General features: G+C 46.8%; 26 protein-coding genes and 2 long non-coding RNA genes across 66 annotated transcripts; 13 read left to right on the top strand and 15 right to left on the bottom strand.

Annotated features, from left to right (window-relative positions):
- Positions 1-23,198: 23,198 nt before the first annotated feature.
- Positions 23,199-24,098, top strand: LOC108158252. Its single transcript, XM_017290488.2, has one exon. It carries the CDS (start codon positions 23,199-23,201, stop codon positions 24,096-24,098), a length of 900 nt encoding a protein of 299 aa, XP_017145977.2.
- A 4,279-nt stretch (positions 24,099-28,377) lies between these two features.
- On the top strand, positions 28,378-90,630 carry LOC108160247 (nephrin). 4 transcript variants are annotated; one of them, XM_017294109.2, is made up of 22 exons: positions 28,378-29,438; positions 43,886-44,242; positions 51,501-51,653; positions 53,722-53,895; positions 56,033-56,186; positions 56,260-56,396; positions 58,719-58,886; positions 58,998-59,129; positions 61,585-61,721; positions 62,868-63,021; positions 63,107-63,244; positions 63,547-63,711; positions 63,772-64,050; positions 64,123-64,404; positions 64,471-64,894; positions 65,008-65,174; positions 66,471-66,659; positions 67,299-67,454; positions 74,452-74,606; positions 75,646-75,757; positions 80,783-80,967; positions 87,110-90,630. In XM_017294109.2, the coding sequence occupies exons 1-22, from the start codon at positions 29,219-29,221 to the stop codon at positions 87,815-87,817; spliced, it is 4,746 nt and encodes a 1,581-aa protein (XP_017149598.1). In that variant the 5' UTR covers positions 28,378-29,218; the 3' UTR covers positions 87,818-90,630. The 4 variants fall into 4 exon arrangements, with proteins under 4 accessions (XP_017149598.1, XP_017149596.1, XP_033247078.1 ...); XM_017294107.2 differs by lacking the exon at positions 67,299-67,454; XM_033391187.1 differs by lacking the exon at positions 67,299-67,454 and having other exon boundaries at positions 74,449-74,606.
- LOC108160248 lies at positions 59,254-60,711 on the top strand. The gene has a single exon (XM_017294110.2). It carries the CDS (start codon positions 59,356-59,358, stop codon positions 60,487-60,489), a length of 1,134 nt encoding a protein of 377 aa, XP_017149599.1. The 5' UTR covers positions 59,254-59,355; the 3' UTR covers positions 60,490-60,711.
- Positions 90,631-95,763: 5,133 nt separating the features above from the next.
- Positions 95,764-121,091, top strand: LOC108159724 (ryanodine receptor). Of its 12 annotated transcripts, XM_017293256.2 has the most exons (28): positions 95,764-95,842; positions 97,664-97,837; positions 99,466-99,669; positions 99,992-100,003; positions 100,646-100,723; positions 100,792-101,180; positions 101,245-101,769; positions 101,840-101,964; positions 102,021-103,443; positions 103,511-104,114; positions 104,296-104,395; positions 106,378-106,582; positions 106,647-107,406; positions 107,464-108,635; positions 108,902-109,054; positions 109,134-109,249; positions 109,330-111,608; positions 111,680-112,159; positions 112,411-112,548; positions 112,731-113,005; positions 113,078-115,175; positions 115,370-115,482; positions 116,247-116,592; positions 116,778-117,078; positions 117,392-117,502; positions 117,559-117,978; positions 118,050-118,251; positions 118,315-121,091. In XM_017293256.2, exons 2-28 carry the CDS (start codon positions 97,784-97,786, stop codon positions 120,995-120,997), a joined length of 15,366 nt encoding a protein of 5,121 aa, XP_017148745.1. In that variant the 5' UTR covers positions 95,764-95,842; positions 97,664-97,783; the 3' UTR covers positions 120,998-121,091. The 12 variants fall into 12 exon arrangements, with proteins under 12 accessions (XP_017148745.1, XP_033246584.1, XP_017148742.1 ...); XM_033390693.1 differs by lacking the exons at positions 99,992-100,003; positions 104,296-104,395 and adding an exon at positions 104,637-104,736 and having other exon boundaries at positions 118,315-120,997; XM_017293253.1 differs by lacking the exons at positions 95,764-95,842; positions 99,992-100,003; positions 115,370-115,482 and adding exons at positions 115,861-115,970; positions 116,661-116,681 and having other exon boundaries at positions 97,784-97,837; positions 118,315-120,997.
- Positions 121,092-121,362: 271 nt separating this feature from the next.
- On the bottom strand, positions 121,363-124,326 carry LOC108159726 (SCF E3 ubiquitin ligase complex F-box protein pof2). Its single transcript, XM_017293257.2, has 3 exons — positions 124,178-124,326; positions 122,792-124,051; positions 121,363-122,724 (listed from the first exon to the last, which is right to left on the bottom strand). The coding sequence occupies exons 1-3, from the start codon at positions 124,226-124,228 to the stop codon at positions 121,975-121,977; spliced, it is 2,061 nt and encodes a 686-aa protein (XP_017148746.1). The 5' UTR covers positions 124,229-124,326; the 3' UTR covers positions 121,363-121,974.
- Positions 124,327-124,460: 134 nt separating this feature from the next.
- LOC117188196 (dynactin subunit 2) lies at positions 124,461-125,919 on the top strand. The gene is made up of 3 exons (XM_033391676.1): positions 124,461-124,624; positions 124,685-125,606; positions 125,666-125,919. The coding sequence occupies exons 1-3, from the start codon at positions 124,589-124,591 to the stop codon at positions 125,848-125,850; spliced, it is 1,143 nt and encodes a 380-aa protein (XP_033247567.1). The 5' UTR covers positions 124,461-124,588; the 3' UTR covers positions 125,851-125,919.
- Positions 125,920-127,013: 1,094 nt separating this feature from the next.
- On the top strand, positions 127,014-132,233 carry LOC108160130 (protein transport protein Sec31A). Of its 2 annotated transcripts, none has more exons than XM_017293925.2 (11): positions 127,014-127,127; positions 127,325-127,540; positions 127,602-128,568; positions 128,637-128,880; positions 128,951-129,063; positions 129,487-129,586; positions 129,650-131,082; positions 131,153-131,263; positions 131,323-131,640; positions 131,706-131,777; positions 131,841-132,233. In XM_017293925.2, the coding sequence occupies exons 2-11, from the start codon at positions 127,344-127,346 to the stop codon at positions 132,027-132,029; spliced, it is 3,744 nt and encodes a 1,247-aa protein (XP_017149414.1). In that variant the 5' UTR covers positions 127,014-127,127; positions 127,325-127,343; the 3' UTR covers positions 132,030-132,233. The 2 variants fall into 2 exon arrangements, with proteins under 2 accessions (XP_017149414.1, XP_033246964.1); XM_033391073.1 differs by having other exon boundaries at positions 127,023-127,043.
- Positions 131,796-133,750, bottom strand: LOC108160131. The gene is made up of 2 exons (XM_017293926.2): positions 132,900-133,750; positions 131,796-132,837 (listed from the first exon to the last, which is right to left on the bottom strand). The coding sequence occupies exons 1-2, from the start codon at positions 133,657-133,659 to the stop codon at positions 132,272-132,274; spliced, it is 1,326 nt and encodes a 441-aa protein (XP_017149415.1). The 5' UTR covers positions 133,660-133,750; the 3' UTR covers positions 131,796-132,271.
- A 93-nt stretch (positions 133,751-133,843) lies between these two features.
- Positions 133,844-134,207, top strand: LOC108160893. Its single transcript, XM_017295162.1, has one exon. The coding sequence runs from the start codon at positions 133,927-133,929 to the stop codon at positions 134,176-134,178; it is 252 nt and encodes an 83-aa protein (XP_017150651.1). The 5' UTR covers positions 133,844-133,926; the 3' UTR covers positions 134,179-134,207.
- A 1,345-nt stretch (positions 134,208-135,552) lies between these two features.
- Positions 135,553-143,738, bottom strand: LOC108160637 (protein Wnt-2). Of its 2 annotated transcripts, none has more exons than XM_017294766.2 (5): positions 142,537-143,738; positions 136,812-137,029; positions 136,467-136,750; positions 136,221-136,408; positions 135,553-136,124 (listed from the first exon to the last, which is right to left on the bottom strand). In XM_017294766.2, the coding sequence occupies exons 1-5, from the start codon at positions 142,590-142,592 to the stop codon at positions 135,809-135,811; spliced, it is 1,062 nt and encodes a 353-aa protein (XP_017150255.1). In that variant the 5' UTR covers positions 142,593-143,738; the 3' UTR covers positions 135,553-135,808. The 2 variants fall into 2 exon arrangements, with proteins under 2 accessions (XP_017150255.1, XP_017150256.1); XM_017294767.2 differs by having other exon boundaries at positions 136,812-137,024.
- Positions 143,739-147,409: 3,671 nt separating this feature from the next.
- Positions 147,410-182,527, bottom strand: LOC117185691. Of its 8 annotated transcripts, none has more exons than XM_017291321.2 (21): positions 182,111-182,526; positions 179,236-179,849; positions 178,662-179,175; positions 161,225-161,316; positions 157,662-157,729; positions 157,465-157,600; positions 156,356-156,427; positions 156,119-156,263; positions 156,007-156,062; positions 154,567-155,952; positions 153,438-154,496; positions 152,770-153,374; positions 152,591-152,704; positions 152,420-152,529; positions 152,161-152,289; positions 151,272-151,339; positions 150,418-151,205; positions 150,286-150,360; positions 150,166-150,193; positions 149,925-150,038; positions 147,410-149,859 (listed from the first exon to the last, which is right to left on the bottom strand). In XM_017291321.2, the coding sequence occupies exons 1-20, from the start codon at positions 182,169-182,171 to the stop codon at positions 149,925-149,927; spliced, it is 6,234 nt and encodes a 2,077-aa protein (XP_017146810.1). In that variant the 5' UTR covers positions 182,172-182,526; the 3' UTR covers positions 147,410-149,859. The 8 variants fall into 8 exon arrangements, with proteins under 8 accessions (XP_017146810.1, XP_017146811.1, XP_017146814.1 ...); XM_017291322.2 differs by having other exon boundaries at positions 147,410-149,856; XM_017291325.2 differs by lacking the exon at positions 152,161-152,289 and having other exon boundaries at positions 182,111-182,527.
- A 3,757-nt stretch (positions 182,528-186,284) lies between these two features.
- LOC108158729 (PTB domain-containing adapter protein ced-6) lies at positions 186,285-192,880 on the top strand. Of its 3 annotated transcripts, none has more exons than XM_017291331.2 (7): positions 186,285-186,685; positions 190,382-190,699; positions 190,768-191,207; positions 191,275-191,519; positions 191,578-192,030; positions 192,095-192,225; positions 192,303-192,880. In XM_017291331.2, exons 2-7 carry the CDS (start codon positions 190,415-190,417, stop codon positions 192,360-192,362), a joined length of 1,614 nt encoding a protein of 537 aa, XP_017146820.1. In that variant the 5' UTR covers positions 186,285-186,685; positions 190,382-190,414; the 3' UTR covers positions 192,363-192,880. The 3 variants fall into 3 exon arrangements, with proteins under 3 accessions (XP_017146820.1, XP_017146822.1, XP_017146821.1); XM_017291333.2 differs by lacking the exon at positions 186,285-186,685 and adding an exon at positions 187,250-187,387; XM_017291332.2 differs by lacking the exon at positions 186,285-186,685 and adding an exon at positions 187,261-187,387 and having other exon boundaries at positions 192,306-192,880.
- A 194-nt stretch (positions 192,881-193,074) lies between these two features.
- LOC108158730 (pyruvate dehydrogenase (acetyl-transferring) kinase, mitochondrial) lies at positions 193,075-201,062 on the bottom strand. Of its 2 annotated transcripts, none has more exons than XM_017291334.1 (6): positions 200,939-201,062; positions 195,733-195,940; positions 195,478-195,668; positions 194,839-195,413; positions 194,678-194,776; positions 193,075-193,403 (listed from the first exon to the last, which is right to left on the bottom strand). In XM_017291334.1, exons 1-6 carry the CDS (start codon positions 201,060-201,062, stop codon positions 193,329-193,331), a joined length of 1,272 nt encoding a protein of 423 aa, XP_017146823.1. In that variant the 3' UTR covers positions 193,075-193,328. The 2 variants fall into 2 exon arrangements, with proteins under 2 accessions (XP_017146823.1, XP_017146824.1); XM_017291335.2 differs by lacking the exon at positions 193,075-193,403 and adding an exon at positions 193,490-193,574.
- A 2,027-nt stretch (positions 201,063-203,089) lies between these two features.
- LOC108158728 (ubiquitin carboxyl-terminal hydrolase 38) lies at positions 203,090-207,318 on the bottom strand. The gene is made up of 4 exons (XM_017291330.2): positions 205,655-207,318; positions 205,242-205,573; positions 204,387-205,173; positions 203,090-204,311 (listed from the first exon to the last, which is right to left on the bottom strand). Exons 1-4 carry the CDS (start codon positions 206,498-206,500, stop codon positions 203,787-203,789), a joined length of 2,490 nt encoding a protein of 829 aa, XP_017146819.1. The 5' UTR covers positions 206,501-207,318; the 3' UTR covers positions 203,090-203,786.
- Positions 207,319-208,262: 944 nt separating this feature from the next.
- Positions 208,263-209,316, top strand: LOC117185692 (transmembrane protein 18). 2 transcript variants are annotated; one of them, XM_033392005.1, is made up of 5 exons: positions 208,263-208,402; positions 208,541-208,621; positions 208,697-208,814; positions 208,917-209,065; positions 209,124-209,316. In XM_033392005.1, the coding sequence occupies exons 1-5, from the start codon at positions 208,298-208,300 to the stop codon at positions 209,241-209,243; spliced, it is 573 nt and encodes a 190-aa protein (XP_033247896.1). In that variant the 5' UTR covers positions 208,263-208,297; the 3' UTR covers positions 209,244-209,316. The 2 variants fall into 2 exon arrangements, with proteins under 2 accessions (XP_033247896.1, XP_033247897.1); XM_033392006.1 differs by lacking the exon at positions 208,263-208,402 and having other exon boundaries at positions 208,421-208,621.
- A 562-nt stretch (positions 209,317-209,878) lies between these two features.
- Positions 209,879-210,754, bottom strand: LOC108158059. The gene is made up of 2 exons (XM_017290207.2): positions 210,281-210,754; positions 209,879-210,219 (listed from the first exon to the last, which is right to left on the bottom strand). The coding sequence occupies exons 1-2, from the start codon at positions 210,656-210,658 to the stop codon at positions 210,064-210,066; spliced, it is 534 nt and encodes a 177-aa protein (XP_017145696.1). The 5' UTR covers positions 210,659-210,754; the 3' UTR covers positions 209,879-210,063.
- Positions 210,755-212,665: 1,911 nt separating this feature from the next.
- LOC108160170 (dystrobrevin beta) lies at positions 212,666-228,383 on the top strand. Of its 8 annotated transcripts, XM_033391133.1 has the most exons (11): positions 212,668-212,777; positions 212,996-213,194; positions 223,136-223,480; positions 223,542-223,627; positions 223,699-224,522; positions 224,583-225,195; positions 225,471-225,581; positions 225,973-226,038; positions 226,384-226,680; positions 227,170-227,213; positions 227,524-228,383. In XM_033391133.1, exons 3-11 carry the CDS (start codon positions 223,146-223,148, stop codon positions 227,587-227,589), a joined length of 2,442 nt encoding a protein of 813 aa, XP_033247024.1. In that variant the 5' UTR covers positions 212,668-212,777; positions 212,996-213,194; positions 223,136-223,145; the 3' UTR covers positions 227,590-228,383. The 8 variants fall into 8 exon arrangements, 7 of the variants coding, with proteins under 7 accessions (XP_033247023.1, XP_033247026.1, XP_033247025.1 ...); XR_004472415.1 differs by having other exon boundaries at positions 212,666-213,194; positions 226,384-226,787; positions 227,524-227,547; XM_033391132.1 differs by having other exon boundaries at positions 212,666-213,194.
- On the bottom strand, positions 216,045-216,517 carry LOC117188012. The gene is made up of 2 exons (XR_004472416.1): positions 216,407-216,517; positions 216,045-216,353 (listed from the first exon to the last, which is right to left on the bottom strand). It is a non-coding gene; the product is annotated as an uncharacterized LOC117188012 (long non-coding RNA).
- LOC117188013 lies at positions 218,933-219,434 on the bottom strand. The gene is made up of 2 exons (XR_004472417.1): positions 219,141-219,434; positions 218,933-219,090 (listed from the first exon to the last, which is right to left on the bottom strand). It is a non-coding gene; the product is annotated as an uncharacterized LOC117188013 (long non-coding RNA).
- A 1,095-nt stretch (positions 228,384-229,478) lies between the features above and the next one.
- Positions 229,479-241,211, top strand: LOC108160348 (lachesin). Its single transcript, XM_033390577.1, has 2 exons — positions 229,479-230,491; positions 240,008-241,211. The coding sequence occupies exons 1-2, from the start codon at positions 229,936-229,938 to the stop codon at positions 240,547-240,549; spliced, it is 1,098 nt and encodes a 365-aa protein (XP_033246468.1). The 5' UTR covers positions 229,479-229,935; the 3' UTR covers positions 240,550-241,211.
- A 128-nt stretch (positions 241,212-241,339) lies between these two features.
- LOC117187763 (augmin complex subunit dgt5) lies at positions 241,340-251,752 on the bottom strand. Its single transcript, XM_033390576.1, has 6 exons — positions 251,688-251,752; positions 243,614-243,720; positions 243,279-243,556; positions 242,034-243,225; positions 241,775-241,962; positions 241,340-241,692 (listed from the first exon to the last, which is right to left on the bottom strand). Exons 2-6 carry the CDS (start codon positions 243,706-243,708, stop codon positions 241,448-241,450), a joined length of 1,998 nt encoding a protein of 665 aa, XP_033246467.1. The 5' UTR covers positions 243,709-243,720; positions 251,688-251,752; the 3' UTR covers positions 241,340-241,447.
- On the bottom strand, positions 248,273-250,260 carry LOC117187764 (guanylate kinase-associated protein mars-like). Its single transcript, XM_033390578.1, has 2 exons — positions 248,865-250,260; positions 248,273-248,812 (listed from the first exon to the last, which is right to left on the bottom strand). Exons 1-2 carry the CDS (start codon positions 249,220-249,222, stop codon positions 248,592-248,594), a joined length of 579 nt encoding a protein of 192 aa, XP_033246469.1. The 5' UTR covers positions 249,223-250,260; the 3' UTR covers positions 248,273-248,591.
- Positions 251,753-256,888: 5,136 nt separating the features above from the next.
- On the bottom strand, positions 256,889-257,670 carry LOC108158310. Its single transcript, XM_017290549.2, has 3 exons — positions 257,506-257,670; positions 257,322-257,444; positions 256,889-257,259 (listed from the first exon to the last, which is right to left on the bottom strand). Exons 1-3 carry the CDS (start codon positions 257,611-257,613, stop codon positions 256,918-256,920), a joined length of 573 nt encoding a protein of 190 aa, XP_017146038.1. The 5' UTR covers positions 257,614-257,670; the 3' UTR covers positions 256,889-256,917.
- Positions 257,671-258,141: 471 nt separating this feature from the next.
- Positions 258,142-260,347, top strand: LOC108159712 (CWF19-like protein 1 homolog). 2 transcript variants are annotated; one of them, XM_017293231.2, is made up of 8 exons: positions 258,142-258,183; positions 258,425-258,591; positions 258,644-258,975; positions 259,028-259,345; positions 259,401-259,497; positions 259,554-259,882; positions 259,944-260,101; positions 260,157-260,347. In XM_017293231.2, exons 1-8 carry the CDS (start codon positions 258,164-258,166, stop codon positions 260,293-260,295), a joined length of 1,560 nt encoding a protein of 519 aa, XP_017148720.1. In that variant the 5' UTR covers positions 258,142-258,163; the 3' UTR covers positions 260,296-260,347. The 2 variants fall into 2 exon arrangements, with proteins under 2 accessions (XP_017148720.1, XP_017148719.1); XM_017293230.2 differs by lacking the exon at positions 258,142-258,183 and adding an exon at positions 258,269-258,361.
- LOC108159714 (farnesyl pyrophosphate synthase) lies at positions 260,322-262,298 on the bottom strand. Its single transcript, XM_017293234.2, has 6 exons — positions 262,029-262,298; positions 261,696-261,790; positions 261,417-261,628; positions 260,992-261,353; positions 260,705-260,931; positions 260,322-260,639 (listed from the first exon to the last, which is right to left on the bottom strand). The coding sequence occupies exons 1-6, from the start codon at positions 262,208-262,210 to the stop codon at positions 260,458-260,460; spliced, it is 1,260 nt and encodes a 419-aa protein (XP_017148723.1). The 5' UTR covers positions 262,211-262,298; the 3' UTR covers positions 260,322-260,457.
- Positions 262,299-262,657: 359 nt separating this feature from the next.
- LOC117187889 (putative uncharacterized protein DDB_G0286901) lies at positions 262,658-264,656 on the top strand. The gene is made up of 2 exons (XM_033390823.1): positions 262,658-262,886; positions 262,958-264,656. The coding sequence occupies exons 1-2, from the start codon at positions 262,736-262,738 to the stop codon at positions 264,334-264,336; spliced, it is 1,530 nt and encodes a 509-aa protein (XP_033246714.1). The 5' UTR covers positions 262,658-262,735; the 3' UTR covers positions 264,337-264,656.
- Positions 264,657-265,027: 371 nt separating this feature from the next.
- Positions 265,028-272,680, bottom strand: LOC108159711. Of its 4 annotated transcripts, none has more exons than XM_017293228.2 (20): positions 272,547-272,680; positions 272,140-272,487; positions 271,782-272,063; positions 271,583-271,715; positions 271,381-271,523; positions 270,995-271,181; positions 270,410-270,522; positions 270,048-270,320; positions 269,798-269,983; positions 268,933-269,682; positions 268,357-268,822; positions 268,061-268,236; positions 267,813-267,991; positions 267,612-267,751; positions 267,296-267,532; positions 266,797-267,244; positions 266,556-266,725; positions 266,249-266,500; positions 266,050-266,175; positions 265,028-265,471 (listed from the first exon to the last, which is right to left on the bottom strand). In XM_017293228.2, the coding sequence occupies exons 1-20, from the start codon at positions 272,617-272,619 to the stop codon at positions 265,417-265,419; spliced, it is 4,737 nt and encodes a 1,578-aa protein (XP_017148717.1). In that variant the 5' UTR covers positions 272,620-272,680; the 3' UTR covers positions 265,028-265,416. The 4 variants fall into 4 exon arrangements, with proteins under 4 accessions (XP_017148717.1, XP_017148718.1, XP_033246712.1 ...); XM_017293229.2 differs by having other exon boundaries at positions 269,798-269,980; XM_033390821.1 differs by lacking the exon at positions 268,933-269,682 and having other exon boundaries at positions 272,547-272,679.
- A 2,374-nt stretch (positions 272,681-275,054) lies between these two features.
- LOC108158444 (odorant receptor 47b) lies at positions 275,055-276,843 on the bottom strand. The gene is made up of 6 exons (XM_017290726.2): positions 276,710-276,843; positions 276,478-276,646; positions 275,901-276,421; positions 275,638-275,845; positions 275,422-275,580; positions 275,055-275,363 (listed from the first exon to the last, which is right to left on the bottom strand). The coding sequence occupies exons 1-6, from the start codon at positions 276,841-276,843 to the stop codon at positions 275,313-275,315; spliced, it is 1,242 nt and encodes a 413-aa protein (XP_017146215.1). The 3' UTR covers positions 275,055-275,312.
- Positions 276,844-277,928: the final 1,085 nt, after the last annotated feature.

Genomic DNA, 277,928 nt, shown 5'->3' with positions numbered 1-277,928 from the left:
AGAATAGCTGCCTGGTGTGTCTTTTCTGGTTTTAAAATACCCAAAGACATACTGTACACCTCTGCAGTAGAGAAGTGGAAACAATCTCTCGAAATTGTGGATCTGCTGGGCTATCCCACAGCCTCGGTCCTCAAAGGGTAGCCCTTCTTCCCTTCCGGGTTTTGTATATATTTTCATTGCTCCAACACCTCTGCCGGGATGATGATTTGAGGGCGGTGTGTGGGCTGGTGCTTTCTTCGTGCCGTGGCGAATCCTATTGTGGAATTTTGATTTTGATCGGAAATAGAGTGGCAGTGCATACAGACACGAACGTGCTTAAAGTCCTCCCACAGATCCCACAGTCACTTGTGACTCTCTCTAATTTCCATGTGTTGTCTCTCATTAATATTCATGGGAATCGCTCATGCCAGACTGAACTGGAGAAAAGGCAGCCTCTGAGAATATTTGCATAAATTTCTTTCGGTCTGGGGTTCAACCCCGGAGCCACCGACCCACCCGCACCCCCCTCTTGCGGGCGGCTACTTTACGAGCAAATACAGCGAAAAACAAGCCCAGTTTTATTTTTGGTTTGGCTGTCAGCTATTAAAAAAGCTCCATAAAAAGTTCATGCTCAAATGAATTTACAAAAATATATGTCCTGCATATTTCCCACAGAATGAGAGGGAAAGACAGGAAGACGGGCAGGCAGGCAGGCAGGCCACGGGAGGAAACGGAAACAATAATCAATTATTGGTTAAAATCAACTCAACGGGATTATTGAGTTATAAATGATTCATAAAATGTCCTGCGGCACCTGTCCCTCTCCTCCGTGGTGTTCTCTCACCAGTTTGGCTTTTGCGGTTTCCACTCTGACAAATGCGGACAAATAAAATAAGGCTCTGTCTGTGTGTGTCTGTGTGCGTGAGTGTTTTTAAGCCGAGAGAAACCCACTCGCATAAAATGGAGTGCCCATGGATGCGCTGCTGCTGCTGTTGCTGCTGCTGTAAACTAATTAAATTTTGTGACATGGCCACTAAACTGACCATAAAATAGCCACCAAGTCTGTGGTGGGCAGGGCCCAAAACAAATTCCAAAACTGCTGGCTGTTGGGTGTCTGTGAGAATGGGAATGGACAAATGCCGACTGTTGATTATCAATATTTCTTCGCTCCTTTAAGGCAAATGAAGAGGTTCTTCTTTTATTTAAACAGATTCTCAGTCGAGAAAATCAATACCCGATTAATTGAAAGACATTGAAAGGTATAATTACAGCTTTAAGGGTTTCAGCTATTACGCATACGCCACGAGTGCTCCGTCTGCCTGTCTTTGCCTGCCATTCTGCCTGCCTGCCTGCTATCCGACATTGCGCATACGACGTATGTGCTCATCTGTCCGTCTGGCAAACAGGGCGGGAAATAATTGTCAACTGTCGTTTGTCGTCCACTCGGTTTTGGGTCACTGAAGACACACACACACACACAAGCAAATATAAAAAGAGAGGGGGAAATAAATAAAAAACGCAATTAAAAAGAAAGTGGAAACGAGCGAGGGAATTCCAAGGGCCGCTGCCCCATCCCATACTCGCCTGTTGCCATGTCTCAACTCAATTTGTTCACTTAACTGCTTTTATTTGTATTATATTTACATTTGCCTCACGCTCGGAGATGCACGCCGGGGAGATAATTACGACAATAATAAGGACACATTGTCCCTGTTGCCTGTCAGCGTTGCAGCGTTGCCCGGCTACTGCCGCACAGACACACACAGGACGGGACACATACTGCCACATCCTTGTTCGCCACATTCGTCTGTTTCGTTTCACTCCTTTTTCCTTGTTGCTGCTGCTGCTGATGCTGCTCCGGGTGCTCCTGGCTTGTGCAACGTGCGATGCCAAATTCAGAGCAAATTGCACAACAAATTGCTGCTGGTCAACGCTGGCCAAGACCGTCAATGTGGGGGGCGGAATGACAGCTGCCCCGAGCCATGGCCAGCACCAGGACCCAGGCCAGGCAGGGGCAGAGGTCACACCTTAAAGCTGGTGGCCAGAAGGATAAACGTTGCAGGGAATATGGTGATGCTGGAGCACGCTCCTGTCACTCCAAAATTGAAGGAGAGCGCGGAAATTACATCACAGGCAAGCCCATTAAGTACGTCCCTCCGCCGCTGCTCGACCTTGACATTACCCATCGACAAAGTTCTCGACAGCTGACTAACTGATCCAGAAACTGATTCAATTGGCGGCACACCACCATCTAGAATCTGTGCCAGACCTCACTTTGTTCACCTTGTCGGTCCATAAACTTTCCTGAAAAGTATACGCCCCGTGTGCCCTTCGCAGAGTCGTACGAGTGTATCTGGATCTGTATTTGTATCTCGTGTCGGAGCTAGTGTGAGCAAAAAACTTTACAACTTTTTCGCATGTGAAATAAAGCAAATTTGCAGCATATTCTTCTTCTGCAACACAGCCAGCAACTGTTGCCGGCATCCTCCGCATCCGCATCCGCATCCCCATCCCCATTCACATCCAATCTATTCCATAAATTTCATTGTCTGCACTCTCGCACGCACACCCAAATGCCTGAATGGCGGAGGAATGGAGCAAGTTCTGTCTGCATTGTGCATAAGTAATGCGCCCCAATATACGATATGATATGAGGTAATATACAAATTGAAATTTGCGCAAACAAGACGTGCGACTGGTTACTGGGTACTGTGTACTGTGTACTGGGTACCGAGTCCTGGAGATGTGCATACGAGTAGATATATATCTTTTTCTCACTCCAATTCATTTCTTTTTCATGCACTTTTGATTGCTTTTGAGAATGAGGAATGAGACGGGCAACAACTTGCAATATTCAGAGATCATCAATTTGATTCCGCCCTTGCCTTCTATTGACAAGGGCCCAAGGCTTGTTAGCCGCTTTGATTGCCTTCAATTTCCAGTTAAAAATCTCTGTGTTTATCCACCTCCTCCTTGATGTGATTTCAGTTAGCTATTGCGTGGCTACTCGGAATCGTTTGTGCCTGAAACTTTGTCCAATGTCCAAAGGCAATTCCAATGAAGCGGTCAAGTGATTCATCTCTCCATACCAAATAACCACACTTAGCGGCTGAAAATCGTGCCAGATATCATTGTGGCAGTGAAATGGATTTCCCTTGAATGATTTGCAGCTGCCATTTGGTATTTCTGTTATCCCTTTCATCTTTGCTCACTTCACATGACACAATTAATGTGCTCCACCTCTCTACCTGGCCACCGCTATCCACCACCACGCGCCCCCCTCCGCCAGTGGCACTGTCATTACATCGTTTGCTATTTGTCGTCTGGCAATTCCTTTGTTGAATTGTCAAAACGCGCTGTCAAAACAAATGCTCAACAATTTTTCAGCGCCACGACGGACACGACTTGCCTGTTTGCCTGTCTCCTGGTCGGGTCCCGCTTGTTCTTCCCGCTGACAGCTGACAGTTGTCAGGGTTCTTGGTTCTGGGTTCTGCTACCCCTACCTACTGCCTCTACTCCTTGGCTGCCTTGGCTGCCTTGGTGAAGGGTGCCTGCCGCCTGGTGTTCATCATCATTGATGCATTCCACCACTTGATAAATGATTGGCGAGAGGCAAAGTGTTTTGTTTAAACAAATTACTTGATTGCCGGGAGAGTTGATATGCGTGATTTATGACAGATCCACTGTGGAACTGTTGAGTTTATCTCAAAGTTGATTTCTGGCGGGCGGGCGGCGGTCTGCTGTGGGGGCATGTGCACTGCATAATGGGGCACCCATAGCCACGCTCCTAACAAATGCAGAGGCATGCGCGGCTTACCCAAAAGCCCACTAGGCAATTAGCGGGAATCATGAAGCTGTCTCAGATATCCGCACACACACACACACAAGCACACCCCAGCCCCATTCCGCCACAGAGATACACATAGACTGGTACGAATTCTACCTATTGCCAGCTCTCGTCTCCTGTTTCCTAGCTTTCATCCCCTATGCATACGCATACGCATACGCATACGCACAGCTTAATCGTCTGTCACAAGGGGGTTAGCAGGACGGGGAGGAGCAGTCCTCTCTGTCTGGTGCTCTGTCGCGCTTCGCATTTATGAGCTTATTTGCTTTAAAGTAAATATTGTCCCTTTCCTTACTTCCGGCTGGGATAGGGATAGAGTTGGGGCTTCTCGCTTCGGGCATGGGTCGCGGTGCTTTGGGGGCAGGGTACGTTGGGACTTAAGGGATTTGGTGTTAAAAAGGTTTTTCACTTTTAAATTGATATAAAAGCGAAAAGTATGCCAAGGCATGGACTCTCCTTTCCAGTCCACTTTGCCAACACCATTCTTTCTCTCTCTCTCTCTCTCCTTCCTGCATTACCATCTGTGCATTTTCAAAGCAGCTTAATGCTTATGAGCCTCTTTTCCGGGGCACCGCCAACACCAACCACCTCTTGGTGGCTCTGCGGCCTCTGTCGAATGTTGCAAGCTTCTAGGTTCTACGAAGAACTCTCAAAACAATTGTGATAGCGGATGAGAATAAATGAAGGGGCACGGTGGCACGTTGGCACGGTGGCAGAGGGGCATGCTGAGATGTGTTTGTAAATGTCAGAAATGTGTCGTCACTTGTAGTTGCCCCGATTGTTGCTGCTGCCTCGGTTATTGTTCTTGCAGCTCTCCAAAACAAAACTTGCGCCATGTGCAACCTGCAACCTGCACCCTGCATCGGGGGGTGAGCTGCGAAAACTTGTTGTACAATGTGTGGCAGGCATCACCTAAGAAATGGGAATCTTTGCCTGACTTTCCCCCACCCCTCTTCTCCCACCGGACTGCGAGTAGATACAAAATGCTATTTCGTGGATGCCACAGCACACTACACTACACTGCAGGAAAAGTCAAAGGAAATGCCACTTTGTACTGTCCAAAAATACCAATGAGTCCAAGGGAAAATAAATATACACTATATTCATTCATTTACTGAGAGATAAATGGCAATAAAGATTTGAAAAAAAACACAGATATTTAAATTATATATAATTAACTTTGATTCAAATATGAATGTTTTTTTAAGAAGTCTTTTCTGTTTTAAAAGACTTGTCTTATATTAAGTTTTTGGGATATATATTTATGAAAGCACTTTCCTTTTAATGTTTTCACTCTCGGTAGGTTTTTTTCACTGTGTTTTCGTATCATAGCTGTGCTTCTGCATCATTACGCACCCGTTTTTCTTGCAGTGCAGACAACAGCAGCAGCAACAAGGAAAAATAAGTGAAATGGGAAAGTAAGCAAGTTAGGCAGTCCCAAAAAGTAAGTTTTTGTATGGGAATGGAATGGAAAGAAGCACGTTTCATGCATTTTCACTTTGTAAAACATTTCTGATGTGCACGTGAGAGGGGAATGGTGCCGGTGCCAGTGCCACTGCCAGTGGGGTAGCCCCAAATTCTATTTAAAGTTTGATTAGCCGCACAAACCCCACAGCACTCCCCTTTCCGGTCCTTCCTCCAACCTTTACGTGTACACAAATAATTAAGCAGACGCACACACACACACACACACACAAGATAATTTTCCCCAGCGAGAACCCAGAGCCTCACGGCACACCTGGCGGATGAGCAATACCCGAGTGAGGGAGTAAGAGAGAGAGAGAGAGAGAGAGATAGTGTGTATGAGTGTGTGGTAGAGAGACAGAGCTGTAATTAATTTTCGGCTGCTTTGCAATTAATTTCTCAAATGCAATTATGAGCAATCCTTTCAGTCCCTCAAAGGGGTGTTGGTTGATTCCCTTTGCACTTTCACTCAAAGTTCGGGCCATCGTTTGGCCATAATTTGTAGAGCAATCTGCCGCCCTCTGTATCTATCTATCTATCTATCTATCTATCTATCTCTCTTTGTATCTCCATCTCCATCGCACGTGTTGACTGCACGCTGGCCATGCCATGTGTGTGTCAAGTCAATGCCCAACTGTGCCGAGCACTGTCTGGCAAATGTCAGAGCACACCAGCACCACAACCTCCCGTGGCGTCAAAACCAAAGATGTAAGCCACAAAAATACTTGACAATTTGTTTGCAATACATTTTCCGCTCCAAACTGCTGCGCCTCCACTCCTCACACCCTCCGCCAGCGACGACATCTGCTTCTCCTCCCTTGGCTGTTCCCTGCAGCATCAGCATTTTTCTCAGCTCGATAATTTTTTATTTCGCTTTGGCTCGCCTTCGTCTTGGACTCCCGACTCTCAAGTGAAACTATTATGGCTGCAAAAAGACCAAGCACAGGAGAGCGAGAGAGAGAGAGAGACAGAGAGAGAGAGGGGAGAAGAAGCTATAAGTTCATAAAACAATTGGCTCCATTTGCTCTGATTTTCATTGCCTGCCATTTTGTGTGACCTGCGATGACCAGGGGCCCTCGGGCTACGGCTCATGATCGGGCTAGAACTCGGACAGGGGCTGGGACTGGGTCTTGGGCTGGGGCTGGCGTCTCTGTGTGTGTGTCTGTGTTTTTGCGCCCTGGGATGACCCCGCCTCGTCTCCTGGTGACACATGGAGCTGCTGCCGCTCCAGTGATTGAATGTGGGGTCTGGAGATGGAGATGGAGATGCGGAACCTCTGTGGAGCTGCTGTACACTTGGACTTTAATTGGTTTGTTTATATTGGCGCCCCCGGGGCAGATGCAATCAATTGCAGACAATGCTGCCAATTACTCCACTCTGTGTCCTGGAAAATGCAGCCCCCCATCCGACCGAAAACACTCTCATATAATTAATAATTTTTGCCTTTTATGCTGGGTAATTGCTCTGGCAGTTGTAGGCAATTTACCATTTACCAAATGATAACGAGAGAGCAGAAGCCACATCAACTACACTCTGGAGTGCACTCCACATCCGTTCCACATCCATTCCACCCCATTCCATTCCCATTCCCATTCGTATCGAACGCTGTTCTAGTCTCTGCCCCCCTGCCAATCGTATCCTTGCCACCACACGAGAACGTACCAACATTCTCCTCAACATTCGACTTCATTGCATATTCAGTTTGCTGCAGATGCCACATGACTCCCAGCCACTTCAATGGTCTTTCTCTCTCGGAATGCGGGGGTGTTGGCGAGGATGGATGTGCGATTGTGTGGAAATGCCAATTGCAATTCCACATTACATATAGACACAGGTGGTAATGACTGCCACTGGGTGTGGGGTGGCTTAGAAGCTCAAAAGCTCCCTGTAATTAGCAGGAAATGTTGCCAGCAAAAGCCCGGCTTCGGCTCGAATCCCAGTTGAAAGCAACGCATTAAGCTCAAGTGAAGCGAAGAGGCAATCACTGCCATGGAGAGGGGCGGCGGTGAGTAATTAATAATTGCCAGCTCTCAAAAGGTGCCGAAAGCTTGATGTTTGCCCGCTCAAATAACCAAATCTCTGTCGTAAGCCAACTTCCAGGACACAAAGAGCCAAAGAGCCAAGGACTTGGGCCAGGGGCCAGGGCTAAGAGTGATTTGACCACTCGCTTAGACCAACCAAATGAGCTGTTTATGTAAATGGGTGTATATCAAATTAAAAGCCATAAAAACGAGCCACAGGACAGTTTTTATGGGATGCCAACAAGGCAACACCCAAATGAACTGGATTTGATGGCCATGCATAAATCTGGTCTAATTGTGAGGGCGACATCATCGGAGGAGTACACTTCATATTTCGACCAAGACGACGACCACCCACTAATTGAGCCATAGATTAAATGTGAGCCACAGAGCGAGACCACAGGAAGAACTTTGCCATGAATCAATGCCCGAATGAATCACGGTCTGGATTCGGAATCGGATTTTGCTGTCGCTGTGGATCCCACTGAAACGTAACAGGTTTTTACGTGCTTTACGTGACCATACAAAGTTGTGAAGAAACTCCCATAAACTGCCACAACAATCCCTCCCCGCCCCAACCAACACCCAGGAGTCTACAGGCCCTGCTGTCGGCCTATATCAAATAATTACCGGAACTTGAACGTATAACCAACAGTTTCCGTGGCGGGGAACTGCGACTGCCTGGGCAGGTGGATGCCGTGCCTCCCCTCCAACCAGGACCCAGGGGGGGCCTGCATACATGTCCGTTTATAATAATTCACATGCAATGAAAATGTCAATAATTGTTGTTCCCGTGGCCTGGACGAAATTTATGTTCACAAATAATTTTACATTTAAAGCCACGTTTCCGAATCATTGGAAAAGTTTTCAGTTGCTTTTTTATGCCACATATGACACAGAGATATACATAAATATATATATATATATAGTTTATTTAGTGAATGGCTGCGTGGGAATTCTTTTGGCTGGGGATGGAGATGGGGATTGGCAAATTATGCAAATGTGTGGGCCATTAGCATAAAGTGATTTTGATGAGGCACCCACCAAAAGTGGACTTTATGCTTCGCTACACTGCTGCCCGCTCTGGACACTGATTAGGGTTATGGTCTAGAGTGGATTCCCCCCACCCAACCGTCCGATCCAGCCGCCGTCCACCGGCGTTTTGGCCAAACAGTTTTCATGGTCAACATGGACCTTCTCTTCGAACGACTCCTTTTTCGCTCTCGTATTCAGCAACTTGCTTTTCCCTGGCGTATAAGAGTACGGTTGCTGCTGCTTCGGCGATAGAAGAGTGCTATGGAGCATCTAAGGGTTTGAGTGTAACTTTTGTTTTGGCTTAGAGTCCGTGACGTCAGAGCCCAATCGAGGACATCCTCCTGCTGAAACGAAACAGGGCTCGTTCCCTTGTTCCCTGGCCAAAAGGATAACATGACAAACTAGTTACGTGCATAAATTATATTTATTATGTGCCCCATCGCTATATACTCCCCGCCCAGGTGGGTGTCGCCAACCCCACACCCGCCCTGGGCCCATACGACTATGATGGATGAATATTTTGTGATGATGATGATGTTATGCATAAATATGGCCGTTCCGTTCCTGTTCGCGTTCCGAGGAAGGTGGCTCTGGGGCGTACGGAGCAGCGTGTTAAAGGAAAATGCAATAAGTTAATGATATCAACAGTGGGCCAGGCCATAGCCAACTGGAACCCCACCTCATTCTCGTCTTTATCCTAATCCTAGTTAAGTGTTTTTGGGCGAGGGAGTGTCGGTGTGTGTGTGTGTGGCAGTCTCCTAATGAAGCTAAAACTAATACCAGACCCAGGGCGACATTATGCGACACTAAAAGCGTTCCTCTGGCAACCAGAGCCCCATCTGGGAGAGGGGCGGGTGGCTAAAAGGACTTGTTACAAGCCACGATAAGGACCTCCACTCGTCTAAATTTTCAACGCATGCACGAATGTCCTTCTCTGCTTTTGACAATAATTGTTTGCCCGCTGCTCAATTCCTTCTTTTTTTTGCCACATTTGTCCATGTCTCTTCTGTTGAGTGTGTCATGGTTTGTTAACCCATTGGTTTGGGTGGGTGCTAGGGTTCGGTAATGGTCAAACAAGATTTATATGCATCACCATTCCGGCATAAGCCACAAAAACTAAAAAACACAATTTCAATTTGCAGCTTTTTTTGGTGACAATTTTATTGGGATAATGTGGATGCAACCTAGTGATACAATTAGACAGACCGATTGTCTGTCGTTAATTTTGTTGCTTTCTGCCGCATGCAGCACGTGACGTCCTCCGCCCAGGGGCACTGCCGGGCCATACATCATCTGTCAGCTGGCATTCCATCTATCCAGCCCGTCCAGTGATGGAATAGGGAGACAAACGCTAATTGCATTTCAATATACTGGACCCCCAACGATTCGATCCGATTTCGATGTGTGGGGTGGGCCAGATAATGGACTTAAGTGCACGAATAATTAACTACGACAAAAGCGGCACACGGCACACGGCACACGGCACACGGACCAGGTTACGGATACGGATGCGAGTAGGAGACACGGGAACACCAGCTATGCCCGGGGGCAACGACACACATACATGCTCGTACATACTCGTACATATGGCAAACCGAAATGTCACATCCGTTTTTATGGGACTGGGCGTGGCAGGGACGGGACGCACGAAAAATTCCAACTTATATTTCGCTACACTGAGAGAAATCGAAATAGTGCTTGAGGGGAAGCATCACTCGTGATCCCTACTGATACACCTGGCATTCCCTTCCATTCTGCCATTGAATTCTCTTGAATGTGTGGAATTTTGCACTTCAGTAGGACTTTAAATAGCAGTAGATTCTATGCATTCACCTTCGAGTGTATTGGCCGCAAACGATTTAGGAGGAAAACGCAGCCTGACAGCTGACATATGACGTGGATACCCACAAGCCGCACGCCACCACGCGAATGGGTGTCTCTGAATAGCCGCAAGGTGAGGCAAGGCCACGGGGGAACAGCATGCAGATTGGCTTGGGGACACATGTACATATATACATAAATTGGTAATCGACTCGACGCGTCAGTGTCGGTATGGAGGCGTCAACAAAGGAAAGGTTGAGGCAGGACCCACTTCACACGAGAGGAAACCCAAGACGAAACGAAATACATACGAGCCACGTCTGTGTCTGTGCGACAGATGACAGCCGGTAAAGGAATGCAAATTGCCGACAATGTCGTAAGCAAATTTGTTGCACTTTCAGGGCAACTTGAAAGTCGAGCGAGCGTTCCGGGAACTTGCAACATTTTTCCGTTTCGTGCAACAACTTTCTAGAAAAGATTGATGGAACAATGCGAATTAGGTTTCATAATTTTACCACTTGAAGTCTGTCTTTTCAGTAGGTGTGCCTTCTGCCAATTACCACACATAAAAGCTGAAATAACGAGTAGATTGTATTGGGAGTTCGATAAATTAAACGTGAGGGATAGAGCAGAGAATCCTTGAAGAAAACTGCAAGCAATAAATTACACTTTATGGCAGACGGATGGCCAAGGGTCAGCGGTAGTCGACAACAAAGTACACGGATAGACACCATACATATATTGTTCGGTATATCCAATCATAAATTTAGGTACGAGTGTGTCCTATAAAGCAGAAGGAAAATGCAGCCGCAGAATAAACAAATAAATATTTACAACATTCGATTTGATAGACTGGTAGAGGTGGCGGGCGGGTACGGCGGGCAAATAAGCTGCTGGAAAATGGCATGCTGGAAAACTTGAGTTTCATAATAAACCGAATGATTGGTTTTCCCTCACTAGCGTCGTGAGTGTGTGTCTGTGTGTGATAGTGTATGCATCTGGCTGTGTGTGTGTGTTTAAGAAAATTCTCGCAAATTATTCGTGTAGAAAAGTGGCAACATATTTGAAAAGTTTTCCAATCAATGCCAGAGCTATTAATAATTTATTAGCTTCTTTAAACTCTGGCACACATTTAGGGGTCCATTTTCGTGGGGCAAGGACAGGGGGGGGGCCCCATTGAAAGGGTAGGGAGGAACCTGTGGCAGTAGTGTGCGTGTGTGTGTTCGCATTTTAGTGCTTGGCTATAACGTCAATCCCAACTTTGGTAATTTCAATATAAATTAGGTTTATGTACTATTTGGCCTGGGTAGGGCAAGTGAGCAGAATAACGATGAACGATAAACGAAGAGCAAAGTATGTAAATACTACAAATGTACATACATACATATATACGCACCAGCAGCTTAAGCAATGAATTTGTGTATTCAGAATGATTGAGAACAGAGTTTTAATAGATTCAAAATAATCGAATATGATGGAGAATAAAGGGTATGAACAGTCGTCAAGTCCAAATGTGCAGCAATAAGAGGAGCAACATCAACACAAAGACAGAAACTATCCAGAAAAGTATATACATATGTACATGTATGTAGAGTCCCGTTATTTCACGCTCAGCCCTACTAAGAGCGCTTTGACGCAATGCTTGATGAGAGAGAGGAGAACGACGTTGGCTGTTGTACCAAGCAGAACAAGACCCGAAAAGAGAGCGCGTACCGGTTGCGGACTAGCCTCTTTAATTTCATCAGGGTTTGGCTTTGGTTCGTATTTGCTGAGAGCAAGAGTGAGAGTCTGAGAGAGCAAGATAATGAACCAATGGCGAGAGCATGTACGGGTATGGCGTGAGAGGGGCAAAGCTCGTAGATCAGCAGATAAGACAATCGCGACCGCAACTGGCGGCTCAACGAAATGCACGAAAAAGAGCAGAGCAACAACAGTGTACGGTTTCGTGCTAACAGCTATCGCAGCCCCTTTAACAGGGTATTTTGTGCTCAATTTGCACTCAAAACGGTACACCTGAAATTGACAACGCAAAAGAGTGATATGTAGATATGAAAATTCCCAAATCTTGGATGAAATGCAGTTGACTACTTTGTAGTCCCCGAGAATTACGAGTACCATCAGTTGATTGTTGGTCTAAGCTTATTAAACAGTAGGTCCTGTTGTTGAATATTATATACATATGTTACATACGATAACGAAAGGCTTGACACTCTTTTATAGGTTTACACTCGCTTCGTACATATGTATATTTTCATTTTACAGAGCCGCAAGATATTTGAGAAATTGCAATCCAAAATCGAAACTGATTGGTATGCTTAGTACTAATAGTACCCTATAGATATGCACATCAATACCATACACAGTGCATAAATGAAAATACGAGTATTAATGGCCTAGAGCTTTGTTTGTTGTGCCACCAATCGCGTGGGTTAATTGGGCTGCCATTTGTTTATTAAAATAAAAGCAGGCTCAGAGCAAAAATGTGCACACAAAAACTGTAAAAGCCGAGCACATGTGCGTGTGCACCGCACGGAAAAAAACACCATCAAAGGGGGCAGAACTAGCACTGATACCGGCAGTAGCTGTGGCACTGCCACTGGCAGCTGCATGTCAGTTATTCAATTAAAAAAGACCTTCAACAACTTTATCCGAAATATAAAAAAAAAAAGACGAGCCAAGAGCCCATAAAATTTGCCTCAATAGCAAAAAATGCAAATTGTATTAGAACAGAAGGCCCCAAGGCCGAAGAGGGGGCTAACCGAACATAGCAGCAAAGTTTTCCCATCGCGTAGGCAGAACTCTATAAAGGGAAATTATGAAATTCCCAAAAACCTGGAAAAAACTGCCGGAGAGGGAAAGTTGTTTAACAGTTCTCCGCAGGGGATATGGGCGACACTTTAAGACTGCTCCTTTTGTTTAGGCCAATAGCAAATCGTATTTAGTCGTTGGAGCATTAAAGATCCATAGAATGTGTTGCACTACAGAGTATTGCCTGCCCTCCTGACTATTGACAGTCCATTGTTCTTGCAACTCCTGAAGCTTTTCGATGATGCGGTACAAATTTTCCCGGAAAATTGTACGCAGATATGTATGATCTTCTAAGAGTCATCATACCTGGTCTGTTTAGCTCTGTGCCTCTGCCCTGTGCCACGCCCACCGTAGGGGTTCTGGGTAAAGTCTATTGTTGACAGCATTGTGTGCCTGTGCCTGTTCCTTCGGTTCGGTTCCTTCGGTTCAGGCCCAGTGATTATACAGCTTATGATTTGAATGCAGAGTCTTGGGTACAGCTTCTAGATTTGGGTTTGGTGCCACGCCCTCGCCAGCGCCCCGATTCCCCACTGCTGCATACGTGCTTGGTGCCGGGCCCCCGTCCTCTCCTGGTGCACACTGCTGCACTGCTGTTGCCAATTGTTGCCATTTCCCGTGCCCAATACATTGAAGCGTCCGTTTCCAACGTTTGCCGGAAGTTTGCTCCGCTTGGCTGGGATTACATTTTCCTGCTTACTTGCCTTGTCTTCGTTTTCGTCTTCTTCTGCTTCTTCTGCATCTTCTCCTTCTTCTTCTGCTGGCTTCTGTTTTGTCCAGATACACATTTTGTGATGAAGAGCAGAAGCAGAAGGAGGGGCACAGGAACATCTCTTCTGGCTCCCATTCCCGTTCCCGTTCCCGTTCCACAACTGTTATGTAAATGCATTTTCATGTTCCGGCTCTGGCTTATCCTTAAAGTCTATAAATACGAGCATCGCAGCATCCTCGTATTGAAAAGTAAAATGAAGAATTTCTTTCATTTTATTCGTTTACGAGAGAACAATTTCTCGACATTCTTTACTCCCATTGACGCTGCCGCTTCTGGATACCCTTGAAGAACGAGCAGATTCCTGACTTATCCGTTTCCATGCAAACGATATCACTGTGTCTGTGTATCCTTACAAAAGTCCCTCCCTCTTGTTGCGCAGCACTTGGCGCCCTAATCGTTTTGTTTTAATGCGATAAGAACCATTGTTTTCTTAATTTGAAGAAATGATTTCTTGTCGAGGGTATCTTTAGCTGCGGGACTCGAGTCCGTTCTAATCCGCTGCTGCTGAGCTTTGCATGTAGAGAAAGTGCTAATAAAAATATACAAATTCGTACATAAAATTTGTTCAATTTTATGGCCCAAAAAATGGACAAACAATTCCCAGCAGCTCCAGCCAGAAATAAAGCCATGGGGGGCCTCTAAGCTCTCGCCCACTGCCTGAAAGTGCATATTCCCATCTATGGGATACTTAAATTCATAGGAAGTCCCCTTTAAATGCCTGAAATCCGACCGATTAAGGTCCTGTTCATTAGCATGCGATGCGGTGCGGTAGTCTCTGGAATATCCCATCCTTGGACCATCCAGCAGGGAAGGGCGGGCGGCGGCTGGCGTCAGCAAATGAAATTATTTTTAATGCGTTTGCAAATGCACTCAAACGCAGGCGAACGGAAGCATCCACCATCCACCATCCACCATCCACCATCCACGTCCACGTCCACCCACAGGCACAATCATAAATTGTTAATTAATGCGTGAACAGTTTTCCCCCGATCTGCACCGCCCAGCCACCCCAGGGGGCTACCACTGTGGATTGAACTGTGCATTCGTAGCGCGGACAAAGGTCACATGGCCGTCATCTAGGGGTCAAAGTGGGTTAGGGGGGGGGGGGGGGGGGGGGGGGGGGGGGGGGGGGACAGCACAAAGACTGGATGCCAGCATCCTCCGGCAACAGCAGCAGCAGCAGCAGCAGCGAATTGAGGAGCCTCAGACGCAAATGGAAGGCAAACACTTGAAGCCGCAACAGGAAACGAGAGCCAAAGGAGCAGGACTCTGGCGGGGTAATGGTGTGACGTGTGGCGTGTGGTGTGTCATGATGTATGCCACAGTTTTCCACGGTGAAAACTCAGCTAGTTTGCTGTGTAGCAGGAGGAAAAAACTTCAGTACGCAAACACATTTTAACCTAATTTACAGTTAAACATTAAATATGTAAAGCACGTCAGTTTCTGTGTGAACGCGTTTCCCCCCCCTTTACCCCTTGGCAACCCACGTACTCATTTACACCAGCCCGCTGTCCCTCTCCCCCTCTCCCCCTCTCATCCGTGTGCCATGCGGTTTGTCTGTGAAAGGGTTTGTGGGGGTGCCTCTTGGCCAGGGCTCTGCAGGGGTCTCCCTCTCCCTCGCTCTGTGTGTGTGTGTGAAAAAGTTACCTTTATTAAATTGCCAATCGAAGCATGTAACTGTAAATTTGCATTGTGATGGTAACAGAGTGGCTGCGAGAGAGAGAGTAAATGTTGCTTAGGCAGCAGCAGCAGCAGCAGCAGCAGCCACATATCTGAATCTGAATCTGAATCTGAGTCCTGGAACCCGAACCCCCAGACAAAGCCATACACATTTTCCATACGCACTGTTGCACGCACTTGAAAAAGGAGGCAGCACAAAGAGTGGGGGCTGGAAAGGAGTGGCAAATGGAAGGGCTGGGGTGGATTAAGTAGAAGAGGGCGGCGGTCGGCAGGCCTGCCTGACAAGCCCTAATCGAAATTACATATGCAAAAAGTTAGCAATCACGTTCGATGCTAATCAATTATTTCCCACTCAGACGTTGGGGATGAGAACTTTTCGGGGCGGGGGCGAGGGGCCACGCCCTCAATGCATATGCGTCTTGAGTAGAATTACATATATTATTTATGATCCATTGGGTCCCGCACAGTTGGTCTCTGGGCCGTAATTAGCAGGAATCATCAGCACCCAGTAGCAGCCCCAAAAGACGTGCTGAATTGAGTTAAGGAAGTTTCTCCAGCAAGCAAGTCGAAAGAAATTGTAGATTGGAATACAAACGCTTTTTATACCCTGGACAATCTATGAATACTTTGGCAGATACATATGTATTTGTAGGATATAGTATCTTTGTATCCAGAGCTGTAGCTTTAGTCCAAAGGCTATAGCGTTACGTAAGGAGAGTAGAGGGAGGAGAGAGGGGCGGCATTGGATGAACCATTGACCCTGGGTAGCGACCACTCCGCCTCCTCCTCCTCCTCTCGCAGGTACATGCTCGTAAGTGGCCTGGGACCAACGCTGGTCCTGCCTCGCAACACGAGTCCAAGTGGCAGAGCGTAAAGCCAATGATGTGGAGTAAGTGAGGCAGGTTTATTGAATTTCATGGCTTTGGCTGCTGCGGCACATAAATATGAAACATGATCGAGGCGGGGCACCGAATGGGGAGGCGGGAGGCATTTTGGGCGGTCACCAGGCGGTCAGCATCGCCTTCAACGACAAAGATTTACGCGTATTTGCGTAGTTGGACATTCACCATCGAATGATGAAGTGCCGCCACCTGACTGGCTCCCCCAGCCCCTGCCCCCACTTGCCACACAGAAAGAGGAGTGGCGGGGAGGTCTCATCCCTCTAGGTGAGGCTTACCCCCTTTTGTACGTCAACTTAAGGCACTCAAGTGCAACTTGAAAAGTTTCCAATAAAGAACAAAAAAAGAGCAAAGGAAATGTATCGCTTCTGAGTTTGTCCCACCACACCACACCACAGCCACAGCCTAAAGCGTCCCTACCGCTGCCCCCCGCCCCCTTTGTGGGCGTGGGCGTGTGCCGTGATGGAGGCGTCACCGTCGTGCGTAGCACATTTTCCGCATCAATGCGCGTTTATTTTACTGCTAAAGCCTTTCCGAATGAATGAATGAGCGCTTCGAAAAAAGGCAGCAGTGGGTTCTCTCTCCCTCTTGCCACCTGCCCCCCCCCCATTCCCACTAAACTTGCCCCCAAACTAAAGTAGCTTACGCCACGGGGCGTCTCGTTTTCATCTTATTTCTGCTTTGAGCTTTTGTCTTTTCCTTTGAATAAGAAAAACAGAGAGAAAGAAAAGCGGAACAGAACAAAACCGAATCGAACCAAATCGAAAGAAAAGATGCACATTACCTTGAAAAAATGGAAAGAAAAATCAGGTAATACTCGTAATATTATGGTGCAAATGTGCCAGAGCATATTTATTGATTTCCGGTCTTAGCTTTTCTCTCTTCATGGTTTTACCCCGAAACGAGCGTCGGGTTACAAGCGCCGCAAGGATGCTTTTGAAGTAGACAGTAATTAACTGAATTTCACTTGAATTACATGCATTGTACTTGAATTAATAAGCTCCTCTAGCTGTCAAACAACAAAACAATCTATTGGCGTACCTATGGGGCCCAAGAGTTGGTATTCATATCAATCCTTCAATTAATTAATGATATGTGCACTGCACAAGTATCGAAGCAGATCGATTCATACATTCGCCTGAATGCCCCATCCTTAAGGCATTGATATCCTCCTGTTATCCGAGGTATGGCTTTCATTTGGAAATATTGAATGAGGTAAACAGTAATGACTTTAAATTTAATCACAAGTTGAATATACTGGTGGCGGCATGCAATCTGTGATAGTATTTAAGAAATTAGCTTACGAATCGAATTAAATAAGCGAATGAACAGTGAAGCAGTGGCGGGGGCAGTGGCAGTGGCAGTGGCAATACCAAACAGCCATAAACACGACCTACTTGTGCGTTTTTCAACTTGACTGCACCGCAAAAACAGCACCAACATCCGAGAGAGGAGAGAGAGAAGGAGAGCCGGCAACAAGAACAATAAATTTATGGCTTTTAAAAATGTTTAACTCAAACTTGACTCCACCGCATCCCCCGCCCCCACTTAGGCCCCACCTCCGTTCTAAATGTTGGGCCATGTTTGCTGTGGTTGCTGTTGTGTCACAGATTTATGGCCAAGCCCGGCAAAAAAGTGGCCAAGAAAAGGGAAAACTTCTTCAGTTCCAGGGCCTACCAGCCCGCACAGAGCCGCCCCGGGATGGCGAGTAAAGTTTACGATTTTCCAGGTAGTCAAATTGAATAAATGTTAAGACAATTGCTGGCAAGAGTTAACTTTTGGTCATGGCACAAAAGTGCTTATCCCATAGGTCTTAGCCCAAGTCGAACGGGGTTTTGCCTTGTGGGGCAACAATCAAACATGAGGGGCAAAACCCCACCCCACACCCACTCCAGCCCCATCAAATGTCGGTGCGAATTTCATTAAAATAAACTTTTTCTACAAAAACGCGAGAGTACATTTTCGTTTTATTTGGCCCTGGAAAAACGACAGCGAAGGAAAAAAAAAACGAAGCGAAATCACGGCTAGGGTACTTTGGTCCCTTTATCCACCCCCAACCCCTCGAAAGCCACCACCAGCCGAACCCCTCCTCCCCTCCCCTCCCCACCACTCGCTCTCTCTCTTTGAATTGGCTTGGTTTTTATGGTCGTCGGCGCTTTTTATGGCCACCAGAACCAGAACAGCATTTGCCTCATTTCACTCCTGAGCGCGGGATCCCTCACCTCACCTCACCTCACCACACTTCACTCTCTCCAGCTCCAGCTCCAGCTCCAGCTCCAGCTCCAGCTCCAGTCTCTCTAATTTGAATACCTGGCTGAGAATGAGAATCTGTTTGGTAATTTCTGGCGCTGCTTCTGGTTTTTGCGCTGCTCCAGAGAGGTTTCCCGATAACGTTTGCATCGCTCTTTATTGCTTTTAAATGTTTTTTAGCCTCCCCCGAAAGCCTTTTGCCATAAAACCTAGACTTGGAGGAACGTTAGGGCGGGTGGGAGCGTAGAAATTTTGATATAGGAATTGTTTTTACAGCCGCAGGAAACGCTGCGCCAAATTTCGTCTGATAGACTATCCAAACCCTTTCGACTCCCTACAATTACCCATCGGCGGGAAGGGCGAGTGGGAGGGCGGCAGGATATGCATCATGGTGCCGAGTGCACCTCCCACGCCTCCTCCTGGGCACCACGGGGCCTGACCTGCGCTACTACTTATGATGAACCGGACGTGGACAGGGGAGGACAGCGTGGAGTTCCGTGGAGTGCAGTTCAGTGCTGTGCCAAGAGCTAAGTGCCGCTTCCGGTGGTCGTTGCTCGTTGGTCCACAAAAAGCGGCAGGTCCGAGCCCGGGGCCATAAATTTGCAGGCAAAAAGGCGAAAGACTTACGCTGCTGCCCTCGGCCATCCGCCAGAGGCGCAACTTATTTTGAATAAACTGAGAGAAATTCAGAGAGATGTGTAGAAGCCTTGACTGATCTGAGAATTGCACCAAGAAATGATATATTCCCCTAAGTATCCTTTTACCTTGAATCCCCACTCCCCACCCCATTCATCCGACAACCGATACACACGCAATGCCAGACGCACAAGGTGATTCGGCAAAGAGAACGCCCGAAAATAAGCTGCAGCTTGGCCCCGAGAGAGCTGTTCATGGCTGCAGGTCTAACAGCGCAACAGCGCTGTTAACAGCCTTGACCACAGGTTAACAGGCAGAGCCCGCTCACGGCTACAGCTCACTGTTAGCGCTCCCATTCCTCGGAAACTTCTAGATCGTCAACCGATACACACGCAATGCCAGACACACAAACGAATGCTGCTAAAGAAAATTACCGAGAATCAAAAAACAAAACACATTGCGTGAGAGAGCTGTTCATGGCTGCAGCTCTAAAAGGGAAAAAGGTCTGTTAACATCCAAGACCCCAGGTTAACAGTCTGTGCTTAGCTCTCGGATACAGCTCACTGTTAGCACTCGGAGAGTGGGATTGTGCTAGCTCTCGCGATCCGCACGGCCTTAGCTTGTAAGCTATAGCTAGATCTGTGAAAATATAACGAATATATACATATGTATGTTTATATATGTTTATCGCTGTATTAGTCCTCCTACTTCTACAATTTTACCTACAACTTTATGGCTGCTCGATTCGGGTTTGGCTCTTGTTGAGGATATTTTCCTCAGTGTAGCCGGGATTGCACCTACACCTACAGACGCCGTGCCAGAGTCGCCTGGGCCCCAGTTATTGTTGCAATTAATAAGGATGTCGCCAGCGGGCAAAAAGCAAGCGGCGTCTGCCGTGCGTTGCCACTTGGTCGGGCGGCAGGCAGCCACTCGTCGGGGGGCTGCCCCACTGACTGACCCCAGTATTTCTCCTGCCACAGAAGAGGGGGGAGGGAAAGACCGTGAAAAGTCCTTTGCACATTACATTTGCATTGCAGTTACAAGAATTTCGCATTTATCGCTGCAGCAGCAGCAGCAGCAGCAGCAACAACAATAACGAGGCAAAAGATGAACATGCAACGCAGAGGAGATGCAGGAGAAGGGGCATGGCCGGTAGGAGGAGCAGCAGCAGAAGAAGAACCAGAACCAAGAGGTTCTGAAGAGAATGCGACAACAATGGACACTGGGCCAGAAATCTCGTCGCCAGCGTCGCTAACAACTCGTGGCATTGCAGCTGCCAGATGTGGCAGGAATAGAGATGTGGCAGGCGGGTGGCGGGTGGCGGGTGGCGAGGCGGGTGGTGAGGCGCAACATTTATTGTTTGCAAAGCCTTGTTTATTATTTTACGTGCAGTTCTCTCTGTTGCCATCTTCAGCTCCAACAGGAGCATGACGCAGGGGCAGGGGAAGGGGCAGGAGCAGCAAGGACTCTTTATGATTCACTCGGTGGCTCCTTTTTGGTCGAGGACATTTTGTAAATAGCAATGCCGTGCCCCGGCACAGAGGCTTGGCTTGGCTTGGCCTGTACTGGGATTTTCTCATCGTTCTCCAGGACTCCACCTCTCCCTCTCCAGCCGTCTCTGCCCCATCCACTAGCTGCGATTTTATTCACTCTCCACGGTTTATGTGTGGCCCCTGCCCGTGCCTCTGCCGCATTCTCCTGACCCGGAACCTCCGTATAGCCCCCACACCCGGTTGCACCTCGTCCGTCACTCGTTGGAGGAGGCTGGTGCTGCTGCTGCTGCTGCTGCTGCTGCTGCTGCGTCTTGGACTTGGGTCCTGGGTCCTGGGATGCGGTTTTCTTTATGTTTTTTAATGCCGTGCGCCAAAAGTCCTTTTGTTTGTACACTTGTACTTTATGTACCGAGCGAAATTTATGCGCCTCTAAGTGGATTCGTGGATTTCCATCGCTCCACCGCACCGCACCGCACCGCACCACACCACAACACCCCACCCCATTTCTCAGTTTCCTGTTCCTGCATTTGTGCCTGCCAAACAGGAAATGCAATCCTTAGCATCCATAAAACTTGTCCAAATTCTTGGGCCCCGGCCCAAGGCAAATGGGCAAAAGGGTCTCTCGGCCTTCTTCCCTCCAACGAAAGCCCCGGTCTCTCCCTCAAGACGTTCCAGCATCCCAGCCAGTCCCTGCCTTCTTCTGGTTCCATCCATCCATCGAATCCAACGATTATTCGGCGCGTGTAAAGGCCCTTGGCTGACTCCTCATCTGCGCATTTAATCGAAGAAGTTTGCACGATATTAAAGATGCCCCAAGCCCCGGCCTACGCTCGTTGAAATCCCACTGTATTGCACAAAACGGACATACAAATGGAGGCCTGTTCAAATCCTCAATTAACACGAAAACAAAACGAAACCAATCGCAGGACAGACGCGGGTGGGGGATAAAATAGGACGAAAAGGTAATTTCTGTTGCTAATTGGAAATCGAGGGGAGTAAACGGCAGAAAGACATCGCGGGCGAGTGCAGCCAGATGGAAATCAAGGGAAAGACTTGCGCCACAAGGAAACCGGAAGCAAAGACACTCCTCCCACCACCAGGAAAAGGCTCAACGTTGGTCAGTGCTCAGGAAAGCGTCGCAAAATGTTTGTCCATTTTGAAGGAAATTAATGCGAAACGTAACAATCGAATTAGGCTCCAAGGAACAGAGCCCAAGAACCCATCCGTACGAACCGCTCCGAAACCGATTCGCCACGAATCGTTGCACGATTCAAAAGGTGGGGAAAACGAGAAGACCTCCCCCATGACCTTCAAAGACTGGGCCATACTCAAAATTGATTTTAGGTATTCATTGGCAATGGGATGGGGGCGGATTTCAGGGCAGATGCTGGGTACCAGCGAATTCTCATAAATTAAACATGGCCCCACACATAAACTAACGTGAAAAATGCCAGAGCAGTGCCGCATAAAAACGCCAATGGGGGGAAGGGTGGTGGAAAAACTCAGCATTTAACTGTATATTTGAAATATTTTAAATATAAATTTCAATATTTAACTGCATTCGCCGACAGGAAACGGTTGCCAGGCCAACAGCCAACAGCCAACAGCCAACGAGCAATGGTAGCAGCGGAAGAGGAAAACGGTGGCAGCCGGACGGGCAGGACGGGAAGGACGGGAAGGACGGGAAGGACGGGGACGGGCAGGAGAGCGGAAATGATCCATCGACGCTCGTGTTGCTGTCCCAAAACGGTCCCATCCAGTTTTCGGGCATTGGTCATGGGTTGGACTCCCCAAAAAAAAAAAACAAGAACCAAATAGAAGCACTAGCCGATGGTTGATATACACTTTGAAAATACACTGAAAATAGTCTGAAATTGAAGAGGGAAATCCGCCGATTCCCACTCATATATTTGGGTTCATCAAAAATATCAAACCAGAATGAATAAATGTCAATACTCCAGGAGCCTCTGAGATGCTTCAATCGCTTTGCATTGCCAAGCCTTTTAGCAAAATAGGTTATACCCTCTGGAAGGGCATAAAAAAGGTCTCTCGTTCGTTGTTGCTGCTGACTTTTGGCCACAAAAACGTTGAAAATATTTGTGTTTCCACTTATTTGCATTAATGCCACGAACCGATTTACTGTCTCTCCATCTGTCTGTCTATCTGTGGGTGGATTTCGGGGCACATAAGCCCGAGCAGACTGAACCAATTCCGCTGAGCGGGTGGGAGCAGAGTGCTCTCCTTCGAAGGGGTCAAGCCAATAAATAAATAAATACATACATACGAGTACGAGTACGAGTTGGAGTATTTATGAATTTTGGGGAACTGGGACAACAGTGCCTTTTCCTTCTTTCCTTTTGTACGTGTAATTCACACACATATTTTTGTAAAGGTAGGGGAATACACAGAAAAATCAGTCTAAATCGAGGAAAATGTATTTGGAATTGTATAAATTGAAATAATACTTAAGGCAGCGAAATGTGGCATCAACGAGAGATGAAGAAACCCAATTGGGCGAAAATACTGGGGTCCAACCATGCCCTAAGGAAGTTCCTTTGTCCCACCCATCCAACCAGATCTGTGGCAGCCACTTCGAACTGCCCAAAGTCTTGTCTGCTCTCCAGAAAACCGATCAAGCCCGCAACTTCTAGTCTACAATCCAGAAAACCCGCACGTCCAGCGAAACTTAAGCTTAACAAGTGCTGGCAAATGGCCACCGATCCCGCCAAACTTTGTGCTTCCAGCCCAGAGGAGGCCGATAAGATAGATAAGGCCGAGCCTAAGGAGAAGTCAAAGACGAAGCCAAAGGATAAGCAGGAGCCCAAGTCGTGGGACGAGCTGGAGCGCAGGCCGAGCGATTACCTGGAGCCCAAGTCACAGGATGAGCAGGAGTCCATTGGGGATGCAAAGCAAACTAAGAAGAAGCCCCTAAGGCAGTCGCCATGCAGGTCCATTGATTTCACGAAGATAAAATTCTTAGATGCCAGAACTGGGCTATGGGACACCCCAACGACCCCCACCGACGAGGGGGATTCACGCTCGATGATCAAGCACAATCGTCGTCCGCGGCTGAAGATCGGGCCGGTCACATCGAAGAAGTGGTATGGGATTCCGCTGTGCGGTCGACCCAGCCTGATCATGGGCATGCCCTGTCCGTCGTCCAAGGAGACACAGCTGCGGCAGGAGCAGCTCTACCAGCAACCTAAATATCAGGATCAGCACGCACTCATGCTCCAGTCGCAGCTGCGCCAGCAGGAGGACTTTTATGACAAACAGACCATGCCCAGGAAACTGCGGTTCGTACTCGGAACAGAGCCGTACGGGGTGCCCTCGAAAAAGCAGTTCCAGCGTGTGCAGAGGGGCCAGCGGTATTGCGGCAACTTTTACTACAACTAAATTCAAGTCAGTAGCCTGCAACTCAATAAATATTTGGCAATCGAAGGCTGTACTTGAGTGAAAGAACTTTCAGGTATAGGTGGGATAACTGCTTGCCAGAATAAATTTAACAGCTTAATAGTTCAAACCGTCTTACGGATCTACGGTCGGTCAGATGGTTCTTCAAACTGCTTGCCTGACTGCTTTTCCTGTTGCTTGTCATAGTAGGTTTCTATTAACTGCTTGCCAGAATTAATTTAACTGCTTGACTGATGGCTATTACTGTTTATAAAATTCTATCAGTAGGCTCAGAGATCTACTGCTTGCTAGATGGTTCTTTCGTACTGCTTGTCCGACGCCAGCTGCTCTCCCACTGTTCTCTTCTCTCATATATTCACCTGCTAGTACACTGTTTTCCCCTGGGCCCGTAGCCCTTCAATGACCTGAGCGAACTTTTAGGTATTTAATATACCCTTGAAGTTGGGGTGGGGTCAACAGGGGGGGAGGGGAGCAGGCCTCGCACGCAGACACAATTAAAATCGGGGGAAACGAGGGGCGGGGCAGCCAACACAAACACAGACCAAAAGGCGAAAACAGCGAAACAGCGCAATGGAAATGAGCAAATAATGAAGTGGATAAACTTTGCTGAAACATTGAGTTTTCGAACCGAAATCCAAATACAAAATTGAACAGTGGGAAAAGGAGACAGAGAGAGGGAGACTGTTAGCCATGAGAATAGAGCAGAAGTAACGGAAAAGCAGCGGAATGAGGGGGGAATGCTATTTTCCTGTATTATTCAAAGGTATCATGGCATCGTGAGGCGTGCGTACACACACACAGACACACAGACACACAACCTTTTAGAAGGGAAAAGCGCAGACGGGAAAAGCGTGGCGGAGCAGCATGGGAAAACTTTTGTAATTACAATAAAATTTTCACAAATAACTTGCAATTGTTTGTGCCGTAACTGGGAGTCGGGGAGAGGACGGTCGAAGTTGTCTGAAAAGTGGGGTGGGACGTTAAGCAGCAGGTCCTTGAAGTCCCAACGCGAATGTGTTAATATTGTTGTGCCCTGCTCTTCCTGCCAACCACCGCCCCCCCTTCCATCTATGATGCTAAAGTGACAAAAATACAAAAGAAAATGAAAAGAAAACACCGCAAAAATGTCTCCTTGAGTTTTCCCCATTTCGCCCGACCCCGAAATAAATTAAAATATAATTAAAAATAAGAGACACACACAGAGATAGATAGATACAGAGAGAGAGAAAGAGAGAGAGAGAGAGAAAGTTTATTCAAAAACGTGGACCGGAATCGAATGGAGTCGTCTCGGGACAGGGGAACCATATCCTCCTGTACCCGTCCTCTGGTCAGTCCCACCGGAGATTGCGTGCCTGGCCAAATCCTGGCTGAATCCTGGCTGAATCCTGAATTCTATACCGAACATTGTCTTGCAAATTAATCTTCCAAAAATGTCTAAGTGCCATGCGGGGGAATGGGGAATTTTCGGGGCATGAGTTCTCTTGTTTTCCATCTTATTTATGAGCTCAAATTGGGACTGGCTCTCTTTGCATGCAAATATTTATGATACGATTGTATGGAAATATTTGTATTTAATTTTTTGAAAAGTGTTGCCCAAGAAGCAAGTGCTGCACTTTTAGGTACGAAGTGGCATGAAGTAGGGGCTGCAGTAGGGGCTGAAGAACTCTGAAGAGAATCAACATCAACAATGTGTGCGAGAAAACTCTAGTTAAACCAGAAACGAAAACATCCTCAAGGAAATACGGAAACACCCACAACATCCCCATTCCCATCCCCATCCCCATCCCCATCCCCATTCACACAACAAACACCATGGGGGGAGGAGAGCTCAAGGAGGGTGGGGGGGGGAAGGCAAATGAATCTAAAGATTACGAATGTCTGGTACATCTTCAAAATAAGAGTACAATACATACCATGAACGCTACGCTCCGACTGTAGGATACCCTTCACTTGCACTCCGCAAATGAATCGCTCTCCTAAATTTCTCACTTCGAGATACCCTGTAATACCCACGAATATGCATATACCCTTTGCCACCCTGTACTACGTACTTAGTAAGGAAATAGACGAGCTGTGAGAGAGAGAGATGAAGGTGGTAGGAGCGTGGTAGGAGGTGCCTGGCAGACTCGATTCACGATTGATGTGGCGGATCCTACGAGTGTGAATGGTCGCCCCAGAGGACGAGCGGAAGAGGCGCAGCATTGGAGCGTTGATGGATGGATGGATGGATGGATGGATGGATGGATGGATGGTTGGAGGCTTAGTCTAGAAGCAATGTAGCTTAAGCTTGAAGCTTTCAATCGGCCGGGGGTGAGGGTACATAGCTCTTGTTGTATTTTATTGATTTGTTTTGCCTTCAACAGCTTTCCCCAGCTGCCCAAGCGACAGGGGCAGAGGCAGATGCAGAGGAAGAGAGTGAAAAGAAGCGGCAGGATAGGCGAAAAGGGACTAGCTCTAGGTGCCGACTAATAAAGTTCATCAAGGAGGAGAAGTTTTTTATTTGGGGGAAACTGTGGCTGTGGACTCGCTCACGTAGCTCCTTTCTGCTCCCTTCTCCTCCCGCCGCTCACGTTGCACTCGACGAACGAAAGAAAAGTTTCTCGAGGACACGGAATGATGGCCTAAATGAAATTAGAAAACGAATTTATCTTAGCCTCGGTTACGGTCTCTCGCTGTCTTCCGTAACTTCCTTATTTATTTCGATTTTTATGAAGAGCATTTAAATAAATTCTTGCATCCTGCAGTGTTTCCCGATAAACCTATTTTTTCCTGTTTATAAATAGATTTCACTCTCTCCATCTGTTCGGTACAAACATCTGGAAATCGGAAATTGGTAGACTGATTCCTCAAGAATTAGGGCAAATGTTATGAAATGATTCGCGTGGGGCTCTCGGCCTGGAAATGAGGGGGAATCGTTGAGTCTGTCTTCCTTTGAATTCGCACAATATTGTGCAAAATTAGATTTAATTACGCTTCCCGCTCTCAAGTATAATAAGGTCCCCTCCTTGGAGGAAAAAACAGGTAACGAGGAAATTACAACGAAAAAGAATTCCTTAAAATTCACATTTTTCGCTCCCAATTGGCATTTACCTGGAAAATTGCAGGCCAAGCGACCCCAAGGGGATTCACAGTGTGGCGTGTAACAAGTGTTTGTGCCACAACGGAGCTTCCACCCCCTGAGGGGCACATATGGAGTCTTTTAAAAGGTAATACTCTGAACAAATTATATGGCGGACTGGAGCACACGGAAACAAGGATATGTAGATTTTTATTTGAACTGCGTTCTAAGTATGACGAAAGACATTTGCCCCAACATACCCCAAAATTACCCCAAAATCCATAGACGGTATCCAAAATTAAATTTTAAATAAAACAAACCAAAATGCTTCGAACCTTGGAGTTGGCTTCGAACTTATACACATAGTAGGAGGTGTATAACAGTTTTACTGAGAAACGCAGTATGAGCAACAAATAGAAGACTGATGATGGCACTTCTACTGCTGGCAGTATACTCTGTGTGAATGCTTCTACCCAGTACTTATATTGTAGCAGTAGTAGTAGCGTACGCATACTGCTTGTAGTAGACTTGCTCTCGGCCACTATGTACGTATACGAACTTATACCATGCAGGCTGCTCTGCTTGGTATTTAGCTTGTACTTCTACCACGCGTTGTATGCGCTCTAGCATACCGTGAGAGATTATACTGTGAGAGAGTGAGAGTATACTCGTACTTATACCACCCCAACTTTGTATTCTTGCATTATTTCCACCCCACGTTGTATGCGCTACGTACGCTTCTTACTTCTACCACGCGTTGTATGCGCTCAGATCAACATTATACTCGCATATAAGTGTACTTATACTCTTACTTCTACCACGCGTTGTATGCGCTCTCACTCAATCTACATACGTATACTCCTACTAGTCAGCTTATAAATATACCTGAGCGAGTGAGAGAGCTGGTTCGCGTATAAGTAGGTCTTGGAGCCATCGAAAACCGGCTTTTAATCGACTGGGGGACTCCAGCCAACGCACCTGCAGCAGTGAAGTGGCAAGTGGTAGCAGTACGACTGGCAGTAGTAGTCGCAGCAATAAACAATGTGCTCCAACTGTTTACAGACAGCCACATGGGCTCTCTCTCACTCTCTCTCGCTGTCGCTCTCATACTCTCTATGTTGCCTCTTGCTGCATCGCATCGTTCTTTGTCTTCGTCTTTGCCGTCGTCTGGTGTCGTTGTCGTCGTTTGGCTGCTGCGTTGCCGGAATCGAGGTTTTAGTTCGGTTTTAGCTCTGATTCCGTGTGGACGCTTCGCTCTCGACCAGCTCTAGTATCCGTATCGGTCCGTTTCTTCAATTTGCGCGTCGCATGGAGCCCCGCATACATACATCCGAATACGCACACTGACACACGCACACCCGCACACAGATAGAGTGTATGCACAGTGGAGTCGGCAGCAGCAGCCGCGACAGCGACAGCGACAGCGACAACAACGCCAAATTATCGAGTCTGCGCCAAAAGTGATGGCAATTGCGAATCTTAAAGAGGTTCCCGCTTATCCCTAAAAACCGCCCAAAAAAAAATTGGAAAGAACTGTCCCCGCCAGTGCTCGTGCCCGTGCCCGTGCCCGTGCCCCCCTCCCTCACACGCACACCATTTCGATTACGGGTTCGGTGCCCCTTGTCGTCCGCTGTCGGTACCTCCATCGCCGCCGTCGTCGTCGTCGTGGTCGTGGTCGTGGTCGTGGTCGTCGGGGGTCATGTCACATGTCCTGGTGGCTCCCGTTGCTGTCCTCCTGTGCCTCTGACGCCGCCGCCACCGTTTTGGGGCGGCAGCCGGGATAATGCGGCGTTAGGCCCAGAGACTCTTGCGCGAGTGTCGTTCTCGGCTGAGAATTGAAATTTTTTTTGAAATTTTTTTGACAAAGGCAAAGCCAAAGGTAAAGTGGTGCGAGTGTAACACACCGAGAAACCAAAATAAATGTGTGGCAGTGGCAACAGCGGTGACTGCTGCTAGTTATAGCTTCTAGTTCCAAGTGCAACGACGACAACAGCAGCTACATCTGTAGAGACAACAACAGAAGCCACCACTAGTATTAGAAAAAATGGCCTGCAACATGGCTTTGAATCCGGTATTAACACAAGAAGAGGCACACCAGCACCAGCAACAGCAACAGCAACATCTGCAACACCAGGAGTTTCAGCAACTTCAACTGAAAAAACAAAAGCAGCAGCAGCAGCAACAAACGAAATGGCAGCAACACGCAACGAATCGTCGACGATGCCATCAACATTGGACTAAAAATCTTCAAATTCTGGGAATGGGTAAGTCATCAAGCAGTCAGGAGAGTGGCAGGACAACCATAGGAGGGTAACCATGGCGACAGCTGTTGCACCATTTCATATTGCATATTGCATATTGCATGCCAGTTGCATGCGGCTCATTTCGAATTGACGAGCCCAAACCTGCGCCTAATAGACGTTTGCGGTCCGAGATGTCCAAAAGGGAATGCATTGATGAGAGATCATTCTGGTCCCTCCCCCCCAGACCCCTGTCCACCAGTTGATGGGTGTGGTTACGTGGATGGCATCTGGAACTCCTCCCTCGGTGGTCAGCAGCCAAGCGCCCGCCAAGTTCTAGTAGGAACAGCCACAGCTTGCCTTAGGGCTTGGAGAACTAATTAATAATTATACAATACTATGAGGAGCAAGAGCCCGGCACCACAAACCGGACACACGTACAGCAGTCCAGCAATCGGCCCCAGCGCTCGACTTCCGCTGCAATCAGACGCATTATCGCCGGACAGGTTGGAACTGGTATTGGCATAGGGAACGGGAATTGGCTGGGACTGGGACTGGGACTGGGACTGGGAATCGGTTCTTGTGTGCATGTCATGCACTTGTGGTCTTATCGAGAGCTTCCGCCCCCCAATCCCCAATCCCCAATCCCCAGTCCCCAGTCTGCTGCTCTTTTGCCTCACAGCAAAACCAAAACCAAAACCAAAACCGAAGCCCAGAGTAAATCCAAACGAAAAACCAACAATCAAAAATAATTTACAAAATATTTTGATAACGCCCACTGTTCGGTTTTTTGTGGTTTTTTGCCTCGACATTTGTGGGCGTGTGCCAGAGAGAACGCCCATCATTAAAAGCTTCACTGATAGGGCCCATCGAGGGAGGGGAGGGTTGGAGGCATCATAGGAGGGTTCTAGACCAATTAGTTGAAGGGGAAAGCACCTGCTGGAAAGCCCACAGCGGAATGGAACCACAAAAAAAAGAAAAAAAGGAAAACAAGTAAATCAAAAAACAGAATCAAAATCAGAAACAGAAGTCCATCTATATATCTACATAGGTCAGTGTATATGTAGGTGTCTGAGTGTGTGTGTATGCGTGGATGTGTTTGTGCGAAAAGGAAAAAGGAAAAGCATGTATTTGTCAGCACAAAATAATCAAGGATCATAATATGTCAACAAACAGACAGGCAGCGACAGAGGCAGAGGCAGAGGCAGAGAACACAGAATCCGAGTCTAAGGACAGGAGGACAGCATAGGACTAGGACAGGACCAAAAAAACAAGCACAAGGACACCCCAAACGCAGAAAAGTTGCGTATGTCAAAGTGTTTGTATGAGTGTGTGTGTGTGTGTGTGTGCATGTGTGTGGGTGAAAGCATAGAAATGTGTGCCACCAGAGCACCAGCAGCAGCAGCAAACTGAAGCCAGATTCTGAGGCAGGCAGCAGCAGCAGCAGCAGGAAAAGTGTAGGACAAACATTCCGTAATAGATATAGCGGACAGCCGTAGAGGAGGTGGTAGATATGGGGGCATGGGGGCATGTGGGCCCCCCCCTGGAAAAGTCGACGCGTCGCGACTTGTCGTTTTTGTGTCTTTGACAGTTGGGCAAATGTGCTGAAGTGCATTGACAATACCACGAACCAAGTACAGCGCTTGACCAACCAAAACCAATAGCAAAAGCCAAAAGGAACTGAAAGGATAAGGGCTATGGGGGAGGGGGATGGGCACTTGAAGCGCAGAACCAGAGAAAGCGCACTGCTTGCCCCTCCATTCAAGGGGGCAAAGTGTTAGGCACACACAAAGACCGGAGAGAGCGAGTGCGAGTGCGAGTGCGGACTGGCAGCATATCTCGATAGATAATCTTGCCCCACACTCGAGTCCAGGGGCACAATCTGCAGGCAGTATCTTCAAGGCATTCTCCCTTTCTCTCTCTCTCCATCTCTCTCTCTCTCTCTGTGCCACACTGACTGCAACTGACTTTGTGTGCGGCACGCTGTCATTCTCTGGTCTCTGGCTGGCAAAAGTTAATTGCGGATCCAGAGAGCCAGAAAGCGAATCTTTTGAGAGATTGCTCCACGGCTAAAACGCCCTCCATAGTGCGGCACTCTCTGTTTCCGTCTCTGTATCTGTGTGTGTGTGTGTGTGTATCTGTGTGGGCAGCTGAAACTGAAAGAAACGCTTGGCAAAAAACAAAAAAACAAAAAGCAGTTAAAGAAACGCCCATGTTTGGCCAACACTGACTTGCAGCTACTACTTGTCGATGGCTTAACGAGAGCCAGAGCCAGAGCCAGTGCCAGAAACAAAAACAGAGCCATAGCCATAGCCATTGCCAGAGGCAACGACAGTTTATAATTTTGTGCGGCTCCCCTTTGGCCGCCCCTGCGGGCACCTTGAGACGATGGCTCCAACCAGTTCAGCGGCAGCCAGCCACCCACACGGTCTGCTCGAAGCCGATTGACACACTGGCCACAAGTGGAAGCCACCGCAAGTGGAAGCTCAGTCTCAAGTGGAGAACAGCGGGGCGGAGGGGGTTGGCCCAGAAGGAGCGTGGGCTTAAGACGCGTCTGATAACTTACGTAATTATAAACCAAATATCTAAAGCTGTTGCACGGGGGACACCGAAGCGGCAAAAGGGAATCGAATCCAGTTTCCGTATCGGATTTATCAGATCGAATTGCTAATCGAAAAAGTCATCCACAACCGTTTGCAAATCAAAATCTAAGGTGCATGGCATTTCCATAGAGGGATACCAGTTTTTGGCAGTTTTTGAGGTTTTTTTTTGGAAATAAATCTTTCCTAAGATCCTATGAATGATAGATACTTGTCTTAGGTCAGATTGTTGTTTTCCTAGTCCTTCTAATACCCTGTTAAATACTGGAAACCATCTAATTTTCTTCCCCATTCCTAGTCCTATAATAAACCTCCTGAAATTGCTGCCTTTTGCTTCAGTTGGAGATCATATTCATGCTCTTAGAATGTTTCATTTTCCGGTCTATAGTTCTAGGAACATTTTCTTCCCTTATGCCTGTTCTTTCTCTCAGTGTTGGCTGGACCCAAAAATAGACAGATAGACATTGCATTGGCCAAAGAATCAAAAACAAACGAAAACATTTGTGGAAGGGAAAACTGACAACTGAAACTGAATCTTGTTTAGCATAGGCCATAAAAATGCCCATATATTTATAAATACAATCGCCAGCATGTGGCAAAGGTGCAGCAGTGCAGCCAGTGCCAGTGCCAGTGCCTGTGGCAGTGCCAGTGGCAGGGGCAGTTGTCATACAGTTGCACTTGAAGTCGCCACACCAAGTGGATGGCAGAGAAGTCCCTCCCGCTGCGTCCGTCCTCGGTCGCGTTTCGTAGCATGTGGTAATTGGCCCCGAGGCTGCGTCTTCTAGGTGCCCCTGCCACACCACAGATTTATGGGGTTTTCAACACATGCCACCATTAGATGGCCCCTTGCTACGGTTCAGCTCTCACACACGTGAAATTGTTGTAACTTTTGTCTGTTTTCAAGAGCTGCAAACGGCAAACGGCAAACGGCAGGGAAAAACTATTCTCGATGAGAATTGGCTTAGAATTTCAATTATCGGGATATCAATTGTGTACAGAGCGGCAGGGTAAGGGTCCAGGGGCAGCGGCCGTGGCAGGATATTAGCAATGTGCAGCCTGGCGTGCTTCCTACGCAGAATATCCGCAGACCCCCAGAAGGATGGGGATGCCACATAGATGATTGCTCCCTTCACTGCCGCCCGCCGATGACTGGCTTTGATGGGTTTGCCTCCGACATTGATGCGAATTGATTTGGTTAGTCAGATGTCGGACAGTCCTGGAGAGCAGTGGCGGCAGGGGCAGCAGGCAGTTCAATGAATAAATAAAAATGGGGCAAATCAAGCAAGATGCCAAATGAGGCTCGTCATAGACAGAACCGATAGATGAAGGAGACAGACACAGACACAGAGACAGAGATAGAGCCTTCCTGCGGTTGATACGATGGTTGGCACTTTTCTTTTTTAGATGGGAATAAATTTAATGGCCCTCCCATCCCTGCTGGGGTCCTGCTGCTTCGCCGGCTCTCTTCGGGCTCACTTCGGGCTCACTTCAGTTCCTTGCGGTTCAGTTGAGTAATTGAAAAACCATTTCAAGGTGAGAGACCCAATGGACGGATGGCTTCATCGCAGGCCATCGCCACGAGCCCTCTCCGGGCTGGCTGCTAATTTAAATTTATGAATTTTAGAAAAACATCTCAATATAAGAGGGATATATGTATATCAATCAATACATATATAGCCACAGGCGCAGCCACATCGATGCCGGGGAGCCGTCCTTCCACGCACTTTCACTTTTCTTGAGTATTTAATCAAGTGTGAATAATTGCATCATTCTGCCTCAAAGAGAGTCGATTTCCTTTTGTGTTTGTGCGCCAGCCAGCACTTTGTGTGTGTGTTTTTGTGGGGGGGGGGGGGGGGAGTGTGTGTGTGGCAAGACTGATACCGATATGTAGGCCAACAGAGGATGGGCCTGGGGAGAGCCTCACCCAGGCCCAGCAGTCGCAGTTTTACTTGAGACACTGTTTCGGTTTCAGCAAATCAAATTCAAAGAAAGTTTGGATGAATTTTCACTTCGGTAAGCGGCAAGTGGCTTCATTGTCTGTGTGGCGTGTGTGTGTAGCGGGTGTGGCACGGGTCATGTGGCAGGCAGACAGAAAGACTTGCATATTTTGAGGCTGTTGATACAACGATATTGAAAAATGAATATTTGATCGGGCAAATGTTTATATTTACGAGCATGTTGAGAAGTAGTGCCAGTGCCTGCCTGTGCAGGCTTTTGTGGCATGCATCATTCATGCGGCACTTAATTGAAGTGTGTTCCTGGCAGCTGCTGCAGCGTGAACAGGAACAGCAGCATCTCAGCATCTCAGCATCTGCCTTGCCTAATTCTGGCCAAAATTCCCTTTCAAGTCAGTCGCGTGTTCAACCGGTTGGATGTGCCACTAGCTCGTGGCTGTGGCTGTGGCTGTGGCAGCGGCAGCGGCAGCTTCGACAGCTGCAACCTGTGCAACTGTCGCATCAAAGCCGCGTATCCGTATCTGTATTCTGTCTGTATGTGTGTGTATGGGTTTATTGTGTGTGTGTGTGTGTATGGCTGATGACTTCTTGGCTTTAACGTGTGAACCGTTCGCGGTCGGTCCATGTCCATTGCACGCTTCAGTAATCCCCGTTCTCTCTCTCTCTCATCGACCAGCCAGGCGGCCCTCGTCTTGTCCGAGTCACTTGCACACCTTTTGTGTGGATGGGGATGGGGATAGGATTGGGGCACATTATGTGTGTGTGTGTGTGTGTGTGAGGGGGCGGGTTGTCCAGTTGTCCGGTTGACGTGTGGTTCCGCTTCGACGGCTCTCTCGCGCTCTCTCTCTCTCTTTCGCTCCCCCGTCGTGTGAGTGTGTGGAAATCTGTGACGCGGCATTTGGCTGGGAAAACTTTAACTTTAACGACTCCACTTCGTTTAATTGCGACAGAGAGAAAAATTCATTTTCCCTTGCAACATTCTGCTGGGAACCATTCGTTGCGCTGCCTCACTCCCCTGCCCCACTCCCCTCGCTGTACAACCCCCTCAGCAGATCAGGTTTCATACGCAGACATGCCTCATTGGTTCAGGCCATCCCCCCGAGCCGCTGGAACCTGTCCAATCCTCATCGCATTGTCATTCGATTGCGCAAACATTATTTCATGAACGAGAAAGCATTTTGCATTCCACATGCCCCAGGCCTCCAGCCTGCAGCATCCAGGCGGGGGGAGGGTAGAGCAGGTTAGGGTAACACTTAACCCTTATCCAACCAGCAGCATCGCAGCATTGTTAGCCCCCTCCTCGACGGCTACTTCTGGAAGGCTACCCCTGGCTGTACAATTTGGACGAACAATGCCTCACTCCCACTGCCAATGCGAATGCGAAAAGACTTGAGGCTGGAGCTGGAGATGAAGCTGAAGATGTGTGTGAACGTGTGTGTGTGCCCCACCACACACGCTTTTGCAGCACAAACGGCAATTAAGCCAAACAATAAGCTGACAAACACTAGGGGCTGGCAAAAGTGGATGGGGACGAGGCTGCGGGCTGTACAGGAGCCAGGAGCTGTCCGTCCATGTCTCAGCTTCTAATTTGTTTTGGCTGTACTTTATTTACATTTATACAACACTCTCTACTCTACGAAAGCCAAGGGTTACAAAGTGCGGGATGCATTCCGAAAATATATCGAATGAAAGGATAATGGTGCTGTATTTAGTGATCGTCCAAGGACACTACATTACTTCCTCCCATTAATGCATCTCAAGATAGGGAAAACTAGCGAAAAAGGATCCTCCTAAGTCCCGAAAACATAGAGAATGAAGAGACTGCATCTCAAGCAACGAAAACGATCCAAAAATAACCCTATTCTAAAGCCAAACTAGGGTTTGTAGGTCGACAAAATTTAGGAAGAGATTTAAAATGTTGTCCTCCCAGAGATTGTGGTTCGTCTTTTAGAAATCAAATACACATCAAATAAGAGCAAAAAGATGTTTTGAAATTTACATTTGAGAAGCTTTATTTGGGAGATCTTTTATGAAAAAAACTCCTCAGGTAATCCATTTAAATCTCTGTCTATCAATAGGCAAAATCAGAATTAAACATAACAATAAATTCAATTAATTAATGTTCTATCGAAATTCGTTCCTACACATAAACACATTAGGTTTTGCGTAGGATTATTGAAGTATTTTGTTTGGATGAAATTGGGCAATTTCTGAATCAGAATGGATATATCTATTTCTCTCACACAAAAAGGGGGCAGCAAACGTCCATCCTCTGTTGTTGGGGATACACATCATTTCATTGAATACAATAAAATATAGAATTTATTCGCTTTATTTTGTTTCTGATTCAAAGTATCGATGACGTTCAGGCAAACTGCATTTTCAAGTTGAATGCAACTTTATGTCTCCCGCCGCCCACTCACTCGTTTATCTGTGGGGCCATAACTTTGGGGCTTCCCAACCTCCCCCTCCCCCTCCCCCTCCCCCTTATATACAGTAATAGTTTGGCTTTATGCCTGAGTGTGCGTTTGCGTGTGCGTGTAATGAAGCAACTGTCGCATACTCGCACTCAGAGTCCGACTTCAGAGAAACTTCCTATCTAAGAGGAAAAAAAAAAAGAGGAAAATGCCAGAGAGAAGCCCAAGAAAATGTATGAATATGCGGGAGAAGAGTGGACGGATGGCAATTTTCTCTTCTGTGAATGTCAGATGCGGGAAAGCCGAATGGGAAAAGCCGGATTTTTGAGTGTCCAATGCTGGATACAGTGCTCAAAGAGATACCATTCGAGTAGCCGGATATTTGCTGCATCAGCGTATAGGAATTTTTGGTTTATGTCCACCCACATACACGTACACATACACACATTCCCAGCACAGCACCCGCCGCTCGGCCAGAAGGACACCAGGACCAACCCACCTCAAGACTGGAGGACATCCACACTCGTATTAGCCATGTAGGTTTATTTTTGCCTTGGTCCTGGCCGGAATGTGGCCGCTTTCTGTGCGGTGTAGGGGGGGGGCCTTCAAATATGAAATTTATTCAAGTCACTCTGGTTTAATGTTTGGAAATGGACAGCAAATAACTTTGGAGAGGAGCGTTTACAATAACAACACGGCAGGGGAATTGTCCATGTGTCCCAGGACCTGCCTCTATTTCATAATGACCCTCCTGATGATGATGATGATGATGATGATGATGATGATGATGGTTTCCTTAACCATTTTGTAGCCCCTTCGGTCCAGTGATCGGTGGGATATGAATGCGTTGGCTACCTACCTACCATAAGAATGCCTTCCAATTACCTCCAGCTCCCCGGTCCCATTCTGACAGAACGAATCCTTTCCGTTCCATTCCTTTTCTATCCTTTCCCTTTTTTTGTGTCTGTGTGCGTGTGTATGTGCCATTTTCGCTTCAATTTCGATTTTTACTGAAATGATTTTTTAAAGATAATATTAGGAAAAACCCATCAAAGTAAAAGAAAATCCTGCCGAGCCATTCCCTGCCTCCACCTCCACCTCCTCCACCACTTCAGCCCCAGAGCCTCATCCTTTGCCCCACTTCCAATTATCCATTTTCCAATATCTAAACCCACTTGGGCCCGAAGCCTGCAGCCGCTGGAGGAGACAGCAGACAGGAGACAGTGCCGCATAAATTGATTGGATGATGTCGCTTTTTATGTCGTTTGTGCTCATCCCCACCCCCGCCCCGTCCGACATTGTACCCCCATCTCTGGTTGGCGTTTCCTTGAGATTTTGTGAATTTCATAAGTTGATGCGATGCGTAGCATGTGTTATAAATAAATCAAGCATTCTGGGTGGCAATCTCTTAGAAATTCGCTGCCAGGGCAGCTCCATTCACCATAGTCCTCCCCCCTTAGTTTTTTCTCTTTCTGTTTGGTTTTCTGTGGAATTGTCATTTAATTCAAATGGTGCTTAGAATTGATTGGAGCAGTGGACCGTCCCCTGGGTAACCAAGCAGTAGACTGGAGGGATGGTCACTTTTAAACAGTGTTGGAGGCCGTAATGCAGCGTTGGGAGTAGATGGGTGTAGAACAATGACAAAAGTCGTGGAATGTGGTTAGGGATGATTAAATGTAGTCTTGAGCAGGTCTGTACGTGAGTAGTATTGGATAGCGGAATGTAGTGTTGGGTAGGGCAATGTAGTGTTGGACAGTCTGGGAATTCGTGAGGTTTGATTATGCGTAATTCTTTGAGAATGGAAATGAAACTCTTGGGACAGTGGTAAGATGAAGAAGAACTGTAATGGAGAGCGAATCAGTTGGGGGACTGTCTGCATATTAAGTAAATTACATTGCAACATGCGTCCAACGCATATCGTAATCTCTGTGTATCTTTGTGTGTTTGTGGGAGGTCGGGTCAACGGAGGTACAAGCAAACAATGACAGAAAACTTCCCACCAGAAACCGCAAGTCAAGAGAGAGGGAAATCTCCCCTCGAACGTTACAGCTAATTGCAACGCAACTGCACCACCTTTACCCCTATCCATATCTCTATCCCCAACACTATCGCTATTGCTATTCCTAACCTGCCAGCAGCAGGCATTGCGTGCGGCTGCTGTGTGAGAACCCTCTGCCACAATTAGAGGCCAGAACAAGGGCCCTGCACCGAGCTCCCGACTTGCAACAGGTACAAAAAGCGCCGTCTAAAAAACCTAACGAGTCAACGCGATGACCACCAACAAAACCACTTGCCACTGCCACACGGCCACACGGCCACACTTCAACTCTTCAACAAGTTTCGCAGTAGTTCTCACAGCAATTTTTGAGGGGCTCCCCACCGTAGTGCCTACAATTCGCCAATTAGAAGATGGAAGAGTAATCAATAGGAAGAGGGCCAAGGGCTTGCCAATGAATGGAATGGTTCGAAGATATGAAATGTTTTTTTTGAGTAGCCAAAAGTTCTCCAGATTTGGCCACATTTTTCGTGGATTTTCAAGGGTATTTAAAACGTTGAACCTCTCTATATGGTGGGACTGCGGCTGCTGAAATATAGAGATAATCAAAAAGGTCCTTGGTGGGTACTTTCTTGCGATTATGGAAACAGGATGGTGCCCAGAACAGCCGCTTCCTGCGGGTGACTGCACGAAAATATCCAATTAAAAGTTCTTCGAATACTATTCGTATTGGTCTTCTCTAAAGCCCAATTATCATTTTCATCTTTATGCCAAGTCTGCGCAAAGCTCAACGGATTTTGGTCATGATATAACCACTGGAAGATTGTTTTGTTGTGGCGGAAAGTTTGTCAACCGCGGATTTGGCACCACAGAACACGGAATCATATTTTAATTACGAAAAATAGCCCCCCAGCCCCCCTCTCCAGCTGTACACGTGGCAGGTAATAAACACTCGCAAAACTGGGCTGCAGCATTATTAACAAAACTGTTGCCGCTCCACACAGCAAGTTGCAGTTGCAAATTATCTGCCTCCACTCGTAGTCCTACACTACAACTGTTGTACATAGGTTGTTGTTTCGTAGCTGCTCCTGCTGGTGTCCTTGGGTGTCTGAGGGTCGAGAGGCTGCAGGTGCACGATCCACTGCGCTCGACCAGCAGGTGGCGCGTAGCTCCTTTTACTCACTTTTAATAAACGCTCCATCGTTGATGATGTTAATAATGCTCTTGGTGGTGGTGGCTCCTCCTCGTCCTGCCGCATTGTTAACGGTGATAAAGAGGGAAGGGGGGAGAGAGAGAGACTGAAGCCTGCTGCCTGCGGTGCGGCAAAGTGTTGCCAGTAATTGCAATTTGTTGCTTGCCACTGCAGCAGCAGCAGCAGCAGCAGTAGCAGTAGCAGCATTACAACTGAAAACAATCTAACTTGGATTTCCATTAGGGCCACAGACAAATCATTTCGAATCGCACCTTCTCCCTCTCTGTAATGCGATGCCGCAGCCCTACCCTCAATCGAGGAGGAGCCAAGGAGGATGCAGTTCCTGTCACTCTTGTCATTCAGAGACCACCCGAGTACCCGCAAAGAACGAGGGGATATTTCACGATTTAAGATCTTGAAAACAAGAAAAAATCTACTCAAAATTAAGCAGACGAGAGGGGATGGTGGGGGAACTCCTTTGATCGGATGGACTTTAAACTCGATTCAAGATTCGATTCGCCTCTTGCCGCAATTGTCGTGCGGCAGGGAGATCGATGATGATGCTGATAGGGAGTGGCACGTTCCACGTAGCCAACGCTTTTGCTGGCATGGAGCAGAATGCGTCATGCAGCATGCAGCATGCACCATTAGAACGGAAATGTCGCTCCGTCTATTGTTATATCGTATTTGAACAAATGCGGCGCTGGAGCACGACTCCTTGTGCGACTTCCCATGCAAATGCCAAGCACGTTGCTGACAAGGGGGCGTGCCGCAAGCAGCCCCAAAGCCGAAAAGGAAGCGCCAGCCCCCCAAAAAGGTGGCAGCCCCCAAAAGACTCCGCAGCCACGCTGCTACGTTCGATTGATGATGGAGGAGCCAAGCGGATGTACTGCGACAATATGCTGAGGCAGCGCTATTATTTTTTTGTTGTATTTTTTCTTCTTGGCAGCCTACGTGTGGCCACGCCCACAGCGCACACAAGAAAAAGACCCGGAATGAGAGGGAATATCTATAAAAATAAAGTCCATGGCTATGTCTATCTCTATCTGTTCTCTCCTCTCCTCTCTCTGGGAAAATCATAATCGTCAAATTAATACGCGTCGGGAATTTTCGCCATGCTCCAAAACGGTGCTTGGCAACCCTCTAGGGTTGTCATCGTCATATCCACCAAAATCCGGCAAACGTGAGACCATTTAAAGCCAAACGCAAAACGCAAGAAGCAAATAAAACTCAAGTGCTAAAATGTGTGAAAATGTGTGGCAGAGAGGCGGCTAAAGATCCCCGCGTGTGTCTGTGTGCGTGTGGCAACCGGATACGGTGCAAGGCCACTCAGGTGTCACTCTGGTTAATCCGATCCCGGGCGGCTTAATCAGCACAGGCCATGCCCAGATAACTGCCTGGAACGAATCTTATCAAGGGACCAGGATATATGTGGAGGGCTGGGTCCGTTCACACATCACTCTTGACTCGGGCTGGGGCTGGGGCTGGGGCTGGGGCCCAGAGAGTGGTTGGGGCCATCAAATTTCAGTCATAACAATAACACTGATAGTCCTTTGCTCGTAAAACAAGACCCAAGCCAGCAAACCCTTTTTTTGGGGGGAACGGGAGGGGAATGGGGGCTCTGGCCGGGATTTGTCTTCGTCCAAGCGTGTGTGGCCCCATTCTCTATAGCTGCGCTCGGGCCTCCTTTCGTTCGCATGAGCTGTTGTTTTAGCCCCAGCCTGGGAAACAATCAAGAGAACGCGATACTAAAAACCACGCACGTCCTGCCCAAGCACCTCCCGCCCCCCCCCACACACACACACACAAACGTCAGAGAAATTCGACAATGGCACTTGACGTTACCCGGGAGAAGGAGGCAGCAGCAGCAGCAGCAGCAACAGAAATAGGAGGTGTCAGGGGGGCAGGTCAAAAGGCGGCGCCTAAAGCATTTAAATCCTTTTCGCACATTCGGCTGTCTGAAGCGTTCTTCTGGAGGCCACTCCTGCTCCTCCTGCTGCTCCTCCTACTCTTCCTTCTGGCTTGTTGCGTGCGAATTTCCATTTCGACTATTTCCGGGGGACAACACTGCGTATGACGTATGGAATGGTGTTGCATGGATAAATCAGGAGTTGGGAACCGTCTCGCTTTAATTTCAACTTTATGGTGGGGAATGGCAGCTCTTCTTTTCGAGGGGCACAAGGCCGTAAAATAGGAATTTGCTTTATTAAAATATTTCGCTTGAAAAATATGAGAGACAATGACGACGCAGAAGAAAGCCAAAATAAGGAGCGTAGCAAATTCGCACTCACGGACCCAAGGGCGCCATGGAACAATGTTTGGTGCGGTGGTTGTGCCGTGGGCAGGGGGCAGGGGGCAGGGGGCAGGGGGCAGAGGAGTTGGGAAGTATTCTGCCAAGAACGAGGTAAAAATTTACTCAACTATGAACTCTCGCTACCCCCTCTCATGTGTGTGTGTCTGTGAAATAGGCAAAAATTTGCGACAGGCCAAAGGTTATGTTGATCCTTGTCTGCCGCTGTTGCTGCTCTTGGGAAGGGTTCCCGGGTCCTTCAGTTTGCTCTCTGTCTGTGTTTGACATACCTCCCGCCCACCGCCCTCCTCTGCAACACCCATTCGCAGAAAATTTATATAAATTGCCCGTAATGCTGCTGGCTGGTTCGACAACATCTATCGTGGGGCACTGACTCGTGCGGGGGTCTTGAGCGTGGGGTGGGGTTGGGGCGAAAGTTGTTGTTGATTCCCCGAACTTGTTCTTGCCACATTCTTTTGCCAAACAAATTATTTTGGGCGGGGAGGGAGTGAAAAAAAGGGAAAATAATGAAATCGTAAAGAGTTTGGCAACGAACGAGGGGAGTTGGGGTAACGCCAGACTACGGTTGGGTGGGGGGAGGCCTGACGTCCTGGAAGATATTTTCCTTATTTAAAATTCATTTATGTCAGCTCTCCGCTCTCTGCCCTCCATTCTTCAGTGGTAACTCATCACTGTCTCTCCCACGCACGCACACACACACTCTCTCTCTCTCTCTCTCTCTCTCTCTCTCTCTCTGTCTATGTGGGTTCGCTCCCTCTCCCACACAAACCCACCATTCAGACATGATGCGTATGCAAATTGTGGACCATATTAATCATTGCCAGAGTTTAGTTTTGTGGGAAGGCATAGTAGGCGAAGGGGGTGGAAAGTTCTAGAGTGTTGGCCAGATTTAATAATACTGCATTTTGTAGCTTATAAATAAACAGAGAAAGAGATGGCCAGAGACACAGCGAACGCGAGAGAGCAAGACAGAAAATTATGGTCTCTGCTGGAAAATTTATGAAAACGCGAATGAAATGCTCGCTCCAAAGAATGGCTTACGGGTTCCCCCCCAGCCAGTCCCCTGTAGGAATATGGCCAGGAAAAGTGGGTGCTGACAGGGGGTGGGTAGTGGGCAACGTCGTTTTAGGGGACTTTTTGTCAGGACACTAAAAACAACTGCCACTGCAGCGTCAGGCCCGGCGTTAAATGCTTTTGTTGACTCTAGATGCGCGACTAGAACCGCAATACTGCACCTGCCCCTGCCCCTGCCTCTGCCCCTCCCTCATGCTGCAACCACGGCGCAACGACTGCCCTGCCCCGCGCACAATTTAATAGTTTCGGCGGCGGCCAGAAGAAATGAACTCCAAAACTGCAGACTGCAATGTGTCTTGGCAAACAGACAACGGACACGGACACGGACACGGACGCGGACACGGACCACACCCACAATTGGCTTTTGTGGAACGGCAAACGGTTTTTGTGTTTGTTTTTCATTAAAAAAAACGGACCCCGGGACCCCCCTGTCCATGGGGCGATAGAGGAAAAACTTCACCATTGCGGGAAAATGGTCAAAGTTCGGCTGAGGCTGGGGCTGGGGCTGGGGCTAGGGCTGGGGCCTCGGGACTTTTGGGAGAGTGTATGCGCTTAATAGGGTATGTGGTGTAGGGGGATGGGCCTTCGTGGTCTTGTCTGCGGGAGGACTGAAGAATATCCCGTTTTATTGCGGTCAGGATACGCTTTGAGCGGGACTCCATTGCCTGGCCTGGCCTGGCCTGGCCTGGCCTGGTTTGGTCTCGTTCTTTGAGTAAACATATATTTCATAATTCATCAGGCGACGGAGTCGTCGTGATAGAAAGTCACGTTTTTAATAGAGCACAGAACGGAACCCAGTCCGGACCGGAGTCCTGAATAGCAGACCACGGACCAAAGACAACAAATGACCCCAAGGACAATTAATTAACTGCATCTCTAATGAATCTCTCTCTCTCTCTCTCTCTTGCTCTATGTGTGCGTTTCAGCTGTCATCGCCCTGTCCCTGACCGGACCCGGCCCCGCCCCCTGCCATGCCCAGCAGCAAAAGTTCCGCACCACGCCCCACGATCTGCAAGTACTGGAGGGCGCCGAGGCCATGATGCGTTGCGAGGTGACCAATGTGGCCGGAGCCGTGCAATGGACAAAGGACGGCTTCGCCCTGGGCTTCTCCGCCGTGATCCCGGGCTTTCCGCGCTACTCTGTGCTCGGCGACCGGAAGCAGGGCGTCTACAATCTCCGCATCTCGAATGCCTCCATCAACGACGACGCGGAGTACCAGTGCCAGGTGGGACCCGCGCGACTCAACTCCGCCATCAGAGCCAATGCCAAGCTGACTGTCATATGTAAGTACGCTAATTGCCTTCTACACTGAGAAAAAACTTTCCAAAACATCGAGGCCGTGAGGGAAGGCCTCCAAATCACTCGGGGTACGCGTATATCCTTGACTGTCCCATGAAAGATCCAAAAGTGGTCACAATCCGAACATTTTTCAGCCCAGGCTTATTCTGGAAAGTAAATTCCTTTTCGTTACGATGTGTATACGTCCACTCATGTTTTCATTGTTAGAGGGTTGCCTGATCTCACCTATTCGTAGATTTCAGGTATTTTAACATCCAAAATTAATTTCAATAAAGAGAAGGACTCGCAGCAACAGAGTCCGTAACTTTTCATTCTGGGTCACTCTTTACATCTCTCTCTTTTTCTCTCTCTGTCACTCTCTGTCCCGTTCCATTCGACTGTTTTCTGGATCTGCAATTAATTTAAGTAATAAATACAAATGAATTTGTCACCAGGGGGCGCCACACCAGCACACACACACACACACGCGCGCGCGTCGTGCTCTTTCCTGCTCATTGCACCTAGAGAGAATTGTCGCTTGTGAAATTTAAATGCGATGCTCTGCTCCCTTTTCCACCTTTCCCGCTCCAGCACTCGGCGCTGTTGCTGGCTGCGATGCCAGCAGCATTTATTGTCAGCAATTTGCGAAAGCAACAGCAACAACGTCACAAGAGGAGAGGAGACGAGAGGAATGGAATTTAGCGCAGTTTATTGCTCCAAGGAGCTAACGAATCAAGGAGGAAAGGGAAGACGAAAACTGTACGGAACAGAACTGTGGTGCGGTGGGGTGAGTGAGTGTGAGAGTACCAGCAAGATAGCGCTCTCTGGCTGCAGGCAAGGTACATCTAATAGAAGGTGAGGCAGTTGCGTAGCCCAGCTAGATGGCAGGGGCGCAGGGCCAACTCACAGAAGGGCACAGAAGGGCCTACCAGACATCGGTAGGAATGGAGAAGTCAACTTTTGTCCAAACCAACTCCTAAGGGACTGCCCGACGTGCGGTTTACAAGAGACCGCAGAGCCTGCACAAGATTGGTGGGAGACACGCTAAACGCCGGCAACCTGATAAGCAAGATGGTATCCCGTGAACACTACACCTCAAGGATATGTGGTTTTGCACCAGAGATAATGCGGAAATTGAGAGAAATGGAGGGGCTGAGTTACCGCACAGATGGAGTGGTATTAAACGACCCGCCGGCAGTACCGCAGGAATGCAGGAATTTCTTCTTTTCGTCCTTGTTCTTTACCTTCTGTTGTCTGGAAGCTTCTGCACTTCCCAAATTCTGAAACGTAATTGAAGAAATACATATACGATTGCCTTACCTTTTATTTAAGAAGCCTTGAATGCAATCGCGAAACTGAATTGAAATGAATTTTTATGTTTTTGGGTGTTCTGTCTCGCTGTCTCGCTGTCTCGCTGTTCCTGTTTAATTTTGTTTGTTACTTTTTTGGGCCTTGTTGTTGCATTGTCGAGTAATCACTTGGAATGTACACATCCCCACCTGTCTTGGTGTTGTTGTTATTGCTGCGCTGTTGTTGTAATCACTCAAGAAATTGCGCTATATTTGATGACAGCGATACTCATTTGCTGCGCCTCGTTTGTCTTATTCTAAAGAATTTCTTTGACAGACAGAGAGAGAGGGAGGGGAAGAGAGAGGTGACACATGTACTACGCGGACGTATCCAGCCCAAGGCTCGCTAGCACTCAGCACACTCGCCCTAACAGACACCCAGCCACCCACTCACGCATACAGGCGCATGCCTAATGACGTTTGTTTAGTTAATTACGCGCCATGAGCTGTGACAATGTGTGTGTGTAATAGCAGCACAAGAAGCCTCGAAGGAGAGTAAAAGAAATCAAGAAAAACGTTACTCACATTTATCTCGATTGTACCGAAGTTCGTACACCCTTCCCTTGAATATCTGTACAACAAAAACCGAATGTCTACCAGATGATTTTTGATTTCAAGCAGAATGTCGAGAAAAGTAGTGCAGTGCCCCTCTGTTAGGGTATACTCCCTTCGTAGACGATGGGAAGGGGGACTTTGGGTGTCGTTGGTTGATGTGTCTTGGGCTTGTTAGTAATTGTGCTGCTGGTGTTGTTGCGGCAAAAGGTCGCCTCCTCCTGCATCCTCACACGGAATGTTTGTCATAATTGTGGATACTTGTGCCCCGGCAACACCTCCCTTTGCCACACCCTTTCGCCTTTGCTTTGTAATGGAAGGAATGCTTGTCTGGCTCTGGCTCTGGCTCTGGCTTCAGCCCCTGCTCCTGGGTCACAGTGGAGATGACATGAGTCTGTCCTCCACTCCCCGGGCATTAGGTCCTACAAAGTAGGCGAATACGTGGCATGGGGCACGTGCTACATTATTGCAGCAATTAGCCAAGGGGAAATGGGGACAAATGCGTAATAATTCAATTAAGTTCGAATTAAATTTATTTGATTTATCCCCAAAGGTGATTTTCATTCATTTCTGTAACCGAATGGGGTGGTCTGGTGGGGACTCTAAGTGAATTTCCTCCGGCATGGGCCACACGATGTAACCGCAAGAATTTTTCATTCCACCGCGTCCGCAATGCAGTTGTGAGACTAGAGTCTGAGTTTTATATGAGAATATATTCCATTTATTGTAGCAAAAGTGCCCAACAAGGTGACCGAGAAATGCAAAAAATATTTACAAAATATTATGTGGAAGGAGAATGTGTTTAGTACTTCAGAAGCTCCGATTGATTTCTACCAATTAGAGAGAATTTCGAATTTATTTGTTCACCTATCACCCATATTCGGTTCCCAGAATTAGTCAATTCATTCTTTGTTTCATTACAACTTTTGCCCAGATGCTGCATTAATATTTAAATTCATTCACCTTTTGTCCCTGACCAAAATTTAATTTGTAGACCAAGTTTTAAAGCTTCTGTGGGAGCCAATTTGGGTGTAACCAGGTCCCGTGCTTATGTAAAAGTTTTGAAATTATTCTGCTCACGCACACACACACACACACACCTACATATGTATACTCGCACATGGTATATATGTATAGTGTATATGTATGTACGTGAGGGTGCAATTAGATTATAAGTTTGGCAAAGTAAAGAACTTTTGCATACAAAAGTCCACCTGCAAATTTATGGAAATTTACAGAACATTTTCGCATGCCATTAATTTTAAATAAAAAATTCCAAAAATAACAGAAGACCCACAAAAAAAGAAAAAGGAAAAAAGCCAGTGGAATAATGGAGCCAAAAACACATATGCCGCAAGGCTCTCCTCTCTACGGCCCATGTCCATGTCCAGTGCGAGGAGACCTGTAGTCCAGGGAAGAGTTGAAAGTTTTTGCTGCAGCGGGTGGTACGGGTGGCAGGGGTGGCAGGGGTGGCAGGGGTGGGCTCCGGGCCACACAATGGCAATGCGAAATCCAGGCAAAGAATGGATACTTCTACGATATCCAGAGCCACCTCCCCGATTCAAACCGCTCTCTGCCTCTTGAAAGTTATATATTTTTGAATACAAAGCTGCACAAATTTAAGACCCACTCGGAGGAGTTCTACCGAATGCGGATTTTGGCCAATAGACGCACTTCATTGATTCTCAAATGTCTGCACATTTTTCACACACACACACTCTCTCCCTCCTGCCTGCCCTCCGAGCTCCTTCGGGATGGCCCCTTGTCTTGTAATTGAAGTGCAAATGAGGAAAGTTTTCATCTCTCAGCTTTCCCGAAGAAATATCGCCCGGCATTTGTTATGTGAAGCTGACCTTAAAGCCAGTCCACTCCACGGACCCAGCCGTCTTGGGGCCCGCACTTCGGGTGTGACAGTGTCCCGAAATGGCTCAAGCAGCATTGGCTAGCCACCCGCCCAACCGCCACCCACCTCCCACCTCCCACCTCCCGCCTCAAGCTGTTGCCTTCAAAAGTTGACGTCAAACGAAAAAAATGGCAAACTCTGGCTTTCCTTTCGGGCGATGGACTGGGACCGGGTTAAACGTGGATTGGCGGAGGACATGGAGTAGGGCTTGGAAAGTATTTCAGCGCATAAAACTTTTATGAGGCGTACTATTAGTGGGTTAGCGCTGGTGTGTCCTCCCCCTAGGGGAGAGAGGGTAGAATGAGAGTCCAATGTTCATGGCAAATTGCACTTTGTGTACCTCCTCCCCAGGCAGGAACCCGGCGGAGATGGTGCTCTAGTATCTAGAAGCTAGAAGCGTTCTTGCATCCATTGTTGCATAAATTATTTGATGCCCAGCCGAAGAAACTTAGTCACTGAGAGGCTGTCTGGACTGCCCACAGGCGATCCAATAGGAGGGCACAAAGGACTCAATGGCTCAATGGTTTCGATGTGTGCCACTATCTATTAGCACGTAAGCTCGGATTGAATAAAAGGCCATCACAGCCGGGCTACACTAGACTCTCCATTGCCTTGCCACCTGGGCACCAATCAAGACCAGAGGCAGAGCCAGAGTCAGAGCCAAAAGCAGAGGCGGTGCTGGCAAGCCCTGGCACTGCCACTAGCAATGGGCCGCGTCTTAGAGAGCCTTAGAGAGTCTCTGGACCTGCCCACACCCGATCAATTATAAACAAAGGGTCCCACTTCAGCAGCCATCAAAGACCAGAAACAAAGGCTGGAGCCAATAGCATGCACTACTGGCTAATAGGATCTGGAGAAGCTACAACTGGGGACCACGCCCCACATGTCGCATGCGTCCAGATGCTGGACTCCTCCAGTGCATTGCCTCGGGGCAGGCCCAAGTTCTCCATCGAATGATGGTCTGCAGATGATGGGTAGATAGCACCTACGTATTGTCTATATTCTTATTTCTATTGTCCTTTAGCAAAACTCCCAACAGTACCGTTCCACACTGCACCGCAGCCCCGCCCCGCCACGCACCCAAACACACCCCAGCCGTAGTCATGCATATGTCAATAATCAAATACAATTTGCATACCAATCAAAAATGCACACACACCAATGTGTATGTATATCCGTGACCCTGCCACAGGTTTTGTTACCTTGCAGCGCCTCCTCAGGAGTGCAGGACACGCTCTCTGGCATAAATCGAGTTGCATTTGCCGGGACTAGGTGCACGGAAAAATCATATATTGTGCATACATTTCGCTTTTTAACTATGCAACACACACCGCTGTACCGCCGCATCCTCCTTCACCCCTTCGCCGATGTGCCAAATATGAATTTTCAATGCACGTAACCCCATCCCACGCCCGCGAGGGTTGGTATTCGTACCCGTACCCGTACCCGTACCCTGGTGAGGCGACACCAATTTTGGTGGCACAAAGCCTTTAGTCAGGGCTGCCTGGAGATGCCTGCCTGATGATCTCATGTTGCCATTGGCATTACCTCTGGCAGACAGCAGAATAACCAGAGGAGTGCATCCCCATATCCTGCTGAACTCTGCAGCAGGGATGCAGGAGTACTTGCAAGGGAGTGCCAGATAATTGGAAATGAAAGCTGGCTTTCCTGCTTCAAAATAAAGAGAGAGACTTTCTTGCTTTCAATGCTGAAAGATATATTATTTTTTGGTAAGATTGGAAAGTTCCATTACCTAGTGATATTATTAGAGAAAGTTTAATCAAATCAATCAACTTTCTTTGCCCCTTCCCCCGCACAATTCCTTCATAAACAAAACTGTCTTTAGGCGCCCCAAAAAGTTGTGGAGCAGCAGCAGATGGCCGCCCCTTGAACGGAAAACTATGTAAAGCTTATTAAATATGTACATTCCACCTTTTGGGTGTCCTCAAGGGACACCCTCATGCGGTGCGGTACGGTAGTGTAGAGTGTACAATCAGCAAAGCGTCCTCGGAAAAGGACCCCAAAAACCACGGTAGAGCGACACAAATTATGCTTATGAGAGCGGAATGTTGTGCTCCAAGAATCTGCCTTTGTCTACGTGTGTGTATGTGGGTCCCTTGATTGCGGAATTTCATTTATCTATTTGATTTGTGCATAATAATTTTGTGCACAAAAGCCGCCGCTGGCGATCCGAAAACAAATCAAAGGCATAAGGCTGGTCCCTTTTGGCGGTGTTGATTTCATTTGCGGCTCCCACAAAAGCAATTACCTCAACGCATGGCAACGTTTCAGACACCAGACCGAGTAAAGCACCCTACACTCTCTATTCCCATGCTCCATGCCCCATTCCCAGCGAGGAGTACAGTCTTCCCTAACCACTTCTTGTGCGACATTAAGCATTCATCTAGCATGCAACAACTTCTGGAGCGGAGTTCGCGGAGGCAACAGACGGCAACATATGTTGCATGTCAAATGCACGACTTTCTTCACTTGAGGCAAACAGCAGCAGCCTGGCTTGCCTTACACTGAGCGAACTACCATGCACATCTCCTTCGTTTAGGGGCTAAAAAATGCTCCAAAAACAACGTTGCTGTGGCTGCGAGTGTACGAGCTGCTGGAAGGAGGAGTGTGGGGGCGGCGGCGGCGGCGGCGTAGGCCCTTGCTTAGTGCTGCACAAGGAAATGCAATGGCAATGGCCAGGTCCTGAGTCCTGCGTCCTGCGTCCTGCGTCCTGCGTCCTGGTACCCAAAACTCCTTCAGGTGGCATTAAAATAATGCACACGTGCACTTAACTTTATCCACGTTCCCTCCGTGTTTGTGTTTCCATCCCCCCCACCAGCTCACCCCCTCGTTCATTCGTTCGTTTGTTTGTTTCTGGATCTGTGCTGCATTCGTACGCGTGCAACCACCCACTCTCCGAGCCAACGACTCGACTCGGGGCATTGTTTCGTTGCCTCGTCGCCTCGTCGTGTATATTTCAACAGTTTGCCAAGGCTCCCACTCGGGGACCCCACTCCTCTTCGGGTGTGCAAATATTGAAACTCATATTTGAACACATTAACGAGGAGACCAGGAGAGGAGGGCAGGGCAGAGCATGGCAGAGCATGGCAGAGCGAGACTTGGCTGGCTTTTCTCTGGGTCCTCCATGACATGTTCCAGTCACAGGCTGCCACACGGCCATTCAACCTGGGCCTTCAACAACAATGTCGTCTATGTTCCCACACACACACACACACACACACACATACACAGACAATGCATTAGGCACTGCCACGCCCACGCCCATGCCCATTCCCATTCCCGTGGCAATGCCATTGTGACCATAATAAGCAAAGCTCTGTAGTCCTTTGTTTTGGTTCCAATACATACTCTTACACATACACCCTCTTATATACTCGGTACAGCCTGTTGTTGCAACCTCTAATTGTTCTCACTCCCACTCTCTCTTTCCGCTTGCAGCTGCACCCGCCTCGATCGAGATCAAAGGTTACAGCCACAATTCCAAGGTGGAGGTGCGTGAGAATCAGGACCTGCAGCTCAAGTGCATTGTGGCCAATGCAAAGCCGGCGGCTCAAATTGTCTGGTATCGCGGCAACGTGGAATACAAGCCAGGTTAGTACTACTCCCCGATGGTGTCCCCACGGGGACAACTAATAGAATGTGTCTACGCCAGAAATGCGAAAGACTGGACTCGCTGAGACCCAGCGATGCTCGAATACACTTTCTACCATTAGGAAATAATAATATAAGCAAGTACCCAGAGCATGGAAGATGGACAAACGTTGTAACGTTGTGATCCGCGGCAAGGGCTGCGGCTCTACCTTTAGACCTTAGTAAAAAAAAAAAGATATATATTTTATAAGTAATCGCACCGGAAGTCGCATCGGAGCCGATGACAGCCGATTATCGAGTAGATAATATATATCTTAAATCTTAAAGATATATTCCTACTATTTTCCCTCTACCACGCAGTTTCTAAGAATAAGGGATTATGCTTAAAATAAAGTGGAAAATGAAATTTAATCGGACAACAACAATGGCATTGTTCCGGATGCTAATTTCGCACCGAACACGGAAAACAAGGAGTGGGATTATGTGTGGGGCGAGGGAGGGGGCAACTTCTATTAGCGCGGGTAGGGATATAGTATATAGAATACAGAATACGAAATGTGTAAATGGGTTTTTGGGGCATGCCCTGCCCCTTTCTCCAGCCTCTCCGCCATCTGTTAGGTATAAGTGCGGATGAACCGGATTCCCCGTGAAGGTGGGGCAAATGCTGTCAGGCTGTCAACCGCTCGGCCATGCCACATGTGGAGGCGATGAGGGTAGGGTCTGACAGGGGGAGAGAGTCAGGGAAATGGACGTTGACTTTCGGCTTGATGACGGTGCTTAAATAATAATTTTATACTCCAACAAAGCGTCGACTGTCGATGTTTTGCCCTTATCTGCTGTGCGGCTCTGCGGCTGTACGGCTGTACGGCTGTACGGCTGTGCGGCTCTGTGGCATGGGGATACCCGTGTTTTTCTGCCTTGTCATTTAGCCGCTGCCGGGCAGTTGGCAAATTGGAAAACAGAGAGCCTGGCTGCCTCGGAAAATATGGAAAAATGCAAATGTCAGCATGGCTGAGGGATCCGCCGCCGACGCCACCGACGCCACCAGTGTTTGGGGCACCATCACACGGCGTTTAGCCGCCGCCTTCACGACTTTTAATTTTCATAATGATTATGGGTATGTGGCCCCCTACATGTGGGAGTGGGTGGGGGTGTGTGAGTGAGGATGTGGATGATGCCCCTTTTTGTGGGTGGCTGGAGGTGGAGGCCAGGGGCGACTGTCATTTGGCGACTAACGAAATCATTTTAGCACAACTGGCGCGTTAAAAACGCTCCAAAATGTGAAGCGTAGACAACGATGGCCGCCATAAGAGGATGATGATGATGATGGAATTTTCTTCTTTTTTTTTGGGGCAAAACATATAAAAAACAAAGGGCCCGGCCAGAACAACAACAAAATAAAAGAAGAAAATTCGCAAAACGGCGTTAAAATGTAGGAAAGTCCGCAAGGAAATGTGGGCAGCGGAAGGAAGCCGAGGAAGCTGCATGATGAATTATGTTTATGACGCAATATGTTGCGGCAGGCAGGCAGGCAGGCAGGCAGGATCTCCAACCGGACCGGACCGTACTGAACCCGAGTCCTGCAACAGGACTCCATTCTCCCGCTACGCAAACGAGGGTTTACGACAATGGGCAGTTTTGTACGGTGGGGGGTGGCGTGTGGGGGTTCTGGTTCTTGTATCATTTGCAAGCTGTCAGAGAATGGTGGGTCATGTGCCTCTGGGTGGGTGGGTGTGCGTGTGTGTTTGTGTGTGTTTGTGTGTGTGGCAGGGAGACGCGTAAATGGCGGTTAATGTGGGCAGACGGCCATCTTTGTGGTGATTACCCCCAGACAGGGGCACGGACAGTGGCACATCCACGACGATAGTTTGGCTTGGGACACACTCATTTTTGAGGGCCAATATTTTCCAGCGCAGATGCGGCCCACATTCACAATTTATAACTGAAATGAAAAAAATGATGTCAGAAATATTGTATGTACTCGTATGTTAAGCCGCAACCCCAAAGGGGGGCAACCCTGATGGTGATCTGTGACTTAAAAATTGTCTCTTGTGTCTTGTGCTTGCAGAAAAACGCGACGATCTGGTGGAGGAAGCCATACCGAAACGTTGGACAACTACGTCCAGCCTGAAGCTGAAGCCGGGACCCGATGATGACTACACGGAGTACACGTGCCAGGCCAAGCACAAGGCCCTCTCCCCGGACATGCCCATGCGTGCCACCGTGCAACTGTCCGTGTTGTGTGAGTAGCCGCCACAGCTTCCGCATCTAACGATTTGAGCGGGGTTGAAGTGGAGTCCTGGAGTGTCCTGGGGATGCGACCTCATTAGCTGTCTCAATTTGAGATACAATTGAACAAACGTGCATGCCTATGTTGGCAGCGGCAGGCTGTGCTCCATGGTGATTTTTTGCTCCACCTCGGGCCTGACGCGAACACGGACACGGACACGGACACGGTACCCCATGCGGCTGCCATTTTGCCATCAAGGCCGCTAATTGCGCAATTGGCACGCGTATTAATTAGTTTTTAAATTCTAATGTGCCTCACAGCTGTGCCACAGCACGGCACACACACACACACACACACACACAATCTCACCCATTGTGGGGCTGCCAGGAGTTCTCTTATTGATTGTTGCCTCCACCTGCACAGCCCGCCCAAACGTACATTCAAATTAATTATGTTTTGTTATTTATGCATAGCCAGCTGGCAAATGGCAAATGGCACTGCTGACCCCCCCTCCCCCCATTCCACTCCTGCCATCCTTTCGGCCGTTTCGAATGTGCCTCGTGCCTCCGTGCGTCGCACGTTGTAATTGGAGGGGGGAAAAAAACCCCGGAAAGAAATCGCTTCACGCTATCTGCATCGCCTGGTGGAGTGGGGGAGCAGGGTGTACAGCAGAGCTTTATATTCTCTCTCTCTCTCGTTTTGGGCCTTAATTATGCCGCTATTATTGCATCTCTCGGCCTGGTCTGGTCTGGTCTGGTCTGGTCTGGTCTGGTGTGGTCTGCTTTCCTTGCTGCCCATCCTTCCTGTCCTTGCCTTCCGTCATACAATATTTCAAGTGATTTTAATTTAATTTTCCGCTGCATAACTGTATCTGCCCCATGTGTCCGCCTATACGCGGGTGTGTGTAGTTGTGTGGCAGCTTTTATGCCTCTTCTGGTTGCTGCTGCTGCTGTTTGGGCTTCTGCTGTTGATTCAACACGGTTGACCGCCTGTCAAATTCTGATAAAGGACACCTGTAGCGAAAAATATGTATTAAGAGAATTGTGCGGAAAGCTGATTGCCATTTTCCGTAAAACGCCGGATAAGAGTTGGCAGTTTTGGGAAAATATTCGACCCCACGGAGCGTATTGATAACGGAATTTATCTACGTAGAATTTCCCCGTGACACACACAAATTTCCCTTCGGCCAGATACAGCCTGCTGCTCCCTCCAACTGTCCGTCCGTCCCCCTGTCGGTGTCCCTGTATTACTGCACTGTTTTGCGGCATTTTACACTATTATTAACCGCCCAGCGTGACGCCCCCACTACAAGTGAAATTACAGACGCCCCCAGAACAAAGAAAAAACCACAGAGAAAAAGACCACCATTCAATGGCCGAAGCTTTTGATGCTCTTACGTAAAGAGTGATTTCTTCGAGTCTCGATGCGAGCCCCCTGCAGATTACAATCAGATAAATTCCTTTATTCATTCACTCAAAGAAAATTCAATACATGCGAATCTAGAGAGAAATCTTCATGTGCACGAGAGACGGCGAAAAGCAAACAATGAAAAGTTGTTTGCTCTTTCAAGCAAGTCAACTCCAAGAAACGAAGTCGAGCAAAAGGGAATCGGAAGATCAGGCGAGCGACGGTCCGAATGCAAAAAGCGAAGGCATTGCTGTATTCGTGTGCAGCTGCGGTTTAGGCTATGCATGCGAGAGCTTTTCAGTTAGTTTTCGGACGGCAATAACAAGACAATTGTGAGAATAAAAATAGGTGCTTCAGCATTCAAGTACTATGATGTACATATGAATAGGAGTGAGAGTATGAAAACTCTTCAAGTATATTCGGATTGTTGGAGTATTTTCGAGGCTCCGTTTTGTCAAAATCTTCTACAAATCGTAATACTCTTTTATCAAGGGTAAAATATAAACGAGAGAAATCGGAATATAATGCATATGACCGCACAAGCGGATTACATGCAAACACAGCAATTAAAAATTGCCCACAAATTCTGTTCTCTCTCGCCTCTGGCCACATTTTGCTTTTTACATTTGGTGTAAATTGAATTTATTTGCGGGACAGTAGCAGCAGCAGCAGTTGCAATTAAATATGCCAACTGTAAACACAGCAATCCATTTCCATTTCGATTTCGATTTCGATTTTGTAGATCCCCCTGGGCCGCCCTATATCGAGGGCTATTCACAGGGCGACACACTGAGGCGTGGCCAGAGCGTGGAGCTTATGTGCCGCAGTCGCGGTGGCAATCCGCCCGCACAGCTCATTTGGTACAAGAACGGATCCCAGATACGCATGGCCTACAGGTGAGTAGCAGGAATACCCTGCGATGTGAATATCTATATATGTGGTATGTACATAAATCCCCCCCTCTCCTAGAACCGCTGGCCGATTGTCGGAGAATATATATGCGTTTACCGCTGAGGCTGGCGACAACAAGGCCCGCTTCCGTTGCGAGGCGAGCAACGTCATGTCGCAGACGCCGCTCAAGGCGGAAGTGGATCTCTCTGTTTTGTGTAAGTAGAGCCCCGCGTAACGCTGTAATGGAGCCATCAAAGGATGTCGTCTCCTGCAGGCGGCTACGGGGTTAAATGCCTAATTGCACATGGGGCTCGGCTCATATTTATACGCACAGAAAACGCGAAACGAGGCGGGGGAGGCAATCAAATACCAGGGGATCGTGTACACAGGATATCTGATAGTTCTCAGGCTCTCAAAGCTCCCCAACCCACTCATCATGCATATTTGTACAGACCGACAGGAAAGAGGACTCGCCTGGGTATGTGTGTGTGTGTGTGTCTGTCAACAGCCTGGGATGACTGCAACATCCTCTAAATTCCACAAGAGCCCTAGCACAAGACCCCGTACAGCATTTTGGCACGCGACACACACACACACACACACACACACAAAGAGAGGCAGGCAGGAGAGGTGGATGCATGACTGAAATAAGCCTGGCAACAGCCTCCACCACTCCGCTCCGTTCCGCTGTTGCTTTCTTTTGCAATTAAGCTTAAGTTTGCACTTTGAAAGCCTCTCCCTCTCCCTCTCTCTCTCTGTGTCCCTCTTCGCCACTTGGCTTTGTCAAATCAAGCAATGCAAATTCTTTTCAAGTGCCAAATAGCGTTGGCAACCCTGGCTGCTCCAGCAGCTTGTTAGAGTTACAACAATTGCAATCAGGCGACACAAAGCCAGGCAATGGGTAGAGTGGGGTGGTGGGGTGGTGGGGTGGTGGGGAGACGCGTTGCCAAAGTCGTTAGCGACACTTCGGACAGACAAAAGTCTCCCCGACCCATGCATGCATTTGCATGCCCCTTCCTCAAGCACATATGCATCTGCATCTTCTTCCTGCTGCTGCTGCTGCTGCTGCTGCGACTTCTGCTTATGCATATGTATGCGCGTGTGTGTGAGTGCTTTCTAACATGTAAATGAATGAGGAGACTGAAGACCGAAGACTGGAGGCACTTGGGGGCCTAAGCAACCGCTCAACGGGTGCCGCGATATTCAAATCTCAAGTATCTCCGGCAGTCGCCACTGAAATTGGCATCTTTTACCTGAAGAACAGGGTCTTTAAGCACATGCGGCATGCGGCATGTGGCATGTGGCATATGTGTGTGCTTCACTTATCAACGCTACCCTTCTTTAAGTGGCCAACTCGAGGGAGGCGAAAACTTGTCCAGTTTCTGTTTATGCGCATACCAATCAGAGTGAGGAAGCAGGTCAGGCCTCCCCCATCTTGCCCCAATAAGTATGCCACATTTGGTGGCAGAGATCCGGTAGCCAGCATCAGATAGCGGATGGCTCACTTCTGGCTTCTAGCGCACACACACGCATTATTTATGTATAACGAATGTGGCACACAACTCCTCGACAAAACAACAAAAAACCGAAGACGTGGCAGCAAGACACACACATTCGGCATCAGCAATCCTGCTGCCACACCTCCCACCAGCGTCCCCCACCCCACGCGATATCTGTGTCTAGAATGAAGATGTATGGAGCATCACGGACTGACGAAGGATGCGAGAAGTTAAGAATTCATAATGTTTATTTATATGCGGAACATCTATCGAGAGTCCAGGAGGAACCTCCCCACCATCTCCCTCTTTGAAGACAACGAACGGCAAACGCTGCGTATGCGTAATATATGCACTTATCCATCAAGAGCGGAGGCAGCAGCAGATGCTGCAGCTGGCACTTCTCCATTTCGAGACTGGCATTAGGTAATAGCTGCTCGACGCAAACCGGCGCGGCACAGCAGGGTAGGGACACGGAAACACTCCCGCAGTACGGACGGACGGAAGGACGGACACCTGTCAGTCACTCAGTCATAATTTGCATACAGGAGAAGTAGCAGCAGCCGCAGCAGCAGCAGCAGCAGCAGCAATCTCCCTGCCCCTTCAAAAGCTATTAGAGAAACAGCAAAGAAAGGCTTAGTGGTACGAAAGTAACGAAGAGTTGCATACCCTTGATATTTAATACAGAGATAAAGATATAGAGATACTGGGCCTGACAAAGCAAACTGACATTTAAGACAATCCGAAGGATTACCTCAAAAGATATACAAAAATGGGATGGGAAGAGGTCTGTCTGTGCAGCACCAGAGTTAATTGTCTTGAAACCGAAGAGGCACAGGAAACACGCTTATAGTTAGGTTCATAATACCCTCAGAAAGTGTATAGAGAGCTCTAAGGGGCGTCTGGTATGCCAAGGATACTCTCCATAAGTAGCAGTGTCTGAGGCAGCGCTTCTGTGGCACATCTACTTGTGAAATATTTATGCGCCGCGTTGTGGAAGCCTTCTTCATTATCCCATTCTACCATCCCACACACACACAGTTGCACCCACCCACGTCACCGTGATGGGACCCACAGAGGCGCGCGTCGGCGATATTGTGCCACTGACATGCACCACAGCGCCGTCGAATCCACCCGCTGAGATCAAATGGATGGTGGGCGGACGGCAGGTGCGCAACACCACCTTCAGCAAGACTATCAGCCCCGAAGGTAAGTGGCAACAGCTGGCCCCCCTGCTCTCATATAACCATTCATCTACATCTCTGTATCTGTCTCTGTCTCTGTCTCTGTCGTTGTCGCTGTCGCTCTCTGTCATTGCAGGCGGCTGGACGAGCACCTCCAACATCACCGCCATCGTGGAGCCCCATAAGCGGTCCCTGGTCGTCATCTGCCACGGCCTCAATATGCAGCTGACGGAGAACGTGGTTTCCACCCACACGATCAATGTTCTGTGTAAGTCCCCCCACAAAAATCCCCAGCTTACAGCCAAAACTATCTGAATTTCTAGTCGTTGTTGCTGTTATTGTTGTTTTGTCCTGTTTAATGCCTTTCAACAGGACGAAATCAGATTGTGTTTTCCCCACACTTCACTTTTATTCGTGTAACTTTTTTGGCGTAAACTTTTCTTTCGTTTAGTTTTTTTTTGTTGCTATTTTGAGTTTTGTTTCGATTTTTTGCAATGGCATCAGAACATCCGCAATATTCCGAGTTCCCGCTCTGCTTGTCCGACTCGACACGGGAGCTGATGAAACTGACCCAGGAGGTGAAGCAGGCCGCCGATCTGGAGGCCAGCAAGAAGAAGAAGGCGGTCAGGAAGGCGCTGAAGGCGCAGCATGTGTCGCATGAATTGGCCATGCACAAGAAGATGTGGAGAACGCACCGGGAGCGGGTGAAGAATGCCGTCAGCAAGCTGGACGCAGAGCCGCCCACGTTCCAGGCCGCCCGCGTCACCGGCATCAACGGACTGCGGGACGAGGCGTATGTGTTCATGAACCGCACCAAGCAGAATATCCAGCTGTTGGTGGAGATCTCGCGCATCATGCGCACCCACGGCGCCGTCAATCCCTTCCGCTACGAGAAGGTGTACGCCATGTCTGGCCTTCCGGTGGCCATTGCCAATTTGGAGCGTCTGGAGCGCGAGAACAAGGATCTTGGCAAGCGCCTGCTGGACGTGCATAGCATTGTGGACTCGGGCCTCGGCACGGAGACGCGGCGCGGCAATAAGCGTAAGAAAATCGAAGAGATACCGCTGCAACTTCCGGTGGAGGCGCTGGCCAAGTACAAGAACTTTGAGATCAAGCTGCCGGAAACGGATGCGGAACGCAAGCGCCTCTTCCGGCCACGCATCTACCTAGACATGTACCTGAAGGATGCCCGACCGCTGGGCAGGATCGTGGTGCAGCTGTACACGGAGGCCGCCCCCCTCGTGGTCCTCCAGATAGTGCGCTCCTGCCTGTGCAATCAGCCGAGCAAGTTCCTCGTGAGGCGTCTCTTTCCCAATCTCTGGCTGGAGGCGGAACTCCAGCTCACGGAGGACTCGCTGCTCCATCAGCCGATCGAGTACGACGCCAAAGTTATGGATCATGGCCAATACCATCATGTGCTGTCCTTCAGCAAAACGCACTGCTCGGGCTTTCCCGAGCACCTGTCCTTTACCTTATCCTTCAAGCCGCTCACGGTCGTGAATGGCACTCGCGTTGGGTTCGGACGCATTGTCAAGGGCAGCAAAATCTGCGAGTGCATCCAGAGCTACGGCACCAAGAACGGGAAGCTCAGCCGTGGTCTACTCTTCACCAGCTGTGGGCTGCTTTAGGGCTGACTTTCGGGATCCCCCAAAATCTCTCTGTGTATGTCTTTCGCTCGTGTCGCTCTCTTTATGAAATTGTTTGTATAATAAATCCTTCATGTGCACACACACACACACACACACATAGACAGTCATTCTCTACCCACTCTTCATGCTTCGAAGGACACAAATAAAGGTCCAATTAGATGACAGGCCTCACACCTGACACGGCTGTCGCCACGCAACAAATGCAAGTATTCTGCGACTCCATTATCCAGTGTTCGACGTCAATCTTTATTTGGCTCAATTATGTGCGGCATTCGTAAAGGAAAACATACGGAAAACAGATAGAAAATACGATATGGAGTGAGGGATCGGAGGGTACCTGGAATGAGTGGGGTGAAAATCCGGCTGAAGGGGGAGTGGAAGAGCGCTTATGGGCGGGGGTGACGTGGCTTATTAATAATTGCGATTTCTAGTTTCGGCTTATCCAGTCAGCCAGTCATCCGAGTTGCCGTTGCTGGTCCCCGGCACTGCCTTTGTGAGCGCTCTCGGCCCTCCTGCAGCGCTAATTAATTTCACTGGCCAACATCACAGAGTGGCAGCAAGAAAGAGAGGGAGAGATTTACATTTATTGCCCATTCCCATACACAAAAGCACTGTGAAAATGACTAACAGGCCCCGAAGGTAATGAGCAAAGGACCCCATGGCCGAGCATGTCCTGCCTCGGACAGCGGACTCACAAGGCACATTCAAGGACGCCTTGAGGATGCGGACACCCTGCAGATATTTGTACTTTATGCGCGGCAAATTAAATAATTTTAATTTTTATTGTTTGGCCGCTTGGCAGCCCCCCCTGCTCCCCCTGCTGCACGCTTCAGCTTCCAGCACAAGCAGGACACAGCGGTGGTTCCTGGGCGCCTAGTCCTTTGCTCTTGTTGTAGGCCATAATTTCCTGGCCTCGTGGCCAAGTTTTTTTTTTGCGCGGATGGGGGTGTAGCCACAATTTGTTCGTTCCACCACATTCTGCTCTTTTGTTTGGCTTTTTGTCGCTGTGTCTCTCTTTCTGCGGCAGCAAACGTTTTTCTTATGTCACTTTTTTTTTGTGTTTGTCTTCTGCAGATCCTCCCGCACCGCCATTAATTTCCGGCTATATAGAGGGACAAATTATCCCGGCTGGCTCTGTGCAAAAACTCCTTTGCGTTTCATCAGGCGGCAATCCGTTGGCGACGCTCACGTGGTACAAAAACGACAAGAGGGTGAGTGTTTTCCCTTTGTTTTCCCCCCTTTTACTGCAGCACACAAATATACACCCACACACACACCCACACACGGAGCAGTCGCAGCAGCACGAAAGCACTATCAACACCAGGCCACAGCAAACATCCGCAAAACAATAATGGCGCTTTTGTTGACCATTTCCGCTTCCGCTTTATGGGCTTAAAGTGCTAATGAGGCCACCCTGCGACCGCGCCACATTCTATCTGTGGGCCCCTGGGCTCTTTGTACGGTTCTGTATGCCAGCAGAACCACGGCATCCATTGGGGGTTTCACACCTTCCATCTCTATCTCTATCTGTATCCAATGAAAGCGGGGCACAAACTATCAGGGCAAACTATCATTGTGTACGTAGCTATCAGATACAAAGCGAGATAGAAAGAGCGAGAGAAGCATGATGGATAGAGGAAGGAGAGAACAAGTCGAACCTTTAAATGCAGTCTGTTTCTAATACATAAGAGATATGAATCGATTTTGTATTAATCCAATCTTTATTCTTATCTAATGAGAAATGTGACCAAATGGCTAATGCTGTAGGCTCCATCAAAGATTGAAACTTGAGTCTTAACTCATCAATGTGCCTCGTCATGCACAGGACATGTATTTGTACTAATACCGAAATCTGTAAGCTTTGGTTGGTCTTTTGGTAGCCTAACAGAAATAAATCGATTTCCATGAGAATAACCCATTATTTCCACCTCAAACTGGGGTCTTAACTGCTTCTTTACTCATATTTAATGAGAAAAATCATTTAAATGTGCTGTGACTGGTTAAATCTTTATCAAAAATCGTTACACTTTTCATATCTTGTTATCATAGCTATCATGTCTGCCCCAAGCGCAGAGCATATCCTTTCAAAGCACCATATAAAACCACAAATCACAGCTGTTACTGCTGCTGCCGCATACTTTTGTATACTTTTGTGTGCGGCAGTTGCAGGTGCGGCTTCCTGTTTTTGTAAGCCGCCCTTGGGGATTCATCTGTGCCCAGTGTCCTGCAGCTTGCTGCTCCCGCAGGCCACAGCCACAGATAAGATTGTATTTTAGCCACAAAATGAAAAATGCATACCCCACAGAGAGAGACTCTGCCGTACCTGTACCGTTTTGCCCGTTATGTCCGATTTGCAGATCAATTCCGTAATACGCGCGGCAGACAAGTCCGTTTCGGCCGAAATCACCATCCTGGCGAATGTGACGGACAATCAGGCGCAGTACCGATGCGAGGCCTCCAACAGCGCCACAGAAATACCGCTCTTTCAGTCGACCACGCTAAGCGTTCATTGTGAGTAGATTGTGGGGCTCCCATGCCCATTCCATTATGCCCCTCCCATTATTATCCCTGTCTCCATATCCATCCTCCCTTGCAGTTGCCCCCGAGACGGTCAAAATACGCATTGAACCGGAAGAGCTGCGACCTGGCATGCAGGCGGCCATCATCTGTGACTCCAGCTCCAGCAATCCGCCTGCAAAGCTGTCCTGGTGGAAGGATGGCATACCCATTGAAGGTACGTACGATGCGCTGTGTACTATGGCGATTTTGGCAATTGGAAGTTTGCCCATTCGCCACGGACTTGGCGGCGCCTATAATGCACTTTCCACTCCCTGTCTGTCTGTTTTTGCTGCTTCTGCCGCTGTGAGGCGTTGCCACGAGACAGCATCCGGTTCGCTTGCCAGTCACTAAAATTACGCCCATTTCTGTTCGCTTCTCGGTTGCAACAATGCTCCCTGTGCCCTCTGACCTGTGCCTTGTGCCCTCTGCCCTGTGCCCCGTGCCCCGTGCTCTATCTGCCCATCCACCGACACACAGGCATTAATAACACGTCCAAGCCGGGCCTCTGGGGCGGCACAGTATCCACGCTGGAGTTCAGGGTAAACATCACACAGGAAATGAACGGCGTGGTCTACACTTGCCAGAGCGCCAACGAGGCGTTGCAGCGGAGCGTCCACGAGGCCGTCAGCCTGGATGTCCTGTGTAAGTTCGCTAATTAAGCAATTAGATGAGAGCGAGATCCAAATCTGACCCTCCCCCTAGATCGACCCAAGTTCGTGCCGCCGCCCTCATCGACAGCCGTCGGCGTGGAGGGTGAGTCGCTGCAGGTGGCGCTCCAGACGAAGGCCAATCCGACGGCGGTGGAGTACAAGTGGACCAAAGATGGAGCCACGATCCCGCAGGGCGGCGAGCACCGCATCTTTGCGGACGGCGGCAGTCTCAATTTCTCGCGGCTGCACCGCGACGACGCGGGGGTCTACTCGTGCAGCGCCAGCAATACGCAGGGCAAGGCCACGCTGAACATCACCGTGGTGGTGGAATGTGAGTTGTCCGGCTCTCCAACGAGCGAGTGGGGACTCCCCTCAATAATCGTGCTCTCCATTGTACCAACAGATGGCACCAGCATCAAGACGGTGTCGGAGAACATCATCGTGAATCCCGGCGAGGAGGCGATGCTCTCGTGCAGCGTCGAGGGCAAGCCGCTCACCGAGGAGCATGTCAAGTGGGAGCGCGTGGGCTACGACATGACCGTCAAGACATCGACGACCTTTGCCAACGGCACCTCCTACCTGCACCTCAAGGATGCCCAGCGCGAGGATGTGGGCAATTTTCGTTGTGTGGCCGACAATCGCGTGGCCAATCCCACCAACCGCGATGTCCTGCTCGTGGTCAAGTGTAAGTAGTGGTCGAATCAATGCCACCGGGTGCACATTTCACTCCCCCCTCAATCTTGCGTTGCAGTTGCACCGGAGATTACCAAGTCACCGACCATGATGCGGGCGGCCAGCGGCACGGGGGAGCGGGGCAGGCTGCCGTGCCGTGCCCAGGCATCGCCAAGGCCGCAGTTCATCTGGCGGCAGGACAAGAAGGATCTGCCCATCAATCGCACCTACAAGTACGAGGTGGAGGAGCGAAAGATAGACTCCCTGACCTACGAGTCGACCCTCATCGTCGACAAGGTGGCCCCCGCCGACTATGGGGCGTACGAGTGCATTGCCCGCAACGAGCTGGGCGAGACCATCGAGACTGTGCGGCTGGAAATCACCTCCCAGCCGGATCCACCGCTCAGCCTCAACATACTGAATGTGACCCACGATGCCGTCACTGTGGCCTGGACGCCTGGCTTCGATGGCGGCCTAAAGGCCTCCTATCGTGTGCGCTATAGGTATGTGCCCAAATGAAATTGCTCTCTACTCTGCATACCATCTATTCCGCATGCTGCAACTGCAACTGCAACGGAAACGGCCACTGCAACAACATCTCATTTCTCATTTGCAGAATCGTCGACCGTGAGCAGTACAAGTACATTGATGGGCTGCCGAATAGCCACAAACTGACCATCGCAGGACTACACATGGATACGCTCTATCTGTTCTCGGTGATGGCATGGAACGAGCTCGGCCAGAGCGCCTACCTGCCGGACCTGACGCGGGCCCAAACCAAAGGTAAGCGCCGCCCCACTGGGACTACGAGGAGTGCTATTCAAATTAGCCGCGAGTCCTGTGCTCGAAGTCCTGTCCTGATGCTGACATTGATTTATGCAAGTCCGCCATTCGGCTTTTATGGCAGCTGATTTTCGCTGCCTCTAGGCTCTAGGAATTGGCCACCGCACGGTTATCCCATGGTTTAGGTCTGGTCTGTTGTCATGAAATGGTTCACCAGATTCAGCCGTGGAATCAATTAGGTATCCCACAAGGGAGATAGTCAGCAATCAGCCTAATTAGAAGCCTGGAAGCATACAAATTTATTTGTTAGCCCCTGGAATTGGGTTATCTGACAATGAGAATAGGATGCCACAGAACTCCCCTAATTTGATCTGATTTGAAGTGTGAATACAAGTAAAACCAGAAGAAACCAACAAGCTAATATACAAGCTAGAACTATCGCAAGCTTGGCTTTAAGCTGATCTGAGAGCTTTTTTCAGGCCACTTTATATTATATCTGCCATAGTAAATAAATATGGATGGTAAATATCAGCAATCAGCTGGCTGAAAAAACAAACATGCTTGATCGATCAAAGCTGAGCTGATTGAAGCGAGCTTTTTAAGCTTTCAGCTTGCACCGCTGCAGTGTGTTTGTTTTTTTCAGAGCTCCGATTTCAGCAACAGTAGGCGCGAGCCCTAAGTTCGCGATGAGAATTTCTTGGGCGGCAGAACCGAATAATAATCGTCTAAGCGAACGACGCTTAAATTGGGCGCGGGAGAGCAGCTGAGACCCTGCTGCTAGCAACCGAAATATAGAGAGAGCTAGAGCGCGAGAGCGAACGAAAGCTGCTGCCAGCAGAAAGCGAACGAAAAGGGCGAGGTATACAGACGAAAAGAACGGTACAGATTAGACTGCTTAGACCACGTACATAATACATATGTATGTATGTAAAAATATATGTAAGCTAGTACTTAGAATCAATTAAGCTCAGGGATTGAAACCAATTCCTCGAATGAGAACAGAAAATTCACAAGAGATGCAATCTCTGAATTAAATGAAGTTCTTAGAATCATATGAATACAGTTCTTAGAATGAGCTCAAAGGGACCTCACAGAATGGAACCTTATCCCACCCGTATAATCGTAGGGACTCCTGATTCTTTGCCTGCTATTTTTTGCCATTATTCCCGCATTGCACTCAACAAACGATCTCCATTTAACCCATTTGCTGCACTTAATTGTAATCTACAACAACAACAACGACGACAACATCCGATGGTCACCGCTGGAAACTGGAAAATGGACATCAACGAGCAGAGGCGCCACCGCCCTCACAGCCAGCATCCTCGTTGGGGGGCGGGCCACCTACCACCAGTCAGACCCCATTGGGCGGTACATCGGCCATGCTGCTGGTCGGAGTCGGTGCCGGCGTTGTTGTTGTGCTGCTCAACGTGTTTGTCATCGGCTGTTGTCTGCACAAACGGAACGAGAAGCGGCTCAAACGTGGTATGCGGATGAACAGAGGAGTAGCCTGCTCCTTGCTGCTGTTGTTGCTGTTTTTTCTGTTCTGGAGGATAGGGTTAGGGGAAATTAGAATTTATAATAGCCGCGACCCGATGCCGCTCCTTTGTCGGTGCACGGGCACTCCTTTTAATTTTGTGGGCGTTGCCCGGGACGCGTACACGTGCGCCCCCTCGTGGTCAAACGTTGGGCCGGCCATTGCGATGACGATGGCGATGGCGTCGCTAATTTCATTTGCCATCACATGTACGGGAGGGGATGGGAGGGTGGCATCTACTACGTGATTTGCGTCACTCGTGGACTTCTTTATTTGATTTCTCTGCCGCTGCCGCTGCTGCTGCGTGCGCCTCGCCATGGCAACCAGATCCCAAATCCGAGATGGGGGAAATGGAAGTCCGATGGGCATCCATTTGAAACTATGTACGATGTCGCATTCATTTCTTTTTTTATTCCCTTTGATATACTATAATATTTTTCTCTTTTATTTACTTTTTTTGTTTTCTGTATTACAATTTTTCATTTTGTATTTATTTATTGTTTCATTTTATTTTATTTTTGCAAGCATCTCTTTTATTTGTTTTTTGTACTTTTGATTATTTTCATGGTTTTTTGTTTGGTCCCAAGGACTTGAACTGATGCCAGCGGAGTTAACCGAGGACTCGGCGACGGGCAATATCCCGAACCTGGTCATAATTGGCATCTCTCTGGCGGCCTTTGGGTTTCTTCTGGTGAACGCCGCACTGGTTGCCTGGTTCTTTGTGCACCAGCGTCGCAAGAAAGGTTCGTTTCATTCCTTTTTCTTATATAATTTGTGTTATTTATATATGTATTTGCTGTTGCCTGTTGTTGCCTCTTGATTATATTATATTCCGTTTAATTTGGGTTCTTACGAGAGAGAGACAAGGAGAGAGGAGAGGCACTTGCCACTTGGGCTTCGCTGAAACATCATCCATGCCATGTTGCAGCTTCCCCGGCAGACGGCACCAGTTCCGTGACACCGCCGGATGCGGATGAGATGGGAATGCGAGCGCGTTGTGCAGCTTCCGATGGCCGACTAAGGATACGCAGATATGCATGCACTAAACAATTTCCTGCACACAATCCTTTCTGCTGGGGGTCAAAGGGATAAGGCGGCTCATACCGCCGCATATGCCAGAGAGAAGTCTTGTAATTTCCGTGGGGGAAACCATGGCCGAGAGCGTGGCAAGAAGTCTGCTCTGCTTTGCTCTGCTCCTTCGAACAGACAACGCAAGACAAGAATATAATAATGACAGAAAATAATGATGCATCCTGGTCCCCCAGACAGACAAGGAATGGGGGTTTGAGCAGTAGCTCAGACCGAAGAAGTTCCTTGCCACTCCACTGTGGCACTCCGGGAGCAAGACAAATGTGCATCGTTTTCTTAGCTGAATGCACAATCTTTCGGAAATCAGATTGCTTTCTCTGCAGACAGCAGGAAAGACAGACAGAGAAAGAGTGAGAGAGAGCGAGAGCGGTGGGGCAGAGACCATACAGCAAGGAGCACGTGTCGACAAGTGTAGGACATGTTTGCCCAGGCTCCACAAGCCCCGGAACCTCGTCTTGAGTTGAGGATTGTTTATTAATATGAAATTATATTTCAAGAGGGCCAATGCCAATGCCTTAAAGCAGAGGCACACACCAAATTCGACCCAATTCTTGGTTGATGTGGCATGCCTGGCGTATACGCGATATGCCAGGCTACGAACCGGTAAGACGTGCCGCATGCCAGCACGCAACGTCGCTAACCAAATTATTTCCCCAGCCAGAAAGGGGCAAGACGCACAAAGCATGAGGCAACATTATGCACATGCACGTGTTCGTTTAGTATACATATGTGTGCGTTGCAGCTGCAAATGAAAGTCCTTTCCACCAAAATTTTGTTAGTTTTTGTGTGTCTTTTCCGCTTGACAAAAGATACATACATACATATTTGTCACCCCCAAAGACATAGAGTTTATGCAAACGTTTGACTTTTAGTCAAACTTTTGATTCATTAAGTGGGGAGAGAAGAGTGGTACAGAGGGGGGGCATGCCCCAACCCGAAATAGACTTAATCGTAGGCAGCAGTGGAAAATGTGGGCCAACAATTTTTTGACATTTACAAACGAATAGGCAACGCACGAGAGAGAGTGCTGCAGTTGCAGCTGAGGCTGCAGGGCATAAATAAGATATTTTCCCTAAGAATCCCCAAGCACAGCCCAGCTCTTCTTCTCCAGTTCAGACGAGGACCAGTCCCAGGCATAGACTCCATTATTTCTGTCTTTCATTTCCAGTAGCGTCAGTGTGTGTGTGGCACAATGGAAATGTTGCTGCTGCAGCTGCTGAGGGGCACGAATGCACACTCCCGACAATCCACAGAAATGGAAAATTCATATTTCACAAATGCTACAAAAACAAAACATGAAAGGAACTAGCCGAAGCTTCTGATGCCCTTTAAGGGTATCCAAAGTATTGAAGGTAGAAGAAAAAGACACATTCGATTCTGTTTTTGTTTCGTTATCTTTTCGATCACTCTCAGCTTTTGCGTAAGCATGAGTGTGCTTGTGCTTGAGAGAAAAGCTCTGCAAAGAGATAAAGCTGGTTTGATCGAGCGGCTTGTGTCTCTCTCTCGCTCAGACACACATGCATCTGTTTAAGTTGTTGTGGGTGTGCGCTCGGCCCAATCAGCCGAAAGAGAGTGCACATGCTCGTGCATGCTTGGTTTTTTTCGTCTACTTTATCAGTGTGCACCATCAATCGACTCTGTAAGCTCTGCAATATAATAAGAATCCCACTGAAGTAAGGGTATACAAACGGCGGGGGTTTCTCCTCCCAACAAACATTTTTGTGACAATGCACGAAGAGTAGTGGTAGTGGAGTAGTGGCACTCAACCCCTAGGCAGAGCCCAGATCCCACAACCCTCTCTCTCGCTGTCTCTCTCAAAAGCCGATAACTGACAATGCCCAAAAGGATTTTTTTTACTTTTCCCTGTTCCAGTTTTGTCATATTTTTTGTATATTCTGTGGAGCTGTCAGAGAGAAAACTGTGCGTTGGCCAGCCAGCCAGCCATCGGGTGTGGGCGGCGAAGGCAAGGTCTTTCGTTGAGAATATTTCTCTTTGCATATTTCAATGTATTATTCGCTGGCGAAAAACTTGACTGGTGTTTGCATCCCCTTGGATGTGCATTTTTAATGTGCATTCGTGCTTTTGTGTCGAAAATTCATCCTCCTACTCCAGCTCCAGCTACGGCTCTTCTTTGGTCCAATCTCATCTCATCTGGGGGGCGGCCTCAGGCCATCTCCAAACGACCAAACGACCAAACGACTGACCGCAATGGCTGCCTATGCTAAGAAGCCTTTCACTGTACTTGTCGCTCTCTCTTCCATCTCTGTCTCTCTCTCTCGTCGTGTCCCGATAAACTATGCCAAAAGTCTGCGGTTGGCAGCTGGTCCAGTGGTCCGGTCATCGACCACTGCCACCGCGCCATGGCCGCCGCGAACAAGTGAACACACGCTGCCACACTGCCACACAGCCACAGCCTCCCAATCGGAGTTAGTGTCGGTGTCGGTGTCGGTGTCAGTGTCGGTGCCGCTGCCGGTGCCCAGTGCCACATATTTCATTTTCGTATGTGCTGGACCCTGATCCTGAGCCTGAGCATGAGCCTGGCCCATCCTGAATAGCGTCATTTCTAATGTTTATGGCCATTCGCGGGGCCTCTCAAATCTATAGGCATCTGCACTGGCAGAAACAGGAGGTTCTAAGATTATTTAGCTAGACGTGTCCCTCAGTGTAGTTTCTGGATAGTGCAAAAAAAGGGCCCTCTTCAGTGCAGAATGCTGACCTATATTTGGGGAAAAAATTCAGGATGAAAGATGCTCGTCAGACCCGGAATATATGTATGCAAGTCAAGCCTCTTTGGTGTGCCTATTCCTGCCTGGAGTAAGCTGATCAAACTGCAAATTGTCCGAGTACTCGAATTTCCATCCAGCTTCGAGTTCGAGTATTATCTTTGGGAAAACTCACTTTCTTTTAGAGTTTTTGGCTGCGCAAAAAGGTAAAAAGCCCCATTTGGCGGAGAGTGTCGGTTGAGTGGCGCAAAAATAAAATTGCAAACAACCCGATCCGTGGATTTTGAGAGTTTGGGAAAGTGTGCGACACTTTTACGACTTGGCGAGTCGAAACTTTTATGCCAACGTTGCTCCTAGCGATAAGGCATCCCTCAGCCCCAACTTCGAAACTCTATTCAATCCGATGGACCGCCCCAAAGTCCAGCACTGGAAAGCACTTGACTTTGACACTCTTTAAACAATTGACGGGGGGCTTGGGGAGTGGAAGTGGAAGTGGGTTTGGGGCGTGCGTAAGAGAGAGAGAGAGAGCTGTGCCATCGAATCTGAAGAGATAAGCGCTCGGGCCGATAGCACAGCAAAAGCACAAGCACAAGCAGAGGGCTGGGTCAGCAATGTCGAAAAGTTTGCCGCTTAGGACATTGTCCGTGGACACCTCCTGCACGGAGGAGCCACCTCCACCGCCACCTCCAAGGCGGCATTCTCCATTCCATCCATTCAAGGAGGGAAATCATAAATTGCTGAAGAGCAGAGACAAAAGCAAGAAATAACTCAAGTCGATTGCAATGCACTCTGCCATTCAAATGACCGAATGGAAAATATCAGAAGAGGAAAAACAGCGAATAATAGAAGTTTCTGCGAGGACTTCTGGCGACTGCTGGCGACTGCTTCCAAGGACGAACACGAGATTAAATGAAAAGACCTTCAAAGCAGACGTTTTCCTGCCGCTGACGGCGGCGTCATTAGCAACCACAGGATCTTCTGTAAGCCGTGGCCCACACACATACAAAAACAGTGCAACAACAAGTGCAAAATATGTAATCTCTATGCGGGCGGTGTGCAGCGGGCCAGTGTTGCCAGACGCTGATGCGGATGCGGATTATTTGTCACATCTGTGCGCGCCGTTTTACCAATGTGCTGGGCCGTTTGTCCTCCCAGAGGATTTGCAGAGGTCTGCCCACATCTGTCTGTCCGTCTGTCACATCTGGGATTTACCTGTAAAGAGGACCTACCAGCCAGGGTACACTCGCGGGGATGTACCTCAATCGTTCGACGGCTTAAAGAATTATGATAGCAAATATTCGGGCTAGTGCTTAGCTTCCGTAAAGAACAAAGTTTTGTAACCCATAAACGAATAGAGCAACTCCTTACAGGGTATCCGCCTGGTCGTGGGCCTACAGTAACTACAGTATTTATATTCAAATGGGGAGCTTAGCAACCATTCGGCTTTTGTTGTTTTATGTTGTTGATTCTCTATCTCACTCGCCTTCTCTCTGGGGCCAAGGTAAGCGGTTTTTGGCTTTAATTGCTTTAATTGATTAAGGCCAGGTCTATTGTTTTTCCCTTCCCTTCAGGAAACCGCACGTTTCACCATCATAAATATAATACACAAAAGTACATATGTATTTATACATACATATGTCGGTTTTAAATGGTCATTTGCCAGCATTCAGTTTGAAGTTTCAACCGTTATTGGTTATCCTTTATACAGGGAAAGCAAAGAGTGAGTACTTTCCTGGTGTTGCTCTCTCGCGGTTGAGAGAAAGACGGAGAGAGATGCTCAGTTGCGCTTCGGCTATGTTCGGCTGCCTTCCTCTCTCTCTCGCTCTCTCGGGTCTTCTGGGATCGGTACCGAGATAGAGCTAAATATTATTGTAAAGAATAACGGCCATCAAAGTAACGGATATACAAGAAAATACTATGCACATACAGGGAATCGGTTCATCTTACGATCAGAAATATATTCACATCTGCGGTAGGCAAGGATTCTATATGTTTTAACATATAAAAATACTCTCCCAAAACGGATCGACCGTTTAGTAGGTTTCAGAATAGGCTATTAAGTATTTTTCAATGTTTCCTTCCCATTTTTTAATCGGGATTTTAGTATTTTTTGTATGAACAATATCCAAACAACCCATACATACCGATTTTCATCAGTACCCGCTAGTAGTATTTAACGGCTTTTTTACGCAACAGATTTTTAAAGGAAAAACTTGTTAGCTTCTGAAGATAAGCCTTATCCACTATAAACAATCCACAAGCAATGGCCACAGAACAAAAAGATATCAATACCGACTATAGCTACTACAGCTCGAAGGGTATTCGTCAAAAGTTTTTTTCCGCTGATAGTTTTCCTGCGGCATATAGTTTTTTCTTTGTTATACATTTCCATATACTCGTATATGTGTGTATGTATGTACATTTGTACATAATTCAATGCAGGCAAACGTTGTTAAAATCATAAAAAATGCAGATGAAAGCCGCCAACAAATAACCAAAAACGGGTAACTGGAGAGGGGGGAAAACAGCTCTATGGAAAATGCGATATGTGCATGTATGTGCAAATGTCATGGGATTTGGTAAACTGAAACACAACTGAAAAAAACACTGACCAAACAAGCAAAACGAATTTCATTTTCAATTTGTTAAATATTTATTACACTCGTGCAACACACGTGTAGCCGAAATGGCTCTCCTCTCTGTGCTTCCTAGTGCTCTCAAATTAACAAAATACCTAAAACAATTCCGGACGAGATGGGGCTAATAGTCCCCGAATGTCACGTAAACGGAGAACGGAGAACGTGTCCCCTCTCCCTCGCGCCGGAGAATGTATTATTAAGAAACCATTTGGCTATAGTCTTTGCCTGGAATGGCCAGGACAACGACAACGATGATGCTGATGATGATGCTGATGATGATGCTGATGATGATGCTGATGATGGCGATAGGCGACAGAGTAGTGTCCATTTAACTATCGGCAGCACAGTGGGGCCTCTACCTTACATTGGGGCATGTAGTATGGGGCATACGTGTCAATGGCTTTCTCTCGGAATTGAAAAACAGCAGGAGCAGCAAACAACAGCAACAATGGCAGTTTCCAAATGAAAATTGTTAATAATATTTACTATATCATATAAATTTCTTACAACTCTTTTTCATAACCTGCAACGCTGTAATGGAATGGAACAACAACAACACAATCTGTGGCATGTGGCACACACACACAAAAATTGTTAATCATTGCGGAAATTGTGTCATAAATGATTTAATTGGAAATTTACTCTTTTCCTCGAAATGCCGCCTGGATCTCATTACGATGTTATTTTTTTGGCCCACTCGCTCTTTTTATACCCTTCATCTCTGTTCTCTCTCTCTCTCTCTTATTGAACTGCAACGAAATGCACAACAAATGTGAATAATTTAAAACAATGCCCTCACTCCATGCCTGCACCACATCCACCCCCACCACCCCATCAATCCCTGTCCCACGGCACTACTCCCATTAACCCGATTGAACCCCCTTTAAACCACTCTCATCCCCTCGACTCGTCTGGGTCAATGGCATTCTTGGCTATTTGCATTTGATTTGCATTGCCTGGAACCAACATACAATTGGCCCCAACGCCACCTCAAAACTCCATCGCCTTTCAATTGGACCTGGACTCTGGACTCTGGACCTGGACCTGGACCTGGACCCGACTCTGTCTCTGGCTCTGTCTCTGGACGGTGTTCCACCTTTGCTTTTGTTACCTCCATTGCTCCATGATGTCGTTCCCAATCATCAATTTTCGGAATGTCACTGCCAATTACACCTTTTCAATATTTGTGCACTGCCGCCGCCGTCGCCGTCGCCGCCGCCATCAACGGTTGAACTTTTTGCTTCACGTTTTTTCCTACCTTTTTTCGTTCGAATTTTTGCTGTTAGCAGTGTCGGAAACTACAAATCAACCAGGAAAAACGGCAACCATCGAGATGTACGCGCCCAGCTCGTATAATGACACCGTCACCGGCGAGACGCTGTCCAGCGTTTCGGAGAAGAGCGAGTCCTACTCGAATGAGGGCGGCAGCCAGCCGGAATATATTGTGAGTACACCACCGGAGTCCCCTCCACCGTATACATACATATATATAGACCCAGACCCAGCCCACAAAACTATTTTTTAGTTCCATTTTTTCCAAGGGGCGAGGGGGGAGGGGATGCATGAATATGCAATTTGTGAATGGAACAAAAAAAAGGGGAAAAGCAAAAAAAGAAAAAGAATTCTGTCATTTTTAGGCAGTTTCTCCATGATGCCGAAATGGATGTCCTGCTGAGAGGCAGGAGCGTGCCTTAAAAGGGGTTAAAGGAGTGCCATCTTTCGAGTTGGTTGCGCCACTGGCTTTTAAGCTATTACCAATGCTCGAGATGAAAGATTCAAGGACCAACGGCAGGAAGTGGCAGGCCAGAGAGCCAGAGAAAGAGAGACCAGCGAGCCGGAAACGGAAGCGGCATGCCTCGACGTCGTCGGCGCTAAGACGTCGTGATTAATTACGCGACGCTGATGATGATGATAATGATGAGCCCCCCGAGAGTGGACCAACTCCGTGAAGAACCAGACAACGACGCAGCTTTCGGCTGCTCCAAACAAATCGTTTCAAATTATTAAAATCATTTATTATCGCCCGTAATCTTGCAGCGGCAGGAAAACCGCAGAAACTGCCTCGAAAACCCACCGCCAAAAGCTAAAGCAAAAGAGCTTCAGACTGGAAGTCTGGCGGAAGGGGGGTCTACGATTTGGGCCCGATTTGGCGTCTGAAAAGTATGCAAACTGCGTTAACTGCGACCGCGCGTGTTATAAATCAGACAGATCCCGGCCGAATGCCATGCCCGATCCCTGAGTTTCCTCCGCCGTCGTCCTTGCTGCTGTCCCGTGTGTCGCCGCTGTCATTGCGGCTGTCAATTACGGGCCAACGACTTTCAACGCCTTTTTGCCCAGAAACTAAATGCCACAAGGCAAAATGTGTGGAGTAATTACGGGGCATTACTCAAACGGGGAATGGGAATATAATATATCTATATACCACACATACAATACATCCCTCCCTCTCTATATTTCTCTTCTCTCTCACCCTCTCTGCTCAGGATGAGGCACGCAAGAAGGCTGCATCAACGTATCTGGTGGAGGGTGCGGATATGCCACCGCCCAGATATCAAAAGGATGGCACCCTGCCAGTATTATATCCGAACAATATTGGTAAGTCAATGGATACACCGCCAGCGAAAAAAAATACGCTGTAGATAATTAACTTTTGAGCAAAACAAAGTTCGTGAGCTGTGCACATCAATGCAGAGACCTGACCCCTGACCCCTGGCCCTCCTACCATCCCCCGCTCATTCCGACCGACCACTCGTTTCGGCTTGATTTTTATGCCATGATTGCAGCGCAATCAAAGCAAATGTAAGAGAGTGAAAAAAGGGGCAGGATGAGAGCGGCGATGGCCAAATGCCCTTTGCCGAAGTATTGAAAAATAGCAGGAATCAAAGAGTCCCGTTCTTAGAACTCCTCCATATACATAGGAGACATGCACTGAGAGAAAAAAGGGCATGGTAACAAGAAACATACCCATATTTCTATTAAAAATTGGGTTTTTAAATATAAATGTATTTAAAAGTCTTTTTAATGTGGTAACTATTTTATATTCAATATATGAAATATATTTAATGGAAATTTGTGCACAAATTGAATGGCAATCGGAGCCGGGGAATTTTTCCGATGGGTGTAAAGTTTTCTAGGAACTTCTTTGCTTCTCAACTATGAGAAGCAGTAGATCTTTTTTCTTCAGTTTTAAGCCCAAGATATTCCTTTATACTCGAAGGACACATGGACTGCATTCCGAGGATCCGAAATATATATTTCTTCAGCCAAAGCGCACAACTTTTCGAAAGGGTATCCGGCTGAAACGAAAATCGCAAAAACTGAATAGGATGAAATACCAAAATACCAAAAAAATACAGATAAATAAACTGAAACCGAAACAGCACCAAGGAATCGAAGAAAGAGTTGGGCCAGAGTGTGCGGGGAGGGGATGGGGAAGGGGAAGGAGGGGTATGATGAAAATTCAATTTCAGCACAGCATCTCCATCTTAATTGTAATTGAGCAGCAAAGTTTTTGTCAGAGTCTTGATTTTCAATTGATGTATGCCTCATCTCTCTCTCTTGCTCTCTCTGAGAGTGTGTGTGTGTGTGTGTCTCGGCCACATGCCTCGCAGGCAGATGCTACCAAATCACGTTCATGTCTGCGCTAATTTAAGAAAAAAGCAACACACATCTTTCAAAGTTCGGGAATTTAAGAAAAGCACAAATGGAAATGAAAGAATAATAGCCGAAGAGCCAGCAGACAGAAACCTACCCATCGAAGAAAGATCCCCCACATTCTGCATGTAAAATCAATGGAAAAGCAGAGGGGCCAGGGGCAGGGAGCTGAGCAAAAGACGACGGAAAGTAAAGACAAAGATAGACATCTCGGCGGGTGCCACAAGAAGTAGCAAGAATTGAATGCATTTGAAATGCAAAAGCGTAGAAATAATAAAAATACATTAGCTGCAGAAAAACTTATCCCCAACGGGGGACCCCATGCCCTAAGCCGAGGGGGGATGAGTTTGGGGCGGGGTGGCGTACAAAACACAATTACCTTATGTCAACGAAATGGAAAAGAAATTTCCCTGGCCAGAGAACGGTACAACTGGAGGAGAATAAGAGAGATACTCTCCGAGCAGTCGCTAGGAAATTCCGGAAAATAGATAGCCGAAGTGCGTGCGGTACACCTCTTCTCACGAAAACTTTCTGAGGCGACACGCATAATTATGTGTATGTGTATGTATGTGTGTGCGCTCTTTCTTCTTGCAAAAGAGAAAAACATGGCAGGAGAAGAACAGAAAGAAAGGAAAACACGCCATAGGAGAAATCAGACTCACACACACACACGCACAAAAAAGGAAAGCAATATAGAACAAGGGAGAAAGTGCGAGAGCAACTTTTTTGTGTACTCGATGCACTTGATACCCTTGCAAGTTCCAATGTCTCTTTGATGGATATCTATGTACATGTGTACTTAGATGAGCTTCATCCCTGTGCTATGTATTTGACATACATATGTATGTAGCTTCTCCTCCTTGATATATACATATATGCATTGCAGATTGATCAGGTTCTTCGAAATTTCCCATAAGCGAAGGGATACATAAGTATGTACCATGTATTGGCCGATAGATGCTTAAATCTATCAAACAGTGATTCGTTTTAGTTTTTATTTACATCTGTGCATATGAATATGAATACTATGAATACATCTACATTAATACTATGAATATGCAATATTTACTAACCAAAGAACGTTACGTTTGCATTCTCTTTGAATAATTTAATTTTTTACAATGGAAAAAAATACCCAAAAGCCTGGCGAACACTTCTAACAAATATTGACTCAAATAATTGGGGTTTAGAAGATATATTTCGCAGAAAAATACAACTGATTGGTAAAATTGAGAGTCACGCGTGTTCATGGTGGCTGGAACAGGGAGTTGTAGTAGTAGTAGCCCGATTTTAATCAGATTTCTACAAATTATTACCAAAAAAAATCTATAGAAATCGAATTTTGTGTTTGTAAAATCATAATACTCTTTGCGAGGGTATAAACCACTGCAAAAACAAAACAGAATGAAAGAAAGAAGCATAAAAAGCACCAAAAAAAGAAGATAGACAGAGGGGGAGATAGAGAGAGAGAGAGGGACAAAGGGGGGGTGGAGGATAGCGAGGGAAGTGCAAAAGAATCCCCCACGTGGCACAAAAAATTAAAATGCTTGCCGGAAGCTGAATCTCAAACAAGAGAGCGCCCAAGGCTGTTGTTTCAAGCGTGCAGATTGGGGAGCGGGAAAAAGAGGGTACAGGAGTAGGAGGGGGAGGAGCAGGAGCTGCCGCTGTGGCATGCCAGGCACATAAGCTTAAGGGGGCGTGCCGGTCGGTCGGGGGCTCGGTCGGCGGCTGGCTGGGTGTAGGCGGGGAGGCAAGCGGAAATTGTTTTTGTTAGTTGGCGTCAAATATCTTTTTTTTTATCTCCCATCGTTGTTTTTGTTGGATGGGATATTTTTGTGAATATAAATTTTGGGAAGCCGCTGAGCGGCTGCCCCCGCCTTCTCCTCCTTTGCCCCAGAAACGGAGAGCAGCAAATGCATTTACACAAATAAGAATAAAAAAAAAAAAAGTGAAGAGAAGAGAAGAGAAAATGGAAAACCAAGGCAGTTGCACCGCACTTTTAATGAGATACTTTTCCACGCGCTGCCTTGTTAATGAGCAGACACGAACGTGCCGTCAGCTGTGGCAAAGAGAACGGCGGTGGGTGGTGTTGGGCGAGGCAACAAGTCAACTAAATCTGTGACTCCGTTGTGACCTTGCGCCTTCCGCCTCGCTATCTCTAAGGACTGCCTCTGTTTTTCTGGTTTTTCTGGTTTTCCCCGAATGTTATTAATATCAAATGAACGAAAAGAATGAAATGTGGGGCTATTCCTCATCGCGTCCCTGACCCTCGCAACAATTATCCAACAAAAGCTGGCATCTTGGGGGAAAAGAAAAGATCCATTGCTTTGTTTCGTATTCGTTTGTTTTGCGCTGATCGAAAAATCAATAATTCATGGCTCACACACACACGCACTCATACACATATGCAAAAGTAAGCAAGCCACAAGATGAACATGGCCCAAAAGGAGCTTACGGTCGGGTCCTCCCTTCGATTTGTCGCCGCCACCGCAGCTTCTGCTCGAACTTTGGCAAACGAAATTATTGTTGCCTACTTTTGCGGGCAGCCCGAACAACAGGAAATTCTGCTCCCTATCTACAGGAATCCATCCCTCCCCCCGTCCCCCCGTCCCCCCGTCCCCCTTTGGAAGTGGAGTGTGTCTTGTTCTATTTTGGAAAATTACAATCAAATTTGTTACGTTTGCGGGTTAAACGCCCATCCGTATGACAGCATCTCACTTGCGGTGGCAGGCAGGCAGCAGCAGCATCTCCGTGATGTGGCTACAACTCCTAGTGGAACGATGTGTTGTGCGGCAGGGCGACGTGGGAATATGTGTGTGTGTCGGAGCAATTTGTCACGCCCCAGAAAAAGGTGGCAGCAGCCGCCACAGCAGCCAGCAGTCATGGCCAGCCAGAAAGACTCCATTGACATTTGCATATTTATTGGGAAGGCTTATCAGGCAGTGGCCTACACCCATGCACCCACACTCGCAGCCCCCACTCGTATCCATTGCAATTAATGGCCTTCGCTTTCAGTTTCTTTCCAAACGTTTGCACATGAAATCGGGCAGAACCAAGCAGCAAAGTGTTGCATCTACATTGGATATGTGTACACTGCTGTGCTAAAGTACGACTACGATGGAGCATCTTGCCATTGAAAGAAATTTTTGAATTCAATGGGTAAGCCTCGCACATGACACGGCTCGTTGGTGCTGGACTCGAGACTCACAAGCGAATGCTTCGAAAGAGACGGCTCAATAGTTTCAAAAACAACATACATTGCGTGGGAATGAATTTTTCTTAGGGGTTCCTTAGTACTAAAAAAGCCTGCTCACCGCTGATCTATGTAAATCTATTAGTTTTTAAGGGAAATGAATAAAAAAGATAACATTTTGAGGCAGATCTTAATCTTAAGTTCTTATAATCCGAATTTATAATGATTATAACCTCTTAGAACCGATAATAAGTGCCGCACTTGATACATTTTCACCTCAAATTAAATTTCGATTGAGAAACCCACCCTTTTTGAGGGTGTCTTTCCTATTTCAGGGTTTAGGAACATTTTTTCACTCAGTGTAGATATTTACGAGTACGTGCCGGGGTGTACTTTTGAATGTGCAATCTTCCGGCATATCTCCTCCGAATGCCAATACATAAAATCTGTCATTGGCAGTTTTAAAAATTCGAAATTGAATTTTCGTTTTGCCTCTTGCCACCATTTGCGGTCCAGAGATAGAGAGGGTCCGTGCACCGCTTAAGGCCGCAATCAAAGCTTAAGTACTCTGCCAGCAAAAACGATGTGGGTGGGGGGAGGAAAATATGCAAAAAATAATCAACAGCCCCATTCGAAGGGGGCTTAAAATGCTCCCTCCGACAAGCGGAGTACAAAAAACTGACAGAAATGAATTTTAAAAGTTTTTTTTAAGCCCCATATTAACTGGAAATACATTCTCTATATCCCTTTACTCTGTGTTTTTCTGTTTCCAGTGAATGCCTGCACTTTGCCACATCCGAGGCACAACAATGGGAACGCCACCGCCATCCACATGAGCAGGGATGATCAGATGCTAATCAGCAAGGGCATTTATATACCGTCCCCGTCGCCAGCGCCGCCGCCAGATGGCTCCTACTATAATATGAACAGCGACAGATATCTGTCCTATCCGCCGATGGTGAGTGCCTCAGAACCTATACTCCTCCTACTCCCCCTCGATACAGGGATCAATGAACCGCCCATGGGGCGGAGTGGCACCCCAAACAGGGTGGGGCGGGTAGGAGTTGGCTAAGACCCAAGCTTAACCAAACAGCTGCTGCAGTGGCAGTGGCAGTGGCAGTGGCATCAGCAGCGGAAAGCTTAATTGCCCGCATCTGCAGCTACCTTCTTTGATCCGTGGCCATCTTCCCCCCACCACGCCCCACCCGTGGATTATTTCGCTCAATTAACCCAAGTTTTATAGAGGAAGACTTGGCATTTTGCATCCTGCCATGCGATGCCTTGCGAAGAGGGTGGGGGTGTCCATAAATACATGGTATCGATCAGGGAGTGTGCCACTGCTGTGGCATGGGGAGGCATCTGCCACACCATCTCGCTTGCTGTGGCATTTAACGCGCTTCGACTTTTATAATCCCTCGCTTCAGATTCAGCTTCTCTGCAACAGCAGCAGCAGCAGCAGCAACAGTGTAAAGACAAATGACAAACTTAAAAGCATTATAAGTAAGCTCCTCCCAGCCGGAGCTCAGCTCCAGCCCACGACGGCCAAAAAGTAAACAGCATTTCCCCAAGATAATTTAATATTGCGCATACGCAGCGTGTGGCAGTCAAAGGATAAGGCATGCCATACAGTGCCGGTCGGTACAACCGTCAGCAACCATCATCCAAAGGGACACGAACACCCACATGTTATGTCCACACATTCGATACCTTCTTTGGGTCCTGCTGTCGCATTGCAAGCCAATATAAATTCCACAGAAAATTTCACAATAAACATGAGAAAATCAATTTTAGGAATTTATGTATTGCCTTTTCCTGGCCCCAAGATTTCTACTTCGCCCGCCGCCCATTTTTCTCTCATGATGATGACTTCTGGCACTAAAGGGGTGCAAATGCGACAGCATAAGACGACACGCGATGGGGGGATGACAGTCAGCCGCTGTCCTGCGATGTCCTGGGATGTCCTGCTATGTCCTGCGTGGTCGTTTCCATTTATGTGTCGTATCAACTGTGGCACTGTCTCTGTCGCTGTCGCTGGCTCTGGCGCTCAATAATTGTATAAATTAGATGACGGAGAAGCAGAGGGGGAAAACTGCAGATGCCACATGGCAGATGGCAGCAGTGGCATGCCACATGGGACACACACATTGCACACGCTTTAACTTGGCTAATATAATAATATTTATGCTTTAGCAGTCGACCGCACTCGAATTTATGGGCCTTCTACGATTTGTTATTCAATTGTGTCCCAGTTTCAGTTTCAATTCCCATTCGGGATCCCCCTGCCCCCATCCTGTCCCAGAGCGAGAGATCGCACTATTAAATGATGTGGCCAAAAGTGTCCTTTCAGTGGTCCTTCCTTTTCGGCCAACGGACTTGGGGGACTGTATGGGGACTCTAAACCTTTTGTTTGCGGTTTTTAGTCAACGAGGGAGAAAAATTCAATTTCGGTTTAGTTTGGTCAACAATGACACTCCACTATATATATGTATATATATATATATGTGTGCCTGCGTATGTGTATTTCTCTGTGTGTGGGGCACTTCACATCGCTGGAAGGTCCTTCCGCACATAAGAAATGCTTTGTGTGGAAGCCAAATTGAATTATTTGATAAACATCATTAGAAAAATTACAAAATATACTAGAGAGGGAGAGAGAGAGTGGCAGCAGGGTGCCGAGAGGGGGGCAGCCAGCCAGCGGTTTGGCCAAAAACATTTGGCCCAATACTAAATTACTTTTCGAAGAGCAGCTGTCTTCTCTGGCTCTGTCTCTCCCAGCTTCTCTGTGTGTATCCCTGTCGTATGGCCAGTAAATGAATAAGGACAATTTATAACAGTAAATCAAATTAAATTCAATTGGAAAACTTGACAAAATACACACACCCCCCCCACACACAAAGAGCGGGAAAAACAAAAGAAAAGCCCCCCAAATGGCAATCAAACAAAAGTTTTGAGAATTGTTTTCCACACGACAAGGGGAAGGGAGGGAGGCAGCTGGGCGCCGTGCCCATCCATTGCCCGGGAGACCGCAATCGAATTATTCGTATCAATCGTATCAATTTCATCGTTTGATTGAGAGCCTCCTCCTTTCAACTGAATTTTCCATTTATGATAGCCAAATGAATGAACGAATGAATGGGTCCTAAAGCAAGTGAGTCCTTAATTAACTGTCGAAGAATGCCACTGACTACTGACTACTGACAGAGATTGAATTACCAATGAAACATTGCATATATTCCGGACTCAGCAATGTATATACATAGATATTCAAAGACTGTGTCAATCGATCAATGCAAAACTTTACAGTTCCTGGCAGCATAGTCCATTCCCATAGGCACGTTTTACACTGAGCAAAAAATGGCATAGTAAAAAGTAGCCCTATATTCGGTTTATAAATATTAACATAGTGCCATTAAATAGAATTAACTTTGATTTAAATAAACAGTCCCTTAAATATGGTCCATCTTTGAAGTGAGGTCAAGACCCCACAGATCACTTGGGCCTGCTGTAGGTCCCTTGTGGTGCCACTCCTTTCCTCTGCCTGTCCCGTGGGAAGCAACTTATTGCGGTTTAGGGGCCGTCCCCACCGATGGCTTGCATGACACAATCCCTGGTTTGGTTTCGGATAGGTCCGAAATATCTGTGTTCCATCCAAAGGCATCGCTACTTTCTAAGCATAAAACCATCTAAAAATGAAACACTTTACAAAATAATTAATAAATAATAAAGTACATATTTTTTTGGAAATTTATTTAATTAATATGCACAAAATAATTAATTTTAATACGAAATATATTTTTTTTAAATGTGTATTACTTCGATAAAATATTTTCCCTCTCGTTTCAAAATTAAATGGCATAAATATTCTATTCTGGGCGTTTACATTTTCCATCTTCCGTCTTAGTTTCCATTTGAATCCCACAATCGGACAGCAACAGGGCGTGAGAGGTCACACAAATTGGCCCCCGAAACTAAATGCAATTTAAAACAAGTTGTGGTCACACCCCCCCGTATTTCAGGGCACCCCCTGGACATCCATCCAGTTGTTGGGAGGAGTATTGTGTTTCAAACCGTCTTGTAACTATTTAAGCGGCAATTTGTATTTTATTGCCAACTTTGGACTCTGACTCCGACTCAGGCGTCTCCTCCATCTGCAGCTTTTCACTTCCATATCATTCCGAAAATTCTCGGCTTTCATTTAGCTGGCCTTCATCGTTGATAAGTTAAATGCTGGCTCCAGACGTGGATGTAAATGTGGATGTGGACTTCATCTGGTGGCAGTACGTAGTACGTGCATTCACATGTGGAGGAGCACACAGCCGCTGTCGGGGTGCGGGGAGTACGAGCAGCAAGGATGAGCAGCACGGGTCAGCACCCTGAAGGGTCTGTGTCCGGGTCTGGGCTCTGTCCCTGACTTTCGTTGGACAACTTAACTACGGTTCACTTTGTTAAGTTGAGTTTTGCACAGTTTTAAATTCAATTAGTTGTTGCGTGCCACTCCCCCACCCGTCCCTGCCAGACAGTACCCATTGTCTGAAATTCTGTGACTGTGGAATCTGGGAAATGTCAGCTACAGCAGCAGCACTAGCAGCAGCAGTTTCCAACCAACCATCCGACATTCGTCAGATACTTTACGCATTCGAGATACAACATTTTTGGGTTTTTTTTTTTGTTCTGTTTTAAAATTCATGGAAGAGCGAGTAAGTGGCACAGCAGCTGATGCGACGATTAAATAAATAAGGGGATCCCACATCCACTTCCCTGCCAGGGCTCTCTGTACCATAATTTAATTTCCACCCAACGCCCCACACCCGCTCCGCATTTGTAACTGTAGCTAGAGCTGGAGCTGGAGCTGGAGCTGTATCTGTGGATATTCTTCATAGAGTTTGGCGCCGCTCGAGTTTAGGGGCTTAATGCGGAAAGTTTTGCGCTCTTTTTATGTGGCGCTTGTGCTCGAGAGTGTGTCGAGTGCCCCCGATGCCAATTGGTTATTCTATTTACACAAAATGAACTTCTCGCCAGAGCCCACAATAGCAACAGCAATAATGAGGCACGGACACGGACACAAACCACCCCGGAGCCTGGCAGCCGCCCTACAAACATGGAGAATTAGCTAACGCGGCATACAAAAGCCTTTAAGTGGCCAAAAGTTTCGGCCAAAACCCCTTTACAGTGGCAGGGTCCCTGTCCCCAAACTACCCACAGGACATAAGAAAACCCATCCTCCCAACTCCAGCCTCGGCTCCAAGTTTTCGTTAAAGACAATTTAACTTTGCAAACTGATACAAAATGTCCGCCCGTAGGTCCCTCCAGCTCTGCGCCATGTTAATCAGTGCTGAATGTGGCTCTAATGTGTTGTTCAGAGCGCAGCACCGCGGTACCGCTGCTCCTCCCTCCAGGATAATCCTTGTCCTGGCGGATGGTGGCTGGTGGCTGGCGGCTGGCGGCTAGCGGCATCCGTTCTTCAATAGATACTACAATTGGAGGTGCCACGCAAGGGTGTTCGATTCACTTTGCTCTTGTTAATATTCCAATTAGGTGCACAAGTTGAGAGAGTTTTGCAACTGGAAACTTGAAAACTGCTACGTGGCCTCGCGTGGGGGAAAACTTCTTGCACTGCTGCTCGTCGGTCAGGGGCCTGGAGGAAGGTGCTGCTGCCAACATGACAAAGTGTCATGTCAATTGAACTAGAAATCCACTCGTAGACAGTTCATTTCTATCTTTTTCATGCTTCTGCTCCCGTCCCGCCCACAGCCACGCAGGCAAGCCAACAAGCAGCAGCAATGAAATACTAGTCTCCTAGTTTTTCCTCGGAAAAGTTTGCAGGAAGTTATGCTTTCCACAATTCTTTGTGTTGGGCTGAAAAGCTGTCATAATTATGGCATCGTTAGAGTCAATCTTTGCCTGAATTCACGGACTTTTGAATCATACAAAAGCAAACAAAATAGCACGGGGCAGACACTAGTCAAAGGATGGATACTCTAACGATAGAGTCTGATCGAGTCTGAAAAGAAAAAAAGGAATTGTGTGCCCCCATAGCTCGCGCACAAAAAGACACGATAGCGAGTTAGTGAGACAGAGAACAAAAAGGAACTATATTTATATACACATTACAGACATAGCTGGACTGACTCCAGTCCGATCACTCGCTGCTCTCCTCATTTTCTGGTGCTCTCCCGGCACTCTTAGTGCTCTCGCAGCTTGTGCTCTCAGCAAGAGGCTTCCACAGCACTCAAAGGTTGAAGCAAAAAAAAAAAACAAATACAAGGTGGTCCACCCTCGTAATAAACTCTCATTTATGGTCTAATTTTTCTCAGCTCAACAGAATACTTTGTTCTTTCTCTCATTAAACACCTAAAAGCGCTCTTAGTAAAACTGAGCGTAAAATAAGACCCGAAGGAGTGCTGGCGGACCACCGCTTATCTCTACTCGATCTTTGAATTAAAAGCACAAACAAATTTTACCTTGTTTTCTTGCAAAAGAAAACTTGAACAGATCTTTATGATACCTTCAATAACAAATTCATTTTGATGCAATAACGAAAAATCAATTAAAACCAGAAGCTCTCGTCTCTCTTTTTCCATAGCCGCTTTGATTCAATGTGGGAAGAGCATTTGGGTTCTATTTATGATAGAAATTGAAAGCATCTGAATAAAATTATAATAATTGCGAAAAGTCTGATATTATTTATTCAAATTGATTAATTTATGGCAGGCATTAACAGATTAAAATACACAAATATTCATATGGGAATGTTAGTGCATAAGTGGTTTTATTTTCAACATATGTACATATTTTTCGCTTTAGGGAATATGTTTTGTTACTTATTTCGATACACTCCGAGTATTGCAACGTATTTGAGCTCCTACTTAGGCGGAGCTTGTTTGCGCTTTTCATTGTTTCATATCTCGGGCGACAGTTTAATGGGAAAACTTTTGCCCTCTCACTCTATATCTTTCTCCACTCTTTTCGCAAGCCGTTAAGCCAACAAGGAGAGAGAGAAAGAGAGAGCTTTGCGACCTAAGCCTAAGTCCCCCCCTTTGTGCCCACGCCCCCACTTAATGCATCCTAGCTAAAGCTCTGCTTTGTTGATTTTTTTGTAGGAATATCCAGCAGCCCTGGACTTCAGCGCCGCCCCACCGATGTCCATGGCCCATTTGCAGCCCATTACAGTGACGTCACAGGCGGCGGCGCTCCTGGCCAGCAATGGCGGAGCGACGCTCATCGGTAACGGAGCGGCCGGAGGATCGGGCACACTGAGACGGGGCATACTGCGCGGTGTACCACAGCCGGATGTCACCCACCACACGACGGCGGTCAGCGGCAGTCCCATGCAGATGCTGCACGACCTGCATCCTGTCAATCTGAGCGCCACCACCCTCACCACGAGCACCATGCTCAACGGCAGCATGACGACGGCTGCGGCCACGAGCACACTGCCCCGCCAGCCCCACGGCATCCTCAAGGATCCGAACCGCAGCAAGCAGCAGCAGCATCAGCAGCAGCAGCAGCAGCTCCAGCAGCAGCACCATCTGCAGCAGCAACATCAACAGCATCAGCATCAGCAGCTTCTGAACGCCAGCCTAGTGGGCGTGGGTGTGCCCGTGTCCGCGCCCATGGGCAGCCTGCAGATACTCAATCTGCCAGCGCAGGGCGGTGGAATGGGCAGCAACCTGCTGATGACCACCAGCGCCACCTACGACCCCACGGGAGTGGCCATGAGCAGCTTCAACGGGGGAGCCGCCGTCTCTGCTGCCTCCGCCAGTGGCATCCCAGTGGCCTACACGGATGCGGACGGGCATCTCGTATAGCTGTAGGCTGAGGCTGGTGTCACAATCGCCACCAGCAGGAGCGGCAGCGGCAGCGGCAGTCCCCCTGAGTCCCGGTACTAGTGCCCCAAGCGAGGAACGGGAGCACGGGCACACAGCTTTGAAGTTAACCTATCGTCAACCTACCTAACATATACAGAATATATATCTAAGCGATGTAGTTTAGGAGCTTTCTCTTCGGGTGAAGTCCAGTGTCTCCGCGTAGTCCCTGGCTCCAGGCAGCGGTTGTCCATCCCTGTCCATTCTAGAAGCCAGGACAGCTCTAACGTTCCTTCCATTACCTTATTCAAATCAGCCAACGAATTAGTTTATGTAAATTTTATCCAAATTTTTGTTACTCTCTTTTTTCGTTAAAGCCCCAGCAGCCCAGACCAGCCCCAACACCCCGCCCACTCAATGGTTGGGTGTTTATTTAGATAAGGAAAGCGGCGGCAGCATGGGTGGGGGTGGCATTTGGGAGTGAGCATAATTTTGCAGAGAGTTTTACTAATTAGCCGGCAGCAGGAATAACAAAAACGCTCAACAGAGAGGCGCAAAGGCAGTGGCAGTGGTAGTGGCAGCGCCAAAGGGGCAGGAGGGAAGTGAAAATAATTTGAAATTTTCTTTAGTGGAACGCGAAACGGTCCAAAGCCGTTTGACAGCTCCCTGGGGCGTGCTCGGGGCTCAAGTCGACTGGGCACGTGATTGCCCTGGACGAACGGCAAACAGCAGAAGCAGCATCGGCATCGGCACCGGTGCCGGCCATGGTCGCCAAAAGTTGAAGGTTGACAGCCGCTAGCTGGGCTGCTCCCCAGCTCCTGAAAAATATTGACAGGCCCCCTCTATTGTGGCAGGACTCTTGACTAGACGGACACCCTGGAGAAACAGGATTCACAGAGTTATGTAGAACAGGAATGTTGTTTGTAGTAAAAGTTTCTGGTTCAAAATCCTAGACAACAAGGCGGCTTCACTCTATCCATCTTCTGAAATATAAAGAAAAATAAAGATTAAATATCTTTCTCTATATTTGGATATTCCATTGTTATCAGTTCATATATAAAAGGTAAAAGGTATATTCCCCTTTTATCCAATTGCCGTTGAAGAAATGTTGAAGAAGGTTGTAGGAGTGTAGGAGCCTTGAAATTCATTATTCAGACTCTTCTGTAAACACATTCATGGCAAAAGATACTTATATCCCAGATACCCAGATGGAAAGGCTCCTCTGCCACGCCCTCAGTCGCACACAGAAGCATTCTCTGGGTCTATCCTTCAGAAGGCATTCATCGAGTACTAGTCGGAGTGGAGTGGAGTGGCTTTTGCCGCACATAAACAGTTTTCATTTGCCACTCGTCGCAGTTCAGCGAGCGTGACATGGGGAGAATCCTTGGATGTGGATGTGGGAGTGGAAGTGGGAAGTGGAATTGGGAATGGGAATGGGGAAGGGGAAACTAGAATTAGAACTGAGAATCGGAATCGGAATGGGAATGGGAATGTGCACAACGACGCCCATTAGCTGTGGCATTGAAGACAATCTGAGAATTTCTAGGACCCGTTTGAAGCCTTGTTGAGGCGAAAGCATAAAACACACGCTCTCTGCTCTTCCTTCTTGAATGCCAGTTGCTTCGACTTTGACTTTGACTTTGGCTTTGGCTTTGTAGCTCTCGAGATCTCCAAGCATCGTGGATAATTGCTTCAGCTCCAGCTCCAGTTTCAATTCCAACTCCTTGAAACATAGAGACAGAGCGAGCCAGTGTGTGTGGATTTTAATATTCATTTAGTTGTAATTGCTGGAGCGGGATCTCAATGCAGCTCCTCCCACTTCTGCGGTGGATTATCACAAATGAATAACTGCTCTCTGCTCTGATTTGGGGGAATTTCAAGATGGTGGGCCAGAAGAGAAGAAGGAGACCCAAGGAAAACTCGCTTGAGTGTGTAATTAAAAGTGAAATTATCTTTGAAATTAACGCATAGACAAAGGGAAAAGAAAACCCCCACAAAGACAAAGGGGGAATCTTCCAAAAGTTGCTGAAAAAGGAAAGAAAAAGAGACCCAGAAAAAGAAATGAAGAAAAATGTGCGAAATGCTGAAAATGGAATTAAGAATTAAAATGAAGCCGCTATTGTATGCGTGTCTCTGTGTGCGTGTGTGTGTATCTGTGTATCTGTGTATCCAACACGCCCACACATTTTACGAATCTTCATTTCTGGTGGGGATTTCCGCTATTGAATAATTGTGATTGCAGTTGCCACAGATAAAAGTTAAATGAGCAGGAAAATTCGGGGAATTATAATGGTGGGTGGTGGGAGGTCATTACCTGTTGTTGAGGTCAGGAATTCAATTTTTGAGCACAAGTAAAAATGAATATGGAACCATATGCTGCCGCCAACCAGAGACAGAGACAGTGCCAGATCCAGGGGCTTGGGAGGACTTGGGACATCGCCACTCTCTCTACAACTTATAGATACGTGTATTGTATAGCTTATTACCCATCTCTTAGTGCGGCCAAAATTGCATTAACAATTAGCATTTACTCGCAACTCGTGTACGTGTGTGTGAATCGTTTAGGATTTAGATACATATATCTAAGTAGCTAAGAACCGCAGAAGAAACCGAATTCAATGTCAGAACTACTCTCATCCAATCAGCAAGCCAAAAAAAACGACAACAAAAAAGAAAAAAATAACAAATTTTTCCAATTGTAACATACTACGAGCGATTAACGATTAAATATAAACGATTAACGATTAACAATAAACGATTAACGATAAAGAAAGGATAAATGCAGGTATATCAATACACACACACACACACACACACACACACACACACACACACACACACAAATAACCGATTTCAAAGATGTAAAACGTAGATTAGAATCTCGACTCGAAACTCTCAAGAATGTATCTCTTAGAAACCCGCTCTCAACCCGAACCTAATGTTTTGGTGCTTGACAGGCAATATATGTACTTTAGGACGTACGACAGAACACACTATATAATATATATTTAGATATATAGCTATAACTAATACCGCAGTTCCACTAGCAGCACTTCCCGAATCGTGGCATTCGAAATAAATGTGTCCGTTCGCTTATGGGAAACTTGTGCAGCGAATGTTGTGCCCGTGTGCCCTAGTGGAACAGGTCGAATAACGCGCTGTTTTTTTTTTTAGGGATAACTCAATGCAATTACTGAATGGAAAGTATCTGGTAAAAGTAAATATATCTTTATCTATTTGCATTCTTGCCGCCCGGGGCGCCCGAATCTTGTATGTCTTCCCCCGCCAGCTTCTGAAGGAGAGTAACTCTGACGATTGTGTTTCTGTGTTTGTCATTGATTTCGATCTGAATACGTATTTATATTTATAGTACCTATGTATAGTTTAGGGCTTACTTTTAACGAAATAAGACTTATTGTAGATAATTATTATGTTTAAAACAATTAACGAAAATCAAGTTGTTCGATTTGTACGTTTTTGCCAAAGAGATATATTTGTTAAACAAAGAAAAAACAACGATGTGCTGCTTGTTTGCTGATTGTTTCACTCTCTTTCTCACTCACTCTTTAAATAATTAAATCAATTTTCAATTGTTGTACGCGTACGATTAAGCCCATCTATTCTATCCCCAATCTATCGTTTGATATACAACAGAGTAACAGAGTAAACGGAGAGTTAAATTCGAACAGAAGACACACAAGACTTGAAATACCAGAATCTAGATTAAAGATGGATGATTAATGATTAATGCTAAATGTTAATTCGAACTTAAACTTAAATAGTTACAGGTGAATAAAAATGAATGAGTAATGTTTAATTCTAAATGTTAATTCGAACTTAAACCTAAAGAGTAACAGGTGAATGTGAAACTAGTGGTTTTTTTTTTCTTAGTCTGTATTTGTGCATGTATGTATGTATGTATGTCTAAGCTCTGAGATTAAATATAGCCGCCAGGGGGCAAAACAATAATTAAAAAAAGCGTAAGATCCATAAGAAATGACACACAAAATGCATAGTTTGTAGACGCAATCGCCATCTCTGATAAATTGTATAAAAAAGTAAAAGAAAAAGAAAAACACTCTCGTAAGGGAAAATACCGACAAAAATATGGAATGTAATGCATATGAAACCTATTGCATTTTTAAAACAAGATCTGTTAATAAATGAATAATATAAAAAACGAAAAACGAACAATGAATACCAAAAATAATCCAAAATGCATTTCCTTTTGTTGTCTCCAGAAGGAGATACCTACTCCCGACTGCGTGGGACAAAAGACAGAGCCGATTACGGTTCACAAACGACAATTTAATGGCAAAACTTTCCATTGACAGGCAGGACTTCGTCTCCAATAACGGCAGAGCAGAGCCACACCACTATCCGTCTTGCTATCCGGTGTGGCAGAAACAAAAAGAAAAAATTGAATTCCTTGTAAAACTTACGAGCTGGCATTAATTTTAACAGCATCTCAGCCGGTGGCAGGACGCCGTCCGTCGTCCGCCGTCCGTCGTTCGCCTCCTTCAAATTACGTATACGGCCCATTGAGCGGACATGTGGGTGCGTGGTGCGTGAAGGAAAGACCACCGGGAGGGGATGGGTGGGCCATTATTCTCTCCTGACTGACTTTATGACGCTCATTCGATGGGCTGCACAAATAGCAGCTCGTTTTTCATTTAAATGGAAGTTAATTAGTTCCGCCAAACAAAAAAAAACAATAGAATGAAGCCCGAATAAAGGGAAAATAAAATGTACCTCTGCCGAAACAGGGCGTGGTCAAAAGTATTCTTTGGCTGAACTTGATTGATTTATTCCCTTTCGACATCCACTTGCCAGACTTCCTGTTCTGCTTGGGACTTCCACGAAAACTTTGGCTTTCATTGCCACCTCCACTTCAGTTTCCACTTCCACTACAGTTGTTGCCTACAGTTGTTGCCGCAAATTGATTCAAAAAACAAGGGGCAAACAAGCGAAGCCTGCCCGTGATGGGCCTTCAATTAATAGGTGGGATGGTCGGCGAACCGACCTTGCAAGTAAGTACGAATAAAACCTGCAGGACACAAAACTTCTGGCAGCTCACAAGGCAGCTGCCGTGTGGCATACACAAATACTCCTCAAACTAGAGACAGCACGAATAAGTTTTTTTATTGGAAAAGGAGTTTCAGACACTTTGCAGCCATTAAAGTGTTGTCTGCCGTGAGGCTATAAAAGATTTCGTAAAGCTAACCGCTGTGAAACCGGAAAAACTGCTTGCTATGAAACCCATAACATGATCTGAAATGAGCCCTGTAAAGCTATATACTATGAAGCTTTTAAAGCTGTTTAACACGAAACATTTAATGCTGTCTGAATTGAACCTTTTAGGCTGATTGCTATGAAACTCCCAAAGTTGTTTGCTATGTGACCCATAGAGCTGTTTGCTATGAGACACCTAAAGCTGTGTGCTATGAAACTATAGAAGCTGCTTGCTTTTATTATTATTATATTTTATATTCAGAAAACTATTATTTTTTTACCATATTATAAAATTTGAAAATATGGCTGACTTCAATTTGTATCATATTATTGCTGGAAAAATATTCATTTATTTATACGTTCCGCTGTGGCGGACAAGAAATAAGGATAACCACTTTGCCACTTTGCGTTTCAAGAGTATTCGAACTTCGACCAATGATAGTCCATTCAATTTGTTCGACATTCTTTTATAGCTTTCTTTATGAATGCAGGTGACACAAGTACCCCCCTCCGGGCCGTACCTGAGAGAGACGAGACTGTTCTTTCCAGATGGCAGCGATGGCCGTCAAAAGGAACAAACCTCAATGGCGACAGCGTGGAAATGCACGTCACAAGTACTCGAACAGTTCATCTGGCCGAGTAAATGGAAAAGTTTTGTTTGCTAAACTTTTGGGGCAGCACGACAGCGGATGGAGAGGAAGGTGCAAGTCTGAAGTCCACAGTCCAGAGTCCGCAGAGTCACTAAGGAAACAATGACGACCGAAAAACTTTTTGTCGGTGGCATAATCATTGTCATGGCCATTGACGCAAGGATTTGCAAATTATCAGGGAAACAACTTGGACCCGGGACCCATGTGCGACGACATGGCAACCACGTGGGCCAATAGCTGCCGTGGGAGAACAACTGTGAAATTCCATCATTTAATTTAATATTCGGCTGGGTCAGAGGGCAGGGAAACCGGAGAGAAGGTGGCCCCAGTGTCTGGACCGCAGCAATGGGCCGGAGGCTGGGGTGGCGGCTGGGGCTGGGGCTGGCATAGAAAGCAATTACGCCTTTGGTGGAATAGCCAGCTGACAATCAAAGAAGCCGCACCCATAAACAGCCCGGAGAGCTGAGGTCGAAGCCGCAGGCATTACGGATTCCGCTCCATAGGAACCGCAAATGGCAGCTGGGGGAGTGCCCGTGCCCCATCGCTCTCCCCGTCCATCGTAATGAATTGTGGCGAACCCGAAAACCCATAATGCCAAAACACACTTAGAGAGATACACAGAGAGACACAGTGGGAAATGATGGGAGGCAGTTTGCATACGAGTACGGGTACGAGTGCGAGTACGAGTATATCTTCCCCTTTCCGGTTGCCTGCACAATTCTTTGGATCCTTTCTTGCAAGGATCACGCATGCAGTTGCATCAACATCCTTTTTGTTGCGGCTTCAATGCACTAGAAAGCTCCGATTTCTGCTCATCCGTATTGTTTTTCATAAAACCCATTTGGGAGGGCGTGCCAGTTTTATCTTTGAACAGCAGAAACAGCAGAAAGAGCAGAAACAGTAGCAGGATGGAGCCTTACACTTGGCTAATTTGGGGCCTAGCCCCCATCTGGCTGTGCCTCTGCCCTGCTAGTGGCTCAAGTGCATGCCTTGGAAGGAATTGCAATGAAATGCGCAATAATTCAAATTACGCATCCGCCGCATGGTACAGATAGCAAGAGCTCTAACCAAAACCCTTTTCCAGGCCCCCACCTACTACTATAAATAGAAATAAGCAAGAATGCAAGAACTAGCCGATATACCGACTGTGAGATGCCACCTAAGCTGCTTGGGATCTATCTTCCCAATCGTCTGTCAAACCGAATGTTGCTTTGATACCCCGTGGACGAAAGTCTAAAATTGTTCCGCCTGAACGCATCGCCGTCAAGGCAAAAAGAGACTCGTAGAACGAATGAGTTTGGCCACAAAAATATGATTTCATTCATTAAAAGCTGACAAGTTCAAGTTGAATGAGTGTATACGATAGATGCACGAATATAGTCGACATATGATTTGTTTTTAGCACACCTATTACAGCATCATCATCATCAACGACTCGGCGTCTTGGCAGGCCGTCGTTTAGCAGCGAGGAAGCGGTGGCCCACACAGAGGAGACGCCAAAGACAGCGATGCGCTGACAATTATACAAGAAAACCGAAAAACCTTTTAAAAATGTGTTTTTATTTTGTTTTCTCGGTGGGGTGCGGGAGGGCACTCGTCTTCGGCATTTCCTCGAGCCTCCAACAGCTGATTCCTAGCCCCAAAGCATCAAAATACCGGAGAGCAATTGGAGCGAAATAAAGAGTGTACGTGCGAGTGTGGTGTGTGTGAGTGTGTGCAGCAGCAAACAAGCAACAAGCGATGAGGCGAACAAAAATCACGGCCAAAACGGCAAAGCCGGCGAGAGAGTGCTTCGGGCGAATCTCTCGCACAGTGGGGCAAAACATAGAAGTGCCCGTTATCAATCGATCTAGGACAGAGCAGGGCATATACGCTTTTTGTCTATAGATAGTAGGGTTTTTAAAATAATACACGTATTTTCATATGCCATTCTCCACAAATTTCACATGGAAATTACAGCATCCCATTTATGATTAATTGAAATTCACATACTCAGCCCACTGTTTCGCTCTGCCTCCCGACTGCGGAGGCTGGCTCCGTGTTGCGTGCCGCAGTCCGTTCGTTCGTTCGTCTTCAGCATTCTGCACTCGTAGTCGCCGTCGTTTGGGGCTCGTCGTCAGTCTAGAGAGTAATATCGACACGAAAAGTAAGTTCGCCGTGGTTCTGCTGTCCCCGTACTGGGCCCCCAGCATCGAGTATAGAATCTATATGTGCGTTCTGTGTGGTGCTGTGAAACTGGGGGAAAAACGTGGAAAATCCATGCTTTCCTTTCGCCAGGCCCCTGCGCATCCGTTTGCCGCATGCCAGAGCCGGTCTCCAGTGCGGACGTTCGATTGATTCCAATTGCATAAGCTTTGCAATTATCATTTTTCCGTATCGAATAAGTAAAAATATGAAAATTTGAGGAAAATTCTGAAAAGTGTTCTAGTTTTGTGCGCTGCCCAGGCCTTTGCGTGTGATATTTTTGGACATGTGTGCGCTCCTCGTCGGCTCTGTGCGCCTTCGGGCGGTGTTCGTGCGGCGGTGAAACCAAAAATAAACACACGACACCGCTGAACGCGAACAATTCGTTGGGAAAACTTAAATTCTACAAGAAAACTAAAGAATCTTTTCTGAAAAACAAAAAAAAACCGCCTCTACTATAACGAAATCCCAAGTGGCGCGCCGGGTTGGGACGTGGGTGTGGGAGCCGCCGGTCTGGCAAAATGGCGGCAGCTGTTTTGGGGCTCCGCGTTCACTGCGCTGTCATCCGGACCCTTGGATTACCAATGGCCACGCAGTGGGGGCGTCCCGACGCGTATGTCGTGTCGTCGCGTTTCGTCTTGCAGACACTATGTCGCCAGTAAAACGAGTGAAAGAAAGTCCTTGGCCCAAGGATAAAACAGCCCACGCACAATCAAGCAATTATTTATGATATACTCCCAAGCCCCATTGTCATGTCAGTCGGGAATTCGATCTGTGAACAGCTGTCAAACGGCAACATGTTGCACAAATAACAAGCACCTGAACCAAATATATCTAAAGATTAGCCATGTCGACCACGCCATTCCGACAAAGTAACTTTGGCACTTACCCAAAAAGAAAAAACACTAGATGGAATGGATTTCGATTAGCCGCAGCTAATATACACTGTACATGTTTAATTTCGCGGACTTTCTTGTCTGAGTGCGCGCCTTTTTCTTTTTATCACCTGATCGCACCAGCTGCTGTGAAGGCACTATCGATAAGAGTGGAGCTTTTGATTATTACAGAATTATTGTTGTAGTACTAGTAGCTTAAAAAACAAATCAATTGTACATATTTATCAGCATATTGTTTACTTAGAAACACTTTATCAGCATATTGTGTATTTAGAAACACTTTTTAGGTTTCGGATCACCAACTATTCCTTATTTGGCTGAGTCTATCGATACACTGAGCTTTGAATATCGTTTAGTCGAAGAAATTAGACAAAATAGCACGATCGGCAATAAAGTAAAGTCTCAAGTGCTACAATGGCATATCTTACCCTAAATTCATACATATTTACATATGTTCGTCTTTCTGAAATCGTGACACACACACACATAACGGTAAAAGTGAGACACGAGGAAAAAATGCGGCGAAAAAATGCAAAGAGAGCAGAGCGAGCACATCAGCTGTTCGTGGAGCGAAACCAAAACAAAGTGTCGAAGAGCCGACTAGTGGTTGTGGGAGCGAGTGAGAAAACAAACGAAAAAGAGAGCTCTGTGCATTGCGTGTGTGCGTATGTGTGGGTGTGTATGTGTGAGTGCAAAAACGAAGCGGGAGAAAGTAACAAACTATGAAAAACATAAAAATGTGCTCGCACGTTTCACTCAAATTCTGACATCCCATGCAAAAATCCACACAACGAATTCTTCGGCGGCGTCATGACGAGAGTGTTTAAATAATGCAACGAGAGAGTAACTAACAAAACAAAACAAACTCAATTTTACTTTTCTTCAAGGAAAAGAAAAGCGATACGAGTGGCTGAAAGGGAAATTCCCAACCAAATTAAATACACTACGCTGCTGGGTTGAACTTGTTTGCCTGGAGGCGCTGCAGTCGTTGGCGTTAACCAAACGAAATGGCTGAAGCGGAAGGTGGCTCCGAGCAGGATGATGTCTCATTCCTGAGAACGGTAAGTAACGGGGCTGGGGGGCGATTGGGCATCCGGAGGTTATGCGGACACTGCCACTGACAGACAATCTGGCCTTAAGGGAGATCATCTAAAATCAATTACGTCCACTCAATAAAATCCATGGGGATTTTTCACAATTGGTATCATAAAATATACGACAAAGCGGCGGCGTCATCGGTGGAAGGGAGTAAGGGAGGAAGGAGTGCCGACCGATGGGCCAATCCATAAAAGATGTTCCGGCCCTCAGTGTATCTGTAATGCATATTTATGGGCGCCCCTAACTTTTGTTTATGGCACGCAATAAATACAAAACTCGAGTCACAAATTCAATCACAGTCACCAAAAGGGGGCCTCAATTTCGGATGTAGCTTTCGTTGAAGCTCATTCTCCACTTTACATAGATTTCTCCCCAGATGTCGGGAGGAGCCGGAGGTCGGAGCCTGGCGATGAACACATCTTCTGCTGACAAATGCTCCTATATATCAATGCCCACAGCTGGTGCTCCAAATGACAGTCATTATGGGGTATAAGTAAATAGTGATACTTCCTGTTCCTGCTCCCCCTGTCCTGTCGTAGTAGCCGAGCTGCCCACCCCCCTTCTGTAAGGGTCAGCAGAAGCGACGACACCTTGCCGCAATAAATAAATATGTTTAAGGGCAAAAGTTGTTGAGATGAAAGTATCCGCAGACACACATTTCCGTATATCAGTCCCTGAATCCCAGACCCCCAGCAGTAATTCAATAAATATGGATGCCGGGGGAATGGTGTCCCTAAGATGTGTTTGTGTCCGCCTTCTTGTTGTTGGAGAAAATTTGCGGTTCCACAAAACCATTGACCGGAAAAGTGCAAGGTTGCAAAAACATTTCTCGGAATCGGAATGAAGTCAAATGCAAATTTCGTCAATGAGCTGCAGTTTTTGGGGCCAAGTCCTTCGCTGTGGGCATTGTGGGCATTGTGGGCGTGTGTGGATGTGGTAAAGTTTAAATTTTAAACAGTTTTATCATCCTGATCATGGAGGACAGGGGACACAGGATAGTAGTGGAAGCTGCTGTGTCAGGGACTCGCTCGGCAGGCACTTCGTTCGGATTTAAATTATGCAAATTGCTCGATTCGAAATCCATTACCGTTCATTTAACTTCGACTACTACACACAACATCACATCCACACATCACATAACCCAAGAGCAACGCAAATCACATCCAAGGGGGTCCGTGGTTCAGGGAACATCCGTGTCCATGTCCGGAGTCCGTAGTCCGGGAGTCCGGGAGTCCTGTCGCTCCCTGCCCTGTCCATTCATTTGCACATTCAGTGCCCTGTAACAATTCCCTCAATTTGCGTGTGCATTGCCTTTGCTTGATCTGGCATTGGAACTTGTCCCCAAAGGGCTCACGTGTATGTGTGTGTGAGGGGGAAAATACCAATTGGTGTTGTGGTTGCTTGCCGGTTGGAATTACTGCCAAAGTCTCATTAAAATTGCATCAGAACTTTAGGCCTCTTAACGACTTAATTGTTACCTAGCAACCGCCAGCCACCAGCCACCAGCCACCAGCCTCCAGCCTCCCATTCTCCATTCTTCACTATCCCCTTCCCTTTCCGAGATTCTACTCACATCTAAATACAATTACAGGAGGACATGGTCACACTCTCGTGCACAGCGACGGGAGAACGTGTCTGCTTGGCCGCCGAGGGATTTGGTAACCGGCATTGTTTCCTCGAGAACATTGCCGATAAGAATGTGCCGCCGGATCTATCCCAGTGTGTGTTCGTCATCGAACAGGCCCTGTCGGTGCGTGCCCTGCAGGAGCTGGTGACGGCGGCGGGATCCGAGACTGTAAGTAAACATCCATCCATTTGTACGCGGTGTATACAGATATTTCATTAGGGACTCTTCCACAATAAACCTCCAAATTTTTACTTTATCCGAACTTATTTTATGTTGTGCTCAGAGATTCATGTCGCTTGTTCTCCTACCTGTTCCACCCCCCCACACATTATAATATAATACTTTGGTGTATTACGGAAATATCCTATTGCATGCTCTCCCTCTCTCTCTCTCTCTGTTCCCTATTCTACCTATTCTTCTACACATTTGTAACCTATCAATTTTTCGTTGTTTTTCAAAATTTGTTCTAAAAAAAACCCCACAAAAACAGGATAGTCAAGTTGTAAGTATACCGTTAAATTCTCCTTCTTCTTTCGCGCTTCTTTTTCTTTCTATCTCTGACTCTCTTTCTGTTTGACTTTCTATCTGTGTCACTTTTGTCCGTGTAATGTCTATAGTGCTATTATCGCTCGCTGTTACTGCTTCTCTTTACGAGAATAATCATTAAGCGCTCTGTCTGTCTCTTTCACTCTCTATAAGAAACAAGAATATGTAGATCATGTAGTAGCACATTTCCTTTAGCAATACAATTCACAACTGTACCACCCCGAAGCGTTCGTAGTGAATGGTTAAACGTGTCCGTAAAGCGCAACATTCGTATCATTCGACGAATGTCGCTAGTGCTATTGCAAATGTGGTACGATAAGAAATATATCATGTTGAAGAGTACTACCCGAGAAAGATGGCATCATTTCTCTGCTTGTACTACCACGTGTTTCGCTAACCCCGTAACCCCACAACGCAATCACATCCTTAATACCCAGTCTAACCCACGAGTAAACGCCTTTGGAATGCCCCTTACCCCTTGCTCACTGTTATGCTGTAGAAATTGCAGATTGTATTGTATTTTCGGCCAAACCCTCAAGCTGTACCCATATACAAGAGGATCTTCAGTCATTAATCAATCATTTCCGATATTCGATAGGGCAAAGGTACCGGATCGGGACATAGGACATTGCTCTACGGCAATGCCATTTTGCTCCGACATCACAACAGTGATATGGTAAGTGCCGCCAGCTCGATGACATTCCTGGTTAAAGCATACCCATAATAACCGTTGAATACTTCCAGTACTTGGCCTGTCTGTCGACCTCGTCGTCCAACGATAAGCTATCCTTCGATGTGGGTCTGCAGGAGCACAGCCAAGGCGAGGCCTGCTGGTGGACAGTGCATCCGGCGAGCAAACAGCGCTCCGAGGGTGAGAAGGTGCGCGTCGGTGATGATCTGATCCTGGTGTCCGTAGCCACGGAGCGGTACCTGCACACGACTAAGGAGAACGAGCAGTCGATTGTGAATGCCAGCTTCCATGTCACCCACTGGTCCGTCCAGCCCTACGGCACTGGCATCTCTCGCATGAAGTACGTTGGCTATGTCTTTGGCGGCGACGTGTTGCGTTTCTTTCACGGCGGCGACGAGTGCCTGACCATACCAAGCACTTGGGGTCGTGAAGCGGGTCAAAAGTAAGGATCTAATCACAAGATATGCGTAGACTACCAGACTTTAATAAAACCCCTTGTCCTCCAGCATTGTCGTTTACGAGGGCGGCGTGGTCATGGCCCAGGCCCGTTCGCTGTGGCGCCTAGAACTGGCGCGTACCAAGTGGACGGGCGGCTTTATCAACTGGTACCATCCCATGCGCATCCGCCACATCACCACTGGACGCTACTTGGGCGTCAACGATAGCAACGAACTGATTCTAGTGAAGAAAGAGGAGGCTTCGATTGCCACGACGACTTTCTGCCTCAGGCAGGAAAAGGACGACGAGAAGAAGGTGCTCGAGGACAAGGATCTGGAGGTGATCGGGTCGCCGATCATCAAGTACGGTGACACCACCGTCATTGTCCAGCACTGCGAGACGAGCCTGTGGCTCAGCTACAAGAGCTACGAGACGAAGAAGAAGGGCGTCGGCAAAGTCGAGGAGAAGCAGGCCATTCTCCACGAGGAGGGCAAAATGGACGATTGCCTGGACTTTTCGCGCTCACAAGAGGAGGAGTCGAAAACGGCGCGTGTCATCCGCAAGTGCAGCAGTCTATTCACTCAGTTTATTACGTAAATATCCCAAGAATATCAGAGAATGCTCTTGAAGTCAATATAATTTCCTGTTTAATCATTTGCTTAGGGCATTGGAGACGCTGCAATCGAATCGCAGGCACTCGGTATTCTTCCAGAAGGTGAACCTCAACGAGATGGTCATGTGCCTGGAGGATTTGATCAATTATTTCTCCCAACCAGAGGACGATATGGGTATGTTGAACCGTTTTTTAGCTGATGGCTCCCCTAATCTCTCCGATTATCCCTAGAACACGAGGAGAAGCAGAATCGCTTCCGTGCCTTGCGCAATCGTCAGGATCTGTTCCAAGAGGAGGGCGTTCTCAATCTTATACTGGAGGCCATTGACAAGATCAATATCATCACGTCGCAGGGCTTCCTGGCCAGCTTTCTCGCTGGCGACGAGACCGGCCAAAGCTGGGACCTCATCTCCACGTACCTCTATCAACTGCTGGCCGCCATCATCAAGGGCAATCACACGAATTGCGCTCAGTTCGCGAATAGCAACCGCCTGAACTGGTTGTTCTCGCGTCTGGGCTCCCAGGCCTCCAGCGAGGGCTCTGGAATGCTGGATGTGCTGCACTGTGTGCTCATTGATTCGCCCGAGGCGCTGAATATGATGCGGGATGAGCACATCAAGGTGATTATCTCCCTGCTGGAGAAGCATGGACGTGACCCCAAGGTCCTGGATGTCCTGTGCTCCCTGTGCGTCGGCAATGGCGTGGCCGTGCGCTCCTCCCAGAACAACATCTGCGACTTCCTGCTGCCAGGCAAGAACCTGCTGCTGCAGACGCTCCTGGTGGACCATGTGGCCAGCATTCGGCCGAACATCTTTGTCGGACGCGTGGACGGGTCGTCCATGTACCAGAAGTGGTACTTTGAGATCACCATGGACCACATTGAGCAAACGACCCATATGATGCCCCATCTGCGGATTGGGTGGGCCAACACCTCAGGCTATGTGCCGTATCCGGGCGGTGGCAAGAAGTGGGGCGGCAACGGAGTGGGCGATGATCTGTACTCGTTTGGCTTCGATGGCGCCTACTTGTGGACCGGCGGGCGCAAGTCTTTGGTGGTGGATGCCATAACCGAGGAGCCGTACATCCGAAAGGGCGATGTCATTGGCGTGGCCATAGATCTGTCGGTGCCCGTCATCACGTTCACTTTCAATGGAGTCAAGGTGCGCGGCTGCTTCCGGGACTTCAATCTGGACGGCATGTTCTTTCCGGTGATGAGCTGCTCCTCGAAGCTGAGCTGTCGCTTCCTGTTTGGCGGCGATCATGGCCGCCTGAAGTATGCTCCACCCATGGGCTTCTCAGCGCTGGTGCAGTGTCTGATGCCGCACCAGATCCTCAGCCTGGATCCGTGCTTCTACTTTGGAAATCTCAACAAGAACGTCTTGGCCGGTCCTTGGCTCATCGAGGACGACACGGCGTTTGTGCCCAAGCCCGTGGACACCTCGGGCGTGACCCTACCCAGCTCTGTGGACCAAATCAAAGAGAAACTGGCGGAGAACATTCACGAAATGTGGGCCCTCAACAAGATCGAGGCGGGGTGGTCGTGGGGCGAACATCGCGACGACTACCATCGCATTCACCCGTGCCTTACGCAGTTCGAGAAGCTGCCGGCAGCTGAGAAGCGTTACGACAATCAATTGGCTGTTCAAACTCTCAAGTGAGGAAGAAATCACTACAGAGATGGTCGACCTTCGCTAACAGTTTGCTTTATTTCCCCCCCGCAGGACAATCATTTCGTTGGGCTACTACATAACCATGGACAAGCCACCTGCCCGCATTCGTCCGGTGCGTCTGCCCAACGAGATCTTCATGCAGGGCAATGGCTACAAGCCAGCACCGCTGGACCTCAGTGCCGTCACCCTCACGCCTAAGCTGGAAGAGCTCGTCGATCAGCTGGCCGAGAATACGCACAACCTTTGGGCCAGGGAGCGCATCCAGCAGGGCTGGACATATGGCCTCAACGAGGACTCGGACAACCATCGCAGCCCCCATCTGGTGCCGTACGGCAAGGTGGACGAGGCCATCAAGAAGGCCAATCGGGACACCGCCTCGGAGACGGTGCGCACTCTGCTCGTCTACGGCTATGTGTTGGATCCGCCCACAGGCGAGGGCACCGAAGCCCTGCTGGCCGAGGCCCAGCGCCTGAAGTTTTCCGCCTTCCGGACGTACCGCGTGGAGCGCAACTATGCCGTGACTTCTGGCAAGTGGTATTTCGAGTTTGAGGTCCTCACCGCGGGACCTATGCGCGTGGGATGGGCGCGGGCCGACTGCTATCCGGGTGCCATGCTGGGCAGCGAGGACACCAGCTGGGCCTTCGATGGACACAATGTGAGTATGGCCCCTCCCCTAGTGGGGGGGATCAGGATCGGGACGGCATCGATGTAAGCTTGTTTTTAGGGCAGTATGCAGGGATCTGCTGCCTTAATACTAGTGCGGGTTAATGCGGGATGCGGGCATTAATGCAATGATCGATTCAAAACCCTCCTCTGAAACCCCCACATGATTATAGGTGACTAAAATGCACGCCGGATCCATTGAGCACTTCGGGGTGCGGTATGAGGCTGGCGATGTCATTGGTTGTTTTATCGATGTCAAGGAGCAAACCATCAGTAAGGACCCATAGAAGCACTGCCAACGTGTGCGCGTGCGCATATCCAACGTTGATTTATTTTTTCGCATTTTGTTTAACTCTATTTTCTTACTTAATCGAAGACTCTTACGTTCTCTTCTTAATTTTGTTCATTTAGCGACACTCTCACATTTGATCATTAACTAAAACCCAACATTCAAACAGGGAAAACAATCACCTATGAAGATTCTATTCTGAAATTGATTCCGAAACCTTTTTAGGAAGAGAAAGTCTATGGTGGCAACAGTGAATCCTTTGGTAAACAGTGCGGACCCGGTGACATAGTTGGGGTCTTTCTCGACCTAGCCGATCACACAATTAGTAAGAACCGAACCACTAAGGCTCTCTCTCTTTCCCTCTCTCTGTACTTTTGTAATGTGAAAGAAACCTCCCACACCCGATTCCCACTTTCTAAAGAATGTATTATGTACTATTCCGTGCTTTTGATATCTACTAAACGTGAAACAGAACGTGCAACCAGAACAAGAAACAGAACGAGCCGAGTGCTGTCGGCCCCAGCACGTTGCCAGCGATGTGGAAGGACAATCAATAGACTATCCCCCCTATGCCCCTAGCAAAACCCCTGCAATTAGCTCCATTAGATCAACATTGAAATCATTCCAGAACAGGTGCCCCCCACACACCAATCAGAGCTCGCAAATACCCTCCAAGACATTTTTATACCCGCTACTCATAGAATATATAGTTTTGTGAGGATGTGTTTCCGACCCCATAAGTCCGAAACGCCCCCTTTGATATGGCTGTGTCTGTTTATCCGTCCGCATGTCCGGCTTCATGAGCGCCTAGTTCTCAGATACTATAGAGGCTGGAGCAACCAAATTCTGTATCTAGACTCCTGTGATATCAAACTTTTACTATTATATTTCCCCCACAAAGTGCGAAAATCGGTGGCATCCACAATTTCAAAGATAGGGTAAACATATCTACAGAATCTTGCAGAATCTGGATCAGATCGGATCCAGATCGCTATATCCATCCACGCGCTTACTCTTTCTCTCTTACACACTCTTCCTTGTGCAGTGTGCGCCCCGTAGCGAAGGGAAGTAGGCCAATAGGCAGAAAGAGGATAGATGGAGTGAATAGTTAACATAAAATAAGTCATAAGATCAAATATACACTGATTCAGTATCGCGTATACATATAAGTAGAGCGGCGTCCCGTGCCGGACCACAACGGACCAACTGGTCAAAAAACCGAATCGAAAATGTCTTCCCATTTTTTCCGTTAAAGAATGGTTTTTTTCTAACATCCTGAAAGTGTTTTTGGTTATTTGCTGGAGCTCTGCCCCCAATGCATTAGTTCATTACCTTTTATAGGCAGCGCTTTTTTATAGTACATATTTTTGATCCCAGAAAACCAAACCCAAGCTCTAACGTTCAGTACATACATATGAAAAGAATGTTGTTACCTTTGAACACCAGAAACGCAAAGCGTGAGAGGAAAGGGCCTGAGTGGCCGAAGGCCTGAGGAGAAGGTGACGACACATCAGCCCATCTAAAGCTTTTTACTCACTCGTCTCTCTCTCTCTCAATTAAACTGCCTGTAATTACTAATCAAAAATTAAGTGTACAATATGTATTTAGCATGAGAGCTAACACCGTAATACTCACTCGTACATTTATCATATAGTATAGCCTGCTTGTGATTTTATATACTGTACTACTACTAGCTTTAACCCAAAACAAAAGTTAACCCAAGCTAAACGCATCAGTCCAGACGTACATAACATTTGAATACTGCAAGGCAAGTCCAAACCTAAATCCAAATGCAAATGCAAATTAATCCGCACGAATATGCTAGAGGAATTTTAATTGCTTGATGGATTCCATTCCCCCTTGGAATTCGAAATAGAACGCTGCCTGCTTCTTGGCTTAGAAGATTGCTAGATTGCTATCCCCCTGCATCCATCCATTAATTAAAATCAATCTGTGTGCTGTGCAGGCTTTTCGCTGAACGGAGAGCTCCTCATGGATGCCCTGGGTGGGGAGACAACCTTTGCCGAGGTCACCGCCGAGGGGGTGGGCTTTGTGCCCGCCTGCACACTGGGCGTGGGCCAGAAGGCACGCCTCATCTATGGCCAGGACGTGGACTCCCTGAAGTTCTTCACGACGTGCGGTCTTCAAGAGGGCTATGAGCCATTCTGTGTGTGAGTAAAATCGAACCCTGCACCCGTGTAGCTCTACATTTACGCATTCCATACATTTAAACAGTAACATGCGGCGGCCAGTGACCCATTGGTATACGAAGGACCAGCCCATTTTCGAGAACACCGAGGAGATGCCCGACTGCCGCATCGATGTGACGCGTATTCCTGGGGGGGCAGACACCCCACCGCACCTGAAGATCTCCCACAACACGTTCGAGACCATGGAGAAGGCCAACTGGGAGTTTTTGCGCCTCTCCCTGCCCGTCACCTGCATGGGGGAATTCATCAGCGAGCAGGAGAAGGCGCGCCGGTGGGAGGAGATTAAGATCCGTCAGTATCGTTTGATGCGCGAGGCCCAGGCGGCGGCTGCCCAGGTGCAAAACGCCCAAACTGCCGCCCACATGGACCACATGCTCACAGGCGGTTTCAACATGAACGACATCAAGGGGCTGACGCGGGGGAACTTTGACGATCACGCGGAGGCCGAGGCAGAGCACATGATGCGTCCACCCCGGACGCCGCGCAAGGGAAGCCTCACCCGCAACATAACCTTCGAGAGCGACATGTCCGCCGCCCTAGACGAAATGCAGCGATCGACATCGGTGCTGGATATGAACGGATTGGGCGAGGAGATCGACGACAAGAAGAAGCGCGGCCGCAGTCCTTTCAAGTTCTTCTCCAAGAAGTCGCGCGATCAGAGTCGCGAGAAAATGGGCTCCAGAACGTTGGATACTTCGCTGGAGCGTCGCAACACGGTGGCCCATGGCCGGAATGTGGTCAACCAGCAAATGACAACCCGCGCCCCAACCCTGCGGCTGAACAATGTGAGTATCGAGAATGGAATGTAAGGATGAAGACAATCTGAAGGAATTGCATTTTAGGCGGAGATCCCATCCAGTCCGGTCCAGCAACAGGCCCAGCAGGGACCCAAGCAGTTGAGCTCCTCGAATCTGGGACAACCGCCGGTGGAGTCGTCGGGCAACGAGATGTTCGACGCCGATTGCCTCAAACTGATCAACGAATACTTTTACGGCGTACGCATATTCCCCGGCCAGGACCCCACGCACGTGTACGTTGGCTGGGTGACGACTCAGTATCATCTGCACAGCCGGGAGTTCAACAAGAACAAGGTGCGCCGGGGATCCGTCTACATCGAGGACGATTACGAGGTGCCCATCGAGCGAATCGATCGCCAGAGCTGCTATGTGGTGCGAGCCGATGAACTGTTCAACGAGGTGACCCAAGACGCCTCCGGCAAGGGTGCCTCCCAGGGCATGTTCGTGGGTTGCTTCGTGGACACGGCCACGGGCATTATTCGGTTCACGTGCGAGGGCAAGGAGACCTCGCACCGCTGGATGATGGAGCCGGACACCAAGCTCTTTCCGGCCATTTTTGTGGAGGCCACCAGTAAGGAGATCCTACAGATCGAGCTGGGTCGCACACCCACCACCCTGCCACTGTCGGCAGCTGTGCTGCCGACCAGCGACAAGCACATCAATCCCCAGTCGCCGCCGCGCCTCAAGGTGCAGTGCCTGCGTCCGCATCAGTGGGCCCGAGTGCCCAACACTTCGCTGCAGGTGCACGCCCTGAAGTTGTCCGATATCCGCGGCTGGTCGATGCTGTGCGAGGACCCTGTATCCATGCTGGCTCTGCACATACCCGAGGAGGATCGCTGCATCGACATACTGGAGCTGATCGAGATGGACAAGCTGCTCTCCTTCCATGCGCACACCCTCACCCTGTATGCGGCGTTGTGCTATCAGTCCAACTACCGTGCAGCGCATGCCCTCTGCCAGCACGTGGACCAGAAGCAGCTACTCTATGCCATCCGGTCGGAGTACATGAGCGGTCCGCTGCGGCAGGGCTTCTACGATCTGCTGATCGCCCTGCATTTGGAGTCGCATGCCACTACGATGGAGGTGTGCAAGAATGAGTATATTACGCCCTTGGGTACCGAACTGAAGGAGCTTTATGCCGATGAAGAGATGCAGCACTCGCTGCGATCCTTGGTCACAGAGTCGGTGCGTCCCCAGCTGCGTATGACGGAAATCACGTGAGTTCTTACCCGTAGTTGCTCCCTGCCCATAGAATATACCTTGCATTGCATTAGATTTTTTTCATGCCTCATTCTACTTTGCATCAAACATTCTTCTTTCAATCAACAAAATATCCTGCTCCTGCATCCAACACACTCTGCACCAACGAACCACTACAATCACTACAAAACCAACAACAACAACAACAACAAAATCCGTGCATCTGATCCGATCCGTCCAGACCCCCTGTGATTGCAACATCTAGTATGCCAAGTGTTTCCAGCGAACCGATCCCCGACATCGACCAATTGTACTCCCCGAAGTTCCCCCTAGAAGTAGTCAGGCAGTTCGTGATGGAGGCCCTCAAAGACGCCGTGGAAATCAATCAGGTGCACAATCGTGATCCGATCGGTTGGACCAACGAGAACCTGTTCCTGTAAGTATATCCCCCATAGAAGCTGCCATAGCTCCAGAAAAGAACTGCCTCATGAAACGATTGCTTCTGATGATTGTAGACCCCTCATTAAGCTCACAGATCGCTTGCTCTTGGTCGGTGTCCTCACCGACGAAGATGTACAGAAGCTGTTGGTAATGGTCGATCCCGAGACATGGGATGCTAAATTCGAGAAAGGTAAGACAACGTCCCGGAACGTCTATTAGTTTCGACTTGATCATTTATGATATGATCTGATCCGATATGATCCCTTTCAGAGGGCAAAGACGAACACCGCAAGGGACTGCTGACCATGAAGATGGCAGAGGGTGCCAAGCTGCAGATGTGCTATCTGCTGCATCATCTGTACGATACCCAGCTGCGGCATCGGGTGGAGAGCATCATTGCATTCTCGCACGACTTTGTGGGCGATCTGCAAACCGATCAGTTGCGTCGTTATATCGAGATCAAACAATCGGATCTTCCCAGTGCTGTGGCGGCCAAAAAGACCAAGGAGTTCCGGTGTCCGCCGCGCGAGCAAATGAATCAGATACTGTGCTTCAAGAACCTCGAGTCCGATGACCAGGACAACTGCACCTGTGGCCTTGAGTTGCGCGGCCGACTGGGCGACTTTCACGACAGCCTCATGCAGAAGGTGTCGCTCAATGCGCTGCAGGAGCCCGACGGTACCGAGAGCGGTACAGCGATCGAGGAGATCAAAACAGGGCCCATCACGAAGATCTATAACTTCATCAATACGGTCAAGGAGCTGGAGGAGGGGCCCAAGGAGGTAGAGGAGCCGGAAAAGAAGACACCCGAGGAGGTGTTCCGCAAGGTTCTCATCAAGCAAATCGTCAGCTGGGCAGAGGAGTCGCCTATCGAGAACCCCAAGTTGGTTCGTGAAATGTTCAGCCTCCTGCTGCGCCAATACGACACCGTTGGTGAGTTGGTGCGGGCGCTGGAGAAGACATATGTGATCAACAATCGAGCGCGCGAGGATGTGGCCGAAATGTGGGTGGGCCTTAGCCAGATACGCGCCCTGCTGCCCGTCCAAATGAGCCAGGAAGAGGAGGAACTGATGCGCAAACGTCTCTGGAAGCTGGTGAACAACGCTACCTTCTTCCAGCACCCCGATCTGATACGCATCTTGCGCGTACACGAGAACGTCATGGCCGTGATGATGAACACGCTGGGACGTCGGGCCCAGGCACAGAGCGACGCACCCGCCCAGCCCGAGGGAGGCGAGGGTGTGCCCTCGAAGGAAAAGGACACGTCCCACGAGATGGTCGTGGCCTGCTGTCGCTTCCTGTGCTACTTCTGCCGCACCGGCCGCCAGAACCAGAAGGCCATGTTCGATCATTTTGACTTCCTGCTGGACAACGCCAACATTCTGCTGGCACGGCCGAGCCTGCGAGGCTCCACACCCCTGGACGTGGCATATTCGAGTCTGATGGAGAACACAGAATTAGCTCTGGCGCTTAGGGAACACTACCTGGAGAAGATCGCCGTGTATCTGTCCAGGTGCGGCCTGCAGAGCAATTCGGAACTGATCGAGAAGGGGTATCCCGATCTCGGCTGGGATCCCGTTGAGGGCGAGCGTTACCTGGACTTTCTGCGCTATTGCGTGTGGGTCAATGGCGAGAGTGTCGAGGAGAATGCAAACCTTGTCATTCGTCTTCTTATCCGTCGTCCAGAGTGCTTGGGACCGGCTCTAAGAGGAGAAGGGGAAGGTCTTTTCCGGGCCATCGTTGAGGCCAATCGCATGTCGGAGCGCATCTCGGATCGTTGTAAAATGCAGGACGAGGCCGAGGGCACCACCATAGCCGGTCTGAATTTTACGCATCCGCTGCCCGAAAGCGACGAGGACGAGGACTACATCGACACGGGTGCCGCCATACTCAATTTCTATTGTACGCTCGTCGACCTGCTGGGCCGCTGTGCCCCTGACGCCTCTGTCATCGAGCAGGGCAAGAACGAGTCGCTGAGAGCTAGAGCTATTTTGAGATCTCTGGTGCCGCTGGAGGACCTGCAGGGTGTGCTCAGCCTTAAGTTCACTCTCACCCAGATGGGGCCCGGCGAGGAGAAGGCCAAAACGGACATGCCCTCCGGCCTACTGCCCAACAACAAGCAGAGCATTGTGCTCTTCCTGGAGCGCGTATACGGCATCGAGACACAGGATCTGTTCTATCGCCTGCTGGAGGACGCCTTCCTGCCCGATCTGCGCACGGCCACCATTCTCGATAAGAGCGACGGCTCCGAGAGCGACATGGCCCTGGCCATGAATCGCTACATCGGCAACTCCATCCTACCCCTCCTCATCAAGCACTCCAAGTTCTACAACGAGGCCGAGAACTACGCCAGCCTCTTGGATGCCACTCTGCACACGGTCTACCGGCTATCGAAGAACCGTATGCTAACCAAGGGGCAGCGGGAGGCCGTCTCCGACTTTCTGGTGGCCCTCACATCCCAAATGCAACCTGCCATGCTGCTCAAGCTGCTGCGCAAGTTGACTGTGGATGTGTCCAAGCTGTCCGAGTACACCACTGTGGCACTGAGGGTAGGTTCAGGATTTGGTTCGGTAAATAGAGATATCCCATATGCTTATACGGCTTCTCTCTGCCTTTACAGCTGCTCACCCTTCACTTCGATCGCTGCGCCAAGTACTATGGGTCGACTCAAGGCCAGGGTTCGTACGGGGCGTCGTCGGACGAGGAGAAGCGCCTGACCATGCTCCTGTTCTCCAACATTTTTGACTCGCTCAGCAACATGGACTATGACCCGGAACTGTTCGGTAAAGCACTGCCCTGCCTCATCGCCATCGGCTGCGCCCTACCGCCCGACTACAGTCTATCCAAGAACACGGACGAGGACTACTACGGCCGCCAGATGGGTGCCCCGGACCAGCCGCAATACGTGCCCCATCCCATCGACACGAACAGCGTCCATTTGGACAACGATCTGAACTCTCTGGTACAGAAGTTCAGCGAGCACTATCACGACGCCTGGGCCAGTCGCCGCCTGGAGGGTAGCTGGACCTATGGCGAAATCCGCTCCGAGAACGATCGCAAGCATCCCCGCCTCAAGCCCTACAACATGCTCACCGAATATGTACGTGTGGGAAACGCATCAAATCAAATCTATTGATTATCCATCATCATCTAATCTGTCGATCCACTGATCGATTCTATTAATCATCTAAAAACTCATCTAATATATATAAATAGATCCGATCTATAATCATCTAATAATCTAATCTCTAATATATATTTATATAATCATGTAATACTTTCACAGATTTATTTAAAATCCGTTTTGTACTGTGTAGAAATATTGAATAATGAAATAATATGCTTTCGCAGGAACGGGAGCGTTACCGTGATCCAGTGCGTGAGTGCCTGAAGGGTCTATTGGCCATTGGCTGGACCGTGGAACACTCGGAGGTGGATGTCCCCCTCAATCATCGTGGATCGACGCGTCGCCAATCGAAGCCTCAGATTGTATGTAGCAGTTTTCCAGCGTTTACCCGACTAATCCATTCCCCCATCTGGCTCCAATCCAACACCAATCTTTCTAACGCCTTTTCCATATTTCCAACATTTCATCATTTATTTCGAATCTGAAACTTCAACCCCGCTCCCTCTGCTGACCACTCCGTTAACAACGATAGCACGATTTTCAGAACGAGGGCAGTCCCTTCAACTACAATCCCCATCCGGTGGATATGAGCAACCTAACGCTCAGCAGGGAGATGCAGAATATGGCCGAACGTCTGGCGGAGAACTCCCACGACATTTGGGCCAAGAAGAAGAACGAGGAGCTCAATGGCTGCGGAGGCGTCATCCATCCACAGCTGGTGCCGTACGATCTGCTCACGGACAAGGAGAAAAAGAAGGATCGCGAACGATCGCAGGAGTTCCTCAAGTACATGCAGTACCAGGGATACAAGCTGCACAAGTGAGTCCCCATCAGCAGGAGATCCATTCCGGTTTACTATAATACCAGCCACAATCCCTAACCTCGTTGTAGACCATCCAAGGGCGGCGCTGTGGAGGAGGGTGGAGCCACACAGGCAGCCGTTGAGCTGAGATTCTCATACTCGCTGCTGGAGAAGCTCATCGCCTATCTGGATAGGGCCACCATTAACATGAAGCTGCTTAAGCCATCGACCACCTTTAGTCGTCGCACCTCCTTCAAGACGGCCACGCGCGACATCAAGTTCTTCTCGAAGGTGGTCCTGCCACTGATGGAGAAGTACTTTTCGACGCACCGCAACTACTTCATTGCCATTGCCACGGCCACGAACAACATTGGAGCAGCCTCGCTCAAGGAGAAGGAAATGGTTGCCTCCATATTCTGTAAACTGGCGGCCCTTCTGCGTAACCGCCTGAGCGCCTTCGGGCCGGATGTGCGCATCACTGTGCGCTGCCTCCAGGTGCTGGTCAAGGGCATCGATGCCAGGACGCTGACCAAGAACTGCCCCGAATTCATACGCACCTCCATGCTGACGTTCTTCAACCAGACGTCCGACGATCTGGGCAACACCATCCTCAATCTGCAGGACGGAAAGTACAGCCACCTGAGAGGCACGCACCTGAAGACCTCCACGTCGCTGGGCTATGTCAATCAGGTGGTGCTGCCCGTGCTGACGGCGATGTTCGATCACCTGGCGGCCTGCGATTACGGCAGCGATCTGCTGCTCGACGAGATCCAGGTGGCCTCATACAAGATACTGGCCGCACTCTACCATCTGGGCACGGACGGGACGCTCACGCACGACCGGAAGTATCTGAAGACAGAGATCGAGCGGCATCGTCCGGCCCTGGGCTCGTGCCTGGGCGCTTACAGCTCCTGCTTCCCTGTGGCCTATCTGGAGCCTCACCTGAACAAGCACAACCAGTACTCGCTGCTAAACCGCATCGCGGACCACTCGCTAGAGGCGCAGGACATCATGGTGAAGATGGAGCAGTGCATGCCCAATCTGGAGACCATTCTCAGCGAGGTGGACCAGTTCGTGGAGTCGGACAAGACGTACAACGATGCACCACACATTATCGACGTCATCCTGCCGCTGCTGTGTGCCTACCTCCCCTTCTGGTGGTCCCAGGGCCCGGACAATGTGAGTCCCACCAGTGGCAATCATGTGACCATGGTCACGGCAGATCACATGAACCCCTTGCTGCGCAATGTGCTCAAGATGATCAAGAAGAACATTGGCAACGACAATGCCCCCTGGATGACCCGCATTGCGGCCTACACGCAGCAGATAATCATCAACACGTCCGAGGAGCTACTGAAGGATCCGTTCCTGCCTCTGGCGGAGCGCGTGAAGAAGCGCACCGAGAACATGCTCCACAAGGAGGATAGCATGCGGGGCTTCATCAAGTCGGCCACCGACGACACCTCCCAGGTGGAGACGCAACTGCAGGAGGACTGGAATCTGCTCGTGCGCGACATTTACTCGTTCTATCCGTTGCTCATCAAGTACGTGGATCTGCAGCGTAACCACTGGCTGAAGGACAACATCCCCGAGGCCGAGGAGCTCTACAACCATGTGGCCGAGATCTTCAACATCTGGTCCAAGAGCCAGTACTTCCTCAAAGAGGAGCAGAACTTTATCTCTGCGAATGAGATCGACAACATGGCCCTGATCATGCCCACGGCCACGCGTCGCTCCGCCATATCGGAGGGCGCTCCCGCCGTCGGTGGCAAGGTGAAGAAGAAGAAGAAGAACAGGGACAAGAAGCGCGACAAGGACAAGGAGGTGCAGGCGAGTCTGATGGTGGCGTGTTTGAAGCGCCTGCTGCCCGTCGGCCTCAATCTGTTTGCTGGACGGGAGCAGGAGCTGGTGCAGCACTGCAAGGATCGGTACCTGAAGAAGATGACCGAGTACGATGTGATCGAGTTTGCGCGCAACCAGCTGACGCTGCCCGACAAGCTGGATCCCTCCGACGAGATGTCCTGGCAGCACTATCTCTACTCGAAGCTGGGCAAGAGCGAGGAGACCGTGGACGAGCAGGCACTGGAGAAGGCGAACGTCAACTCAAACGAGAAGGGCAAAGACAAGACCCAGGAGACAGTGGATCGCATAGTGGCCATGGCCAAGGTTCTGTTTGGCCTTCATATGGTAAGTGCAGGTCCATTAGGCTCTCCAGTATATCTCATTCTTGGTCTCTTGAAATCCCTCTCTCTCTCTCTCAACGACAAACTTTTAATCATTCTATTTTTATTTTCCTTTCGCAACATCAACTACAAAATCAATCTCTCTCTCTCATTTAACCCAAATGATGACCGTATCCGTGTACGAATCGACATTTACAGATCGACCATCCGCAACAGCAGAGCAAGAATGTGTACAGGAGCGTTGTGTCGATCCAAAGGAAGCGTGCCGTAATCGCATGTTTCCGTCAGACATCGCTACACTCTCTACCCAGGTTAATGCCCAGGCGATAAATGGCCGATTGCCGATTGATTAACTCCTTGAATGATCGACTCGCGAGACTGTTGCTATATGTCTCTATATATTGTAATAGTACTAACCAGAGCCTTGAGTTGGATCTGTCCAAAGCCCTACGCTGCCTACCATCATCCATTCGTCTATCATCCTCAATCAGCTTTTTGTTTCGTACTGTTTTTACACCACTAACAACAACAATAACAACTTGACTAATGTGTACGCGCTGCTCTTCTCTAAAATCCATTTGTATTATTGTATATTTTTATGAAAAATGCTTGACCAAATGCTTGTCAAAAAAAAAAATCAAACCAAACGCTCGCTCCAACCACTCCTCCGCTCCACTCTGCACGTTTAGGCAGCCGCCTCCAAGAACAGAACCAAACGCTGGAGTTCAAAGATTTCGGTGGCGCGTCGCCAGGCGGTCATTTCAAGCTTACGCGCCAAGCATCTATATCGCATGAGCAGGTGGTAGACTAGTCGCACATCAAAATAAGTGTTTCATTTATTTTGATCTCTCTCTCTCTCTCTTTTCAATCTCCATAATTTCCTTTCCCTACATTCCCAGAGATCTGCAAAGAGCAGAGGCAGAGGATCACTTGTTCCGTTCTTCGGTTCTTCCATTATTGGTTTACTTTATTTATTTGTCGTTCGTTTACTAATTTGATTTCATTAAAGGCATGCATGCTTGGTCCATCCATGATTGATTGATCCACCCAACTAATGAGCTTTATATTTCGGCAGACATCGCGCTTGCAACATCTTTGCCCGCACCTATCACGAGCAATGGCTGAACGAGGAGAATGTCGGCCAGGAGGTGATGGTGGAGGATCTGACGCAGTCATTCGAGGACTCGGAGAAGTCCAAAAAGGATGAGGAGGAGACCGACAGCAAGCCCGATCCACTCACCCAATTGGTGACCACATTCTGTCGCGGTGCCATGACCGAACGGAGTGGCGCACTGCAGGAGGATCTGCTCTATATGTCGTATGCCCAGATTACGGCCAAGTCCTGTGGCGAGGAGGAGGAGGAGGGCGGCGACGAGGAGGGCGGTGAGGGTGCCGAAGAGGGGGAGGGCACCAGCATCCATGTAAGTACTAACTAACCGATCCTTTTCACTAACAATAAAACTAACCCCTTGGGACATGTCTAACCAAGTGGCGAATGAGGGAATTAATGGTAAGGGAATGGGAATGGGAATGGGGAGATCTTACTAACACCACAACTTTTGTTGTTTGGGCTAATCTCTTTGCTTCGATAACCATCATTCGATAGGAACAAGAGATGGAAAAGCAGAAGCTGCTCTTCCATCAGGCCCGCCTCTCGAATCGTGGCGTTGCCGAAATGGTGCTGTTGCACATTTCCGCCTCCAAAGGTATACCTTCGGAGATGGTAATGACGACACTCAATCTCGGCATCGCCATATTGCGCGGCGGCAACATCGACATCCAAATGGGCATGCTCAATCATCTGAAGGAGAAGAAGGATGTGGGCTTTTTCACGTCGATTGCTGGCCTGATGAACTCGTGCAGTGTCCTCGATCTGGACGCTTTTGAGCGCAACACCAAAGCAGAGGGTAAGTTCCACAGCATCTGGTCTGCCTCCTGCCATCCTTCCTCCTCTTTCGCCTGCTCTTTCTGTGACTTTTGTTTTACTGCTGGGATCGCCGCTCTCGCTGGTGCCACCACATATTCTTCTTAGTTTTCGATATTGATTTGTGTCTACTCTACTTCCTTTCAACCAACTATTCCCCCACCCACCACCATGTTTCGCATGCCAACCACAACCACAACCAAAATCAAAACCAAACCATCCCGATATATCCCCGAATCGTGTATCGTTGTACAAAACACAAAAAAACAAAGAGTATATTCCGAGTGCGGGTGCAGGTCTTGGTGTAGGTTCCGAGGGGGCGGCAGGCGAGAAGAACATGCACGATGCCGAGTTCACGTGCGCACTCTTCCGGTTCATCCAGCTCACCTGCGAGGGCCACAATTTGGGTGAGTCCACAACCATTTACCCCCAGGCCATACCCCGAACCTTTATCCCCTTGCAGAATGGCAGAACTATCTGAGGACACAGGCCGGCAACACGACAACCGTCAACGTGGTCATCTGCACTGTGGACTATCTGCTGCGGCTGCAGGAGTCCATCATGGACTTCTACTGGCACTACTCCAGCAAGGAGATCATCGATCCCGCCGGCAAGGCAAACTTCTTCAAGGCCATCGGTGTGGCCAGCCAGGTGTTTAACACCCTCACCGAGGTCATCCAGGGCCCCTGCACCCTCAATCAGCAGGCTCTGGCCCACTCTCGTCTGTGGGATGCAGTCGGAGGCTTCCTCTTTCTCTTTTCCCACATGCAGGACAAGCTATCGAAGCACTCCAGTCAGGTGGATCTGCTGAAGGAGCTGCTCAATTTGCAAAAGGATATGATCACCATGATGCTGTCTATGCTGGAAGGAAATGTCGTCAATGGTACTGTCGCATCAAAAGGGGACTCAAGTCAAAGTCGATCCACTCTTAAATAATATTTCTTTCACTTTCAGGTACTATTGGCAAACAGATGGTGGACACTCTGGTGGAGTCCGCATCGAATGTGGAGCTGATCCTCAAGTACTTTGATATGTTCCTTAAACTGGCCGACCTCATTGAATCGCCCAGTTTCCATGAGATCGACATAAAGAACGAAGGCTGGGTCACGCCCAAGGACTTTAGGGAGAAAATGGAGCAATCCAAGAACTACTCACTGTAAGGAGAGGGAATCCTTGACTAACTATCGAATTAATGTCTTTCCCAATTGAAATTTTGCAGGGAAGAAATGGATTTCCTTTTGGCTTGTTGCGAACGCAATCACGAGGGAAAGATCGACTACAGAGCCTTCGTGGAACGCTTCCACGAACCATCAAAGGAGATCGGTTTCAACCTGGCTGTTCTGCTGACCAACCTAAGCGAGCATATGCCGAATGAGCCGCGCCTGGCGCGCTTCCTGGAGACGGCCGGCTCGGTGCTGAACTACTTCGAGCCGTTCCTGGGTCGCATCGAGATCTTGGGCAGCTCGAAGCGCATCGAGCGGGTCTACTTCGAGATCAAGGACTCGAACATCGAGCAGTGGGAGAAGCCGCAGATTCGCGAATCGAAGCGTGCCTTCTTCTATTCCATCGTCACCGAGGGCGGCGACAAGGAGAAGCTCGAGGCCTTTGTCAACTTCTGCGAGGATGCCATCTTTGAGATGACCCATGCCTCTGGCCTGATGGCCACCGACGACGGCGGCGGCAACGTGAGGCGCGACACCGCCTACAGTTCGTACATGAGCGAGGAGGAGGAGGAGCGCGCCGCTCGGGACCCCATCAGACGAACCATCACCGCCGTCAAGGAGGGTCTCAAGTTCGGCATCCACATGTTGAGTCCGGCAAACATCAAGCACCAGATTGGCGTCATGCAGACCAAGTCCATCCCAGAGCTGATTGTCGGCTTCTTCAAGATGATCTTCTACATGTTCTACTACACTGGCTATGCCCACTTCTGCGTGGTGCGCTACATTTTTGGCATACTCCTGAACCTGATGCGCGGACCCGCCCCTGAGCAGGAGGATCAGCTGCCGGTGGTCGAGGAGGAGACGTTTGGCAGAGCACTGCCGCCGCTACCGTTGGAAGAGCCGCCTGGGACCGTTCAGGCATTTGGCTTGGACATAAACAAAGAGGACAACGGCGTGTACAAGGTGGTGGTTCATGAATCCCCTGGCAACTCCTCGGTGGAGGAAGGTGGCGAATCTAGCCCCGAGGATGGTGCAGCCATTGCCGGGGAACTGGCCGAGGGCGAGCCCTACCAGGAGCCAATCAGCATTGTAGATCTGCTAGGCGGAGATGCGGCCAAGAAGGCGGCTCAGGAGCGACAGGAGGCGCAAAAGGCCCAAGAGGCGGCGATGGCATCCATTGAGGCCGAGGCCAAGAAGTCTTCGGCAGCCCCACAGGAAACACCCGCGGTGCACCAGATCGACTTTTCGCAGTACACGCACAGGGCCGTCAGCTTCCTGGCGAGGAATTTCTACAATCTGAAATATGTCGCCTTGGTGCTTGCCTTCAGCATTAACTTTATGCTGCTCTTCTACAAGGTCACCTCATTCGAGAGTGAATCCGAGGGCTCTGCCGAGGAGGAGCTGATTCTGGGCTCCGGTTCGGGGGCAGGTGTGGACATGAATGGATCTGGATTTGGAGGCTCTGGCGATGGCGGATCCGGGGACGGGGAAATGGAGGATGAGATACCAGAGCTTGTGCACGTGAACGAGGACTTCTTTTATATGGCGCACGTACTGCGCATTGCCGCGTGTCTCCACTCGCTCGTGTCGCTGGCCATGCTGATCGCCTATTACCACCTGAAGGTGCCGCTGGCTATTTTCAAGCGTGAGAAGGAGATCGCCCGACGACTGGAGTTCGATGGCCTCTTCATTGCCGAGCAGCCGGAGGACGATGACTTCAAGTCGCACTGGGACAAGCTGGTCATATCGGCCAAGAGCTTCCCGGTCAACTATTGGGACAAGTTCGTCAAGAAGAAGGTGCGACAAAAGTACAGCGAGACGTACGAATTCGACTCCATCTCAAATCTGCTGGGCATGGAGAAGAGCGCATTCACGGCGCAGGAGAGCGAGGAAACGGGCATCTTTAAGTACATCATGAACATTGACTGGCGCTACCAGGTGTGGAAGGCGGGCGTCACATTCACGGACAACGCCTTTCTCTACTCGCTGTGGTACTTTAGCTTCTCGGTTATGGGCAACTTCAACAACTTCTTCTTCGCTGCCCATCTTCTGGATGTGGCCGTCGGCTTCAAGACACTGCGCACGATCCTCCAGTCGGTCACGCACAACGGCAAGCAGCTGGTCCTGACCGTGATGCTGCTGACCATTATCGTCTACATCTATACGGTAATAGCGTTTAACTTCTTCCGCAAATTCTACATCCAGGAGGAGGACGAGATGGTGGACAAGAAGTGCCACGACATGCTGACCTGCTTCGTCTTCCATTTGTACAAGGGAGTGCGAGCGGGCGGAGGTATTGGAGACGAGATTGGCGATCCTGTCGGGGACGAGTACGAGGTGTATCGCATCATCTTTGACATCACTTTCTTCTTCTTCGTCATCATTATCCTGCTGGCCATCATCCAGGGTCTGATCATTGACGCCTTCGGCGAGCTCCGTGACCAGCTAGAGTCGGTCAAGGACAACATGGAGTCCAACTGCTTTATATGTGGCATGGGAAAGGACTTCTTCGACATAGTGCCGCATGGCTTCGACACCCACGTCCAGAAGGAACACAACCTGGCCAACTACATGTTCTTCCTGATGCATTTGATCAACAAACCGGACACCGAGTACACCGGCCAGGAGACGTACGTGTGGAATATGTACCAGCAGCGCAGCTGGGACTTCTTCCCGGTGGGTGACTGTTTCCGCAAGCAATACGAGGACGAATTATCTGGCGGCGGCGGTGGCGGTTAGCCGCTGTCGCCAGCATTCCTACCAACTATCTGATCGCTTTCTGGGCCCAAGTCGGTCCAAGGACTCGGCATCTAATTTGTATCTACTACTTACTACTCTACTGATTCGTTTGGTACTTTGATATCATCTGGAATTTGTTACCTAGTCAACTTTATAGATGTAATTTAAGACTTGCATACATACATATGTGCATATGCAATGTACCCCCACACAATTATTTGAACATACGAGTAATACATAAATGTACAACTATCTATGTGTACGTATGTAGGTGGGAGACGACCTTTTTTCCAAAAGATAATGATGACGATTCTAGCACGTATAAAACAACATGTTCTTAACTCATTTTAAAATAAATCTATTCATTTTTAACGAATACGAATGCCCCTCTTGGCAGAAATGTTTTTATTCGCATTAACAATATGCAGAACCCAGGTTTGGTAAGTCAAGTTATTTATTTTATTTCCAACACTTAAAAATAACAAACAAACAAAAAAAACAATTGCATTTAGAGTTCCCACAAAATATGGACTGGTATTAAGTTACAACAATTACATACATATTAAATATATTCGTATTCGTATAATATATGATACGAATTGTATTTGATAAAAAAAATCACAGCTACATACACACATATATTCCTACAATATAAATGTGGACAGATGTTGGCTTATAAAAATTAACTGATTTACAATAAAAATTTATCATATTCATTTTCCTATTATGTTCTGTGCTGTAAATGTACATACATATAGGTATGTGAGCATACTTATGTATATGTATACATATACTATATATATGATGTATATTTTGCTAAAGATTTCGTATCTAAAGACAGCTAAGGTCATGTGATAAAAATAGGATTCTCGTGCCGTATGGAACTGGGACCACTGGGTGCCGGAGACCTGTGACTAGCGAAAATTGTACAATTGAAAATAATACAATACCAGAACAATCAAAACGGCGGCAAAATATCAGTAATCGAGACGTTTCTTTAAGCGAAAGAAATCGGCATTGTCGATGCTCGTCATATTGTCCATATTGAGGTTACGCAGCGTGTGTACTCCGGACAAACGCTCCTCGATGTCCGCGTACATGCTGCGGCAACGGTAGACGGACAGAGTCTGCAAACCAGTGCAGTTAACGATGATGGCATCGAGGGTGTGCTCCGTCAGCTGGCTGCAGCCACTGATATGCAGCGCGCGCAGGCGAGGCAATTTGCCTGTGACCACCTGCATAGTCCTATCTGTGATGTTGTAGCAATCGGACAGATCCAGCTCTTCAATGGAGGGGCAGCTATTGACCAGAGCCTCCATGCCCAGCAAGGAAATTTGCTGACAATTCGAGAGCAGTAGTCGCCGAAGCTCGACATGCTTCAGGCCGTACTTCAGGGAGACATCGCTGATCCTGTTGCATCCACGCAAGTTCAGGGAGCGCAGACCTCGCAGCTGCTGAATGTTATGCCCCTCGAAGTCCTCCTTATGTATCAGGTTCATTTCGTAGGCAGCCAGCATGACCTGCTTGCGTCTGGCGTCGCGCACGATCTCGTCCTCGGCTTTGCTCCTCAGCGATATCTTAATGGACTGCAGCGAGCTGTCCCGCTCCCCCAGGCTGTGGCTATACGGCGGGTAGAAGTTCTCCATCGTAGACGCTTGAGAGCCCGATTGCTTTCGACTCAGCTCCAGCTTAGATATGTTCAAGCCGGTGAGAGCTGCATCTGTCAACTACATAGGTTCAAAAGATAAAGATTCAGATTTCAGCATGAGATTGGAAATATAGAACTGGACTTACGCCAGAGCAGTGCTCGAGGGACAGGTCGCGCAGCCAACGCAGCTGACCAATCACGAACTGTATAGCTTCATCCGTGACCCCATTGACACAGTTGTTCAGATGAAGCGATCGCAGGGAGCGCAAATTGCTTGCAATGGACTTGATGCACTCCTCGCAGATTTGCAAGTGCGACACATTTAGCTCCAGCAGCACGTGGTTCTCTTCGCTTGCCACCCCCCCGGTGATGCCATCGCTGGTTATGCCATCACAGCTGGAGAGGTCCAGGCTTTTCAGGCGCCGCAGCTTGTGGAGATGTATCGCTCCAGCGTTGGTGACGCCCGTGCATCCGTTAATCTTCAAATGCTCTAGCTGGGAATTAGTCTGCGCAATGCAGGCCAAGTTATCATCTGTCACGCACGTAGTCGCCGACAAGTCCAAAGCTGTCAAAAGCGGTTGAGTGGCGAGGAAGGTTTTGACAGTCATGGCATTTAGCTGTCTGCAGCCGCCCAGATATAGGCGTTGCAACTGGAGATCTAGATCGCACAGAGACAGCAGAGATTGCCCGATCAGGGTGTGGCTAAAGTCCAACTCGCGCAGCGTTCTGCGCTGTAGGTTGAGAATGGTCAGAATAAAGTTGAATGTAAGCACCGATTCACTGGGCAGCAGACTGTCCGAAGCGTTCGCATTGGGGTAGAAGCGTCGCTGCAGCGCGTTGTGGAAGGCTATTTGACAGCCAGACATATTGATCACCTTCAGGCGAGGCATGAACGACGTAAGTCGCATAAGAATGGCGTCAGTGAGATATTGGTTATCGCATAGCGCCAGCTCCCGCAAGCCTGCCAAGTTATTGGCCAATTCGTTGAGATTTGAGCAGGAATTGGTATAGCTTTCGAGGAAGGAGCCAGACATGAACAACGGGAGGCAACGCTTCAGGGAAAGCGAATGGAGGTGCGGCAGCACCCCCAACATGCCGTAGAACTGCTTGTCGTTCAGATCGACATTATCCAGAGCCAGAGACTGGGCCGTTTGACCTATGAACTTCAGAAGCTCCCTCACCTGGCCTAGCGTCACATCTTCGAGCATAAAGTGGTTGAAGCGTCTTTCGCATCTCAGCAAATCGACGGCTGGACTCTGCTGATCCGAGAGCAATACTTTCGAAAAACAGACCCGAGTGCGCGCTTTAAACTCGGGTTGATCTAAAGCAGAATGCCATCTGCTGCAGGTCGATCCAGCTGCCAGCAGATCGGAGTATTCCAGATAGCTAAATATATTCAAAACAATCTGCGGAAAGAAAGGGAAATGTAATCAATCAGGTGACTGTTTTGTCGCCCATAACAACCATAAAAGGAGGAGATACGAATCTAATTGGAACGACAGTCACGGGACTACCAGTAGCAGTTGACTTACCTCTAACGGTAGCTCGTCATATCTAGCGGAAGAATATTCCAAAGACGACATTATATTTATGCAGATACTAGCAAGAATCTATAACTGAAATTTGACCAGCCTGCAGCGATTCACCACCCACACAACAACTGCCACCCCCCTGAAACTAGTGCTGTCTAATTTTAATGGGTCTTTAAGGGTTGTCCCTCTCTAGGACATACACCTTGCAAGATAGTAGTATTTTTAGAGTTCTGTTTAGTATTTTAGTATTTTCCAGAATGCAGCTACAATCGATTGCACTATCGCTCAAATTTGGGCACACTGCCGCACTGTTTATGACATCAGATTTTTGCAAAAACTATTTTTCGCTGAAAAACATTAAATTTCCTTGCGCCAGGAAACCAGGAGATTGTTGTCACCGTACCCACAGCTATGGCCGATCCAAAGTTTCAAAACCTTCCAGGAATCGTAAGTTTAGCAAAAGGTCTGGCCTCCAAATCGTCACCTGCACATTTGTTCCTTACACAGGCCTATGATCAACCTGATGTCTACGAAACGCCCGACGATCCTGAGACGGACACCTCTGATTATTATGAAGAAGAGCCCGAGAATGAGGCCATAGAGCGAATGCACATTTCGGCAAGCGCTGCCCATAAACGCTTTAGTGGAGCAACACTCGAGGGAAGCGTGGACTTCACGGATCGCATTGGCCGCCGCGCTGGCCGAGGTTACGATATGCGAGGCGCTGGCGAATATGAGCTTGTGGGGCAGGGTGAAAAGGAGACTCCCGTGCAGAAGTGTCAGCGGCTGCAGATTGAAATGAACGAACTTTTGAATGAGGTGGCCGCTCTGCAAGTGGATCGCAAAATTGCTGACGAGGAGAAGCAATCTTACGATGCTGTGGCCACTGTTATAAGCACAGCAAAGAAAGTATTGGACACTTTGAAGCTGGAACAGGTTCTTGGCAAAGAGCAGGTGCCCAATAGCAAGCAAGTGAAAGCACTCATCAGTCAAGTGGAGGAATTCAAGCAGTCCGGCGTGCTTACGGCCATACCAACGCCAGGCACCGATTTGGCATCCACAGCTCGTGTGGCTAATCTCGAACAACGGCTATACCAATTGGAGAAGACTGTGGGAGCGCAACCAGAAAAGCTAAGCCGTCTGAACGCTGCCACCAACACGACCAATGTCCTGGAAGCCGTCCGACAACTCAGCACCAAGGCTGCACTGCTGCAGCCAGACAAGCTGGACACCATTGAGCAGCGCCTAACGACTCTGGCCGGAAAAATGGACTCTATTGCCGAGAAATCCAGCGGAAGCTCTCAGGACGCCAAACGCGACCAGAAAATTTCGGAGCTCTATGATATTGCTAAGCGTACGGAGCCTGTGGTTGAAATACTGCCGCATGTCATTGAGCGTATGCAAGCTCTAGAGTCCCTACATAAATATGGTAAAGTAGACATTAGTTTCATAATTAACATTTCATTAATTGCCATCAATGTATTTCAGCGAACAACTTTGCTAAGATTATAGCCGAAATTGAGCAGAAGCAGGGTACTATAACAACCAGTCTGGTCAATAACAAGGAACTGTTGCACTCCGTACAGGAGACCTTTGCTCAAAATCTGGAGACCATCACCAACAAAGTGGCTAAGGTTGAGCAGCGCGTTACGGCGATTTCGACAGCTAAATAAGCGAATGCACAGCACACGAAATATGTATTTCCATTATAATATACTTTATATTTATTAATCAACAATAAACATTCAAGTCTTTTTTAAAAAGTAATCAAAATGCATCAGATGTAATAGTCTTAGTTGTTTGGAAGATACATTTTCATCAGTTGAATTCTATCAATTTAAAATTGAATTTATTTTCCAATCTGATCCGAACGTTTTCACAGAGGATTCTTTAAAATCGAAGCTAATTCCGTGCAAAAATATATTAATATAAAGCAATCGTTTCCACGGATTCATTGTGGCAGCTCTCTGGATTATACCAAAGTAACGGTGTTTCCCGATGAGCTTAACAACATCGGCGCCGGCACCCCAGGATCTGCACCACCACAGCACCCTCACGGCCATAGAATAATTGTAAAGCGAGAAATTTGTAAATAAATGATGAACATTAAACACATTAAACATTAGGGGGCCAGTCGATTTGGATTTGAAAACGCATTGAAAGTGGTGGTCTTCTTACAGAGACAAAGAATTGATATCGCGACCAGGATATTTATACAAGAAACTAATCAAACGCATGAATAAATCTAAAACATATTAGTATGAGAAAATGTATTTATTAATTAATTTTTAAAACAGTATGGAAAAATAGGGTATAAAAATGGCCATACTCAGTTGATACAACAAGTCTTCAAATACCAGCAACATTGACATGACAACATTGCGACTGTTCTTTTGTTGAAATAAAAGTACTTAAAAGTAGTAGTACTTAAAAGTAATTAATCTTGTAGTCAATTTATTCAAAAGGATAAAACTATGTGGGCAGGGCTGAGGGTTTTAGTAAGCCAGCATTATTCAACGGAATATAAAAATTTAGCAATAAGTACGACCATTCTCCTTCGTTTTTTTGTTTGACTTTTTCGCTCAAACCTTTTTTTAGGCAAAATCTAATAAAAGCAAGTATTTAAAATAAACAAGACAAGTAGAAAATAGGTTCATTATTTGGATAAAATTAGGTGGACAGGGCTGAGAGGTCCAGATAGCTAGTAATATTCCACGGAAGAACAAAAACGAGGAATATGTAAAATAGAACTTTAATTCGTCAGTATATTTACGGTATATTTTTCAAATGAGACGGTTTTTCGGTATATTTCTTAGGGTCGGACGGTATATTTTATTGTCAAATCCGAGGTAACACTGTCTTAAACGTATCCACAGTTCCAATTAAAAAACTAAGAACAATTTAAATTGGTTAAAGTGTTAGCGAATGTTAATTGTATTTACAAGTCCAAGTGAGTTTCGGCTTTTACAAAATTTGATGCTGTCCAGAGTCCAGCCGAGTTGCGGCCGCATCGGCAGCGTAGATGCCTAAAAAAAAGTGATGACGGGGCGCACTCCAATTGGACGTGACACAATTACATTTGCAAGAGGCAGCAGTCCAAGAAAAGACAAAAATCTAGCGAAATATTTATTGTTATTTCTGTTACAGCACTAAAAACATTTGCAACATGAAAATCAAGGAACTGCAGAAGACGGTTAACATTGCTTGGTCACCAGCACAGCAGCAGCAAATATTCTTGGCTGCCGGCACGGCTGCCCAGCAGTTTGATTCAAATGCAAGCTCCACCTTGGAAATATACTCGCCAAACTTCAGTGATGCAACCTACGACCTGGAGCTTAAGGCCAGCGTGGCCAGTCAGTACAAGTGAGTTTTGGATATATTCATGCATGGGATCGGATTCAATTTAATCTGTTTTCGTTTGCAGGTTCCAGAAACTTATATGGAGCCCCATAGGTCCTCACCCAAGCGGCCTCATCGTGGGCGGATGTGAGGCGGGCCAAATCAATATATATTCGGCTGCCAAGCTACTCGCCAATGGCAACGAGGAGCCCCTGCTGGCTCGGCAGGATAAGCACACTGGGGCTGTCAGCGGACTGGACTTCAATCCATTCCAAAACAATCTGCTCGCCTCGTGTGCTTCCGAATCGGAGATTTTTATTTGGGACCTCAACAACCCAGCCACGCACATGAACCCGGGCGCCAAGACCCAGCCGCTGGAGGACGTCAAAAATGTGGCCTGGAATCGACAAGTGCAGCACATTCTGGCCTCTGTTTTCAGCACCCGCTGCGTTATCTGGGATCTGCGCAAGAGCCAGCAGATTATTAAGCTCTCTGATTCGCAATCCCGTGTGCGTTGGCACGCCATCGAGTGGCATCCAGAGGCAGCGACTCAGGTGTGGCTGGCCTCGGAAGATGACCAGGCGCCGGTTGTGCAGCTGTGGGACCTGAGGTATGCCACCGCTCCGGCGAAAACATATCAAATCCATGAGCGCGGAGTACTGGGCATGTCGTGGTGCCTTCAGGACAACGACCTGATGGTGTCCTGCGGCAAGGACAATCGCATTTACTGCTGGAATCCCAATACTAAAATACCCGAAGGTGAAATTCTCTCGGAAGTGGCCACCACGTCATCCTGGTACTCCGATGTGCAGTTCTGTCCACGCAACCCGGCACTAATTGCCAGTGCCAGCTTGGAAGGGGCCGTGTCTATATACTCCCTCCACGGAGGCACCCACCATCTGGTGCAGACGGCAAACAAGATTGCAGACTCCTTCCCGGGAATGGATCAGTTTGCCCAAGAGCCGATTCCTCAGCAGGCCACGCAGGTGGTTTACCATGACCTGACGCACGCACCCAAGTGGATGAAGCGCCCCTGTGGCGTTGCTTTTGGGGTAAGTTTCTCTTCAACAAACAGTGTAGAAATTTTCTATACAAATGAGTGGTCTTTTCCTTTCAACAGTTCGGTGGGAAGCTGATCAGCTTTGATGGTACCTCTAAAAGGGTGAAGGTATCTCAGTTAACCACCGAAGCAGCTCTCGTGGAACGTGCCAATGCCCTGGAGCGTTCGCTAGCCGATGCCAACTATGCAGATTATTGCCGACAGAGAGCAGATGACACACCGGATCAGCACGGTCGCTACCTTTGGTACTTCATCAAGGCCAACTTTGATTTGAAGCCAAGGGAGGAAATGCTCAATCTCTTGGGTATGTTAGGCCACGTAGCCTATCGATGACACAAATAGTTCATGTTAATTTTGAATGTCTCTCTCTTTAGGCTATAACAAAGATGATATTGATATCAAGTTCAGCAAGTTTATAAAGGAAACTGAGACGAACTCGCAATCAGATGTGGATACACTCACGACCCGCATTTCCACACTCACCCATGTAAGTTTCCGCCCCGCTTTGACGCGACAAGAAGCCCTTATCAGTTCAACGCCATTTCCAAAAGCAACATTGAGCCACGCACTATCAATTCCGACCCACCATCTCCACGTACATACATACATATGCTCATCTTGCTTTGTGTACTTATTTCTATTCGATAACATACTCCATGCATTGCCAAACATCGTGGGGCTATGCTGTTTCTGTTGCTGTGGCTATAGAGCGACTCTTCTGAAGTTGAGTGCGATCAGAGTACAAATTATAGCACCGATAATTCGGTAAGACTAGAGATTTAAGATTAGCAAAGAATAGAAAATATTAGACAGAATCTGAAACAGAAAGAGAAAATGCAGCTAAATAGTGAACATCTTCAATGAAATCGTAGTAGCCTCATCTAAATTTTCTTCCCATTTGTTTATATAGGCAACATTGGACAACAAATTTGATGGAAATGGAACCGATTCTCAAAATCACGACTATGCCACGCTTTCGAGGCCACAGTTTAAAGTTCCCAGCGGAGAACGTAAGTAGAACCAACAAATTTAGACATTGACTAGATTCCTTCTAACTGATTTGATATTTGCAGACTCTGATAGTTTAATTGCCGAGGCAATACTCACCGGCAGCGTAGAGGCTGCCGTGGAGCTGTGTCTTGAAGCCCAGCGCATACCAGAGGCCCTCATCATAGCCTCGACAGCCGGCATTGAGACCCTTACTCGAACCCAAACCCGGTACCTAGTGCAGCAGAAGAGCGAGCTGTCGCACGTGATCTCGGCCTTGGTTACCCGGGATTGGCTTGACTTCGTCAACCGCTGCACTGTGGATTCCTGGAAGGAAGCCCTGGGTGCTGCCCTCAAGCACAGCGAGCGCAAAGTGGTCGATATCTGTGAGCGCCTGGGGGATCGCTTGTTGACCGAGTGCGCCAACAGCGTGCAGTTTACGCGCAACGCCATGTTGTGCTACATCTGTGCGGGGAGCATTGACAAGTTAGTGAGCGCTTGGTATCAGCTGAAGCAGCTGGAGCAGCAGAGCCAGAGCTACAAGCTGAACACCACCGAGCTGCAGGACCTGGCCGAGGTTGTGATGCTTATGTGCAAGTCCCTCGAGCAGCAGGGAATCTCCGTAGACTTGGCTGGTCGATTTGCTGGCTTTCTCACTGAATATGGCGGCCTCTTAGCCTCCCAAGGAGCCCTCACGGCAGCTCTCCAATACATAACCACGTTAGGTGGTGGAGCAGCGTGTGAAAATGAAATTTTGAATGGTTTGCGAGATCGAATCAACAACGCCGTGAATTTGGAACATACCCAGCCGCCAGCAGCTGCAGCTCCAGCTCCATTTGGCTACCCAGGGACTGGCCCACAGCAACGGGGTAGAGGCTCGTTCTCACAGCAGCATCCTGTGGCTCCAATGTCCTATGGCCAACCAGCCAATCAGTATGGAAACCCCGCCAACACTGGCTGGCCTACGCCTGCGCCACCCGCACCAGCAACGTATCCAGTGTCCCAGCCGGCTCCACAGATATTCAATCCGCAGCCAGTTAAGCAAGAACCTCTGAATCACCCACCCCGGCCTCTCAGCAACGCCAGCTCCACAGGAGGGCCTCCACCATCATCAAGTGGCCCGTCTGGTGGATTAGGGCTACATGCTCGCTCAAAATATCTATTGGATCCATCTGTAGCAGCTCCCACCAGTGCCTATGGCATGCCATACAATCCAGTTCCTGCCCCAGCCCCATCCGCGGCGCCTTTCACGGGAGGAGCAGGACCTGGAGCTCTTCCACAAGCGGCCAGCGTGCCCACATACAACAGTAATGCATTCAATACCAATCCTCTGTCGTCAGCCCAAGGGTACAATCCAACACCCTTCTCCGGAGCACCGCAAAACTCTTACTTACCGGGGGCTAATCCCATTGAGACCATGCCACAAGCTGCTCAGCCACCTATTATTCAGAATGTGCAACGCAATCCCACACCGCCACCGGGCTGGAACGATCCACCCGCATTGAAGTCATCACGTGCGGTAAGAGCCATAATCATAGTCAGCCAATCGGAAGGAAATGTCTTAATAACGTTATTTTTCATTTGTACAGCCAAAGCCAAAGCCAGTCGCAGATAATAGTGCTGCGCCCATATTTCATCCGATTTTCCCTGTCGATCCCAATCAAAACCCGAACGGTTATATGGATCCTGCTCAATATCAGGTATAATGCAGCAAAGTAACCAAATGAAGCTTTATTGTAATTTTAAAACACCTTTTTAGAATGCACCACCCGCTGGCGGGGCAACCAATGCGTACTATAATCCAGCTGCATTCAACAACAATCCACAACAGCAACAGCAGTCATACCTCCAGCCCCAGCAACAGGTGATTCCCAATCAGGGACCACCTCAGCAGCAGAACTGGCAGGGGCAACAGCAGCAGCAGACCATTGGGTACACCGAACAGCCAGCACCGATTCAGCAACAGCGCCAGCCGGAAGTGCCAAAGGAGAAGCCACCACTTCCAGAGGAATACATCTACTTGCAGACGGTACTGGAGGAGCTGAAGAACCGTTGCTTGAGCGCAACCAATGATCCGGTAAGTAGACACGGAATCTGCACTTATTTTATGGCCAACCCTATTAATATTCGTCCCAATAACAGCGCACCAAACGCAAGTTTGTGGATGTCGTCAAACGGTTGGAAAATCTCTACGATTGCTTGCGCGATGGAAAGGTAAGACTCGGCCATGGATCAGATCATTCGCATTTGTTAATAATTTTACGTTTCTCACGTCAGCTCACACCCACGACCGTACAATATCTTAATCAAATTATACAGTACATTCAAATATCCGACTACGCCAATGCCCTGGAAATACACACACGAATCGCATTCGGCACGGACTTTTCTCAGTGTGCAGGCTTCATGCAGGGATTGAAGGTCCTGTTGCAGTCGGCATCCGAGATGCAGCTGGTCTTGCGCTAAACCTTATACTACATGCGTTACGTGTTCGAAAGTACCCGCCTCAGTCGGGCCGCTTCAACGTCTACTTATTGTGTCTTTAAATGTCTACTATCGTTTCTGTATCTGTTTTCTGTCAATGTATTCCTGGATTCTGTCTGGTATATGACAAACGTGTAATGAATTATATTTCCGCACAAGACGAAGAATGGACATGTGCATGCATAACAAAACAGAACAGAATGACAATTGCATTGATCTTCGGCCTACAGCAGCTTTGGCTGATTCCTAATATTATCCAGATTAAGCTGCATCTGCGGCGAAGCGGAGGCCGCATGCCCACCCTTGAAGGGCGGTGGGTTGCGATCTTGTTCATGAGCTCCATAGTCCAATTGCTCTTCCGGTAATAAGCGATATTTTTTAAGATACTTGTAAGATGCATTCGACATGTCGTTGGGACTCTGCGAGTGGACTACATTTATATTGTCTATCTGCCGAAGCGGTTCCGCTTGCGGGGATTTTTGAATGCAAGTAACATCCGCAGGCGACGGGGACAAGCTCATTTCTTGCATCAGATCGTCCACTGGCTGTCGCAAGTATTTTAGGGCGAGCTCCTTCATGACCATGCTCTTCTCCGTATTCGGCTTGGACACGACACCGGCACTTGGCATTCGGGTAGTTTTCGGTGTGTTGGCGCGGTATTCAGTCGACTGGGCTCTTGGTGGTGTGGGCCGGGGCGACTGGAAATGTGCGAGGCCTCGCGAATGTGGTGCAGGCGATGGCTCATCCTCTTCCACTATGTAATCATGAATAACAGGTGCTACCCGCTTTGCTGTAGGTGATTTGGACGGGTTTTAGTTTAGGGTTTAATTTCTTTTCGTTTGGTTTACTTACTGTTGTTGGTCGCTAAAATATCACACTGGGAGGCAACTGTCCTACAAGGCTTTGCGCTGGACCCTACCTTTGCTTGTTGGCTCTTCAATAACGCCTCGCAGAGGCTCCTCAGCTGTTGCTGCTCCTGATGCATGGACTCTAAAAGATCAACTACTGCTGCCAAGTCTTTCTTATTGACCAAGTTGCTTATGTCGATGTCGGAGTACACAACGGACGGCAAAGACGTTTTAGAGGGTGGTATATGTACAGCTTCTGTTTGCGTTCCAGCACAAATCGTCAGCACATCCGTTGCTACCTGGACGGGTGGGCGCATCGATTGATGATAGTGCCTCACGGGCTCTGCGTAACCAGAACCAGAATGACTGGGTGACTGGTATTTACTCGATGGTGCCTCATTCGCGTAAGCCCGCTCTCGAGGAATAATATAATAATCATTGGATGAAGCGGATGGGCTGCTCGGAAAATTGGCGCTGGCTGGGACAGACCGCGGGCCAAGTTCTGTTGCCAGAATCGGGGAAAAGTTCACTCGGGGCAGCATTTGCTTCTTCCATGAAGCAAAGCTGGGCCGAGGGTCGGAATCTGGCGCTGGTTGCTGCGGGATCGGCTCCGGCTGCGATTGCGATGGAGGTTGTCCAAACAATATTGAAACTTCAGGCACTGTTGGCCTGACAATTTGATCGGCGGCAAGACCCAATGGTGCCGATGCACTGGGTCTAGGCGCTGAGCGCGGCAGCATGTCCTCCGTTTCAGGCGCAAACATTTTAAATGTTATTTTATTTATACGGTTTGCTTACAAAATTAAATTCGAGCGGGAGATTTTGTTCGAGTACAAACACAGTGCGTCAGTATATTCACGGTATATTTTGAAAATGAGGCGGTATGTTTCGGTATATTTCTGAGGGTCGGACGGTATATTTTGTCGATACCGCGGTCACACTGCAACTTTTTCAACTGCAAACAATTGTAGCAAAAACCATTACAACCGTGAGTCATCCGTAAGAAGCAAAAGTTGTTCTTTTACGAAAGTATGCCCGGTTTGGAACACATTGAGGCCATGGCTTCAACCCCAGCACCCGCTGCCACCTCGATGCCAACCGAAACAGACGATCCACACCCACACCAGGCCGCCCGTGAATTGACCCAAACGGATCATCTGAACAGACGTCTCTTGAAATCTCTTTTGGACACGATGCAGATGCAAATGCAGTCTACGGACGATGCGATAAGGGGTAACGAAGACGGCAGCAACGATGAGTCTAGCAATGAATTTGATGAATAAATTCTATAATACTGTGCTTACCCCTTGAATCTTTTATTTTGAGTTCGAATTCAATGCACTTCAATTACGGCGGCGCTTGTGCCTCTACACCAGCCCATGACAAGGTGAACCCAGGATTTCTCGAAGGATTTTCCAAAAGCTAAAGTACATATGTACATATATGGCTGGTATCACTCTCTTCAATTGAAATGTATTGCAACATGGCGATTACCCTGTGTGCACTCAGCATGCAGTATCATATGCAGGAAAGTTTAAATGATTCGATAGCGTTAACAAGACCGAAGGGTCATGTCCCTCTGATGCTGTGAGAGAAATAAATGAGCAAATAGTGATGTCATTCTTGGAGATTAGTATGACGTCCGTCAATACGATGTTTCATGATCACCTCGTCTTTAAAAAAAGGTGTGTTTTCATTGGATCTCATACGATTTAACCCATCCTACAAATACGGATTGTATTTTACTGCCACAATAGCAACTTCGTTGTGGTTGGATGTGTTTAAGAGTATGAGCAAGTCGCGATAGCCAGGGAGTGCACCACGTTGCACTTTCTTCGTCGTTCGCCCGTTTTCAAGGTGATTTATTTCAAGTTATATTTTGGTTACATATCGGCTATTTATGAGCCGATTGAGACGAGGAATGTCTTTCAGTGGCAGTGTGGAAAATCTCCATTATCCATTGAAACCCAAAAGTATGCAACGATTTATGTGCTATATTGTGGAGGCATATGTATTGAAAGTATGTATCGTGTAGAATTGCCGTTAAATTTCGTTTAAAGCCTTTAGTAAAAGATCATTTTTGTGGCTTGAATCGAGATCCTAACAGATACATATTTATTTTCAAATATTACCCAAAGAAAAGTCAAATTTCTGATAACGGAATATTTGAACTGCCGATCAACGGGTGTCTTTTGGGATTCATTATGTAAAATGTACATTGTACATATGTAGATGCCATGTAGCAGAGAATTCAGATAGAGTATCTTTAAATAGTTGATCTCTATATATTTCCCAAAGTGGGCGATGTTATACAATTACATGCAGCTAGGTACTTGCAACGACTTGGTGGTCACCCTAATGCGCTAGCCAGACGTCTAATTAACACGCCAAGAAAAAGAAGACTCAAAAGGTGTCATCCACTGGATCTCCCTACTAGATCCCTCCTATAACATCTCATTAACTTTTTGTAAATATTGTAAATAATGTATGTACATACTCCATATATGTAACATTAAGTTTATGTACATATGTATCTCCTGTGATCAATTGTTTTTCCCCTTAAATGTAAAACTAGATTAAGTTGCCACGAAAGGTAGCAGTAAACTTGTTTACAATAAAATACAAATTTTCCACATGAAAAAAAAAAAAAAAAAAACTATATATAACGATCCATTTTGAACAGTTTTATTAATGGCCATTCTCTACCGATCTGCCCGTAGTCTCGGGGATTATAGGTAGATCTTCAATGGTCTTATTGTAAACTGGAATGTGTTCTTTTCTTGTCTTGTCTGCGTGTAATACATTTCTGATAATACTTAATTAACTTTTGCTTTAGTTATGCAATAATCCTATTTGTAAGCCTATCAACATTGAGGGTTATATGTCAACTTGTGGATTCGGGCGGGTCCGCCACTATTTACAGGTGAACTCCTCGTAGCTCTCGTCGCACAGCTCGCACTCCACCTGGCAGCACCATCGGAACTGGCAGCGGCACTGCTTGCTGCGTCGGATGTGCTGCGTGTTATGGCCACGCCCGCAGCACAACAGGTCACAGCTCTGGGGTCCGCGTTCATTCCGATGGCAGAGACGACCCGCCGTGCCAAGCGTGCCCGACTGGAGGCTGCGCTCGCAGTAGTTAGGCGACGCCTCCAGGTAGATCAGCTCCATGCGCTTTGGCCACACCAAAGCAGGCTTCGGTGGGCGGGCTCCGGCACTGCCATGCTTTTTTCTGGTCGGGATGGAGAAGAATGAATGAGTTCGTTGGATAAGTTTTCATTCCAATGGGCTTTAAGTCCTTCGTCTGATCGATGGTTCACTCACTCACCTGCTTATTACTAATCTCAGTCCACGTTTGCCTCGAACGGCTTGAACAGTTTTGGCTTTATGATATTTCTGCATGAGCTTGTCGCCGATCAGGCGGAACGGTGGCAGGCTCTTCCAGCAGGTCTTCATCACGCAGGACCCGCTCACGCCATGGCACTTGCAGTCCGTGCGAAGCAGCTTCTTCACCAGCTGATAGGGAAGAGAACGGAGATTCAATAACAGGGAACACATGGATGATAATACGCACCGTTCGCCCGGCTCGATTGTTGTGGAGATTCATCAGCGTGCGGGAGTCGCGCTCCAGCTCCCGGGCATCGAGGAACTTGCGCGCATATCGCATGCCAAAGTCCACATCCGCAGAACAGCCGCCCCATTTCCAGGGCTCTGCCGGAGCACCATCGGAGGAGGGGCTAGCTTTGTGGCGCACATCGCAGCCGCAGGTGGAAATGTTGCCGCGGGCACAGGCAGCGGTGACTGCATAGGCGGCCCCAGCGCTAGCTATGGCATACGTAAACGCGGCCTCCCGCGATGCTGAGAAACGAATAGAAGCCGTGATTAGAGGGCTATCAAAGGGGGTTTCGTGGACGCTCACCTATGGGTATGACATGGGCGAAGACGTTGCGCTGCCACACCTCCGAGCAGTTCCAGCGGTGGCCTCGAAACTGCTGCTGGCACTCCTGGGCCCCCAGCTGATGGCCCTCGCCCAGGGCGATCAGGGCGTCCGGCATCTCTCCGCACAGCTGGCGCTGCGGCAAGGTCAGGCCCGGTATGCGGCCGCAGAGCATGGCGGATGTAAAGCTGAACACTAATCTGACGAGAAATCAAAGCAAACAGAACCATAAATAACACCCTGTAGACCACCAAGCGACATCGAATAAAATATTACAAACAAACGCCGATCGATCGTTGGACCGTTGGATCGTTCAATCGATCGCTGCTGGGATCGTTCGATTGGCAATGGCTGAAAAGTCGTGCACAGAAAACGCCGCCAGCACTGGAGCTGCGGCTCGATTTTCATTTTCCATTTCGTTTGCCATTGGAGACTTCAGCCCCACATCTCGGCCAATCGAAGACAAACGTATTAAAGCCAGGCCAAGTCGAGTCTGGCCAAGATTAATGCGTTGCAGTTGTTTGCTGACTCTGTCAGGTGGCTGTGGGAGGGCTGGCAGTGCAGAGGGGGCTAACGGGGCGTTATTCTGTCAGTTTTTAGTCAAATCTTTGCCGCCAGCTGTATTATTAGCCATAATTACATGGATATGGAGATGGCGATGGAGAAGCTCGGGCAGGCAGCCATCGTGGCTCGATGGAGTGTCCAATCAACTCCGTTCGAGCCACGTTGATCTCAGCAGAGCTGATCTCAGTTGTTGAGTTAAATGGCCAAATTAATGCTAACAGTCAAAAATGGCAAATGGGATTAATGAGTTTTGACAATGAGTTGCAAATTGCCACAGCCAGAGCCAGGCGGGGGCGTCTCCCGTTCTCTCTCCTTTCATGCGGCCCACTCTCCGGCCCACTCTTGAGACGTGTCCGACTGTCTAACCTGTCGATTTGCGGCTGCCAAACCAATCAGCATCAAACAGCTGGTTCCATAATCAAGTCGTAGATCGATCGCCTTTTGTCCGCACCAGACGGGGGTGGGGAGGGTGGCTGAAACTGGGACTGTTGCCGTGCCAAACACATCCTCGGGCCAAAAAACAATTGGGTGGGCAAATCCAACTCCAGCTCCGACTCCGACTGGTTGCCACATGGCCATGCCACATCTGTAGACAAATGTAAATTGCTTTCGCTGCCACTCCAGCTTGAGCTCCAACTCTTACAAGACATTTTTAATTGCGGCAATTAAATCAATTTACAGAAATTACACATTTTACCAACCGCAGAAGAGCACGGGTCGTCTCCTCCCCAACATCTGAGCGAACCTTCGGCCGATCGATTGTGAACGATGATCGTCGCTGGTTGATATGCGATCGAAGTCGTTGATGTTATACCCTCCCAAAGGTATACCACGAGTATACACCATTCTCAGTAGTTTCCAATGCCTGTTCTATCCTATAAAATGTGTACTTATTGGTATACTGTAATCCCATCTCTTCACATAGCCCAGAATGCCGTATAGCTGTCCTATAAACGATCCGCTTTTGGTATAATATACCAGGGTACTTTAGTAGTCGACCCACGGGGCTGTCCTTTCTTTCTGGTTCATGCTGATGTTGATGTTGTTGTTGGCTTGTTAAACATGCTGTTAACATGACTTGAGCGATCCGGGACGATCGATGAACGATGAAAATTGGTGGCAAAACTAATAATTAGGCTCGTTTAAACGGCACGACCTGGCAACTGGCAGCCTGGTCTGACTAAGGGCTCAACCACAAACCTTCAACTTTTTAGTTGGCCCGAAAACAAGCTGATCAATCTGTCGGTGGTGCATCCGTTCTGACAGTCAGTCAGTCAGCCAGTCAGTCAGTCAATAGCTTTTACGTGCGTTCGTTCAGCGTGACCGTCGTGCCCCCTGCCCCGGGCCCTGCCCTTCTTCTATAGCAACTCCAACCTCCAGCCGAACAATCAAGGCAACCATCTCTCCTCAACCCTTTTGTTTTTAGCTGCTTTATTTGCCTGCCTCTGCGGCTGCCTCCGCCTGTTGCATGTCAACGCCGACAATTTCATCATCATCATCATCGCCATTACCTTCCGCCGTGCCCAGGCCCTGCCCAGCCCATCTCCATTCCCATTCCCATCCCCAACGCCATCCCCTTTAATGATCTCCATCCTCTTGAAGAGTCCAAGTCACGTGTGTGCTTGATTTGTGCTTTGTTTCGGATCCCTTCTTCTGTTTTGTCCTTAGACTGCTTCACTTTTTGTTGTGTGGTTCACTCGTAGTGGAGTTTTATCTCTGGTTCTATATCGAGAACGGTTCGGTTTGGTTTCGTGACCCTTTCTGCTGCGTGAGAGCAAGGACCTGTCATGAACTTGATACCATTTCCGCCTCCGCCTCAGCCTCAACCGCTGCCTTTCCCACTGCCTTGCCCTCTCATCTACGAGTATCCCAAATAGAGTTTCGCATTAAGAAAAACGAAACTAGTTCCATTGACAGTCTTATGGCTTCTGCTCTGCAACAAATTGGTGATTCCTCAGCCACTAATTTGCACAAAAATATTTGCCACGACAACGCGGAATCATTAAAAATGGATTAAGCCAGGGGCATAACTCAACGCCGGCATCTTGACCAGGCCGGGGAATGGGGGACAGGCCACTTATATGCTGACCAAAGCATAAATGCCCGAACCCAGACCGAGTCAATACTCGCAACAAGCCGCAGCAGCAACAGCCAAGTCCGAGAGAGGCCGACTTAATGCGCACTTTGGAGCCTCATAAAAATATGACTTTAATATTTTCACGCGCAGGCGTAGAAGCCCGAACCGAAACCGAACCCGCACCCGAACCCGATCTCCTCTTCCCTCTGCTCACCTCGGCACTGCACAGGCCAGACACTGGCTGTGGCCCGGCGATCCTCGACTCCTCGACTGCCGCATACGCTGGGCCCGATCTGCGCCCGATCTGGTTAGGGCCCTGTCATAATTGTGCGAATCTAGTCCGCCGCATAGTTTCGACCCACCGCTGTGTCGAGACCTGGGAGTGGGACAGGGACTGCGACTCCAGCGAAGGCGGCTGTGGTGCGAGTACTACACCAGTAGCGCCTCCAAGAGCAGGCAGAAATATATGACTGGCGCTCTCGCCGGTAATTACATGGCTTGCTGACATGTTCATGGCTCTCCCTGGACCTGCCTGCCCCTGTCCCTGTCCCTGTCCCTGCCCACCCCCATCTCCTATGGCTCTTTTAGCACCAATTGGAGGCGGAAGCAACAAAGGCGCTTTAATCCAGACAAAACAATGCAATGCCTTGGGTCCCCAGTCTTCCCTCTGTCTCTCTCTCTCTCTCTCCCTCTCTCTGTTCTCTCTGTTGGGGCATTTGAAAGTTTTGTGGCGCTGATAAAAGCCACAACTTTGCTCTACAGCTGCATGTAAAGTGGGCGGTGCCGGGAGGGAGTGGTCAACGGAGGAGCCCAATGGGGACGGAGGGGAGCAGCGAACAAACCGAAAGCCCATAAAGGCTGTTCAACATGCCATCAATAAAATACAAATATTCCAAGACCACGGAGCGGATGGGTGGCTGCAGGGGCCGCTGCAGAGAGGAGGGAGCGTGGCGAGCGGCCCAAAGGAGCATTGAAGCGAAGCAGACCATGGTCATGGCCAAGAAAAATGTCGCTGCCACGGTCAGACAAACGGCCAGCAACAATTGCAGCCCCATCCTGGCCACAAAAACGACGACGTAATTGACCAGAGAAAGACATATGTACCATAGATGCACTGACAGAAAAAAAGGCAGTCCAAAGAGTTGCAAGAAAGCAAGAAATCTTAGGCAGAATCCTATAGAATTCTGGAGAATAAATTCAAATCCTTCCATTTTGATTTCACAATAATAGGTTATAGAAAATGTAAAGAGGTATTGGGAGTACAATAAATATGGCTATAGGAAATATAGAAACCAGAGAGAAGAACACAAAACCCAATATATCCAAAGGGTAACGTAACCCGAGCTTGGAGCACTTTGAAGTGGCATCGCCATCAGCGAACCACTCTCTTTGTTTGCCTTCGAGTTCTTCGCTCAGTGTATGTTTGCCGTGTCCATGTAACAGGTAAAAGCCAAAACGGATCGTTCGTCATGGACAATTGGCAGAGACCAAGTGGTCGAATGGCCACTCAGCCATCCGCCTGGCTCTCCCTGTGGCTCTTGGCCGCCCGCCCTTGCCATCATGGCCAGACAAACAGATCAACGGCAGATAGTTTTGTTTGTGCTTTGAGGTTTGCAGTCGATCACTCATCCATAGCTGGAGCTAAGACTCCACGAGTAGTAAAAGAACCCCACCAATGACTGCCGCAGCCACAGAAAAGATTCCTCGACCACCGTTGCCGTTGCCGCTGCCGCCGACGGCTCCCGCACAGCTCTGCAGGTTGGCCTGGGAAATTGGCAACAGGCAAAAAGCAACAGTCAACCGACAACCGACAACCGACAACTGGGAACTTGCAACAAGAGTTTATGCCATTTTGGGCTTGTAAATGCAGCGGGTTGGCCAACAAGTCTCGGCACAGAGTGATCTTGATCGCAATTTGAGCGTTTGTCTGCACGTTCATGCGTTCCAATTGTCCATGTACGCGAGCAGAGCAGAGCAGAGCAGAGCAGAGCAGAGCAGAGCAGAGCAGAGCAGAGCAGGAGATGTGGCCGCGGAGGGGGAGCTGGGGTTGGGGTCGGGGCTGCAGCTGGAAGTTGTTTCCTGCTTGGTGCGGAGGCATGCGCCTTAAAATTGCAGTAACCTCAATTACATGAGCTAAGCATTTCTGGGTTAAGACCCTTTTTTTCGTTGCTCTCTGGGTCCGAGCTCTGGGCCATGGCCCGGTCGGAGATGCTCTCTGGCTCTGGCATGCATTGTGTGCACAGGCTCGGCATCGGGTCGGCCCACCAGTCCAGTCCGGCCCACTGCCGCAAGGATGGAGAAGAGAGAGAGGGGGGGAGAGGAACCGAGTGGGGCCGCGTATCTTAAAGATACACTCCACTCATTGCAACTGCAACTGCATCGGGGCAATTAGATAGCAGTCGAAACAGCCACAGATACGGACGGACACACGGCACACGGACAAGGCAACGTTGATGAGTTTATGGCAAAAATTGATTTCAAGTTGTCGTTGGTGCTCCTCCTCCTCCTCCTCCTCCTTCTTCTGCATCCCCATCCCCATCCCCTCAGTCCCGCCTTCCGTACCGCGAATAGAGCTGCTCCTCGCTGTATTCGCTTTTGGTACAAATGGCAGTCGCCTTGATGACGAGTCGGCTGTCTTTCTGTCAGTTTTGTGTTTTAGTTGCTGCCTGCCATTTAATTGCCAATTTTAATGAGATTTTTTCCAGCGCGTTTTCCCCCAGTCGTCCGACCGATTTATGGCAACGCCTGCCGACATTTCCCAACCATAGAATGGGATGCTATCCGAACACGAGTCTCTTGAGGATTGAGGCGTCGCACACTGTTTGGGCGTTCGATAAGGAATAACAATTTACATACATCTCGCGGTGGTTTTTGCAGATAAAAATTAGCGATCGTGTCCAGCGATGTGCGCGATAGGAGGACGCCACGAAAGAGTTGTCAACCCGAGCAGATCTGTCAGCGATAAAAGGAAAAACCCCAACCAACTGGCACTCTCCTCTCCCCTGGCAAAACCGAATTGTTTGGCACTACATGCTAATGGCACACCGATTATGGGAGCTACTATACCTTATTTCCATAATCCAGAGTATGTAGATTAAGAGCTTGTTATGTGTTTTCCACATGACGATGCAGATCCGAGGCGGCACACAACACGAATACAGGCGCAACAATTGCCACTATCATCATATCCCATTCGCACTGAGAGGCGGGAGTCCCGTTCGCTGATGCGGCTGTTATTCGAGCGACGCGACCCTTTCCTATGGCTCCACTGCCATAGGAAACCGAGCGGATACAGAACTTCTATGGGATGTAAGCCAATGCCTCAATGTCTGGTTGTTATTAATGATCCGAAAACGCAGACGGCAGCAGTCAATAATACTACACAAATACACACTTGTATTAGGAGGACCAGCCAATGACCAATACCGAATCGGAGTCCGAAAGCCGAAAGCCGAATATCGAAACACAAAATACACAAGACCGCCGTCTTTTTTGTCCAGTTGTTCATATGCTAATTAACACCTTCTGCTTCTGCCAGCGGCGTTTCAATTAAGTCATCGCGAGAGCACCAAGATCGGATCACAAAACAGTTTTCGAGATGATGCTGCGACTGGGACTGGGACTGGGACTGGGACTGGAGCCGGGGCTGGGGCCGGCACTGATGGTGCTGTTGTGGCCAGCAGCTCGTTTATCAGCGCGTGCGTTTCATTCATGCAAATCTCCGCCTTGGCCCGGCCATAACTCAGAGCCGAAACTGGCATCAGCGGCGGCACCATCATCCATCAGTTGGGCCGCGGGACGGGCCGGGGGTCCCGGGGTCCGGGCTCTGTCCGACTACACGATTTTTTAATTTATGATAAAGCGCCTCCGACTGTCACAACGGAATTGCGGCAATAACCATAAACGGCTCAGCAGGTGAAAACTACCAAAAATAAAAAGAAAAGAAAAGAAGAAGTGCCGAATGCTGGATCGCTCGATCGCTGGATCGCTTTGGAGTGTCGCTTGAAATGCTTAGACGTCCCGGGTGCAGAGATTAACATAAATGCAGCTCATTAGTGACGCAATTAAAGACCCGAGCCGACAAACGACAAACGGAGCCAGGAACACCGATCGATTGTCCGCGAGAAGGAGGATGGAGACACTGATGGCTGATGGCAGATCGCTGCACGAACCCGATCTGCCAGAATGCGCTATATCGCTATATATGTATGGTGTCGTATCCCGCTCGACCGACCGTCGCGCGCGAGCTATGGTTTGAGTTTGAGCGGCCCGAAAAATATTCAGACACCACCGAAACAGCGGGCAGCCAACATGTTCGAGTCCGATGTGAGGCTTGAATAATGAATGAACGAATGAATAGTCAGTCGGAAAATACTGAGTCATTCTTGGGCTATGATCCCACGAGCGGATCTCTTCATTTTTAATATTAGTTCAATATAAACCCCTCTCAGTTGTATAGATAACTAGATAAAAGAATGGATTCGTATCTGTGACTCGATTCGGTGTGGATCGATTCACGTACAGTTTTAATGCAAGCTCTGGGGCTCTTCCTTAGTGTTCCTTCTTGTTTTTCCACTGTAATTGATCCACTGATCACGAATTGCATCGAACCTGGCTCGCTTCAAACATGCCGCAAGAGCCAACTGGAGTTTAAGCCCTGTTCGATGAAGCTGCAGGCGCAACCTGTTCGTTCCCCAATTGAGACTGCGATTGGCTGCTGATCCTGCACGCGACTGGGGTCTCTCTTGCCATTTTAAAAAAGATAATGACGAAGGCCTCGATTTAATGATTGTTGGGGGAAAAACTTTCTTCGGCAATCAATTCAATTATGCGGTTAAAAGTCGTGTTTTCGCGTCTGAGAATTTTCGGGACAGGCTAAACGGCTGGTCTGGGCTCCCCTTCGACAATTGATCGAATCTGAATGCCGCATGCTCCGTCCATGCCCCCCCTGCGTCTCTCCACGAACAACCTGCCTTGGCTATTTGTCAGCGTGTCGAACAAAACACAAATCATGTTCATCAAAGTGTGGCTACAAATGTGTATTTTACAGATTTTTCCCAGATTTTGTTGCTGCTTTTCCTCGCGAAAATTTATAACTTGTGTTGACTCCGACTCCGACTTCAGCTTCAACAGCGATCTCTGCAGTCTGCAGTTTTACAAATTGTTTTTGAACATTTGTTCAAAGTGATTTATTGTCGGTTATTTGCAGGCCGCCTCTCGGTTACGTTGGGAAATGTTTTAAGCCTCTATATTTTATTTTTCACGCGCCTCTTCAATGACAACTGCGGCGTACGGTAGCCGGGAGGAGGGTCTCTGGGACTGTCGGACAGTGGGACAGTGGCTGTGCAGGAGCTGCAGCATCTAATGCATTTCTCGGATACTTGTGTCGTCTTAATTGATATGTCATTTATGCTAATTCCTGCCCAGGCCTGGGGCCCAGCGGCGGCCTGGACCCGGAGCAGTCGCCACATACGTACGAGTCTATATATCTCTTTCGCTGTTGACGCTCTTGATGACTGGATCTGGATACAAGACGTGTTCTGCTGGCAGCCTATTAAATGCAATTAAGTTAATTTAAACAGTTTGGTGGAAAGCCAGCCGTTGACAGGTAACAGCCAAGAGCCAGCAGGTGCCCGCTGTTCCAGCTCGAAAAAAACAATTGAAAATCCATTGTTGTTTACTTGACTTTAGTTAGCCGCCGCCTGAGTCACCATCCCCGTCGTCATCCTCATTCCGATGATTAGAATGATGATGGTGATGAGCTGTTAATCCCAATAATAGTTGACGTCAATTACTGCCAATCTCTGCCCCAATGCATTGTCAGCACCTGGCTCTGGGTCTGTCTCCGACTCTGAGGTAAAAACCCCTTGTGTGAGCACAATCAGAGTCTTGGCTGACCCAGATACCGGGACAGGGACAGCCAGTAGTGTCTTGCCCAAGTACCCGTACCCACAGAGCACTCGTAGTTTATTGTGTGCCAAGACTTTTAATTTTTAGCTTGAGGTAATTGTTTTATGGAGCCTCAGCCACTCTTTATGGCCGGCAATCGATTGTTGATTAGCTGCAACTCCAAAATGTCGCTGCAACATTGTTGTGCCTCACCGGATCTCGAGGATCGGGTACTGGGCTGGCTAATCCATATCGATCCATTGTCTGGGCTTTATTGAGACTGCTCTGAGCCAAGTCTTTTGTTTGGCAACTGTTGAAGAGCAGAATCTGTCCTTTTTAGATGACTTCTACAGTCTCCCATTGGATTCCATTGAAATTTCGTAGCTCAAAGTTCCCTTCTCCATCAGAATAATTGGCTACCTTTGCCCCAAAGCCAGCGTGTATCGCTCCACTGCCAGCTGACCATAAAACAATATATAAACACACAAAAAACAAGGCACAGCAGCCATGAAATAATCATGAATAGCCCGAAAAGTTCCATTTTAACAACAGCATTACCAAAAAATAAAAATAAAAACACACAAAAAGCTGGAGTTAGAGAGGGAGAGAGAGAATTGCTTTCGGTTTATTGTTATTTGTTATGGCTCAACGCTCGGTTTCACATTTCCCCACGGAGCAGAGCAGCTTCCGCTGCCCGTCGAACGCCCAACGAGGAAGGGGGCGGGGGGCTTGGCAGCCAGTGAAGCGATCAGGTCCGAGGAGTAGAAGTGCGGAAAATCGCATTGGGAAAATGCTGTTTCGGGCTAAACAGCGATTGCCCATAAACAAGTGTAAACTGAGCTGGAAAAGCGGCGGCAGGAAGACTCTGCTCTGGCGATGGCCAACGCATCCGATTTCATCCGCTGGCAAAAGGTCGAGGCGGAGCTAGCGAATGAGTGGAGCGATGAGGAGGAGCGATTTATTAACAAGAGACTGCGACTGTGCTGTGGCATTTTGCATTGTGCTCGTAATTACGAAACAACGGCCGACACCTCCGAAAAGATACAGATGTATCTACGCCCCATTAGCTCATCCTCAGCCCCGTCCCATCCCTCTGCGAGGCAGCAGCACCACCAGCAAGTGTTAATTGAGCTCAACCAAAAAGAGGAAAAAAAAAAGAAGAGATAGAAAAGGAAATGCTGCTGACCCAGGCAGCTGCCAGGAGAAGGTCTTTCGTTTCGTTTCGTTTAGGGTTTGGTGTTTTTTCGTCTCTTTTACCTGCAGATAACCGACACTTTCCCCGGGACCGAGCCGGGGCCGGGCTGATAGGGTTAGGGCCAAGGACAAGCCATTGATAATGACTGGCGCCAGTTGGACAAATTGATCGCTAATTGGTATGTCGGACGGATCGGATCGGTCAGGCCGATCGGCGGATCGTGGGAGGATTCAAGAGGATCGACTAAAGTGTTGAATTAAACTTTATTGAATTAATTACAATTTTACTGAAACTGGAAAGTCGTTATACAATTTATAAATTTGTGTATATAACTCTATATACTTTTGTGTGTGTGTGTGTATCAGTGTCTGTGTCTGTACATACATGTATGTATATGTATATATATGTATAATACGTTGATTCGTTAAACATTTGTTTAGTTTGCATATATTATTTGCATGTAGATATAGTATGTATACATATATGTACTATAGTTCATGATGAATATCCCATACAAGTAGGTATAATATTTAAAAAGAGCGTACACTCTATGTATACAATAATTTACTTAAAAGTTTAGTTAACAGTTTCACATTACCCTCCCCTCCAATATTTGCCCTACTAAGCAGAAACAAACAATTCAGATTTCGATTTCAATTAGTTAGGGACTAGGATTAGGAGTAGGATTACTTAATTGGAGAAGAATGTTTGCCTGGTACATGCGCCGCACTTTGGAAGTGAAGTTCTATTAGGACGAAGATAGGTAGAAATTATCTAACAGATATGTGAGTACCAAATATCCAATTATATTAGCTACAATATGCTATATACTGTATATATGTATATATTTTTGTGTTTTTTTTTTTTTGGTTTTTTGGTTTTCGGTTGTATAAAGTTTTCGTTAAATATCAACAATTTTGGTGTTGCATTAGAATTAGTTCAGTTGAAAAAAAAAACGCTTCAAACGAAACTAGGCGAGGGCGAAATGCCTATATCCTACGATCTGTTCGATAGAAGATATACATAGTGTGGTATTGGTATTGCGATTTAGACATACATATGTTTGTATATAATTTGTTGTTAGATTTTAGTTTAGTTTAGATTAGTTTCTAGTATTTAGTTTTAGTGCCAATTGGCTTAAGGTACTTAAGTTTTTCTTTGCCCTTTGGCCGCTCCTTCTCTACCTAAAAAAAACTTTTTTTTTTCCATTTAAACACACTCAGGTTTCGTCTAAATGTGTGTGTGTGTGTGTTGGTGTAGGTGTGTTGGTGAGAGTTTAAGAGTGTATGTGTGTAAGTGCAAATATTGCATTTAATTAGATATCGATTTCATTTGTAGTTTCGTTTTTAGCTGCTGTTTTCTCACATGTCTAACACACTGCCTAAGCAAGTTAACAAAATTGATTGCAATTCTTAAGTCAGTTGAGTAGTGAAATCGTATTTAGTCTTCATTTCAGTTTCCGAATCAGTTGAGTTGATCAGATCTATGTATAAGTTAAGTTAAGTAAGAGAAAAATGCAATCAAAGTTCCGTTGAGTAGTTGTTAGAGTGCGAATTAAGTATAATAGTTTTTTTTAGTTGAATAGTTAACAATGTGGTAGAGTAGACCCAGCCCTGCCCTGCCCTGCAGACTCTCACAGTGGCAGTGGCATTCGCTGTTGAAAATTGTGTTGCAGCAAGTCGGGCTTTTGGGAGGTCTTCTGCTCTTCTTTCCGTAGTTTTACATTTGGTGTCTGTACATTAGATTAGTTTTTCTTGATTTGCTTGGTTTATTGGTTAATTATTCAAACTTGAACGGTTCTTAAAAATTGTTTCATTGCATCAGATTGCCGCCTTTCAGATCAGTATCGGTTCATTCTCTATATAGGTATGTATATATTTGTTTGGTGTATATTTGTAAGTATATATGCTTTTGTTGGTATGTTATGAAAGCTAACAATGTGGACGGACAAAAATAATTTACAAAAATTCATTTATTGTTACATTTAGTTTAAAAACTGTTCTCTCTTGCTTGTGGTTTTTCAGTTTTCCGGTTTTCGGTGTTGGGTTTTGGCTGTGTCGTCTTCAAGCAATTATAGATCGAGGATCAACCAGTTGAGGCAGCAGAAAGTTGAGACTGAGATTTCAACCATACCAACGGGACGTCCCGTCCAGTCCTTCCTCCTTCCGTGTTTGAGGGTCGAGTCTGGATCAGCTTAAGTCATCATCCAAGGAGCTTAACAAGGTTATCTCTACTTTTGTTATATTCTATCATTTACTAGGCTTAGAATAAGCGAAGTAGTCACATAATTTAGGACATAGCTTTAAGTACTTGCGTGAGGGAAATAAGATTAGTTTTGCTTTGTTTGAAACATGATATATATACGGCCGTAGGCGCGTAGATTTGCAGCTGCTGCGCACTCCAAACTCTACTCTGATTTTAGAAATCAGCAACAACATTTGCGGACTCTACGGTGGAGTCCATAGTCTTAGATCTAAAGAGCAGTTAGCGTAGCGACTAGTTAACTGGCTATCTAACGTAGTTTAGTCGATGATTAATGTTGGATTAATCTGGATTGGGGCTTTGTTTAGGGTTCGGGTACGCTGTTTGCCTTCAGAGACATTGCATAGCTTTGCTTGGTAGTAGTACGATAAAATAGACTAGAATTTAGTTAGTTGGGCGTATCTATAGTATATACAAAATGTAACTATATAGGGGCATACACTTGCTAATAGTTATATTGAATTAGGTTCATTGTATATAATATGTATGTATGTATGTGTGTATATATATACTGTAGACTACGGTTTCCACTACAATTGGAGTTAAAAAGTTTTTCAAAGGCTTCGGTAATAAGTTCTTTCGAGTTGACAAATGGAAAAATTGTGTGCTCTCATCATCTCCCTGGAGTTCGGTTCGATTTTCGATTTTCAGTTAAGATTATGTTAAGTAATACGTAGTACTCTTATGTAAAAACCACTAACCTAGGCTAAGTTCATTTTGAAATCAGTTTTTCAAAGTTTAAAATTCGTTACGCAAATGAATTAAAGTGAGATAGAGAGAGAAAGAGAGAGAGAGAGAGAGTTGAGCTGGAAGCAGAGTTCCACTACAGAGGTGCTCGGGATTGTAGTCTAATCGAAAATAAATACGAAAGTAGAAACGTTTCACTCAGTTGTTAAAGCTATTCATAAATTCTTATGGAACGCGGTGGCCTGTTGTGGCCCGTTCCTATGTTAAAAATTCACTCAGTTTACCCTCACTGATTGGATTGTAGATTGTTGATGCTGTTCGTATAGGTGTTGCTGCCACTGTTCTGGGCAGAGCTGCTGCGAATGGTTTAGAGATTAAGAGACATTACTGGATGGTCATACTGGATGGGGATGGGACTCACTTATTTTCTAGGCAAGCCAAGATTTCCTGCTGCCCTTGATACTGCAAGTTTTGAAGGTATTCCGCCCTGCGTTGGTGCACCAGCTTCTCTTTTTCGGCTCGCTCTCTCTGTAGTCTGTGTGTTTGTGGGAAAGGAGAAATGCCATTAGTAAGCCTGACAACATACTATTATAAATAACAAATAAAATGTGTTTTAAAATAATACTGTTCGTTAAATAATGCTCGTCTCAACGCCGTCTTACCAAAGTCGTCAAATTGGCATCCCAAATGCTTGCGTGCAATTACAGTACCCAAGAGTTAGCTTATGGTTATCCTACATCTACTATATAGTACGATATCTAGCGACTAATTGATCAACTTACTTGATGCGTGATTGTCTCATGAACTGTTGGATCTTCCTGGCAGCTTGATTCTGGGTGGACTGCGAGTAGGTTCGTCTGAAAAATGCCATTCGAATGAGTACAGAATGATTGAATTTGTGGCTCCACACTCACTTCAAAGGACCCGAGGGACTGGTTTCCTTGGGCGTGCTCGGCTGCGAGCCCATCTCATGCTGCTGCTGCAGCTGCTGCTGATCCTGCTTGTAGTGGTCGTAGAAGCTGGACAGGCACTGAGAGTTGCTGCTGACGCTGCCGTGATCGCTGCCCCCTGCCATGCCCTGGCCCAGGCCGCTCTTCTTGAAGCGTTTGTTCTTTCGATAGGAACGATAGCCATGCTGGATGACCAGGGCGGCGTTGGTCATCTGCCTGTAATAGGCGTACTGCTTGTACCGCCTGTAATAGTTCTGGATGACAATGGCGGCAGTGCGCTCTTTATTCTGCTCCTCGAGCTTCTGCCGGCCCTTGTACGAGCGGTAGGCCTTCTGTATGCACTTGGCCGCCTCGTACAGCTCCCGCTGCTCCGTGTCGGTCAGCGTCAGCTTGGAGAAGTCCGCCTCGAACGGATACTGCGACAGGCTGGAGGCGTGCAGGAACTCGGTCAGCTGCTTGGTCGACGGCGGCGGACTGGGCGAGCTGACAGACGGATCTGTGCCCAGTATGGAGTAGCTGGCCGGCGACTGCAGCGGCCCCGAGCTGGCGGGACTCAGGCTGGAGCAAGGAGTGCTCACATCGTGGTACCGATAGCTGTGGTCGTGGAAGTCGACGTTGAAGTCGCTGTCGAAATGCGTATTGGGCAGCGAGTCCAGCAGGGGATCCATAAAGCTGTCTGTCAGGGCCGAGGACTCTGAGGTCAGTGGCTCAGTCAAGGGGCTGCCCAGCACCATCATTTCATCGGCTTCATTCTGTAAATGTTTTTGGAACGTTTTTCTCAATCAAAGCTGATAGGTAATCCGCTGGCTTAAACTCACTTTGATGCGCTCTGGCATTGCTGCTATAATGTGTTCGGCCAGGGTCAGCACTTTGGCATCCGAGTCCCCTGAAAGCATTCCAGTATCCAGTTATCAATACTTGTTGGCAGTTTACTCGAATATATACAAATGCAGAGACATGGCAAACGAGTCTACTGAACAGAGTTGGGCCCTTTTCGCCAAGTACATAAAATACTATACTATGCTAAGCAGGAGGACCCAACTCTATTTCCAAATGCTTGGACAATATTTAAGTACATTAATAGTATTATTAATATTTATTATAATATACACCGACAAGCAATCCGTTGTGTGTGTGTCTGTGTTTGTGTGTGTTAATGTCTAGCTATTTACATACATACAAACACATTTCGATAGATGTAGTAGTAATATTTACAACGATCAATTCGTGGCTGATTATGCGGAAGGCGAGCGAGTGTTTGTCAGCTATTGAGCTTGTCAGTTTATAGTTTGTAATTGGTTGATTATATTATATAGACATCGATATAAACGCACATTTAGTTAAGGGTTAGTTCTAGTCCGCTAGAGCGCGACGCATGGACGTGTGCACCAGCAAAGGCAACCAGCAACCAGAAACCAATATTAATAACGAACATTTACGAGTACATTGATTAAACGAGCTCCACAATACATACACATATACAAATACATATATATTTATAGATACACCTATGCAACAACAAACAGCAACAACAATATGAACAACATCGATAGCCCCATAGATTCCCATCCCCCATCCCCCATACCCATCCCCACATGGTTTTGGTTAGTACGTTTTAGCTACAATACGATACGGATTAAGTACGGGTGAGTGGGAGAGAGCGAGAGAAAGCCGGAGAGAAGCAGAAGCCTCTCTGCCATCACTGACCTACAACTGCATCGGCCAGGGCCAGGGCCAGGTCATTGCCTATGGTCACATCGGTGGCGCTCGTCGAGGTGTCATCGCCATCGATGTCTTTGTCGTGTATGGGGCTCGACTCGCCCGTGGATACCTCGCCTAGTTTTAGAATTTACCGAAAACATTTTCACATTGAGCATTTCTGTTTTTGCAAGTATCAACCAAGCACCACATCGGATCGTTTGATCATTTGATCATGCACAGGATCATGGGGATCCCAGAAACTTACACAGGGCGAAATCCATTTTACGCAGCGGCGAGAGCAGGCAATTGGTCCCAGTCAGCGTATCCAGCGGCGAATCCACTCCCAATGCATAGCTGTCGTGCCCCTCAAAGTTGCTGCGATGAAAGGGAATCGTATACGGTCAGTGAATGCGAGGGTACATTGCGGCAACATTACCTGTGCAGCCTGGCCAGGGACTTGCCTGACTTGCTGCGTATGTCCATGTTGATGCCGCTGTCTATGGAAGAGCGCTTAGAGTACCTGCTGCCATTGTTGGGAGGACTTTGATTGCTGGAGAAGCAGAGAGAAATGGTTGACGTGACGCTAGCTGAAATTTAAGAGGCTGGACGACTCACCTATGCACTGCCCCAGGTCTAAGGAAGACGCCATCGTGCTTTCTTTGGAGTATCTCCAGGTCAAAGCTGTTGTAGGTCTGCGGCTGCGACTCCTCCGCTTCCGTTTCAACGCCTAGGTTCATTGAAAGATTGGCCAGGCCGCCGCGCAAGTGCGGCTTGCGGCAGCGCTCCTTCTCCAGTCGAAATATCTGGGCCAGGAGATGTTTGTGCCCCTTAAGGTTGGCCAAATCCAGGGCCGTTTGCTGGCCCTGCGTCTTGATCTTCAGTGCATTGTGATTCCACTTGTAGAGCAGCAGGGAACACTCCACATGGCCGCGCACACAGGACCAGGCGAGCGGCGTGAAACCGTACACATCCTGACTGAGGGCGTCCAGCTCCGTTTCGAGTATGATATGTGGATTCTCCGCCCGCCAATTGAGCATGGCGCCCACCAGCTTGGCATAGCCCAAGGCGGCGGCCAGATGCAGCAGCGTCATGCCCCGCAGGCCCACGCTCCAGCTGGCCACTGTGCTGGGCATGCTCCAGGCATGCTTCGTCAGCCTGTGGCAGTACGCGACCAGCTTCTCCTCAAAGTTCGGCTCCAGATAGAGAGCCGTGTGGTCCGTCTGCAAAGAAGAGAGGAATTCAGTTGGAATACAGTTGTGAAACCATCTGTAGATCGGACACACCGTCGGCTCCTGCTCCGTCTTCAGCTGCAACTTGTCATCGATGGTCGAGAGGCGATTGAGCAGCGTGAATTTGTACAGGCAATCGTTCGAGCTGCTCGCATCGAACGGGGCATCGGCCAGCAGCGACAGCTTGTACTCGAACATGACCGAATTGGACACGAGAAAGCCGCCGCAGGCCACCTCTAGCGTCACAAAGCCCGCCTCGTGGGCAGGACAGTAGCAACGGAGCACTCCCTCCTGCACCATCTGCGTGGGCACGGGCTGGGCATCGAAGAGCACCGTGTAGGCGCCAGCACCATTGCTGCTCGTCCAGGGTCCGGCCACAAGTACCTTGACTCCGCCCTCGGTGTAGGACCACTCCGGACTGAAGTCGCAGATATTGTGGATCTTGCGGGGCTGCTGCGTTTGGGCGGCCGACTGTCCCAGATAGGAGCCCTGCTCCAAGGCCGTGTTGTTCAGGGCCTGCTTATCATCCAGATCCAGCTCGGGGAACTCCACGAGCATATCGAAGGCATCCAGGTTGGCAAACACATCGTCTGTGTCATCCTCCTCAGGTTCGGCTTCGACTTCCTGGCCGACTGAAGGTTTCTTCTCCACTTCTTGAGGTTTGCCGTTGCTGTTGCTGCTACTGTGGCTGCCGTTTGTTGCCAAAGGTTCTATCGTTGTCGTGGCTGCTTCGCCTGCAGCCGTATTGTACGGCTGCATATTGGCTATCAGTGTACGTTGAATATCCTCATGGGATAGATCCAGGGTTTCGTTGAAGAAGCTCAGGGTCTCGGCAGCATTGCCCGCCTGGGGCTCGTCCTCGCTGCTGTTACTGCTGCTGCTGTGGCTGCTGTGGATGCTGTGGATGCTGTGTATGCTGTTGTTCTGATTGTTGGCCCGAAAGCTGCTGCTCTCGTCGCTGGCGCTAATTTGGCTGCTATTATCACTGGAAGCACTGAATGTTGCACAACCATTTTGGCTCAGAGTTTGAGGCTGAGACTGCGATTGGGATTGACTCTTGTTGTGGCCATCTGTGGCCTGATTGTTGCTGCTGCTGCTGCTCCCTCCATTCAGCTGTCAAATAAGTTTGAATTTAATCAACATAAATACACTGAGTGCAGGCGATTTTGCGGTTTGTACTCACCTCAGTGAGCGCATTGGCGCTCATTAAATTATCACAAGTTGCTGCCGTCGATGTCGTTGTAATTTGTTGCTGCTGATTGCCATCGATAATCGATTGTAAGGAACTCGAGGTGGACGATGTGCCGGACGTAGATGTGGATATAGATATAGATGCGGCCATGGACGTGGTTGTGGCTATGGCTGTGGAGGGGGAGGTGTTATGACTGTTGACAGCGGAAGACGTTGAGGCCGTATTGTTGTTGCTGCTGCTGCTGCTGCCGCTGCGATGCTCAGGTGACATACACATGGCCTCAACAGGGGGTTGGACAAGGGCTGGGGTTTGTGTTTGGGTTTGATTTTGGAGTTGGAGTTGGCCACTGTTTGGGGTTGCTGATGTCTGTTGCAATTTATAATAATGTTGCTGCTGCTGCTGTGTGTTGTTGCTGTTGCTGGAAGTATTCAGTTGCTGCTGTTGTTGATTGTACATAAAGTTATTGTTGCTGGGGTCGTTATTATTTACGACATTTAATTCGTTGTTCGTTTGAGCTGCTAATTGCTTGGCACTGGCAATGGGATTGCTACCGCTGCCATTTCCATTGCTGCTGACGGAGCTAGTGATTTTGTTTGCAGTCATGTGGCTTTGGATTTCAATTAGTTCCGTATCCATTCCATTTAAGACGGAGCCTCCTCCTGCTGCTGATGCCGATGCTACCGATGCTGCTGCTGCTACTGTTGTGGAAGGATCTCTGGCTGTGGCTGTGATTGTTGTATTGGCAATTTGCAGGCGATGATGATGCTGATTCAAATGAGCCGAATTCTGGCTCTGACTGGCCACGAATCGTTGCAGACTCAAGTGTTGCTGCTGTTGCTGGTGATATTGCTGCTGCTGTTGCTGTTGCTGCTGCATCACCAGATTGCTTCTTGCGGCCAGCATCTGATTGGCACCACGATATTGCTGCTGATAGCTGCCATCGCCATGTCCCGTCTGCTGTTGCTGTTGCTGCTGCTGTTGCTGTTGAGGAGGAATGATCTGAAACTTGATGGCCGATTCCTGGGGCAGCTGTTGCGTGGCATTGTGGAACTGTGCGTGCGGGTTTTCCAGGTGCATGCCATCGTTGCGCTGGCGCGGCCGCTCCGCCCAGCGGGAGTATAGCTTGCTGGCCACCACCACATTGGGCGTGCCGCTGTTGAAGGCCCCCTCGTTGAGTCGCTTCTCTGAGGCCGATGTGGCCACCGCGGACTTGATGATGCCTCCCGTGCGCCGCATCACGGGATGCGTGCAGGTCTTGCCGTCGGCACAGCCCGAGTCCCCGCAGCCGCAGTCGAGCTGCTTGACGAGGGCCGCCTGGCGGGACAAGCGCTGCTTCTCCATCAGCTGGCACACAATCGACTCCACGGTCTCGGCCGTCTACGGGGAGGAACAATTGAGCTGGAGCTCTAATCTAGACCGTGATCTACTCACCGATATCTCAATGTCGTTGCCCGAGTCGGAGTCATCATCGGAGTTGACTGTGGAGACTGGAAGGGGGGGGAATGGATTACCAATCGAAAGACTAAGCATTGCCTCTACTCACGCATCGGCTTGAGCTGGCTAACCAGCTCCTCCTTGGTCCACTCCTTCTTGTCGCCCCACAGGGTGATGCTGGGGGCAATTACTGCCATTTTATTATCATCCGGATACGGCACATTCAGATAGTGCACCAAAACAATGTCCGGATTCTGTTTTGTGTAGAACCGAAGGCAGCAAACGAAGGGTTTTAGTTGGGGAATTGGAATGGGAATGGGGATGATGGGAGCACTCCCCCACTTACCTGCAACAGCCAGTAACATCTGCGATGGAACGTGGGCAATATGGCCGAGTGTACATAACAGCCGTAGATGCACTGTGGACGAGGGTAGGAGCAGCGGAGATTTGTGAGGCAGATCGAAGGGAATTCAATTTATCAAAACAAGAGCATAAAACATGCCCCCTGCTGGGAGCGAATCCATTTAATTGGAAAACATAAAAACGGAGCTCAAATTAAATTACCAACCGCCCACGATAGCGGGGGGGCGCCACAGCGTTGCCATGTCTTCCACTTCGACTCGGATACGGATACGGATTCGGTAAGTGCCAAAAATCAGAGCCCAGAAGGAAAAGGGTTTCCCCGACTTGTAAGCCACTCCGTTGCGCATTTTTCTTGTTCTCTGGAGTTCCCCTTGCCTCTTAATTTTTTGTCTATTTATTCTTTGTTTTTTTTTGTAGTTTTTGTAAACTTTTTTTTTCTATTCCCGCTGATAAATTTGTTGGCTCTCGTTGTCCGCGATATGCCGCTGATTTCTTCTGTTTTCTCTTGGCGGCGGAATTTCTTGTGCCCCCCGCCCCGGCCCCATCGCCTGGGCTTCGCTTCGGTTATCATGTAAGGAGACGGCCCCCCGCTAGCTCTGCCAACTGCATAAATCTCAGCCCTGCCACGTTTACTAGCAAATGTTTTAAGAATAAAAATTAAAACAAACAGCAAAGAACCAAAAAACCAAAAAAAAAACGAAGAAAAACTCAAGAAAAGTGGAGGAAAAAATTGGCGTGAAATTGCCAAATGTTTTTATGTTTCTCTAATAGGGGGAAAGTCGAATGAGATAGCGATAGACGGACGAACGGACGGACGGGCGGACATCCTTCAGACATTATAAATAAGCTTAACCCTTGGCACGGCTTATTTCATTAGCAGGCAGCGGGCGACGCCTTTGGGCAATCCTTGCAACGGGAGCGACGACGGACACCGTCAGTTTTCTGTCTACTTCCGGCGGGAAATCATAACTCATACGGTCACCCAGAAGGAGGACCACCCGTGGACTGCCCTTGCTGCTGCCCTTTGACAAACGATGCCAATGACTTGAGACTAATTGCCTAATTGTGCGCCCCTGGTGACTGGCGACTCACCTCCGTGCCTTGTACTTTCAGTTTCATGTGATCCTCGCGCGTCGTCTTGCCATCCTTGCGCTTCTTCCAGCAATAGCCGTCGCGGCGATAGCGCACCTTCTTCCGCGAGTACAGCAGCAGGGATCCGCTCTTGGGTCTGCGATAAAAGATGTTCAAAGATGAAGGGGGGCGATGGGGTCCAATGGCCAGTGACTCACCTGGTTCGGACCTCCTTGGACTGCCACTCGCAGTGCTTGTCAAAGCTGATAAGAATCGCAGCAATTTCCTGGAAAATATACACTTTATTTATTTGCTGATCTCGAATATGGTATGTTAATGGAAATATCCAGAGATACGAGACACGAGTCTTATTATCTGTGCGGCAATGGGTAAAAGTTATCCACTAACCGCTATCCGCTATCCGCCTGAACTGGCCCCTTAACTAACGTGCTAACAATTTCCTGACTTAATGGCCAAAATGCTACGCTGCCCAGTCACGGCACTCGCGGCATTTCCTCCGTTAAACTCCAGAAAAAGAGCAGAAGGGATTTCTGCGCCATAAAACAAAGGAAAACATTTTAGAAATTTCATTTGACCGCAAAGCGGACACTGCCACAAGGCAGGAAGAGGAGCAGGAGCGCCCGGAGTACCAGGAGTACCCGGAGGAAGGGTGCAAAGTGTTAACCACAATTTACAGGTGTCGCCCCGGCAGTTGACACTTAACCGAGCTGGCCAGGCCAGGAACCACCAAGTGGCACAGACGCATCCCGAGTGCAATTTGTGTGCATATTTGAAATGCTCTGCCTGCCTCCTCCCTCTGCCCTGATAAGCAGGAAGGAAGGAAAGGAGTCGCTGAAAGGCCATGGACGCGGACAGAAGCTGGAGGAAGGCAGGAGTGGATGCCATTCAAATGCAAATCACACAACAGCCAGCGAAAGTTCACAGGGAATTTGGATTTTTTGGACCATTTGGAGTTGACTTTTCATTGCATGTTTTGCCGATAAAGTTATCAATTTGTTTGCTTCCCTTGACGTTGCATGAATAATGCAAAGTGGCCATCCATCTATTCATTCATTCATTCATCCATCCTTCGAGCAGGATGGGGCTCCTCTGGAGCCATCCTCAGCTGTGCAGCAAAACATTTTCCATATGTCAGTTGGCGGAAGAAATCGCAACATTTGCGAGTGTCATAAAAATTGTATGCACACACACACACACACACACACACGAAGGGGGAACCCCCAAGGCTAGGGCGAAGCTGGGGCAAATCACAGGCGCGTGTTTGTCAAGTGGCAAACGTTTGCATTTTGGCCAAAATTGCCTCTGACTTGGCCCTTTTGGTTGCCATAAGGCAAAGATAGAAAGATACTCGTAGATATAGATGGATGTGTGTGTTGGTTATTTATGCATGGCTCCAGCGACCTACTCCAAACTGCTTCCCAAACTCTGGCATCTCTCTGCTTTTTATGATGAATTCCAGGCACATACGCGGAGGAACAGGCCTCGGAACTTTGAGGAGGCGAAGCATTAAAAATTGATGCCCCCCGCAAACCTAGACATGTATGGGCGTGGCCCTGGGCTCTACTCAGGCGACCTTTCAACACTTTCACCCGAGTGGAGAGCCCCAACGAAGCATCCATCGAATCGCACAGGAAAACAATTAGAAAGGGAAAGAAAGGGGTTCAATAGTTAAAGCAGAATCCAAAAAAAAAAACAATATAACAATCCTTAATGCTGTTTGAAGCTTTTGAAATCTAAGAACATTTCCCCAAGGTGTTAACTGTTAGAATAATCTAGTATTCATTGTACAGAACACCGATATGAAAGCACAGCAATGTAACGATGTGTGCAACTATCGATTAGAACGTAAGCTTGGATTGAATAAAGTGCGATCACTTTTGAAATAACAGCCTAAATATAACACAGTGGAACACCACGGGGCCCCTCTAAAAGGATCTCTTACTAGCTCTCCAAAAGGTCAGCCTTAGGAACAGCCTCCATGGCCACTTAATCACTTCCAGTCAGTGTCCTGGCCCCTGGGCTGACCGATGCAGAAGTGTACCAGTATGTACATCTGGGGGTCACACAGAAAAATGCAAATAAAATTGCGACTCATTATCAATTTAACTTTTTGATTTTTAAGCTGCGCCTTTTCCGACCACACACAAGGACGGAGGGACGGCAGGACGGAGAGTACGGCTCATTGGTGGCGTGGTTGTTGCTGCTCGTATTATTTTTTGCAGTTGCTTTATGAGCCGGGTCGAGTGGCTCTGTGTCCCCCACCCTGGCTGCTACTTAAATGCCAAATTAAAACTGTGTGGTTAAAGCGACAGTCCGAGGAGGGTTTGGGCCCTGACTGCCTTTTCCTGTGGGCCTCCTCGCTTGCCTGTAAGCAGGACTAAAATAAGCGTGCGTAATTTTATTTATGCCCGGTACACGGCCACATTTTGTAATTTTTGCATGCTGATGCAGTAAGGGTGGTGGTGGTGGTGGTGGTGGTGGTGGGTTCATGGGTCCATGAGGTGGTCTACTGGTGCTGGAGTTGGCCATGTCCATGTCCAGATGTTTGGCCAGGGATTGTTCCCGTTTTTGGCTGGCAAACTTTATTTTAATCAACTTGAAAATGCTCTTTTTCCGAGAAGAAGTTCTTTAGTTCATTATCAAAGGAGCGAAGGGAATCGTTACTGGCATTAAGAGCCTAAAGATGGGTGAGGATATATTGAAGTAGTAAACGGACTAACAATCAATGCGAAATAATATTATTAATATTTGTATACCCTCTATTCCTGTACAGCTTGTTCCAAAGTTAGGTTCAGTGCATGAACTCTGTTCATATCACAATAATATCATTTATTTATGGGTTATATGCTTTCAGGGTTCTAGATTGGGAACAGGATCTTTGCTGCTTGGCTTTCTGCAGCCTCCAGACTCTTTCTGCTCCAGGGTATTCGACATTTCGGTTCGCTACGAACCTCCTTTTGTGCCGCCTGGGCAGCTTCCTTTAATTTAGTCAACTTTGTCGGTCGAGTGTGTAAAATGCCGCTTCCAGCTCTCCACAGCGGGAACTTTACAACTGTCCAAATGAATATTTGCGGTTGCGCTTAATTCACAAGTAAAACAACAAGCCAAGCTCATCCCAAGGCATTTTCTGTTTTCCATTTTCCGTGAAAACTTTTATTGCAAGCCGAACGGAACGCGCAGAAAAAGGACAAACGCGAAAGCGAACTTTCGGCGACGCGTGTATCGCACGTGCAGTGGTCAGAGGGGGTCAGAGGGGGTCCTGGTCCTATCCACGTTCAACTCGTGTTTGTATTATAGTTTGTGGCGCAATAAAAACTTCGCGAACGGCTCCCTAATAGACTGGCAAGCCATCTCATTAATCTGCATATAGAAATACAGTGAAAACTGCCTTGAATGGAAGCCCTAGGGTGGCAGTAATGATCCAAGATGTTCCACCCAAGAGACCTTTCACTGTGGCCCCAAGAGTAAAAGGGGAAACCGTCCTCGAAGGCTGTCAAAGTGTCCAGGCCCACGACTGGCAGGCTCATCCGCCTCTGTCAACTGTCTCCGTCCAAGTCCACTCGGATTGGATCGGATCGTTTGGGTGCCGCCCCGGCCAAGTCATGGACTTCCTTCTGGCTTTCACTTGGCTTCCCCCATTTCGACAATTTTATGTGCAATCAAATGCAAATAGAAACGGAAAAGGAGAAAACAGAAAGCAGAAAACAGAAAACAGTGAACAGACAACACAAATACCAACTTATTTAGGACTAGAACTGACCTCATTTGTATTCCAACGATGACGCTGTGATGGAAAACTGTCAGCTCTTGGCAGGCTCTCCAAATTGTCGGGTAGTTTGATAGGTTCGCCATCTGTAAAATGTTTGGGGGGAAAAAAATAAGTACAAGATGTGGAAAATGCACTGAAAGCGTAAGTAGAGGCGACACGGGACTCCGGACTCCGGACTCCACTCGACTTGGCTTTTATAAATCAATTTTGCATATCTCTTCCTCCGCTCGTCCTGTTTTGGGGGCGCCCAACAGGTGCAACTGTCGGACATTCATAAATGCGACAAAAATGTAAATCAGTTTAGAGAGCAGCAGCGATGATTTATAGTGGAGACGGAGACACACAAAAAAAAAAATGCGAAAAGAAATCTTATAATGTCAACGTTAATAAACGAGTTTCTCCATTTGTCCATTTATCAAAATCCCAAGAAACTTCTCTCCCGGCAATCCTCTCCCCTTTCCCCACTCACCTCTCGCATGGTCTATGAGAATGCGTGGAAAAGTTTGCCGATTTTGAGTCGTCATTGAATAATTACCCACACTTAATGGAGCTTGCAACCGTAAATCGAATCGAAACCAACTTTTGGTTTATTAAAATGCCACGCCACGCAACTCGGTTAGGCAAAGGGGTGGCAAGTGGCAAGGGGCAAGGGGCAGGAGAGTGGTGTGGTGTGGTGTGGGGTACATAAACTTTGTGGCCAAACTGTAATTTAGCAAAAATGTGTAATAAAAGCGGACACATCTACGCGACATCTCTCTCCACCGCTCACTCGTCGTATATCAACGAGCCAATAGGTTGCACTCGAAGAGCCATAAAAAAGTATTTGTACACAATTTATATAAAGTGCTCGAAGCGACTCTTGGCCCGGACCAGAGCGGTGCAGAGCGGAGCGACACGGGGCGGATCAGAGCCGCGTAACCAAAATGTGTTGCCAAATTGCAAGCAGCCAGACGCTGGCGGCGGACAGGAAAGGAAGGGGCACAGGAGCTCCACTTGGAGAAGGGCACAGACAGTGCGTGGGGTTGGCGTGGCGCCCCTTTTCGAGAGGTGAGCGTACACACACAGACATACGAACTACGAACTAGAGATGAGCGGCACAGGTCAGGGTGAAAATGTACAAAAAATCAAAGAGATGGCTCTTCTGGTCCGCTACCGCAACACGCTCTCTTTTCGGGTCTTTCTCAGTAGTGCTGAGCGTAAATCAAGACCCGAAAGAGAGTAAGCGGACCACCTTGTATAATTTCATCATGCTCTTTAGTTCCATTGCATTACTGCAAAGATTCCTCTCTCAGATTCTTCTTCCCGTACTTGTTCCCATTTGAGACAAAAGAAATTCCCTTGGCTGTGATCCACTGCACTCACGTTTCCCGCACATAAATTGTCTAAAATCACGCACACATCTCTAGCGAGAGAAGAATTGAAGGCGGCACTCCTCCTTCTCCTTTTCTACCCTTTGGACACAATGATGACGTTGATGTAGTTACTTTTTCAGGGCATTTTGTTGTCGTTATTGTAGTGGCAGTACTGGTATGTAGTTCTTTATGCGATTTCTTGTATATGGCTCACGTTTTGGCAGAGAACCCAAAGGACACAGCGGCTGGGGCTGGGAATCGGCGACAAATTGTTTGCTTTGATCGCACACTCAAGTTTTATGGCCACACTAATTTGTCATCGCTGCCTTGGGTCCCCGTCGCCCCCCGCTCCCACCCCACACTTACGTGAACTCTTTTGAAAAATGCTCAAGCGATAATTGTCAAAAATGTCGAAACAATCACAGGCAGCCCGTCCCATCCCGTCCCGTCTCCCTCCGACAGTCTACCCTTTGCACCTATTTATAATGCAGTTGCTGCCATTGTTTCCAAAAGTGAGAAAGAAGTGAGACTGGGGAAGGAATAACTCTGTTTGATTAATACAAATAAAAAGTTTTTTTAACTGCTCTTTGCATATTTCATGGCAAAAAGCTTCAAAAACTGACGGTTGCCCCGCCATCATAATAGACTGCCCTGCGGGAGGGGCGGCAGAGACTGAGAGAGAGCCAGGGGCCAGAGCAGTGCCAAAAAAAGAGAAGACAAACCGAAACCACAGCCACAGCTCAGCGCCCAGGTGAGAGAGGAGATGAAGGCAGAGCCTGGAGAGCGAGAGAGAGTCGGTCCCATGTCGACTATGTCGATGGCGACGTCAACGTGGCAGGGACTCTTTCATTTTTTTGCTTCCCTTTGTAATACCCTTCCAGGGGATAGTATTCATTTCATGAGATGCTTTGCCGACTTAAAGAAGAACGGGTTGAATCGGTACACCTATATCACGAGCCTTTTTCTATGCAAATTACTTCTAGTACATACCCTACATCAATCTATGTATAAGAGTATTACAAGCTGACGCCCACCTTTTGGATTCTGTATTTTTTTAAGCACCGAAAAAAAAAAATTCTACAGAGGAAGGGAGTGAAAGAGTCTCCCTCCCAGCCCCAGTCATAATTTTATCCAACGCTTAATTGTGACAAATGCGCTTTGCTACATAAGATTTTCTCATAATTTGGCAGAGAGTTTAAGAGGAGGGTGGGGCAGCAGGCGGACTCTGGGGAGAGCTGGACGATGGATGGCCTCGCCCATGTCCTGGTCCTGGACAGTCACGAATTGACACGGCAAATAGCACAAAAGAGTTGACATAAATAATAAATTTTCGTTTTATGATTTCGTTTAAAGGCCTAGCCAGGTGGCCAGGTGGCCGGGGAGCGAAAGAGACCTGCCAATTTTTGCTGCCTGCCAAATTGTGGCTAATAAATATCCCACCAAAAATGGCAGCAGGAACGGGGCCATTCCAAAAAGGGTGGAGTAGGGTAGGTTGGGGCTTTTTGGGTCCTATAAAACATACAAAAGAAAAATTGTTTTGCACTTTGGTCGGCCGTCGCCGAAAAGTCAGCGAGTGTGAAATTACTTTTGTTTAGAGTCCGAACTCTTTCTCTCTCTCTCTCTCTGTATATATTTCTTGCTCTTGCCACAATTAAAAGCCATTAAAAGTGTCTGCGAAACGACAAACCAGAACCAAAACTACAATATATAGAAGAGTTCTCTACGCAATTCTTTATCTCGCATGAGAGGGATGGATGGCCCAAAAGAAACTCGAATATAAATATCTGGCCGGCGGGTTTTCGAAAGATAATGTACGATGACGTCGCCGACACATGGAATACGAATGCAAAAACAAAGAACAGATAGCCGGGGAGAGTGGGAGTGTGTAAGAAAGAAGGCCACAAAAGACGTCATGGTTAAACCAAATATAAAAAGCAATATCGAGAAGTAAAAGTTTTTCTAGATAATAAATACAAATATGTGTTTAAGTGTAAAAGAAAACGGTGCAACTAGACAGGGGCGGCAGCAGGGGGAATGACAGATAGAGAGAGTGAGTGTTTGACGACGGGAGAAGTTAATTTCGATATATTTATGATAAGGAATAAACTGCATTTTCTGTGAAATGCTTAAGAAATCTGCAAGAAGGAAATGCTCCTACTTGGCACATCAACGGGAATAAGTTCATTGAGACGACACCCCTCTACGAACACACGCCTCTGCAGACTAGATAAAAGCTTCCTTCTGCTCTCTCACTCTCCCTCTCTTACTTTTTGCTTTGCTCTCCATAAATGACAGATGTGCGGATGATTTATAACGTAAGTAAACACACGCGCCCGTCCGCTCTCTTCCACTCACACACACACAAATAGCACAGACAAAACGTTGCGGTTGATAAAAATCACATTTTGGCAAAGGCAAAAGTCACTCATTTCTGTGTCTCACTCCCTCTCCCGCTTCTATTGCACTCCACCACCACAGGCAATGGGCCATCGTCAATGCCATTACAAGGAAACATTTCTCATCTGGTTTTGCATATTCCGCCACTGCCGCTCGGCAAAGAACAGCAATTAAAAGACACATAACAGCAAATATGCATGTCGGGGCGGAACGGAACGGAGCGGAGTGGGGCAGGAAAAAGGTAATAATTAGCCCCAAAACAGAAGGGAAAATGCAATTTTGAGCTAAAATGAAGAACCACAAGTAAACAAACAAATGTGAAAGCTTAAACAGAGAGAAGGTAGAGGAGTGCTACAAACAGAACAACAGAAACACAACAGAACTGAGCACAAACAGCGATTAACATAAAAATGCAACAAAACCCAGTCGCAAAGAGCGAGAGAGAGAGAGATAGAGAGAGGCGGGCAGGGGAGGGCAGGCTCTGCAAGTCATAAAAGTCCTATTAATGAATGAAATCTAAACAGAAACAGAAAATACGAAGAACAAAGCCGAAGCCGAAGAAAAGTTGGCAAAAATGTTATAAATTATTTACAAGTTATGGCATGGCACAAAGGGGCAAGTGGTGGAAATGTGGCTACGGTGTGACCTAAGGGGGGATCCACAATTGTCATCGTCTTTTGTGTCTACGGGCAATGCAATTACGTGCGGATTTCATTACCTTTCGTTTCATAGGTAAGGACATCTGCCTCTCTGCTAGTAGGATTCTAGTGCAAAAAGCACTTCGAAGGCAAGCCAATTCCCCAGTTACCCACAGAATCTGGAGTTCAGAACAGCAATTCTTAGCAAGAAGAATCATCCTGGAATAGTGGGAGAATGGAAGGAACTTTTTTATGTACAGATACCATTGAAAGAATCGCCACAAATGTACTTTGTAGAATCAATTTAGGGAATGCCTGACTTCGACTATACTTCATTTGTGAATCCCCTGTTTTTGGGGGCTACAGCGCCTTGGCATGTGCCACGAAAAGAATGAATTTAATGCACTTTAGTGGTAGAACCACGACAGCAACATAGGAAGGTGCACCGCCTCCCCGACATATGTCTGCTCTCTCTCTTAACGCTGAGGGTCCCTGGGGTTCCGGGAATGGGGAGCAACCAGTTAAGCTGCCTGCAAATTATATTAATATTGGGGCTCTTCATATCATATATTTTTTTCGGTTTACTTCCCCTTTTTTTTCTGCCATTCCGATTGCATGCAAACTTTGTATAAGTTTACCCCAAAAATGTTGCTTCTTTTTCGTTTGGAGTATATTAAAAATACTTTTTTCTATATATGCATACCCCTCGCCGTATGGGAGGGGGTTTTTGCATAGAGCTGGAGGCCAGGAGCTGTAATTTATTTTAATGCTGGGTATTTATCATGATACACATACGTTTCCCTCCAGGTTGGACACACCAACAAAAAAAAATCGCTGCTTTCTATGTGGATTATTTTATACGTATTTTGTTTTTACATAAATTGTAAATTAAACATTTAAAGTGCCATGAAATTGGCAATGCCGTGCACCCCAAAAACACATGGATACCCCCAGGTAATGTCCGGGGTAATGGTTCATTAAAAATACATAAAATGGGCACACGGTCGGGCCTCTGCCACTGCCCTGCCCCTGCCCCTGCCCCGCCGCCTCGATCGAACTGGAAAACTAATATTTATCTAACAAAATTAATATGGTTTGTAAGCCAAATAGAGACACCGAGTGGGAGACGCGGGTGTCGCAAAAACTGTTTGTCTAACCAAAAACAAACGACAAAATGTAGCACAATTTTCGGCAATGCATCCTCCTGTGGCCCCCTCATGATACCCAAACCCGGGACCAATTCAGGGCTTGGAACCTTTGGAGCGATAAGCCAAATAAATAACGCAGCAGGCAGCCGGCAGCAGGCAGCAGGCAGCATGCAACGTAGGGCCAGCCACATCATGCCACAACGTTGGATGCATTGTTCAATAAATCTATTTGGCCTCTAATCGAAACGCACACACAAACACAGAGGGGGAAGGGGCAGGGGCAGGGAATAGTAGTACCTGGCAGAGGCAACAAATTGCCAGGGATAGGATACGCACAAGACCGGCATCAGGCAGGCAGGCAGGCAGGCAGGATGGCAGGCAGGCAACAACAACATATTAATCCAAATTAGCATCAAAGTGATTTAATTGCTTGGAATTTCAGCGTTGGCAAACACTTTTCCACTTTTCCGGCCATGAGGAGGCCATTGCTGCTTGTAAACCGGCCCCAAAAAGTCTGCTGCCGCAGGTGGGGCTCTGCCGGGCTGCATTTTGTCAACGTTTGGCCATCGATCAGGCTAAAACAAGGCTCACACTCCACTTGCTGCAGTTTAAAGTCCCTTCGAGAAGGCGGCTTCCCCTTCAAGAGTGTGTCCCGTATCTATAAATGCTTGTACAAAGCCCTTGGCACGATTTATGTGGCTTTTAGTAATATGAGCAAATATATTACGTGACGGATCAGGACCAGGACGGATCTGCCGGGGATAGAACTAATTGAATTGCTGCCGCTGAAAACGAAACAAACTCGAAATTAATAGGCGCACATCAAAAGCGACCCAGCCGCAAAAGGAAAGGGGGAAAATAGTAAAAAGAACGCCCACCAGCTGACATCGAAATTAAAGGCAGAAACCTATAAGGGCCAGGACATTAGGCCAGGCCAAAGGACAAAGTGTAGCCAACTGTGCATGGGGAGGGGAGGGGCGGAGCGCATTTGGGGGAAGCTTGAGCAATATTTATTGAGTACGTGATCTCCTGACCAAATCCGAATGTAAGCGGAGAGTTTTGAATTTTTTATTGCGCCCCGGGATGCCGGACGCACGGACACACCATTGAAATGTCCTCCGCTCCATGAACATACATGTGCATGTTTCTGTGTGTGTGCGAGTCCTGACAGCTGCCAACTTCTGGCTTCCTTTTGGCATGCAAAAGGCGGACAGGCGAAGTGGCTTATTAAAAATTTTGTCAACTTGCAACTCCTTTTCTCAGCCTTCCCCCTGGAGCCGGAGCCGGAGCCGGAGCACGAGGCAGGAGCACTTTTTTATGACTTTTTCACACTCAACTTGGCCTATGCATATATATTAGCCAAGATGCCAGAGGTTTCGGCCACCCCAGGCATCATTAAAGTCCAGCTGGAATTATTGCCAATGCAATTTTTGAAGGATTCAAAGGATTTCCTTAAATAAAATAAGTAAAACCAATACAGAATATATTTTCCTACCATCTTTCCCAAAAATCAATCTATTCTTATTACTGGTATGATAAGGCTTCTTTTCGATTTCAGAGAATTTCAATGCAATTCTTTAAGGCATTTTCCAGTTAAACTCCCTAAGAAGACAACGAACCGACCACTATGGGGCTCTACAGCAACAAAAACCCTCTGCCACAAGCACACAATATCCACACCCGCACCCGCACTCGCACACACACTTGTTGGGTTTTTCATTGAGTTGTTTTTGCAACACCCGCACGACCCCAAAAAAGTATGCTACGAAAAAAAGACTGGAATCCAGCGCATAATGAAGCTGCTCATAAACGAGGCAGAATGAAAGCCCCTGATTTCCAGGATGTGTGTGTGTGTGTCTCGGAGTGTGTGAAATGTTTACTTGCGACGGCACACACCTCCCCACCCACGCCCACGCCCACGCCGAAGCACACGCCCCTCTTCTGCCCAGAGGAGCCATTGTTCTCGCATGGGGCATAAAAAACACTTAAAATGCCGTTAAGTTAAAATAATAAAGTTAAGCGGCCGCCGGGCAGCAACAAAATCTAATGTGACAAAGGCCTGCCACAACAGCAACAACAACAGCAAACGTTGCAACAATTGCTGACATATTTCACAATGTGCAACAAAAGACAAGGAAGAAGCAGGGCAACAAACAGAGAGAGAGAGAAGGTGACAAAAAACTAAGCCAACACAAAAGCAGAATTCCAAATGGAAATGGTTAAAAGAAAACGCCAAATGTTGGGCATATTTTGCATTGTTGTTGCCCACACAAACACACACACGCACTCAAGATAGGGTTCGCCCTCTCTCCCCCTTGTCCCCCTCTTGGTGGGCTCTTCAGCGGCGGCCTTTTGTTTCAATTGTCTGTAGTTTTGGTTTTAGGCGTGTGCGAGCCTCGTTATAGGTAACTGTAACTGTAACTGTATATCCCCATATGTATGTGTGTGTGTGTGTAAAAGACAATAAACGACTGTCAACATATGCGCGACGCTCCTCGACTCCACTCCTGTGCAACGTGCACGCGTCTCTGGAATGGCGTGCGAATTATTGCCCACGGAAGATATGAAATAAAATTTAATGAAATGCTTAGAAAATGCAAAAACCCCATTCACGGCTCGGTTCGGTTCGGTTCGGTTCCCTGTTGTCCCCTTTCGTTGGATATGTTTCGAAATAGGGGTTTCACTTGAGCGTAAATCGAATACTTTAGTGGGCTACTCTCCCAGATATCCTTTAAAAGGCATTTTAAAGCTACAACTTTATGATATACTGCGAAACACACAAGGTTCTGTTGAGTGGATAGTCAGGGAAATAAATATGATACCATACGATACTATAGAGCCTGAAAAAGCAGGTTGAAATGATCAAAACGAATGTGTGTTTAATCAACTAATCCTTTGCTAAAATACAGGAAACACAACATCGATAAAAGCTATAGAAACGATTATGGATAGTACATGCGACACCAAGAACAGAAAAGATCAGAGACACATCAAGGATTCTTGGGCTAGTAGGATATTTGTAGTTTATAATCCCCAAGTTTCCCTTCATCGTTACTCAACAACAACACCAATGGTTATCCTATAGATACACATATATAGTTATAGATATTCGTATAAATCACAACATCCAGAGTAACAAATGAGACTTGATTATAGACAGAACATGCGACACCAAAAACACAACAAATCAGTGGCTATTTAAATGGGAAAAGAATACTCTTTTTCGTATTCAATCAGAGATTGAGCTTCCAATTTGAATAGCCACCAATCAAGGGCATAATTTTCGGTACAAACTTGTTTCCGGGGCTCCCTTTTTTCAGCTTTTCAATGGCCACCACCACGCCCACATAGGTCTTGGCATACTTACTGACACTGAGCGGCATTAGGGCGCTCTGCAGGTGACTGAAGATCTGTCGATGGTGGTGATGGTGCCCCAGACTCGCACCGCTGAAGTACAAGTGGTTCTGGTGCAGCGACAGCTGCTGGTGGTGGTGATGATGGTGGTGGTGCACGGCAGAGAGATGCTGCTGCTGTTGCTGTTGCTGCTGCTGCTGATGGAGCTGTTGCTGTTGCTGATGGGATTGCTGTAGATGGTGATGTTGTTGCTGCTGCTGCTGCAACGCGGAATGCTGCTGATGGGACATCAGTTGTTGCTGATGCTGCTGCTGCTGCTGCTGCTGCTGATGGGATTGCTGAGGAAGATGCTGATGCTGCTGTTGTTGCTGCTGCTGCTGCTGTTGTGGGTGGTGTGGCTGCTGCTGGTGTCCATAGGTTCCATGTTGCTGGGCTGCTGCTGCTGCTGCTGTCGCCGGCAGGGACACCATTGCTGCGGCGGCTGTGGCTGCCGCTGCTGCTGCTGCGGCCGTTGCTGTGGCGGTGGCCGTGGCTAGAATGTGATGATGCGTGGTGGATGAGCGATGCTGGCTCGGGAGGCTGTGTATGGAGGCGTGCACCGCCGACTGATAGATAATACCGTTATTCGATGACATGGCCGTCATCGACTGGTGGTGGGCATAGGCCATCGTGGGTCCGGCATGACCCACATTTTGGGCCGGAACGGCGGCCGCCGCCGCTGCCATACTGCCGGCCGAAACGGGGGCCAGCGGCAACGAGCGATAACCGGCCATAGATCTATCCTCAAACTCTCTCTAATTTATTGTTTACTGTTCGCACTGATTCACACTGAACTCACACGCAGATCTGATCCGATCCGATCCGATCTCTAGCATTTATTGCTTGCTGTTGTTTTGTGTTTTTCGCTGCCGCGTTGAGCGTCTTTTCGCTTGCGAATCCGAGGGTCGACTAAGTGTCCGAACCCTCCACGAGATTATTTCCTACAATTTTTCGTACGCTTAATTTGTAAGTTGAATAAATTTTCCTGGCGGGAGAGTAGATTTTAGGCTTAGTTCGGGGTTGATAATGTCACTCCGTGACGATGATAAGGTCCGCCCCGCTTATTATCTTGACATCTCAATATACCTTCTACCTTCCACCCATCCAGAGTCTCGAATCTCGAATCACGAATCTCCAGTCTCTCCCGTGTCGAGTCGTGTGTCAACATCAAATTTAGACACACTGAAAAATTTCACAAAATTTCCTGGACAACAGCATCTAATGTTTAAATATTTATTGTTTTCGAGTTGAAATTTGTAGCTATTTTTCTTTGGTTTTCGTATTACATTTGTTTACATTTGCTGTGGGGGGAACCTTGAACTAAAGTTCGACCTTAAGCAAGTTGCCCAAGAAGCCTCCCAGCAGAAAGTGGTTCTGTGGCATGGCCCAGGCACGGTATTCGTTCGAGCCATCATCTGACAGACTGTCAGGGGGTCGAAACTAGACCGAGATAAGCCCCGGCTGGTCTCGTGTCCATAAACAATGTATGTACAAGAATTTTATGAGTCACAAATTATGGGGAAATACAAGAATCTCTTAAATCTTAATCGCAGAGTTCCTAAAATTTCCACAAGAAGAATCAATAGGATTATTTAGCTAAAACACCAATTGACAACATCAATAAAAAAAAAAAAATACATAAAACACACACATAGTACATATATAAAATGGATATGGGATATGAGATATAGGATATGGGATATTGATATAGTTGCTATAGAGTCCAGACAGAGATCTTAAGTACACCAATTAAATTTAATCACATTAACATGGACACAACATCGAAAACGACAACGACAACGACAAATAAACCAACAAACAAACAGAGGCGAAGTGTAAGCAAATTACATAAAAAAAATTGGGGGAAATTGGAAGATTGAAACATGTCTTTCCCCCGGTCAGAAAACCATCATCGTATGGCTGTGGATGTGGATGTGAATGTGGGGGGGAAAGAAGAGGAACCTTGTTGCTCCTGCCCGAGCGAGAGATCAGGCCGGAGAAGGAAGTGCGTTAATGCTGATGGCCAAATATTGGCTTATCGCTGACATCCTCGACGCGCTGCCCGTCGTCCTCCACGTAGTGGAAGCACGCGAAATACACGTAACACGTAACGTAACGGAGAGCGAAACAAGAGAGAGCGAGCGAGCGCGACCCACGTGCGACGTGCTTGGCCAAGGTCTGAGAACTGAAAGCTGAAACGGAAATAACGGAGTCCAGCGCCACAGACAAGGCCATTCGGCTCGCGAGCTGGCTGCCGTCGGCTAACGGGACAATCCGAGCGCCAGGATTCGTCGGTTGGCTGTGCCCGGGCGCCTCCACGAGAGCAACAGAGATGGAGCATGGCTTCTGTGTTGCGAGATGATGGATACGAGAAAGGGGTGTGGGTGGGGGTGCGAGAGTGGGTGGGGGTGTTGTTTTGGCAGTGGCTCAGTCGGAGAACTGGAGAGGGGGCATAGGGGGGATAGTGTAGGAGGCTTCAATAGTTGTGTGGGTGTGTTGCTCTCCAATTGGTTTGATGTGGAACGTACATCAAGTGCGTCTTATGTACAGCCATGGTCAAGACAGTAGCATCATCCATCGAAAAAGTGATTCAACGGAACTCCCGTCAATTCCAGAACTCTAGATTGTCCTCCGAATAACAAGAAATAATCATTATTATGATGGATGCACCTACTATTGTTTTGAACGCAATTGTGGCTTAAATATTCCTCAGAAAAACACACATTTGGGCCATCAACAATCGGTATTAGCCTAATTTCCCTTTCCCTGTGTTTTTGGGATGATCAAGGTACTGTGTGTGGGTTGGTCGACAACAGCACCTACAGGCACACACACCGACACACACAGAGGCATTTCTATTGCTCAACATATTTTAGGGGTTGGTGCCCCGACTGTTAGAGACCTGCGCAATAGATTTGTGTCCCCCCAACCGCCACTTCCTCCACCGAGAGCCTAAAACTTTCGAGGCTCGTCGGCTCCATTGGGTCCTACCCCAAAAAAAAACAAAAACAAAAACCCCCGAAACAAGAACAATAACAAAGAGCAGAAAGACAGGAAGAGAGGGCAAAAACAAAAATTGCACGTGCCTGGCAAGCCTTTTGGACACCTTTTCAAGCCCCCAACCAGAAGAAGACACGAGGTGGAGGAGCATACCGGAGCAGCGCTGGAATGTTTAATCAAAACTGAAGCGCAACGCCAACGTGCAACTATGCACTTGCAACATGTGGCGGACACACGAGATTCGCTAAATAATTAAATATATTTTATATAGCAAATAATAATATATTACATTAGCTGGAAATTAATATCAGGCAAATATTTGGGTTATTGATGAACAAATTCTGTTGGGATTTATGGGTTGGGGCCATTTGAAATTTAAGCATTATATTATTTTGAAACTCGATCCGCTGATAGGTTTTAAAGACCCTAGGAGCCCAACCAATTACACGGCTAGTTGGGCGGAGTGATGCCACTCTATTGAACAGATAAAAAGATATGGAACATAATCTGCACAGCCCACCAACTGCTAGAATAAATTAATAAATACTGTTACGGTTTAGTAGTCCGTTTAATTATCCATATTGTTAGAGAAAATAGATATGGTATGAAATCATCGTTTATCGTTGATCGTTTATCGTACCTTGAACCCCGAAGGAATACAAATTTGAGCCCTTTAAAGAACTGCTTTACAGTCCCTTTTGGGTCGGAGAAGGTTTTTAATTTTTTAGTGATAGGAATAACCATCAATCGGTACAGCAACTCGATCAGATCAGTAGGGACTCATCCTAGACTCCTTACAGCTCCTCCCTCAACTTCGATTCCACTTAAACTTATCTATTGCCTGGCACGTTCTAAACGTTTTCCCACAAAATTTGGTCGTGTTCCTCGTCATCAAACCAACATTACGGGTATTATACGGCGTGGTCAATTATAATATATTGGACACATATGTATAGTATAGTAAACTGAAACCCGATTAAAAAGCCCACGATTAGTTCTCAATCGACTGGCCAGTAAACATGTCATTTGTATGGATCCTGGGATCATTGTTGTTGGCCTCTTGGCAGGTGAAGGCCAAGTTCAAGTCTCTCAACTGTGTGGCCGTCGACAAGGCGTTTACTGAGTTTTACATGTGCAAAATAAAGGCCATCAGTATTGGGTATCGAAATAAGCTATTAATCAGGAATAATCTAGTGGTGAGAACACTGAGAAAGTATTGACGAATGACGGCAACGCCACGCTCCTTGTGCTTTTCCCGCATTTTCGGTTGGAGCTTTCCAAGCGGGCCAATGGTTGGCGTTCCGTTCTTTATAATATCACTCTGAACCTGTGCGAATTCTTGGGCGGTGTTAAGAATAAGAACCCCCCAATGGCATTCTTTTCAGCCTGGCCTTCTCCTATATTGATCCGTATCTAAACAGGGCCTGGGCGTGTCCCTTCCCTGTGAGTAGCCATTATTTTTGATCTAGTTTCATTCCATTCTGTAGATCAATTACACTGTGGAGATCATGACCCTTGACCGGCGATTATGCTGCCCAATTCAGTTTGTATTAAAAAAAGATCCTAACGTTCACAATCAATGGCTCCATGAACAACTACACAGAGCGCTAAATAAAAGAGTTAACAAGCTCAGGAGCATTACGAAATTCAATTCTTAATTCAATCAGATCTTAGATTCCAAATTGTATTCTCAAGACAGTGTTGAGAAGTGGAACATATGTTTTATGGTGTTCAACAATAGCTGAATGGTGTTGCAAAATCGCATATATCTCACAAATGTGTAGATTATAAACGATTTATAAGTAGTGATTTATTTTTACACTTAAGCTCGCAGTCCCACCTGTTTTGAGATTTCCAATTATAGTACCAGAACAGTGCACATACGTTTTCTCGTGTTCGAAACTCGCTGAATATACATATTTTATAATAGATGTATGTACATATATAAAATTGTTAAATATACTAAGAGCCTTGCTTAATTTAAGTTTGAACCCTAAGTTTTGCAATAGGATATGGTAAACACCTAAACCCTCTACAATTGAGCAATCAAAAATGTTTCAAGTCAAACATGAAACAGCTAAAAACTGTAGCAAGGCAATAGTATGTAATAATAATTAATAAGGCATGTAATTAACATGCAAATAACACACAGCTCGGGTTGGTATCTACCACATCTCCTCTGTGGGAGATACCAATAGTTATATCGGTGAATATCGATAAGGCAAGAGAGAGGGCGCTTTGTAAATGGCGATCAGAAAGAGAGGCTGTGCAAAAGCTTTTCTAGCACACTATTTGGATGGCCTACACAATGTAACTGATTGGCAAATGGTATATTCGTAAACGTTGATCTCTTAATTGCAAAGCAAATCTGTAGATTGAAAGCTCATTTATATGCACAAGCACATAATTATGTGTGCTCGATGGAACTAATGTTGAACAATTATGCACACAATTTAGACATTTTAATGTGTGATTAGAGTGATAAAACCAGTTAAAAACTATCTTTGTGCGGCACAAATTGTCAAAGCAAATCAGGGCCTGGCAAATACGGCCTAAAACCGGACGGGGAAACAAAACAAAAAACACAGAACTTTGACACAATAATCAAACGAAAAGGGGAGTGTGGCAGGAAGTGTGGGATGGGCGGGATGGGCGGTATGGGCGTGTTCTGGCAAAGTTCAAAACAAGGGAAAAGAAAGGCAGTATGCAGTAGGCGTGGCAGCGTCAAATTAGGCACAGTGTTATCTAATTAGCCACCTACAGGACCAAGGACCCAGCACCCCCCGCCCCACTATGACGGCTGTGTGCGTGTGTGTGTGTGTGTGTGTGAAGTGGTGCCAGGCGCCGGCCATCATATTTTGCAATTTAACTCACACGAAAAGAAGGTTTTTTGCCTCGTTTTTCTTCACTTTTTTGAACACTCTTTTTTTTGGGTCTTCTCTTTGTATTCTTTTTGGACGCGCTCAAGTTTCATAACAACGGAAATGCAAAAGTTTTGTGCAAAACAAAGCGTCAAACTTTTTTATTTCTCTTGGCAATTATGTGCTCAAGGAAGGAGATAGACGCAAGAGAGGGAGAGAGACAGTACAGGAGCAGGAGAAGGGAGACCCAGAGAGAGAGTGAGAGATAGGAGCGGAGCAGTGGCACAGCCAAATAATGATAATGAAGCACACAAGGCACACACGGCCCGGCCAGAAAGGATTTTCGAAGAAAAGCGCCCAAAAAGAAGTGAACAAATTGTAACGGGGTTTTTTTTTCGTTGTACCCAGGAAAACGTGGAGTGCCAGGATATATAGGGGCTAAGCCGATCTAGACATTGTATCGACACGAGTAAAAAATCCCATGGAAAGCCATTCACTGTTTTTTTGGTATGTCGGTCCTACAAATGCCGTGTGAAAATTACAAAATTGCGCAAAGTTACTCGCCCTAAATACATTTACAAGTTATATATCTACCGATCTGGCAAATTGTACAATTATGTCCATTAAAAAAAATTTAGAATATTTTTCACGCCATATGCCAATTGGAATCTGTATCAGTCGGTATATTTTGGTCGAGTTGCTGTGCCCTGAAGCGATTGGGATTCAACACATGACGGGACTTGCATGCAAAAGTATCTCACAGATCCCCCATCCACGTGTGTGTGGGGGGTAATTTGTTTAATTTTCTTTCCTTTCAAAGAAAACAACAAAAAATAGGCATCAAAACAACATTATACTGATAGAGATAGAGAATAACTCAACCAAAGGCAAATTTCGTGGCTTTTTCATGTTATTTTTTGTATTTTTTGCCTTTTTGTTGAAGGTTGGCCGCCTTTTAGCTAATGGCCGTGATATGGCGAAAAACTAAAGCCAAACTAAATTAAAATATTTTAAATTCAGAGCTGGCAAAAGTTTTATCAATAAAATGCCCTGTCTCTGTCTCTCTCTCTCTCTCTTTATTTTTTGTGTGCTTTGCTTTTGGATTTGTTTAACGGGCAAATCAGATAAGGATCTTTCAAATGTCTGCATTCAACACATACCAAACGTATGGGTGGGTCGGTGAGAGAGGAAGCTAGAGAGAGAGAGAGAGAGAGGAGGGGGATAGCGACTGCTCTGGGGTCTCTCCCGAGCAATTGAAACATCAGCAATACTTGAGCTTTGCAATATGCCGACACCCCCACACCGAGGACCGAGGACAAGCGACTCTGACGCCTTGAAAATCTGTTTGAAAAATCACTTACGCCTTGGCCACTTCTTCTTGGCTGCTGCTGCTTCTGTGTCTCCTGCCATTCCGACCCCGTCAGCACAAATGGCGGACACTCATGTATCGAGTGCAATAATCAACATCTCCTACTCCTCCTCGAGTCGGGCGAACTACCGGATTTCTGTGGACATCAGCACATTTGCTCGATGGCCCCCAGGCAATGGCTGGCTTGGCTTGGCCAGGACGTCGTTGTCAAGTTGTCACTTGGCTAATCGGCACAGGGGATCTGCGAAGAAGAATCGTTCTAAGGCGCTGCCAAAATGCGTGGACGGGGATCAGCTAGCTAGCTAGGATGTGTCCCAGGGATGCAATTACAGATCAATTATATATCGATGGGCGATGGTCACGCAGACACTACAAAAAGCTTCCCAATCGATAGACGGCAATCGATAGACAACAAAGGCGCCATCTATTGCAAGGAAGATCAGAATTAGGTAAACAAAAGAGAAAACAGAATTTGTACAAATAACAATTTCTTAATTTCCCCTCAAGTTAAGTTAAAACTTTCAATTGCTTCAAATTCGAAGTCGTTGAGAGTCTTAAGCACTTTACGCTCAAGCGAATTGATTTGTTCCCTCTTGGATATATTTATTTTTCCAACGCAAAGGAAATCAGTGGGCCCCCTACCACCACCACTGGCCAGGATACTCGTGAAACTTGCTACGATAACTTGTAACTTGTTACTCAGCGCACACATCGCTAATGAACACTGGACCCTGGAGTCTCTGGGGCGGGGCGGCGGCAGGGAGAATATGTTGTTCGGTGTTGTTTGTCCTGCCCGGCCAGAAACGAAACAAACAGAGCGGTGGTCCAGGGCTCGGGGACCCCTAAAAATCATTCAGTCTATTGGGGCCAGAGCTAGAGCTGATGACGGGTGTGAAAATCAATGGGCAATGAGCATCGCCCATTCACAGCTGAGTGCAGTCCGGCCCTGAGGGCCGCCTAAGACGTTTCACGATTTAATTGAATAATTGTTAGGCATGCCACGTACAACCGAGAGCGCGGAGAGCGGAGAGAGACCTCCTCCTAAATCAGCGAAAATTTCGCCTGACCCTTTAAAGGAATGGTTGCTGGTTGAATTTTGTCCAAACAAAAGCGTGGATATCTTCCCAAAAGAGACTGCGTCAGGATGCAAATGCCCACCTGCATCTGCGCCTGCCCCAGCACCTGCTGGACATCCTCCCTAACAATTTATGCACCGCATTTGAAATTCATTGAGGAAACGCTCTCCAGCTGGCAAATCCCAGAGACTTACCGTTCCCAAGTGGCACATTCGTTTGCGTTGTTGTCGATTGTTGCTGCTGCTGTTCCGATGTCACCGCGTTGGACAATTTATTTGCTGTTGACGTTGTGGTTGCTGTTGCGGCGGCGGCGGCGGCCTCCAATTTGCTGCTGCCCCCAGCTCCGTTAATGGCCAATGTGGTGGCGCTTTTGCCTAGCCTCAGTATGGTTGTGCCTGTCGATGAAGCGGATGGTGCTGCCCCTGCTCCTGCTCCCGCTGCGGCTGCTGCTGTTGCGGCCGCCTTGAGCTTGTGCAGCGCACCTGCCATGCCCTTGGCCGCCTTTGAAGTGCGTGTCACGCTTAAAACATTCGATGATACGGAGGCCGAAACATTTACAGGCGGAGAAACGGCCATTGAGGAAGTGCTGCCTGATGTGGAGTTGCGTATGACCAGAATGGATTGCGATTTCTCCAGTCGCTTGAGTGTCTGCAGCACGAACGGCGATTTGCTGTCACAATTGCTCTCCGAGCTGAGGCTTCGCGTGGCCTACGGAGTGGGTAAAGGTGTGAAAGATCTTCATTTCGTGGGAGAGTGATCCCTACTTACGTGCTTCAGCAGGAAGGGCCTCTCTATGAGCTTGGTCTGTGCCGTGCCGTTCGCCTGTTTCGTTCGCTCCTGGGCTTTCAGCACGCTCTCCAGCTGGCTGGCATTGATGGGCGTCTGCAGGAGGATCGTGTTGCTAACGGCATCCTTGCCACCAACACCGCTACTGCTGCTGCTGCTGGCCACGATGGATATGGTGGAGCTGGTGCTGGTGGTGCTGCTCCCCGAGCTCTGGACAATCGTCTTGCGGGCCACTGTGGTGGTCGTTGGCAGTTGATTGAGTGTTATGGCTGTGGACGCCTGCGCCGCCTGGGCTGCCTTCTCCTGGTGCTGCTGCTGCTCGTTGAGCAGGGTGAGGATGTCCTGCTTGTTCTGGATAATGATCTGGCCGTTCTCGTTGCGTGTGCCCCGCAGCAGGATGATGTTGCTGGCGTTGACTCCATTTGGTGGCTGTAGCTGCTTCTGTTGCATGGCCCCGATCTTGAGAGTCCTCGTTGTGGCTTTTGTGGTTTTCGCTGTTGCTGTTGTTGTTGCTGTTGTTGTGGATTCAGCCTCATTTCTGCTAAGCTTGCCGCTGCTCTGGGATCTGATTAGGACATTTTTGGCTTTGATTTGAGCTGAAAGCAGAAGAAACAAAAGGTTAAAATGCGATTTGGGATGTCATTCTCCGCTGTCCAGTGTACTCGCTGACCCCAAAAGCTGCCAAGCCCCCCGTAAATGGCAAACAAGCATCTATTGTATGCAGATTCAATGGAAACTGAAAACTTCATAACCGCAAACAAGATTTATGACTCGCATCTCGATGGCCAGTCAAAGGGATCGGTTTCGGGGATCGAAAGCTGGAGAAATATGGCATTAGAAATCGACACAAGCACACACACACACACGGAGGGTGGGGACGGGCGACAAATATGACGGACGACAGACGACAGACGGCGTCGTGGCCAAGAGTTGGGCCATTGTTGCACTTTCCCAGGGCCGCCAGTAGAGGAGTCCAGCAAATGTTGAGCGGTCAGTGGCTTAGACACGAACACACACACACACACACACCATTTTGTTTGGCCAACAATGAGTGGTGGGATGGCTAGAGGGGTGGGGCTACTGGCGCTAAATCAAGCGAAAGACGACATGTTTATGGCTGGTACGAAGGACTTGCCGACTACGTAAGAGGACTACTTAGCACAGGCCCCAGCCAAAACGCAATAAAAGTGCAACAAACAAACAAACAAAACAGAGCACACAGGGGGAGAAAGTAATGGCGGGGCTGACACTGAGAAGGGGAGGGGGGAGGGGGCAAGGGTTGGCAGAGGCTTACATGCGTTGCCAAATATAGACTCTGCTCAAGGCTGAAAGGCGACAACAGACACGAAACGTAAAGTGCGCGCCGGAAACATTTGAAAATGTAGCCTAAACACTTGTCCGGCCTTTATGCCCGTGTCCGGCACACCACACCCCCCCCCACTCTTAACCCACTGTGTGACTGTTTGTTTTCGAAAAAACGTGCGGGTCATAATTAGCCGCCTTCAGCTGCTGTTCCTGCTGCTGGCCTCCGACCTCCCTCCTCCCTCCTGCCACACACACACGGACACATGCGACCCAAGTGGACGAGTGTCTGTCTCCAGCCATCCCCCGTCTCTGCGTCTGTGTGGAAAGGTCGCCAGAGTCAGTGGCAGTGCCAGACCCAGACCCAGACCCGGACTCCGACCCGGACCCGGACCCGGACACCGGAGTAGTGGCCCATTCATCCAGGCGCACATACTTCATTGTAATGTATGGCAGGCACCCATAGACCAGCCAAATGCGAACCACACCAACAACCAGAACGGCAGAGAGCATAGGATAGGCCCAGAGAGTCCGCGTAACACATAAAACACTTTTCCGTTGTGCTGAAGTTTCGCATATTTTTGCGTTCGTCGCGGCTTTTGATGGGCACTGGGCACAGTGGTGCAAGGTGGCCCCGAAATGTGGGGAGGTCTAACTTTTGTTTAGAATCGCCGACAAATCTGCGGTCTGTTCCAATGTGCCTTGAGTGGTGGCTGTGCAACACGACAAATTGCAAGTCTATTGAATTTTTATTAGAAGCATAAATCAAAAGAGCGTTAGATCTGCCAGACAACATTTTGGGCAGGGGTTCGATAAATATGTCAATAGATGTTTGTCCAGAGATTGCCAGCAGCAAAGTGAGGGTTAAGAAAAAGAAAACGACACTGTGCCGTCTGGCGATAGGCGGGCGTTGATGAGGAGGTGCCTAGCAGTAAATGGAAGACAAAAATACTATTATATTTGAAATTATCAGTAGTTTGATCTAGATTTCAGCACTCTCAGTGATTCAGTGTCTGGTTATTTTCCCAATCTATCCACTTAAGCACCAAACTCTGTATTTAGTTCTTCTTTCGATGAGTATTATCATCTTAATTGATCGCAGGCCATAAATTTAACGTGCGAATGTAACGGCGCAATTTTCACATGCCAAAAGGTTGCCAGATCAAACAGCTGATTGGAACTAAAGGAATTTTTGAATAAAGGAGTGGAATGTTCGCACCTAATGTACAAAGTTTCAATCTAAATTATGAGAGAGAGGGAATTATAAATAAACACTGGCTAGTAATGACACACATTCTGTCCGAATGAAAACAAAAGCGAAATTCGGACCGTCCCACCAGCCATCAGTGGGTTAAGGCACGCCAACCTCCCCTCCGCTGAGCCTACAAAGCAAAGCAAAGTAAAACAAAACTAATTGGAAAACCAATACGTTAACAGCGTAATCGAAGCACTAAACGGTTATCAGGTCAGCAAAAAAAAACGCAGATTGTGGCACTCACTGGGGTAGGGGAAGGGGGTCTGTAGGAGGTGAGGGGCTGGGGCTATTGACACTTACTTTGCTGCCGTTGGAGTTTCAGGGAAGAGGCGCTGCAGCTGGCATCGGACACATTTTCCATGTGCCTGGCTTTTTCACAATTTTAGAACGAACAGAAACCTCGCTGCGGGACATCTACTAGATTTTCGGATGCATTTTTGCACACACAACACCTTACACACACACACACGCACGCATGCACACCAACACAGGTGTAGGATCAGAACTCTGGGGATAGATATCGAAAAAAGGTAAACAAAACTTTTCCACGACTTTTTGTCTTGCTACGGGGGGCGTGCACGTTTTATGGGGGTTGTGATGTGTCCTTGTCTGCAGATGCATTTAATGCAATAAAAAATCAATAATATTCCTTTTTCACACACGAAATTATTAAAAAAAAAACTAGCGAAAATATTTGGTTACTCCAAAACTAGTGCTGTAAAATGTACCAGAATTTTCACTTCACAGCACTAAAGTTAATCGATTAATCCACAGCTGTTGAGAGTGTGCTGCCACCTAGTTACAAGCATTGTGGCGCCTAAATTTGCTAATTTGAAATTTTTTTCTGTTCGCATAGTAACTTTATTTCCGTTTTTGTTGATTTTTAAAGCTCTTCGCTAAATGTTTTTGTTTTTATTACAGAAAACCCATAAAATCCATTTTCTTAATAAACCAAAAACTTTCGCCACACTTTCCTTTGCAGCCTTCCCTTTTCCGTTGCTGAACGGCGAAGCGGAAGTATCGCTATCCCGCTTTCTCGATGCGGCGGCGACAAAGCAGAATGACACTAGTCAACAAAACACGACAAAGTACACCAAAATATTGGCATCCAAGCGACTTTTTTTAAAAAAATACAATGTTATAAAAATACATTAATCGTACACTAAACGAAAAAAATCATAACTCATTAATCAATTGTGGTCTATCAGAAAAAGTGGGTCTGATGTCAGGGTTTTTTCTGGCTGTTGACTAGTGTAATTGGCAGTGCCAGTCGGTGCCAGTGTTCCAGGCTGGCTATCTATTTGTCGTTGTTGTCGCTTTTGTTGCACATTGAAAATAATATACAAAATAATTGAATTACTCGAATGTGGTGTGTGCATGTACATATGTACATGTATGAGTAAGGGGCGTTCAGGGTGGCGGGTACTGATAAGCAAGCTCCATCAATGCTAAAGCGCGCCAGAGATCGTTTCGTTTGTCAGCACAGGGTGCCTCTCGTCTCGGCTCACTCGTCTTCTTACGTATGATAAGAGTCGCATTTGGAATTAAGCGTGAATCGAAAACGTGACTGTCCCTCCGCTCGAGCATCGGCACGTAAATTATGCTGATGACACGGGGCTGTATCTGCCACTCCCCCCCAGCCAGGCAGGCAAGGCAGGCTCAAGCTCACAATTCCAATGATTGCTGCGGTATTGAAAAATACCAGCACGTTTGTACCAGCCAGACCCAAAAGAATTGCTGGTAACTGGCTTCGGCTGCCATTTGATCGCTGCACACAAATATTTACAATACCATTTAATGACATTTTGCCACAAAAATAATCTGATCTGTAAATAATCAGTACTCGACTGTTGGATACCTCTTAAATTTAAAGAGATAAACTCTGGTAACGATAGGTATTGATCGGAAATATAACTTAGTCACACTCCCATATCTATAACTTCTGGATATCAGAGCTTTCTTGCTTCTCTTTTAGACTCCGAAGAGTTTTGCTTACCCTTGTATACAGCGAGTACCGGGTATCAGCTCCGCCCCACCACACCTCCCGCTCCAAGACAGATCGCAATGACTTTTTCTGGTTTTATGCATTTATTTGGTTAATTGGGCCTTTGAACTCGTCGCCAAAGACGAAAACAGAGAGACGATGATGAAAACGAAGCAGAGATAAAGTCATGCGCGACGAAACTTGATTTAAAACAAAGCGGATCCCCGCGAATCCCCTCCAGACCAACACCCCCTACAGAGAGGGCCGCGACGCTGTCAACGCCCCCTTGGCGACGGCGGGCGAAGATAATGAAAATAAAAACACGCCAATCAAAATGCAATTGCAATATGAAATATCCATATATTAATTATACCAATAATCTCACATTCTTTTCAGGGGGCGTATGGTGTACGGGATGGAGATGGACGCCCCCACATGATCAGGATCTGAGTCACCTTGTGAACTGTGGCAACAGAGTTAGGAAATAGCTCAATGAAAACAAAATGCAGGTTTTTTTTGGCCGGCGGAAAGGCAACTGGTAATAAAAATGCAGCGAGAGAGAAAATACCAATAAAATCAGTAGCTGCAGCAGCCACATCGCAGTGAGCGGCCTCTAACTGTAAATGGCCAATAGGTATGTGTGTGTAGTTGTTGCTTTTTTTGTAATGCGTTCAGCTTGAGAGTAATAGAGTTAGAGAGAGAGAGAGAGAGAGAGCAGTATGAGAGAGTGTGTGAATCAGTGCAAAAATCGCAGGTATGTAGATGGAGGCGATAAGACACAGGCCATGTAAGACCAGGAGAGCGCACAGTGGGAGAGAAGACAAGCAGGTGGAGATCATTTCCTAGAACGAACATGGAGGGCCTTGGCTTTAGAAATCTGCAGAAAATTCCGACATTGCCCAGATCTTATAATTTTTGTTGGCTACATTTCCATTCTGAAATGACACCCGTTCCACCGTGCTTGCTCCATTGCTCTCAGCTCCATTACATTACTCCGTACTCCGCCGCCGACTGCAGTCGGATGCCGTTGGCACACACACACAGGCACAAGTACGCACACTCTTGCATATGAAGCCGGTTTTTGGGGGAGCCTTAACCCAACAGCAGTCAAAATGTGGCAAAACGTAGAAAAGGAAAAATGTGTGCTGGAAAAATGCACGGCATGCAACAAAACAATAGCAAGAGCAGCGGCAACAAAAGCTACAGCGATAGCTAACTATATGGCTAACAAATAATCAAAATCCTCTCGTCGTACATTATACGGTTGACTGAGGAAACCAGTTCCATTGCAATTCCAACCGATCAAACAGCACCAGAAATTACGTATCACGAAAATAAATATTTTTATACCCTAGCAAGAAGTGCTATTATTTTGGGCAGTTGTTTACCATGCTTATGGACAGCATCAACAGCCGGTAAATAATCTAAACACATCATTCAAATCGTGTGGTTATTTTTTATATAAAATCCATCGGAGAGATCAATCAAAAGTGTATATAAAGCTTCGGCTCAGAAAGCTTGTCTTCACTTTCTTGCTTTTGTGTTGCTTCTTCTTCTTTTGCGGCTGCCAGCAGCAGCAATAACAACGACAATATTGTCTTTGAGCCTGGTCTTTGTCTTTGCGTCGAGCTAAAGTTACATACACATACATACATACATATGCACATAAATACTAATGTAGACTGCCATTTCTGTTTGTTTGTGTGTGTTATTTGTGCATTCCTAATTGTGCCCACCTGTCGTTGTAATTTTAATTTGTCGAAACCATTTAAATAGAGGATATAGAGTTGGGTCCATATGTTCTCGCAATTGTGGAAGGAAAACATTTTTCTGGCTAAATGTAAAAACAATTGACGAGCAGCAACAGGTAAACAAGCAGAAATATCCACACATACACACACCTAGGCGGACATATGTTCGCTCCAAGCTGTGACTGTGTGTGTGAGTGAGTCCGCAACTCCGACCACAAAAGAGAAAACTACGCCCAATCTCCTACGCTGGAAACTGGTGGGTATGTGAGTGCGTGCATATGTTTATATATTTGATCTGCAGAGGCTCTTTTATCTCTAGTTTACGCATTACATATAATTTCGTCCTACCATATTTAAAAAGGAACAACAACAGGCTTCAATGTCCATCTTCCAAGTTCCATTTGATGTAGAGCATTTGATGAAACACCTAGCCGATCCTCTGGCTCAATAACTAGTTTTACATTGCCTACCAGGGCTGGTGTAAAACGATCCGCTCTCATGGTAAAAACGACTAGTGCTTCGATCTGGGTTCTCTGGGTGGTAAGCTGCACGCAAGTCGTTCGTGCCCGAGGAGAGCCAGCGGTGTGCAGCCCTGGCAAGCCATGTCGTTGCAAAGCGAAAGAGCCCCGTAAGTATTTTGGTCAAATCAAGTCCCGCAGTCTCTTGGCAGACGGCGCGATCGAAAACAAACCATCGGACCGTGAAGGTGCTGAGGATATTCCACATCGCATGGTTGTTGTAGTAGAGGTGGTTGTTGTTGCTGCTGCGGCTGCTGTTATCGTAAATTTGCGCAGTTCGTTCGCTAATATAAAAAATGAGAGGAGAGGGACAGCGACTAGAGAGCGCGCGCAAAAACTAAACTGTATTTTTTTTTTTTTACAAAGAGACGACAAACCGCCTGCGTCGCCGCACCTTATTGCCTGCCGTGCCAGCCACCTTTCCAGCATCCCGCAGCATCCTTGCCCTCGCCGTGAGCGTCCGTCGCGTGTAACTATAAAAATCTGTGCCGCCGCAGAGCACCATCATCGCATCAATTGCACTAATTTCTTCAATCAACGGACAAGGCAAACCATAACGAAACCAAGATTTCCAGATTTTAAGCGAGTGAAACTAGCGAAAATTGTTTAACAAGTAACTAAAGTAAGTGTGCGATTACCAGCAACTAAATCCGCGCTCAAAAGATAAATTTCCCTGGGATTTTGTGTCTGCAAAAAATTAAACGTTTGTTTGTCTTACACGTCATTTTCTGCAGAGTCATTAACGAAAGGCAGGTCATGAGAGAAAAAGAGAGAAGAGAGAGCGCCCGATCAGTGAGTGGGTGGAAGAGAGACCTGGAGAGCGAGAGACTGCAGAGTGCAATACTGATGTCTTTGTTTGGCTTGAAATTTGTTTAAAAGTACTTAAAACCATTAAAACTACAACAACAAAAAAAACAATCACTCATCTGGTCCCTGTTTCTCTCACAGTATTTCTCTATAATCTCATCTGAACAATTGTTTATCTCACTGGCTCTCTTTTGCTCTCCCCCATGGTATACCATTATAAGGTAAGGCGGTCTCGCTTAGTAGCGTTGGTTTGGATGCTTATGTCGTGGTATGACCTTACCTTATATAGTTGTACCACGTTCCCCCCTTTTTAAGAGTGTGTGTGTGTGCGAGTGCAAGTGAATTAAACGAAACGACTTGAAAAAGTTAGAGCTGGGCTTTTTTGTTGTGTAGTCCGCAGCTGTCTCCCGTCGTGTACGTATGTGATTGGCGCCGTGGCGCTCTAGAAATAGCGGTGAAACACTTTTGTAACTGTGCTCCTCGCCTCTCTCCTCCTCGCCGACTGTCGGGATTTACGGTATGCGTGTTGTGGCTGATCTGATGCTGCGGTTAACTGTAAAAGAAAAGCAAAAGTGCCCATGTACTTAGTCTCCAAATACAATGGGCATTAAAAAATTAGCATTTGTGTGTCAGTGTGCTGCTCAATGAAATCTCTTGTGTGTGTTTTCTGCATGGCCATCTTGCAACACATTCCCGTAATTGCCGCAAACAAATAGTCACGCACAAAAGCAAACATCACGCAGAGCCCACCCCGCTTCCCCCTTCTGCTAATTATGAAAGTTTGCCATAAAAAAGCCGCTCTCTTCTGTTTGTTGTTTCTGCTGGCTGGCTGCCTGACTGGCTGACTGGCCTTGTGCAATGCTCTACAGTCGCTGTCCACCAAAAGCACACACCTGTTGAAGAGTGAAGCGTGCTTGTGCCACCAGTGTGTGTTGCCCAACTCCAAAGAAAGTGTCTGCTCAGCAGGGAAGGAAAGAAAATACCCATAAACACAGGGAAACACGACGTCAGCAGAGAGCTGGGCATAAAATATATGACTGACAAACGATTAAAACGCTGGAGAGAAACGAAAATGGTTCACAATCATTTCACAGTCAGTGCACAGCGCAGGTCCACTTGGATCTGAGTACAAACCGCCTCCACCTGCCGCCGTTCGCCCCGCTCCCCACTCCCCACTGCCCCCACTTCAGAGCATGTTCGGGCATATTCTCGTACCGCCATTTACATATTGGATGTACTTAACGACTCTCTGCCGTTCGTCTAATCTCCCTCTGCGGTATCCAGTGATGACTGCATAGCTTTTTGAAACTTAAATCTAGCTTTCTTAGAAATATGGTATAGAGGGGAATTAGAATTGCGGAAATTAGTTAAAATTTGACTTGGAATTGGATTTGTCAGGCATTTAGACAGTCTTGACAATTTGTAGCTCATTGTTGCATCGAGCATTTCCCATTCTGTACTGTATCCCCATAAATGTGGGGGATTAGTGTCAAGCAGCTCTTGTTACATTATCAGCAGCAGCAATTCAGCTCATTCCAGCACTCACTTATTGATGCCGCTGTATCAAGCTTTATTTTTGTGTTTTGCCTACGCTGTCTGCATTCCAAATGATGCGGGACGGGAAGGATTGATGTGGTGGCCGGGGGGAGCAGCATCAGCAGCATCTACAAGTGCGACGTCGAGAACGACTTCCGCGACATCTCTTAAATATAGTATATGTAAATTTGTACACTTGTAGATTGTGTGTGTGTAGATAAGTACATATGTGTGTATGTATGATTTTGCGGTTTAGTTGTCGACATTATCTTTTGTACGTCGTTTGAAATTGTTGCTTCTGTTTAGTTGTTTAGTTAATTTTTTGTGTGCGGTGTGCCTCTACCCATAATTGCCTCCACACAGGGTGCCCCTGGTACTCGATTCGATTCGAATCGTTTTGTTTTTACAGTGGCGCTGTGCTATTTTCGAATTTTTATATTTTATAGCCCGCCATCGGTCGGTCGCTGTCGCTGTCGTCATCGTAGAGCCGCAGTCGTAGTCGTAGTCGTCTCTGTCCGTTTTTGGCCAATTTAGCTTTCGCTTTTGTGCGATTGCCTAATGCCACCACCGCTATTCACACTCTGCTCTGCCTGCCCCTCCTCAATGCCGCTGGCAACTCCAAAATAAATCAAACTTAAGAAATACATGTGTACACACACACACACACACACACAAGACCGAATGTGAGCTTGCCTGAAACAATCACAGACAAAAAAAAATAGAGAAATATCAACAGAAACAGAAACAGCAAAAAAAAACAAAAACAACCAAAGCCTCATTAAATTTTGCAAGATTTTTCTTAATTATGAGACGGCACGAAATGTGAGAATTGCACGAGAGAACCCACAAAAGGTCCCGCGTCCGTCCCCAAGGTGTGACTTTGATCCAAAAGCCAGCTTGGCGACTTTGTTCTAATTTTGGTTGGGTTGCTTTTTTTCCTGAGAAACTTTTGTCTTATTGTCTGTCTTGACGGTGTCAGACACAATGACGTCCAAATGTACTTACCTGTACGTGCGGACAGTGCGTTTCGACACTGTACGACAACCCATATGGCTGTGGGAAAAGTTACGACAGTAAAAAAATAGATATTCCATTCCATTCTCGTTTTAATTCAAAAATCAATCATTACATTTTACGAGTTCTATCGATAAACCGGAAATAATTCTACAATAAGATTCAATTGAAATGGACCTTTATTATTATTCTTCTTCTCGGAAATTAATGCATAAATCCCCTCGGGCTTCATAATAATTATATTCGACACATTTCAAATTAACATTTTAGTAGAAGCCATACGCTTTCACGTGATTGGTAGCCAGTTCATGACTCACGGCGATTAGCATCCATATTCAATAACAAAAGATATCCCAAAGCGTTCTCACTTCGGAGCCATCGAATGGTGGCGATCCGTGACCTCATTCCGAGGCTAAAACTAAAACGCATTTGCTGAAACGCACTGTATACACACTGTACAAGTACTCATGTACCTACATATGTATATATCGGTTATATCCAGGCCCAAGTGCAATGATGGCGACAGCTGATGGCTGATGGCTGCTGCCTGCTGCCTGGTAGTGCCACCCAGCAACAGGTTTGCCGCTGACGTAGATGACAGTGTGGGGATTGGCTTACATGAGGCTGCACCTGAACCACAGCTACCTCCCACCCCGTCGTGTCTTTCTCAGCCTCTCAGTACCCCCTAGAGGCTTCTCTCTGTCTCTCTGTCTCTGTGTGTACCGCGAACACGATTTGCAATTAGCCAAAAGAATACATTTAGATTCAGTTGGTTGTATAACAATAATTAGCAGTTTAGCAATACAGCAGCCAGCATCCAGCTCTGGCGACAGCTGGAATTCATTTGTGTTTCCAATCAGAGAGGGATTGATGGGTTGGATGGGATGAATGGGGAAAAACCCGGCTGGCCAAAGTTCAAATTGAATCTCATTTCTCATTTAAATTCCGATTCCGATTGCAGCCTCGAAAGACAAAGAAGACGCCAACGACGACGATGCCTTATCAGCCAGCAAACAGCAGTGGGAGCACCGGGGGCAGCAAAACGGCTGCCAAGATGGCGCAGCTGAAGTTCTGGAATAAGCAAAATAACAGCAAACAGCAACAGCAGGACAAGGACAAGGACTCGGCCAACGAGGGTAACATCAGCAGCGGCAACAACAACGGCGGCGGCAGCAGCAGCAACGGTGGCGACTCCAAGAGCGAGTCAAAGAGCGGCAAGCGCAACTGGCTGCATACGCCCGAGCAGCTCATCAGCGGACATGCGGTCTATCTAGTCAAGGTGAGTGTGATCAGAGATCCAAGTGTGACGACCCAGCCATTGTCTCTCTGTCCCTCTATTTGGCGCAGTTCTTTGGTAACCTGAGCGTGGACCAGCCCAAGGGCATCGAGGTGGTCAAGGAAGCCATACGGAAGCTACAGTTTGCCCAGCAAATGAAGAAGGCGGCCACGGGCACCCAGGAGAAGTTCACGAAGCTCGAGATAACAATCAGCATCAAGGGGGTGGCCATCCAGGAGCCGCGCACCCACAAGATTCTGCACCAGTTCCCGCTGTACAATATCTCGTATTGTGCGGACGAGAAGGGTGTCAAGAAGTTCTTCAGCTTCATTGCCAAGACGGTCAAGACGCGGGAGGGCGAGACGACGATAACGACGAATGGCCATACCAATGGCAGCGGCAACGGCAGCCCCAAAACCGAGGAGACCCACGAGTGCTTTGTCTTTATTTCGAACAAATTGGCCTCGGACATAACACTGACCATTGGCCAAGCCTTTGATTTGGCCTACAGGTGAGGGGGGAGCAATTAGCTTGAACTATTTAGCTTCAACTAAACTGAGATTTGTATTTGACTATAGAAAGTACATGGACAGCACCGAGAAGACAAATCTGAGCAAGGCGCAACAGCAGATCAATCATCTGCAGCAAACAGTTACCCAGTACAAGGAGCGACTGAGCGAATTGTCCGCAAAATTGCCAAAGGCCGAGCTGGATGCCATGCTCTTTAAACTGGGCATCAAGGACATTCTGGAGGCGCCACCCACCAGTGAGCTGCAGAATGGAATCGATGCCAGCGGCGAGGCCCTGAGCAACGGCAAGCTGGGTAAGATTGAATCAAATGCGGCGGTATCCTTTCAATTGATTGCCCAACTGTATTGCAGACGAGGATAAGCTGCTGATTGACACCATTTCCACGACGGCCTCGGTCCACTCAGCGTCGCCCAGCTCCTTCTTGCCCATTGTGCCGCCGCGGAACACTCTGTCGAGCCAGATCAGCATCAGCGGCAAGAGCAACAGCCAGAAGATGGATGAGCTGCTGCTGAACTCCGATTCGGACAGCGATTTCGATCCACGTGCCGAAGAGGCCACCCAGGACAATGGCACCAATGGCCGCAATGCCATCAGCAATGATCTGTTCGGCTTCGAGCCACCCAAGAGCTTTGGCCAGCAGCTCTTCTTCAACAACAACGATCACAAGTTGCAGAACAACAACACCAACAGCAACAGCACCAACAACAACATTAACAATAGCAGCTTATTGATCAACAGCAGCAACAGCATCAGCATAAACAGCAGTGGCTTCTCCAGCGAGCTGAACATAACGCCGCCTTTATGTAGGTTGAAATATTCCATAAGCTAAAGTGTCATGGATAATGGTTGGTTATTTTTTCATTGCAGTGGCGCCGCCGCCAAAGATTGCTGCACCCAGACGCAGCACCTCGGTGACAACGAGCAATGGGCTGAATGGCAACACAGATCTATTCGGCTCGGATCCTTTCGAGATGAGCAATGGTCCGACCATCTTTAAGGTGAGTCCCTGATATACCATAACCTATCACAAGATACTATATTCATATGGAAATGTTTTACTCCTCCTATTTTACAGCAGAATCAGCTGAACATCGATGACTTTTCGCTGGAGAGTTTGGATCCCCTGCGAAAGTAGATATCAAGGAAGTGCTATCAAGGCCATTTCAGCTGGGAAAGCAATTTTAAGATTCATCCCACTGGATGGATATCTATCCGTTAAACGTTATCCTTTATCCGTTTGAACGTTTTCCCCCGACGTTTCTCCAAATCGCACGCATTCCAATTGCAATTCGAATTATTGAATGAATGTGTATTATTGTTTATATATATATTCTATTGTATTGTATTGTATTTATTATCATTGATTTTTTGTCGATTTTATATTGCATATTATTATGATGATTCCCCCACTATTATTATTGTAATTATAAATACATATGATTATTATCTGAGATCGGATCGAGATCAAAGGAAATCAAAGAACAACAGCAATCCATAATGTAATGCACTCTTTGTTTAAACATCATCCAATTTGTTGCTGTTGTCTGAAAATAGTCTAAATGAATGTCGAGCGAACAATGTTAACAAGTGATAATGTGAGAAAAAAAACAAAAAAAAATCAACGCTAAACAAAACTAAAACTAAATGTGAGAACTTGTATAAAATAATTGTAAAGAGAAGCCCAAAACGAATGAGAACCGATTATTGTATAGCACCACCAGCAAAATGAACAATATTTAATGTTATCGATGCAATATAGAAAATTATTATTATTATTATTATTATTATTATTGTGTATGTAAAGAATAAAATGTAGTGCCTAAAAGAAAACACCATCGCGTCGCCAGTTGATCTTTAACAATTAGCATTATGTATTTCTACCATCGTTTTTCATTTTCAATAACAACACGAAAACTTAGTTTACTAACGTTGCTGCCATGAATACGAGTGGCGGCTGCTGCTGTTTGGGAATGTCTTTGCCTAGAGCTAGTGATGTGTGTCCTTGTATATCCAACTGTTGCTGTTGTTCCTGAATCGTCATATGTAAGTCCTTAACCTGAGTAGCAGTTAGCTACACGCAGTTGCGTGCGTGGAATCGGTCTTAGGCATCCTGCACCAAGTCGTTGTAGCGTTTCGGTATGGTGGCCGACAGCTGTCGGGCATTCATATCGGAGCTCTAGAAAATCAGAGAGTTTCATAAGGCCAACGAATATTGATCGTAAGGGCAGGCAGAAGGGTGTTCTAAATGAAACAAAACCGGCCATATAGTTCGGTTGTGGTTTGATTCCAAGCAGTCTTATAGATTTTTTAAGAAACCATATATATACCGCCACCGATTGGAAAAGTTCTAAAAGAAATAAATCATTAGAGAGCAGAAAAAAAAATAGAGTATAGGTAAACTAAAAAACGAAATCAGATTAAAACAAATCAAAGCAGACAAAGGCTTTAGTTCGGAACAAGTTGTTATTAAGGGAAATAATGAAAGACGGGAGTTAATTAAGATGGGACAAATGCATGTGAACTGCGGAATAGTTTCCAGAAATGGCATTTCCCGACAGTCTATTATATTCGGAAACCTTCTTACAATTATCTCAAATATAATCAAAATGAAACCATAATAGCAAACAGCTATCCTATGGTGGCTAGGGGCTGCATCTTTTACTCCATAATAAACCAAAAATAATGAATAAAATCAGAAATATAAAGAATCGGTGTTTTTTTTTTTGTTGCTTTTTTGTGTGTAAATATAATTTCAACAGTTTATTTGCTTAAAACTTTCATCACTTAATATATAAATTTAAATAGTGTGCTCAAAAAAAAAAAATGTATTGTGTAGTTTGTTATTGCATGCGGTTTTGGGGCTACAGCCTAAATAAAATCCACAAATTATACATAGCTACTTTCGTAAATTTTTCTCAAAACATCTGTTGCTGTTTGAGTGTGTGTGTGTGTGTATATATGTAGTGTATATATAAATATGTTTGTAGATCGTGTTTAATTGCTAAAAACGTAATTATTAAAGCCAATTAACCGTAGCCGCTCCAATCGTCGCCTCGAAAAACAAACAGAACTTGGGCCCCGCTTCGGAGTGTTTCAAATGTTTGTGGAATGTCAAATGTTAAATGACAAAAACTGATTAAAAGTTTAAAATTACAATTGGGGGAAAGGTGGGGACGTGGTTGGTGTAGCACATACAAACAAAAGTCGTATTTAACATTAACATTAACATACAGAATAAATAAACACTTTTCACTTGATAGGGTCTGGGATTGGAGGCGATTGCGGGTGCTTGCTGGGTTCGGTTCGGTTCGGTTTGGCTTGGTTTTGATTGGACTGGATTGATGCGGGATGGGGGCAAACTCTTTACACAGCCAGGCGGTTTCTTTTGGCATTCTCACGCGCCTACTGGCTGACGACGGCGCTCGTCTTCTTCTTTTTAGCGTATTTTACCTGATTGGACCAGTCGCCCGTAGGCACCGTGGCGCGATAGAACTTGGAGCTCGTCTTGTTGAAGATGGGCAGCAGCTCGTTGGCCTCATCGGACAGAGCCTGACAATAAAATACAGAGTTTTTAAGTATACATTCGACAAGAACAAGGATTCTGTACAAACCTTTAGGTAGATTATGGCATCCGTGCCGAAGCCCTCGCACGAGAGCAGCACTATGTCGCCATGGAAGTAGCGAGCGTAGAGCCGCGATATAGGCAGACCGTACCCATAGCCGGCCAAAGGAACCGTGTGCAGATCCGACTTGGATGGCTGCGGAGCCGTGCTGTACATGTACTTGAAAAGCTGGTCAGTTTGGGAGCGCGGAATGCCGCCACCCTGATCGGAGATCTTCACGCAGATGTCTTCCTGGCCGCGGCAGATGGCCACCTTGAGGGGCGGCAGGGTGTCGCAGTTGTCATTATTGTGGTGCTCCACCACAGCTCTCATGGAGTTCTTAAAGAGCTCGAAGAGCATGTAATACAAATGCGAGGGCACGTAGACAGTGCGGATGGGCAGGTTGCCCTCTGGCTCGCGGCAATACTCCTGGATTTCCAGCGCGGGGCTCGTCAGATAATATTGATCACAGAGGAAGCGGGCGTTCTCATACGCATCGCGCACCACGTCCGACAGGTCACAGGCTGGGTCCAGGCAGCCGATGTGCCGACCACCCGAGTGGGGATTCGCTCCAAAGAGCAGAGCTGCGGAAACGGATGGATATGGCTGAGTGGATCGATCATCTTGAGGGAGACCTCGACTACTCACTGTGCTGATTGATCAGCATCCGGATGCTGATGCGCGACATGTACAGCCGATCGAGAAAGTACTGTATGGAGCTCTCGGTGGGCGCATCTACCGTGCCGCCCTCGTTCTCCTTCATTTCAATGACGCCCTGGGCCATCGTCTGCACCACATCGTTGTGCCGATTCCTAATGAGATCCAGATGATGCACAAACCTGTAAAAGCCAGTCGGGCCATTAAAATCATTGCCTGCATCGATTCGAAGCTCTGTTGACTCACTTGTGCAAATTGTCGTGTGTGGGATCGGCCTTCTCGTACTCCAGCACCTCCTCGAAGCTCTTCACGTACCAGGAGCTCACCTCGCTGACGGATCTGGTGTGCAGCAGATTATCCGGCAGCAGGGCAATCTCCTTCATGATGTTGGCCAATCGCACCGGCAGCTCCTTTCGCAGAAATATGTACGACTTTTTCTCGCAGGCATTTTGCCCTAATTTGGAGAGTAAACAAGAGCAGCGATTAGAAAAGGCAGAGATCTATATTAGTTAGTTTATAGTATTGGTTTCTCTAGATTAGTTTGACGAAGGCTTATCAATGCAGTCACGCCTCAAATGCATCGATCACGAGCAGTCATAGGAAAGCCTCATGCCTGTGTCTATGTCTATCACGCCGAAACGAAGCAAGCAATCAGTCTATAAGATACATAGTATTTATAAGCTATTTACATATACATTATTCAGTAGTTTTTACTGTACATATATATGTACATAATTCTCTAACTTTTCAAATTGGAATCCCTTTTCTATTGTACTAAAAATTATTACCCTTGAACCGGTTTAAGACTTTCTCGGTTCTCAGACAGAACTCAAAAACAATTGAATAAATCATCAAAGTCCTCGAATGTACTTGAGCTAAATACTCAGACAATTTGGGTACAAATGTACTAATCCATACATACAAATGTACATATGTATGTACATACATACATATAGTATATGTATGGTGTCAGCTCCTCCTAAGTTCAAAGCTCTTGAGGCAGAAAAAAATTAACAAAATAAACCCCAGAAAACTTTGCCCCCGTCAAGTTTTTTGCATTCGCTTTTGCGCTTATTTGTTTTCAATTTTGTATCTCTCTCTGTGTGCGTGTGTGTATGTGTCTCTCTGTTTCTGCTTGTTTGTCCATTGTCAACAGTTTCGTAACAAAAAGAAACGAAAGAAACAGCCGATTGTGGCGCACGTACAGACGACTGATAACGTTCCACCGAAACGAACTCATCGAAGGGGCCTGGGCCTGGGCTTGGGCCTTGACCGGCTGCCAGTCAAACACGCCCCCATTTCTGTGGGCAGGTTTTTGTACTGCAATTTGGTATTTTCGTTTCATTAATGATTATTATGCCGCCGAGTCCACAAAATTTATACTGATAATTACCCCAGATGGGGGGAGGGTGAGGGGGCACTTTCAGAAAATTAGTCGCAGTTAATTGAAATTCCAGACACGAAGCGAAAACAAAACAAAGGATATACTATATAAGATTGGATATACACACATATGGGTATAAAGCATAAATTAGACTCGAGCCGCCCCGTTTATGAGGCAATTGTAACAAAGGGGCCAACAAAACAGAATCAATAAAACGAGTTACTAATCGTTAGCCGAGAAATACGGAAAGAGAGGCGATAACCTGATGGACAGGGCCGAAAATCAAATCGGAAACAACAAGAAACCGGCTAGATTAGGGGGCCAACGCTCTAGATGCTCTAGTAGGCGCTCGATTTTGATCATATTTATCGATGGATGCTGATCCATGCAAACATCTCGTAAAATTCAATGTACTCTCTGTTCAGAGAGTAGAAAAAAACAAAGTAAGATTCCACTTGAAAGAACCTGCCAGAAGCTGCCAGAACCGATGGCAGAGGGGGCGAGATTCACAACAAGAGAGAGAGAGAGAAAAAGTTGTGTTGGAGAGCGAGCGAACACACGCGCACACTCCCCTCGCTTCCACTAGTCTGCCCCTCTAGTTACCGATTGCTGATATGACCTCAAAATAAAGCTTTTCGTTGAATTGTTTTTCTTTTTGCTTGTTTGCCATATTTCTCCGCTCTCTTTCGTAGATGTTTGTTTGCTCCTCCCCAAATCTGAGTTGTTTGTTTGTTTTTAGCCTTCCCTATCTGTATCTGCTGGCCTGCAATCTTTAACACGTTCTTGATTGTTGTCGTCAAAGCCAAGGAAAACACCAGACAAAGCTCTCTCGATCAGGTTGTCTGCTCCGTCTTGGCACTGGCCAACACTTTGATGAATCGCTCACTTCAGTGCCGATGATAAGACCGCCTCGCCCTCACTTTCATTGGCGATAAATCGAAAACGTATTAAGCGAACTAATCATTTATACTATATGAATGCACACTTGGATAATTGCCGCAGTCCAGAGTGCGGCCATACAAATCAGAAGCTTCCCACTCGAGAAATGGTTGCGTGTTGGCAACGGTAAATTGAAAGCTTAGCACCACACGCATTCGGTCCAGGGGGAATTGAATGGAATTGAAATTAAGCTTAAATTGAATCTCGCATTATCGGTTGGAAAAGTCGTTGCTTTGATGGAATTCTATCGCAAGTGGCGCATTAAATTATTAAAACGGATGTTCGTCCTTCGTGCTATTCCATTTGTCCCGGCTTTCCACCCACCTCCCCCTTGACACTTTACCAATCCGATAAATGCAATTACATTAGGAATGGAGGAAGAAAGCAACTTGTTAGAACAGCTGAGGACGACACACCTTGCGTTTGCACTCTGCCCCCTCTCAACAGCTGTTTGCCAGGCAATTTCTTTCTTCTAAAGACTTATTTTTCCTTATAATCCCTATCATCTATTGCATCAGCTCCTACTCATCATCATCGTCATTCCGCATTCAATTTGGATCAATTTTGTGTGAGCCCCCTCTCCCTGTCCTCCTCTGTCCTCTCCCCCCATCTCTCGCCCCGGACCGGACAAAATGCGGCGCGTGTGGAAGCGTCTACGTCTTTGCGGTGCTTTCCACTTTTTCGGTAACTGTTGACGTCTGCTGTTTATGTATTTTCGCTATTTTTTTTCTGGCAGGTTCAAAGTCCTAGCCGAGAGATCTGTGTGGTCTTTGGGTCTGGCCAAAACAAAGTCCAAATTGTGGGTGGGTTAAGAAGAGCCGACAGAGTCCTGGACTTTGCCCAATACGGTCACTGTATGATCTGATCCATTTGAAATTTTTCCATTATACCTTGTGTACCCTATACGTTTAAGCACATGACAAAAAATATAAAAAATATTGTATTTTGTCACCGAAAGAAATGTTGTGCTGCCCACGCACAAAATTGGCACATGATCAACTTGGGCCGTGCCAATAGATAGACCCGAATCGGGCCCCCATTATAATATACCTATGTTTTTGTTAAGATTTTCCATTGATAGCACAAGCTAACCTTCAGATATTAGCCACAAAAAATACTATAAACAGCACCTCCCTCTACAAAAAAGGGGCAGTGTAAATGGGGCCCGTCAGCAGACGTGAGTTTTCGTACCCTTGTCTAAATTGAGCCCCTAAGATCATACCTGCTTCAGTACACTTAGATCGGGCTCGTGAAAACCGAAAACGGAGCCCCCTCCCAGGCCCGGGAGGCGCTAATCGATGGCTCACCTGAATCACACGTAAACGTGCATGTATGTACATGTATACTAACTATGTTAGTATAGTTAGTAGTTAGTGATTCAGGCATAAACTAATAACAATACCCAATCTATAGATATACCACACAAATTAACAAAATTATATGAGACTGGCAGTAAAGCCATTAAAGTACACAACAATTAAGTACGGGGTACAGTTGACGACAAAAACAAATTGAAACAAAAACATGCCTTATCTGTGGCGCCTGGCATCAAAGTTCAAGTGTGGCCCAGGCGGCACATATTAGTTATTTATTTTACTAGTGAAAGGCCGTTGGTCGGAGACCCCAACGTTGTTGTACGAGTACTTACAAATTTATGAAAGAAGAAGGAAGGAAGGAATCATGTCATGGGGTTATTCAATCCAAACAAAGCCTTTTAAAGAATAGCTACGAAAAGAGTTAAAAAAAAAAACAAAAACCCTCTTGTTTGAGTCTAAATATAGATGATAATAGCACAGTATCCTGAACCCTAAACAACCCAAACCCTCGGCCCGTCAAAAGCTATTTTTATACCCATGCATAGGGAGGGTAATATCATTTTGCTATAAAGTTCGAGAACACCTTAATTTTTGCTGCTGGAATGGAATACGTCTCATTATAGCAGAGGGACTGCCAGAGGGGAAACAAGACGACTTGGCCGTTTAATACCTTTTAGTCTGATTAAAATCGGCTAACCAAGAATGTGCCATATTCTGCCCTCAATTTCAATTAATGTGTGCCATCTGCAAGGGTATTTTAGGCCTCGTACTCCAGAGCCTGGGCCCTCCTTTTAGCTATTTTCAGTTTCCAGCCACTTGCCACTTGGCTTAACTTTTGTGTCTGTGCAAGTCAGTTGCCATTTATGTCGAGGCAGCAGCCGGTAGCCAGCAGAGAGCAGAGCCCCCAAGAACAGTGTAGAAAGAACCTTAAGCACGCGAGGCGTACAAGGCCTGAATGCTATGAAAGGCACTCCAGCTGCTGGCTCTGACGCAGTGTGAGTGTGCGCGTGTGTGTGTCAGTGTGTTCGAGCGCTTTCTGGGCTCTTTCGCTTATTGGGGCAGGTTTGTGGTGGGGCTTAGATGGGAGTAAACATATTGTGCAGGGATGGCAGAGTCGGCTGACATTGAAACGTCATTGAAGGCCACGTGCCGTCCAATTTGTGGGGGGGTGGGGTGGCAGGAAAGCCGTTTTCCCAGCTCTCATATAGAATTTCATTGCCAAAACATGTTTATATATTCAGAGACAACGACTTGACTCATTCCAACTTCCGTTCCGTTCAACAGGCGACGGGGGCGGGAGCGGGGCCCGAGTTGAATTGAACAGAACTGAGCATTCAATTGTTTGAGCTGCTCTCTCCTAAGCCCGCTCCCCCCTTGAACAATCAACAGTTTGCTGGGACGGAAAAAAGCTGCTTAATTGAAAATTCAATTGGGCATTAGATAACGGGAAGGTTGTGCAGTTTAGCCGCGTAGCGTCAATCTTCTGAGAGAGAAATCATTTCTGGAGATAATCGAACAAAATTTTCTTAATTGTGCTTCTGTAAGCTCTAAAAGTATAAGTCTACGAGTATAAGTGAAATTTTATATTTATTCCGTGCTATAGGGGAAATACTATATATGATTCTGACGCAATCTACCGATTGATACTCTTTTGAGGGCATTTTCCACCTTCAATACACATTTTCTATTTGCGAGCCAGAAGCTTATCGATTATGCAATGGCGGAAAGGGAAATCGGATAAGATCAAAGCAGAACGTGTCAAACTATAGCCTGTACAAATCACATTGAATAATTCATATTTAATCAGACTCACCAAAGTCCATAAACTGTTTGATGGATAGCGGCGATGGGTTGAAGCCCGAGTAGAAGTCGAGCATTTTGGTCAGGCTCGCCATCGAGGACGAGGCGGCCGAGAGGCGTACCGGGAACAGGCGCATATCGTGTGTGTTGTTGCTTCGCGGGGGGGTGAGTGTTTACTGGTTGTCGGTTGCGGGGGGCGCGTAGTCCGATTACGCTGTTGTGGTTGTTTACCGGTCTTCGCTTATCTTTAACAGATTTGTTGTTGCCCCAATGTGGTCGAAAGCACTGTAGACCACCGAGCGTGTGTGAGAGTGTTCGTGTTTCTGTGCGTGGGAGGGAAGCCGGTATGTAGGCGCAATGTCCTTTCGCTCACCTTCACCTCACCGCAGGACGTTGACCGGCAAAAAATTCACTTTCCTCTCTCTCTCTCGTTCTCCTTCTCTCTGCTCTCACAACAGCTGGAAATGTCTTGCGGTACTTCCTCTGCTTGGTCCAATAAATCAATGGAGAGCTTTAGCCCAAGACGATGCAAAATGGTGGCAAAATATTTGTTTAAACTCAATGATGTGTGCCAGTGTTAGCTGCTAATATAGTGGCTGCGGCTTTCCTGCTGATGGCTTTTGATGGCTGTGGGGGCCGTGGTGGGGCGTCGTCTTTGTTGCTGCTGATGCGCCATAAAAGTAATTATAAGCGCGGGATGCGGAGAGATGTTTTGTACGGTATTTGCAATGTTTATTGTGCGGCGCGCGTATTGAAGACTTCTCACACGATTGAATATTTTGTCTAGACCTGGGCCTACAGCTGGGCCCCAACGTTGTGATAATTCGAGCCCCACAGCCCCCATTTATCGTTAAAATATACGGTCCGACCCTCAGAAATATACCAAAATATACCATCTCATTTAAAAAATATACCGTAAATATACTGACGAATTCAAGTTCTATTTTACATATTCCTCGTTTTTGATATTCCGTGGAATATTACTAGCTATATAGAACATTTAGCCGTGCCCACATAATTTTATACGATTAATGAATCAATTTTCTACAAGATTGGATAGTTTTTAGTCCTTGCTTTTATTGTATTTTGACTAAAACAAGGTTTAAACAAAATAGTTCAACAAAAAATCAGTCGCAATGTTGCTAGTATTTGAAGACATGATGCGTGTATAGGCCTTTGTGCACCCTATTTCGTTAATTTTCTATGTAGATCAAACGCAATTTATTAAGACCTTTTCTCAAATTGATATGTTTTTGACTTATTCATGTGTATTATTAGTATCTTGTATATATTTATCTCGATCCTGAGCCTTGGAAGACAAACGTATTCACAATTCTATAACATCCAGGGTATGTGTGCATGGAATTAGCAACATGTTCGTGTATGGAATGAGACTCATTGTTGCGAAAGCGAACTGCGGCGAACTCAAATTCGATTTAAAAAACGACCAATTCTTTATTCCGTTAAATAATACTATCTATATGGAACATTTAGCCATGCCCACTCAATTTTATACGATTTATGAATCAATTCTATACATGATTGGCCTATTCGAAATACTTGCATTTATTGGATTTCTATATAACATTGAAAATTAAATTAATAGATTGATGAAATTGACAAAAATACCACCGATATACCGTAAATACACTATGAACCAGTTCCGATTCAAATGAACCTGGCGCAAAAGCTCTCGAATTCAGCAGCATGGTAGAATTATTTAAAAGGTATGGCATTGCGTGACATAATATTGTTACATTATGTTAATACTTAGGTCCCCGCACTGCTGTAGTTTTAGTAATTATTTGCATTTCCATTTTTTCTTTTGGGTTTTTTTTTTTTTTATTAATACACTTATAACATATAGTATAGTATAGATTTTGGTTATCGTCATTGAAATTATTCCAATTTAATTGCAATAATATTCAAGAAACTAAAATCGTTTTTCTCTGCTCACCAGATCTTAAGGAGATGCATAATTCGTTTTAAATTAAAGTTCAAGAACAAACGGTAATACAATTTGGATAGGATTCAATGCACTCCCGCCTAACTATTTATACAAATCCTACAGCTGCAGCTGCCAGTCAGCTCAGCCCCTGCACCTGCTCGGATCATTCCATCCTCTCAATTCCAAATCTCGAGATACATTAAAACTAAGGAAAAGTGAATACAGGATGGGTTGGTTTAATAGGTTCTTCTGGCCAGAGATGGAGGTCGGGTTGGGTTGGGTTTGGTTTTGGTTGGCTTCCGCGCTCTGGTATGTGTATATAATTCTTCTCTGGCTAATTCAGATGGATTTCATAGTCATCTGTGTATGTTTTATATGTTCGGTTTCTTCGCGTATGCATATATGCTCCGTCCTAAAGCTAGGTTTGTGTTAACAAAAACAAAAAAAATCATAACAATTTTGTAAATATAAATGAAATACTTCGTACGTACATTCGTGGTAGTTTGTGTGTGTCGGATGGGGGTCGCGTTGGGTTGGGTTGGGGTCGTTTGAGGAGGATAGCCCTGCGGTTTAAGGAACATGGACAACAATGGAACCGCAGGCTTCCAGAAAGACGCGAGAGGGAGAGACCGAGGGGAAAGGAGATAGCTTATACATAAATACACATGCACACACTTACACACACACTCACTGTTGTACCGCGTCTGTTGCAAGATATATACATCGGTATATATCAATCAATATATGTACTGGGAATATATGTATATATATAACATTAAGTTTAGCAATGCGCGTGATTATAAATTAGACATATATGTTTTTGCTCTAGTTGCCTGCCTTCCTCCCCTCCACCACGACTCCAGCTGCGCCGGCGTCCGCAACCTCTTCCTGCTCCTCCTCCTCCGCTCCCGCCTCAGTAGACAAAGCGATTCACATTCATGCCCAGGTCGTTGCCACCACAGCCGCCAGAGGGCGGTGGGGCACGATCATCCTCATCGTCGCCGTCATAGCCGTTGCCCGTCGCGAATCCATGCCCGTTGGATCCGTTGCTGCCCTGGAAGCGCTGTGAGCGCACTTCCTCGCTGTACGCCCGATTGTCATTCTTCACATAGTCGCGCAGTGTGCTCGGCAGCTCCTCCAGGGTGAGCGGTGGGACTTGGGGCACAGACACCATCTCGGACTCGTGCGAGCGGCCGCACATCTTGTAGAAGAGTATGTAGGGGGTGTTGGGCGAGGTGAGGTTGTGCAATTCCTCGGACTGAGAAGGGGTCACAAAGCTGTCGTTGAACTTGTACCAGTTCCTGGACTGGTCAGCGGCAAAGGTGAAGTAATGGCCGGAGTCCATGTGGTAGCCCGAATGCACCACGCCTGCGTACATCTCATAGTAAACTGCTGACTGCTCCTGCAGCGAATCGGTTGAGCATATCTTAACCACGAGCTGTGGGGGGCAAAGCAAGTTAGTATACAGTTCTGCAGTCTCGTGGCAATTCCGCATGCCCATGCGTGTACTCACACTCTCATCGTGAAACACCTTGTGCATTAGCTTGGTGCGAAAATGGTACTTCTGATCGTACTTGAACTGCTTGAGGGTCAGGACGAGATTGCGTGGCGCCTCTGTCACCCCGATGCGGCGATCGGCATCGCAAAGCTTCTGGCAGCGGGGACAGAAGTACTGATTCTCCCCGTCCAGCTTCTCCGGCGAGCAGTAGTACTCGATCAGGTCCTGCACCGAATAATTGGTGGCACTGCAGTCGTCCTTGTCGTCCGGAAACGATAGCTGCAGCTCACGGAAGCTGTCCTCGTTGTGGCTCTCCCAGCTGCAGTCCGAACAATTGTACGTCGTCGACAGCTTGCCGGTGAACGTCTTGTCAATGGTTGACTTTGGCTTCATTGGCTGCTGTTGCTGTGAGCTATTTGTGCCTTTGGTGGGTGTCGAAGTGGGCTTGTGACTGGCACTGGTGCTGCTGCCGGCGATCTCGCGGTCATGGCTGTTGTAGGGTATGACTCCGCTTGATAGAATCTCATCGTTTAGCTCGCCCGGGGCATCGACGTCATTGCCATGCAGACTGTGGCCTCCAACTTTGTTGAGCTCCTGCTCGTGCAGCAGGTCGAGCAAATAGCCTAGGAACTCGGAGCTGTCCTGCTGCAGACCCTGTATGAAGTCCGGCGGCCTTGCGGCGTTCAACACGCGCGTTGGTGTCAGCTCACACCGCATCGAGTGGTGCATTAGGGCAATCTGTTGCTGCACCTTCAGCAGCAGCAAGGAATCGCTCTGGACCAGCAGTATCTGGCGGCTGAAACTGAGAGGGAAACAGATGATCAACAGAATCCCAGGGAACATAGATTTCTAGATGAACGATGAACTTACTCGCTGGTCATGGCCAGGGCCTGGAGTACGCTGTTCATGTAGCACGTGTTGCCGAGATTCACCAGTCCCACCCTTGCATTGCGTCGTCCCGCGGGCATGGCGTTCTCCTGCATGGCCCGGGCCATAGCCCCGCAGTTTGGCGACGGCTCATACATCTGCATGGCAACCCTCACGAATGCATAGAGATCGCTGTTTTCGTTGAAACGCAGCATCAGGGCACTGGTTAGATCGACCAGCTGCTGCATGCACTGGCGAGTCTCCGCTCCGAATTCGTCCGTGCTGTTGGACTGCTGCTTCAGAAAGTTCAGCACCTGGGGTACACGTGGCAATATCTACAGGAGAGGGTATGATAAAAGGAATTGTTTATCCGTGATCCGTGATCCATGATCCATGAGGAGGGTGCATGACATTACCTTGCGGAATATTTCGGGTGTCTGATTGATGGTCGACAGCATGTGGAACACTATCGGAGCCGCCTTGGGGCGCATAGCGGGTAGTATTAGCGCTTTGAAGAGCTTTTCGATGGCGTCCAGGGAAATGTCATCGAGGAGCACATGCTTGCCCTGATCGCGAAGGCCTGTCAACAGGGCCATGACCCACATATTGAGGTTCGGGCAGAAGTTGCACACACAGATCCATTCGCACAGCAGGACCACCGTCTTGCGTATGCTCGAGTCGTGGACATTCGTGTCCAGCAGCGATTGCACAGCCTCACTGATGAGCGGAGGACTGAATAGCTGAAAGACAACGGCCACCGCATAGGAAGGGCCAGCCTCGCCGGACTTTGTGATCAGTTCGTAGACGACGCGAAGGAAGAACATGAAGTAGTTCTTCTCACTTGCACTGGCAAGGATCTTGCCCAAATTCACCGCCTCCTCCTTGAAGCGCAGGAGATCGTCGCTCTTACTGCCCGGCTTCATGCGCCCCAGCTCGATGATAATCCGCTCGTATACGCTCAGCATACTATGCCTCCTGTCCGACTGATCGAGGCCCTGCAGAGTGCTGAGCAGCGCCTGTATTTCTCGCTTGGTGACTGTGTTCAGTTGGCCGGCATCCTCACTTGTCTCGCTGGGGCTGGTGCCATTCGTGTCCATGCTCTCGGCGCCGGCGGCGCCGCCACCATCGTCGGAGATCTTTATGTTGTTGGCTGCTGGTTGCTTACCATTGGCTGGCATGGCGCCGTTTGAGGCACCGCCGGAGGCAGAGTTGACCACGTCGGTGGCTTCGTTGGGCTCGCTGTTGTTCTGCTTGACAGCCATGGCCGCGGCTGTGAACAGGAACCTCGTTTGGGCTTTTGTCCAGATGGATACCCGATTCGAATGCCTGGAGCAGCTTCTCAGCCCCCAGCGGGCGTGGGGCTTCGGCTTCCGCTTTTTGCGGGCGCTGCGGCTGTTTCGAGGCCGTCGACACTCTGCGCGAAGTCTGCGCCGCGTGTCCTTGAACCTCTCGGCGTTACGTGTCGTTGTTACTGAGTGACCTTTCAACCACAACAAGCTCTCATCGAGTCGCCAAGAGTCCAATCCGCAGGTCCGAGCGGAGGAGCAACGCCTTAGCCGAACAGAAATGTCGTCTCTGCGGTTTGGGGGCTGGAAAACTTCAACGTCGCACAAATTGCCACTGTCACTGCTGATCGACGGCGCCTGCCCCAGACCGTGGTGCACAAGAAATTTTGTAGACCGTGCAACATCCGAGTGAAGTGCCTGATAGACGCACTCGCTTCGCCTCGCTACTTTCTTTGCGGCCCGTTTTTGTTCCCGAATCGTTTTTCCTTTTTATATGGATTGTAAAACGTTAGTTTAACGGCACACTATTATGACGCTATTTTCTCCCGATTTAACTACAATTTATTATTTTCTTTGTGACTTGTTCACCCGTCTGATACTCGTAGAAATACCGTATGCCGATGAAAAATCGAACTTAGCTCACTTATCCCCCCCTTTTTAGACAGTTCAACGACATGAGGTAAATGGATTGCTTGTTGAGGTAAATAGTACTGATTTTGAATTCTTCTTATAGATCCATGCCATCTTTCTTCAGAATTGAAAAGAAAAACACGACGTCTTTCACCTGAGCTACGCTGAAATTATTAAATTTTCATTATTTTCGGTGGAATATAATCGGTTAATCGTTCTTCGTCAAGGATTGGTAACCATATTCCTCGATTTTGATATTCCGTCGAATATTACTAGCTAGATAGATCTCTCAGCCATGCCCACATAATTTTATCCAATTAATGAATCAATTTGTTACTTAACTGGCTTATTCTAAATACTTGCTTTTATTTCGTTTCTATATACCGTTGAAATGCAATTTTGACCTGTTTGCATCTGGTCTCGAAACGCGTTATTATACCCGATACTCAAAATGAGTATTGGGGTATATTAGATTTGTGGTAAAAGCGGATGTGTGTAACGTCCAGAAGGAATCGTTTCCGACCCCATAAAGTATATATATTCTTGATCAGCATCAATAGCCGAGTCGATTGAGCCCTGTCTGTCTGTCCGTCCGTCCGTCTGTCCGTCTGTCCGTCCCCTTCAGCGCCTATTGCTCACAGACTATAAGAGCTAGAGCAACGATGTTTTGGATCCAGACTTCTGTGATATGTCACTGCTACAAAAATATTTCAAAACTTCGCCCCGCCCACTTCCGCCCCCACAAAGGACGAAAATCTGTGGCATCCACAATTTTAAAGATATGAGAAAACCAAAAACGTAGAATTGTAGAGAATGACCATATCTATCAGATTGCTGAATCTGGATCAGATCAGATCATTTTTATAGCCAATAGGAACAAATCAATTTGCAGTGGCTACGCAGCGCCCGACGTGACGCTCAGACTGATTTTCTGTCACTCTCGCACGCACTCTTTGTCGTGTCGTTTAATATTAGCGGCGTCTGCCGGAGGAGAGTTATACTGACTTAGTATCGGGTATAACCGTAGAGTTGCGGTGTCCGCAGCAACTCACAACGTTCCCCCTCGTTATATTTTTGATGTGTCAGCGTACGCGACGCACCAGGGCTGCAGTAGCTATCGATTGGCACCTCACAAGAAATTAAATGCAAACAAATTATTCTGTTGTGAGCTGGCGAATGGAATATTTTTTCTCTTGTTTTTCTAAAACGAAAAATCAAATAGAATCTCCAACACAAGTGGTGACAAGTGTAAGTGAATTTTATGTATTCGATCGTGTTTCGGCTTGAACGTGTGACTGCCAGCAACACAGGCGTCGCCTTGTGACTGTCAAGCTCGAGCTGTATTTGCTATGTATTTCTGTATTTCTTCGGAGTTTCTAAATTTAGTACGGAGAATCACTCACCAAAATGCATCCAGGACAAATTGAAGTTAGCGAAATCACCGGATATTGGCAATTCCTGTTGAGCGTGAGTAAGATTTTCTGGTGGCTCCCCTTTCGCATACAACTTGCCGACTCTTTGGATGGAATATTTTTGTTTCAGATCGATTGGAGGGATCCCTGGCTTATTGGATTGATTTTGCTGCACCTGCTCACCACCACTACGGCCCTACTCAGCAGGAGCCACAACAATATTCAAGTTGTTCTTTTCCTGGTACTTTGTACGTAGAGATTTTCATTTCATTTCCCTGTGCGATGTACACGTCGCGTCACCCGATTCCCGCGCAATCTGCTGCCACTTAACTTCCTGGTTCGTTTTCTAGTGTCGGCGGTCTATTTCAGCGAAAGTATCAATGAGTATGCGGCACGCAACTGGAGCTCCTTCTCCAGGCAGCAGTACTTTGACAGCAATGGCCTGTTTATATCGACGGTGTTCTCCATTCCTATTTTGCTGAATTGCATGCTGATAATTGTGAGTGCAGAGGATTACTAGAAAGCCATGAAATGTCTTCTATAGAGTATATTTTTAGGGCACATGGCTATATAATTCCACACAACTGATGGTCGTTCTGAAGACAGCCCAAATCAAGGAGCGCGTGCGCCAGCAGCACAGGAACCCACCGGATGCGCAACGCCTCAAGGCGGAGTAGCATTTAACAGAATTAAGTCACAATACAATTTGAAAGAGCTGTGAAAACCAAATACATTTTAAATTTATCTTTCGCCCGCGCATTTTTGTGAATGTCGATTATGAGTCGATTGTGGCTCATTTTTGTTCACCAGGTGGCGCTTGGCATCATTAGAAGCGGCGGAAGCAACAGTGGCGTCCAGCGGAATTAGGACAGCTTCAAAGGGGATGCCTTAAAATGGAACCAGATTTGTGCGGACCGGCATCAATATCCGAGTCGATTGAGCCATGTCCGTCTCTCTCCCTCACTCCCTCATTGTCATGCATTATGTGGGCCCCTGGCGGAGTGGAGCCGTACTGACTGATTATCGTGTATAAATGTAGAGTCGCGGCGGTAGCAGCGACTCTCACGTTCCAATTTCGTTATCTATACGCTTAGCTTATGCCTCACTGCACTTCGACAAACTATAATCCCCTGACTGTACAAATTATTATTTAATTTCATTTTCCAAATTTTATGGCCCCCCTCCGAAAGGGAAATGAGAAATAATTTTCCACAGCGCATCTTTCAGAAGGCAGTCAAGTGTCACTAATATTTCCCAAACTCTGTCATATACCCACCTGTAACTCTCTTTTTGATTTGAAATGGGACGTCACTGATCTCTGCTAGCCTTGCGGTGTCGCACGATAGATTCTCTTGTATTTACTACTGATCTTAATGAAATTTGATTACATTTTTAGCGGGGAAAGATGCAACACTCAAAGCCTGTTCAGCATTCAGCTGTGATGGAAAATTTATAATTTTCCAAAACACAACAATTTTAATCAGACTTAATTTGATTTTAGTCGTCCACATTAATGTCCAAGTAGGAGTGAACTGTGCCTCTCCACACACCCTCGGTGATGAATTTGATGATGAACATGTAGCTCCCTTTGGGTACGGGCACTTTGGAGAACATTTGATCATCCAAAACAAAGTCTTTCAGAATAATATCGTGCTGCAAAGAGCCAGAGCAAAAGGAGATTCAAACATGAGGATAATTCAATCGGAGCACTCACATTGATGGGGCAAGTGTGATTCATATTGATGAATGGCAACATGGCCCCGTAGAAGTAGTAGAAGACATGAAGGGGATTCGGGTGCTTCATATAGTGGCAAAAGTTCAAGGTGACGTTAAACAGGAACGGATGGTAGCCGGTGAGTTTCCTCCAGACGCTGAAGTTGACTGTCACCTTCCGAATTGGTAGTTTAAGGATTTTCATGTGGACATTAGCTCCGATAATGCCACGCCGCAGCTCCTTCAGGCGACACACAGGAATCACCGCATACGATGGATCCAGTGTTTCGCATGTAATGTTTTTATGTTGAGTCCGGATGTCTCCGAAAGCCGCCATTATGGCACATGCCAGGAGCACTGATATTACTGAGAACTTCATGGGTGAAGTTTTATTCCCTAAATGAATTTTTTTCGATCGCAGGGAGGAATTTGTTTTTGCACAGTAAAATCATTAGCTACGAATTTGATCGTTGAACTGTCACTAACTGCCTTTCGATCAGATATTACGCACATAATGCACGACAAAGAGTGTGTAAGAGAGAGACAAAAAATGAGCGCGTGGGCGGCGTTGCGTAGCAACCGAAAGATGATTTATGTATTCTGGCTATAATAATAATCATATCTGATCCAGATTCGTCAATCTGGTAGATCATTCTCTATAATTCTGCGTTATTAGTTTTTTCGTATCTTAAAAATTGTTGATTCCACAGATTTTCGTCCTTTGTGGCGGCGGAAGAGGGCGGCGCAAAATTTTGATTTGTAATAGTGAAATTTCAAGGAGTCTGGATACAATATTTAGTTGCTCTTACTCCTATAGTCTCTGAGAACTAGCCGACAAGTAAGACGGACAGACAAACATGGCTATATCGACTCGACTATTGATGCTGATCAGAAATATATATACTTTATGGGGTCGGAAACGCTTCCTACTGGGAGGTATAAGGGTCCATGATGTCGTCAACTGAAGGAAACTGTGATTGAAAAACCTCATTGTAGAGCCAATATTTTCATTCGAATTATGAGGAAAAACGACTTTTGGAATAGTATATATAGCGTATAAGAAGAATATTTTTGTTGACGTTCTTTGTTTAAACATAGTTTTATAACAAGCCAATAAAATGAGTCTTTAAATATAAGAAAATAGATTCATCAATCGGATAAATAAGTAAATTAGGTTTTTTTGTTTAAACTTTTTTTTAAGCAAATCAGTAAAAGGGGGGCGCAATAATTAATCAGTCTTGTAGGAAAATCAATTTATTAATCGGATAAATTTATGTGTTTAGGGCTGAGAGTCCTAGTTAGCCAGCAATAGTTAAACAAATCGAGGAATCGAAATACAGGGTATTGAAATAATCTCCACAAAAATTATGAATCTTGAAGAACTTTATCGCAGTTCAGGGGAAAGATATCGTAGTTTTTCTTTGTAAGTAAAGAGGAAGAATAGGATGAATCTACAAGAAGAATTCACAAACAGGATTATTTGGCGCAAATTTACTCCAGCTGTTTAAATAGAGGGCGGTTAAAAGAGCTAAGTTTGTTTTTTCATCGGTATATTTATGGTATTTCTATGGGCCAGCCGGGCACACTGCTACTCTCTCCTGCAACGAAAAAATGAGTTGTAATTTTGAATGGTCTATTTTTCCGCCCATTATAAACAGTAAGTAACGAGTAACGTGTGTCAGAATTGTTGTTGTTTGACGTCCACGTCGCTGCGCTGCGCCAAAACCAAAAATCCAAGAGAGCGAGTGCCAGAGCGACCGTTTACGGTCAATCAATTTCATTAATCTATTAAATTTAATTTGTTAAGGTATATTTCAGAACAAAGGACAAGGAAACTTTCATCCGCAGGTTTTTTGAATTTTCGCTGTCTCAAATCGTACTTCCGTGCATCATTTATTCCAATGGATATCATTTAAATTCTTGTCGTTCATTCACTTTCAAACAATTTCTATTTGGCGCGCACCACTCGACTCTTTTTGCTCTCTTCAAACGTTGCTCTCTCGCGCTTGTGTTTCAAAACAACAATACAAAATTGGCTCAATTTCTCTCTTACCGATCAATTTCTTACACTTTTTGTTGACCTTTTTTGTTCAATCCTTGTTTTAGACACCATCAAAAAAATCAAGGGAGTATTTAAAATTAGCCAATATTATAGACAAACAAATTAATGATTCATTTATCGGCTAAAACTAGTCCTAGCGAGTAATATTAAACCAAATATCAAAAACAAGGAATATGTATGATGGAAAAGAATAATTCACAAATTTGGATAATTCGTTAATATATTTGCGGTATATTTTGAAAATGAGACGGTATATTTTGGTATATTTCTAAGTGTCAGACGGTATATTTTATTAATTGGTCCGCGGTCACACTGGTGTGTCAGAATTGTTTTTGTTGTTTTTCCGACGTCGACGTCGCTGCGCTGCAAAAACGCCAAAACCAAAAATCCAAGAGAGCGAGCGGTGGTGCAGCGCGATGTTTTTAACGAAAACTTGGTAAACAAATTCGTTGATAAGATATATTCGCTGGCCGACGTCAATTCTCGTGCGAAAGTTTATCTGCCTCTCCCCCCCCTTTCTTAACTCATCCGAAAGTGTATATGTGTTCCAGCGCGGATTAAAACTCGGCTCTGCTCCCCCGCTCTCCCGCGTACGTGCGTGTTCGTGTGTATGTGTAAAAAGAAGTTTATTGGCTTAACATTTTTTTTTACAAGTGGCCAAAGGGCGCAGCCTCTCTGACAAGTGAAGTTTTTGCAGACTGAACAGCAGGTGAAAATTAATTTTCAACAAAATACGACAGCGAGGGAAGAACAGTTAGTTACAAGAAGTGAAGAAGAAGCAGCTCAGCAGCAACTCCATCGACGACGCGCGGGGCAAAAAGTGACGCATAAGAAACGTTGCTAATTACAAAAGGTAAACAACAAAAAACAGAAGACACAACAACAGTGATGGAAAACCCCCCGCGGTCTTCATGTAGCGCAAATTGCTCAATTTTCATTCTTCCTTTGACGCAGGCTGCGTAGTAGAGTTTTCCCGTTATTGTGTGCGACGCAGCGAAAATGTTCATTCATAAAAAAACAGTCCACCCCTCACACGCCCCCCCCCACTCCCTTGTCTGTGCAGTTGCTTTTGTCTGGAAATCGTTCAGAAATATTTGTACCGAATAAATTGTCATGCCACGCCCCAAGGAGCCTCTGCCTGCCTTCCCATAGTTTCCATTTCGTTATTCAATTGGGTTTATCGTGGCAGGGGAAGCTCAATGGAGCTTTAACTTATTTTTGCGAAATTTTCATTAGGCACAAAAGATTTTCAAAGGCGATTAGATCAGATATTGGCCCCGTTGCCATATGGCAGACTGTCGGTCTGGTGATTAATTAGGCGAGAAAGATATCATCGCTTTGGGGGTCGAACCTGGAAATACCCTTGCAGATATAATGGCATAATAGAAATTATGGAAAATCAGGTATAATTATTTAATGGTTCGGCTTTGTTTTAAATGTAAAAATAAATGGGTTTTATGGGATAGAATTTTATATGTTTTTCTGCCAAAGTAAAGGGTGTGCAGCACTTTTATAACTCCTACCATATTCTATCGTATCTCCACTAAGAAATGTAATATGGTTTTCTGTATCCACTGCTGCTTGATCACTAAAAATGCTGAGTTCTCGTAGGTACGAGAAGGTTCTCTGCGTTTCAAACTGATGAGCAATACCGTAGGACCCCCCGGAAAGAGTATGATAAATAATTCGATTTCGTCATAAAGTTGTGGATGAAATGTCATTTTTAATTGGGCCATCGTCCGATAGGGCACCCATCGGGACATTCCAGCGCTTATCGGCTGCAGAGCGCATTTCCTTACCTTGAGCTACAATATCCATTCGTCACTATTGAAAAGGAAAACAATCGTATCGAATTTATGGGCAAGATGTCGCCAAAATGCAAAAGTCAAGCAAAATAAATATTAAAAAAAAAAAACAAAACAATCAAAATAACTCGGTGACATCATTTTGACTAATCGCCAATTTTAGCATTTGAAAAACGGCGGCTGCTGCTCAGCACCCATCTCCACTGGCCAGAAAGAGACAGTCTCGGTGGGTGGAGAGGTGAGAGGCAACGAGAGCGGGGCCCTCGGCTCACACGAAGAGCAGGTGCTAAGCCGAAGGCGCCGACGAAATGTAGAATCAAGCCCAGCCGACACGAGCCGACCGTTGGAATTCCAACACCTACACCCAGAAGCGTACGTTGTACATCTATAAACAAGCAATAAATAGATCGTTTGAGGGTGTGCGTGTCACTTGATAGTAGAAAATTTCACTTTCACAGAACTGCATAGATTATTTCACTATCGGAATTCGCATCAAATATAACGTAGGCACTATTTATATCAATTACAATAAATCAAAAGTGGAATTAGTATGGAATTAATGATTGTACGCGGTAAATGGGTAAACAAACAAACAAAATGTGGCTATATGCATACTCGATGAACGATGGTTACCCATAGCTATTCGATGTTAGTCTTCTATTGTTTGTTACTTAATTGATTCCGTTTTCTGATTACAAATTGTTTTCTTGATAGCTTCCTTTGACCTTCCGTTGAATTCAATTAGCTTGAACATATTTGGGGGGATGGCGGAGGCGTCAGCGGGGGCGGGGGCGGGCGCCCAATGCATTGGGAAACATTCCTCCAGTTTGATCTAGCTCTTTGATACGCTCCCAAACACACGGATAGGATAGCCTAGTTTCTTTTGGTTAATTTTGAGAACGACGAGACGTGTGAAGCAGTGCTCCAGATTCCCAGATACTATTTCTGAGTGAGTGCGGCACACGTTGGCGGTTGCTTGAGTTCGGTGTTGGTTTGGTGGAAATGTTGTGAAAAGCTAAATGAGGCATGACATGAAAAAATAAAGCACACATACACAACATAGAGAGAGAGAGAGAGAGAGAGAGAGAGCAAACCACCCACAACATGACAACAACAATGGGAAGAGAAAGAGAACAAAGGGAACCGACACCGAAACAAGAGGGCCACGCCACGGAGTAATTTCGGCCTAGAAACATTGCTCTGCTCTGCCACAACTTGTCCCCAAAACCAAAGAAGCAAATGAAACACAAAGAAAGTCAAGGCTCCGGGAGTCGCAGCAGTTGATACCCTTGCGGGTCTTTCGTTCAGTCTTGTTCCTGCTGCAAACATCTCATAAGAATTGGAATACCGCCTTGGAAGAGTATACGAGTTGAAAGTGCAACCTCCATTGCGACCACGAGAGCGTGAAGAAAGGAAAAGTGGGAGTGCAAGGGGATTTATGAGAGGGACCATCAGAGAGTGAGAGAGTGGGAGGATGGAATAGACAATTAACCCTTTTTTTGTCTGTTGGTTTCTCTTGCTTTGAAGTCGTTCAAGTCGAGCAATGGGAGGAGGGGGCAACAGGGTCACAGAACTGGCGCCTGTCCACTCTGTGTGCTTTAATTAGTTTATAAAACAAGAGACCGAGCTAAATGCAATAAAAATTAATCGTTTATGCCCGTAATCGCATTTACTCTGCTCTCCTTCGCCCTCCCGGACTGTTCCGAGGCCATATCCAAGAGCCATTCATGTATGGCGAGAGGGATTTCCATTACAGGCGCTGGCTAAACGAGATTGCAGGCAAGTGGAGCGTGAAACCTCCCCGCCTGAAGCAGGCCCCGGATGGATGAGGAGGATGGTTATTTTTAGACAGAACCGAGTACACCTTTCCCGGAATCCACACCAACACTCGTTTCACAAACATTTTCAGATTACATTTTCACAAGAGTCCCCAATTTGCACACACAGTAAAGTCCAAACTCCTTATAGATCCATCAGATGTAGGATCTACAGCAGGGCTGGCCACACGTTCCGAGGCCACTAGAGCAAATCACACAGCAGCAGGAGCAGTTGCCACAGCAGGTTCCACAGCTTTCGCCATAGCAGGGGCCCCCGCACGGTCCGGAACAGGGGCCACGATAGGCCCCACAGCTCGACTTCAGGCTTCTGGTACAGTACCAGCGACGACAGGCTCGACAGAAGCGTCTGCAGCAGGGCATGATCTTTGGCTAATCAGGGGTATAATGTCAATCAATCGGAGAGACTACCATCCAGGACTCACCTTATGGTCTCTACTGTGGGCGGAAATTGGGAAAGTCAGACTGGCCCGAAACTATTGTTAGTTGTAGATTTCAATGTCTACTTGATGATTTCCATATACAAAACAAAAACTCACGGAAACGGAAATATCCATCTAAATCGTTTCATCTTTTGCTTTTGTTTGTAAACATATTTGTGGGAAAACCACAAATATTTAGAAAATGAACTTCCGCTTCAGAAAAACGTGCCAATAATTAAATTTATTGTTTACACTACGATATTTATTGCTGTTTATTGGTTAATGAGGGATTTGAATGGGGCTGAAATTGAATCAATATTAAATGGTGAAACGCCTATTGAAAATCGTTTTATGAGCAATTTAAATCATAAATATTTCTCCCAGAAGAGAATTCAGTAATAATTTCATTCTTTCTATGATTTCTTTTTGGAATCTTATATCATAAGCTGCATTGATTGTTGAAAATCGTGGACAATGCCATTATCTGCGACAGTTTGCATTTTAAATCTCATTATGGATTTATGCAAAAACTAAGAAGAAAAAAAGAATGTAAGAATGAACGTCAAAGAAGCGAAACGGAATGCCAGACGACTGGGTAGTAGAGGTGGGTCTTGGTCTAACCACTCGTGTCCACTTTAGCCCTGGCCCGCATTGATTTGTTCTACGTTTCAGCTGCGGCTTGTGCTTGTCAGTTTTCTTTGCCGCAACCTCTTCGAATTCGGTTTCAAATTCCATTTCCATTCCCATTCCTATTCCCATTCCGATTACAGTTGATTGACTTGCCTGTGGTCGCTGACGTGAGCGGCAGAGAGAGGGAGAGAGCGGGTGAGCGGCAGAGAGCGGCCAGATGCCAAAAGATTGCACAGAAATTGCACAATTTTCTCTGCCCCCAAGGCACAGACAGACAGACAGAGAGAGAGAGAGACAGACATTGAAACGAAGTACTGTATATCTTATCGTCTGCGGTCTATTTGCTTTGCAGATCGTTATCACTGCCCGTCTGCCTGCCTGACTGGCTCGGGCCTCCAAATAGATCGTGAAATGAGAAAATCTGCCCACACAGAATGCTGTTTATTTGGATGTTCCATTTCGTAAGACATTTTGTGTGTGCGCCCGCGTGGGCAAAGTTTCGAGTGGGAAAAGCCCATGCGGACACCCCTACCCGCCACCCACCCTTCATTCCGGCCCTCTGTTGTTTTCTTTTCGTGTGTCTGTGTAAAATACTTTGGCATACATTTTGTTGTTGGACTCGTTTGGGCAATTAGCTGACCATTTACAAAGGTTGCAGCTTTAATTTTCTATGGGTTTTCCACTCACAATATCTGAGGTTTGTTTATGCCAAAAATAGGGCGTGACTCCTCCGACTGGGTCACAAATTGTTAGATAGAATCGTTAGAATCGTTCACTCATCTGTGCTAATTATACAAGGGATTGTCATCGGGTGGATTGGATGGATCATTCATTGTCTGGGACAGTTGTCACACCCCGAGAGATCTGTATCTGTCCAAAGCCAACTCAATCTCCTCCTCTCTCGCTCAATCAATGGCGACTCTGCTTACCCAGAGATTATTTGCATATTTCGAGAGGAATGTGTAACTGGTTGATTTACGGCGTGGGCGGGTGGCTGCAGGTGCGGGCCTTGAACCAATAGACGTGCTAATTTGCTTATTCAATTTGTAGCTTGGAAAATGTATTTATTCAAAGTGGAAATTTAGATTTTATCCATTTTATCTTCGTTTGCTTCTGGCAATGCCAGCAAACAGCCTCTCCCAACAGGAGGAGTAGCGGTAAAGCCAAGAGAGCCAAAGCCAAAGCTTTGTCAAAGAGAACGAGAGAGCGCCTTTAAAGTATGGCGAAGAGAGCCGCACACTGCGCAAATAAAGTAACACAAAACCGATCTGGCAGACTGCAGGGCATCACGCCTTGCACTCTCTTTTCTCACACAGTGTGCGCAAGATGGAGCTTATCGCACTTTGCATATGCCTCTGTCCCGCTTTCGCTCACTAACTCGCCCATGACCTTGGCTGGCGGCCGATCGACTGCGCTGCGGTTTTGCACCAATCCAATCGAATCTATTAAAGATCCATAGATAAAGTAAACTCTTGTAGCGATGGACGCCCGGCTGCAACTACAACATCAAACAAGCAACGCCCCAACTGCGGCTCAAGGCCTAATGCCACGGCGGGGGAGGGGGGCTCATTCCCACAAAATCCCCATAGTGCTTGTTTTCTGAGTCCCTTTGGTAATCCTTGAGAGGCAGCAACAGCGGCATCCGACGACTAATGGGGCTTTGTGGCGTTCTGGAATGTGCATTTGCATTTCGCATTTACCATTTGAGTTGTTGTAAGTGGCACAGGCAGCGCCCCTCCCCTCCCCCTTGAAGCTCCCTACAGTGAATGCTCCCATTTGTGCACTGCACACATAATTACTCCGTGTGCATTCTGACGAGGATGATGACAGTTCTTAGCCTCTAACTGGGACACAACTTCCTTCCAGCTTGTGCTTCTGATTCTGTTTTCTTGTTTGTTCTTTTTTTTTTTTTGTAACGTGGCACATCGTCATCGTCACCGTCTCCGTCTCCGTCATCTCTCCTTCGTTTTGTTGGCAGAGCTTTTGTTGTGTTCATGAACTAATTTCAGTTGGATTTTCCTGGCTAGCATGGGATCCAGAGGTGGGTCTGGGACTGGCTGTGGAAAAGCAATCAATTATGACTATTGGAGCATATGTACCTGCATACCTGTGTGCAAAATTACAGGCACATCCCCGTACAGTGCATCCCCGAAAACCAAGCACTGATTCACCACGAGCATATGCAGATGGGCCCTGTGGTTCATCTATCGAGCGTACACTGTGCTTGTATGTATCGAAGTTTGGCTAAATTTTTCAATTAAGACCGTAGCAGTTCCAGTTAGTGTCTGGCTGCTCCAGCCTTCGGTCTCCTTTGGTTTGCCGACTGCAAAAAGAAAGGTTATTGCACGGCCTGCGATTTCAGTCGATCATCATTTTTGCCAGACATGCAATCCACTTCTGGCACGAGCTCTGTTCTGTCTGCCTGTTGCCTCGTTCCAGAACGGAAAATCAGGAATTTTTCACGGAATGAAATGAAACGAAACGAAATGCCTTTCCCCCGTGCCACCCGTCCTCCGGTGGCTTTCTGTGTGCAACTGAAATTGCAAATTATGTGCCCGGTTATCATCGGTGGGGTTCTGTTCGCCGCTTTGATTTCTCTGGCACGCAAATGGAACACAGCCAGGACGAACAGGACACCTAGGACACCCAGATCCGGACACGGACACGGACAACTTTCTACCGAAACTTGTTTAATTTCTGTTGCGGGAAAAAGCGCAAAAGCAAAGCAAAGGCAATGCAGAGGGAAGAACTTTGAAATCTTTTGATGCAGGTCTCTGGACACGCCATCGTCCGTGTTGCCCCCCATATCCCCTCCACTCCCCCCCACCACATAGTTCATCTATGCGGTTTTTGCTACGTTTTTCTGCTCCGTTAGTAAATTGAGCATCTACGTGAGCTCCTGCTCCTGCTGCTGCTACCTGCTCGGCCCCCCTCGGAGTAGGGTTCATTTGGGGTCACTCATGCAGTGCATGGATGAATGCTTATTTATGGACGAATCCTTCAATGTCCCCTGCTATTCGGGAAAAAGGAATCCGCTTTGACAGCTAAAGTTAATTATAACTTTTCGTAATCTCGTCTAAATCTGTGTATATTAATTACCTGGGAGAACAGAATACAGTCGAACTTCTCCTTAACGAACTTCCGTACAACGAAGTTTTCTATATAACGAATCTATTTCCAAATACGGTCTGGATCGGATTGGATCATTATTATGGCCAGAATGAAGAAGGCCATTTCATTCTCTCTCGCTCTCGCTCTCTAAAACACTCGTTACCTGGTGTGCTGTGCATGTCGCGGCTATAGAGGTACAGTTGCGGCCGTAGCAGCTACTCACAATGTTCCCTCTCGTTAGCCCTACGCCTGTACGATTTCCCTACTTCAATTATTCTAATTGTTCGTTTCCTACCAAAACAAGAGTTAAAATGTGTTTTGGAGAAGTCCCGAACTATAAATGTGACGCCATAAGAGGCAGAAGTGATTGCAAGCAAAGTGTCGAAGGGTACGAGAGAGAAGGCAAGAGAATTCGCTGTGGCATAGGGACACTCGGAGTTTGAGGCAAGTGCTTGGATGGTTGAATGAATGACACAAATGTATTGGCTTCCCTTAACAGCCTTAAAGCCTTATGGAACTGTATGACTATTCGTTGCTTGATAGCCATTATTTTGCTCTTTTGCTGTCGTAATGTAAGGTACTGACAGCTTGATAGGTTTTGAGCGACGGTCTCTTTGATATTTCCTCCTGATTTTTATACGATATTTACTCCCCGCCCCGCCACGCACATCACCCCATTTCCATGGAGCGAGATCCAATTGCAATTTCCTCCGGTAATGAAATTCGTATCTGTGGCCATCGACGCAACGTTTGATGGCTGAAAGTTGCAGCAAAAGTTCTCGTCAAAGTGTCGTCTGCAGAGCAGAAAAGTTTTTGCGGCATGCTGCCCAGATTAAATCCACTTAAATGGCGACTAAATAAAACAGGCAAGAAATCTGCATGAATTGTGGCCCAAAAGAAGGCACAGGCACAGCCACAGCCAAAGACCTGAAAACAATTGCGGTTGGGAGGGCACAAAAGTGGCAATTGGGGAAATCCCATTTAAAGGGGGGAAACGTGGGGGTACGCTGAGGTGTCGTGAGAACATTTTGCAATGGAATTTATATGCATATATACATATACATATGTGTGTGTGTGTGTGTGTGTGTGTGTGCTTTTTAGTATGCATGCATATGCTGACAACGACAGAAAAAGAGAATTTTTTAGTGCAGAGTTCTCTGAATGACACAAATAGGGGTCCTCCTTTGCCCTCAGCCCTCTGTGTGTAATCGGAGGGCGGCCACTTGGCACAAACTCGTCCGAGAGGAGCAGGATGTCATCGCTCGGGGGCTAGGAGCAGCGGCGTGAACGGGATCAGGAGCAGTGGCAGGAGTCCCAGCTGCAGTTGCAGCAGCAGCCCCTGGCAATGCGGAATTCCCTCACCATACACCGCTCTCCTTCCCTCTCTTTATGCACTCTCTTTCTCTCTCTCTCTCTCTCTCCGTCGCTCTTGCTCTTTCCTTCCTGACCAAAACTCGAAATTATTCAGCCAGGTCTTTCTTGTTGCATACTTTCGTGCGCAAATATTTGCAAAGCTCCCCAGCACTCGCTTCGTGCCCGGCGAATACGTGATTGTGTGGGTGCATATGTGTACACTGAGAAAAAAACAGGTACTCTACACTCTAAAAGTGGGGCTCGAGCTATTTTTGAATCATTTTTCATTTGAAGAATAAAAACTTGTATTTTTATTTCGTTCAGTGTTTGTTATGTGTTCCTATTTCGTATGCCCAAGTGGTGGAAAAGAAGAGCGCCTTCTGAGTCATTTTCATCATCATCATCATCACCATCACCAGTGGCATCCTGCGCCTCCTGCACCTCCTGCTCCTCGTCCTTGGTCGGCCTCATCAACTCCTCATCTTTCACACAAAAAGTTTGCAGTTTTGGAAATTGAATTCCGTTTTTGGTCGCCCTCCCCTCCCCCCTCCCATCTGAGTGGCGGGCAGGAAAGGGAAGCAGCATTTAAATGGAAGGACTTCTTTAAATTGGCCAGGAAAGGACAGCACAGCACAGCACAGCACCAGACATACATATGTGCGTTTTGTGAGACAGAAACTGAAACCAGATCTGCAAAGAAAAGTTCTCCGATTACTCGTTGCTCTTCATTTATTTTTCGAACGAGCACGATGACTCACAGGCGTTGTCTTTCTCCTTTTGTCAAGGACATTTCAAGTTACTTTTCGAGTGGCCTGGCGACTGGGACTGGACCCTACTCTGGCACATGGAACTCTGTAGTTGCAGGGCCTCTACTTTGGCACCAATCTAATGAGTCGTGCAGCGATTGAATGATGCCTGATTGCTGTTTGGCTTAGTCCTAATCTGATTACCGGGTATTTTGCAATTCGAAATGCCTCCCTATATCCTTTTTGCCGCCCTGTGAGATGGAAAATCAATTGCAAGTCATGGAACGGGAAGCGTGATGCGACAGCAACTTCTGAAGTTCTTCGTTGCATGAATTATGCTCCCCATTCACTCGCATCCTTCGGACATGCCAAGGGAGGGATGAAGAGTGGAGTGGGGAAGTGTGGAAGTGGGATCCTCTTGTCGATTAATTGGACTGGCAAAGCGGTTTATGGTGGCACAACTTTTGCGTGGGTGGCTGGATTATGAAATTTTTCATTGTTCCAATCACTGCCTGGAAAAAGGGGGGACGAAGGGGAGCCCTGCCTCTGTGGATTGCTCACTTCCACTTCCGGCGAATGCCACAAGGGAGCCGACGCGTGCCACAGCGCCTGGCGATGCTGTGGCTGCCGCCAGCCAGACGATAACGACAACGACAACGACAACCCCCATTGGAGGATGTCGAAGGCAGACGCCAAACACAATGGAACATGTAATAAAAAATAGAGGCGACAGCGGGAGCTGTATGTGTCCTGTGCCCCGACACCCCCGCCCCACGCCCCCCGCGCCCAACCGATGACCCAGTTTGTTGGGGGGGAGGGGGAAACTATTATTATTATTGTGTTATATTATAATAAGTAATGTATGTGGCATACTTTTTAATTAAATCCACAGGCACATCAAAATGGAGCTGGAGCCGCGGGTGGCCATCCTGCAGGATCTGCGTCTACAGACCTTCGATTCCATACGCTTCGCCTCGTACAGGACGGCCTCGAAGCTGCGCTACATACAGAAGTCGACCAATCTCCATTTGGTGGACATATGGAACGTGATCGAGGCGTTCCGCGAGAACGGACTGAACACCCTGGAGCCGCAGAGCGAGGTCAGCGTGGCCCGGCTGGAGACCCTTGTCTCGTCGCTCTATCACAATCTGAACAAACGCCTGCCCACCGCCCAGCAGGTGCCGGTGGACTCCAAGGCGGGTCTCTTGCTCAACTGGCTGCTGGCTGCCTATACAAGGTGGGTCGTCCCCATAGCACCATAGCTCCATGATTCTCATTTTTGTCCTCCTTTTCTGCAGTGATAACTCGGGAAAGATACGTGTGTTCTCCATCAAGGTGGCCCTGGCCACCATGTGCTCTGGCAAGCTGGTGGACAAGCTCAGATGTGAGTAGGCTTCAGCTTCCCTCAAAGAGAGATCAGATCTAATCTGTTCTGTTCTGTTGCGTTTGCTGCAGATATCTTTTCACAGATTTCGGATGGAGCCGGACAGCTGGTGGCCTGGAAGCTGGGGGAGTTCCTGCGGGAGGTGCTGGCACTGCCGGCGGCCGTCTACGAGTCGCCCACATTCCACTACAAGGAGGGGCTCGAGGAGGAGATCTTTCCGGCGGAGAACAAGGTGACGGTGAACGATTTTATGGCAACACTTATGTCCGAACCGGGCCCCTCGTGCCTCGTGTGGCTGCCACTGCTGCACAGGCTGGCCACCGTGGAGACGATTGTGCACCCGACGATCTGCTCTGTTTGCCACAAGGAAAACTTCACCGGATTTCGTTACCGTTGTCAGCGGTGCCACGCCTACCAATTGTGCCAGGAGTGCTTTTGGCACGGCAAGACATCGCTGAATCACCAAAACGATCACGAGGTCAAGGAGTACTCGAGCTACAAGTCGCCCAGCAAACAGATTGGTCACTCGCTGCGCAAGAGCTTCCGCTGTGTGCCCGAGAAGACGACGCAAGTGTTGCCACGGTTCCCGGACCAGCCCGAAAAGACCCTCAACCTGTCGCACATCGTGCCACCCTCGCCCTTGCCCTCGCACAACGGTTTCAACGATCCCACGCTGGCCCTCGCCGGCGTCCACCACGGCCACCTCCCGCCCGGCATCTTCGACCGCTCCAGCACCCTCGACTCGCGGGCCACCGGCCGCAGCATAGACAGTGCCAACTGTACCGGCGGCGGTGGCGGCACCACCATCTCCCGGCTAGCCGCCGCCTCGGCCAACGATGAGGAGCATCGCCTGATTGCCCGCTATGCGGCCCGTCTGGCCCAGGAGAACCGAGCCGTAAGTAGCACTATCCATTGATCTTAAAGCATCCACTCAACCAATCTGTTATTCCCGCAGCCCTCGAATATGTCCGAGAGCGCCACGCCCATTGGCACGGACAACTCGCGGGCCCAGCGCGAGCTGATCGCCCAGCTGGAGTCGAAGAACAAGGAGATTATGCGGGAGATAGCCCGCCTACGTCGCCAGCAGGAGACCGAGCAGATGGCCCCCGAGAATCCGGCTCTGATCAACGAGCTGCGCGCCCTGCGCCAGCGCAAGGGGGAGCTGGAGGGCCACTTGGGTGCCTTGCAGGACTCGCGGCGCCAGCTAATGGAGCAGCTGGAGGGACTGATGCGGATGCTGAAGAACCAACAGACTGCCTCGCCCCGGTCCACGCCCAATTCGAGTCCCCGGTCGGGCAAGTCGCCACCCATGCCGGGCGGCGGGGGAGCTGGCATCCTGGGCACTTCGCCGATGAGTGCCCTGCATGCCCAGCAAATGCAGCACCCCATGGGGGGGCCCGGAGTAAGGGTCACCCAGCAGCAGATGATGCAGGCCCAGCAGCAGCAGCAGCAACAGCAGCAGCATCAGCAGGGACATGGCCACGGACCCTTCAGCCAGAGCCAGCTGGAGCAGCTCAATCTGATCAGCAGCGACATGCGCAGCGCCTTTGCGGCCAATGGCAGTGCAAGTGAGTAGGGAAGGATGGGAAAGGATTTAGGTGGCGTTTTGTGCAAAATTGATTGAAAGCTGATGGCAGAATTGGTTCACGCGACAGTTTTTGGGAAGGTCAAACAGTCGGATAGATATTAATATGTATTCTTCACTCAATGGCCCCTCCTCCGCAATCGGGGGAGGGGCAACACCACCCCACTGTGGCACACCCACCACAACACACAAACACACACCGTACACACCGTACACACCGTACACACCACAAATTTCTTGAACGCTTCGCCTTCGCAGCGCCACCGCCAATGCGCAGCACCAGTCCCAGTCCAGCCGATGCCGAGCTCAATGAAGCCGCCGATAACATAACCTCGGCCATATCCCATATGGTCAGCGACCTGAATGCAGGTAAATCGTTGGATCCGCCCACGCCCACGCCCACGACCCCGCTCTCCGCCTCACTCTTCTCACTCGCTCTCTCGCTCTCTCTCTCTCTGTTCTGTGTCTGTGCTGATCCCCCGCTAAAGCTTCTCTGCTGATGAAGATTTGCTGTTACCGGCAGTTGCCTGGACTGCTCTTGCACCGCAATTAGAAGCACCCAAAATGGAATGATATTTAGTAGCACTTAGTAGCTTCTAGAGCCAGCACCCGCCACTAGCCACCTGCTCTCCTCTCACTCCACAATCACTCACCCACCCACCCCCGCCTCGAATGGAATGCTTTTCTCTGTTTCTGTGTGCGTATGTTTTTGGGTCTCTCTCTCTCTCTCTCTCTTTGTGTTTGTCTATCGCTTTTGCAGGACGGGCAACGGGACAAGGACAAGGCGGAAGCTCCCTGCCCCAGGCTCGTTTCATAATGCCGTTGGGTAAGTTGTCCTGGTCGCTGTCGTCGCTGCCAACGTCGTTGCCCTTGCCCTCCTCCTGCTCCTTCTGCTCCTCCTTCTTCGAGGCCTCCTTCTTTGAGCCTGAACTCAATTCTGTTTTTTTACTTTTTGTTTGCTTTTGATTTTAGATTATTTCCCAAATAGACGGCATAAGAAAAAATGCTGCAAACATTGAGTTGAATCCACCGCTCTACTTCTTCTCTGTTCCGTGGTTTCATTTCTTTTATCATTTTCCCTCATTTCTTGTATGTCAACTAAACGGGAAACCAAAAAAAATTCAAAAAAAATCATTAAATTGAAAATGAAAATTAAAATAAAACCTTCAAGAATATCGACACATCGAGGGCGCCGAGTCCTCGGGCTCGAGTCAGTGCGAGTGCAACGATTGCGACTGCCAGGTGTATGAGGAGATCTTCCGCACCGACGGGGAGTACGAGTGCCAAGGGGCCCCACCTGAATCCGATTCAGATATGGATGATACCCGCCTGTCGCCGGTTCATTTCGATTACACCTTCGGCCTCGGCGACGAGCAGTCGCAGGTGAACCGCATTCTGGGCTATCGCAACCATCCCGAACTCTTCATCGACGATGACCAGGCGGGGTTCCCGGCCCTGCACGAGATCGGTGAGACAATCGATGAACTGCAGTTGATAATGCACGCTTATATCATGAAGTATAGTTTGAATATATAATCCGTTCGTCGTAGGTTACAAGATATAACCGTCGTTCAGGTAAAATATAGCCACAAAATATTCTTAGCCTTTGCCATTGCCATTGCCTTTGATCTAGAGTCATCTTGAATCGCTCACTCATCCTCAACCCGCTCGCAGGTAGCTGTCTAGGTTCCACTCCACTCCACTCTATTCTATTCTACTCTATTCTGTTTAGATCTCATTACGGATGCACTATCAATCGCATCTCTATACATATATATCTATCTAGCTCTCCGTGAGCCCATTCTTGTTAGTTTAGATACACTCGTATTCGTATGTTTCATGTGTTGGCTGCTTGTCTGAAAATCTGAAAAAGGAATCGAATGAATTATCTTTGTTTTGGTTCGTTCTGGTCTTATAAATGACACTTATGTTTACCGCAAACTTGATACAATTTCAGATTTCGACGAATCTCAATCATATAACCAAGAGTGGACCGAAAAGGTAAAGGATTTCGCTCCGAAATCCTCCTCAAACTGATTATTGACGTTGTTCTTGGCGCTGTATATCTTTACTTATGATTTGTACTCCTATTACTACTCGTACTATGCACTCGATTCAACAATCATACTCGTATATTTGATCTATGAACATATACATATATATCTCTCTATGTATATCCTGTAGCTAGTTTAGTTGATTTCCCCTTTTTGATTGCCTTTGCATGCCAGAGTTTACTTGAGTACGGCTATATCGTATGTTTAACACTGCAGTTCATCATATTTAATCGAAATTTCTCCCCTCCTCCCCGCAGGCAAATGCGAATAGCCAATGGCAGGAGCAGTTTGCACAATGGAGTCTTAATTCACAAAATAACTAATTCGTCTCAGTGGACCAGTGAAGGCAGAGCCGGATGGGTAACAGCAGCAGCAGCAGGAATGCAATGCAGACATGCAGGAATGGAGTACACTGGAGTGCAGGAATACGAGGCAGCTGATACGACGATACGAAGAAGACGACTCTCGCTTAGCTTTTTACCCTAATTCTTATGTTGACTTAGAGCAATTTATTTATTGATTATTTTATGGAGTAGTCGTAGCCTACACTACCTTAATCCCTACAATTTATACTTTTGCGGAGTGGTATAATACACACATATATATTTATATGATTATTTTATGCAAACACACGGTAGACAGTAAAGAAGCAATGAATAAGACTCGCAGTTGCACTGCACTTTTAAGTCGCAAATCTCTTGAATCTCGTGGAAACTTTCGATGGGAGCATGGATAGATCGAGGGTTTTTTTTTTTTTTAATTTAGGTTTTTACGATTTCGTATTTGGCTTTTAGACTTTTAAGCGCCTCCGTAAGCGGATATTTATTAACAAAGTGAAAATCAAACACGTAATGCAAATACAAATACGATATAGACATTTAAAAATGTACTTAATACTAGATACTTGATATTTGTTGAGAAATCAAAAACAAATTCTAAGCGCCTGATTCGTGGTAGGTCCAGATCGGCAATCCAATATAATGGATATGAAATATACACTTTGATATACGGTAAAGCCAATAACTATTTAAAAGAAAAGAAAATAAATTCCAATCCAATGTTGAACACTAAACCGAAACTAGGAGCATGAACAGCATCGCGATCCAATTCGATTTAATTTCTATTATTATCACTTTATAATATTCATTCATACAAAATGTTATACAATATAATCATATAAAGCATAGATCACGAGATAGAAAACGAAAACAAAAACCACAGAAATTTATAGAAAGTATACATACATTAAATACTGAAAAATATTACAAAATGAGAAAACTAAATAAAACCACATTTTAAACAATCAAACAAACAATTTTTTAAATTCCTTATTAATGCAATCAATGGCGTATCTTTGCCTCCATCGATATTCAACCCAGCCGGAATAGATTGTTCACTATGCTGGTCGAACCAATTTAATTTCGTTTAAGCGTGAAGGGGAAAAGTTATGAGTCCAAAGTAATAAATAATATTAAAATTTGAAAAATCTAAGTGTGTTTGAGTGCGCGCCCAATTAATCGTATCTTATCGATATATTTTATACTCTTTACAGCACTGACATTCCTCTTTCTGATGTGTTTTGCAGCACTTCACCTATCGGGAAATCATCGGTATAGTGATATCGGTGTTCTTCCAGCTCTAGTCCACCGTTCCGAAGTTGTGAGGCGCAATTTTCAAATGTATCAATTTACTTTTCAGTATATCGAAATTGAGTTGAAGGTATATTTACTGGTATATTGGTTAAAAATGGTATATTTCATGAATTTAATCAATATAGTAAACTTGCATTTTTCAAACAATTTCTATTTGGCGAGCATGTATGTTGATTAGATGGTAATCCCAAGCCGAATATCAAAATCGAGCGATATCAGTTCTGATCATTGACAGTACGATTTATACATTGGCGACTAGTGGATACTCTTCGCGAAAATGATGAATCTTGAAGAATTTTAGCGCAGTTTAGGTGGTATCACTAACCATACAGGTATCGTGGTAATAAATTAAGGATAAAGAATAGGATGGGCCTACAAAAGTAATTATTGCTCTTAATATTATTATTTTCCGCGGTTTAACTAAAGTTGTTTTATATTAACGCTATATTTTGAAAATGAGACGGTATATTTTTCGTATATTTCTGAAGGTCAGACGATATATTTTATCGAAAAATGCGCGGTCACACTGCCGGCCCTCCAAAGCTGTAGACGCGCAATTTTCAAAGCGACAGTTTTATTCGTCCCGCGCCATTCGAAGAGTTCAGTTGTTTCTTGCGTCGTGTGTGAAAAGTAATTTAGTTGATCAAACTCGGCTTACATGCATATGCATACATACTCAACCAGTTAAGAGGCACTGAGAGAGACCAAAGAGTCTCAAAACCAGCTTAGAGCGAGCCGACAAGTGTGTCTCGCAGACAGCATCCGCTCTTGCCCGTGCAAGTAAGCGAAACAGCACTACCTGTGTTATTTTGGAGTCGTCTTCTCTTGCTTCTCTCTTCTACGTGGAGCGTAGCTTGGCGACCGTCTTTTCTTCAGCCAAGAAATCATTCCCCACGCTCTCAGCTCCGCTCGCGCGTTATTAACAGCTCTCGATTGTGTAGGGTGTGGTGCTGGGCGCGTTTTCACATTTGGCGCACGCGAAACTCAGGCAAATTCATCAACAGTTTTCCCAATAATATGTGGCGCCCCAAGATGGTAAATAACGTGGGAAGCACGTTGGCTGGCTCCCTTTTGCTGGGACTTGCCCTCCTCGCCACGCAGGCAGAGGCGCAGAGGACGCCAACCATTTCCTACATCACACAGGAGCAGATCAAGGACATCGGCGGCACTGTCGAGTTCGACTGCTCCGTTCAGTATGCCAAGGAGTACAATGTGCTCTTCCTCAAGACCGACTCGGATCCGGTCTTCCTCTCCACGGGCTCCACGCTCGTCATCAAAGACTCGCGCTTCTCGCTGCGCTACGATCCCAGCTCTTCCACCTACAAACTGCAAATAAAGGACATCCAGGAGACGGACGCTGGCACCTACACCTGTCAGGTGGTGATCTCCACCGTGCACAAGGTGAGCGCCGAAGTCAAGCTCTCTGTGCGCCGCCCGCCCGTTATCTCCGACAATTCCACGCAATCGATTGTGGCCAGCGAGGGCAGCGAGGTCCAAATGGAGTGCTTTGCCAGCGGTTATCCGACCCCGACCATCACATGGCGTCGCGAGAACAATGCCATTCTGCCAACGGGTGAGTCTTTCTTCCACAAACTTCAATGTTTCGAAATTACTATTTACCGTTTTCCGTGCGGGATGTGGGTTGTGGGGCGTTTAACCCATGCCATGTACATGTATTACATGTACAACATAGCGTTTGATGGGTGCTCTGTTCTGGCGCTCTCCTCTCTCGCTGCTTGTCTGTCTGTCTGTCCCGCTTTGACCATAGTTGGGAGAGAGAGAGGGTGAGTGCTTTTGTGTAGGTGTGTGTGTGAGAGTGACCGTGACTCACTCAGGCGTCACCTCTCAAGCTTTGTTTATTTAGTTGTTGCTATTATGCCGTTTGCCGTTTGCCTGCTGTCTTCTTTCACCTTCTTTCTCCCCCACAAGCCACCCCAGCGCAACCTGTTCGGTAGCCATATTTCGCAATTGTTTCTTTAAGGGAGCGGTGCCAGTTCTAGGCCCTTGATTTTATTGCCATGCACACTGGCTCGGACACTGTGAAATTTCATTGGAAATTCCAGGCTGGACAAGTGCCAAATGCTTTGTGTTTTCCATTTCTTTGTATTTCTTGTAGAGAGCCTTTCCTTTCCCGAAAAGAAGGGAAAAGCTAATAAAATAATTTGGTCCACAGGTAGAATGCACCGTTCTTGTACAAGGTTAATCCCGTACAGGTGCTAGCTGCTGTTCTACCTGAACTATGACCCTGCGCACCGAACCCTCCGTAATGGTTTCTTAACAAGATCGCAGCGTCATCGGCAGCGGCAACAAAAAAGCAATTAGTGTAACTAATCCGATAGATACTTAATGCCTAATACCTGGAAAGAAATGGTGGGCCGGGCACACCCTATACCACACCACACTACACTGCGCTGCTCTGCTCGTTGGGCGTCGTATCTGAACTTGTGCAATCTTTAATTGGGGTGTGGGGCATCCAATACCATACTGGAGTAGCATGCTCAAAAATGGACCTGGAAAGCAATAAAGTGAACCGCAATAACGTGGATACGCTTGATGGCAAGTCAGAAATGGCTTAACTTTTTCCTGCTGTTCCCATAAATCAAAGGCCTAGGGTGGGTCCCCGGTTACGGGTCGGGTGTCCAGTGTTTGCCAGGAGGTTTCTGTGTGGAGTTTCACACTTTTTTACGCTCTAATTTAAAGAGCTTAAGCAAACAAACCCAGGCTTTGAAATGCGCCAACGAGGCGATCCATGCAGTCATCCATCCAGGAACTTCAAGGGTGGAGAGATGCGAGTGCAGGAGGCGTGCTCTGAAGAGAACTGGAGGAGTTGTTGCCTTTTGTGCTTTATACAGCATTCCCATTTCCATTTCCATGCACATTCCCGTTCCCGTTCCCGTTCCCGCTCCCGCTCCCGCTCCCATTTGCCATTCCGAGTTTTTGAGGCATTCGACAACTTCAGCACGCGCAATTGCTTCCGCAACTTGAAAACGTTCCACGGAACGTTTGATGGTCCCCGGGCCTAGGTCCTGGGCATGGGCAAATGGGCAAAGGTATGGGCTTAAGCAAACATCGGGAACAACGGCCCGTGCAAATGCTTTTTGCACTGGAGGGCTGTTTCTTACGTACGTATCAGACACGGTCTAGGCTTTGCTCTCGGCTCTCGGCAATGGGTGGCCAGCAGGGGAGGGGGCACGGTGCAGCAAAAAACAGGGAACCGTGAATGAAAGAAAGAGTAAACAACAAACAATGCTAGAGCCTGAGAGCATGGTTTCTGCCCCTGTCACACCCCTGGCCAGACCAGGCCAGCCCTTGCCCCACCCCGCCCTTCCGTGTTCGCCAGGCTACATAATTTTTATTTTGATAGCCGGCGAATACAATCGAAGAATACAAAATATACAAAATATATAAATTACAAGCTAAAAAGGTAACCCAAACAATCGGTGTGCGTGTGTGTGTGTGTGTTGTGTAAAGTGCAAACAAACAAGCCGCAGCGATCCGATCCGATCCGATCCCTTGTCTAAGCAACCCTAACCCCCCAGGCGAAAAGGGTACACAGTACCCAGTACCAGCGTCCCGCCCAGGGACCAAACCGGAGGAACCCCTAATCAACCATTTCCGTTTTGCCAGCAGTTTTCGGGGTGTTGGGCTGGACTCCGTCGGGGAGTCTAGAGTGCATGCCAATTTGTGCGTTGCCATGCAAATCAATTGGTTATTCTCCGTTTTTTATTGAACACCCAAACAGCACTTTGGAAGAGATAAACAGAGAGAATGGGAGGGAGAGGGAGAGGAGTATGAGTAAACAGAGACATGTGCATCGACTTGCACCTGGCTCCCATTCAAATTCGTGCTTGCCCCAGCGAAATCACACTCGTATTTCCATAATAAACCTCACCTTGAGCTACTGCTCACGTGAGGAGGGAAAGAACGGCCAGCGTTTGTTTTCTGCTAAGAATGCTGAATTTGCTGAAGAATCGCAGACAGCTGTCGAAAATTGGGTTATTGTTTGGCTTAGTTTCGGTACAGGAAGTGAGCAGATGATACTTATCTGGGATCTGATCGAGGGATGCAGATCCTCGGATCATGCTCAATTAACTTTAATTGTTCCATTATGTGTGATCCAGCGAGAGTTCTGTGATATATACAGAAGCTTCTACGTTAATTCCAGTCTTGGCAAGATCTGTTCGGACCGTCCCCAGTCCCTCTATGACGCCCTTCTGCTGCTGTTGATTAACTTTTATGCAAATTGTTGTATGGCAAATTGCGAATTAAACTCAAGTGAGCATTATCAAGTACTCCAATCGCGCCCTTAAATACAAATGCAATTTCGCCCACTCCCTCGCTCTCTGTAGTCCCTTTAGAAGGGTGCAAATCTTAAATTTAATAATATTTACGCTTAAACATTTCGATGCGCAATTGATGCTCCTCTCGAGATCTCAACAGGGCGTGTGCCCAAAGCCCAAATTAGTTGCCCGAGAGTGCAGCCCAGATTCCCATTTAATGAATAATGGAAAAAACATTCTTCAAATGCCGGAGGCAGCAGCTGCGAATGAGTTTGAAAAGTATTTGCAAGTAATTAGGTTTTTGCGAGGTAGAGGGAGTCCTTTGATGACGATGGGCATGTTTTTATTGGTCCCCTTCTGCCGTTTCCTCTTCCTGTTTGCAGCCGCAATTGCCTTGCTGCATCCTCTTTGTTGCAAAGTCAAAGTACAGCGAAACGAGACCAAGAACGACAACGATAAACGCTGCTGATGACGTACTGCCATGGAAAACTTGTTTATAAATGTTGGTTGCTGGGGCAACGACCACCTGGTCGACATGGGGCAACCACTGTCCGCCACCGTACACTGCGAAAAATTCAACAACAACTAAGGCAAGCATTTCCAGTTCCAGGGAAAGGCCGTAAAAGATGCCAGATTCTGCTTTTAATGAGAATGTTTTAGAGATCTATCGTCTAGCCGGGGATTTGATGTCTCAGTGTAGCTGGAAGAGGCCCTTAGTGGTAATAACTTGTTAGTTAATAGCTGAACTGGTCTCGTCTCTCAGGCCTCGATCGTCCCAGTTTCCTTCTAGGCCTGACTGAAGCCATTTTGTCCGTTCCGCTACCCTCCCCTCACCACCACCAGAGCTTATCACACCAAAAAAAGGAGAAAGGGAGGGGGGAGGAGGAAAAGTGAGAGAAATAGAATTCATTTCAATTCATGTAGCGCTCTTTGTGTGGCAATTCCTCTATTTATTTAGCACTTTTAGCTGCATGTTTCACCTTCGGAGCGACCGGAGCGACCGGCTTTTTAATCCTTATCACACTCACAAAGGATACACGGCTTTCGTTTTCCTCTCTCTCCTCTGCAATCGGCAATCCCATCGCATTGTTTGCTGTGGTACTTAGTCAATATTTGTTTAGGCACTCGGCGGCACACACGGACATTGTGCAACAATCTCCCATTTTCATTTTTTGGCGTAATTGCTATTTTAATAGTTTTCTTTTCATGCCATGATTTATGCTTTGTAAGCGGCCACTACGGTACAGTCTGCACTCGGCAACATCCAAAGAGAATCCAAACAAGAAGCAAACATCAATTGAGTTGAGGGAGAGAGTGAGTGAGAGAGAGAGAGAGAGAGAGAGAGAGAGAGAGAGCTGAGTGTAATCCAATAAATGGCATGCCAGGCCGCATAACTCGGGTAGCTATAATGTACTACTCGAAAGAAGAAAATCACTTTTGAAAAGTCAACAACAGAGTCTGTCGTCTCTCGGGTGGTGGACCTGGGACGTGGCTCTCTCTCTCTATGGCATGGGATGGGTGGGGGGTCACTGGGGAGGGTGTCTCCATGTCGCTGTGTGCGGTTTCAAGGCGAAGGCAGTGTGTGAGGCGGGCTACCCGCCAAAGTGGGTGCATTCACATGTCTCAAGAGCTTGTTATAGGCTCGATATACGAGTATCTATGTGTGTGCATGTGTGTGTGTGTGTGTGTGTGTGTACCCCCCCAACACCAACACCAACACAAGGGAAGCTCTTACTTCATGTGGATGGATGTTCCTTGATGAGTTTGGGTGACAAAACAGGAAGAGGCGACAAATTTGCACAGGCATGCAATTTCTTTCCATAAAATACAACCATGACTATGAGAATGATGATGTTTATGATTATAATGATGATGATGATGATGTCAGGGATGGGGATGGGACTGCATCTGCCAGGTGTTGGTTGAAGAGACGCTCCTCGTCGTGGGTTTAATCAACTCTGTCCACACTTGACTTCTGGGGCAAGACAGAACTGGGCGGTTAATTGAGGATTTGAAAATGCAGTTGTGTTTCCACTCGGGATCCATGCATCCTCTAAACAGCCTGTTTCCTGCCACATCAATTTAGCTATTAGAACCGAAGCGGAGTGCTACAATTAATGAAATCACGCCGGGAAAAATCAGTATCAAGTCAATGAAATGGAAAAATTTGGTCAATCCTATTACGACAAAAAGAAGAAATGTGAAAATCATATTGGGGAAAAAACATTGTGTGCACTTTTTAATTGGATTTTTGCCAGGCCATACGCAGGGCACAGAACTGAGAGGTGTGTGTGTGTGGGAACGAGAGACATGACCCATCTGTGACTCGCCCAGAGCCATGATGGATCGGATCGGATTGGATTGGATTGGACTGGTCTGGACTGGAATGGGTTAGGTTGGGTGCGGGTGTACACTGGGGTTCGTGCCTGGCGCTTTGTGAGTGTGCTGTGCAGTGGGCGAAGCGTCATTAAAAGCGCACCCGTTCTGCCACTGGATTATGGCGATGAGTCACACGTGTCGCAACTGGCATTAACATTCATAATTTCCACGCGGCTCGGTTCTGGCAACTGTTCCTCAGAATCTGTTGACATTTCAAGTTGAGGTCGAAGAAGAAGGTGCTGTCTGATGCTTTTCCTGCGCTTTCCTTGCCAAATAGCAGGAAATTGAAATGGGAAAAAGGAAAATTCGAATATGGCTGCAGGCCCAGACGGGCCCAGACAAGCACACCCCTCAACCGATCAGCACCCCCCAAAAAAAAAAACAACACCGCTCGGGGATAGGGAAAGGGAAAGCGGTTGCATCAATGTTTTATTTTTTTCCCACTTAGTTGTTGTTTCGACTGCCGTGTCGCTTGTTTCCCTCATGGTGTCTGGCCCTGCCCTCTGATTGGTGCACATACTTTTTTGCATGCCAAATTCGATTTCCACTTCCAGGATGCCTCGGTGGTGGTTTCCTGCTGACAAAATGGCGTTCACGGCGGCAGCCGGCTTCCGAATAGTTTAAGACCATTAGAAACGGTGGCGGCAATCGAGTAACCCTTTCCACCGAACTTGTCACAAATTTTCCAAGCGAGCGCGCCCGCCTCATAACGCTGACGCATTTAACCGTTGACGGGCCACAGACCCGGACCCAGCACACAAACAGCTACAGAGCACCCACCTTCGTCCACACCTGCCACAGTTAGGGGCACCCCTGTCAGGGTTTTCAATGCATTTTCCGTTTCCTCTTGCGCTGGCTTTTCGAGAGTCATCGCTGCGTTCCCGGTTATGGCTGGGATCCTTTCAGAACCAGACCAGACCATACCATTCTAGCTCCAGATATGTACCTGCCTGCACTTTGTCTGCATCACTTCTCACCTTTACCTTTACCTTTGCCGCTGTCTTTGCCTTTGCCTTTGCCTTTGCACTTTGCACAATTTTCATTTTCTTTGGGCCTTGTTTTCGTTTGCCTTTAACTGACAATTTATCTCTGGCTGTTTGCCTAGGGGAGAGACTAGGCCTGGGATGGTGGCAGGGGTGTTACCAACGTTGTTTTCATTTTGTTTGATGGCAGGCGGAGACAGTCCCAGACAGGTTCGGTTCCTGCCCAGGCCTGGTCCAAAACAAATGGTTACTCCTCTCTCTGCCTGTCTGATTTTTCATTACTCTGTGCCGACTCGACTCTTCGGGGTCTGTCTCTGTCTCTGTCTCTGTTTTTTCCTTTCTGTTTCTGTTTTCCTTTCATTAGTTGTCAGAGAGTGCACTCGCACTCCGCCCCTGAAGCGAGGCACCGCGTCATCCTGTCGGGCAAAGTGTTTTTAATTCTCTCATTAGTAACTGAAATTACTCCACACACACAGCCAAGATTCTGAATTATGGATGATGGATGGTGCTTGATTGTGGATATGATATGTACTCCGCAGACTCCACAGATCTGTGTGTTTCCGGTTCTGTTTTGGTTCGCTTTTATTGGTCCCTGATGACATGCGGGTTCCTTACAGCATCACTCTCTCATTAGTTTGATTGTACAGAAATGTTCTTCATAATTTGTCAATATTTAATGTTTGGTTTTTGGGAGCAAACAGCACGGATCAGCCAGAGGTACAGTCTGCATTTAAAGATCTTTCGTAGGCCAACCCTTGCCTAGCTCTTGTTTGGAATTCGAGTGATAAATGAGTCTCGTTTGTAATTAGATGCCATTAAAATGTTTTCCGATTCCTGAATACAATCCTAAATCTAAAATATCTCAAATTCCGTTTACATTTCCTATTCGTGAGGGGTGTTCCGTTTCAATGACTTTCTGCTCTACTATACGATCCATTTGACCCTTCAGAATGAACCAGATCTGGAGTCAATTCGGAGAGCATTTATATGGGGTTTAATTATAAACAGACTCGGAATTTCTTCACTCTCAAGAAAGAGCCATCTGTTTCTCTCTCTCTCTCTCGAGCGTTCCCTGTGATCTCTCTTCTGTCGCATAACTAATTAGCAATTAAGTATTTGCCGCTTTCTGACACGCCCCAATTACGCGTCTGCACAGCCCCAAAGCCCAAGAATGAGGGGGAAGGAGGGAAATATGGTTTACATGCTAACGGTTAAACGGTTTACAGGCGACAAATGTTCTGGGAAGCTCTGGAATGCCTCCACACCTGACTCGCATATCATTTCGTGCTCCAGCAGACACGCGGGCGTCCATCAAAGCAAAATAAAACAAAAAACAGTCGAAAAACTCAAAACTCTTTACTATGCTTACACATTTGTCATTTTGAGTGCGTTCCCTCCCCCCGTTCCCCGTTGAACCCCAAGCATTTGCCACTGCAGCTGCGCTTTTGGCCTAGGCTTAGGCCGAGGCCTAGACCAAGACCAAGACCAGGCCCAGAGTCACGCTGCTGCACTTAAAGTTCGCTGCGAGTCAGAAAACAGCAGCAGAAAGAGAAACAGAAACAGAAACAGCAACTGGGATAGAGGGATAGAGAAAGAACCTGTTTTGGGCCTAGCCGAGTACACATGACATGACAGCCAATTGGCAGGCACAGTAAACGCTCGTAAATTACAAACGCAACAAATTTCATTTGTTTGCCAGAGGGAAAAATTATCTTTTACGGCTCGCACTTTGTTGTGCTTTTTATGGGAACATAAACATCACTTGCATTACGCATTTTTGTGACTCTCCTTATTTGGATCATAATTAAACATCCCCGATAGATTGTACTTAATATTCCATCCACAAGATTTCACTACTAGATCCTGGAGCTCTGAAAGGGATGGGTGCTCCTCCCTTTGGCTACTGCCTCTCTTCCAAGGGCCAGTGTGATCCCCTGGAAATGGGGCACTTGATAGCCATTTCTATCCCACATTCGACACGCTACTATATTGCTGGAGTGTTTGTCTTGGGCTTGTGTCCAATGGGGGGCGACAAATGCTTTCTGGTCATGCTGCTGCTGCTCCATTGGACTAATCAAACAAAGCCCACGACTGCGTCGCTCTCTGGAGTCTTCAAGGCATATCTGCCATGCCATGACATGTGTGTGTTTTTCTAATATTGAAATGAGTTTGTTGCGTTGTTTCCTCCAATGCCCGCATCACGATGTTGCCCCCCCGCCAGCAGAAGAGCTTCGTTCGTTCAATTTGCTGCAATTGTGAGGAGGCCGCCTTAACCCATTGCCATGTCGATTACTATGGCTACAGAGGGTGGGAGGGGGGAGGTATAGGGAGTCGGGGACAGGCTGTCAATCCAATTTTAATGAAATGTGTTACTTCGATTCCCAGGCGCAATTAATTTGAAATGTTTCAGTCGAGTAGGCATGCCGCCCTCTCCCCCCGCTCAATCCCTTTGCCCGCATTTGGAATGCAATTCGCATGAAACATACAATATTTCCAGGGCATTCCGGAGTTTTGGTCAATGCTCTCTCTCTCTGTCTCTCTCCTGCTGCTATGCAGCCCCTCCCCGGACTTTCTGTATAGTTTGTGTCAATTGTTTGAGCCTGAATTGTTTTGGCAAATGTTTGAAGAGCAGCCACAGACACATATGAATACCATCTACGAGCACTCGTACATCTCTCTGTGCGGTTGAGAGGGGGCTGGGAGATCCCTGGGCTCATTGCACTCGTTGCTCTCCCTCTCCCTCTACATATGCATCTCTCTCTCTCTCTCTCTCTCTCTTTGCGCTGAGCCAACTTCCGGTTATGAGCCCAGCCAACACTGAGGCTGAGCGCACCTCTCGCACTGCAATTCCTATTCCCATTCGTATTCCCGTTTACGCTTCAGTTGCTTGTTGCAATGCAGGCGCCTCACCACCCTCCACCCTCCACCCTCCACTCTCCACCAGGCCCCTTTCGTGCTATCCTTTGGTGCACTTATGCCTAAGTGCAGCCGCGCTCTACGTTTTTCAAAATTAGTTGGCAGCAAAAACAAGCAGAAGCCGAAGCCGAAGCCAAAGGCAGTAGAGTCATAGGCACACCAGCAACAAAATGGTTTACTTGTTAGAGGTCATTAACGTTGCCATTGTTAGTGGAGCGAATGGCGGAGACGGGAGTGGGGAGTGGGAAGCGGGAAGAGCGTTAAAGGCAGGGAAAAGGTCACCCACACACAAAGTGCTAACGGATGTGGCCCCGGCTGGCTCATTAAAATCAGATTTTTGACTCTATTTTCACTGCACAAACACAAAAGGCTGAGGCCTGACCCGCTTAGAGCCGCTTCATTTATACATGCACTAATCGTGGCTTGTTCTCACTTGAACGCGCCCGCTGAATGAGATATATAAATATGCAATATAACAGATTTCTAAACCTTACTCATGATCGCCTCTCTGTTGTCTTTGATCCATTCCAGATAGTGCCACCTATGTGGGCAACATACTGCGCATCAAGTCGGTGAAGAAGGAGGACCGCGGCACCTACTACTGTGTGGCCGACAACGGGGTCAGCAGGGGAGATCGCCGCAACATCAACATTGAGGTGGAGTTTTCGCCAGTGATAACCGTGCCACGGCCCCGTCTCGGCCAGGCGCTGCAGTATGACATGGATCTGGAGTGCCACATCGAGGCCTACCCACCGCCGGCCATTGTCTGGACCAAGGATGACATCCAGCTGGCCAACAACCAGCACTACAGCATCTCGCACTTTGCCACCGCCGACGAGTACACCGACTCGACGCTGCGCGTGATCACCATCGAGAAGCGCCAGTACGGAGATTATGTGTGCAAGGCCACCAATCGCTTTGGCGAGGCCGAGGCTCGTGTAAACCTGTTCGAGACGATCATCCCCGTGTGCCCGCCGGCCTGTGGCCAGGCGTACTATGCCGGAGCCGAGGATGTGGCTGCCACCTCCTTTGCCCTGGTGGGCATTTTGCTGGCGCTGCTCTTCACCAGATAAGCCAATGGTCCCCCCACTGACTCTGACTACAAACGCTCCAAGTCCAAACCATCAATCAGCCCTCGAATACATAAATATATACTATACATAGATATAATATATAGTAACCTACATCATATACAAATCAATCCAACAGACGTCGCAAAATGATTCGATTCTCTTTTCCTCTGTTCCTGACTATGTTTTGTAGAGTCTGTTTTTGTTTCTGTTTCCTTTTGCTTTTCCGTTTCCGCTTCGCCCTGTCCAATCTTCAAACGTCCAATATTATGTCTTAAGTTAAGTACGCTAAGTGAAAGGGCCCACATAACTAAGATATAGTTTTTTAGAACCGAACCCAAAAGCCGAATCAAGCCCAGCCACCACATTCGTCCGCTTTGTTTTCTGATCTGGCTCTGTATATGTTTTAAATATGTATTTTATTCTAAGCAAAAGACAATGACGACGACGACGACACATCACAGCATTCCAATTACACAACACATCTCAGAATTATGAGAGTATTTTATGTTTATTTAATAAATATTAAAGTATTTTCGTTCTGCAAAACATGATAGACCCAAAACCTCAAAATCTGCATTGGAATCGCGGCAAAATTCATATCCGAATGAAGGCAAGCAACATCGTTGTGTACATCATTAGCTCCTAAGCGCAACTCGAAATTCTTTTGAATACCGACATATTGTATTCCCAATTTGTAATGGGGGCGCAACAAAAAATCTATTTCGACTTTGTACTAAAATATAAAAACCAAAACAAAACAAAATAAAAAATGAATAAAAATATATAAAAGTAAGATTTATAATTTATTTTCCCTTCGAGGGATGTATCCATCTACAAAGTATTTTGAGGTTATGCATTCTAAGAATTGCCTGAACTATTTAGTGGCCATAACCGAGCCCTACATGGTGGCCATGCGATAATACAGATTGAACTCCGACTCGTAGTCGGAAAAGGTGCCGTTGCTGAAGACCTTTGTGGGAGGCACGTAGCGATTCAACGGATTCTCGAGTATGAAGTGATAGATGCGCTCAGCCTTCTGCAACTGAAGTCTGGACTTCACGGCGATGCCCGTTATGCTGTCCAGCTTTTGTTCGATTTCCTCCTGCTGGCGACGTGCCTTCAGCTTCAAATCGTGCGGATCCACTGTGGAGAAGGGGTAACAACGGGGTCAGACACGGAAATGATACAAAATGTCTACTCGGAAGGGTCGAGAATGCGAGCTTACCAATTAACGGCTGCAAACTCAATTTCAAGTCAGACGTGTGTGCGGCAATTGCCGACGCCCACAAAATGCGTTTACGGACTTCCTGCAGGGCCCTGAAGGGTGTCAGCAGATGGCCCGGCACCAGTTGAACGGTGGAGGCCAGCTCCTGGGCTTCAACGATGAGCGGATTGGCCGACAGCAAACCAGCGCTACCAGAGAAGAGAAATATTAAATATTAATTGCATTCATGTTGGGGGCTACGACTCTGACCCCCACTTACCAGGATCGGGGTACGCAGCTAAACTTTACCAGCGGCATTTCGGCGAACGTGTTTACTTCGAGAAGGTGGCAGGGCACAAGGGTGCCGGGCCCAGATGTGAGAGTAACTGCCGAGCCGGCTGCTCCCGGCACCAGAGTGGAGTTGGCAATGCTGTTGTTGCCATCGAACTCAAGCTTGGTGCTACAGAACACACTGTCGTTGGCCATGTAGAAGCTTTCCGAGCTCAGCATCGACATGTTGTTGACCTTTAGCTTGGTGCTGATCAGCTGAGATTTGGCATTCTGGCTCTGGGTGGCTAGCAAGTTCTTCATCATGTTCCTCGAGTAGAGGATCTTCTCTTTTATCTGCGAGAGCTGGCCCATATCTTCCTGTATGCGATTGATGGAGGTGCTTTCTGCGCTGTACACCTGTTTCACGGAGCTTAGAATTAGGTCGTGATTTTCGAGCTGCTTGGCGCCGGCTTTCAGCTCCTGGCGCAGCTGCTCAATTTGCTCGACGAGGAAATCGTTGCGGGCCATATTGAAAGTCCGCATGGTAAACTGCACAAGAAAGTCGCTGATTAGCTCGTCCGTGCTGTCCTCGTCGGTAATGGCAATCGCATTGAAGCTGTTCACCTTCTTTTGCAGCTCGTCAACAAAAGGAGTATAGTCCTGGCAGAAGCGAGCCTCCAGCTTGTTCAACTCCTTATCAGCAGAAAGGTACCTGGCCGCCAGTCCGAGCATCTCCGCTTTGGTCTTCAGAAGTTTTACCTCGTAGTTGGTCAACAGGGGCTTGGCTTTTGGGGTGTTTCCCTTATTCGCCGTACTTAGTTGCATTATGTACTGCAGCTGTTTCTCCTTGATCTTCATTATTACATTGAAAAGTGGAGCATTAGGAGTTTTAGAAAAGATGATCCGCATTTCGTTCCAAAGCCGCTCCTTGGCCTGGGCCAATGCGTCTGCACTGTTGGTCTCGTCATTGCAGACACCATAAAATGTATCTAGCTCCTTGAGCGCCTGTTCCACTACCTTGGTGGCCCGCTTCTCGCTAGCGTTCTCCGAACTCAATTTGACTGGTGTGCTCGCCAAGATTTGGGCCTTGTTCCTCAGCTCCTGCTCATACGATTTTTTCATAGACTCCAGTTTCAGCTCCAGCATACTGCACTTTGACTCCAGAAGATCTCGCTTGTTCTTGGCCCTAATAGTTTGTATGTCTGCGAATAAGGTAGGAGGTTAGAAGATGCCATTTTTTCTGTGCATTGCTCACTCTTTGATTTGATGCTGGCGGAAAGTTTATCATACTCCTGTCTGGCCTCCTTCAGAGTTTGTTCTGCTGTCTCCTTCTCCTTCGTCAGCTCCTTCATTTGTTGGAGCCTTTGAAGCTGCGGTGGTAGAAGGCTGCGCGAGGCTAGGGGCACCACCTTGCCCTTATGACGCTCCACCTGGGCGATGAGCAGATTTGCCCTTACCTCCTCCACCTCTTCTCGAGGTCGAATACGTCTCTGCAGTTGCGCAAAAAGCTGGTGGGAGCGCGATTTGAAGATGCTGCGATCGGATATTTGACAATCATTAATGTCCTAGCGCCTATGGCTTCGAACTTACTTTCTGAGATCTTCATCGGCTGGTATGACACTGGGCGGACAGCCAAGACTTGTGGCCCATGCTTTAAATTCCTCAATTTTATCAGAGTGTGCCATTTTTAAAAGAATTTTTTTTTTTTTTTTTTAGGGTGTAATAGCTATCTAAAAAACCTGTCCTATCGTGCAGGAAAGCGGCGCTGGAATGCCCATCTGCGACTGACCCATCCGTGTAATAGATTTCAAAACTACCCTTTGTCAGCTGATCCTTCTTTTCCCCGTGGAGCAGCATGATACCTGCCTGGTCTATAGCGTGCTTGTTGTGTGCAGAACCCTTGAAAAATTCTAAGTCGGAACTAATTTTAGTGCAAAACGAAGCTGTGTCCTCGAAAACCTCAACACGTAGCCCGTGTTTAAATCCCTATTTGCTGACACTGTTTCACTTGCTGGGAGATTAAATGCAAACACCTTAACCAACTCTTTCGCCGCCAGGAATCTCATCCTGTAGTCCGGGGGAAGTTCTCCTGCCATGTGATATATGATAGGAACGGGAGTGCAGATTATCAGACCCAGCGACTTTCTGAGGTGATGGTTGCAGTGGGATTTGATTTTGGCCAAGGCAGATTTGGACAGGTTGGAGAATGATGAGCACGCGTACTCTAGCCTACTTCTGACAAATGCCTTGTAAAATATAAGCCCTCTTTTGGGGCTGATACCATAGTGACACCCACTGAGTAATCTGAGAAACGCACAATTTCTGTTCGATTCCGAGATGGCCAGATCAATGTGACCAGAGGCTGAGTTGTTTGCTGAGATAGTCCTGCCTAGGTATTTGATCTGCTCTACTTGTCTGATCTCAACTCCTTGATGCGAGATATTTAGCGCAGCTCTACGATTGTTGAAGTAAATCACTTTAGACTTCACCGGATTGAATGACAGGTTTAGCCTATTGCATTTTTCTTCGAACTTATCTATACTGTCTTCCAGCACCCCTTTCGCAATGGATACGTCTTTATGAAAACAAACTATGAAAAAGTCATCAGCATACTGAAACAGTAAGCAGTTATGACTGTTAATATCATGTAGTTCGGCTGTGTAAAGGTTAAAAAGGGTTGGGCTGAGACAGCTACCCTGGCTAACACCTCTGTTCACCTCTACCTCGCTTTTGCCCTTTATGAGAATTCGTCTGTTAAGGAAGCTGGAGATCCAAGCCGTGAGGCTTGTATTGAACCGCATATCCCTCATCCTGTGCTCGAGTGTATCCACTCTTACGCAGTCGAACGCTCTTTGTAAATCTAGGCAAGCTGCGACAACCTGACAACCCCTCGCCTTCAGCGCCAGAACTTTGTTGATAAGGTCGTTGATGCAAAGAGCCGTGGACCTGTTTCTCCTGAAAGCATAGGACCTGACCGGCAGCAGGTCACAGTTTGCTATGTGCTCGTCCAACTTCAACTTTATCAACCCCTCTATGGATTTAAACAGCGTGTTAATCAAACAAATCGGCCTATGATTTTGGAAGGAAGTAGGGTCTGCATTCTTCTTGGGGATGGGTACCACTTTTATCCTGCGCCAGACTTCAGGGATGACGCCACTCAGCCATACTTTATTTATAATTTCAAAAATGTCTTGTTTTTTCCCACTTGGTAGCTTTTGAAGCATCCTGAACGAGATGCCATCAGGGCCTCTAGCCGAATTGGGGTTCCTGGTTTTTAGGAAGGCCAGGAATTCTTCCAGTTCCAGGGGTTCCGGGTCGTCTGGTCCTAACAAAGGGGCAGGAATTTTCTTAGGGGGCCTACTGTTTGACGTGGATGGGGTTACTTTAATCATATTGAGAAAGTTTTTGTCATCTTCGTTCGTCCATTTGTTCCCTACATTTTTGATTTGACCGTATTTTTTGATGTTCTTTACCCTGCTCCACATAGAGGGCGATGAGGAGACCTCTTCTATAAACTTGGAAAAGTTGCGCTTTCTAAGATTTTTTCTAAGCTTCTAAGGTTGCTCTGGCATCAGCCAATTTTTTGGTGAGGTAGAATTTTTGCCTGCAAGCGTTTCTCACGCGAAAAAGTTTTTCCGTTTCCTCGTTCCACCATTTCTTAGCAACGTACTTGTTCTTGCTTGGGAATGTGACCGTGTTTTTTAAGGTCAGGGATTTCACTTTTTCATTGAGCTCCTCCAGATTTGAGAAATCACTTGCACCCAGAATCCGGGCTATTCTGTTGTGAAGGATCTTCTTGCCTTGGAGGGGGGCATTTAGGCCTTGCACTGATAATACAATTGGGAAGTGGTTGCTGTTCGTAATTTTTGTTTTGAGGACTTGCCAGTTAATAGTTCCATTTCTGTAGTTCGAAAAAGAAAGGTCAAGAACGGAGAATTGAGATGGGCTCCTGGAGAAGGTTGGCGAGCCGTAGTTTAGGCAGATAAATCCGGCCTCCCGGGTGGAATTCTCAATGCTGCGACCCTTGCGATCACAGACGGACTTCCCCAGATAGAAGACCTAGCGTTGAAGTCCCCGCCCACTATTGAGGGTATGTCAAGCGAAGCCGCGAATTCGAAAAACTTTTTTGTGCCCGATTTAAACTGTGAAACTGTTGTTGATGGCGGTGCATATATGCTAAAAATATTGAAATTGCTCTTGAGGTTTAATGTTTTTATTCCTAAAATTTCTAGCAACGACTATCAGCACTGAACACATATTTTTAACCGATAATCTAATCAATTTTATATAAAAGTGGCTAATTTTAAGTACCATCTTTATTGGCATTGTTTATAAAATAAGGTTTCAATAAAAAATGTCAACAATTTCCACTAAGTTTATTTCTTTACATGGTAACTACCCATTTGCAACATATTAAAATCATTTTTATAAAGGGGAATATGTGTACTTTTCAAAATAGTTGGCCCGTTCTTTTCCATATAAGCCCCATGGAAGCGCCAGTGTGAAAAACCCCCGTTATGCATATTTTTACATTCCTTTTTTTTATATTTTTGAAAACATTGAGATTTTGATGGCAAGTGATCAAGATTTCGATGATTTCCCGCATTAATAATCGATGTGGCTCTAAATTGCATTTTTACACGACTTCTACATTGGGGCATTGGCCAAGAGGGTGAGTGCATAACCTTAATATACTGGAAAATACTATGGAAAGTATTTTTATATTTTGCAAGGTGTGTGAGCCAGACATTGTGGCAAGAAAATTAGTGTACTAAGTGACTTGGCGATAAAATATACGGTCTGAAATATGCCACATATACCCACTTAAGACCCCTCTATTTAAACAGTCATTGTAGATACCTCCTATCCCTTCTTTTACTCACAAAAAAAAACCCACTATATCCACGATTTTCACTATTTTCGGTGCAATATTAAAATACCCCTTTGGCATACAATGGGCTAATCGTTCTGTGATTTGATATTATTAGCTTGCTAGGACTTTATAGCTGAACATGAAGTTTATCCGATTGATAGATTATTTTTCTAAAATAGTAGCCAACTTTTGCTAGTCATTCTTATTGGATTTGTTTAGAATTTTCACGAGTTTTCAAAGTGAAAATTTTGAAAAATATACCGCTAAAAATTATTGTGTAAAAAAAGCACTACCTTTAAAAAAACTGCATACAAAATACCAGATTAAATTGTTAAACAAATTCTAAGTCCCCAATCTATCAAAAAAAGTTTCCTTGCCAGGTAAAAAAGAGGTAAATATTATTATTATTAGTATTATTTTCCGCGGTCTAACTCGAGTTGTTATCCAGTTTAAATAAAGGGGCTTAAGTGGGCTAAGTTCGTTTTTTCATCGGTATGGCACGCTGAAAAGGCGTCATTCTTAAGAAGCATCCCTCCATTTTTTTTAAACTCCTAAATAATTACTGCTCGACGTCATAATGCAGCGCCACAGGGAATTATATAAACAGCAATCACTTGCTTTCAGCCCACGCAATTTCAATGAGCAGAACCGGGAACTCCAGAATGCGGCGCGTGCAAAACAGCGCGAGTATCGTTTTCAAAGCAACCGCATTATTAGTGTTAGTCCAACTCCCGTCAAGCGTGCGGCACCTATACCGCCCTCAGAGGAGGCGCAGCCACGCCTTACCTATGTCGCTCCTCCTAAGGAGAATCGAAAACCAGAGCTGCCTCAGCAGCAGAGGAACCCCACCCGGGACCTTTACATAAAGCGCTTCGTGGATTGGAAGGCTGCCAGGAAGGAACAAACAAAGAACGAGCAAATTGCTCGTCGTGGTCAAAAGATGTTCACATATAAAACCGAAACACTTAAACCTGCGACAAACCCCCAGAAAGAGCAGGAGAACGCTCCGGTATTTGTGCCGCCAAAAAGGCACTCCTTATATGTTTTGGCAAAAAAAACTCAGTGTACGCAGACGGCAGCGGAGAGGAAACAGCCTTTGGCAACCCAATTGCGTACCCAGGGTCATCCATCCAGATTGCGCGCTCAGCCTGCGGCAACCATGGCAAAGCTGCAACATGCAACGTCGCGTCCTCAACCGGTCACTGTGAAGACCCAAACATCAAACATGAAACATCAAACATCAGCAAGGAATGTCCAGCCAGCCACAGTGAAGCCTGCACCTTCACGTGCATTGCCCTTGAAGCCTGTTTGGCCACAGGCTTGGCTGGTATTTTCGATTCCTCAACTCTATCGGGGTCCTGCCAATTGTTCTGTTTCCATCGCTTCAAGTTATCAAAGCGCTTGTCAACATTCTCACTCTGGAGTCGCAGCATGTCCCACCACCCTTCCAGATCCTCTGCCTGGACGGGTTTCGTCTCCTCGCTGCCATCGTAGGGTCGATGGTTCTTGCCCGTAGCTCCCGCCTCGCAACGGTCAATCAGACCGCTGAACTGCATCAATTTCTTGGTAGAGAGCAAATTTGTCTGTCCAATGGCCACATTGATCATATCTATGCCGCCCGTCTCAACCAGATGCGCCTCATTCTCCTTGCTATAGGCTTCCCACTCGCTGCAGATATCTCGCAGTCGTCGAATCTCATTCTCCAGCTGTATGCGAAAGTAGAGCAACAGGATACTCCTCACCGGGCAAATACATGCTGTTTCGCTTCTCACGCTCACAGCGAGAGTTGACTTTACCGCGCGAGACGCTCACATATGGACTTAAGTAGTTGGGCTTCTCATCGGAAATCCTGCGAGGAGGGGTTTGCTCCGCAGCTGCCTTCAGAGTAGAATTTTCTTGTTCTTTATCATCTGGATCTGGAAACCAATAATATTACATTTTACTCCATTTTATTCCTGTTGTACTTACCCTTAGCCAGATATGGATCCAAGATCAAACTCTCTTTAGCTGCCGTTTTTATCAAAGAGTACCTAGAAAAGTCAAATTTCCGCTTCGCTTTCGAATCTCGGTGGCTGCTCATTGGACCCACTGGACTCAGATTTGAAATCTCACCCAAGGCTTCTATCATTTCTTGACTGCAATTGTTCGTCTTGCACTGCGTGAATGTGGCCAGAGCAGGGAAACTTATCTTCTCTTCCAGCGGCGTATTGGGAGGCAGTGGGAGTTCAGTGGTCCCAGCCTCAACCAACTCTCTCATCAGCTCCGGCCGATTTCGAACATTCTTTTGAAGACCTACGTACTTGCTGACGTTGCTCTTGTCCTTCATTCTGGTCGACAATTGGCTGGCAAGCTTGTTTTTTATTGGCCCTTTTTACCGGCCCTTTTGCTACTGCGGTCGACTTAAATTTTCCCGCAGCTCCCCCTCCGCCGCATCCTTGAATGGGCTTTGGTTTCACTGCTGGTATTTTTAAGGTGGGCTTACTCACGGCCGGCTTTTCGAATGGTTGCGTCCTCACATATGGCAAATGAACAACCCCATTTGCAGAAGGTCCAACGACCAAATCTGCTGCCTTGGGCTTTGGGCCTGCTGTAGGCTTCAAGGGCAATGCACGTGAAGGTGCAGGCTTCACTGTGGCTGGCTGGACATTCCTTGCTGATGTTTGATGTTTGGGTCTTCACAGTGACCGGTTGAGGACGCGACGTTGCATGTTGCAGCTTTGCCATGGTTGCCGCAGGCTGAGCGCGCAATCTGGATGGATGACCCTGGGTACGCAATTGGGTTGCCAAAGGCTGTTTCCTCTCCGCTGCCGTCTGCGTACACTAAGTTTTTTTTGCCAAAACATATAAGGAGTGCCTTTTTGGCGGCACAAATGCCGGAGCGTTCTCCTGCTCTTTCTGGGGGTTTGTCGCAGGTTTAAGTGTTTCGGTTTTATATGTGAACATCTTTTGACCACGACGAGCAATTTGCTCGTTCTTTGTTTGTTCCTTCCTGGCAGCCTTCCAATCCACGAAGCGCTTTATGTAAAGGTCCCGGGTGGGGTTCCTCTGCTGCTGAGGCAGCTCTGGTTTTCGATTCTCCTTAGGAGGAGCGACATAGGTAAGGCGTGGCTGCGCCTCCTCTGAGGGCGGTATAGGTGCCGCACGCTTGACGGGAGTTGGACTAACACTAATAATGCGGTTGCTTTGAAAACGATACTCGCGCTGTTTTGCACGCGCCGCATTCTGGAGTTCCCGGTTCTGCTCATTGAAATTGCGTGGGCTGAAAGCAAGTGATTGCTGTTTATATAATTCCCTGTGGCGCTGCATTATGACGTCGAGCAGTAATTATTTAGGAGTTTAAAAAAAATGGAGGGATGCTTCTTAAGAATGACGCCTTTTCAGCGTGCCATACCGATGAAAAAACGAACTTAGCCCACTTAAGCCCCTTTATTTAAACTGGATAACAACTCGAGTTAGACCGCGGAAAATAATACTAATAATAATAATATTTACCTCTTTTTTACCTGGCAAGGAAACTTTTTTTGATAGATTGGGGACTTAGAATTTGTTTAACAATTTAATCTGGTATTTTGTATGCAGTTTTTTTAAAGGTAGTGCTTTTTTTACACAATAATTTTTAGCGGTATATTTTTCAAAATTTTCACTTTGAAAACTCGTGAAAATTCTAAACAAATCCAATAAGAATGACTAGCAAAAGTTGGCTACTATTTTAGAAAAATAATCTATCAATCGGATAAACTTCATGTTCAGCTATAAAGTCCTAGCAAGCTAATAATATCAAATCACAGAACGATTAGCCCATTGTATGCCAAAGGGGTATTTTAATATTGCACCGAAAATAGTGAAAATCGTGGATATAGTGGGTTTTTTTTTGTGAGTAAAAGAAGGGATAGGAGGTATCTACAATGACTGTTTAAATAGAGGGGTCTTAAGTGGGTATATGTGGCATATTTCAGACCGTATATTTTATCGCCAAGTCACTTAGTACACTAATTTTCTTGCCACAATGTCTGGCTCACACACCTTGCAAAATATAAAAATACTTTCCATAGTATTTTCCAGTATATTAAGGTTATGCACTCACCCTCTTGGCCAATGCCCCAATGTAGAAGTCGTGTAAAAATGCAATTTAGAGCCACATCGATTATTAATGCGGGAAATCATCGAAATCTTGATCACTTGCCATCAAAATCTCAATGTTTTCAAAAATATAAAAAAAAGGAATGTAAAAATATGCATAACGGGGGTTTTTCACACTGGCGCTTCCATGGGGCTTATATGGAAAAGAACGGGCCAACAATTTTGAAAAGTACACATATTCCCCTTTATAAAAATGATTTTAATATGTTGCAAATGGGTAGTTACCATGTAAAGAAATAAACTTAGTGGAAATTGTTGACATTTTTTATTGAAACCTTATTTTATAAACAATGCCAATAAAGATGGTACTTAAAATTAGCCACTTTTATATAAAATTGATTAGATTATCGGTTAAAAATATGTGTTCAGTGCTGATAGTCGTTGCTAGAAATTTTAGGAATAAAAACATTAAACCTCAAGAGCAATTTCAATATTTTTAGCATATATGCACCGCCATCAACAACAGTTTCACAGTTTAAATCGGGCACAAAAAAGTTTTTCGAATTCGCGGCTTCGCTTGACATACCCTCAATAGTGGGCGGGGACTTCAACGCTAGGTCTTCTATCTGGGGAAGTCCGTCTGTGATCGCAAGGGTCGCAGCATTGAGAATTCCACCCGGGAGGCCGGATTTATCTGCCTTTTAAAAGAATTATTTTTTGTTGTTGATTTTGCGCGCGGCCATTGATCTGAACGCGTCAGTGTGCCCGCGGATTTATCGAGAAGATATACGGCCTGACTCTCCGAAATATACCGAAACATACCATCTCATTTTAAAAATATACCGTAAATATACTGACGAATTCAAGTTCTAATTTACATACTCCTCGTTTTTGATATTCCGACGAATATTACTAGCTATATAGAACATTTTGCACTGCCCACATAATTTTATCCCATTGATGAATAAATTTTCTACACAATTGGTTAGTTTTTAGTCCTTGCGTTTATTGTATTTTAACTAAAACAAGGTTTAAACAAAATAGTTCAACAAAAAATCAGTCGCAATGTTGCTGGTATTTGAAGACATGATGCGTGTATAGGCCCTTGTGCACCCTATTTCGTTAATTTTATATGTAGATCAAACGCAATTTATTAAGACCTTTTCTCAAATTGATATGTTTTTGACTTATTCATGTGTATTATTAGTATCTTGTACATATTTATGTCGATCCTGATACCTACTGAGCCTTGGAAGACAAACGTATTCACAATTCTATAACATTCATTTCCCCCAGGGTATGTGTGCATGGAATTAGCAACATGTTTGTGTATGGAATGAGACTCATTGTTGCTAAAGCGAACTGCGGCGAACTGCGGCGAACTCAAATTCGATTCAAAAAACGACCAATTCTTTGTTCCGTTGAATAATACTATCTATATAGAACATTTAGCCATGCCCACTCAATTTTGTACGATTGATGAATCAATTCTATACATGATTGGCCTATTCGAAATACTTGCTTTTATTGGATTTCTATATAATAATATATAATAATAGTTATTCGATAAAAATCAAGAATAATAATATTTATTCGATAAAAATCAAGAATAACAATTATAATAATAGTTATACGATAAAAATCAAGAATAACAATTATAATAAAAGTTATTCAATAAAAATCAAGAATAACAATTATAATAATAGTTATACGATAAAAATCAAGAATAACAATTATAATAATAATTATTCAATAAAAATCAAGAATAACAATTATAATAATAGTTATACGATAAAAATCAAGAATAACAATTATAATAATAGTTATTCAATAAAAATCAAGAATAACAATTATAATAATAGTTATACGATAAAAATCAAGAATAACAATTATAATAATAGTAATTGGATAAAAATCAAGAATAACAATTATAATAATAATAATTCAATAAAAATCAAGAATAACAATTATAATAATAGTTATACGATAAAAATCAAGAATAACAATTATAATAATAGTTATTCAATAAAAATCAAGAATAACAATTATAATAATAGTTATTCAATAAAAATCAAGAATAACAATTATAATAATAGTTATACGATAAAAATCAAGAATAACAATTATAATAATAATTATTCAATAAAAATCAAGAATAACAATTATAATAATAATTATTCAATAAAAATCAAGAATAACAATTGTAATAATAGTTATACGATAAAAATCAAGAATAACAATTATAATAATAATTATTCAATAAAAATCAAGAATAACAATTATAATAATAATTATTCAATAAAAATCAAGAATAACAATTATAATAATAATTATTCAATAAAAATCAAGAATAACAATTATAATAATAATTATTCAATAAAAATCAAGAATAACAATTATAATAATAGTTATACGATAAAAATCAAGAATAACAATTATAATAATAATTATTCAATAAAAATCAAGAATAACAATTATAATAATAGTTATACGATAAAAATCAAGAATAACAATTATAATAATAATTATTCAATAAAAATCAAGAATAACAATTATAATAATAGTTATACGATAAAAATCAAGAATAACAATTATAATAATAGTTATTCAATAAAAATCAAGAATAACAATTATAATAATAGTTATACGATAAAAATCGAGAATAACAATTATAATAATAATTATTCAATAAAAATCAAGAATAACAATTATAATAATAATTATTCAATAAAAATCAAGAATAACAATTATAATAATAGTTATACGATAAAAATCAAGAATAACAATTATAATAATAATTATTCAATAAAAATCAAGAATAACAATTATAATAATAATTATTCAATAAAAATCAAGAATAACAATTATAATAATAGTTATACGATAAAAATCAAGAATAACAATTATAATAATAGTTATTCAATAAAAATCAAGAATAACAATTATAATAATAGTTATACGATAAAAGTCAAGAATAACAATTATAATAATAATTATTCAATAAAAATAAAGAATAACAATTATAATAATAGTTATACGATAAAAATCAAGAATAACAATTATAATAATAGTTATACGATAAAAATCAAGAATAAAAATTATAATAATAGTTATTCAATAAAAATCAAGAATAACAATTATAATAATAGTTATACGATAAAAATCAAGAATAACACGAATAACGTAACATGTGTATTATTAGTATCTTGTACATATTTATGTCGATCCTGATACCTACTGAGCCTTGGAAGACAAACGTATTCACAATTCTATAACATTCATTTCCCCCAGGGTATGTGTGCATGGAATTAGCAACATGTTTGTGTATGGAATGAGACTCATTGTTGCTAAAGCGAACTGCGGCGAACTGCGGCGAACTCAAATTCGATTCAAAAAACGACCAATTCTTTGTTCCGTTGAATAATACTATCTATATAGAACATTTAGCCATGCCCACTCAATTTTGTACGATTGATGAATCAATTCTATACATGATTGGCCTATTCGAAATACTTGCTTTTATTGGATTTCTATATAATAATATATAATAATAGTTATTCGATAAAAATCAAGAATAATAATATTTATTCGATAAAAATCAAGAATAACAATTATAATAATAGTTATACGATAAAAATCAAGAATAACAATTATAATAAAAGTTATTCAATAAAAATCAAGAATAACAATTATAATAATAGTTATACGATAAAAATCAAGAATAACAATTATAATAATAATTATTCAATAAAAATCAAGAATAACAATTATAATAATAGTTATACGATAAAAATCAAGAATAACAATTATAATAATAGTTATTCAATAAAAATCAAGAATAACAATTATAATAATAGTTATACGATAAAAATCAAGAATAACAATTATAATAATAGTAATTGGATAAAAATCAAGAATAACAATTATAATAATAATAATTCAATAAAAATCAAGAATAACAATTATAATAATAGTTATACGATAAAAATCAAGAATAACAATTATAATAATAGTTATTCAATAAAAATCAAGAATAACAATTATAATAATAGTTATTCAATAAAAATCAAGAATAACAATTATAATAATAGTTATACGATAAAAATCAAGAATAACAATTATAATAATAATTATTCAATAAAAATCAAGAATAACAATTATAATAATAATTATTCAATAAAAATCAAGAATAACAATTGTAATAATAGTTATACGATAAAAATCAAGAATAACAATTATAATAATAATTATTCAATAAAAATCAAGAATAACAATTATAATAATAATTATTCAATAAAAATCAAGAATAACAATTATAATAATAATTATTCAATAAAAATCAAGAATAACAATTATAATAATAATTATTCAATAAAAATCAAGAATAACAATTATAATAATAGTTATACGATAAAAATCAAGAATAACAATTATAATAATAATTATTCAATAAAAATCAAGAATAACAATTATAATAATAGTTATACGATAAAAATCAAGAATAACAATTATAATAATAATTATTCAATAAAAATCAAGAATAACAATTATAATAATAGTTATACGATAAAAATCAAGAATAACAATTATAATAATAGTTATTCAATAAAAATCAAGAATAACAATTATAATAATAGTTATACGATAAAAATCGAGAATAACAATTATAATAATAATTATTCAATAAAAATCAAGAATAACAATTATAATAATAATTATTCAATAAAAATCAAGAATAACAATTATAATAATAGTTATACGATAAAAATCAAGAATAACAATTATAATAATAATTATTCAATAAAAATCAAGAATAACAATTATAATAATAATTATTCAATAAAAATCAAGAATAACAATTATAATAATAGTTATACGATAAAAATCAAGAATAACAATTATAATAATAGTTATTCAATAAAAATCAAGAATAACAATTATAATAATAGTTATACGATAAAAGTCAAGAATAACAATTATAATAATAATTATTCAATAAAAATAAAGAATAACAATTATAATAATAGTTATACGATAAAAATCAAGAATAACAATTATAATAATAGTTATACGATAAAAATCAAGTATAAAAATTATAATAATAGTTATTCAATAAAAATCAAGAATAACAATTATAATAATAGTTATACGATAAAAATCAAGAATAACAATTATAATAATAATATAGAAATGATCTCAGATTGTTATGTTTTGGACATATTAATAAAATATCGGTGAAATACCTTTTCAGCAGAGACTGAATAGTTTTGGCCTTTTTTGGTGCATCAGATGACAAACATTCTCTCAGTTATATAATATCCATTTTCCAGGGTATGCAAAATGTTGCTCAATCCGCGAAATGTTGCGGAACAATGCTGCTCGATTTCACGGCACATGAGTCTGGCCCACACAAATTAATGTTGCCAGCAACGTAAAACGTAAGAAAACGTAAGAGAGTATGGAATGCGCGTAAGTGAGTATGGAATGTTAGGGACATTGTTGAGCTGGAAAGGACATTGTATCCCGGAAAAATTGCCTCAATTTGAGAAAATTTCCCACCACAAAATAGAGAGTAAGTCCCAAAGAAAAGAGAGCAAGTCCCAATAAAATATACGGTCTCACTCTAAAAAATACCGAAAATGTATCATATTCCTCGTTTTTGATATTCCGTCGTATATTACTAGCTATATAGAAGATTTAGCCATGCCCACATAGTTTTATCCGATTAATGAATTAATTTTCTACTTAACTGGTTTATTCTAAATACTCGCTTTTATTGGATTTCTATATACCGTTGAAAATAAGCTTCTATGAGAATGCATGCTCTATAACGATTAAAAATCAGGGCTGCAAGAACAGTTTTGTTATCGAAATCGATGAGTAGGCTGTTTCTATTTTAAATTATATGAACTCTTTATATATATTTCGTAACATCAAAAATCTAAGCCCCCAGTCCACATTGAGTAACATAAGTCTTAGCTAAGGCGCATTCCGCATTCTGCGTCCACCGATGTTCGGGGCAATTCTTAAAGTACTCCATGTATGTGCAACCGAGAACAATCGCCGAAAAGGGACTGCATTTGTGCTGTTGCTGAGATTGCTGGATGGCTGCCAGCCGACGTTGTGATTGGGGCTCACATTTGGTAAACGCTGCTGTCATCGCCTCTACATAAGCAGTGTCATTGGAAAACTTTCCGGAGAGATCACTGCGGATGTTTTCCAAGTTAAGCTTCTGTGGATCCTGAATGTACTGTGACGTTGTGAGGATGCACTCAGCCAGACACTGGATTGCAAGTGTAATATTTAATCTCTATGTGTTTAGAATTTTTGGCTATGAGTACTCACTGTGGCAGTTTCCAGCGATGGCAGGCCATTCCTAGCCTGTCCATTTCCTCCTCCAATAATCCTCTGGGCGCATTTCTCTGCAACCTGGTCCCGACCGCCGTCCCTGCAGCAGAGTGATGGATCCTATCAACACGAAAGACTTTAATGCTTCTTACAATTAAATATTTTCCATAACCACACATACCACAAGTTGGGGTGGTCTTTGACAGTCGATTGTCTGACCTAGCACGCTTTGAGTGCTCAACGCCACACCGAGCACTACAGACATTATCAACATCTGACTTGGTGACATTGCTGTGGTTAACCGAATGATTGGATTGGAGACACACTGTCCATTTTATATGTCCCACGCAGCTTGGCATACTCTAATGGAACGCAAAAAGCAATCCATCCACTTAATTGTGCCAGCCACGCATGACCAGAAAACCTAGCAAAGGTTCATTGTTGCAATCGAATGCTGTTTGGGGCCAATGTCATATCTAATTTCATATTTTGGGCCATTGACACTGCACTAAGGTTAAAGTTTAGTTGTATATTCAAATATAGAATACTGATCGGGCAATTAAACAGCAATTGCTAGAACTTCTAACGTGAAATTCCCAAATGATCGCTATGGTTGCGATAATTATGGCTTAGATACATGCATTACATAATGATATAAATTTACATAACCATAAACTATATATTATTTCTTAATGGTAATGCTTTGATTAGCAGATTTGTGGCACGTGTAAATCGGTTATTTTAAATTTATTCAACGGTTCGCTCAAACAGCGCAACTATTCGCAGCCAGTTGGCAGCACTCTTTGCGAACCACTAATCTGAACTGAACCACGGAACCAATGGACGCGGGCACCAAAATGTAAGAGTAGTAATGCTTTGAACAGCAGATTTGTGGCACGTGTAAATTGGTTATTTTAAACTTATTCAACGGTTCGCTCAAGCAGCGCAATTATTTGCAGCCAGTTGGCAGTACTCTTTGCGAACCACTAATCTGAACTGAACCAGCTATCGGAACCAATGGACGCGGGCACCAAAATGTAAGAGATATTATATTATTTATAATTCATTGATTAATTAATGCAATGTTTTTCAACTCACAGATTAGTTGTGGGCGATGTGCGGGGCCGTTTCAAGCAGTTATTCCAGCGGGTGGAAACGGTCAACAAAAAAGCGGGACCCTTTGAGATACTGTGCTGCGTCGGAGACTTTTTTGGCGATGATAAACAGAACGAGGAGCTGATTGCCTACAAGAATGGATTCAAGCACAGTAAGTACTACAGTTAACTGTCGATTTATATGTTTACATGGTCAATCTGCAGTCACAGTGCCCACCTACATACTCGGTCCAAACCAGAAGGAGCATGAAAAGCATTTTGAGGATCTGTCGGATGGTGAAATATGCACAAACCTCTCATACCTCGGCAAACGAGGGGTGTACACGCTTACCAGTGGCGTTAAAATAGCCTATTTAAGTGGCGTGGAATCAGCTGGTGGTGCAGATTCAGCTAAGTCAAACCACGAGTTCACTAAATCTGATATTTTTGCCGTCAGAAATTCGTGCTTGGTGTCGAAGAACTGCTCCACCGAGTACAGAGGAGTGGACGTACTTCTCACATCGCAATGGTCATACGGGATGCAGGAGAATGCGAATGTAGGTGCTTATTTGCCAGTATGTGGGTCTGTTTATCAATAATCTATTCCAGGAAAGAGCATCCAAGCTGATATCGTTCCTCTGTCGGGAGATCAAGCCACGCTATCATTTTTGTGCCATCAACGGCACCTACTTTGAGTGCCCGCCATTTCGTATGCCAAAAGACGAGACCACGCAGTTTGAGCTCTGTACCCGATTCATCTCACTAGCTGATGTGGGAAACAGTGAAAAGGCAAAATATATATACGCGCTCAGCCTAAAACCTGTCGACAAGTCCCGACTGCTTGATCTGGTGCAGAAGACAACCAATGAAATTCCGTGTCCCTATGCTGGGCTAGATTTGTGCGGAACCGTCGACAAGAATGACACAGTGGGTATTCCTCGTTTGGCGTTTATCAGTGTTATTAAAGACATAAACTTTTCAGTCGGAAACCCGCCAGTATTTTTACGATATGGAAAAAAATAAATCAAAAGGAGAGCGTGGCTATGGGAAAAAACGGCGTATGCAAGAATTGAACCAGGGTAAGCCAATAGTCAGTATCTCGTATTGTCGTTTCTCATATTTCATACAATTTCAGAAAAATGCTGGTTCTGTTTATCATCGCCCGATGTAGAAAAGCATCTCATTATTACTATCGGCGAACGTTTCTATCTGGCCCTGGCCAAGGGTCCAATTAACAGATACCATGTCATGATATTGTCCACAAAGCATCTGCCCTGCGCAGCACAACTAACCACTGAGGATTGGGAGGAGCTGGACAAATTTAAAAACGCCTTGCGAAAGTTCTTCAAAACCATCGGTCAAGTGGTGTGCTTTACGGAACGCCATTACAAGTCGTTCCACCTACAGATCAATGTGCTCGGCTTCGAGGAAGGTTATGCATGGAAGATAAAGCATAGTTTTGAGGTATGCAAATCTCCTCAAGATTCTCTATGAACCCTGCTAATTATTCGCTTTAATCATTAAGGACAAAGCGGAGGAATTCAATCTTCAATTTGAGACGCTACCGGCATTAGATTCTCCGAAAATGTTACCAGAAATAGGACCTTATTTTCTGGCCGAGCTCCCCGATGACAGCACACTCATTACGCGGCAGATGAATCACTTCCCGCTGCATTTCGCAAGGTGCTTTGGAGTTTAAAGTTTATTAACATTGTTATTTGATTAATCTTTTTTCCAGGGACGTTTTCTGTTCGGAGAATCTTCTTAATTGTGACGAAAAAGTCAACTGGAAGGAATGCCTTCTCGAGAAAGACGAAGAGGCGACTTATGTTTCAGACTTCCGGAAGGGGTTTGCCCCATTTGACTTCACTGTCTAAGTGTTTATTTTAAAAGAATGTAGGTATAATAAAGTTATAATATCGTTTGTAATTGCTTAGCCCATTCATTTTATGCATTGTATAATATTGACCCTTGTATAAATTCTAAAGCTATAATTTAAGTAAAAACGTTCTCGTCTCAAATTGATAGATATGAATAGTTTAGGAGTCCCGCTGGTAGATTTTGTTGAGGATTTGCAGGAAAGTTTGGTGGGGAACCCCGCGCGATGTTTGCTGTATGTGCGTTTTAATCATGTTGTACGACTCCTCTTCGAATGTGGCAAAAGTAGTTGGTAAGCCGATTTCCTTGTAAAGCTCTTTAACACGCTCCACCTTGACTGGATCTGCATTGGAAAGTTTCAATTATTACCAACGGATTTCACTGGCTAAGTAGTTCCGATCGTCTCACCATTGTTTCCATAGCAATCGACCATGATTTTCTTTTGTTCGGCATTGGCTCGCTGCATGGCCACCACGGCTAGCCAGGAGCATTTGTTGTCCTGTATGTCGGTGCCGATTTTGCCAGTTACCTCCGGATTTCCGAAGCAGTCAAGGAAGTCGTCTTGCACTTGGAAAAAGTGACCCATTTCCAGGAGAATGGTCTTTGATTGACGGAAAGCTTCGGCGTCCTTATATCTACACGAAGAAAGGACCTATTATTCAGAAGAGCTTGACAATTGCAGTATAACTACGCACCCAGCCAAGTGTAAAGCAACAGCAAACGGCAGATAGAATGAATAGTAGGCAGTTTTGTTGTCCACAATTGCTTTGTAGTTGTCCATAGTGAACTCGGAAACACTTCGATGCGAGTTGAGCTGATCTAGGGACTGGCCACAAGTTGTTATGTAGGTAATCTCATGGAAGAGCTCCATGAGCGCCACATAGCAGTCTAGGTGGCTGAAATGCATCTTCAATATGGCATACATGGCATTCTCAATCATTAGAGCATCATTGATGGCTGTCAAGCCAACGTTCTCAACCTTGTGCCAGCACGGCTGTCCGCGTCGTGTTGTGCTGTTGTCCATCACGTCGTCAGAGATTATGAAGAAGCTCTGAAGCTGCAATGATAATGTGACTCTGATTATGTTCGGTGTTCTTAACAATATACGAACAAAACGTACCATTTCCACACACCATCCCAGGTACTGGGCCAGCTTTATGTTTTCTGGGGTCAGATCTTCGGCGGGCACCAGATTCTTGTAGGTGAGCACTGTGAGTATGCCGCGATTCTTTTTGCCCCGCGGTACATTGTATTGCAGCGCCTTGGCAAACCACTTAGCGGCATCATTGCAATTATAGGTCTTCGTCACGGTAGTGATGTCACGCACAAGATCTGCAAACGCATTAGAATAAAAATTAGTACTATTATGCTAATTTGGAGAAACAAAGGTGGAGCTCACCGGGGAACACAGCCATAAAGTCGCGGCTTTCATCTTTTGACACTGTGACGCGGGCCGCAATTGGAACAGAGTGATTTTGAAGCGTTGATAATGTTCTGGAGGGAAACAAAAACACAAACAATAGAATGCAATACAAACACATACACACACGGCTGAATACATTATGGGTGTATTTTTGGCCTACGTGACTCCGTTAGTACTCGTACAAACAGCTTTCTCCCACAGACTCCACGCCCATCACCAACTACGCAGAGCAGAGCAAGTGCACAAGTGCCCCCAAAGCCAATGTAAACAAAAATAGACAAAGTTCAAGTGCAGAAACCGGTAGATTACCTGCTGGTCTTCTTCAGCTTCTGCTCGTTAACAAGTTCCGTGGACAGGCCGCCAATCGTTTCCATGGATTTGATAATAGGCTCCGAGTTGACTTCGTCGCTGGTGGAGATTAGTCGGTGAAGACGCAGCGGATTTGGGAATATCCGCTGCTGGGGAAGAATCCGACGAGCTAGTTTAAACATTTTTATTCACAATATTATCAGAAATCTCTCCGTTAACGACAGCTTCCCTTCCGCCCCTTGACCAAAATTTAACTTCTAATTTCCTAACGTTTTCAAATACTGGTGAACAGCACAGATTATCGATAGCAGACTCAGAGATGCAAAGCAGTGTTGCCATTTCAGCATATTTCGGGCTATATCTAGCCTTTTTTTAAATGGAGAAGCTTGTTTTAGCTTTAAATGTTTATTGCTTGAAAATTTACGGTGAAGTTGACTCTGTTTCTAATAAATAGCTAATTTAGAAAAAAACATTTAAGCCACCACCTTGTTATTTTTGGGGTGTGTTTTGTCTTAGACTCGTTTTTGGCAAATTCTTTCCGGTTTTACCATATTTTTTTATATTTTGTATTAATCTAGCCGTATTGTTCTGAAATCTTGGCAGCACTGAGTCTGCTAAGTGCTGCAAAACGATCAAGCACAGTGCTGAAAATGGCCTGATGCACACGGAAAGCGAAGAATCGCCAATAAAATAATAAAGGTGCGAAAATGATGGACGAACAACTAATTGATGAAGTGGCGCAACATGGGGTCATTTACAACAGGCAGAAGTACTACCTTAACGGCAGCGCCAACGGTGTAAAGTATGAGACAAAGGATGACGCCTGGCAAGTGATTGCCATGAAGCTGCGAACGGACGGTGAGAGGAAGATTCGACTTTATACAGACTTTGATATTTAATGATGAATACAAATGTTGTCCCCCTTGCAGTGGACACGTGCAAGAAGCGCTGGAAGTATCTGCGGGAGCGTTACGTCTCGCAGCGGAAGCAGGGCGATACTCCAATTTACGAGCACCTGTCACGCCCCTACCTGGAGAAGATGAAGTTCCTGGACCAACACATTCAGCCACGAAAATCCTATCGCAATGTGCCGAGCTTCCTCACGTCGCCACAGTCGGCTAACAGCTCTAGTTACAACGAATACATCGTGGATAAATCAAACAGTTCCAACAAGAACATGTCCCAGTTTAACTCGGGCTCGGGCCAAAACCATCACTACCATCAGCCAGATCAGCAACAAGCCATGAATGCACTGAGCACCGTTGCGACCTCAGCTCTGGAAAATGCTAATCCGGTAAAGATCGAGGCTGATCAGGCATTCAGAGAGTTTGCTGCGGCTGTGGCCTCCCAGCAACTCCAGCAAATCTCCCAGTCGCAGATGCAGCAACAGGCGGCTGCCGTTGCTGCTGTTATGGCTGACTCCTCGCAGGGCTACCAGGAGCAGTATCGAGACAGTTCAGTTGGCCTAGCTGGCCCTCAAAACAGTGGAGGCAGTCTTGCCTCAACGTCATCTTCGATGAAATCGCCACTGTCCTCGCCGTTACAGGGTATTAGTGCTGGCACCCAGCAGCAGAATCAGCATCAACAGTCGCCGGCGTCTGCACAGCAGCTTCCGGTGGTACATTCCTCATCTAGTGCGGCAGGCAGCTCCACAAACACCAGCTCCAATATTCAGATGCAAGGCCATGTCTACAATCCCAAGGGAAACGAAGATTTGGACTCGTCAGCATCCAGCAACTTCCACTTGAAAAAGCCTCGTGTGCAGCTCAACGGCAGTGCTCATAGCCAAATGTCAAGCAATGGAGGCAATGGGCCCCACTTTATCAACGACTCCGATGAGGATTCCGATGACAATAGTCATGACCTTATGGAACCCCAGGCCATGATGCAGCACGGCAACCACTACAACAACTCTATGGCCATGCAGCGCACCAATGGCCATAGCAACGGCAATGGCAACGGCAATGACAATGGCAATGCAAATAGCAATGGAAATCCGAATAATTCCAACGCTGGACACCACAGCAATAATAACCAACAGCAGCAACAACATCAACAGCACCAGAACATGTTTCCATCGAATACGGACTTCCTGTTGCAGCTTTATCAACAACTCCCACACCAGGGCAACTCCTCACATCCCTCGAACTTCGGCAAGTTCCAGGCCCCACAAAGTCTTCCAGGCGTGCAGCGACAGTCAGAGCACCTTCTAGGTGAGCTGGTCACCACCGAGCTGCTAAAGATGAACAAGGAGCGCAAAAAAAGCGCGCAGAAGAGAATCCTGGAGATACTATTCTTTGATGATTAGTCAGACTAGCCGCCTATATCTTTGTAAATAGTCTAATCTATAATTTAAATTATCCGGTAAGAGTGTCGGGGCTCACATTCACTTCAAGGGCCCACAATATTGTGTCGGGCTGGTCTGCATCCCACCAAGAAGGCATTTGCAAAGCTGTCCGGTCGAACACTTTCCATCTGTACTAGTCATGACCAACGCCAGGCCCTACCCATTGGTACTAAATGGGATCGATCCCGTGTATGCATTAATTTATGTTCGTGTATCTAAGAAAAGGATTTAATTTATTCTGAAATGTTTATTAAACTGTGTACGAATTATACAACTCTGAATCTAAGAAGTGTACTTTTGAGATTCGCATTTAACATATAGTTGATTGTGCGGTTCATGAGACTCTCTCTCCGTTTGCGTGATTCGCGTTTTGGCATCTGTCCTGCTGTTTGATTTATATGCCGGCCTCTGACCGATCCTGATTCCCCTTCTGCTCTATTGATTGCTGGAAAGCATCATGCTGGGCCAGAGATCATATCTTCAAGCAGTGGCCCATTGGCTACTGTCCGCAAATGCAGCTTGGCCCGCTCGTTAACCCAAAGCGAGAAGTTGCAAAGCTGCTTACTGTTGCCACTGGCGGACATCCAGCCTCCGTTTGGGCCCTGATTAATTGCTGCTTCTGCATTCCTTTGGCGGGGCAAAGTCGAGATAATATTTTATATGGATATGTTTGGGCTTTATTGCATTTAATATATCTTAGCTCGTATAAAGAATAATTGTTTATTTGTGTTGCTTGTTCTGTTGTTAGCCTTAGATAAACTATGTTTAATAGCATACGTTCATAAGAAGAATGTTGGATATTATATATACGATAATATTCGGACCATATCGTAGGGCTGTAGTGCACTTCTTAGTCTAGTTGTTGGACCCAAGAATATTCGAGGGTCCCCGACGCATTTAGCTAGCGTATGAATACATATGTATATTGAGTGATCGTATTTCTGATTGTTGGATTAAGTGGAGTTTTAAAACTGTTAGCTTATTTACAACTAATCACAAGAGGACGATCAGATTTCCGATTTCAGATATTCTTGTGCACTTTTAGACCTCCTGATTGTCTTCTGACTCGTCCACCATGGTCAGACTTCGCAGCGATCTGTGGGATAAGCATGGAATGAGAATAAAAGCCAACTTTAATCAGCAATTTAAAATAATTTAAAGCAATTTAGTATTCGTGATATAGTGAGAGTTGCGCACAAGATTCGTTGCCCTGATAGGGCTTATCGCATCTCGGACCTCAGCTTGACTTTAGTCTCGATTTGTCCGTCAATATAAGCGCACATCAGCATGAAACACTTGCGGCTCTTTCTCGTTCTATTGTTAGTCTGGTTAGCCAGTGCCCAAAACTGTAAGTCGCGCCTTTCGGAAGTGAATGAGAGTTAATTTTTGTTTTGTTTAGTTTTAGGCGATTTGCCTACGATCCCGAACGTGTGCCACCTGCAGGGAGACTGGTGCTCCACCAGGTGCCAGATAGCAGGCGGACGGGATGGCATTTGCAATCCGGCTGGACTCTGCACTTGCCATCCCTTGTGATTGTGTGATTCTAGTGACACATCGAAATAAAAGAGGCCAGGATCTTGAAAATATTTACAATTGCGTACGGCTGTGGTGGATGATGACGCTTGGTTTGATTCAGGTTTCCTAGGAAGGGGAGTGGTCTGGAGCCCGACTTGCCTGGAGCGCTCAAAGAGCGAAGGATCAGTGTAGATGGGCTCGCTGGGATCCTCGAACTGGTGACTGCTCTGTCCCGTCGAACGCAGGGGATTTATTACTGGCAGCTGACACATGCGCGCCAAGTTGCTGTAAAGACATTAAACACCCCATAAGTGGACCGGTTCGGCTGGCTGACAGACCGGCAGATAGTGATCCTCACCCCGTGGCAAATGTCTTGTGTAATGAGCCGCCGAACATGGACATGTTTGTGCGAAAGGCGTTCGAGGCCCGATTCGATGCGCTCTGATTGGCTCCGCCCCCAGCGCCTCCACCTCCTCCAGTCATGTTGGGCATGTGTCCGATCTCTGTAAAGCGCTCGTGTGTGCGTATGGAAGAGTGGGAGTGGCCCAGCGAGTGGATCGGCGAGTGGCGGTCCACCAGGCGATTCTTCGAAATGGACTTCCAGTAGCGTCTGAGGGAAGGTCATAGTTGAGTACTGACAAATGTCTTTGCTCCTCCGATCTCACCTGTAGCCCAGGCCGGCAACTAGCGTGATGCTGAAGAGCAGGATCATCAGCAGAATGATGGCCGTGATCAGACCATGGTATTCAGCCGGTGTCATGCACACCGTCTCCACGGGAGCCACAAGTTTGCGGGGATAGGACTCCTTCTCGATCTCCTCGCGCGTCTCAAAAACCTACAAGCGATCATTTAGTAATCAGTCAATCAGGCATACACTCTTCTCGCTCCATCTCTCCAAATGCTCACTTCAATCATTTCCCGCACTTGCTCCGGTTCCTCATTCTCCTTGGACTTCTCTCCCGTCTGCGTCTCATTTAGCTGGCTCTGCCCCAGTGTGGCGCTTACCGTGGTGCTGTTCACTATGATCACATCCTCCGAGCTGGCGGCATCCTCCAGCTGCTTGATTCCTTCCAGAGCCAGGGCCTGAGCTCCGGACCCGTCCTCGGAGACAGGTTCGAGTTCGGCCATGTCGGTGATGTTCAGCGACCGTCTGCGGCGCCCAAACGAGGGCTCTTGTCGACCCGCTGGTCCTGGGCAGTATGCCGGCTGGCACCCCTCGCGACATGATCGGACTGTGGCCTCGAAGACCAAGAAGTTCGATTCGGGTATCTTGAACGCATTGAAACGAGCCTCCAGGGTGTCGCCATCGCGCAGTTTGTCCAGCTCCGGAAAGACGAAGGGATCCACCGGGCAGCTGAATTTTCAAAGGTTAGCAAAGATTGAGCATAATGACGGGCAGACTTACCCAAAGCGATCTATAAGCTGAATGCTCCGACCCGAATAAGGGTCTCTGGCCACCACATTGGTAGCGAAAATGTCCGTAACATGATTGTATCCATCCTGGGCCTCCAGTCGGAACGTTAGGGGATCCCCCACGGCTATTGTGGTGGTCGGTCTGCCTTGGTACAGAATGCTGAGGCGAACCTTGGAGCTTAGCGTATTCTCGGCTGGAAGGTACTCTATGGGAATAGGACTGCCGGATCTGCAAGGCCACAGGGATCGTACATATAAAAGACCGCGGGGACAATACTATGATAGAAGTCGAAATCGGCGTTGCTTACCCTGCTCCAATGTAGCCGGAGCTGACAACGGCTTCACCGGGTCCTCTGAAGATGCAGGTGAGATTGTAGCGCTTGTCGCGGCTCGTTTGAACATTGTCCGAGAACTGGACCACCACGATGTTAGTTAGAGTGTCGCCGTACTGCAAGACAAGATCAATGATTGAAGGCCTGATGCTGAGCTCTGACTAGTGTTCGACTCACGCGTTGAGTGCCGCAATCGGGATAGCCTTGGGGGCCACTGATCCTCAGGACGTTGACGGTGCCCCCGTTGCCACGGAAGAAGCAGCGATCGTAGAAGCCGTAGGTGTAGATGCGTCCCAAAAAGCCCTCTGGCGTACGGATAGTGAACTCCATGCCCTCCTCGTTGCAAGTCTGCGTCACTGCGGGGTGGAGGTGGGGTCATTCAATCATCTGTGAGCTCTTTATTCAATTAAATATTATACTCGTACCGTCCATGCATTCACCGTCGCTGCGTCCGATGCTGCGCTCATAGAAATCATAGTTGGAAGCGTCGAAGGTGCCCGGATCGTGGATGTCCAGCTCCCGCGAGTCTCTGTCGCTCAGCTCGCAATTGGAGGACTCCCTATCGCGATCGCGATCCTCATAGCTGGAGGCGGCTGTGTCTCTGCAAATTGAATTCGCGTTCGCTTATTTGTAGTCGCTCTTGTATCGGCGTCATGTATCTCCCATCATTCCATCTACAATCCCCCATCCTCCACACCTCCACACCCTAACACACACATACCTGTAGTTGAAGCTGCGGCACACAAAGTCGCGGCTCTCGATGCACTCGCGCTCGCACTGGATCAGACTGGGCACGACCAGTGTGCGACGTACAAAGTGGCGGCGCATCTTGTGCCTGGCGGCTATCTGCTTAAAATTGTCGCTCTCCTCGCAGCGGGTGATCGGTGGCCGTGGCGGCCCCGCAGCAATGCCAACGCCCACACCACCCACATGACCACCACTTCCTCCGTAAGCTGTGGGCGGATGGGACAGACCGATGCCGGGCAGCGGAATGGGACGATCATCGAGACCGTTGCCGACCCCACCTCCATATGGGCGATTAAAGGGAGTGTCATAGCGTCCGTAGGGACCACCCACAGGGGGTCGTCGACCCGGGGGACCATCGTACTCCCGATCATACGGCCCGTACCTATCGCCATAGCGCTCCTCATAGTCGTAGTCGTAGAAAGGGGGCGGGCGATCCAGTCCTAAATGAAGAGTCTGTGTCAGTGCTGATCTTTCCCGGGACGGCTGTGCCTTTCCACATGGGGGTGTTAATGGTGTTTGGGTTGGTAGTTGGTTAGTCCCGAGTACTTACCCGGGCGTCTGCCTAGATCGCTGGGTCCCAGACGATTGCCGTACTTGTAGATGTCCATGGGATATCGATCGTTACCTACCGGGAATCGGTTCGGAGTCGAGGCGTATTTGCTGGCGCTGCCCGTGGGTGCAATGGGGGCCGGTGGATAGCGCTTTGCTGACTCCGGTTCCGGCCGCCTGGCGCTGTGCACAATATCATCGTATCGCCCTGGTGGTCCTCTCGAGTCCGGCACGTATGGATATCTGGCCGGGTCCATTGAGGAGGGCCGATATCGTCTGTCCGGAAATATGCTGTCTGGGGCATCCCGTCCGGTGTAGCCACCGATGGGATCTCGCTCCCTGCTTGGTGGCGGGTAACGTGGGGGATAGCGACTGTCATATCTGTTGTCTCCATAGCGGCTCCCGCCATAGCCGTAGGGTCTGAAGGGAGCATCGTCATCCGTAGGATAGGGCCTTGTGTGTGGCAAATCGCTGGGCAGAGTGTTGTCATTGATTCCCGGATACGGCAGCGGACGGAAGGGCAATCTATCTCGGTCCCTCTCTCTGTCCCTGTCCGGGTAGCGTCGATCTCCATACCTATCCGCATAACGATCCGGAGGCGGATAACGATCAGCGAAACGATCTCGATCACGATCACGTTCCCGATCACCTGGATAACGCTCACGATCACGTTCCCGATCGCCTGGATAACGCTCTCGGTCGCGGTCTCGATCACGGTCTCGATCACCACTGGCACCCGTTGGGTACCGATCTGACGTGGGGTTAGTAAATTAGTTGTCAGTATGGCGAGGTGATCTCAATTCATTGTTTTAGGTGTCATTAATTGGTTTTTAGGGTGCCATATGGTAAAGAGGGAGGTCACTTACCGTAATCGTCGGGATAGCGATCGTAGGGTCGGCCATATCCCATGCCATCGCCTCCACCGCTGGGATATCGGGAGCCTCCCGCTTGGCCGTAGCGATCAGGGGGATAACGATCACGATCTCGATCACGATCACGATCACCGCCAACACCAACGCCAGCACCAGCACCTCCATACGGATATCGATCTGCTGAAGAACGAGTTATAGAATATCATCTGGATAGAAGAGAAGAACTAGGTGGATATATGCATACCATATTCATTGGCCGCAAAGTCTGGATAGCGATCGTACGGGCGGCCATAGTCAATGCCCTCGCCCGCAGGCAGTCGGGAACCGCCTGCCCCAGTAACCGCTACGCCATGCGATCCGCCTCCACCGGCAGTTGAACCAGCTGACCCATAGCGATCGTCGTGCTTATTAGGCTGTCTCCAGTTGCTGCCCGACTGATCTCCAGGTCGCTTGCCGTCGCCGGCGCTGCCACTGTGGCCAGCATCGCCATCGGCGCCGCCTCCGCCCACCACATTCACTGGAAGATAGACAGGAGAAGCCGCAGCAGAAGCAGCCAGAGCCAGAGATTACTAGCCAGTCCATTAGCACCTCCTCGTAGCCACTTACGCATTAGATTCTCGTAGTAATCATAATCAGCATCGTATATAATGCGCATGCCGTCCTTTTGATTGTACCGACTGAGGCGACAAGTACGAAAACGATCGCTATACACCGCAGACCTGCAATTTTGTGCAATCGGAGAGTGAGAGGAGCCAGGAAGCGGGACGGGTACGCGGTACGTCGTTGGATAGTAAGGCAGAAGACGGCAAAAGCAACAGTAAAACAAGTAAGACTCTAAGTAAGTGCTCTCTTGTCGAGTCTACTCTCCGACTATTGAATGCCCTGGCAGCTATTTAGGTTCATTATACGAGTACCTGATGATATTATTCTGATAAATATATGGTGTATAAGAAATAGTGGCATAAACTGATCTGATTTTATCAAATACAAGAGCTTAAAAATTTGTGTCAATTGGATGGGTCTCAAGGTGTTCATACGGACGTACAGGACCATTGATCATAAGTTAGAATATCTGTAGTCTTTTGCCTGTTACATAGACCAACTCTAGTACCATATACCCGTCTGTTTGAAGAGTAGAGGGTACAGCAAGAAATACAACGGTTAAGGCCAAGACAACGGCATGAAACGCACCTGCATTGGAAGCTCGTCTGGCGAAGACACTCGTCCAGGCACTCGCTCAGAGAACGGCCGGTGATCTCCGAGTGAAACTCGCCGCCGAGACGCGAGTTGCGGTAACGCTGGAATGCTGTATCTGGCCGACGGCCGCTCGAGAAGAGGTGCGAGGTGACGGAGTTGTCTGGATAATCATTGGCTCGTTCTGCAACGGGAATACAACATACAACATAACATAACAACATAGAATAGACATTGAAATGGAAGTGGAAATGGCACAGAAGAAGCAACCGTTGCGAGGCTCCACTATAATCTTGTTGTCGCCGTTGTCGTTGGCTCCAAGTGAGCCTCGGCTGGAGTGGGAGTAGAAGTAGAAGTGGTGTCTTTGCACGGAAGCCACTTACGATTATCTAGGCACACAAGATCATAGAAATGATGTGTTGGACTGGAGCTGATGCTAATGTCATCCTTCTGCGAGATGGAGTCCTCCTCGGAGAGAATGCACTGCTTGCTCTGATCGTCGAACTCCACGGAGCGGCAAAAGTATCTGCAATTGGTGTTATTAGCCAAATGGCGATGGAATAGAGGCATTAGGCCAGATCATACTTCTCGGCACGCAGGCACATTGTCTGGCACTCTTCCAGCGTCATGTTGTTGAAGATGTCCACCTCGAAGGGGCCACCCAGTCGCTTGTTCTCCTCCTTAACGAACACGGCCAGGCCATCGCAGCGCCTCTCAGCTGTTCCATGGATGGGATTAGAGTGTTTTAGATCTACATAAAGCGGGCGATCAGAGCGGATCTCACCATTCAGGCAGGTATTCTCCAGGTAGTCCGAGTTGGGATCATCTTCCATCAGCTCGGGATGGGTGCGTCGGGTGAATCGGCTGAGCGTGCAGGAGCGCATGGTAGAGTCAAAGTTCGCCGAGCGGCAGACAAACGAAAACTCGTTGAGGCACTTGTCCTCGCAGTCGGACCGATTGGCGGCCGTGATCTCCTTGATGTCGCTTATCGGAAGCTTTAGCTTCTTCCTCGGATGCCGCTCGAACACGTACCTCCTACTGGGACACTCCCGCTCCGGTCGACTGGCTGCAGTAGAACGGGGAACATTAGGTACAATTCCAGTCAAATCCATAACCAAAACCATTCGGCTTTGGCCACTCACATGTCAGACAGATCTCGTTGAAGTGGACGCTGTTGGGCACCAGCATCAGGCTGCCAATGCCCTCGGGACCCGCCTGCTCCGAGGTGAGATAGCACAGCGACTCCTCGTACTCGGAGCTGCCGCCAAAGGAGGTGATCCGACTGCCCGGCTGGAAGTCGAAGCTGGTGCAGGTCCGCACCATATTGTTCGTGCCCGTTCGGTCGCGCAGGCACAGATCCTGGCACTTCTCCAGCACCCGGAAGGGGGGAGCCGTGTCCCGCACCACATCGTCATCGTAGCCCTGGAGCTGCTGGTTGGGCAGGCGCTCGTAGAGCACGCGCCCCAGGCCATTCTTGCAGGTGGTTTGGCCTGGCCAGGAGAGAGCATCTTAGACCAAGCCCCACGAACATTCTCGCTGCTTCACTCACCTTGGATTGCTGTCAGGCTGAGGCCGACCAGAAGGGTCGTCAGTAGCGTGTCGAGTGCCAGTTTGGGTCTCATTCTATAATCGTTTCGATTACGGTCTCTGCTCTGTGGGGTTCCTAGCTGGATCGCGGCATTATTGGCCTCGATCTGTGGGGTCTCGTTTCTGCTTCCACCTACAGTTTTCAACAGAACTCGTGGTTAGTCGCGCTGCTTTATCCGACATGATCTAATTAGTTCATTGGCTGACAAAATGACACGAAATATGCGACCTCAATAAGCAGAATTTCACTCCGAACCCCCCCAGAAAAGTGGTGTTGGGGGAAAAATGGGAAAATCACAGAGTTAAAAAAGTTTCTGCTGCTGCTGCTGCTGGCATTATGTGCACAATGCGTAACGTGAATTTGGATCATTAAACTAAAATCTAACCATGCTACGTGTCGCTCAACTCATACTCATATCGATCCACAACTCCGGATGTCGCTTCCGGCTTATTGTCCACGCTTCTATTTATGCTCTACCCAGAACACAAAGGCGCGGAGTGGGGTACTCTTTTTTTGTGGAAAAGTGTTAGCTATTGACCTCAGAGCGGTGGCTGTACTCTTACTTGAAAAGACTCGAATTAACAGTGAATACTTTCCAACTTTGGTGAAATTCATAGCAAAAGAGAGGATCTCATGTGAAGGATCTAAGGAAGGGTGAAGTGAAGGGTATTCTGCGGCAGACGATGGAAAGGACACAGCAATTGCCGCTATCCTTGGATACACATATTGTAAGGATCATTTCAACACAGACATCGAATCATAATCCAATCAGAAATAGCTTATTATTCAAACCTTCTTTTGGACACTAAATAATTATTTGGGGAACACACACATCCTTTATAATTTGTTCCCTAGAGTCCTTGGCACGTGGATCAGCTTAGAAATTCAAATTAAAAATACTTTCGTTCGCGTAAGTCCTTAGATCTCAATATCCTTATTGAAGTTCCCTTCGTTCTCATTAAATCAAGCACATAACTAATCAAGTAAATCAATCTACACCTTAAATTGTATTTATGTAGATATATACCCTTTAAAGCCGCAAGGATATTATTGAAAAAAAAGCAATTTGATGGATCGCCCTGAACCGAATGCTACTGGCGGGTAATGATTATTTTAATTTTGGGGACCAGACCCGACCGATCGTTAGAATATGGCGCGACAAACTGAATTCAGAAATTGAACTCCGCATTGGTCTGCAGTGGGATCGGTGGTTGGACCATTACGATTACCATTACCATTACCATTGCCAGAGCTGGCCCATTGCGATTACCATTAGCGGGGGCCGCAGTCGTGGCAACAACTCCATGGCAACAATGGGCAGAAAGGGGAATTAATTAGATGTGGAGACGACAACAAAGAGCGGATTGGACAATGTTCTAAATGCTCCCATACATGCATATATACACACATACGTGGGGATTGCCATTCAAATGTTAATCAGTGCGGCGAACAGACGAGACCAGACCAGACCAGACCGGGGTTGACAAAAGCCACCCAACCTCTCCCCAACTCCATATTCCCGACCATCGCACCCGAATTGGGTGTGCTGGGTGTGTTGGAGCCCCGTGCTGGTTTGAGGGGGCGCTCAGCCTCTCCGTTCTGGCCGAATGACACTTTGGCTGGTGAACGTTTCATGGACATGGGCGACTTTCCCAGCTCTGAAGGGCATGCAACAGCAGCGTCTGCTCTGATCTGCACTGCTATGCTCTGCCTCTGGCTCTGGCTCTGCCTCTGCCCCTGCCACATGTCCAGCTAAACGATCGCCGCTCTTCATTGTACCGCGTTGGGTCAGATCATGACAATGCGTGTCACGTTTGAATAAGTTCGAGGCTGGCTGCAGCTAACAGCCAGAGACACTCAGCATCTCCTCCTCCTCAACAGGTGCACCTGTCGCCGCTGGGTGTGCGTGGGCCGCCCCCATTGTTGCGACGCTGAGTGTCATTGGGCGCGGCAGCGGCCAAACGAGCCATGCAAATGCAAATGTCACTCCGCTGCCCCAACTTTTGTTTTCACAAACCACTTGCACATATGGTCATCGTCTACATGGAGCCAGTATAGCACTGGGTCTCCCTACGTACTATGGTACTGCAGGATTCAGGATGCATTGGAGGTGCATTGAGAGTAATTTTTACTCTAGGCCGACGCTCAAGACTCAAGGCCCACGCTTGTGGGTACGACTCCTCCTGCTGCAACTCGCACTGCATCGATCGATTGCCATACCTGTCACGGCTATGCCGCGATTAGCTTGTAATGCGATGGACCTTCTGGTTAGTCTCTGTGAGTGGTTGGATCGTTCAATGAACCCAGCTCGAAATTCGCGTGACTGCTCGGGTGCCCCATTAGATCATCAGCATCATTAAGAACAATGAATAATATCATATAAATTCATGTTAAATTCAGCTCCGCTTCTGTTTATTCACAATTTTTGAAGCGTATAGCTAAACATTATCATCCAAAATTATAGACAAACCGAACACCATCTAACCGTAGAAGAGTTCAATCAACTTGAGTCATAAACTCCCTGCGAATTCGCACTGTGACTGAAAAATCCGACCACAATCTACCAGGAGACAAGTCAAGGAAGGGAAACCTGCGGATTACTAATAAGTCCCTAGAGAGACAACTATCAGCACATTTATTTATTACTTTCGGGTGAAGAGGGTGCACGAACTACTTTGCAAATTCCAATTATGGAGGGCCACAGGTTATAATTTTTCCAAACATCCACTACATGGACTCCCGCAGTAAGGCCAGTAGTCTATAGCACTGCTTGAGCACCTGGAAAGGGGAAAGGTAATGACTACTAGCATTGGGTGTAGCTGGAGAATACCCTTACAATCATGTAGGAGCCCAGAGATAAGGGCATAAAAGGTCTGGCGACGTAGAATAATGGTTTTTGGGCGCGTAGCATGATGAAGGCGATGTCGCGCTGAATGGACGCGGACTTGGTGTGCCAGTCTGAGATTTCGAACGCTGCCTGGCCGACCTCCCCGGACTGAAAAACAAAGTGAGAATCAAGGCAAGTCAAGAGGAGGGTACTCCAAAGACATACCAGAGAGAGGACGAGGTTTCCGGCCACGCACCAAGCGGACAACTGGACGAATCCGACCATAACAAAGAGCACGAATTTCGCGGCCATCTTGGGATCGTCTGCAGCGGCTACCATGGTCTCGAAGGTGGAGATCGATATCATGGCGAAACTGGCTATCATCTGGGCAATGAAGGTGATGTAGAAAGCACGATTGCTCTTGTCCACCAGGCTGTATGTGGAGACGCACTGGATTAGCAGAAGACCCGCATCTGCCCTGCACTCACCTGATAATATGCTGGTGGTAGCGAACCACCCGACAGAACTCCACATGGAACTGGTTATCGCTAACGGACCCCAGATCCCCCAGCCTTCGGAGCTCAATGCTGAGGAGTTTGAGATTGAGGGCCGTCTGGAGAATCGTGCTGATTCCCAGGAGATCCACAAACAGAATGGTTGACAAGTTGTGGAGCGAATTGACGCTTAGCCACCCAAAGGCAATCCGGTAAGTCCACGGATGGAGGGCCTGCCGATGCCAGCCGAAGGGCAGGAACGAATGGTACGGCAGCCGGCCCTCGCCCAACAGCGGCTGTAATAAAATGGCCAGGCTGAAGGCGTTCACGAGTGAGAAGATCCCGATGCCAAAGTACGCCTCTCCCATGTAGCAGTAACGCTGCCACTTCAAAATTTCCTCATCATCATGAATCGGCCTGACCACTTCGTCGTAGTAGGCCAGATCCCTTATGACCTCGTCGATCTCAGTGGCCCGCGCATGCATGCAGTATGACTTGGTGCAGATCAGACCAAGCTAAAAGGTACGAGTATTGAGATTGAGTGAGTTTCTGCGTGAACGTCGTGGCCTACCCCAATGAGCCACACAAAGTCGTCACCCATGTCGATGATACTTGAGGACTCGTGCACGCCACAGACCATTGAAATGAACATCAGAGTCTGGTTGAACAGGAGGATCCAGTTGATCCGTCGGTACACAGGTTTCGAGGACATCTTCTTGTTGGGGTAGTGACACAGGGCACTGCAAGAATAGTTCAGATTACAATCGAAGGTAGATGGTGGATGGTGCTAGCTGCTGGCATACACCAGGGCTGCGCGTTGGGTGTGCATGAGGAGACGAGGGATTCGGCCAGGGGTCTGCCGGCGCTGCACAGACCGGAACTCTCCCCAGAAGTCGCGAAGCAGGCGAAGATATGATGTGTAGTCAGGGTCTGCCATCGGAGGTGGTTGGACTGTGCTCCTGGCGGCTGGTCAGGTCCTTTTTATACGGCTCACAGAACGGGTGTAATTACAATGTTAATATGGAAACATTTTGTGAGCAACGCCCACAATGTAAATAAACAGAACATCTGCAGAAAATCGCACTGCTACTGTGGATTGAAATGCGATGGGCCCACATTCATGGCAAAAAGTTCTGCTAAAACGGAGAATCATTGGGTTCTACTTTCCGCATCGCAGAGCAGGAATGATATTCTAAACAAATAAAAGGTGGCGAAAGCGAGGACTTGAGTTCAATCAACTTGAGTCATTAACTTCCTGTGGATTCACACTTCCAGTGGACAGATTTGCATAAATGTACCGTGGATGATTTATGACTTAATCAGGAAAGACACCAACATCCCGCAGGCGGCCAGGGGACATCCATAACGAGAATTGAACACACAACATAAATCCAGTTCCACATGTCCGCGGCCTCGGTCTTTATTCAAATTTCTCCAGCACACTTTTCGTCCCAGTCGGTGTCGCAGTCGCAGTCGCAGTCGCAGTCGCAGTCCCCGTGATCATTTAGTGGGATGCAATGATTGGTACTGGTTCTGGCAACGGGCTGGCAGTGCGGGGGGCAGGGGCAGGGGCAGGGGCAGGCAGGCCACTTGGGTGTTGTGTCTTGTACGGACAACTTAACATCCGTTTTAAACGGTAATTCCACTGCTGTCTGGCGCTCCTCAGCTGCATTTAGCAAGGCCATTGGAATCAATCTAGGATTACCCATGACGAACCAACCAATTGTGGGCTATTGACTTCCAGTCCGAGTCCGATTCCGAGCACCATTCCCATTCCCAGTCCAGTCTTGGCACAAGCCTTGGCTAATAGGTGTGTTCGTAATAAAGTGTTTTTTATTGCAACCACCAGCATTGGCCGCTGGCTTGACCATATAATCGGCCCATAATGGCAGAGCCATTATAACAAATTGATATCAATTTAACAACAATATATGCACAAGTTGCGTCGATGACTCGCCATTGAACTCTGTGCGGGATTCAAGTGCTGGGAGCGATTGCACCACATGCACATGCACATGCACA

Source organism: Drosophila miranda, chromosome 3 (genome assembly GCF_003369915.1).
Source record: "Drosophila miranda strain MSH22 chromosome 3, D.miranda_PacBio2.1, whole genome shotgun sequence".
NCBI lineage: Eukaryota > Metazoa > Arthropoda > Insecta > Diptera > Drosophilidae > Drosophila > Drosophila miranda.
This window is presented reverse-complemented; position numbering and strand designations above follow the sequence as displayed.

Excerpts from the sequence above, each read along its gene's own strand:
- LOC108158252 (XM_017290488.2), top strand. The coding sequence starts at position 23,199 with ATGAAGAAACCCAATTGGGCGAAAATACTGGGGTCCAACCATGCCCTA.
- LOC108160247 (XM_017294109.2), top strand. The coding sequence starts at position 29,219 with ATGGCCTGCAACATGGCTTTGAATCCGGTATTAACACAAGAAGAGGCA. Across the intron at positions 58,887-58,997 it reads CAAGACTATCAGCCCCGAAG|GCGGCTGGACGAGCACCTCC; the intron begins GTAAGTGGCAAC and ends CTGTCATTGCAG. Across the intron at positions 80,968-87,109 it reads ATCTGTCCTATCCGCCGATG|GAATATCCAGCAGCCCTGGA; the intron begins GTGAGTGCCTCA and ends ATTTTTTTGTAG.
- LOC108160248 (XM_017294110.2), top strand. The coding sequence starts at position 59,356 with ATGGCATCAGAACATCCGCAATATTCCGAGTTCCCGCTCTGCTTGTCC.
- LOC108159724 (XM_017293246.2), top strand. The coding sequence starts at position 97,784 with ATGGCTGAAGCGGAAGGTGGCTCCGAGCAGGATGATGTCTCATTCCTG. Across the intron at positions 111,609-111,679 it reads ACACCACTGTGGCACTGAGG|CTGCTCACCCTTCACTTCGA; the intron begins GTAGGTTCAGGA and ends CTGCCTTTACAG. Across the intron at positions 113,006-113,077 it reads CAGGGATACAAGCTGCACAA|ACCATCCAAGGGCGGCGCTG; the intron begins GTGAGTCCCCAT and ends ACCTCGTTGTAG.
- LOC108159726 (XM_017293257.2), bottom strand. The coding sequence starts at position 124,228 with ATGTCGTCTTTGGAATATTCTTCCGCTAGATATGACGAGCTACCGTTA. Across the intron at positions 124,052-124,177 it reads ATGACGAGCTACCGTTAGAG|ATTGTTTTGAATATATTTAG; the intron begins GTAAGTCAACTG and ends TTCTTTCCGCAG. Across the intron at positions 122,725-122,791 it reads CCCTCGAGCACTGCTCTGGC|TTGACAGATGCAGCTCTCAC; the intron begins GTAAGTCCAGTT and ends GAACCTATGTAG.
- LOC117188196 (XM_033391676.1), top strand. The coding sequence starts at position 124,589 with ATGGCCGATCCAAAGTTTCAAAACCTTCCAGGAATC. Across the intron at positions 124,625-124,684 it reads TTCAAAACCTTCCAGGAATC|GCCTATGATCAACCTGATGT; the intron begins GTAAGTTTAGCA and ends TTCCTTACACAG. Across the intron at positions 125,607-125,665 it reads AGAGTCCCTACATAAATATG|CGAACAACTTTGCTAAGATT; the intron begins GTAAAGTAGACA and ends AATGTATTTCAG.
- LOC108160130 (XM_017293925.2), top strand. The coding sequence starts at position 127,344 with ATGAAAATCAAGGAACTGCAGAAGACGGTTAACATTGCTTGGTCACCA. Across the intron at positions 128,569-128,636 it reads CCTGTGGCGTTGCTTTTGGG|TTCGGTGGGAAGCTGATCAG; the intron begins GTAAGTTTCTCT and ends TCCTTTCAACAG. Across the intron at positions 131,264-131,322 it reads TGGATCCTGCTCAATATCAG|AATGCACCACCCGCTGGCGG; the intron begins GTATAATGCAGC and ends ACACCTTTTTAG.
- LOC108160131 (XM_017293926.2), bottom strand. The coding sequence starts at position 133,659 with ATGTTTGCGCCTGAAACGGAGGACATGCTGCCGCGCTCAGCGCCTAGA. Across the intron at positions 132,838-132,899 it reads TATTTTAGCGACCAACAACA|CAAAGCGGGTAGCACCTGTT; the intron begins GTAAGTAAACCA and ends AATCACCTACAG.
- LOC108160893 (XM_017295162.1), top strand. The coding sequence starts at position 133,927 with ATGCCCGGTTTGGAACACATTGAGGCCATGGCTTCAACCCCAGCACCC.
- LOC108160637 (XM_017294766.2), bottom strand. The coding sequence starts at position 142,592 with ATGTGGAAAACACATAACAAGCTCTTAATCTACATACTCTGGATTATG. Across the intron at positions 136,751-136,811 it reads CGCCCATGTCATACCCATAG|CATCGCGGGAGGCCGCGTTT; the intron begins GTGAGCGTCCAC and ends TTCGTTTCTCAG. Across the intron at positions 136,125-136,220 it reads CTGAGATTAGTAATAAGCAG|AAAAAAGCATGGCAGTGCCG; the intron begins GTGAGTGAGTGA and ends CATCCCGACCAG.
- LOC117185691 (XM_033392183.1), bottom strand. The coding sequence starts at position 182,171 with ATGGAAAATGTGTCCGATGCCAGCTGCAGCGCCTCTTCCCTGAAACTC. Across the intron at positions 161,317-178,661 it reads GAATGTGCCACTTGGGAACG|ATGGCGAACCTATCAAACTA; the intron begins GTAAGTCTCTGG and ends AACATTTTACAG. Across the intron at positions 156,264-156,355 it reads GATGTTACTGGCTGTTGCAG|AATCCGGACATTGTTTTGGT; the intron begins GTAAGTGGGGGA and ends TACACAAAACAG.
- LOC108158729 (XM_017291331.2), top strand. The coding sequence starts at position 190,415 with ATGCCTTATCAGCCAGCAAACAGCAGTGGGAGCACCGGGGGCAGCAAA. Across the intron at positions 192,031-192,094 it reads GAACATAACGCCGCCTTTAT|TGGCGCCGCCGCCAAAGATT; the intron begins GTAGGTTGAAAT and ends TTTTCATTGCAG. Across the intron at positions 192,226-192,302 it reads ATGGTCCGACCATCTTTAAG|CAGAATCAGCTGAACATCGA; the intron begins GTGAGTCCCTGA and ends CCTATTTTACAG.
- LOC108158730 (XM_017291334.1), bottom strand. The coding sequence starts at position 201,062 with ATGCGCCTGTTCCCGGTACGCCTCTCGGCCGCCTCGTCCTCGATGGCG. Across the intron at positions 195,414-195,477 it reads GATGCTGATCAATCAGCACA|CTCTGCTCTTTGGAGCGAAT; the intron begins GTGAGTAGTCGA and ends CCGTTTCCGCAG. Across the intron at positions 194,777-194,838 it reads ATGCCATAATCTACCTAAAG|GCTCTGTCCGATGAGGCCAA; the intron begins GTTTGTACAGAA and ends TTTTATTGTCAG.
- LOC108158728 (XM_017291330.2), bottom strand. The coding sequence starts at position 206,500 with ATGGCTGTCAAGCAGAACAACAGCGAGCCCAACGAAGCCACCGACGTG. Across the intron at positions 205,174-205,241 it reads GCCCTGGCCATGACCAGCGA|TTTCAGCCGCCAGATACTGC; the intron begins GTAAGTTCATCG and ends TTTCCCTCTCAG. Across the intron at positions 204,312-204,386 it reads AGGTGTTTCACGATGAGAGT|CTCGTGGTTAAGATATGCTC; the intron begins GTGAGTACACGC and ends TGCCCCCCACAG.
- LOC117185692 (XM_033392005.1), top strand. The coding sequence starts at position 208,298 with ATGCAAACAAATTATTCTGTTGTGAGCTGGCGAATGGAATATTTTTTC. Across the intron at positions 208,622-208,696 it reads ATTGGCAATTCCTGTTGAGC|ATCGATTGGAGGGATCCCTG; the intron begins GTGAGTAAGATT and ends TTTTTGTTTCAG. Across the intron at positions 208,815-208,916 it reads TGTTCTTTTCCTGGTACTTT|TGTCGGCGGTCTATTTCAGC; the intron begins GTACGTAGAGAT and ends TTCGTTTTCTAG.
- LOC108158059 (XM_017290207.2), bottom strand. The coding sequence starts at position 210,658 with ATGAAGTTCTCAGTAATATCAGTGCTCCTGGCATGTGCCATAATGGCG. Across the intron at positions 210,220-210,280 it reads ATCACACTTGCCCCATCAAT|CACGATATTATTCTGAAAGA; the intron begins GTGAGTGCTCCG and ends GGCTCTTTGCAG.
- LOC108160170 (XM_033391132.1), top strand. The coding sequence starts at position 223,146 with ATGGAGCTGGAGCCGCGGGTGGCCATCCTGCAGGATCTGCGTCTACAG. Across the intron at positions 223,481-223,541 it reads CTGCTGGCTGCCTATACAAG|TGATAACTCGGGAAAGATAC; the intron begins GTGGGTCGTCCC and ends CCTTTTCTGCAG. Across the intron at positions 225,582-225,972 it reads GGTCAGCGACCTGAATGCAG|GACGGGCAACGGGACAAGGA; the intron begins GTAAATCGTTGG and ends TCGCTTTTGCAG.
- LOC108160348 (XM_033390577.1), top strand. The coding sequence starts at position 229,936 with ATGTGGCGCCCCAAGATGGTAAATAACGTGGGAAGCACGTTGGCTGGC. Across the intron at positions 230,492-240,007 it reads CAATGCCATTCTGCCAACGG|ATAGTGCCACCTATGTGGGC; the intron begins GTGAGTCTTTCT and ends GATCCATTCCAG.
- LOC117187763 (XM_033390576.1), bottom strand. The coding sequence starts at position 243,708 with ATGGCACACTCTGATAAAATTGAGGAATTTAAAGCATGGGCCACAAGT. Across the intron at positions 243,557-243,613 it reads GCCGATGAAGATCTCAGAAA|CATCTTCAAATCGCGCTCCC; the intron begins GTAAGTTCGAAG and ends ATCCGATCGCAG. Across the intron at positions 241,693-241,774 it reads GAGTTTGCAGCCGTTAATTG|TGGATCCGCACGATTTGAAG; the intron begins GTAAGCTCGCAT and ends CCTTCTCCACAG.
- LOC117187764 (XM_033390578.1), bottom strand. The coding sequence starts at position 249,222 with ATGAAGGACAAGAGCAACGTCAGCAAGTACGTAGGTCTTCAAAAGAAT. Across the intron at positions 248,813-248,864 it reads GGATCCATATCTGGCTAAGG|ATCCAGATGATAAAGAACAA; the intron begins GTAAGTACAACA and ends ATTGGTTTCCAG.
- LOC108158310 (XM_017290549.2), bottom strand. The coding sequence starts at position 257,613 with ATGTCACCAAGTCAGATGTTGATAATGTCTGTAGTGCTCGGTGTGGCG. Across the intron at positions 257,445-257,505 it reads AAAGACCACCCCAACTTGTG|GATCCATCACTCTGCTGCAG; the intron begins GTATGTGTGGTT and ends TCGTGTTGATAG. Across the intron at positions 257,260-257,321 it reads CATCGCTGGAAACTGCCACA|TGTCTGGCTGAGTGCATCCT; the intron begins GTGAGTACTCAT and ends CTTGCAATCCAG.
- LOC108159712 (XM_017293231.2), top strand. The coding sequence starts at position 258,164 with ATGGACGCGGGCACCAAAAT. Across the intron at positions 259,346-259,400 it reads CCGTCGACAAGAATGACACA|TCGGAAACCCGCCAGTATTT; the intron begins GTGGGTATTCCT and ends TAAACTTTTCAG. Across the intron at positions 260,102-260,156 it reads TTCCCGCTGCATTTCGCAAG|GGACGTTTTCTGTTCGGAGA; the intron begins GTGCTTTGGAGT and ends TCTTTTTTCCAG.
- LOC108159714 (XM_017293234.2), bottom strand. The coding sequence starts at position 262,210 with ATGTTTAAACTAGCTCGTCGGATTCTTCCCCAGCAGCGGATATTCCCA. Across the intron at positions 261,629-261,695 it reads CTTTATGGCTGTGTTCCCCG|ATCTTGTGCGTGACATCACT; the intron begins GTGAGCTCCACC and ends ATGCGTTTGCAG. Across the intron at positions 260,932-260,991 it reads GTTGCTTTACACTTGGCTGG|ATATAAGGACGCCGAAGCTT; the intron begins GTGCGTAGTTAT and ends TTCTTCGTGTAG.
- LOC117187889 (XM_033390823.1), top strand. The coding sequence starts at position 262,736 with ATGATGGACGAACAACTAATTGATGAAGTGGCGCAACATGGGGTCATT. Across the intron at positions 262,887-262,957 it reads CATGAAGCTGCGAACGGACG|TGGACACGTGCAAGAAGCGC; the intron begins GTGAGAGGAAGA and ends TCCCCCTTGCAG.
- LOC108159711 (XM_017293228.2), bottom strand. The coding sequence starts at position 272,619 with ATGAGACCCAAACTGGCACTCGACACGCTACTGACGACCCTTCTGGTC. Across the intron at positions 271,524-271,582 it reads ATGTGCCTGCGTGCCGAGAA|ATACTTTTGCCGCTCCGTGG; the intron begins GTATGATCTGGC and ends CACCAATTGCAG. Across the intron at positions 270,523-270,994 it reads CAGACGAGCTTCCAATGCAG|GTCTGCGGTGTATAGCGATC; the intron begins GTGCGTTTCATG and ends ACAAAATTGCAG.
- LOC108158444 (XM_017290726.2), bottom strand. The coding sequence starts at position 276,843 with ATGGCAGACCCTGACTACACATCATATCTTCGCCTGCTTCGCGACTTC. Across the intron at positions 275,846-275,900 it reads TACCACCAGCATATTATCAG|CCTGGTGGACAAGAGCAATC; the intron begins GTGAGTGCAGGG and ends CTCCACATACAG. Across the intron at positions 275,364-275,421 it reads CTCTGGGCTCCTACATGATT|GTGCTCAAGCAGTGCTATAG; the intron begins GTAAGGGTATTC and ends TCCCCTTTCCAG.